We start from the raw sequence: 287,751 nt of genomic DNA on the forward strand, positions 1-287,751 counted from the left end.
AATAGAATAGAATAGAATAGAATAGAATAACGGAATGGAATGGAATGGAATAGAATAGAATAGAATAGAATAGAATAGAATAGAATAGAATAGAATAGAATAATGGAATGGAATGGAATAGAATAGAATAGAATAGAATAGAATAGAATAGAATAGAATAGAATAGAATAATGGAATGGAATGGAATGGAATAGAATAGAATAGAATAGAATAGAATAGAATAGAATAGAATAGAATAGAATAGAATAGAATAGAATCTGGAAGGGACCTTGGAGGTCTTCTAGTCCAGCCCCCTGCTCAAGCAGGAGAACCTATACTATTTCAAATAAGTGATTGTCTAGACTCTTCTTAAAAACCTCCAGAGATGGAGCACCCACGATTTCTGGTGGCAAGCTGTTCCACTGGTTAAATTGTCCTCACTGTTAAGAAGCTTCTCCTTAATTCCAGGTTGCTTCTCTCTTTGATTAGTTGCCAACCATTGTTTCTTGTCCTGCCCTCCGGTGCTTTGTAGAATAATAATTTGAAAATCACTGGCATAGAGAGCGTGAATAAGGACATTTGCCCAGTATTGCTTTGGATAGTGACACCCCCTGCAAACACCCTCTGTGTTGTGGCCCGTCAGCGGCCTGTGCAGCTAGTAGCTGATTCCGACAACAAGGAGGCTGGTGTGGTGCTGCGCCAGCAGCCTGTGCAGCTGGCGCTCAAGTCGGACAGTGAGGAGGCTGGAGAGGATGTGGTGCCAGAGGCGGGGATTCAGCCAGGGCCTTCCAAACCTCCAGAAGCTCCCTTAAGTGAAGAGGATGAAGAGAAGGGGCCTCTTCTCGATGCACAGGCGCGCAGAGCTGCCAAAAGGCAGGAATGGCTCCTCAGGAGGAGGTCTCCTCGAGAGTAAGGCTTGGGGCTAATTGGCCACTCCCTTAGCCTATTTAAGGAGGAACACCGACTGAAGCAATTTGCAAGGAACAACTTCAGTTCAATCTCCTTCGCATCTGGATTCTCTGCAAAATTGTTTCTGGGCTTTCTGCCAACTCTAGTAAGACTGTGATTACCTTATCTTAGAATTCTGGTAGGCTGTTAAGACAGCTTATTAAACAGCCTTTGGTTGATAAAGACTAAGTTATTTGAGTAAAATAAGCATTGTATAGAGTTTGTGTGTGCTGCGTTCTTTGGGGTCCGTAGCTGGGGCAGAACACGCTGTTACAAAAGGAAGGCTGGGCAGGGGGAATATTTTACAGTCTTCTCAAATTTCTGTGTCCTTAAAATGATGACTGTCAGATAAATGGGGCTTCGTGGAGAGTAACTCTTTCCAGGTATGCAGATCATGACTAAAGGAAGAATGCAACTGACAAGCACAGAGAATAGCGCCTTGCATGCTTGCTTGCCATCGGTCAGGAACCGAATCTGATAAATTTAGCAGAAAGAAGCAGTAATGATTCCAGGGAGCCATCAGCAAGCAATTCCTCATCGGGCTGAATGACTGACAGTTGTCTCCAAGAAGTCATCTCCCTAATTCATTCTCAGCTGCCTCACTGGCTGTCTGGGGAGAGGGAGTGCAAAATATCAGGTGCATATTTTGGCTCCTAGAGAGGGTTAGCACCTGTTCTTCTTCTTCCTCCTCCCCCTCCTCCTCCTCCTCCTCCTCCTCCTCCTCCTCCTCCTCCTCCTCCTCCTCCTCCTCCTCCATCATCAGATTTATCCTAAAAATTACTGGGGCATTATGTTAAGTGTTTTGTGTGCCAGCCATGGCAGTTTCTTAAAAGGCCACCAGATGGGAGCAAAGAGGCACCTTTGATCCCACTGGTGGGTCAAGGGGCTCCGGCCCCTGCAGCCCCATTGGGGAGAGTTAATGGCCCTCCGGCCCCCTCACACACATTGGTAAGGGAGGGGCCAAGGGCCCCTATAAGACCCCCTGCACAGGAGCTGCTCTTTGGCTCTTGTTCTAGTTTCCTACGGGACTGATCCATGGGCTCAATCCAGGCATGGATGCCTCCATGCCAGGGAACTCATTTTACCTACTTCATTCCTAAATAAAGATTCAACTTGACTGCATCCTTGCGTGCTGCCTTTTCTTGGAAGCGCCCTCAACGAACCATCGATCTTCGTGAGATCTCTCACACATTATGTGTATGATAATATCTGTTAAAGGAATGTGTCAGTCTCACTGGGAAATCAGCTTGACAAGACTTCTAAAATTACTGTTCTTAAGATTGGCTCTAGCAACAGAAATGTTCATGTCTAATTATGGTGTACATTCATCTCCTCCTTATACTCTAGAGCAGAGGTCTTCAAACTTGGCAGCTTTAAGACTTGTGGACTTCAACACCCAGAATTCACCAGCCAGCTGGCTGGAGAATTCTGGGAGTTGAAGTCCACAAGTCTTAAAGCTGCCAAGTTTGAAGACCTCTGCTCTAGTGAATCAGGGAACTGTCTGCCTCACTCACTTCTGAATGTTATCTGCCTCTTTTGGACTTTAAAAAAATGCTTCCGCCCCATTCCTGCATCTCTCCATCAAGTTGTCCCCCTTACTCTCTAGAGCAGTGTTTCTCAACCTTGGTAGCTTGAAGATGGGTGGACTTCAATTCCCAGAATCCCCCAGCCAGCTGGCTGGGGGATTCTGGGAGTTGAAGTCCATCCATCTTCAAGCTTCCAAGGTTGAGAAACACTGCTCTAGAAGGTGGGACACAGTGTAGGAAGTTAGCACTCACCCCTCTCCTAGAAGAATGAAATATTTTGGGAAATATTAAAAAGGCAGAATATTATATTTCCCTGGATGAGAAAGGGAGAAACATGTTTTAAAGACCAAGCAGCTTCCTGCCTCCCCCCCCCACCTTTGTCAATGGGCCATTAAGGCCTCAGCCAAGCTCACTCATTTCCCCCCACCTTTGTCAATGGACCATCATCTGCAACACAATAGGACCCATAAGCAACAGAAACTCCCCATATGGTACCTAGGAAGATTACATCAGCCAATAAGGCTGGCTAAGACCCCCACCCCCTGGGACTCTGACAACCAATCAGGATACTCTTCCTGTGCCCCAGGAAGTTCAAAGTTCAGAGAGGGCATAACCCAAGGTACGCTCAGCAACCTGCCCCTTTTTTGGCTCAGGAACTCAAACATGTGATCCTGTCTACCATTAAGCCATCTTTCCAAGCAGTCTCCATGTTTCCAGCGTCTTTTTCCCCACTTGGAACTGAATCCAGATGGACATTTCTTCCAACAACAGAAGATCAAGTTCTGTTTTCTATCCCATCGGAATTCAACGCATGGAATAAGTCTTAAGTTACAAGGAAAGTTGATTCTGGTTGTCTATTAGGAAGAATTCTTAATGATAAGAACCCAAGGAGCTGCTAATCCAGTTCTACAGAGGAATGATTGAGTCTGTCATCTGCACCTCTATAACTGTCTGGTTTGGCTCTGCAACCCAACAAGACAGACACCGACTTCAGAGGATAATTAGAACTGCAGAAAAAACAATGGCTACCAACCTGCCTTCCATTGAGGGCCTGTATACGGCACGAGTCAAAAAGAGGGCTGGGAAAATATCTACAGACCCCTCACATCCTGGACATCAACTGTTTCAACTCCTACCCTCAAAACGACGCTATAGAGCACTGCACATCAGAACAACTAGACACAAGGACAGTTTTTTTCCCGAACGCCATCACTCTGCTAAACAAATAATTCCCTCAACACTATCAAACTATTTACTAAGTCTGCACTACTATTAATCTTCTCATCATTCCCATCACCCATCTCCTTCCACTTATGACTGCATGACTGTAATTTTGTTGCTTGTATCATTTGTCCCCTACGACTATCATTAAGTGTTGTACCTTATGATTCTTGACGAATGTATCTTTTCTTTTATGTATACTGAGACCATATGCACCAAGACAAATTCCTTGTGCATCCAATCACACTTGGCCAATAAAATTCTATTCTATTCTATTCTATTCTATTCTATTCTATTCTATTCTATTCTATTCTATTCTATTCTATTCTATTCTATTCTATTCTATTCTATTCTATAGAATTGCTTAATATTGGAACCCATTTACTGAGGGATGTGATGCTCCTCCTCTCTGCATTGTTCAGGGAGGCAGGAGAGTCATTTGTCAGGGAACTTTAATTTGGATTTCTAGAACATGGACCGTTTCCAGCCCACAAGTCAGCTGGTGAGCAGAAGATATTTTTGGCAAAAGCAACCAAAGCTCAGGAAAAAAAAATTCTCTGTGTAAACTCCAGCTGTTTGGCAGATTCAAGAGAGTTTTTGATTTGATTCAAGACAGTTTTCTACTGGAAATTCTCTTTGGTTAATATAATTTTCCTCACCCCTGGGAGAAAAAATGTCCTAGGACTGTGGCAAATGAGCTTTTGAAGCTGCCCATCAAAGCGACTAACCTGGAAATTGGTGAATGGCTCTTCTGAAAATTTGTTCAAGGAAGGTGAAGAATTTCAGGAATTTCTCAAGGACAGGATTTCCCCATAAATGATAGTAGTCCTGCTCCTAGAAACACTCTTTTTTTTGGGGGGGGAAAATCCCCTTCTGATGGCATCCTTGGGAGGCTGTGGATATGTGGGAAGCTGATAATAGTTGTGGAGAAGACTGTACCATGTGAAAAAGCTCATGCAACCCCTTCGCCCTTCTGTCTTATTACTAACCAAGCACAAGGATTTCCCTTCTAGAGAAAAAGCGTGGCCATCAGGGAGAAGTTTAAGTGCCTTCTACTCTACTTTTGACCAGAGATTTTCTCCCACATTTGTATAGAAGGAAATAAGTGAAACCAAATGGATTTATTCAGCTGGAGAATCAACCATCTTCTTGAGAAGTTCCCTCCCTCAGGAATCAAAGCATGTCTCCCACCAGCCTTCATTTCTTTTTATGAGGACTGTACAATTTATGAGCTCATTGCCTCTCTCTTTGTCTCTCTGTTTGTCTCTGTCTCTCCCTCCCTCCTTCTCTCTTCTTCTCTCCCTCCCTCCCTCTCTTTCTCTCTCCCCCTCCCTCCTTCTCTCCTCCCTGCCTGTCTCTTTCTCTCTCTCCCTTCCTCCCTCTTTCTCTCTCCCTCTCTCCCTCTCTCTCTCCCTCCCTCCCCCTCCTTCTCTCCTTCTCTCCCTCCCTCCCTTTCTCTTTCTCCCTCTCCCTCCTTCCCCCTCCCTCCCTCTCTCTCTCCTCCTCCCTCCTTCTCTCTCCCTCTCTCTCCCTCTCTCTTTCTTTCTCCCTCCCACTCTCCTTCCTCTCTCTCCCCCCCTCTCTCTCCTCCCTTTCCATCACTCCTATGTCTGGTCAACTTCTCCCCAGCCAAGGAGCCCTTCACGTTGAAACACTCTACAATTCAAACATTTCCATTTACAGGAGAGAGGAAGAGTGAATCTGAAGAGCTCTCACTTGCTTGAGAGCATGATGAAGTGTGAGGGGGTGGGGATAGGGCTGTGTGTAGAGATGATTATCTCCACCAAGGAGTCAGAACTACTGGCAGATTTCAGAGTTCCACACACTCTCTTTCCAGGAGTAGATTCAGACCAGGATCACAGATGCAGCTGAAGAACCTGGCCTCGCCATGCTCTCAAGAACCATGAATGTGCAGTCTCAGTCGGATGGCTGTGAGAACATCTTCCAAGGTGGTGAATAACAAGCCAGGGTTTTGAGTTCTTAATTGAAGAGAGAGAGAAAAAAAATATCTCTGCTTTGGCCATGACTGGAGACTGGAGGCTAAAACATATGAAGAACGGTTGCAGGAACTGGATATGTCTAGCTCAGGGGTCTGCAATCTTAAACACTCAAAGAGCCATTTGGACCCGTTTCCCACAGAAAAGAAAACACCGGGAGCCACAAAACCCTTCCTGTGCCTGACTGTTTCTTGAGCGGCCACAAAACTAGCATATGTCATTGAATTAAATGTTCTGTTTTCTTCTGAAACTTTTCTTTTCTTGGATTTATCCATGGTTGGCCTACCGGGGGTTGAAAAGCTCAATAAATCACGTGCCGGCAGGTGTCACCATTGGCGGTTGTGATGCATATTTTGAGTGACAGGGAGCCGCAGCAGAGGGGTGAAAGAGCCACATGCAGCTCCAGAGCCGCAGGTTACTGACCCCTGATTTTGTGAGTCTCCGGGAAATTTTTTGGGTTTTGTTCTGTAGGTGGTCCAAAGTGCTTTTCCCTGCAGTTGAGAGCTTCAGAAGGACTTGACAGCACATGGAGCAGAGAGCCGAAGTGTATTGGATCCAGCCAAAGATGTACTAATTCCGCTTCCTTACAACTGTTGGCTAACTGCCTTTGAGACATGCTGCATCCTTTCCATTTGCACAGCCAGCCTCTTCCAAAGCAATTATCATAATCTTGTTTGCTACGTTTGAGGGCCAACGCAACTACTTAAGAACCATACAGAGCAGAGGTGGCATTCAGCAGGTAGTTCTGGAGAACCGGTAGCGGAAATTTTGAGTAGTTCGGAGAACCGGCAAATACCACTTCTGACTGGCTCCGCCCCCATCTAGAATAGAATAGAATAGAATAGAATAGAATAGAATAGAATAGAATAGAATAGAATAGAATAGAATAGAATAGAATAGAATTCTTTATTGGCCAAGTATGATTGGACACACAAAGAATTTGTCCTTGATGCATATGCTCTCAGTGTACATAAAAGAAAAGATACATTCATCAAGAATCATAAGGTACAACACTTAATGATAGTCATAGGGAACAAATACGCAATCAGGAAACAATATCAATATAAATCGTAAGGATATAAGCAACAAAATTACAGTCATACAGTCATAAGTGGAAGGAGATGGGTGGTGGGAACGATGAGAAGATTAATAGTAGTGCAGATTTAGTAAATAGTTTGACAGTGTTGAGGGAATTATTTGTTTAGCAGAGTGATGGCACTGGGGGAAAAAACTGTCCTTGTGTCTGGTTGTTCTGGTGTGCAGTGCACTATAGCGTCGTTTTGAGGGTAGGAGTTGAAACAATTTATGTCCAGGATGTGAGGGGTCTGTAAATATTTTCCCAGCCCTCTTTTTGACTCGTGCAGTATACAGGTCCTCCATGGAAGGCAGGTTGGTAGCCATTGTTTTTTCTGCAGTTCTAATGATCCTCTGAAGTCGGTGTCTGTCTTGTTGGGTTGCAGAGCCAAACCAGACAGTTATAGAGATGCAGATGACAGACTCCATCATTCCTCTGTAGAACTGGATCAGCAGCTCCTTGGGCACTTTGAGCTTTCTGCCTCCCGAGTCCCAGCTGATCAGGAGGAAATGGGGATTTTGCAGTAACCTTCCCCCTGGAGTGGGGAGGGAATGGAGATTTTACAGTATCCTTCCCCTGCCATGCCCACCACGCCATGCCACGCCCACAGAACTGGTAGTAAAAATTGTTGAAACTCACCACTGATACAAAGGGAGAGGTACCCAGAGCTAGTTGAAAGATGGACCGCTCTATAAATGTTTTAACTAAATAAGATAAATAAAACAACACAAGAAGGGCCTCTGCCCCACTGGGACATCCATGTCTGACTTGGTCTTCCCCTCTGACCCAAGGGTCATGTTGCAAGGGCAACTCTACTAATGGGCTTTTGAAGTGTGGAGATGCCACTTACAGAAACAGCTGAGGTCCCTCCTCCTTCCATGAATTTGTCTATTCTTTAAAAAAAAAAAAAAGCTGGCAGCTACAACACAGCTTGTAGGAGCAAATGCTCATAATCATAACTGTAGCTATGTGGGGTAAGTAAAAGGAGGCATATTTTTCTTAAAGAGACAACAGTGCTGAAGCCCAGCTTACACTCCTGAGTAGAAATGGCCGAGCAGAGGCAATCAATGTGCAAGAATTCGTCTTCATTCCTGGTCTCTGGTGGAATGATCTTCCATCTTCTTTAGCCAGATCAGTGGAATCTAGTAAATTAAACAAGGTTGCTATTACTGTTCAGAGATGATAAGTCTGGACCATCTCTACGTGGGCCGATGAATGGAGTCAACACAAAATAGCTTTGTACACTGTAATAAGCAGATCATTCATTGTGTATTATTGCAGCTTCTCACCGCTGTTGAGTGATGCTCCCCTTTCCTAGACCAATTCTAGTCAAGTCACCTCCTGCTAGTGAGAGAAGCTGACTGAGCAAAGGTGGCAGAGGGACATCAAAATGAATCCTCCCCCAGCTTAAACAAACAAGTAGAAAGGAAAGCATGAAAAAAAAAAATCTAGATTGAACTGAAAAGGGAAACAAGAGAGAGCAGAAGGAGTAGAGAGAGAGGAAAGGAGAAGAGAGGAGAGGAGAGGGAGAGAAAGAAGAAAAGGAAAAGGAGAGGAAGAAAAGGGAGGGGAAAGAGGAGTAAAAGAGAAGGTTAGAAGGGGGGAAGAAGAGAGGAGTGGGGGAAGGGAAGGGGAAGTAGGAAAGAGAAGGAGAGGAAGAACGAAGAAAGTAGGAGGAGACAGAGGAAGAAAGAGAAGGGGAGGAGAAGAAGAAAGGTTGTGGTAAAATAAAGAAGGGTAAATGGTAAAAGAGCAGCCCCGAATAATTAAAAATGAAAGTTAAATGATAAGATGAATGAAAAATGGTGGATAAATGACTGTGCATGTAAATATGTTTATGAGAAATAAAAATAAAAACTTTTTTGAAAAAAAAAAAAGGAAGCATGAGATTACTTGCCACTAACAAAAGGGGGAAAGGTGAGGATACTAGGAAATTCAAGTCATGCTGAACAAAGAACTTGGGATCCAAGAGCAGGAAGGCACCTGGGAGGTCTTGAGATGGCATTTGTCCTGGGTGTTAAAATTTATATATCAGCTACATTGGGCTCTGGATGAGACAATAAAAAAGCAGCGGTACAACCTCTAAAGTTGCATCTACCCAACGCACCAGGGCAGGGAGGTAGGGGACGTTATGGGTTCCTTCTAAGGTTGTCCATCTGGTGGGACCAAAAATTATAACAGTAACAGAGTTGGAAGGGACCTTGGAGGTCAGCTAGTCCACCCCCCTGCTCATGCAGGAGACCTATAAGGGCCTTCTCCGGGGTGGCTTCCTCTTACGGAACATCATCTCTGCAGAGATAAGTTTGGCCCCCACTCTTACAAAAGGCCCCAAAGATGTGGTTTTGCCAGCAGACCTGGAGACCCCAGGGTGGTACAAAGTCCATCATGTAGTTGGTTTGATTGTTGTCGTTGGGTGTGTGTGGGTGTGATGGTTTACTGGGGTTTGCATTGGGTTTGTATCTTTGTAAGCTGGTCAGAGTCACCATGTGTGAGTTGCGCAGCCGTACACATTTTCTTAATAAAATAACAAAAATCAAAATCCCAGAGGGGTGACCCCGTTTTAAACGACTGCCTTGATTTCCCTCCTGATCACATCTCAGTGCTCCTCAGTGGCCCTCGAAGCTGTTGTGTCTTCCTGGTTCTGACCCAAGAAAGGTGAACCAATAGTCAAAGCAAGCAGAGCCTCCTTGGACTATTTTGCATTCCTGGCTGGGCCACCCCTAGTAACAGGGAAACATCCTCTTGCTGAGTGCCACCGAAAGCCAGAGAGGCAGGCAAGTGTGAATTTGGCTGGGTGCCTGCATGGGACGAGAAGCACCTCCATCCTTCCTGCCAAACTATTTGGAAAGATGTCAGGAATGTTTCCATTTTCCCTGCCCCCTGTTCCTTTTCACTCCTTGCTCCGTAATCCATAGTATCTCTTAACTCACACCAGATTCCGCCACCCCACCGAACGCGGCTCCTGTAGTCACAGAGACATTCCGCTGAGCCAAATAACCGGCGTGCCATAAAATTCAATTTAGTGTCACAGCTGCCTTCTTTTTACCCCAGTGGAATTCTGCCTGGATGGACGCCTGAGGAGCTGATTCTACTAGCGATAGATCTTTTTCTTCCCATTTTTATTCTCCCTGCTAGAGGAACCACCTCCCGGGGCCAAAGAACCAGCCACTCACACGCCGGCAGGCAGGGTGACGATGGCACCCCCTCTAATCAGATTTATTAGGAAATATTAATGATCTATGTCAGAACAATGCAACCTGAAATTAGGCAACTGTGTATTCTGCTCTTAATGGAACCATCAGTAGGCTTCCCTTTGAGTTTTATGTCTGTTCTGTCCCCGTCCCACACGCACACACACCAACAGACGTCCAAGAGTTAAAGACCAAACCAGCCGGCAAAATCCTTTTCCTTATGATAACGGAACTTGGCAACAACCTAGTGGCTGCCTGCCAAGAGTTTATTATTTATGAAGAGGAGAGATAACTTCTCCCCACTTCTGATACATCAAAAGAAACAGCTCAATAATTACAGAGTCAATCAAGTCCAAAGATAATCCAGCAAAGTCTATAGCCAAAAGTCCGGCAATGCAGAATGGCGTGGAAGCTTTCAGCTTTGTTCGTCACAAGGTTTGACTGGCCACCACACTCCCTTTTATATCCTGTGGGGTGTGGTCCAGTGACTCAGCCTAATCTCGGGCACGCCTTTTCTTCTGTTGCGCACGCTTATCTCTGCGACACTGGCGTGGATCCAGCCAAGACTCATTTCCCTCATCACTGTCCACCTGTGGCTGTGTGGACATGCTTGGCCCCGGCCCTATCTCTTGCCCTTCGGCGGACACCGAAGGCATTGCCAGAGAGGAGGGTCCTGGAGAGGGAGGCCTTGCCAACTCCTCTCCTTCACTCTCAGAGTCCTCTCCTGCCGATGACACAGGCTCAGGTAACGGAGCCACAACAGTCTCACTTAACAGAATGAAAGAGTTGGAAGGGACTTTGGAGATCTTTTAGTCTAACCCTCTGCTCAAGCAGGAGACCTTATACCATTCTGGACAAGGGGCTGTCCAATTACTTCTTAAAAACCTCCAGTGTTGGAGAATTTACAACTTCCGAAGGCCAGTCGTTCCACTGATGAATTGTTCTCACTGTCAGGAAATTTCTCCTTAGTTCTAGGCCGGTTCTCTCCTTGGTCGACCAGGTTGATATCCCCAAAGCTCTGGTGGCTCAGCAGACTAAAGCACTGTTATTAACATCCACTTACATTTGCTGCCTGCAATTACTGCAAGTTCAAATCTCACCAGGCTCAAGGTTGACTCAGCCTTCCATCTTTTCTAAGGTAGGTGAAATGAGGACCCAGATTGTGGGGGCAATAAGCTGACTTTGTATAAAATATACAAAAGCATGAAGGCTATTGCTTAGCACATTGTAAGCCGCCCTGAGTCTCCGGAGAAGGGCGGCATATAAATCAAATAATAATAAAAAAAAGACTGTAAAAGCCACAGGGGTTTACAACAATATCTTCCCAAGAGAAGCTAAGACAACCTTTCTTAAGGGACAACCCAAAAATAGAGGAAAGGGGTCTGTCTACCCACAACTTGTGGGATGTACAGCCAGGGGAAATTGAGAAACCAATTTCCTATGAAGTTGTCTTTTTTTTTTTTTTAAGTCATGCCGTGGAATCCAACAGAGACATCTTGCAGCAATAAACTCGGGTGAGACGAGGGGAAGATTTAGAAGCACCGGTGACTTTAAGAGGAGAATGCAAAAAGAACTAAAACTTTAAAAAAAGGTGAAAGGTGGGATCAGTCTTAATCCTGCAATGTTGACTTGGCAAGTACACCTGTCATTTTATATGGTGGCTGTTGAAAAATGGACTGCAAAAGGGATTTTTTTTCTGCTATTGTACATAACTATGAAAATGATTGCCTGTTTCCTCCGTTCCAAAGTCATTTGGAAATTTACTATCGGCTTCTGAGAAAATGCACCACAGATAAGCCAGTATATTTTTCTTCTGTCAGGAAATAGACAGGCTGGGGAGGGGAGAGAAAAGGAGGCAGAGGGAGAAATTGGGCTAGGGAAAAGGCATCGCCAAATAGGCTGGTGTGTTTGATGGCAAGTAATTCAGAAGAAGGCTGCTGGAGCAGAGAAGCTTATTTGATTCCCGCCCCCTCTTCTTTCCTGAAGAAAAGCTTCTGAGAAGCCTACAGCAGTTGGCCATCAAAGCTTTGCTGGCTGAGGAACTCTGAGAGTTGAAGTCCACAAGTCTTAAAGTTGCCAAGGTTGGAGACCCCTGCTCTAGAGAACTTCATTCAATTTCCTTGGTTGATAGATCACAAGGATTTTAAACATTTGCAACCAGTAGAAATTATTATTTTTTGCACTTCATTATGTACTTCCCAACGGAGCAGCTCAATCAAACTACCTGTGGAAGAAGCTACAGCTCCAACGTAAAGCTGGAAGGTTCTCCTCTGCAAATGTTCTGTCGTTAAAGAACCTTCCAGAACCTGTTAAGGTGAAATATTTTTTTACTTGCTAAGTGGGAACTGTTGAATGGTGCGCGTGCACACGCTAACAAATTCCCAACAGAGCTTCAACGCAGCCAGCGAGTGAAAGCTACTGGTGTTTTGAAAATAGCAGGAGAACGAAGGTGGAAAAACTGACAGAAGACGCCTCCTTAGTTCCATCAGATGCTCACGGGGGATTCTGGATCCCAGAGGAGATCTCCTGCCACCGAGTCACTTTCCTTTCACAAAAGGCTTCCAAATGGGCAGCAGCCAGGCGCCCATCCTGTTTTGAGCGCACCGTCTGCCTGATGCAACAATTGGTGTTGTCTACCTCTCCTTGGGCCTCTTGAGGCTAATTTGCTCAACGGTGGCTGAACAACACAGCTTTGTTTAGGCAACTAACTGCGTTTCCCCTCCCCTCTCTACCAGTTGTCTAGGTCTGCACTGAAGAAGCCATGGGGAGGACAATGGTACCATCGCCACTCCACTTTCACAGGGAGGGTCAGAAAAAGGCAGGGTGCAAAAAAGCCAATCCTAAATTGCATTAACAGAGGAATACAATCAAGATCAAGTGTGGTACTAATACCACTCTATAAAAAATGTGGGCTCCTAGAGAAGGAACCTTAGTAAAACCTTAGTAAAACCACATCTAGAGTACTGCACCCAGTTGTGGTCCCCACACTATAAAAAAAGATAACACTCTAGAAAGAGTGCAGAGAAGAGCAACCAGGATGATGAGGGGACTAGAGACTAAAACATATGAAGAACGGTTGCAGGAACCGAGCCTGGCTAGTCTAGTGAAGAGAAGGACCAGGGGAGACATGATAGCAGTCTTCCAATATTTGAGGGGCTGCCACAGAGAGGAGGAGGGGGTCAAGCTATTTTCCAAAGCACCTGAAGGCCACACAAGGCTTAATGGATGGAAATTGATCAAGGAGAAATTCAACCTGGAAACAAGGAGTAATTTTCTGACAGTGAGAACAATCAACCCATGGAACAGAAGTTGCCTTTAGAAATTGTGTGAGCTTCATCACTGGAGGCTTTCAAGAAGAGACTGGACTGCCATCTGTCAGAAATGGTGTAGGGTCTCCTGCTTGGTCGGAGGGGTTCAACTAGATCAGGGGTCGCCAACGGGGTGAAATGCTCCCAGTTCGGACCAGATCGCCCGATCCAGTAGCGATGGCGGCTGGTAATTCGGAGAAGCGGTAGCAAAAATACCTGCCCCCCCCACAGCTGAGGCTTTTTTTTTTTTTTACTTTTAAAAGCATTTTTTCTAAAACCTCTTCATCCGAAAGAAATGTCAAGGATGTGGTGAAGGAAGTGGATTGGTGCAAAGCTACGGAAGGGATGCTGGCTTGTTTTTTTCTTTGTCCTGGCTCCAAAAACCACCCAGAATAGGTCCAGAATAACAGAGTTGGAAGGGACTTTGGAAGTTTCCTAGTCCAGCCTCCTATACTATTTCAGACAAATGCTTAGACCCTCAGAGGATGGGCAGGCATTCCCTCTGCCTACCCTCAATCCTTTCCTGAGTTGACATTTATGACCCACAGACGCCAAGGACTCTCCTCAAACTCCAAAGGCAGCAGGCTGGCTCCCTGCCCCAAACCCTTTCGGAGCTTACTTCGAGCATCTTTCCCTCCATAATTAAGCTTTGAAGGCAACAGATGAACCCAACGGGATCAACCTGAGCCAAACCTTCTGGGAAGCAACCCCAAAGCCAGGACTTGGATGAGCACGATGGAGCAGATCCAGAATATCCAAACAAGCCTAGGGAACAGGGTCTCTAAATGCTCCCAGGCATGGACGATTCAGACTATTCAGCCTCCATCCAGTCTGGCAGCCAAAATCAATGTTTACCTGTTAACATAATGAGAGTCCTTTGCTTTGCCCGACACAATTAAAATAGCCATCGGGGTGGAAAAAAGGCGGCTTGGGTCACTTCCAGCCGATGTTTTACAAGACAACCATGGGCTGGAAGGACAAAAGATTTTGGTGGTTCTACATAATGGGAGAAATGGAGCCACAGAGATGGAGCCACAGTGAAGGAGCTGGTTGGGGTTGAATGTAGGCCTCCAAGACTGTTGGGACTCCAGGAAGGAGCAGAAGGAAAGGAAGGCATCACTGGCAGGAAATTCCAGTCTGCCAAGCTTTGCATGGGATCCTCACGTAGCGACTGCTTTGTCCAGCAGCCACAGTGATGAAAAAATGACTTTGCAACCAATCCTTTCATGGATGACCTTTGCAGGTCTGTAAAAGAAGGGAAAGCTGAGGGAGAAAATTGAGAGAGTCGCAAGAGGATAGCTCTGGATCTTCTGGAAATGTGTTGTGGCCCTGCCCTCTGAGCCTATCCCATCGGAGGAAGAAAGCTCCGAGCATGAGGAAGAGGAGTCAGCCAGGCCTCCCTCTCCAGGCCCCTCCCCTCTGGCACTGTCTCAGGTGCCGGCCGAGGGAGAGGAGATTAGCAGGGAGACAGGTGTCTCGGATGAGAGCGAAGGAGAAACATCATTCCTGGACGCACGCCTCCGAAGGCGTGATAAACGATTGCAGCAGCTCAGGAGGCGTGCTAGGGATTAGAACTGAGTCACTGGACCACACCCCAGAGACTATATAATAGAGGGTGGTGGCCAGTGATCCTTGTGACGAACAAAAGTAAACCTTGGAGAGTCACTAAAGCCTCGTCCGGAAACTGCTGAGAGAAATATTATTCTGATTGGACTTTTGTACGCTAAGTATCTTATCTTTCTGTTTTGTGGAAATAAACGCACTTGGCAGACGGTGTGTAAATCACTGCCAAGTTGGAGATAAAGACCTGGGTGTGTGCCAAAGTGTTTCCTTAACCCTCGGCTGGCTGTGTTTGTGTGTGTGTGTGGACGGGGACAGATCAAAATGGCTGAACCCAAATAATGATATTCCTCCTTTATTTTTATTTTTAAACTTTCCAAATTCAGACATCATGCAAAATAAATCTAGATATACTGCAATATGTAGTGTCAAATAAGGGTTTTCATCAATGTGTTCTACTCTACTTAAGAGGAATACGTAAGGTTGAAATTATAAAAAGGACCCTCGGCCTTGAACGAGGATGATGGAATTGAGTGAAGAGCAGCAGTTTTCCTAAATTTGGTGGCCTCCAGACTGATGGTAGCCTGCTTCTACCTTCTCCACCCAGCGTAGTCAACAACCTACTCTGAGTGGAAAATCAAAGAGACACCAGGTCTATCTGGAGGACATCAAGGTAGAGAAGGCCAAGGCAAGGAAAGCACCAAAACTTGTTGAACACTTGAGAGAAGAAGGAACTTCAGAACTCACTGGAAATGAACTGTCTGGCTTCGGTGAAAAATAGCTTCTGCGTGCAAGGCAATTTTGAAGTGAATAATGAGAAAAAATGGAAGGGGGGGGATGCGCTGGTCTCCACAGCTGCTTTGGGATGGAGAACAAATCGCAGAATTGCACAGAGCAGAGCTGAAGCCATTCAGAGAGGCTGATTGGAGAGAGCAAGATAGATGTCCACGTTGAGCTCCAGTATTCTGAAAAGATCCCGGGGTGGATAGGGGCAGGGGCTGGAAATACTGCTGATATTAGAATTACAACCGAGGTCTCTTTTGCAAAGGGTCACTACTCAGCCTTTGCTAGGGATAACACAAATTAGTTTAGAAGCTCAAAGAACATCTGATGGTACTTAGGCTACACATCCAAATGTAGGATTCTGGGTGAGTCATGATTCATTCAGCTGGTCTTTCATCTTGGTGTGTTTACGTATGGAGAAAACCAAGCTAGAATGAATATGAGCTTGCCAAAATTGGGTTGGGCAACTTGTTTTTCACAGTCTTAGACTCTTTTCTGTAGGCTGCGGCACCCCTATGGCTACCAGAATCTTCAGCAATGCAATTTTTCACTTCTGTGCTGAAGAAAGAATAAAAATCCCCAAGTCTTAAAGTTCCCAAGGTGGACAGTCCTGAGTTACATGACCCCAACAAAGTCCGCTCATAAATGTTCATGTTGTTATATACTGAACCAACTACAGCAGCTTCCAAGTAGTTTTTAAGGACAGTATAACAGAGTTGGAAGTCTTCTAATCCAACTGCTGCTGAAGCAGGAGACCCTATACCATTTCAGATAAATAGTTGTCCAATTTGTTCTTAAAAACTTCCAAATGTTGGAGCATCCACAACTTCTGGAGGCAAGTGGTTCCACTGGTTAACTGTTCTCACTGTTAGGAAGTTTCTCCTTAATTGCAGGTTGCTTCTCTCCTTGATTAGCTTTCACCCATTGCTTCTTGTCCTGCCTTCTGGTGCTTTGGAGAATAGCTCGACTCCCTCTTCTTTGGGGCAGCCCCTGAGATATTAGAAGACTCCTATCACGTCATCCCTGGTCCTTCTTTTCATTAAACTAGACATACCCAGTTCCAGCAACCGTTCTTTATATGTTGTAGCCTCCAGTCCCCTAAAGATCTTTGTTGCTCTTCTCTGCACTTTTTTTTTTTTTACTTTTAAAAGCATTTTTTCTGCTGAAGAGATTGTAGAAAAAATGCTTTTAAAAATAAAAATAAAAAGCCTCCGATGATTGCGGGGCTCAGCTGGGCATGGGGAGGGCACCTCCATCGCTACCAGATCGGGCGATCCGGTCCGAACCGGGAGCATTTCATCCCTGGTCTGAAGTGGCATCTAAGTGCCTAGAGAACAGCTGAAGTGGAACTCAAGACAGATTTGTGTGGAGGCCACCACTTCTCTAGCATGGGAGAGATTAAAACTATCATTCCCACTTATTACCAAACTACATTTTCATAACTAAAAGCATACCTTTTAAAAAACGGTTCCAAAAATACAAAGGAACAAAAAAGGAAAGGAATTGGAAGTAGTTTTTAACAAGATTTGGTTCAGGAGCTCATGCTGCTGCTTCTGATCATCACTTCCTCATCCACTGGATATTTTTTCTCTCTCGCTTGCATCTCATTTGCAAACCTGACTGAGTTTTTCTGTCTCGCTTCAATCCAGGAACGATTGGTTGGCTTCACTCTGCCTTCTTATAACCGCCTTTCCTCCGCTGAATAATTTCTGCTCATTAAGGAAACTTGGGAGATTGAAAGACCTCACAAAGGGAGGTCCAGTAGGCAGGGTTTTTTTGTTTCAGCAGAGGTGGGTGGGGGGGGTGATGGCTGGTGGGGGGTGAGGTGGTTTGTACTTCTGAGCACCTGCCACCTGCGTTTCTCAGGCCCAGCTGGCGTGTCTGGACTAAATTCCCCCATGAAAGAAAAAGTCACCAGCTTTGAGCACTGCTGGACTTTTAGCTCTTGAGGAAGCTTATTGAAAGTTGAAAGTTGAAAGACGGTCAAGACTGAAAACAGATAATGATGGTTTGAGGGGTGTGTGTGTGGGGGGGGGAAGTCTCCTTCTTGGGAAGATTCAGAAGATGAGAAAAATCAACTTTAATCGTGGAGATATAACTTTCAGAGTAGCTTCTGGAGACATAAGCCTTGGTGGTGGTTTGATAGACAGCATCAGAAATGTTGACCACTGGAGTATGGAAGGCTTTCCCCATGCATCTTCTCACCCAGCTGGTCCTTGGACTTCTCTTCTGCCAGTAAATACAGCAATGACATTGAACTAATGCAGGGGTCTGCAACCTTAAACACTTAAAGAGCCATTTGGACCCGTTTCCCACAGAAAAGAAAACACCGGGAGCCACAAAACCCTTCCCGTGCCTGACTATTTCTTGAGTGGCCACAAAACTAGCTTATGTCATTGAATTAAATGTTCCGTTTTCTTCTGAAACTTTTCTTTTCTTGGATTTATCCATGGTTGGCCTACCATGGGTTGAAACGCTCAATAAATCATGTGCCGGCAGGTGTTGCACATTGGCGGTTGTGATGCATATTTTGAGTGACAGGGAGCCGCAGCAGAGGGGTGAAAGAGCCACATGCGGCTCCAGAGCCACAGGTTGCTGATCCCTGAACTAATGGAAGACCTCTGTGGAGGGTTTGGCGCTGGTTCCCTCTCTGCTCTAGCTGCTCCTGAGTTCTCTTCAGCAAAGACTTTTGATTCAAGGCTAATTCTAGTTTTACTCTGCATGCTGGGCTGACCACAACTGGGCCCTACAAAGCACAACCCATTTGGCTCAATTGAAAGGAAAATTTGGAGAAACGGAGTTCCTTTGCTGAAGTTCTCTAGGATTGAATTAGATCAGGGGTGTCAAACTCACAGCCCGTGGGCCCCATGTGTCACGTGCTGGCCACTCCTACCCTCGGTTTAGCGAAGGGGAAAAACTAGTCCCGCTAGTCACGTGATGACAACATGATGACGTGAGTTTGACACCAGCGGTGGGTTTCAAATATTTTTACCACCGGTTCGCCGTGCGCACACACACTTCATGCGCCCGGTCTTCCTTGCATGTGCTTTGCTTGCTTGCGCACCTTCTGTGCATGCGCCCGATCTCGAAAACATGCCTAAATAGGACGTCATAGAGCCAGGGCAGATCCGTAATCTCCGCTAACGATTCGCTCGAACCGGTATGAACCGGCTGAATACCACCTCCGTTTGACACCCCTGAGACTGAGCTCCATCAAGTGGAAGGAGAGACTCAGAGGTGTTTAGGAGCCCCACATGTGAAGCAGAACATAAGTGGCCTGGAAGATCTCAGGCTGCAACCAGCACCATTTCTTTTGCCAAGGTCTACTTTTTATATCTTGGCTAGTTAATCATGGCCAAAGTCACAGTCAGGCGATCAAATCTAGAGGTATTGTATCTTAGATTGCCATTCAGAATTGGGGAGACCTTGGCTGACCTGGAGATCTTGAAGGACAAAGTGTTCTGCTACATCTGGTAGACATTACATTTCCTGCAACGGCTTCATGGTGGTCTCTACCTTTTTTTAATTTAAGGAATAATAACGATCCTTCAGGGTTTTTTTCCTAACTGCCTGTCTTGTCTGTCGGGGTTTGTTACACATTCCCATTTTTCCAATGTTGGTATCGGACCTCCACTCTTCCCTTGCTGTCCCTGCTGTGTTGACAAGACTTTAAAAGCGAGAGAGAGACGCACCCCCTCCTACAAACCTGGAATGCTCATTTCTAAGATTACATAATCAGAGGTTGTGCTGTGTAATTAAAGCTAATAGGTTAACTAGAGAATATTTAGACTGTAGCTCTGTCAGGTGCCGGCAGTTACTTGGCACTTAAATGGAGTCTGGAGTCTAAGATGCCCACACCAAGAATAATGACAGGACTGGCAACTGACCATCAAGCATCTCCAGAAACTTCGCCCTTTGCCAAGTTGGAAGGTTGGTATCCAACTGTCAGTTCCACGGAATGTTACTTTAGGGCCAATTTCATGGTTGTTGTCTTGGATTAGTGTCAGATGGGATTTCAAAACAAGAGACCTGAATAGGTGGGTCTAATAGGTTTTGGCCACCTAATGAGAAGGAAGGACTCCCTGGAGAAGAGCCTAATGCTGGGAACGATTGAGGGCAAAAGAAGAAGGGGACGACAGAGAACGAGGTGGCTGGATGGAGTCACTGAAGCACTAGGTGTGAGCTTAAATGGTCTCCAGAGGATGGTAGAAGACAGGAAGGCCTGGAAGAACATTGTCCATGGGGTCGCGATGGGTCGGACACAACTTCACAACTAACAACAACAACAATAGGTTTTAAAGATGGTTTGTACATTTTTCTAACCTCATGACCGATACATGATTTGTATGCATCTCTCTACATCTCTCATTTCTACGTCACATTATCTATTGAGAAGACGGCCAGGGGTTGACTTTCCAGAAGCTACCATGTTTAAGCTCCAGCTAGACCAAACCATCCTAAGGAAATTGGCTTCTCCATGGGGTGTCCATCTTTCCATGATCACATCTTTCTTCTGTATCATAACTAACTTTTGACCAGGTGGACAACTGGTGGCCCAAGAATTGATTGCAGTTCCTCCAGCAGCCTCAGATTGTCCAGTCAAAATTCAAACGGCAGAATGGCAATATTGTGACTCAGGAACTTTGGAGGCAGGAGGATATTCATATGGCAATGGAAAATATTTGACACTGCAAATCTTCCTACCTTACCCTTCCCATTCTCACTCTAAACTTTCCCTAGAGAAAAAAACAACAACAACTCAATGTAGGCACCTCCCCTTCAAGGAAATTGCAGTATCCCTGGATGAAGTCTTGTAATCTCCGGAAGGTTGAGAAACCAAGTTGAAGCCCCCCAGCCTCCAAGGCATCCCCCTGCCTGCTCTAGAAGTAATTCACTTCCAGTTGTGCCAATAAAAAGAAAGGACAGTTGAAGATGGTGCGGTAGTGAAATCCATTTTTTTTACTACCGGTTCTGTGGGCGTGGCTTGGTGGGCGTGGCTTGGTGGGTGTGACAGGGGAAGGTTACTGCAAAATCCCCATTCCCACACCACTCTGGGGCCAGCCAGAGGTGGTATTTGCCAGTTCTCTGAACTGCTCAAAATTTCTGCAACCGGTTCTCCAGAACCTGTCAGAACCTGCTGGATTTCACCCTTGGTTTGACCCCTCCCTCAGGCTCTGCCTGGTCATCTCCTACAGCTGGTGCCTTCACCACTATGTTGACAGCTGCGTTGGCTGTCACAAATAAACTATTTGAAGGACGGGGGAAAAAATACTGATTTCCCTACTAGGCATCATGTCCCAAGCCTGGGCTGTATTCACCCCTCCCCCAACTTTTTTTTTTAGCAAAAGCATCTAATCTCTATTAGCCTCCGGATCATTTGAGCTGCTCTTTTCTGCACTTTTTCTAATTTGCTTCTCTCCTCCTTCCAAGGGGCCCATGGTACTTGGACGAAGGGGAGTGCTGAGCCAGGAGGAACGAGGGGAGGCAGGGGCTTGGTGAGTTCAGGTGATCTCGTTCTTTGGGAACTGCATTGACTTTCTGCTTGCCCCCATAGCACACACTGAAGATGTGGGGACCAGCCTCTATTTTGTGAATGACTCCATTCAGCAGGTGACCTTCTCCAGCTCTGTGGGAGTGGTCATCCCTTGTCTAGCAGCAGGATCACCCAGTGCCACCCTTCGCTGGTACCTTGCTACTGGGGATGACATCTATGATGTCCCACACATCTGCCATGTCCTGTTGTAGCCAGTCAGTGGCCTGTGCAACTCGTAGCTGATTCCGACAGCGAAGAGGCTGGTGTGGTGCTGCACCAGCAGCCTGTGCAGCTGGCACTCGAGTCAGACAGTGAGGAGGCTGGAGAAGATGTGGTGCCAGAGGCGGGGATTCAGCCAGGGCCTTCAGAACCTCCAGAAGCTCCCTTAAGTGAAGAGGAAGAAGAGGAGGAGCCTCTTCTCGATGCACGAGCATGTAGAGCTGTTAAAAGGCAAGAGTGGCTCCTCAGGAGTAGGTCTCCTCGAGAGTAAGGCTTGGGGCTAATTGGCCACTCCCTTAGCCTATTTAAGGAAGGAGGATGACTGAGGCAATTTGCAGGGAACAACTTCGTTCACTCTCCTTTGTGTCCTGATCTTAGTTTTCTTATCAGTTTCCTGCAAATTGCTTCTGGGCTTTCGGCCAACCATAGTAAGATTACGATTATTTATTCTTTGGATTCTTGTAGGCTGTTAAGAAAGTTAATGAACAGCCTTTATTTGAAAAAGTCTGGTTTAATTTAGTAAACTAAGGTTTGTACAGACTTTTACAAGTTTGCTGTGTGCTGCGTTCTTTGGGGTCTGTAGCTGGGGCAGAACATGTCCATGCCAATGGGACTCTTCAACTTTACCCCTTCTTGCCATCTGCCTTCAACAGCTTTATCCACGACAACGTTTACTTCTGCACTGCAGAGAACTCCGTGGGCAAAATCAGGAGCCCAAACATCCGAATCAAAGCAAGTATTGACTGGCTGAACCTGCTGGATTTCACCCCTGAGATGGTGGTATTTTAAGGGTACATCAAAATCTTAAGCCAGGAATGTGGGAAGAATGTGTCGTTATTTCCTCTGGATGTCTCATCTGAATGTCTAAAGGATGCAGCAAGATGTTCTTGGATTCTCCCACCACAATGGAACCTCTTTTCTTTGGAGCCTCTCCAGAGATCAAGCCTGCCTATTTTTCATTCCCCGGGCAGCTTCTGAATCAGCTTGAAACTCTTCTAACAAGCTATAAGTTCTGTTTTTAAAATCAAGTGTTAAAATGCAATCTGTTATATGTTTTATAATATATTCCACTCCCTGCCCACCCCTTCCAGATTAAGCCCTGCATAACACATTTGGGAGAGGTGGATGAATACATGGTTGGGAGCTTCCATAAATTGTCTTAAAGCAGCTCATTCTTGAGCTGGGGAGCAGGTGGAGACAACTTCATGGTGACCCAGAAGATAAAAATCAGTTTCCAAGGGGGAATTGTGCCATGATTAGGTGTATGTGGCAGCGGTGAAATCCTCTGAAGTCTGCTACCGGTTCTGTGACTCTGCTACTGGGCATGCGCTCATGTGCACCTGAGGTATGCATGCGCAGTGCTAAAAAAAAGGAACATTTGGAAGCCTTCCGAGTCTGCAAAGGTAAGTAGAACAGCGAGGGGCAGGGAATCCGCTGTGCCACGCGATTTAGATTAGCTAGAAAGAAGGAAATCCGATGATTCTAGCTCATGTAAATTGTGCGTCACAGCTGATCGTTGCACACCTGATCATCAGAAATACCGGTTTGCCCGAACTGGTAGCATTTTTTTACTACCGGTTCGGGAGAACCGGTCTGAACCGGTAGCATTTCACCCCTGGTATGTGGGAAGAAGTCCTCTGAGGTGTACCTTCTCACCCATAACTGATATTCCAGCCAATCTTTACATCTTCACCTTCTGAGCAAGAGACAGAAGGACCCGTTCTATTCTTAGGAACCACTACCTTGGCTCCTATGACATCTTCATTTATCGTATCCCCTGACAGGCATCATTCAAAGAGCTAAGGAAAATAAAAAATGATGCACTGATGACGATGTTACCTAGTTTGGTGACGAAACATCTGCAAGAAAGCAAGCCAGCTCAGAAAGCACCAAGGACTCCATAGAAACCCTTGTGTCAGGTTTCGAGGTCGTCTCAAATAAATTGCATTTCAAACAAAGTCTTTGAAGAAAACTCCCATTTATTAAGCATGACATTCTAAATCCAACTCCATCGTAGTCAACACTGACTTCCAGACTCAAAAACCCTCCCTTTCCGTTCCCCACTCCCCTGCACTCATTGGCCATCTTCCAAGTCACTCTACCCCTAATCTACTTCTCCAGCTCAAAGGAATTTCCCCCCTCCCATCCCATCTCCTAGGGGATATTATCTCCAGGGAAAATAAGTAGGTGAAAAGTCAAACGTCCCTTTCCAGACGCCTCCGCTTCTCCTTCTTATGTCAGCACTAGAGTAAATGCACCTTGAAGTGCTGACACCTTGATTGGCATCACCTTGTTCCTTCCCCACCTCCCCTAGTTCTTATCCATTTGGATGGTTCTGCTGGACATGGAAGAAATCAGGCCATCTCAATGTGTTTCTCCAGCACTCATTTGGATAGACCAGGGGTCAGCAACCTGTGGCTCTGGAGCCGCATGTGGCTCTTTCACCCCTTCTGCTGCAGCTCCCTGTCACTCAAAATATGCGTCACAACCGCCAATGTGCAATACCCGCCAGCACACAATTTATTGAACTTTTCAACCCCTTGTAGGCCAACCATGGATAAATCAAAGAAAAGAAAAGTTTCAGAAGAAAACAGAACGTTTAATTCAACTGCATATGCTAGTTTTGTGGCCACTCAAGTAATACTCAGGCACGGGAAGGGTTTTGTGGCTTCCGGTGTTTTCTTTTCTGTGGGAAACGGGTCCAAATGGCTCTTTGAGTGTTTACGGTTGCAGACCCCTGGGATAGAGAGAAGTGAAGAACTGGTGATATGTTCTGTTTTAATATTTCTCCCTGGCATTAAGCTAAGAGATGCCCGGAGAATTCTTGAGGCATTCTCTGTGCTCAGTGGGGGGTATTGAGAGTAAAGGATCTTCATGAGGACCTTGGCTTACTCTTAGATCCTACCCCATTATGGATATCCTACCCCATTCCTGCTCTATCACCCAGCCCTCATTTCTCCCTCCTGAGGTTTGTTCTCTTTTAATCTCTCTTTTTTTCTTTCTTTCAGTTTTTTCCTCTTTCCTCCCATACCTTACCAGGCAGTGGCAGTAGCACCTCTGTTTTCTTTCATTTAACATCTGAAAGGGCACAGGCGTCTTTTTCTTTCCCCCGAGGGGATTTCTAGAAGAGGGAAGTGGAAGAGGGCAACTCCTATGCAAGGCAGTGAATATGGAAGTGTGTTCATCTCTGGAGCCATCCATTTCGGAGGAAATATCTCCCTGTCTCTCTAATGTCTCTCTCTCTCTATATATATATACAGTATCTATATCTATCTGTCTGTCTGTCTGTCTGTCTGTCTGTCTGTCTGTCTGTCTGTCTGTCTGTCTGTCTGTCTATCTATCTATCTATCCAGGGGTGGGCTTCTGGGGGTTCGCAGGAGTTCGAGAGAACATCTAGCTAAGATTCTGTGCAGTTCAGAGAACCCCCAAATCCTGGCTGAACCCCCCCTGCCCCTCCCAAGAGTCCCCACGTGGCTCTTTTTGGATGCAGGACACTTGCAGAGGCTCGGGGAGGACAAAAAATGGGCCTACCGCATGTTCAGGAAGGGCCCCTGGAGCCTGGGGAGGCCATTTTTGCCCTCCTGGAGGCTCAAAGAAAGCCTCTAGAGCCCGGGGAGGGCAAAAACGCCCCCCCCCCACCATGGTGCAGGAGGCTGACTAGGCCATGCCCACCCCCACCCAGCAACCAGGCAGATAACCTCTTGCTAAAATTTTTGAAGCCCAGCCCTGTATGTATGTATGTATGTATGTATGTATGTATGTATGTATGTATGTATGTGTATATATATACATAGCTATCTACCTATCATCTATCTACCTCTATCTATCTATTATCTATTTATCTATTATCTATCTATCTATCTATCTATCTATCTATCTATCTATCTATCTATCTATCTATCATCTATCTATCTATCTATCTATCTATCTATCATCTATCACCTCTTTCTTTCTTTCTTTCTTTCTTTCTTTCTTTCTTTCTTTCTTTCTTTCTATCATTTCTTTCTCTCTCTCCCCCCCCCCCTCTCTCTCTTTCTCTCATCTATATCTGAATTATTTTGATGCATCTACTGAAAGCTCTGGGCTGCTGTCAACTCTCTTTGTAGGTCCTGGGCATGATCAGGAGGAATTTGTCACAAAATCCACACGCACACCCCTTCCTGCCTGCCTGCCAAATGAAACCGTTTTAACCATTGGGAGGGAGGAATGGGGGGTGGGGGGACAGAGGAAATTTCTTCTGCAGTTGCTATTTCATTTTAATCCAAATATAAGGTAGGTCCAGATGTTGGGAGAGATCTTTTGGCTGCCCTCCACTTGGACTCCAAAGAAAAATTAACAAGACAAAAGAAAATATAAACTTCTTGCAGGAATTTTGGAATCTGTTTCTCCCTGGGGAGGGAGGGAGGGAGGGAGGGAGGGAGGGGGTGAGATGGTCCTGCAGAACCAAAGAAGGCAGCACTGTCAGGGTGGGGGGTGGGGGGGAGGCTGATATCACTCAGGATCTTGGGAGGCAGAACAAGAAGCCAGAATCTACCCTTGGAAGGGACTCTATGCTTGGTAACAAGGGGGCTCCTGAGAATGGCTGCAACGGACCGAAGAGACACAGGGGGATTCTGTTACTTAACCAGAAACTGATCTGCAGAAAACAGAGGCTGGAACTGCATTCATGCTCCTCCCTTCCTTTCCCCTCTCCTCTCTCCCCTCCCCAATTTACGACCATTTGTTAAGCACCGGAAAAAAGTCACTTACAACGGATCCCTGTTGGGTACCAAACCAATGCAGTGAAATAAAGTAAAATAAAATATGATTGATATGGTTGCCCCTCATGACTACCACTTCAAATATTAAAACAATAATATAAGGGACTGACAAATAGAAGGAGGTGGAGGAAGAGGGACAGGAGGAAAGGAGAAAGAGAAGGAGCTATCATTAATAGCTTGTTGCTGCTAAGTTTGGAATTGAGAGAAGGAAAAGGAAGAGGAGGAGGAGGAGAGGGAAAAGGAGGAGAAGTAAAAGGAGTGGGAGAGGGAGAGGGAGAAGGAGAAGGAGAAGGGGAAGGGGAAGGGGAAGGAAAAGGAGGAGAGGGAGAGGGAGAAGGAGAAGGAGAAGGAGAAGGAGAAGGAGAAGGGAAGGGGAGGGAGAGGGAGAGGGAGAAGGAGAAGGAGAAGGAGAAGGAGAGGGAGAAAGAGAAGGAGAAGGAGAAGGAGGAGAAGGGGAAGGAAAAGGAAAAGGAAAAGGAAAAGGAGGAGAGGGAGAGGGAGAAGGAGAAGGAGAGGGAGAAGGAGAAGGAGAGGGAGAAAGAAGGAGAAGGAGGAGAAGGGGAAGGAAAAGGAGGAGAGGGAGAAGGAGGAGAAGGAGAAGGAGAAGGAGAAGGGGAGGGAGATGGAGAGAGAGCGGGAGAAGGAGAAAGAGAGGGAGAGGGAGAAGGACGTGGGGGCCATTTAGTTTTGACTTCTTCAGACAGACTGTGTCTCTCTGACATTCTCCAATGCCAACAAATGAGTTGGTCTTTTCTTCCTTTCTTTAGTGCCAAGGCAGAGCCAGCCAAAGTGCAAAGATTCATTTCTTGAAAAATTGCAGGGGGTGGGAGAAAGGCTGGCTTGTGCGGTTTGCCAAAAAGTTATTAATATACGCAACTGTCTCCGACGAAAGGCCATATGGCCTGGTTTTCGCCCCTTTCTAGGATAGGATCTTCCCATCCTCCCCCCGGATGAGGAATACCCCAAGGCCAATAAACTCTCAAAGAAAACGCAGCTCCTGCATTCACAACAAACACGGATGGAACGAGAATGGGAACCGTGTGTTCAGAATGCAGTTCAGATAAACAAAACATTATGGGTAAGGTTGTACTTCTCGGTACTGACATTCCCGAGTAAACGGGATTATTTTTCTTCTGCTAATTACTTAATTGTCAAGCAAAGTCAGGATCAGCACCTACAGCTCCGTTCTCATAATCAGCCTATCACCATCTGACAAATGAACCTTCTCAGATGCCACAGCATCTTCTCACCTTCGTTGTGCTCGAAGATGTTTTAAATTCATACCAAGGAATATAAAGTGGAATTGGTTTTTTGTTTTTGTTTTTTAAGGGAGGAGGGTCAAAACATATACAGCACAAGGTGCAACGGTGGTGAAGCTGCCCATCTATGCAGAGTCTTTGAAGGACTCTTGCCTGGACTTTTCGGTGTGTGAATGCCACTAATTCACAAGAGGTAAATAAAGAGGGTTTTTTTGTGACAAGGAGCCTGTTTTTTGGTTCTGCTAAGGCTGGGTCAGAACACACCACTCTGCTAACCCAGAACTCTAAAAACCTGGAATCTCACTTATGGATGAATCTCTTTTCATATTAAGGAGAATTCAAGGATCCTAGAACCTTGGACTGTAAGAGGCATCAATCTTCTTGGCATGTAGGTTTAAAGCTGGATTTAAGGGGGGGGCACTTCAACAGTTGATTGGGATCTTTTATCCTTCACAATGTTTCCAGAACAAAGCTGTTACACAAGATGGTAGCTTTTGATGGGATCTATTCAGAAATCAGACTATTTACTAAGCCTGCACTACTATTAATCTTCTCATCGTTCCCATCACCCATCTCCTTCCACTTATGGCTGTATGACTGTAACTTTGTTGCTTGTATCCTTACAATTTATATTGATATTGATTGTTTCCTGATTGCTTATTTATACCCTATGACTATCCTTAAGTGTTGTACCTTATGATTCTTGATGAACGTATCTTTTCTTTTATGTACACTGAGAGAGTATGCACCAAGGACAAATTCCTAGTGTGTCCAATCACACTTGGCCAATAAAAAATCTATTCTATTCTATTCTGTTCTATTCTATTCTATTCTATTCTATTCTATTCTATTCTATTCTATTCTATTCTATTCTATTCTATTCTATTCTTATTCTATTCTATTCTAATTTTCTAATTTTCTAATTTTCTAATTTTCTATTCTATTCTATTCTATTCTATTCTTATTCTATTCTATTCTAATTTTCTATTCTATTCTATTCTATTCTATTCTATTCTATTCTATTCTATTCTATTCTATTCTATTCTTCTATTCTAAGTAGCTCTGGGGAGGCCCATTGCAACTGGTGAAGCCAGCAGTCGTAAGTCAAGGACTATTTGTCCTTGTTGGTCTCCACCAAAAAAATGGCGCTCTCTGTGACTTTCCTGCTCCTCATTAAGCATGATGGTTCATCAGCCATAAGAATCCTGCTTCTTGCCATTTAGCCCTTTAAGAGTGACAAATCGCTCTTACAGTCAGCCAGAGGAAAGCGAAACAATGCCATGGCTGTCCTGACTCTGATAAGGGCCTCTTGTTTCCCTTGTGTGGGATCCTTGTTAGCCCATGAGTGGGCTTCGTTTCCTGCTTCGCGTTTGATTACAAACAGCATCTTGTCTTAAGCATCTCTCTAGGCAGAGAAGCAGATCTTGGGAAATAACGAGCAGAACATCCACGAGGCCAAAAGAGGGACCCAGGAAGAACTCTAGCCGAGCCTCGCTTTACCAACCTGAACTCCAGTGATGGCTGGAAAACACGTGAGGGAAATTGGTGGTGGTGGTAAGTATGGTGCCCTTTTTTCCCTTTGCCAAATCCTACTTCTTTTGCTTAGGAATTTGCTACAAAATAAGAGCAAAGATGATGCTTTCAGTTTATTGTGAAGGAGAGCCAAAATTGAGTTTCCTATATTGTGTGTGTTCTGAGACAGACAGACAGACAGAAGACACATAGATGATGGATGATAGATAGATAGATGATAGATGGATAGATGGATAGATGGATAGATGGATAGATGGATAGATAGATAGATAGATAGATAGATAGATAGATAGATAGATGATAGACAGACAGACAGATAGATAGATACATAGATGATGGATGATAGATAGATGATAGATGGATAGAGATAGATAGATAGATAGATAGATAGATAGATAGATAGATAGATGATGGATGATAGATAGATGATAGATAGATGATAGATAGATAGATAGATAATGATGGATGATAGATAGATAGATGATAGATGGATAGAGATGATAGATAGATAGATAGATAGATAGATAGATAGATAGATAGATAGAAAGATACATAAATGATGGATGATAGATAGATAGATACATAAATACATAGATAGATAGAAAGATACATAGATGATGGATGATAGATGATAGATGATAGATAGATAGATAGATAGATAGATAGATAGATAGATAGATAGCAATAGTAATAGCACTTAGACATATACCACTTCACTAGGCTTTACAGCCCTCTCTAAGCAGTTTACAGAGTCAGCCTTTTGCCCCCAACAATCTGGGTCCTCATTTTACCCACCTCGGAAGGATGGAAGGCTGAGTCAACCTTGAGCCTGGTGAGATTTGAACTGCCAAATTGCAGGCAGCCGGCAGTTAGCAGAAGTAGCCTGCAGTACTGCATTCTAACCACTGTGCCACTGTGGCGATAGACAGACAGACAGACAGACAGACAGACAGACAGACAGACAGACAAACAGGTAGGTAGGTAGGCAGGCAGGCAGGCAGGCAGGCAGGCAAGCAGATGATAGAGACACAGATGATAGGAAGTCCTGAAGTCTCATTCTATTCAACTTGCAGTGTCAGGTGTCCTGGACACAGATTATATTCAACGCCATGAACTATGGATGATCATAACTTCTTATTTGTGCATTTGGTATCATGGCTCTTAGCCAGATTTCAAGATAGCAGAGAGATTATACATGTATTGCTTCGATCGTCTTGAGATGTGCAGCACTAGATTCGTCCTGAATCCAGTATGACACTTTGTGTATCCCTACTGGAAATTTCTCACAATCTTTCTGGCCGTTGCCTCTTGCCATCTCTTCTGTCTCAACCGGCTGCGTGATTGCTGCCCGTGGTCCTGAATATCAGTCCTGGTGGCTGAATCTGCACCACTGTCCCTGTCCAGGGTACTGACCTTCCCTCGGCACCAAATTTATTTATTTATTTATTTATTTATTATTGAATTTCTATACCGCCCTTCTCCCTGAGGACTCAGGGCGGTGTACAGCCAGAATTAAAAAAACATGCAGGACAAATATTAAAAAACAATTAAAAGATATATAAATTTGGCCCAATTAAAACTCACTACCAATTAAAACATTTAAAACATTTAAAAACATTTAAAAATTTCTTCTTAAGACAGCCCGGATTGCTTGAAAAAATGGGTTTTAAGGGCACGATGGAAGGCACTGAGGTCCTGGATTCTCCTTATCTCTGGGGGGAGCTGATTCCAGAGGGTAGGTGCCCCCACAGAGAAGGCCCTCCCCCTGGGGGTCACCAGCCTACACTGTTTGGCTGATGGCACCCCGAGGAGACCCTCTTTGTGGGAGCGTACAGGTCGATGGGAGGTCGTCGGTAGCAGCAGGCGGTCTCGAAGATAGCTAGGCCCTATGCCAATGGCTGAAGGATCTGTCCTGACTTCTTCCATAAGCCTTTCATAATGGGGAGAAGAAACTAAGACAACAGTGTCTCATTGAGTCTCAGTTTAGGCCCAGCTACTGTATCTCAGTCCTGTTTCCGCTGGCCAGCAGCAGATCTCCAAGGCTTCCAGACTGGAGACTTTCCTAGCTCTGCTTGGGGATTGAATCTTGACATTTTTCTGCAACCCAGATTTCAAGGAAAACGTCTTGACAGTAAGATCCGTACCCCAGGGGAAAAGTCTTCCTGTGAAGGTTGCAGGCTCAAGAAACCTTTTAAGAGGAGGCTGAACATCACCTCTTGAAGTTGGTTTTATTGGGTTTTCTCAGTGGTGAGATTCAGCCGGTTCGCACCACTTCGGGAGAACTGGTTGTTAACTTTCTGAGCAGTTTGGCAAACTGGTTGTTGGAAGAAATCATTGGGGCAGAGAACTGGTTGTTAAATTACTTGAATCCCACCACTGGGTTTTCTGCACATCGCAGAAGAGTTGGGGTAGATAATTCTTGGGGTTCCTTCCAACTCCACAATTTCTGTGATGTCTTCTTGCTAGAGGGGAATCTCTCTGGGCCATATCAGGGAACGGAAATCTCATTGAGGAATGAATCCAGCCAGACATGTTGGTGTTAGCATAGTTTTTGAGAGTGGATCTGAAGATGGTTCCAGAGTTGTGCAATTACTACTCTCAGAAATGTGGCCTGGACATTATCCAGACTCACTCCTTCCGCCAAGGCCCTTTATGATTTCGAAAATACACTTCCCAACTCCTGTTTCTGGGAGCAGCAGGGTTTCAACGAGAAAAAGAAAAAAGAGAGATCCGCAGGCACTGAATTTCTTCTTTGAGCAGATGGAAGTTGGTGCAGGATCCTGTTAGTTTGTCGAAATCCCATCTGCCTTACTCAGACAAGTAACCAAAGCTGCTTATCCTTCTTTCATCTACAGAAGAAGAAATGAAACTGTTTGGGGGCTTATTCTCTGCAACCCATGGGGAAGCCCCGATAAGGTTTTAATAAAACCTTCCTTGTTTTTAAGAAGTAAAAGAGAAATCTCAATATGTTATTTCTCAGATAAAAAATGAACATTGGCCTGTTTTTTTTTTTTTTAAATAAAGGAAAAAAGCGTTGTATGGGAAATATCTTTATGCCAAATTTTTTTCACGTATTTATCTTACGGTGTATTGTGATATTAAAAGCATATTCCAGAAAGGAAGACTAGCCTGCTCATAATTTAATATGCAGAGTGCATTTAAATGATGGGGGATACAGGCGATGTATGTTATCTACAATGGAATCAGTCTATTTTTGATTTGGATCCCCGCAGATTTCAGTGCGGAGCTGGCAGAGATGGGGAGGGGGCCGTGCACAGTGCTGCACGAAGTTTTCAGATGTTCGTGAGTAAAAGAGGACTCGCTAAACATCTGGAAATGAGAAACACCCCCTCCCCCCCGAAGTACAGTATAAGCTGCTATTTCAGAATAGCTCATCCTGAGCCCTTCCACTGGCATTTGTGGGATATGGGATGGGAAATATGAGATGCCGGAAGGGAGAAGAGGTAGCTGAAATGGGTCTAGCTATGAATTTGAATCTTCTCAAGCCTGGTGTGACAACGGCTGAGCACTGCGATCGTGTGTCTTCTAAGACCTAGACAGAGAGATGCGTGTTTTTCCTTGCCTATTTTGGTTTTATACATCCACATCCATGGCACGTTGGCTTCCTCAGAAATGCAACAGGTGAATTTCAGAACCTCTGGCAAACGTTGGGTGTGTGTTTTAAAGCCTCCTAGCTGGAGGTCCAAAGAGCCAAATACTGAAGACAAGGTTGTGAGGACTATGAATACTCAGCCAATATCTCTCCATGACCTTCGTGGCCTAACTTTCCCTGCCAGCTCCTAAACCCAGTGAGTGACAGTCCTTTTCCAAGGAAAATCCTTGCTATGGTTGCCATGTTGACACTTCTTTGCATTAGGACTATATTAGTCTATGGTTTTAAGCCCACCAGTGTTAAGAAGATCCCTGAGCTCCTGAATATGAATTTAATATCATAACAAGGATGGAGCGGATGTAATTTGACATGGACAGCTGCAACCTCAAATTATTTGTGAAATAATTTGAGGCAGCGCCAAAAAGAGAGAAAAGGGCGACTCTCTCAATTGTGCCTGATCAGTTCAGAATTTTGGGTGTCAAGGTTGGCATTTGTGAAAATAATAACAGAAAATTGTATTCTGTCAAGCAGAGACGTGCAGGAAAGGGAGGGCCATTCCCAATGATGACAGTAAGAGACTGAGCCAGGCAAAAAAAATGCCTTTTCTCCTTTATCCAACAGAAAGTGTGTTAACTACAACAGCACTGAATCTTCATCGGATGTAAATTCGTTGTTTCCTGAGGTTTTAATAAACGCTCGTCTAGTGAGCAATGAAAGAAATCTCTTGAAGGAGGTATGGAAGGGAAGGTTTATCTCCAAGCCAGGAAGAGAGTGTGTGTGTGTGGTGGGGAGGGAACCAGACTCCCTAATCATTCAGTCCTCATTCTGCAGAGATTTAGGCTGTGGCTGCCAAGAGAAAATTCTGCATGATTGCTTTTCGCTTGATCAAGAGACATTTCGTTGCTTCTCGTTGCAAATGTTGTTTTTGTCGCAAGAACAGCAGGACAGAAGCTCATTTGGGGGGGGGGAAGAGGAGGGTCCTACCGCCAGCCTGGGAAGAAAAATATTCCAGCAGCTGCAGGAGATAAGTCTAAGTACAGACAAATCCAGTTGCTAACCAGAGTGAGGAATTTTTTTTTTACCTTGTTTACCTGAAGAAAGGGCGTTAAACTGAAAGGAGGCACGTGGGTTTTGCTTGAAAGCATCTCTTGTGCTTCTGAGTTCCTTCCTTCCTTCCTTCCTTCCTTCCTTCCTTCCTTCCTTCCTTCCTTCCTTCCTTCCTTCCTTTCTTCCATAAAGCAGCAGCTAGATGCTCCAGTCCTCACTTCCATTCTGCAGCCTTGAAGGATTGGACTCTGGACAGTTGTTGACCGCACCATCTAACTGTCTAAGAAGAGGGCTCTCAGCTGATCACTCTGAATGGAAGAAGATTCCTGGAATGATCTGAGCCTCAGCCTGGCCTGCCTTTCTTTCCCAACCTTTCTTAGTTTCAAACGCTGGGTTGATGCTATCAGGTCGGCCCAGATGCGGAATGAATTGCTTCCATTTTCCCGCTACGTGTCCGTGAAGCTTGGCACATCTTCCTATAAATGCAGCAAATAAAGTATCTCTGGCTTTTCCATTGCGTAGTTTGACTTCTGTGCTGGCATTTGGACTGTGCATGGAGCTGCGTTGCTAAGCAACGTCATATATGTGACAAGAGAATCTGAGCTGCTGCCATGTCTCTGGCGAAGAGAAAGGCTTTGCAAAGCAGCATTCGCCTCTCCTAAAGCTGCGCTCGCTGGGTGATGGCAGAGAGGTTGCCTTTGCTGGAATTCTGGAATTCTGGGAGTTGAAGTCCGCAGGTCATACAAGGGCCATAGTTGCTCACCTCCGATCCGATCGAATAAAAACCAGCCTATGCGTCTCTCAACTCAGTAGACTGATGCACAAATTGGCTGCAGTCATCTACCATGAAGAAATAATGATGACATCAGGAGTGAGCCAACTAGTGTTCTCGGGTGGCTTAGATTTCAACTCTCCAGAGACCTAACCAGTAAATTCCCCAGATGGTTTACTCAGGTCCTTATTAATCAAAGCTTGAGGCTCCAAATTCTGGTTGTTAGGATGATGAATTTGGTAACTTCCCTGCTTCGTGTGCATGTCGGAACGGAGTTGTTGCCTACCAGATGTTGCATTCCTTGTTTTCCAATGCAGAAAATGTATTTTTTTGAAAATTGCTGCCTGTGGTTGAGCAGAAAATATATTTGGAAAGCTGTTGTCAGGTGAAGAATTTATCTTAAGCTGGATATTTAAACGCTATGTTGAATATCCTGTTTATATGATTAACTGTGTCTCCTTTCTTGGCAGCAGCCCTTCCATTCTAGACACAGGCTGATCCCACCTTCCTTATCTTTGTAGAGGGCAATCCATAATGAATTGCCTAATCAATACTAGTGTGTGTTTTTCTCCTGCAGATGTATAAAGAATCAAATATATGCAGGGGATCAGGCCAATATATATGACTCTTCATGCAGAATATTTCAGATTTACTGCCGTCATTTACTTAATTAAAAAGGAGACATACTGTTGTGTGTCTAGGAAGGAGGAGGGGTCTAGCTAGCTGATAAAAATGAAAAGGTCTCCCAAGTATCCTTCCTTTCTTCATTAGCAAATTGCTGGGAAGAAAATAGATAAAAAAATAGAGTGAAGTGGACATTGGGAACTGCATATATCTCTACCAATGAATTTGCTGTCCTTGAATTGGTTACTGTGGTGGCGCAGTGGTCAGAGTGCAGTACTGCAGGCTATTTCTGCTGCCTGCTGGCTGCCTGCAATTTGGCAGTTTGAATCTCACCAGGCTCGAGGTTGACTCAGCCTTCCATCCTTCCGAGGTGGGTAAAATTAGGACCCGGATTGTTGGGGGCAATAGGCTGACTCTGTAAACCACTTAGAGAGGGCTGTAAAAGCACCTTGAAGTGGTTTATAAGTCTAAGTGCTATTGCTACTGGTGGACCAAGTTCTGGAGATGGGCAAGTTCTTCAGCATGAATTAGTCCGAGACCACCTACCTATTGGTGAGGTTTTTTTTTTCCTCCTGGTCATTATGTTAAGCTGTATAGTTTATGTTGAATGCCTATCTCTGTCTGCAGCCTAAGCAGGTTATTGAGGTTTTTTACACATTAACAGAATTGGAAGGGACCTTGCAGGTCATCTAGTCCAACCCCCCACCCAAGCAGACCCTACACCATTTCTGACAGATGGCAGTCCAGTCTCTTCTTGAAAGCCTCCAGTGATGAAGCTCCCACAATTTCCGAAGGCAACTTCTGTTCCATGGGTTGATTGTTCTCACTGTCAGAAAATTACTCCTTATTTCTAGGTTGAATCTCTCCTTGTTCAGTTTCCATCCATTCTTCCTTGTCTGGCCTTCAGGCGCTTTGGAAAATAGCTTGACCCCCTTCCTCTCTGTGGCAGCCCCTCAAGTATTGGAAGACTTCTATCCTGTCTCCTCTGGTCCTTCTCTTCACTAGACTAGCCATGCCCAGTTCCTGTAACCGTTCATCGTATGTTTGAGCCTTCAGTCCCCTCATCATCTTTGTTGCTCTTCTCTGCACTCTTTCTAGAGTCTCAACATCTTTTTTTATAGTGTGGTGACCAAAACTGGATGCAGTACTCTAGGTGTGGTCTTACTAAGGTGCTTACTAAGGTCCCTTCTGGCTACCGCAGCATTTTTTTCTCTCTAGAAACCCACATTCTGTCCATGAGGTCTCCAGGAAAAGTGAAAGGTTATCACTGAGTAGATAAGACACCTCTACTTAAGATCCTACGTAGCCCTAATAAGGCTGGTTAGCTTCTGTCACAGTTTTTTTTTTAAAAAAAAACTTTATATAAAATGATTAGATTACGTAAGATGAACTTTTTCTTCATATCATGCTTGGCTGGAATAAGAAATGCTGCTTTATATTTTATTTTTTATTTTTTTTATTAAACTTTATTAAGGTTTTAAAAAAAACAAAAACAAAAGAGAAATAAGAAGAAAAAACAAACAAACATTCAAACAATAACATAGAACAACATAAACATAATATAGATTTTCAATTTGTATCAGATGTGCAGTGTTTTAGCTATTTACATAGATAATACTTGGTGACATTTTAACTCACTTTTAACCATTATTTAACACACCTTTAGATCTTTCTTTCATTCTATCATGCAACCACTTGTACCACCTTTCCCAGAAATGCTGCTTTATATTTTAATTCACTTGTGAGAACCTCCCTTTTATATTTTTTAATAATAGAATTGGACCTAAAACTGGCAAAAAAGGAACCTGCCCTTTGTGTTTCTGAAGCATTTAAGCTCTTGATTCGGCAGATAAATATATAGCCGAGTTCCTATTACTCATCCAGTGTCTCCCACATCTGTTTTATGTTTCATTAATAGCTCGGTAAATGAAACCCTGTTTTTTCCCCCTGTTCAAGGCATGTGGACCAAAAAAATTCACCAATTTACTGTCTCTGAGAAGCTTTGTCTGGAGTTCAGGAAGAGCCGCCAAATCCACAAATCATATTTGAGTGGCAATCCTATATTGGCCTTGAATAAAACCCAAATGGTGCTTTCATCCTACACTCGGATAAAGCAGAACAGACTAAGTAGGAGATCAACCTTGTTTTGGAAGTCAACTGGAAGAGAATTGGGCAGGTTCACCTTACCTCCTACCATTATTTGTACTTTCAAAATGAGTTGCTATGACCTTCCTTAATTATTCTCCCAGCTACTCTTTTAATTGCCGTTCAAATTACCAACCTGAGAATTTGCTTTATTAACGATTTTTCAAAGTTAATTGCCTCATCCTTTCAGGTAGAGAGGTCTGGTTCATGCTTTGGGCTCCGTTTACTGAGATTTGTTTGGTTTGGGCTTAGTAAAATGTGTGAAATAGGCCTTGTGGTTTTGCAAACAATGCTTAATTGTTTAGTGTATATGATCCCAACTTATTGTGTCTTTTTCAATGAGAGTTGAGGCTTAGCTCAAGGTATGAATCACATCTGTCTCTTGCAGAGAGGAAGATCTGCCTGTAATAGCCAAAGAATAGTAGCATGGCTTGTCTAATGGGTAGACGATTTTTTTTAATTCTTGAGCAAAAAAACTGGTTTTATGCGTTGTGCTAAATTGTAGTTTACTGAATAAGCCTCAGTGGACTAGATTCATATCCTGAACTATAAACCCTGTTCTACAGACCATAATGGTTGTGTGGTAGCCAGCAGATGGTTGAATATTTTCTGTAAAAACCAACCAGTAATTTTTCTGTTCAATATGCAAACTCTTTGCTGCATGTATCCACCCTTAATTTCTGATAGCTTTCCCATTTTTCAAAACATTTGCTGTCCAAATTCTTCTTCATCATCGTCAACCTAGAAGCTATGATCCCTCTTAATTTCATGGACAAAGGATGGAAGGGCAGGTAAAGTAGGAGATGACCAGGCTGAGCCCGAGGGAGGAGGAGTCAAATGTGTTATCAGTCTCGAATCCTTTGGTGCCCACAAGAGATCTAACTCCAAGTCCTCTTGAATTCTTTTGACCCTTATCTACTTCCAACTCGCTTTGACAGTTAGTAGTTCAGATTCTTGTAGAGAGTGCTAGTATACAAAAAAAACTATATATTCCTTTGAACTGTTTGGATTCCTGATATATCTGTGCTTGACAGCTAATGTGTTTATATTTCAGTATTGTCAGTGGTAGAATCGTCGAGTTGACATCGATAAATTCCAAAGAGAATGCAATTCCAGGAGTCATCCATCCTGAGGCTGTAGACAGCCTGGACTTTCAAGCAAAAACCGGTGCCTTTAATTGAAAGCTTCCTGTTTCTAGGTTTCTGTTTCTTAGCCCAGATGTAGAATTGCTAATGAATTGTCTCTTTTTCTTTTTAAATATTTACAGCCCACCGTTTTAGATTGCAAGTGCTTTGTGAGAGGCTCAAAGCTAAAGCATGAAAGCTATACAAAGCTTAAAAATATAATACATAAACAATAGCTGTCAGTTAAGGCAGATGAAACAATATGGAACTCAATATATAAAAGTGTATTTAGTCAGCCTTTGTTCCCTATGGCTGCGTGGCGGAAAAAAAGTATATTAAATTATTGGTTTCTTTCCATTTTTCTCCATCTTCTCTTCTTCGTTTCACATCAAAACGGGGGGGATATGTGACACAAGTCTAAGGCAAATATAGATGGCAGAGAACAAAAGCTGGCAAAATAAGAAGCATTCAACATTCATCTCCCTCTCTCAGCCCGCAATAAGGCAATAAGTTGAGGGAAGAGGAATGACATTTTTCAAAGAAGCAACGGAAGAGTCTCGGCCACCGAATTTGATGGATGCAGAGCTACATTCATGTGGAATCTCCATTTTCATTTCCGATGGTTGCAAGGGAGCCTTGCCATAACCACTCTTGGCAATTCAAGATTCAGTTGCAAGATCTCCCAGAAGAAAGGGGAGGGGGAAAAAGCATCAGAGTTGCATCTCACAGCCCCATCTTTACTTCTGCAGAAGGGTCAAGGTCAGTGGTGGGATTCAGCCAGTTCGCACCTATTCGGGAGAACCGATTGTTAATTTTCTAAGCAGTTCAGAGAATCGGTTGTTGGAAGAAATCTTATTTTGTTTTTTTCCCCACTTTACAGGGCTAATCCTGTAAGGAAGGCAGGAGGATACTGTAAAATCTACATTCCCTCCCCACTCCAGGGGAAGGTTATTGCAAAATCCCCATTTCCTCCCAATCAGCTGGGACTTAGGAGGCAGAGAATAGATGGGGGCGGGGCCAGTCAGAATTTTTACTACCGGTTCTCCGAACTACTCAAAATTTCCACTACCGGTTCTCCAGAATTGGTCAGAACCTGCTGAAAATCCACCTCTGCTTCACATGTCACATTAAACTGTAGTTTGTAAATGTGGTTTATTGAGTAAAAGCATTGACATGGTGTTGTGAGGGTCTGTAGCTTTTGGTGAAATTCTGCTCTGGGTCAGTGTGGGAATTCGTTGCAGAGGGCACTCAGGTGAAGATACCTATTGTGCAGGTATTAATGAAAGATTTGTGAGCAAAATATGCTGGGTTTATTGCAGAGAAATTCCCATTTGATGGTGGTTTTAAAGAGTAGAATATCTTACGTAAGGTTTAAAAGGATGTTTTAATGCCACCTTTCTGCTTAATAAAACTCTCAGGGTGGCTTACAATAATCATAAAAGTAATACCATTTCTTTTTTTAAAAAAAAAAAAACACAGCAGAGAACACTAAAAACTGTGCCAAATCATAATGTAAGCCAAGCTGGTAAAAAAAAAAATCATCCAATTAAAGCAGCTTTAGTTGAGCCTGCTAAAAAGGAGAGGAAAATCAAAAGCCCCTCACCCAGCATAGATCATAGAGCGGGCAAAGTTAACAGGGGAAAAGCACCACTTTTGATCCCACTGAAAAGGGACTAATTGTGCTGAGAATTGAACCCGAAGCCAAGATCTGACCTACTATTGAGGAAGACTTAGTTGGGACACCAACATTTCTAGATGTACGTTGATGAATGCTTTGTTTCTCCGCCATTCTGCAGGCTGAGTCTGTAACTCACCTTTGCAGGTTGATGACACCTACATCAATTCTGCAAGCTTCCCATTGCAACTTTCGTTCTTGGTTTCCCATACCTGCAAATACCACCTCTGGCTGGCCCCAGAGTGGGGAGGGAATGGAGATTTTGCAATATCCTTCCCCCAGGTGTGGGGTGGGAATGGAGATTTTGCAGTATCCTTCCCCTGCCATGCCCACCAAGCCACACCCACAGAACCAGTAGTAAAAAAATTTGGATTTATTATTATTGTTGAGAGACATTGGTTTTAGTTTCTGTCCAGCTAGGGCTACCGTGATTAAACATTTTTTGACAGATAATCTGTACATTGGGGGGGGGGTAGCATTAATTTTGGACATGAATACAGCAAACTTGGAAGGAACATTTGTTTTTCTGTTTTGGGTAATGCCTGTGCAAGTTGCACTAGACCCATACCATAGAATACCGGTATAGGTGGAGCTTCGTTCAAAATGAGCTTTGAGAGCTGTAGTTTTGAAAGTTGGTAAACTATTTTATTTTTTTATAGTCTCTGTTCATGTTTTATTGATTAACTTTCCTTACTGGTCAGCCAACAATCTAAGAAATTCAAAGTGATTTCCAGTAGCATTAGACAATCACTCCAGAGGTGGGTTTCAGCAGGTTCTGACCAGTTCTGGAGAACCGGTAGCAGAAATTTTGAGTAGTTCGGAGAACCGGTAGTAAAAATTCTAACTGGCCTCGCCCCCATCTATTCTCTGCCTCCCGAGTCCCAGCTGATCGGAAGGAAATGGGGATTTTGCAGTAACCTTCCCCTGGATTGGGGAGGGAATGGAGATTTTACAGTATCCTTCCCCTGCCACGCCCACCAAACCACACCCATCAAGCTATGACACGCCCACCAAGCCACACCCACAGAACAGGTAGTAAAAATTTGTGAAACCCACCACTGAATCACTTGTTTAGATTGGTCAACGATACAGCCTTGGATAAATCATTATTAGGTTTGTAAAATGATAGATAGCGGTAGTAAGTTTGTAGTAACTTCATGTCACTATGGAACGACTAGAGAACTTGTTTTTTTGACATTGGCATCTGATTCTTTTGATGAAGAGATACCACAATGATGGTTGCAACAATAGAAAGATTGTTCACAGCTGCTGTAGGAGGAGAGATGGTTGTCTATTTGAATGTGGGCATGCACGACCAAATAAAGACTTCTTCGTGCTTTTAGCCGAGGTAGCCAAAATCCATCTCAAGTATTTTCAGTATTAAAGAACAGATTTTAACATCGCGCAAGACTTTTATTTTGAAAGTAGATAATGGGCCACAGTTTTCTCGTGTTGCTTTGCAAACAGACAAGTGGTTACAGATCTTCTGAGTGTGGGTGAAGTCTAGCAAAGCTGCTCATAAACTAAGTCCCACACAAGCTTGCCACCTGTTGCAACTGAGTGAATGCCAAACACATAAATTTGGTCGGGGAAAAAAACCTGAGGAAGAATGACTGGAGGGCACACCTAAAGTGCTTTTTGATCTCTCCTGAATGTTGATCATTTTGTTGTGGTCCACCGGCGGCCTGAAGAGCTGACAGCAGAGTCAGACAGTGAGGAGGCTGGGGAGAACAGGGGCCAGTCCTGGAGTCTGGGGAAGGCTCTGAGGAGGGCTCTGCGTCAGAGGCAGAGAGGGGGCCAGGGACATCTGGGAGTTATGTGCTGCCTCCGGAGCCTCCAGAATTGGACATCGGCGAGGCAGAGGAACAGGGGGAGCCTGTTCTCAGTGCGCACATGCGCAGAGCTGCCAGAAGGCAAGAACAGTTAAGACAAAAGGGACGACTCAGGAGTAGGGCTTGGAGATGATTGGCCTCTCCCATAAGACATAAAGGAGGAGCAAAGGCACATGAGCCTTTGCAGGAAGCAACTTTGTTCGTTCTGGTTGGTTTAAATTCTGCAGCTCTGTTTTGACTCTGTGTTCCATCTGGCCTTGCAAAGCTAATTGCCAATTAGATCTTGGCAGCATGTCAAGGGAGATAAAGGTGGGTGCTTATCAGCCTTATCCCGAAGGACTGTGGCAGACTTCTGTCGGACTCTTTAGAAGCTATTTGTGACTCATCACGGGCTGGGAAGGAACAGAATTCACAGCCGTTGAAATAAAAAGAGGGTTTTGGGGACTAATCGTGTGCTTTTTACTGTCTCAGGAAGCCTAAGTTAGAATGCATTTTATATCGGGGTCTCCTTCAGTAGACCGAGCGAGACTGAAAGTATAAATCAGTCAATTGACAGAGGGAAGCACATCTAAGCAAACCGAATTTACCTGAACTTTTCAGGTAATTTGGTTTGGCTAAAGTTTAGCCTCCTATCTAAATGGAGAACATAGACAGGAGGACCATCTGAGGACCATCGACAGAAGATGACTTTCGTTGAAATAATGTGGGGGCTAGGAATCCACACGGCTCTGAACCCTGTTTAAATCTGGCTTAGCATTACATGTAAAACTGAATCCCGTCTCAGCTTACATAAAGCTGTACCCGAAATGTAAAAGGTGGTTAGACAAAACGGATGCATTCTTCTCCTTCCCAGAGATAAAAGAAGGATTGCTCACCTGTCGAGCCACCAGCTTCGTTTCTGGGCTGTTTGTTATCATATTTGTTGTGATGGTATCTGTTAACTTTTGTGACAGTTTGATACAAATATGAAGCAATTTTCCCAGCTGACAAGAGGGAAGTAATGCCCCGATATTCTTTCATCTCCTGGTGGGGTTTGACAACTGATGTTCCTTGTGGCCTCTTCTGACACTAATGTCATCCCTGCAAAAGAAAACGGAGCGGTAATTGCAAGACACCAATCCTTGAAATGTGTGATTCAGAAAATGGTTTTGTATTTGCTCCGTCTCCCCAAATGGCAAGAAATTGCCATAGACTAGGTGGGAACTCTCCCTCATCTGGCTAAAACCTGTCTACACTAACTTGCTGTGGCACTGCAGATTTTTCAATTGGAGGCTGTCCCAAAATCTGTCTGAAGGTTTTGGGGAATGAAGAGGTAATGCATACCCTCCTTGAGGGATCTTGATTAGTTCTTCACCTATTTGAATAACCGGTGATCTTTCTAATTATTACCAAATTTTAATGATGAAAGACGGGTAAGGAGGGAGCCAGGATCAGTGGTAGTGGTTATGTTTTCATTATCTAATTCCCGACTCTAGGGGGCGGTGCTCATCTCCGTTTCAAAGCCGAAGAGCCAGCGCTGTCCCAAGACATCTCCGTGGTCATGTGGCTGGCATGACTAAATGCCAAATGTGCACGGGACGCTGTTCCCTTCCCACCAAAGGTGATCCCTATTTTTCTACTTGCATTTTTTAAATGTTCTTTTGAACTGCTAGGTTGGCAGAAGCTGGGACAAGTCACGGGAGCTCACCCCATTACGCAGCACTAGGGATTCGAACAGCTGAACTGCCGACCTTTCAATCAACAAACTCAGCATCTTAGCCACTGAGCCACCGCGTCCCTTAGGACTACCATAATGTGTGAAAAAACCTTATGTCCAGATTTATGTCAGAAGTTACTAAGGTGCTTTTTCAAGAGGCAACTGGACTTTCTGGTTTTTCTTTGAAGACCTTTCGCTTCTTATCCAGGAAGCTTCTTCAGCTCTGAAAAAGCACCTTTGGGACAACTATGACCTGGATGACTGAGAATCTCCATAGAACGTATTTATTTACGTTCAAAAGATCTAAACAATCTTGGCAACTTTAAGACTTGTGGACTTCAACTTTCAGACTTCTAGGAATTAAGATCTACAAGTCTTAAAATTGCCAAGATTTGGCACAGACCTGATCTAAAATGTGAGTTACTCACAGTAAGTCATGCTTGTCCTCCCAGTTGGCTAACATCGATGTGCCGTACCTAGAACTGTCTTGAAGAGCATTGGGAAGCTACAACTGTCCACAATACAACAGCGAAGGCACTTTGGGGTGTTCCAAAATATGCTCGTGGAATATTTCTGCTCCATGAGCGATTCTGGTTCAGTTCCAATGGATTGTGATGAATAAAAACCAAAAAACCAAGATGAGTTCATGAAGTAAAACTTGTTAAGAAAGCAGACATGGGGACAAACCGCATCTTATCTTACATTAATGGGTGGAAACTAATCAAGGAGAGAAGCAACTTAGAACTAAGGAGAAATTTCCTGACAGTGAGAACAATTAATCAGTGGAACAACTTGCCACCAGAAGTAGTGAATGCTCCAACACTGGAAGTTTTTAAGAAGATGTTGGATAACCATCTGCCTAAAGTGGCGTAGAGTTTCCTGCCTAGGCAGGGGGTTGGACTAGAAGACCTCCAAGGTCCCTTCCAACTCTGTTATTCTATTCTATTATAGTTTGTTTTAGTCATGACTCTTGGACAAACCATACTCCCTTGGCTTATACATTGTGATAAGCCAACCAGGCGTCCTTTATAGATTTCACATCCCACAACTGAAGGAATGGGAATTTGGGGAGTTGGTCCACATATCGAGAGTACGTGCCCAGGCTGGGAAACACTCTCCTAAGCCATAAATCATGATTTATGAGCCACAATTGGCTGGGTTTCATAGCATGCTAAAACCGCAGAAGCCGCCTTAGAGCTTAGTGCGGTGTGTAAATTTGAACAAAGTTGTGTTACTTGGATTTCCCATTCAGGCACCCTTAACTGTTTCAACAGCAGATAAAAGTTCACAGAGCTTTGCCTACTCGTAGATTTTCCTCTCTGCTTTTCAGTTCATTTTTTTTAAAAAAAAAACCAAATATATAAATAAATAAAATAAATTATGTTTAAAAGGATGTGTAAATTAGTTTACACTTGTTGGTCTGCTCTCTTTGACATGCCATCTTGCAGTTCTGATTATTCCCTTGGCAATCAAAAAGCAAACAATTACCTACATTTTCAAGCCTCTGTTAAGCAGAAAGAACAGTTAATCATCTTAAATGATGTTGCGTGTTTTGACAAAGGGGCGTTTTCCACCGAAGTATTTTTCTAGTATTTTAGGCAAAATGAAGTTACTGGTGGAAAATAACTGGGGTTTCCCCCTCCCTCCAATTAGTTGAACTTCAAGCACCTTTAATTTAGTCTCTTTTTGTGTCTTCCTCTCCCTTTCTCAGTGCTGCCTCTTATGAGACTATCACAACAAAATCTTCACATCAGATCCCCTCCTGGGTGGCTCTCTGGATAATTAAAGATAGAGTGGGGGTGGAGAGAAACCTTGCACAGGCTAAGCTAAACTTCTGAGGATTGCATTTCTATCCATGGTTTTAACAACATTAGGAAGTAAGATAGGACTGATTTTGCAAAGGTACTGACTATAGACTTTCTGGCGTTTCATGGGAATTATTTTCCAACTCCAAGCTCAGCATACAAGCCTTGACTTACAACTATTTGTTTAGCAACTACTCAAAGTTAGGATGGTGCCGAAAAAAGCGATTTACAACCAGTCTTTGAATTTGTGGCCGTTCCAACTTCCCCAGGGTCATGCCCCATTTGGGCATGAATTTACAGTCGTGGCCAAAATTTTTAGCAAAAGTGATATTTTCTAAAACCAGCTAATAACACCACTTTTTTTTGGAGTAGTACAGAGGTGGGTTTCAGCAGGTTCTGACCAGTTCTGGAGAACCGGTAGCAGAAATTTTGAGTAGTTCGGAGAACCGGTAGTAAAAATTCTGACTGGCTCTGCCCCCATCTATTCTCTGCCTCCCAAGTCCCAGCTGATCGGGAGGAAATGGGGATTTTGCAGTAACCTTCCCCTGGAGAGGGGAGGGAATGGAGATTTTACAGTATCCTTCCCCTGCCACGCCCACCAAGCCACGCCCATCAAGCCATGCCATGCCACGCCCACCAAGTCACACCCACAGAACTGGTAGTAAAAAAAATTGAAACCCACCACTGGAGTAGTACCATAAAATTAAATATCAATGGAAAGATAATTTAATCAAGAATGTAATGCAATAACTTTTAGGAAGGAATTGCTATTAGAATAGTTGTTACAGTATTAAGAAGAAAAGTGAAACATGTAGAAAAAACGAAATATACAAAAGTATCACCATGTCAGTTAATACTTAGTTGGGTAACCTTCAACATGAATGACGGCCTTACAACGTCTTCCCCATGGAGTGAGCCAAGTCTTTGAGTTCTGCAGCTGTTCTAATGTGAAACCAAGATTGAAAGATGGCTTCTATTAACTGGGTTTTATTGTTGGGTCGCAGTTTCTTTCGTCGGCTCCATAGATTTTCAATTGGGTGAAGGTTTGGGCTATTCCCAGGCCATTCCAGCAGTGGAATAGGATTATTTTGAAACTCCCCCCCCAAAAAATAAATAAAAAAGTGGTGTTATTAGCCATCAAACCTCAAAAATACACTTTCCCCAAAAGGTTTCCACAATTTTGGCCACTATTGTATGATGGTTGCAGCATTCCAGGGTAATATGATTGCCATTTGTGAATTTTATTTTATTTTTTTTAATTTGATTTATATGCCGCCCTTCTCTGGAGACTCAGGGCGGCTTACAATGCGTTAAGCAATAGCCTTCATACTTTTGTATATTTCTACAAAGTCAGCTTATTGCCCCCACAAACTGGGTCCTCAATTTACCTACCTTAGAAAGGATGTGAAGGCTGAGTCAACCTTGAGCCTTGGCGAGATTCGAACCTGCAGTAATTGCAGGCAGCTGGTCTTAATAACCAGCTTAATAACAGGGTGCCTTAGACCACTGTACTGCCAAGGCTCTTAAATTCTCAGATGGCTTCTGACAAGGAAAGTCAATGGGAGAAGGTTTCCTTAAAAATCTAACGTTGGCTTCAAAAACATCGTGCTGAGAAGACGCTAAGACGTCGAGAGTGAAAAATCTTGGGTTTTGAAGATAAAATGATTCTACGGTACCTTCCAGAATATGCCACTGAGCAAACTAATATGGTACATTCTTCTTCCAATTAAGTAGCTTGTAGTCCTTATGAAGTCATTGGAAGTTCTCTACCTTTCATTGCTGCTCTTTGGCCCAAAGTTGGAAGAGACTTCAAGGGACATCTAGTCTTACCCCCTGTTGTGTGTAGTAAAATCAATGAAGCCACCCATAAGAGATTGTGTGGCTCAAAGAAGGAGACCTTTCCTGATAGTGAGGACAATTAACCAGTGGAACAGCTTGCCACCAGAAGTTGTGGGTGCTCCAACACTGGAGGTTTTCAAGAAGAGATTGGACAACCGTTTGTCAGAAATGGGGTAGGTCTCCTGCTTGAGCAGAGGGTTGGACTAGATGACCTCAAAGGCCCTTCCGATTCGGTTAGATTGTCATTCATATTTGGCTTTCATCATACTTGGCTTTGCTCTGCTAAATCCTCCTGGCTTTCTGGATGAAGGTCTTGGAAGGAATCTAGGACAGTGGTGAAATCCATTTTTTTTTTACTACCGGTTCTGTGGGTGTGGCTTGGTGGGCGTGGTGTGGTTTGGGGGGGCGTGGCTTGATGGGCATGGCAGGGGAAGGATACTGCAAAATCTCCATTCTCACCCCACTCCAGGGGAAGGATATTGCAAAATCTCCATTCCCTCCCCACTCCTGGGGGAAGGATATTGCAAAATCCCCATTCCCACCCCCCTCCTGGGAGTAGGATACTGTAAAATCCCCATTCCCACCCCCCTCCTGGGGAAAAGATACTACAAAATCTCCATTCCCACCCCACTCTGGGGCTAGACAGAGGTGGTATTTGCCGGTTCTCTGAACTACTCAAAATTTCCGCTACCGGTTCTCCAGAACCTGTCAGAACCTGCTGGATTTCACCCCTGATCTAGAACCCTTGTTTACTCAGGGATGTTTTTTCTAGCATTTACCTCCCTTCTACCTAGGTTGCTCTGTCTAAGCACAAATTCATGGATTTTTCCAAGGAAATCCCGCATCCTGGCAGTTCCAGATGTATCAGGATTTCATGTACAAAGTGGTCCATCAGCCCGTTCAGGAATTCTGGGAGCTGTAGTCCCAATCCCTCTGAAGATGCCCATGTTAGCCTGTAGTGGACCTCTTTTGTAGAAGAAGTGCTTGTTTGAATGCTACATTCAGGGGTTCAGCCGGTGGGCATGTTTTGCCTCCCGAGGGTCTCGAGACGTTACATTTTGTCCAACGTTAGCAGTTGATTGGGATACGCCCCTCCCATCCCCACTGGTCCAAATGTTATTTTGAGTTTGGTTTCAATTTCAACCCCAAACTTTGCGTCTGTGGCTTTGGGCTTTGGCCAAGCTTGGCCCTATTTTCATGTCTTGGGAGTTGTATATGTTTCCTATAGACGGCAAAGTAAAAACAGCGCTCGTGTTTACATGTTCGGGGATAAATGAGAGGGGGGAAAAAACACCCCACCCTCAAATATGCCTACTCTTGCACACATAATTCCCCCCCCCCACAAAACCCTTCCAAGTTTTTTTTTAAAAATGCATTGGTATTTTTCCCCCCCTCTAACCACAGTAAAAAGAACCCTGTGCAAATGTGCACATTTCTCTGCAAATTAAAAGAAGAAGGAGGAGGAAGAGGAGGAGAAGGAGGAAGGGAAAGGGGTGGGTGGGTGGGAAAGAGCCTGATTTGATTTGATTTGAAGTGGGAAGGAATCCAGATCCTCCAACTAGTCAGCCAGTCCACCTTTTCTAGGCAGTTCCGCCTGCTTTTCCTCCCCTTTCTCTCTCTCTCTCTCCACCCTCCCATCCAAGCATCCTCCTGGATGCTGCCTATTGCACTGAACTATTTCGGTGGCCAGTCTGGGTGGAAGAATACCGGCGCAGTGCAGCGACCGCCTCCCTCCCCAAAGCAGGGAGAGCGCAGGGATCTGCTGCTCCTGCCCGCGTGCTGAGGCTCGGGACTGTCACTCATTCTCTGATCAGCTCCCGAAAGCAGCTCGGAAGCCGCTGGATTAAAAAAAAAAAAAGGGAAAAAAAATCAAACTGATTTTTCCCTCCCGCTAGCTTAAGAAACGGGGCAGCTCTGCATAGCTCGGTCGGTGGGGCTCTCGGGGGGGCCCATTCTGGACGTTTTTCTTTCCCCCCCTTTTTTTTCCTCCCCCCTCTTTCCTCCTCGCCTGGCATCTCCCGAGGTGACCCACCCAGGTTCCTAGCGAAGGAGGGGAATTGGAGCAACCGGGCAGCATCGCATCTGTAAGCGGTCCAGGGCGAAGAATCTCATGCAGCGCAACTTCTTCCGAGGCGGCCGGCCGGTGACAATGCTCCGAAGCACGGACCTCGTCTGGACTTGGCTTCTTCTGGGCACCGCAGGTACGGCTCGGGCTTTATGGTCTGGATGGGGTGGGGGGCTTTGCCAATGGGACCCCCGGAGGATGTTGGCTTGGCTGCCCGGTGGCTCCCCGGACGTCTCACCTGGGAGACCCTCCGGCAAGGCGCTGCCTCTTTTGGGGCTGGAGGGAGAGAGAGAGAGAGACCCTCTTGGCTTGCCTCGCCCTTGTGTCCCCCCCCCCCCACTCCCGTGGCTTGCTTTCCCTCTGCCCTCTCCGGCTTCGTGCGTGTCTGCGGAGCTCGGTGCCATTGCCAGGGCGCTAGCGGGCTTCGGAGGGCAGAATCTGGGACCGAGCCCCCCTCCCCTTCTTCCTCCTCCTCGCCTGGTCGTGGAATCTTGCGTGGAAACAATGAGCTTGGCACCGGGGGTTGGAGGGAGGGGAGTGGGGGGGGAGTCCGTCCAGCGGGCTCCGATAAACGGGCTGCAGAATTGCGCGCAGGCAAGGCGACCCCCCGAAAGTGGGTGCGGACGCGGCAGGCAGGCAGGCAGGCAAGGAGGGAAGCAGGGAAGGGCCCGTGGGATGGGGGCGTGGGGGGGGGCGGGTGGAAACCTCGGCGCACCCACCCAACCCAACCTACCCTACCCAACCCAACCCAACTCAACTCAACCCAACCCCCGGAGGGCTGCTCTGGTGATGCCCCTCTCCTAGCAACGTCGCCCTCATTCAAACCAGCATGCAAAATTTGAGGGATTGGTTGGGACAGGGGTGGGGGGGGCTGGATGCTGGGTTGGTGTGGGGGTTGGGGAACCCGCGCCGTTTGACAGGCGAAGCGGGGGGAGGGGGCTGGAAAGGGCGTGCAGCAAGGGCGCACGGCGGGGGAGACGGCCCGGGCGCCTTTTTTGGGGGGGGTCTCTCTGTGTGTGTAATGTATGTGTAATGTGTGTGTAAATCAGCTGCGCCTTTGCAAGGGGGGGGGCAGGTGCAGATGTGGGGCAGGGATTTTGAGCCCCTCCGCGCGCGCGGTGATGCCGAGTCTGGCTCGCGTGCCAACTGCAGACAATGGAGGGAGGCGGCGGCGGCGGCTGCGTGGAGGGGGTTCGCGGGGCCGCCGTGGAAGGGGGCAAGGGCTGCCTTCCCCCCCTCCATCCCCGCCCCTCGGGTGACTCGCGGATGATCCCTTCTGCCGGGCGGCCCCGACACGTCTCTCCCCCCGCCGCCGTTGTCATTTCCCCGCGTCCAATTATCTGTAATTTAATTCATTAAGCTGGGCTGTTTGCAGAAGCGCACCCCTTGCTTTGGGGAGGGGGCGGCGGCGGGCGATTCCCGGGTGGGCAGAGAAGCAGAGGCGGCTTGGAGTTTGCAAAGAGCTCGGCGAGGAATGTGGGAGGGGGGATTGGGGAGGGGTAGGATAAGGGGGGGCTCCGGGGTCGGCGCCGGCGGAGGCCAAGTGGAGGGGTGGGGGTTCAGTTGGAGGGGGCGCGGAGGAAAGGGAAAAAAAAAAGACTCCGTGCAAGCGGGGCTAAGGCGAGAGGAAAAGACCCCCTCCCCATTTATGGGGGGCGTGGAGAGGGGGGGGGAAGAGAAAGAGAGAGAGAAATAACAACAACAAAAAGGGCTGGTCGGAAAGGATGCGCGCCCCCGCCTCCGCCCCTCCTGGGTCTTGCGAGCCGAGCCAGGCGCGCGCCTCCGCCGCGGGAAGAGCGAGCGAGCCCCGGGCCCGGGGAAAAAAGAGGGGGGGGGGGGAGAGAGAGAGAGAGAGGCGTTGTTGACGGCCGTCTGGGCCAATCAGAGCTCCGCGGCGCCCGGGCGGGAAATGCCGTTAAGCTCCGCAGCTGCTTTTCTCTGAGCCGCGCCCAGGGTCTGCCCGAGCTTCTCCAAGCGGGCGCCCGCCTGAGCAAAGGCTGCCAGGTCGGCTCCTGCGTGCAGCTGAGCCTCTGGGGGGCTCATGGGGGAAGGACCTGTCAAGGGTCTCTCTCTCTCTCTCCTTCCCAAAGGGTTCTTCTTCTGGACATCAGAGCCCCTTGGCATCCCAAGAGCTGGGCAAGCGAAGACGTGGGCATTTTGCCCTCCTGTCTCTAAGATGCCCCCCCAGCCCCGAATTGGGTCTCCCCTAGATTGGCCTGGCAACTTGAAGGGCTTTGGCTGGAGTGGTGGTCACCCTCCCATGTGACCCACCAACAGGGCCAGTGAGGTTTCCTCAGATTGCCCCCTTCGATCGGAAGGGCTGGAGAGGGGACTCCCAGTCCTCTTTCCGTGGGCATGGACCCCTGCCCCCAAGTGCCCCTTTGACGGGCGTAGCTGGTGAGTTGGCCTTCCACCCAACTTTTGATGGACGCGGCCAGAGAGAAGGTCCACAAATTGCCCTTCATAGGGCAATTGCCCTCTCAACCGTGCCCCTTTCCTTCCCTGGCACACCCACAGCCCTGGTTACTCTACTCCAGCTGGGTTTACCACCTGCCAGGTGGGCCTTGAGTGATATACCAGCACCAGTCTTCCATTCAGAGCCATGGCCAACTTGCAATGTTGTGGTAACTCCAAAGCCTTCTCCTTGCACAAGACTGATGCTTGGTGCACGTCCCACCTGATACAGGTAAGGGCCTTTTGCAACTGTGTGTTGTAGCCACTGGCCTGTGTTGGAATTGTGTCTTATCCCAAAGCTGCTTTTTTCAAGAGGCAACTGGACTTTTTTCTTTGAAGACTTTTCGCTTCTCATGCAAGAAGCTTCTTGAGAGCTGAAGAAGCTTCTTGGATGAGAAGCGAAACGTCTTCAAAGAAAAAGCAAAAAATCCAGTTATCTCCTGAAAAAATGCCTTTGGGACATCCATGTCCTGGATGATGGAGAATCTCCATAGATATTTGATTGTGCCTTATATACACATGGTTTTAGTCCTAGTTTCTACAGCGGTAGAGTTCAACCTTGGCAACTTGTGGACTTCAACTCCCAGAATTCCCTAGCCAGCATGGCTTGCTGGGGAATTTTGGGAGTTGAAATCCACAACTTTTCAAGTGGCCAAGTGTAGAGACCAGGGGTTAAATCCAGCAGGTTCCGACAGGTTCTGGAGAACTGGTATAGTGGGAATTTTGAGCAGTTTGGAGAACTCACAAATACCACCTCTGGCTGGCCCCAGAGTGGGGTGAGAATGGAGATTTTGCAATAGCCTTTCCCCAGGAGTGGGGTGGGAATGGAGATTTTGCAGTATCCTTCCCCTGTCACACCCACCAAGCCACTGGCTGGCCCCAGAGTGGGGTGGGAATGGAGATTTTGCAGTATCCTTCCCCTGTCACACCCACCAAGCCACACCCACAGAACCAGTAGTAAAAAAAAAATTGGATTTCACCACTGGTGGAGACCCCTGGATTACGGCATGAGATTTACTACAGTTCTGGCCAAAGGAAAACGTAGCATTAGCCTCACCACCTATGTCCTCTTCTATTATTATTATTATTATTATTATTATTATTATTATTATTATTATTATTTGAGAATATTATTATAACTTGAGAACTGAGATAGGAGCCATCTAGCTTCCTTAGCCATCCACAAGACTTCAAGTATTGATATGTGTTTTAGTTCTGGCTGTGCACCGCCCTGAGTCCACTAGGAGAAGGGCGGGATATAAATTGAAAAAAATAATTAAAAATTAATTAAATTAATTAAGCTGCCAAGGTTGGGCACCCCTGTTCTACAGTTTACTCTTTGATCATTGTTTACGTGGGCATTGTTGGCATCCTCTTACATTATTTGAGGATGTTGACAATGGAACAGTGTGGCCTGTGTTAAGAGGTCATTGGTCTCCTTGTTGCAAGAAGCTTGATGAGATGAGTCTTCTTCTCATAGTTGACTCTTATCCAGATGCATCTCAGCTGGGAGAAACTCTTGGAGGAATCGTCTTGACGTGTCTTATCATTTATTTGGATTAACGATATTTGGATTATTTTTTTCCCCCACCGGAGGTTGATTCCATTGCTTCTTTATCAAGTCTACCGGAGTTCTTTGATGTTATCTGCTAGTAGGCAGAAGGTGGTTGATAGACCACTTATGGTCTACCTGTCGTAGCAAGAGTTGGCTGCTCATTTGCAGGTTTTGTAAAAAAAAAAATGTGCATCAGTTAGATCTAGCCTCTGGTGGCAATAACTTTTTGCAGCTTTTTTTTTTTTTAAATTTGATTTGTAGTTTATGTTTTTATTTGGCTGTTCACTGCCCTGAGTCCTCAGGGAGAAGGGCGGTATACAAATTTAAAAATAAATAAATAAATAAATTTATATGCCGCCCTTCTCCAGAGACTCAGGGCGGTTTACAATGTGCTAAGCAATAGCCTTCATACTTTTGTATATTTATACAAAGTCAGTTTATTGCCCCCACAATCTGGGTCCTCATTTTACCTACCTTAGAAAGGATGGAAGGCTGAGTCAACCTTGAGCCTGGCGAGATTTGAACTTACTAATTGCAGACAGCTGGAGTTAAATTACAGTGCATTAGTCTGCTGAGCTATCCAGGCTCAGCTTAGTATTTGTTTATGGTTGATGTCCCAAAGATGTTTTTTCAGGAGGCAACTGGACTTGGTTTTTTTCTTTTCTTTTGAAGACGTTTCGCTTCTCATCCAAGAAGCTTCTTCGGCTCTTGACTGGATGGTGGGGAATGGAAGGATTGATGCTCCTTGCAGACAGCTGGTCATTTGCATCCTTTTTAAGGGTCATTGAGGCTACTTGGAGGTTTATCTGTGTCCTCAGGGACACCTGAGTGGTGCAAATGATTCCTGTAGTCTGCCATTTTTCCCCCTCTGGAAATCCATTCCTCCTCCCACCCCATTCCAAGGGTCTTCTATCCCAAATTGTATAGCTAAAAGTCTGTAGAGATTCTCAGTCCTCCAGGCCATGGTTGTCCCAAAAGGGCCTTTTTTTTTTTTTCAGGAGGCAACTGGACTTTCTGGTTTCTTCTTTTGAAGACTGAGCTGAAGAAGCTTCTTGGACTAGAAATAAAACATCTTCAAAAGAAAAAAACAAACAAGAAATTCCAGTTGCCTTCTGAAAAAAAGCATCTTTGGGACCACCATGGCCTGGAGGACTGAGAATCTCTACAGACTTTTATGGATGATGGTACGGGTAGTCCTCAGTTTACAAGCATTTGCTTAGTGACCGTTTGAAGTTACAATGGCACTGAAAAAATGACGTACGATCATTGTTCACACTTACAACCCGTTCCAGTATCCCCAGGATCATGCGATCAAAATTCGGAGGCTTGGCAACAGGCATGTACTTATGACGGTTGCCGTATCCCGGAGTCATGAGGTCATCTTTTGTAACCTTCTGATAGGCGAAGTCAAAATGCGAAGCCAGATTCGCTTAAGAACTGTGTTACTAGCAGTAGCACTTATATACCGCTTCACAGCTCTCTCTAAGCCAGAGTTCTTCAAACTTGGCAGCTTTAAGACTTGTGGACTTCAACTCCCAGAATTCTCCAGCCAGCTGGCTGGAGAATTCTGGGAGTTGAAATCCACAAGTCTTAAAGCTGCCAAGTTTGGGGACCCCTGCTCTCAGCAGTTTACAGAGTCAGCATATTGTTAACCTAAGAACTTCCGTGATTCATTTAACAACTGTGGCAAGAAGGGATGTAAAATGGGACAAAGTTCACTTAACTGTCTTGCTTAGCAATTTTGGGCTCAATTGTAGCCCTAAGTCAAAGACTGCCCGCATTGTGTATACCAGGGGTCTGCAACCTTAAACACTCAAAGAGCCATTTGAACCCGTCTCCCACAGAAAAGAAAACACCGGGAGCCACAAAATCCTTCCTGTGCCTGACTATTTCTTGAGCGGCCACAAAACTAGCAGGTGTAGCTGAATTAAACATTCTGTTTTCTTCTGAAATTTTTCTTTTCTTGGATTTTCAGCCTACCGGGGGTTGAAAAGCTCAATAAATTGTGTGCTAGCGGGTGTCGCACATTGGCGGTTGTGACGCCTATTTTGAGTGACAGGGAGCCGCAGCAGAGGGGTGAAAGAGCCACATGCGGCTCCAGAGCCGCAGATTGCTAACCCCTGGTGTATACCAATAAAATACGTTAATCTAGCCATCCTGTTCAGCATGTTATATGTATCGAGCTGTATCCATCGTGGTGATCAATAACTTTCCACAATATGGGCAAATCAAAAAGGTAATAGGAATAAGATGCTACTGTATCAAAAAGACACTGTGGTAACAAAAATTGACCAACCTAAATAAAAATGGTTTTTTGCTGTAATTAGGCAGACAACAGCTCCTTGAAATGGGACACATACATTGTTGCAAAAGCTTTTGTGGAGCCTATTCTCAAAACACAAAATATGTTGCCGATCACTGAGTATCTTTTCCTTGGCCTTTGTTACACTATCTCATCTCGTTGTGCTCTGCACTTACACAACCAATACTGTGCTCTGAATAGGGTCACATCCCCAGGAACCTACTAATCTACAAGTAGTAGATTGATTGTATTGTTTGACACTGGTCTTCATTCATTCCAAATGATATTGTAATTGTAATATTGTTATTGTAATGTCGGTACTGACGAGTCAATGCAAAATACTTGTAACTACCTCTCTTCGTCTTTTGGCTGTATTGTCTCACTGCTTCATTTGTTGTCAAATAAAAGTTGTACATTTTGTGTATGCTATCGTAACTGGGTACGTCTAGTCTGATGAAAAGAAGGACTAGGGGTGACATGATAGCAGTCTTCCAATATTTGAGAGGCTGCCACAAAGAAGAGGGAGTCAAGCTGTTCTCCAAAGCACCTGAAGGCCAGACAAGGAATAATGGATGGAAACTAATCAAGAAGAGAAGCAACCTAAAACTAAGAAATTTCCTAACAGTGAGGACAATTAACCAGTGGAACAGCTTGCCACCAGAAGTTGTGGATGCTCCATCACTGGAGGTTTTTAAGAAGAGATTGGATAACCATTTGTCTGAAGCGGTGTAGGGTTTCCTGCCTAAACAGGGGGTTGGACTAGAAGACCTCCAAGGTCCCTTCCAACTCTGTTATTCTAAATTCTAAATCCAGGGGTTTCCATGGAAAGATTAAAAAAAAACCCAACCCATTAAAACACACAAAAAAAGAAGCAGAGGTTTGATCAGTGAATAAGCCATAGGGTTCTGATATTTTCAGGGGATGAGGGAAGGGCACATCCTAAAAAAATTCAGGGTGTTTTGGACTCTGAGACTAGGACCCTCATCACTCTTGGCAGGATGGTGAATGGAAGGAAGACTGTGGTACACAAGATTGGCCTTAACATGACATTTTTACATGGAAGTGTTGGGGGGCGGGTGGTGGGGGGAGAGAAAAAAAATCCCAGGTTGGCACTAAGAATTGTCAACTTATTTTTCTTCTCGAAAGGAAAGCTAAACACAGATTACATGCACTCTAGAGAGGTGTCCGCTTCTAAATGCGTCAGCTTCAAGATAATTTTAAGAACTTGGAATCTAGCTGATAACGGAAGAACCGTTTGTAGGACAGGAGGGCTAGCCGATGTGAGGAAAATATGCAGGTTGAGATGATTCAATTTTAAGGAATGCTTCTGTTCCAGGGTTGTGAATTGTTCAGGGAGTCTAGACAAAGCGAAGCATGTCTTTTGCTGCAGGGAGTTGCCCCCCACCCTCTCAAGCTCTTGGAGTTAGCATGCTTCTCTCTGCTTTTTTGTCATAGATTTTGGGTCAAGTGAGAAGCTTGGCATAGGACTTGGGTATATTGTGTTTTGTCATAATGGCGGACACACCGATGTAGACACAAGATACGGTTCTGGGTTCTCCTAAAAATTAGCCATGTGCTCAGGATTGAATGTGGGTCCTTGTGCTTTCTGAGCTTGGTGGTTTTCCTACAGATGTTTCATGACCCAACGGTGCGCTGATGATGTAACTTAGTTGGGACATGAAACGTCTCCAAGAAAGCAACCAAGCCAGGGGTGAAATGCAGCAGGTTCTGACAGGTTCTGGAGAACCGGTAGCGGAAATTTTGAGTAGTTCGGAGAACCGGCAAATACCACCTCCAGTTGGCCCCAGAGTAGGGTGGGAATGGAGATTTTGCAATATCCTTCCCTGGAGTGGGGAAGGAATGGGGATTTTGCAATATCCTTCCCCCAGGAATGGGGTGGGAATGGGGTTTTTGCAGTATCCTTTCCCTGGAGTGGGGTGGAAATGGAGATTTTGCAATATCCTTCCCTGGAGTGGGGAAGGAATGGGGATTTTGCAGTATCCTTCCCCTGGAGTGGGGTGGAAATGGAGATTTTGCAATATCCTTCCCCTGGTGTGGGGAGGGAATGGAGATTTTGCAATATCCTTCCCCCAGGAGTGGGGAGGGAATGGGGATTTTGCAGTATCCTTTCCTGCCACGCCCACCAAGCCACACCACGCCCACCAAGCCACGCCGATAGAACCGGTAGTAAAAAAGTTTGGATTTCCCCACTGAACCAAGCGCCTCTCAGATTACCATGGGTGTGAGAGAGAAAGTGGGGCCTGGTTGGATGGCACCATTTCTCCCATGTTTCTCTGTCTAGTTCCACCATTGTCCTTATGTTGGGAATGAAGTCTCTGTACAATGTAAGACTTACAGCAAGTTTACAGAGTTTACAGATTAAGAGTTGGAAGGGACCTTGTAGGTAATGTAGTCCAATCCAGTGGTGAAATCCAAATTTTTTTTACTACCAGTTCTGTGGGCATAGCTTGGTGGATGGGGCATGGCTTGGTGGGTGTGGCAGGGAAGGATACTGCCAAATCCCCATTCCCTCCCCACTCCTGGGAGAAGGATATTGCAAAATCTCCATTCCCACCCGATCTGGGGCCAGCCAGAGGTGGTATTTGCCAGTTCTCCAAACTACTCAAAATTTCCGCTACCGGTTCGTCAGAACCTGATGGATTTCACCCCTGGTCCAATCCCCCACTCAGACCCTACACCATTTCTGAGAGATGGCAATCCAGTCTCTTCTTGAAAGCTTCCAGTGATGAAGCTCCCACAACTTCCGAAGGCAACTTCTGTTCCATGGGTTGATTGTTCTCACTGTCAGAAAATTCCTCCGTATTTTCTAGGTTGAATCTCTCCTTGATCAGTTTCCATCCATGATTCCTTGTCTGGCTTGTTCTTCTGATGTTGCCACCCCCAAATCCAACCGTTGCAGTCTTAACAATTCACATTGTGAGAAGTCACCGTCTTCATCTTACTTTGGGAGACTCAAGAACGCATGTAATAGACTTGCTAAGGGTACTAAGGATTGTGCGGTTGTGAGCCTACACACTTCCTGAGCAGAAGGCTTTTTTAAAAAAACGGAATCACGTGAAATGGGGCCGGGGGGGGGGGAGGAAAGAAGGGAAGGAATGATATGCATAATAATAAACAAAAGTATTCGGAGGATCCTGGTTTGAAGGGTGCTAAGCCATCTGTCTTGGGGAGGAGAGGGGAGGGGGACGGCTTCAAAGAGAAGAGGGGAGGCGAGGCAGAGTAGCAAATGAGCACCCCCTCAAGGTCACGATGTAATTAAGACAAGCCGTCTGACTTATTTACAGTAGGGTAAAGAAAGCAGAAATCTTGATGGTTATTAGCTTTGATGACTGCCTTTGGAGGTCATCTGCTGGGTGATTGGTGACCCTTCTTGTACAGTTGGTTGCCCATTGTGAAAACTCTTCTGGACTAGAAGGACCAGGGGTCTGGTCCAGCAGGGCAGTGCTTACGTAGTAGCCCTATCCTTCAGTAGGAGACAGAAGATGATGTGATAGGGAAGCCCTCAGTAGGACTGTAATCTCTGCTAGATGCCCCCTCTTGTCCCAACAGCCTTTCAAAACCATTTCCCTTTGGTTGACCTGTGTGTCAGGGATCCTGACACCCCCAAGGTAGTTTCCTGAACAAAACAGAAATGCCAGCCTTTCATTTATGGATACAGCAGATGGCTCTTCTCTTCCCATCTTCCTGGAATGTGTTCTTAACTAACAGAGATATTTTTTATTTATTTATTTTTTCAGATTTCTATACCGCCCATCTCCTTTTGGACTCAGGGCGGTGAACAACCAAAAGTAAAACATTTGTGCACAAAAGTTAAAATAGATTTAAAATAATTAAATAAAGTTTGGCCCATAATTTAAAACATTTCATTTCAAAACCAAAACCAACCATAAAATCAGGCCAGCCCGGCTAATTGAAAAAATAGTTTTAAGGGCCCGACGAAAAGTCTGGAGGTCTGGGATCACTCGTATCTCTGGGGGTAGATTGTTCCAGAGGGCGGGTGCCCCCACAGAGAAGGCTCTCCCCCTGGGGGTTGCCAGCCGACATTGTCTGGCCGACGGCACCCTGAGGAGGCCCTCTCTGTGGGAGCGAACTGGCCGGTGGGAGGCAATTGGTGGCAGAAGACGGTCCCGTAAGTACCCCGGCCCTAAGCCATGGAGCGCTTTAAAGGTGATCACCAACACCTTGAAGCGCACCCGGAAGTCCACCGGAAGCCAATGCAGCTGGCGCAGGAGAGGAGTCACATGGGAGCGCCCCGTCGCTCCCATAATCCCCCGTGCGGCTGCATTCTGCACCAGTTGGAGCCTCCGGGTGCACCCCAAGGGGAGCCCCATGTAGAGAGCGTTACAATAGTCCCGACGAGAAGTGGCGAGTGCTTGAGTGACCGTGCGTAGGGAGTCCCAATCCAGAAAGGGACGCAACTGGCGTATCAGGCGAACTTGATATTTGGATATATTGACATGCAGATTTGGAAATCTCGGTTTTGTCCAGGTGACTTTTGAAAGGGACGCTTAGTTTAATGCTGACTGGATGGATTTTAGTATTTTAAAGCAGGGGTCTCCCAACCTTGGCAATTTTAAGACTCGTGAGCTTCAACTGCCAGAATTCCACTGAGGAACTCCGGGACTTGAAGTCCACAAGTCTTTAAAGAAGTTGCCAAGGTTGGAGACCTCTGTTTTAAAGCATTCAGGGCTGTGGCTACCTTTTAGATTTCAAAATTGCCCTTATACGTTTTCTGTCTAACCCCAGATAGTTACTTATGTATTTATTTTTCAGTGCTCCTTTAGATCTGCTTTGGGTTTCCTGCTATTAAAAAAAATACAGCACATAATTGCATTTTCCTCATGTGGCATGGTGTGAGTTGGGTGGTGTGAGGCCAGGGGAGGAGAGAATTTAAAGACATTGTAAGTGCTACCATTAATCTAAAGCAGGGGTCTCCAAACATTTAAGGTTTGTGAAATTCAGCTCCCAGAATTCCCCAGTTAGCATGGATGAAGTCCACAAGTCTTAAAAGTTGCCAAGGTTGGGGAGCCCTGAAGGAGCAAACAACCATTCCATGCGACAAAATCAAATTGCAGTGATTTAAAGAGTGCCATCCCTTTGTTTATCGATCACCAAAGTTATTTGAAAAGTATGCAGGATTCTCTCTTGTTTTATTGGAGTGATTGCAACTTCTTGGGCTGACATCCAGAGAGGTGTTTTGGGACACAACCTGGATTTATATCTATTCCATATTCTCAATCCCTATTGATTTTAACTTTATTGTACCATAAATAAACATTGGATTTCTGTAGTGGTCTCGCTGATATGGAGGGAGAAACCCATTCAGTGGTCTCTGAGATACTTTCCTAGGGGATAGAGAATTTCAGGCTCATTTACCAAAGCTAGTTTCATATGTACAACAAGAGAGTTTGATAAGTTCATTTACAAGGTGTTGAGACATTTACAAAGTCATTTTCTTGATAGGAAGTGTGCTCATAGATGTGTCAGGATAAATATGCAGAGATGTTTTGTGAAGAACAGATGAGTGCAGATGTAATAAACAATAATATATAGTAGTGTATGTATAGGTTCTCCTGTTTGAGGAGGAGGCTGGATTAGAAGACCTTCAAAGTCCCTTGCAGCTCTGTTCTATTCTTCTCCTTCTCCTTCTCCTTCTCCTTCTCCTTCTCCTTCTCCTTCTCCTTCTCCTTCTCCTTCTCCTTCCCCCCTTCTTCTTCTTCTTCTTCTTCTTCTTCTTCTTCTTCTTCTTCTTCTTCTTCTTCTTCTTCTTCTTCTTCTTCTTCTTCTTCTTCTTCTTCTTCTTCTCCTTCTCCTTCTCCTTCTCCTTCTCCTTCTCCTTCTTCTTCTTCTTCTTCTTCTTCTCCTTCTTCTCCTTCTTCTCCTTCTCCTTCTCCTTCTCCTTCTCCTTCTCCTTCTTCTTGAATCTCTTGCTGTTTCCTATAAGAATGACATCCTCTAGGCTTCTGGTCCATCTCCCTTAAATTTTTGTGCATGTTTGCAAATATTTCCAGTTTGGGAATATCATCCTTTAGCCATCATTAGAGTGAGTTTTGTTTTATTTTGTTTTGCTTTTTGTTGGGCAGAAATCCTGATTAGATTGTGCTGATCGTTGTCTTCATTTTGTCCAATATTCAAAGCACTGGAATAAAATGGGACGGTCAGATTTGTGGTGGCTCCTCTCCTTCCGTCTGAGAAAAATACCGCACAGGACTGAATCTTCGCTCCTATAAAGGGATGCTAATGAATTGGAGTTTGTTGGTGGTGTTATTACAGCCTTTTTCTCTGTGTTGAAAACGCTGCTTCTTTCTTGCAGCTGTTCATTAGGGACTTCGCCTTTGATGTTACCCACCAGTGCCAAATGGCAGGTTTTCAAATGCTTTTAATACGCTGCCTTTATAACTGTACCACAAAGTCTCCGCAAAGTGTCGGAACTTTTAAGTATCTGCTGGCATCTGCCTTTCAGTTTACAGTGCAGGGGTCAGAATCAGCCTACAAAAATGGCCAGGGACAATGTGATAAAATTAATTAAAATTAAAAAAAAAGTAATAATAATCGTGGCTCGCATGGTTTCCATAACTGACATTGCACTTAGGTAAGGAAGATTAACACCCATGGCAATATTTTCACTCGGTGACTATATAGTATTTATTTTGTATTGTTTGAGTTGGTTTTATGCTTTATGATGTACGTCACCCAGAATCAGTGGTTGAGGTAGATGGCTATAGAAATAAAATGAATTAACTAATTAGTTGTTTAATTAATTAAGCCCGAGTTCAGAGGTTGTTTCCCACTTCGTGGGAAGCTCTGCTTTTATCCTGACGTATGCAAAATAGCACCAGCCTCTTGGATAAGCTTGATAAATTCTGCTTTTATGTTATCTGGAGCAGTCATATTTCTGATGGGCATGAAAATGGCAATACGAGCCAAAATAACCTTGGTTTTATTTTATTTTATTTATTTTATTTTATTAGCAAAAATGTCAGTGTAGTTTAAACCAGAGAAAGGTGGCCAGGCCAGGCCAAGTCAAGTTTGTTTATTTCAGTCTTCAATCAAAAAGACAAAGCTTTGGAAAACAGCATTACTGCCATCTCATCTGAATAATAGTGTAGCTTAGATGTTACAAAAATTGGCTAAAACATTTAATTGCTAACACATACAATATATATATATATATATATATATATATATAAGTATACATCTCTGCAGTGATGGGATTCAAATTTTTTTAATACCGGTTCTGTGGGTGTGGCTTGGTGGGCGTGGCAGGGGAAGGTTAATGCAAAATCCCCATTTGTTCCCAATCAGCTGGGACTTGGGAGGCAGAGAATAGATTGGGGAGTGGGGGGCAGTCAGAGGTGGTATTTACTGGTTCTCCGAACTACTCAAAATTTCTGCTACCAGTTCTCCAGAACTGGTCAATACCACCTCTGCATCTCTGTGAATATGTAGATGTAGATGTAGATGTAGATGTAGATGTAGATGTAGATAGATAGATATAGAGAAATAGACATAGATAGCATATGTATAGGTATGACTATATACTTTTGAGAGTGGGCATCAGAATTTCATTTTTTAATGTGTATCAGTGTGTTCACAGAAAAAAAAAGTGACAATAAAGATTATTTTAAATTATAAAATCATGATATCAATACAATTCTAGATTTTGTGTACAAGACTTTATACACTAGAGTGAATATAAATGGGTGGCAAACAAATTTAATGAATAAAATAAAAATATATTTGCTTTTAACGCTGTGCCTACCAGAAGGAAGGCTTGAGGCTAAGGAGGAGGACATAGCCAGCTTCTTCAGAATGTCTGATAATCTTATTCCTGTAAGGGTAGGGTAGGGGAGAGGGCCTCCCTCATTAGAAGTTATTGGTGCAGATTGCAACACATTGTGAAGTTGAGATTTTCTGCTGGTTCCTCTGTGGAGAGATAAGGGAGCTGTTAGAGATCCATGAAATGAAAGGACAAGAAGCAACGAATGGAAACTAATCAAGTGAGGTACTAATACCACTCTATAAAGCCCTAGTAAGACCACACCTAGAGTACTGCATCCAGTTTTGGTCTCCAAAAATGATGTTGAGACTCTAGAAAAAATGCAGAGAAGAGCAACCAGGATGATGAGGGGACTGGAGACTAAAACATATGAAGAACGGTTGCAGGAACTGGGCATGGCTAGTCTAGTGAAGAGAAGGACCAGGGGAGACATGAGAGCAGTGTTTCAGTACTTGAGGGGCTGGCACAGAGAGGCTGTTTCCCAAAGCACCCGAAGGCCAGACAAGGAACAATGGATGGAAACTGACCAAGGAGAGATTCAACCCAGAAATGAGGAGGAACTTTCTGACAGTGAGAACAATCAACCGATGGAACAGAAGTTGCCTTTGGAAGTTGTGGGAGCTTCATCACTGGAGGCTTTCAAGAAGAGATTGGACTGCCATTTGTCAGAAATGGTATAGGATCTCCTGCTTGAGCGGGGGGTTGGACTAGATGACCTATAAGGTCCCTTCCAACTCTGTTAATCTGTTAATCAAGGAGAGAAGCAACCTAGAACTAAGGAGAACTTTCCTAACAGTTAGAGTCAGTGGAACAACTTGCCTTCAGAGATTGTGGAAGCTCCATCACTGGAGGTCTTTAAGAAGAGATTGGACAACCATTTGTCTGAAATGAAACAAGATCTTCTGCTTCAGCAGGCACTGGACTAGACGATCTCCAAGGTCTCTTCCGAGTCTGTTATTTTTCTATTATTCCAGTAAGGCCTTAGGACGGAGGCAGTGAGTTGCTTAATGAAACTGCTTGAGCGCTATAAGCAGCATCAGAAAGCGTAGAAATCTTGCAGCCAGGGAGTTTGCAGGCCTCTTTTTGTAGCTCATGGGACGAGCGTTTGAAAGTCCAAGGGCTCCTCCACCAATCATTCCATGGGGCTCCTGGGATTGGAGCCAGATTGCTGACACAGGAGCCTCCACAATGGAAACAGAATCCTTGGAACCGGCAAGCTGTGATTGTGTTACTGAGTGGTGGTTAGACAAAAGATCGTGTCTTTCACAATGGTATTCTGTTGAAAAGAATGAGATAAGAATGTTTTACACTCCTCTTAAAAAAAAAAAGAATAGAGAGGAATTATATCTGGCAATTGGGGTTTTTAATTCATAGGGAAAGAATGATCTAAGAATAGCAGCATTGGGATTTCATCACTGTTAATAGCATATGTGTTTCCAGAGTTTCTTACAGCTTCTCTTTAGTTTCTACACAAACTAATATATATATTGTATTTCCCCAAAAATAAGACCCCGCCTTATATTTTTTTGAACCCTGAAATAAGCGCTTGGCCTTATTGCCATGCGCTCAAAAGCCCGATTGGGCTTATTATCAGGGGGTGTCTTATTTTGGGGGAAACAGGGTGGATGGATGGATGGATGGATGGATGGATAATAGATGGATAGATAGATATAGATGGATGGATGGATAGAAGGACAGACAGACAGACAGACAGACAGACAGACAGACAGATAGATACCATGTTTCCCCGAAAATAAGACCCTGCCTTATATTTTTTTGAACCCTGAAATAAGCGCTTGGCCTTATTGCCATGCGCTCAAAAGCCTGATTGGGCTTATTATCAGGGGATGTCTTATTTTGGGGGAAACAGGGTAGATGGATGGATGGATGGATGGATGGATGGATGGATGGATAATAGATGGATAGATAGATAGATATAGATGGATGGATAGAAGGACAGACAGACAGACAGACAGACAGACAGACAGACAGACAGACAGACAGATAGATACCGTGTTTCCCCCAAAATAAGACCCTGTCTTATATTTTTTTGAACCCTGAAATAAGCGCTTGGCCTTATTGCCATGTGCTCAAAAGCCTGATTGGGCTTATTATGGGGGAAACAGGGTATAAAAGAATAAAAAGAAAACAGAAAGTCCACAGGTCTTAAAGTTGACAAGGTTGGACACTCCTGTCTCAGATAAAATACGTAATGTTTTCGATGAGAAGCAGCTGTCGGCAACCCGAAGCCACTCAAAACTCTTCCAGCCACAGTTGCTGAAGATGAACAGCGGAATTGAAGGCCATTTTGATGGATGTCTATAGAGATTCTGAGCCCTCCTGGTTCTGGTTGTCCCGAAGGTGCTTTTTTCAAGAGGCAAGTGGACTTTCTGGTTTTTTCTTTGAAGATGTTTCGCTCAGTAGTGAGTTTCAAAACCCATCGCTACGTGTTTCGCTTCTCATCCAAGAAGCTTCTTCAGCTGGAAGGATTTATACTCCTTGCAGACGGGTGGTCATTTGCATTTTTAAAAATATCCTTCCATTCCTCACCATCCAGTCAGAGCTGAAGAAGCTTCTTGGATGAGAAGAGAAACGTCTTCAACGAAAAACCAGAAAGTCCAGTTGACTCTTGGAAAAAAAGCACCTTTTGGGATGATTTTGATGGATGAAATATATGAAACCTGTAAGGCTGGGAAAATGGCTATATTCTCCCCAATCTCCAAGGAGAAAACTTCCACCAAAGTTCTAGACCTGCCCATCCGAGGGACTCCTGCTGGTCTCCTTTCCATCATTTTTGCATACAGGCGGCAAATAAATTTAACAAATACACTGGTACCTCGGTACTCTTTCTTAATTGGTTCCGGCTGGTGCGGTGAGTACCAAAAACGATGAGTACCAAACAAATTTTTCTTATAAGGAATAATGTAGTGAGTCATAAGGCAGCTGACACTGGCAAGTTCTAGCTTGTGCAATGAGTACCAAACAAACAATGAGTATCGGGGCAAATGCGTCGAGTACCAAAATCGATGAGTTTCAAAGCAGTTGAGAACCAAGGTACCACTGTAAATAAAATAAATAATAAGTAAACTCTTCCCCTTCCAAAATTGAACTCTGGCCCCAAGCCAAAAAAGGAGGGCTTACCTCTCCTTCTCACGGAGAAGGTGATCTTGAAAATACGGCATGGAGAAATAATCTCAGGAAATGGAAATTTATTCATGGATTTATTTATTTTTAAAAAAAAATATCCGGTTCTGAATGGGTTTCCTCAGTTCTCACATCTGTTGTGGGAAGCCCGGGCTGTCATTCTAAACAACCACTCCTTGTATCATGCCTAGTATTAAAATCACCACCATTGTCCTGTGTTTTGTCACCACAAACACTTTGAAGAAATCATCAAACATTCATAAACAATCCTCATTAGCATATTGATATTTAAATGCACTTTCTTGCAGTAATTCAAATATGAAATTACATGTTTCTTTGGGGAATTAGCCGTCGCTGGCTTTGCTTTGTTGGATGTTAAAAAAAAAAAATTAAACAAAAATAAGCGAGTTGGCGCGTGTTTACAAAATATTGACAAATTGGCATCTCTTGGTTTGGTGCAACTGAATGATCTTGCCCGGGAAAAGGAAGGGTGTGAATAATTGAAAGAAAATGTGAATTTAAAAAAAAAAAAAACCACAACAACACTAAAAAAGAAAACGCTCCGTGGTTTTCATGTGCTTTGGAGAAAAGCAGCCTCTCTTTGCATATTAATCGTGGCTTGAAAAGCTGTTTTTTTTTCCCCATCCACGGAGAAGACCCACAATGTACCGAGGGAGGGAGGGAGTGGGGGGGGGAAACAAGGCAGGAGGGGAGGGTGATTGTTTTACTCAAGGGGGTTTTATTTCATTGGAGGTTTAAAAAAAAAAAGAGCTGAAAGGCAGAGAATTACTGCAATGTTTTGTGGGTGCAAGAGTGGCCAGTTGGTTGCTGCCTTTTTTTTAACTAAGACCTTGCAAGTTGCCTGGAATGCAGAAATGGCAGGTCAAGAGGAGAGCAGAATGGGGCGCCTGCAACCCCTTGATGCAGGACAATTCCCCCCCCCCACACCCCACCAAGTGATCCATGTTTTATGTTCCCTCTCCATGACAACCGGTTTGTGATCTCATTTATAGTAGCTTTCGGCGAGCAACACCTAAAGTTATACTTTTAATAATTTTTTTTCACCTCCGTATCACAGGGAGCTTCAATATTTGTGCTAAGGGACTGCTCACGTTTGGGCTTCGAGAGAGGAGCAAAATGCAGAATCCGTTTTGACGGAGCTCCCATTTTGCCCATTGAAACTCAGATTTCTTTCTTTCTTTCTTTTTTTTTAAAATGGGACTCCTGCCAGCTGCCTACAGAGCCCTGGAGAGCTCCAAGCTAAGTCTGAGAACTCCTGAAATCAAAGTCTTGACTCAGAGAGGTAAATAATAAGAGAACGGTGCAAAAAAAAAAAAATTGTACGTGGGAAACGGTCTTTTAACATCTGTGTGCCATTTACCTCTCCAGAGTTCCCTAGAGCAGGGCCCTTGATTACTCTTTTGGTAAGAGTTATTTCTCAATATTTTTAGTGCTCAATATCTCCGGCACTAAAATGTTTGCTCTGCCCTCAAACCTCTGCATTTCCTCTTTTTTTTTTTTTTAACCCTAAGGCCAATTCCAGCCGTTTTGGAATATCGTATAAACCTTAAGCCAATGAAGATAGAGAGGAGCGAGTTTCAACAGCCATGCAAACTGCAGGAAAAGTTATTTGGGAGGGAAGGAGATAAGGTTGATTGGAGAAATTCAGGAGGGAAAATGTTTGTGGATTGGGTCTCCTTTGGGTTCCAGGCAGAGGTGGGCTTCAAAAAAATTCAGCAAAGGGTTCTCTGCCAGGTTGTTGGGTGGGTGTGGCCATGGTGGGCGTGGCCTAGTTGGCCTCCTGCACCAAGGGGGGTGGGCATTTTTGCCCTCCCCGGGCTCTGGTGGGTTTCCTTGAGACTCTGGGATGGCGAAAATGACCTCCCCAGGCTCCAGAGGCCCTCTAGAGGCTCCTGAACCCCTGCGAACCCCCAGTTCCAGGATGTAATGGCATTCCCTCCCAAAAAAAAAGACTTTTCTTTGATGTTTTCAGACAGTTGTCCAAGCAATACATACTATCCTTCTTTCCTTTTTCATAGTTGGCTTGAAAGCTGGCCAGTTTCCTCTTTCAGTTAGAAGAAAACAAGAATGTGGTGTTTCCTCAAATGCCCATCCAAAAAAAAAAAAAAGTTTGCTTCGGTTGAAGAACAGGAAACAATCGTTTACTGTAGAATGAAGTAGAAAGCTGTGGATTCCCTCCCTTCGCCTATGAGAAAATGGGGGGGGGGGGGGTAAAGGGCTTGGCTCCAATTACTCTTCGTTGTCCTACACTTGTACACCTGGTACAATTCAACTTCCTAGCCTCCTCTGGTTCCATGTCTGGCGAGAACCTACCGTTGATTTTCAGCTGGTCTACGACTCGAATCAAGATCAGCGTAAACTGAAAGTTGGTCTCTAAGTGCAGGAAGAACTTGAGAAATTCTTGCATCGTTCCTCTTTCTTCTGAGATGCTTCTGTATTCCATATTAATGAAGGAGAACGTTCGCAGCTCAGGGTTGAAATGAGGAGTCCTTGGTGCTCTCTGAGCTTGGTGGTTTCCTTGTAGACTTTACGCTAGCACTGATAATGTTACCTGGTTTGGGGGAATGAAATGCCTGCAGAAGAAGCGTCTTGGATGAGAAGCCAAAAGTCTTCTAGGAAAAACAGAGCCCAGTTGCCCTTTGAAAAAGCACCTTTGGGCAGTGGTGGGATTCAAATAATTTATTTATTTTATTTATTTATTTATTTTATTTGATATCTATACCGCCCTACTCCCGAAGGACTCAGGGCGGTGCACAGTCAAACAATAAAACATACATACAAAATTTAAAAGTGGAATTAAAATCAAATTAAATAGTTTTGGCCCAGACAAATTAAAACCCCAATCAATTTAAAACCAATTTTAAAATTTGAATATATAAAATACTAAAAAATGTTAAAAATTAAAAATCTTTTATAAAAGAGGGAGAAAATTAGGCCAGGCCCGCCTGGTGAAATAAAAAGGTCTTTAAAGTGCGGCAGAAGGTGCGCAGATCCGGGATCCTCCGTATCTCCGGGGGGAGCTCGTTCCAGATAGTAGGTGCCCCCACAGAGAAGGCTCTCCCCCTGGGAGCCGCCAGTCCCCCAACAACCGGTTCTCTGCCCTCATGATATCTTACAACAATCAGGTCACCAAACTGCTCAGAAAGTTAACAACCGGTTCTCCTGAAGTGAATGCGAACCGGCTGAATCCCATCACTGCCGTTGGGACATCTGAGGCTGCTGTCCATGGGGCACAGCTTCTATGGGACTCTTCCTCCTGCCGAGCATGGATTTCCGCCCCCCCCAATTTGGGTTGATCTATGCAGAAGGGGGGCATTGATTTTGAAAATACACTGTCGTGGATTTTTCTGAATCTATACAAACACGGGAACAATCTCATCTACGTCGTTCCGATGTGGCTGAAATAGTTACCATTTTACGGTCTTTTGAAGTTACCCGTCTTTCATTTTTCATTACAAGGAATACGAAAGTCGGCTTTTCTTTTTCGCCGCATGATTTGCACTCTGCTTTCCGACTGGAAGACGACAACTGCTTCGCAACATTCCCACAGAATGCCAATTCCCCTTTAAAGAACATACATTAAAAATTCAAAGCAACGAAATATATAAAAGTGAAGTTTCTGGATGCAGCCGAAACAGAGTCCTGCTGCTGTAAGCGTTTCATTAATTTTTATGAGTTGGATCCCTGAAAACAGCTGCATTGTTTGCTCAGGCTCACGCAGGAGCTTGAAAAAAAAAAAAGTCAAGGAATTGTTTTCAGGAATAGCAGGGAAGTGTTGCCTTTGAACAAGGCCGGAATTATTTTTGAAGCATGCACGCAACCCTTGCAGGAAAGTTCATCCCAATGGTTGAGGGACTGATGGATCGCAAAGCCATAATTTGCTCAGTCCTACACCAGAGGTGGGTTTCAGCAGGTTCTGACCAGTTCTGGAGAACCGGTAGTGGAAATTTTGAGTAGTTCGGAGAAAGATCTTTCTGATCTTTCATAAGATCCTGAGTTTCATTTCTACACCAGCCAGTTGGAATAGAATAACAGAGTTGGAAGGGACCTTGGAGATCTTCTAGTCCAACCCCCTGGCTAGGCAGGAAACCCTACACAACTTCAGACAGATGGTTATCCAACATCTTCTTAAAAACTTCCAGTGTTGGAGCATTTACAACTTCTGCAGGCAAGTTGTTCCACCGATTAATTGTTCTGACTGTCAGGAAATTTCTCCTTAGTTCTAAGTTGCTTCTCTCCTTGATTAGTTTCCACCTATTGCTTCTTCTCCCTTTCGCTTTGGAGAATAGCTTGACTCCCTCTTCTCTGTGGCAAACCCTGAGATATTGGAACACTGCTATCATGTCTTCCCTAGTCCTTCTTTTCATTAAACTAGATGCACCCAGTTCCTGCAACCGTTCTTCATATATTTTAGCCTCCAGTCCCCTAATCATCTTTGTTGATCTTCTCTGCACTGTTTCTAGAGTCTTCACATCTTTTTATACATTGTGGTGACCAAAACTGAACTCAGGATTCCAAGGGTGGCCTTACCAAGGCATTATAAAGTCGTATTAACACTTCATGTGATCTTGAGTCTATCCCTCTGTTGATGCAGCCTAGAACTGTGTTGGCTTTTTGGGTGCTCTCTCAATCTGTTGGGAGCCCAGATCCTGATCCACAAAGGCTTGGAATCCTCTGGATTTGAAACCAGGGCTTTTCGAAGATCGTTCTGTGCAGCCTCTAGACCTCAGGGAACACAACTCGGCTCTCGGGGGCCGTTGGGAGACCAACTGTCTGCCGTGAAATCTTGGCGCGCAAGGGTAGCTCCAAATGTAAATGGGTCTCGAGAGGAGCAATGTAGCAGGGCCTATCTGGGTCTGTCTTGCTTTGTTGTCCCCAGCTCATCAATCAGACACAAAGGCGGCGGCAGCGGAGTGTGGGGGCTGGAGGGGGGAGGGTTGGAGGATGCTGGGGACAAATGGAAAGGTTGTTTTCTTGAACAGAAGGTTGGAATGCCAATTTATTATCTGGCATTCATGCCGGGTGGGGGTGGACGAAACAGATGGAAAACACATTCCCTTTTGAAACGAGATGGCCCCTAACTTACATCTTATCTTATCTTTTCTTTCCGTAACATTTGTTTCTTTTAAGCCTGGCTTAAAAATAAAATAAAAATAAAAAATAAAAAACGTTTCAATGAAATGATCTCGGATAATTGCATGCCTGGGATTTGGTCCCAAAGCAGGGAGATGGAAGGGAGGGGGAAAAAACAAAACCCCACCAGAGTATTATAGACTGCAAGGGTTAAAAAATTTCCCTGGATTGCCAACATTTTAGTTAATGGTGTCTGACTCATTCGGAGCCTCCATGATAGTTTAATGCATGCAACCATTAGTAATAAATAGCTAGTTGCACACAGAGCTCCCATATGACATGTTATTTCTTTGAGGGAAGGGAGTGGTTGAGTGTGACTTTTTTTTAATGGGTAGATAAGAAATAAAACAGTTATTTGTAGAGATTTCTATCGTACTTCCATCTCCCCTGGTGCCTTATTCAGCTTAAAAAAAACAAACCCCTCCTCGTTCTGTTGTGGTAATATCTTGTTTATATATTTCATGTAGTCTGCCATTTCAGTAAGATGAGGATAATAGCTGTGCATTTCTCATGACTGCTCTGCTAACCAGGAATAGTGGTATAATGATAGGCAACTTACAGTTCCTGGAGTTTATTTTCCTGTGTTGACATGAGAGCAATCTTACTCACCTCTTCCCCATGTGCTATAAGACTAAATCGCTCAGAATTTTGAGCCTACTTTGAACGTGGACTCCTGTATTCTGGAAATTATATTTCCATGATATATATCAGTGGTGTGAGAATGGAGGAAGGCTGCCATAAAAATGATCTCTAAAGCTTATTTTGCTTTTTTTTTCCCCCCTGAAGATTTTCCAATGTCTTCTGTTAGGAAGTCTCATAATCCTAGTTAAAAGGATGCGTTGGCCATTGGAACACCATGACTGCACATGTCTCTTTCCAAAATTCTCATTTGGATGTTGAGTTCTTAGGGAAGCAAAATGGAGATGGAGGAGGAGGAAGAGGAGGCACCAAGTTGGCCAACAAATCTGTGGCACAATTAGGCTCAGGATTTCTCTGGCAGCTACTCCTCTCTCTGTCCCTCTAAACTCAGTCGAAGGAAATCATTGTATGTAGATAGTAGCCCTCAGTTTACAGTTCCTTTTAACATCACCGCTTTGGGTACTACTATTTCTTCTGAATTGCTTGAGATGTGCGGAGGACAGGTGTTCGCAATGCAGAGATGGCCACAACGCCGGTGTTTCCTTGTTTACAGTAAGTCTATATGGTTCAAAGGCTCAGCTAAGCCACTTATTGTCCGTCCTTTATTGGATATTTTTTGGTCCGATGGCTATTAATGTTTAATTCCCACAGTAATGATATGCTTTTCTCATTTTTGCTGTGGAGGGAGAAGAGGTCGGTGCTCCTCTCCCCTACTCCTCTCCCTCCCTCTCCCTCTCCCTCCCTCCCTCCCTCCCTCCCTCCCTCTCTCTCTCTCTCTCTCTCTCTCTTTCTCTCTCTCTCTCTTCATTGAAAATTGAGAGAGTAAGGCACAAATGAGGCCCAAGGTAATGCAGTTCTTCCTTGTTCAAAGCTTAGCAGGTCATCTATGAGCCTTGTCTAATTCATTATAGAGCACTGCTTTAGAATTAGTCAACTCTGTTATAAATCACAGTGTCATTTTGGGCTCATCAAATCCAGGCAAAGGGCCTTGGGATTCCTCGGAGGGCTGCCCTTCGGGAACAGCTGGCTCCTGAGTGCCAATGGGAGTCCACGTGGAGACGGGCAGGTAGCCTCTGCAATCTGATGAAACTTTTTCTCCAGCTCCCGCAGTGGTGGGTTCCAACCGGTGTTACCACCGGTTCGCTTCGCGCGCGCGATTGGCGCGCGAGTGCTCGCTTCGCGCAAGCGCATTGAATTCCAGAACAGCTGAGGCATGGCGATCCGCTCTGCCACGCCTTTCGGCTGGGCTAAAAAGGGAGGAATAAAGGAAGGTATAGCTCAGGGGAGGGCGGGAGGGCCCAACTGACGGTCGGAGCAAACCGGTTCGCTCTCACATCAATATTTCTGCTATCGGCTCTCCCTGTTTTGGGCCTAGCAAGGCTACCTGAAGCCACTGGAGGCCGGAAACGACTCATTTCCAAACTTCCGGTGGGCCCGGTAGACCTGTTTTTCACCCTCCCCAGGCGCCAGAGGCTTTCTTGGAGCCTGTGAAGGACAAAAGCGCCCCCCCCCCCGAGGCTGGAAATGGCCCATTTCCCAACTTCCAGTAAGGCCCATTTTTCACCCTCCCCAGGCTCAAGAGGCATTCTCCTCCACCCCACTGGAGGCCCTCCGGAGGCTGGAAACAGCCTGGTTCTCAACTTCTGGTGGGCCCGGCAGGCCTGTTTTTCACCCTCCTCAGGGTAAGAAGCTTTCCTGGAGCCTGAGCAGGGGGTTGGACTAGAAGACCTCCAAGGTCCCTTCCAACTCTGTTATTTGTATTATACAGGCTAAGTGCTGGAGTGTTTCCCTGTGTCATTGGAGGGGGGCGGGTGGGATTAGAGAAAGAAGTCGGCAGTGTATTTTCAGGGATGGCCAGTCCAGGGAGTTCTCATGTGATGTTGATTTATTAACCATAAAAGATCAGAGGGAAGTATGTTGCACAGAGCATTCACAATTCTAGATACAGGAAAAACGTGTTACAAAAGGGTCTTTGTCTCTGAAAATACTATACTGTATTTGTTCCCTGGAAACATGGACCTTTGCAGATCACATGATTTTGAAATAGGCCTCCAAGGGATTTCTTACTCCAGCTAAAAATGATGCAAGACGGAGGAAACAAAATGGCAGGTTGAAGCTTGATGGAGGGAAGACGGCAAGTTGCTCGAGTAATAATGCTGATTTTTCCCTGCAGAATTCAAGCTGTGTTGGTTGATGTAATAACAGTCTTGGGTTGTCTTTGTTTTAGACCAGCTCTCTGCAGGCTTAATTCTCTGGCATACTGTTGAAATGATCTGGATCTCCAGTATGGACCTTAAGCAGGGCTGGTGTCTCTGTTTCCAAAGACAGAGTGACTGATTTGGAAACCTTTCTAGAGTATTGAATTTATGTTTTACCGACAAAGAGATAAAGGCAGACTTGTATGGATCTATTTCAAGCTATTTAGCTCTCATCAGCTAGCCATACCCTTCTGGGATTCGAACCTGGGCTACTTGCATATTAGGTAGAATGTATTAACCTCTAAGCCACGGGCTTTCCTCCTTTTGTTGGCTATACCAGGAGAATTCTGGGAGTTGAAGTCCACAAGTCTTAAAGCTGCCAAGTTTGGGGACCCCTTCTGTAGAGCCTTAAAGTGTGAACACAGCCATGCTGGCTGGGGAATTCTGGGAATTGAGGTCCACAAGTCTTAAAAGTTGCCAAGTTTGGAGACACCTGAGGTATGAGATCAAAGCAAGGTGCTTGCTCAGATCAAAGGCCAACTTGGAAGGATCAAGAGGAAAGTCATAAACACAACAGGAAGGTAAAACAGCACTTCTCAGATCCTTTCCCCCCTCAACAGCCAGCCTTTGAGAGACATGAAAATCAGCAAGTACGGAGAGCCATCATATGTCATTAAACAAGTTTTAAAAATACATTCTGACTGCATGGATACTTTTTAATTCTGCATATCTGTATGTTTTGTCACTTAACTCAAATCTTGCATATTGCATTTCCTAAATATTTGCTTATTTTAGGGAGCAGTTCTGCCAATATATGTGCATTTTAGGAAAAAAAACCCATTGTATAATGCATTTACTCTGAATTTTGACAAGCAACTGGCATCAATACACCCATCCAGTCTCAGGGCAGCCTCTCTTAAACTTGCTACCTGGTGCTTTCCCGCCTCTTCATGTCTCATGTTTACCTGACGTGCCAGATTTAAGCTTTCCCATGACTCAAAAGAAAAGTAATTCCTCTCTGTGACTCTGGGTTGATTTACAATTTCTTCTTCTTTTTTTAAAAAAAAATTTAAAAACAAACTTTATTCAATTTAAAAAGATAAAAGATTATACAAAACGTTCTTAACTCTATAAAAAAAGTACAATTCTAAATTACATATATACTCAAACTAACAAACAGGATTATCTATCTATATTTGAACATGTAAATACATATATACATTAACCTTGATTTCTTAATGACGGTGTAAATTTGTTACCCTTAATTTCTTACTGTATTTGACTTTAGGTTTTTTTCCATCGATTAATCTATTCATATCACCTATCCCATATTTTGTAATACTGTGAGTCTTCCTTGTTGTTTAATTTTAAAGTTAATCTATCCATTTCTGCACATGTGAATATTTTTTGGATTATTTGTTGTTCTGTTGATTTACAATTTCAAAGGAGAGGCCTGGATTTCAAAGCACAAGGTGGCAATCCTGACGTTGGTTAATGGGTAAGAGTTAGGGGTGACAGCCGAACACGTTTCACTCTCCAAAACAACCTACAAGCCAGTGGTGAAATCTAATTTTTTTTACTACCGGTTCTGTGGGTGTGGCTTGGTGGGCGTGGTGTAGCTTGGTGGGCGTGGCAGGAGAAGGATACTGCAAAATCCCCATTCCTTCAACACTCCAGGGGAAGGATACTGTAAAATCTCCATCCATTCCCTCCCCACTCCTGGGGGAAGGATATTGCAAAATCTCCATTCCCACCCCACTCTGGGGCCAGCCAGAGGTAGCATTTGCCGGTTCTCCGAACTACTCAAAATTTCCGCTACCGGTTCTCCAGAACCTGTCAGAACCTGCTGGATTTCACCCCTGTCACAAGCCCAAAAGGTGGAAAGCCAATTCCCTCTGGCACTCCTGATCCTTAAAAAGTCACTGCACAGGGGGAAAAACAGAACAAAACACCACATTGTGAGTTTGCATTCTGAGAAAGACAGTAGCATTTCAGAGAGTTTCCAGAATCGCCACGATCACGGGTTTTCCAGCTGAAGTGTCTCCAGCTTATCAAGATTTAAACTGCATTTCAATAAGAGTCATTTCTACTTGCTTCCTACTCTTTGAGCAACGGGGGAGGAGGGGGTGAGTTTGCCATTCAGTCTTGTCTTGTAAGAGGACTGTTTTGGTAGTGCTCTAAGTTCAGTGCACACAAAGGGGCAGGGGGTGTGTGTCTCTTGGTCTTAGGCGGTAAATAGAGGGCACACGTCATTGTGCTTGCCCTCTTTGTTCCCGAGAAGGCATCATTAAATTTTGAATAATTTAGCATGCATTTAAAGCACTTTCCCCAGGATAGGGAGAGGGCAGGGGAAAACATCCACCCCCAAATGCAAAAAGAGAGAAGGACAGTTAGAAATCTTTGCTAGTAAACAGTGGGGAGGGGATTGCCCACCCAAGAAGCTTACCTCCCAATGACACAGCTTTTAAGACTAAATATTTGTGTTACGTATGTGATATGGTTCGACATATCAGAAAAAAAGGCTCGTTTTAGACTCACCCACATACATTGTCTATAAAACTCATTAAATAAGATGGATAAAATAACATGTGATTTTTATCACCAGTCTCTGTCCAATGGGACAATCATAAACTTATCAGACTACTTGGGACAAAATGCAATTCTGTATGTGAGAGAAAATAAAGCTGAAGCTTCCGCACCAGCTTTCTCTAACTTGGGGCCTTCAAATGACTTCTACTTCCATAATTCCAGCCAGTGCACTTATCCTTTTCAATGGGTCCCGACATTTTTTATTTCCCATCCTTCTCAGATGAAAATAACAACACACAGACAATGTCTGTATTGATACTGTCAAGAGAAAGAATCAAAACAGTTGCTGAGACCTACAATGCCTGCTTGTGTCATCCATCACTGCCTTAGAATAATATTAAGAAGACACCCTTGGGGTTAATATTGGCGAGTCAATTGCTCAGATGCCAAGGATAGGATCTGCTGCCCTTTTTCTTCTTCATTAAATTGTAGTTTTGGTGTTCTCCCAAATCTCTCAGAAAAGGTGGCTAAATTGCCTCAAGATGGGAAAAGTCTGTTCCCTCACTTGCCTTGGCCATCTCATTGGAAACAACTGTGCATCTAGGGTACCACCGATCAAGACAGAACAGGATGGGTCACAGCTCTGCCCCGTTTTCTTGGCAGCACCTCCTAAAACACCTGACTGGAACAGAGAAAGAAAGATGAGGTGAGCCACTCCTTACCTCCTGGTTCTTCAAGAGTTCTTCTCAAGAAGAACTCCAGGTTGGTGCCTCTCTCATTTTCTTCTAAACTTAATTAAACCTGGGAAAGGAGCACACTCAGCCTTAAAAACATTCACAGATTGATGTCCCTACTATAGAAAAAGTGTTTTTGGTCAGGACAACCTGGTCTACCCAATTATGGGACCGAGCCTACTGCTTCCGTTTTTACCTTTCAGCCTCAATCCAGGAGCCTTCACGGGCAGTCGCTTTCGTGACAAACTATTTTTGTGTTGAATTTGTGTTTTATCGACAAAGAAATAAAGGGAGACTAGTATGGATCTATTTCAAGCTATTTGGCTCTCATCAGCTAGCCATACCCTTCTGGGATTCGAACCTGGGCTACTTGCATATTAGGTAGAATGTATTAACCTCTAAACCAGGGGCTCTCTGGAGAATTCTGGGAGTTGAAGTCCACAAGTCTTAAAGCTGCCAAGTTTGGGGACTTCTGCTCTACTGGGGAGCAGAAGTCCCCAGTAGAGGACTGGGAGCTATTTCGCTCTCATCAACTAGCCATACCCTTCTGGGATTCGAACCTGGGCTACTTGCGTATTAGGTAGAATGTATTAACCTCTAAACCAGGGTCTCTTTGGGGAATTCTGCGAATTGAGGTTCACAAGTCTTAAAGTTGCCAAGTTTGGAGACCTTTGTCATACATTAAAGGACTTTCTTATTGGACAAATGCTTTTTCGTTGTTATTTTGTGATCAAAATTTAGATAAGCTGAGAATCTTTTGTTGGTGGTATATTTTACCTGTGAGTTGGCTAGAGTTACAAATTGTGATCGTGATGGCCTGTTTTATTAGTAAATTAAAGAGAAAAAAAAATCCATGCTGAATAGGCAGGAACTTTCCCTCATTCCTGAAATCCCTGCATGTTGGACTATATTGTGAAATGTGCTGAAGTGGGGTGCCATAAGTCATCCAACATTTAAGTTTATTATTATTGTTGTTTGACTTTTTGTAATAGATGTCTTGCCTCTCTCACATGGTGGAAGTTAACAGAATAACAGAGTGGGAAAGGGACCTTGAAGATCTTCTAGTCCAAGCTGCTCAGGCAGGAAACCCTACACCATTTCAGACAAATCGCTGTCCAATCTCTTCTTAACAATCTCCAGTGTTGGATCACCCATAACTTCTGGTGGCAAGCCATTCGACTGATCCATTGTTCCCACTATCAGGAAATTTCTCTTTAATTCTAGGTTGGATCACTCTTTGATAAGTTTCCATCCATTGTTCCTTTTCCCTGCCCTCAGAATAGAATAGAATTTTTTTATTGGCCAAGTGTGATTGGACGCACAAGGAATTTGTCTTGGTGCATATGCTATCAGTGTACATAAAAGAAAAGATACGTTCATCAAGATTCATAAGGTACAACACTTAATGATAGTCATAAGGTACAAATGATACAAGCAACAAAATTACAGTCATACAGTCATAAGTGGAAGGAGATGGGTGATGGGAACAATGAGAAGATTAATAGTAGTGTAGACTTAGTAAATAGTTTGACAGTGTTGAGGGAATTATTTGTTTAGCAGAGTGATGGTGTTCAGGAAAAAACAATTCTTGTGTCTAGTTGTTCTGGTGTGCAGCGCTCTATAGCATCATTTTGAGGGTAGGAGTTGAAACAGTTTATGTCCAGGATGCGAGGGGTCCCTGCTCTCATGTCACCCCCTGGTCCTTCTTTTCATAAAACTAGAACTTCCAGAAGGAGTCTTCCATGAGACCCTTGGTAGTTCCACTAAGAGTGTTCTTGCCTTAGGTCAGGGGTCTCCAACTTGGCAACTTTAAGACTTGTGGACTTCAAGTCCCAGAATTCTTCAGCCAGCTTTGCTGGGAGTTGAAGTCCACAAGTCTTCAAGTTGCCAAGGCTGAAGATCCCTTCCTTAGGTGGTCTCCATCTCTGCCCGACACAAAGAGATTGACCTCGACAGAGGCTCCCTTGTTGCCTTTTTCCACAGATAGAGAAAGACACTCCTGGTTTGTATGTGTCTGGAGTGGTGAGTCACTGGGGAGAGCGTTGATTGGCGAGGCTCGGAGTCATTCAGGCGAGAGAGAAAATAATCGACTGCTATGAGAATTGGCTCATGTTTCCTACGTGTCTTTTGGGAACAAGAGCTTCAAACCACAGCAGTCCTGCCTGATGGCATCTGTTCCTTCGCTTGTGCGCGCTGTAGTGACAAATCAACTGGCAAAACATGGACACAGTAGATCAGACTTATTGTAATAACGGAGTGGAACATTATTATATTTCTATATCTATCTCTGCTTGCCCATGTTTGAAATATTTTGCGTTTTTGGGAATCCATATACTTCTAAATCTTTTTTATATTTTGTTTGTATTTGTAAATAGGGCCACCAATCAATATTTATTAGATAAGCATACTGTCAGAAGTCTTCATTCCCAGGTTGTGCTAAACCATAGTTTAACTGAAGCAGCTGTACTACTTAACTTTCTTGCTTTGTCATTCCCACATTTTGCTTGCTGAAGAGTGGCGGACAACTCAACTCAAAATTCTTGCCTACTTTCTATATCTGGGGGTCTCCAACTTTGGAACTTTGAGACTTGTGGATTTGTTTGTGGCTGAGGAATTCTGGGTGTTGAAGCCCACAAGTCTTAAGAGTCGCCAAAGTTGGAGACCCCTGTTCTTTAGGACTTTCGTTTTTCCTAAGAAATGTATTATCTAACGATGGATGGATCTAATGAGATGATACATTTCCCTGCTTTAGCTTGTCCTTCATTTTGGTTGTACATGCATGACCAAAATTTCTGTAATTTTGAGATGGTGATTTTTCAGAGATTCAGACTTGACATCTAAATAAGGATGTGCTCCAGCACACCTGCGCACTAAGGAAATCAGAGGTATCTCAATGGGATCGCATGATTGCATCAAAATTCCTTTTTGGGCTGCAACATCATCATTACTGATCCTCAGTGGTGCACACTGGCGTCTGATTCTAAGGATCATTTGAAAAGCAAATAGAAAAGTGGAGGAAATGGATTTAGGCGACAAAATCTGTCAAAATATAGATGATTGGCCATCACTAGCCAGTTGTTTTCTTTCAGAGTCGGTTAAAGTAGCGTTTCTCAACCTTGGAGTTGAAGTCCACTTGTCTTAAAGTTGCTAAGGTTGAGAAAAACTGGGTTAAAGTAATCTGGATGGTGGCCCATCTTGGAATTAGCCAAGCGGGACTATGACAGACCAGAAATTAGTGATAATGGATCCACAAAGTACATATCCCTAGTGCTTCTATGGTAGATTCTTTCTGAATGGATCACTGGGTGCTTGAAATAAATAAACTCCCTTTGCCCTAAATTTGCTTTTATGTTCTTTGGTGTCTCTGTCTTTCCTGTTTCTGCAATAATGAGATTCATTATGCTCGTTCTGCTGTTTTTCAAACTTGTACATCTGTTAATGTCTATAAAGCTCTCAAGGACTTCACATCATAAATAACAAGCAGCTTCAACCACCCATTGTTTGCGAAGTAAAAAGATCTGAAAATGATTTTAGCGACATTTGGAGAAGAACCTCATTTATTTTCTGTAAAAAACGGGAGGGGAGAAGAGCCAATAATAGCCTCAGTTTTCAGTTTCAGGACCTTGTATTGACCAACCTGTCATACAGTTTCTTCAATTATTTCATCTCAACACATTCCAGATTAATGAAACTGTCATCAGGGCAACCTAAAGACACCATAAACAAAAACGAATCTTGGATGCATTCAATACGCCAACCCTTTAAATTAAGAATAGAGAAATTGCCTTTTTTTTCTTTCTAATGGCTTTGATTTTTCTTTTATGCCTACCTACCGTTCTGATTTAATCTATAAAAGTCAACACATATTTTATGTTTACCCGTATTTCTATAAGGAGAACATCCTAAGCTACCGGAGCTCTTGGTATTTGTTCACTGTCATTGCTTGCTTATTGATTGATTGATTGATTGATTGATTGACTGATTGATTGATTGGTTCGATTTATATGCCGCCCTTCTCCGGAGACTCAGGGCGGCTTACAATGTGTTAAGCAATAGCCTTCATATTGTATTTGTAGCCTTTTTGTATATACCTGTTTAGTAGGGCTTTCGGGGGCCCCTAAGCGGTGTTCTTTTTTATACGAAGTCAGCTTATTGCCCCCACAATCCAGGTCCTCATTTTACCTACCTCGAAAGGATGGAAGGCTGAGTCAACCTTGAGATTTGAACTCACAGTAATTGCAGGCAGCTGGTGCTACTTAACAGCACTTTAGTCTGCTGCGCCACCAAGCTTGGTTTCTTGGTCGTGTTAGACCAAAAAGGGGCCCCCTTGATGAAGCCCTCAAAATCCAAGGCTGATGGTGACATCTCAAACTGTCTTCTGCGCTGCTGTCTGGGGGATTCTGGGAGTTGAAGTCCACCCATCTTCAAGCTACCAAGGTTGAGAAACACTGCTCTAGAGTTTGATTTAAATCACTGCTCCTCTGCCAATTCCGTGAGTGGATTGAATGTTCACGACCAGGGTGGATTTGATTTAAATCAAGTTAAATCACAATTTAAATCACTACTAAAAAGTCTCGGTTTAAATCAACTCAATTTAAATTATAATTTTTAAATAGCCACGGTCATCTCTGCCCCGCAGCAGCTCCTCCTCTGACCCGCTGTTGACTCACCGACAGTTTAACTGAAGCAGCTGTACTACTTAACTTCCTTGCTTTGTCATTCCCACATTTTGCTTGCTGAAGAGTGGTGGACAACTCAACTCAAAAATCTTGCCTACTTTCTATATCGGGGAGTCTCCAACTTTGGAACTTTGAGACTTATGGAGTTGTTTGTGGCTGAGGAATTCTGGGTGTTGAAGTCCACAAGTTTTAAGAGTTGCAAAAGTTGGAGACCCCTGTTCTATATGATTTTCATTTTTCCTAAGAAATGTATTATCTAGATGGATGGATCTAGTGAGATGATAACATTTTCCAGATTTAGCTTGTCTTTCATTTTGTACATGTGTGACCAAAATTTCTGTAATTTTGAGATGGTGGTTTTTCAGAGATTCAGACTTGACATCTAAATAATTTGATTTAAATCACTGCTCCTCTGCCAATTCTGGGAGTGGATCGAATGTTCACGACCAGGTTGGATTTGATTTAATTCAAGTTAAACCATGATTTAAATCAATAGTAAAAAGGCTTGGTTTAAATCAACTCGATTTAAATCATAATTTTTAAAGAGCAACTGTCATCTCTGTCCCGCAGCAGCTCCTCCTCTGACCGGCTGTTGATTTTTTTTTTTAATTTGATTTATATGCCGCCCTTCTCCGAAGACTCAGGGCGGCTTACAATGTGCTCAGCAATAGATTGCTGAGCAAATGATTCACTGACAGTCCCAATATTTCAGAATATACAACCTCATGCTACATAATTAAGCTCCGTTTCATGCTGAATAAACTAAATTATTAATGTATCTTAAATAGAAAACTATCTTTAGATAGATTTTTTATTCCCAAAACATTTTATTAAAATAAATTTGATAAAAATAAAAAAAATCCAATTTTTTGATTTTTTTTTTAAAAAAACATAGATTTTTATCCACCCTGTTGATGACTGAAATGTAAACTCTCATTGCTGCCAATATACAGAGATGAAGATGCCACATGTCTATGCAGCTTTAGTCAGATGCATTGATTGATTGATTGATTGACCAGATGTCCTGGATACCTAACAGCAGTGGTGGGCATCTATAACAACTTTATGACCTCTGGACTTCAAGTCCCAGAATTCCTGAGCCAGCTCGGCTGTGGGAGTTGAAGTCCACAAATCTTCAAGTTGCCACGGTTGTCCATCCCTGCCTTAACAGGGTCAACTTAATGTAAAAGAATAACCCTAAAACCTCAATACATGTAAAACAGAACTAAATAAAGGAAAGAAACAGTTGATCCTGTAATTGAAGAAGGACTCTTCCGCTAGCTCTGCTGACCACCTAAAAGGAAGAGAAGAATAGTTGGGCTTTTCTTAGGCAAAGCTAAAGATGACAGAAGATGAAATTGTGGGCCTAACAGGTGTGTTGAGCTGTGCATTATGCACTTGATTCTGTAGAGCAGGAGTGGAATGTGTGAATGTTTGGATTTTACTGAACGACAATACCCAACATTTCTCCATTGGTGTGGCTCTTCTGTGCCCAAGAATGTCCAGAGGGCCACAGTTTCCCCATCTCTGTCATAGCCATCAGTGTCCTACCTGTCAATGACTACTTCAGCTTCAACCACAACAACACACCAGCACACAATAGATACAAACTTAAAGTGAACCGCTCCAAACTCAATTGCAGAAAATACGACTTCAGCAACAGAGTGGTCAATGCCTGGAATGCACTACCTGACTGTGGTTTCTTCCCCAAATCCCCAAAACTTTAACCTTAGACTGTCTACTGTTGACCTCACCCCCATTCCTAAGAGGTCTGTAAGGGACGTGCATAAGCATACCAGCGTACCTTCCATCCCTGTCCTAATGTTCCCTTTAATTGTACTCATTTTATGCATTCAATTCATGCTTATACCTGGGTGGTGCAGTGGACTAAGTGCTGTTAAAGTAGCACTTAGTTGCCAGCTGCCTGCAATTACTGCAAGTTCAAATCTCACCAGGCTCAAGGTTGACTCAGCCTTCCATCCTTTCGAGGTAGGTAAAATGAGGACCCGGATTGTGGGGGCAATAAGCTGACCTTGTATATAAAAGAACACCGCTTGGGGGGACCGAAAGCCCTACTAAGCAGGTATATACAAAAGTATGAAGGCTATTGCTTAATGCATTGTAAGCTGCCCTGAGTCTCCGGAGAAGGGCGTCATATAAATCGAACTAATAAATAAAATAAATAAATATATATTATCTAATATGTACTCGATAAATAAATAAATAAATAAATAAATAAATAAATAAATAAATAAATAAATAAATAAATAAAAATAAATAGCCAGTGGAATCGTTGCTTAATTGCTATGCAGCTTCATAAGAAAAGCTATGGCTGATCAGGTGAGAGGTTAGGTAGAATTTATGTTCAAGGAGGGACTGTCCTCTGACATGATCAAGGCGCACTCCTTATCCATCCGTGATGCATTTTTGAATAAAGGTGGTGTTTGAGCTATTTTTGTTCTGCAGTGTTCACTTTCAAAGCAATGGCCAAAACGAGCCAAGTTTGCTTTAGAAAATGCGAGCGCAGAGTAGTTTATATTGTAGGATTTAACCCTGTATGCCTTGTTCCTGGAACTTGTGGTTCCTCTGGCCTTTTGTTCCTGTTTTAAGGATTGTCGTCCTTGGCTGCTGAGAGGATCCTTGTCTTCCATTGAGGGCAAACTGAACTGAGGCCATGGATTGTAGAGCTGTGAAAAGAATAACAAGGCTAGGAACACGGAGGAAGGTGAATTCAGGACACCAAGGCCTGCTTTTGAGGTCTGAAATTCTTCGGTTCGGCTAGAAAACTTTCAGAATTAGTATGTTTGTATATGTCTGCCTTTGTCGGGATGGGCTTTTGAAGGAGGAGGAAATATTGCTCGGAGATAAGAGGAACCACCTAAATCAATCATTCTGGCTTGTGTTAGAACTAAGCTCAGCTTGTGAAAGAAAGATAAGTCAGGATGAAACCTGGGAGGTAGGCGGCAGAAATTTTCCATTCGTCTTTCGGAACTATTAATTTCAGGGTGGTTTTTTTTCCCCCCAAACCACAAGTCAAGATTTATACCCGTTGGGAAGTCCCGCAACTCTGTCTTTTTGCCTTCCTGTTCTTCCTCCTGGGTTTTCTACAGGCCATCAGATGAGAGCTTGTTCCAGTGTTTGTCAACCTTGGAAGCTTGAAGATGGGTGGACTTCAACTCCCAGAATCCCAGCAGCGCTGGCTGGGGGATTCTGGGAGTTGAAGTCCACCCATCTTCAAGCTTCCAAGGTTGACAAACATGGCTTATTCTATTTGGGCCAATACGATCAAATGGATATCAACATTCTTTAGGTGTGGCTTGTGATACCTTGCCAGAACAAGTGGGTTCTCCTTGAACCAATATCTACTGTTGGCTAAAGCCCAGTATGTTTTGTAGCTGAGAAGCTGCTAGGAAGTATAATTATTATTCGGTCCATACAAACGGACATCTCTTGCCACCCATGTCTTTTCCTCTTAATTTGCTTGCTACTTCTTGCCTCGCATTCAGAGTTTATGCTTCCGGCATACAGCTGTCAGACTGCTGATCTATCTGGCGTAGAATTAAGCAATCGAATTGGAACTTGTCTGTGAGCTGCGTTTCGGAGATAGAGAGATGCAATGAGCTTTCCAGTAGCCCTAATTCTTGTTAAGAGGCTTGGCTGTGGCATGATGGCCCCATGGCATCTGCCAGCCCTACCTAGTGGACTGTAGGAGATGACCAGGCTGAGCCCCGGGCAGAGGAGTCAAACACGCCATCAGTCTCAAGTGCCTTCAGGCTCAGAAGAAATCTTAAGACCAGCCATCCTTGAATTCTGTTGATTCTTATCTACTGCCAATTTGTTTTGACCGTTAGTAGTTCAGATTCTTCTAGAGTGCTCTGAGCCACAGTGGCGCAGTGGTTAGAGTGCAGGACTGCAGGCTACTTCTACTGACTGCCAGCTGACTGTAATTTGGCAGTTCAAATCTCACCAGGCTCAAGGTTGACTCAGCCTTCCGTCCTTCCGAGGTGGGTAAAATGAGGAGCCAGATTGTTGGAGGGGCATATGCTGACTCTGTAAACTGCTTAGAGGGGGCAGTAAAGTACTGTAAAGCGGCATATAAGTCTAAGTGCTATTGCTGTTTAGCGTACAATAAATCTATATATACACCTAAACCCCCTGGACTCCGGATTTCCAGACCAAACATAGACCAAACTAAGAATCACTTTCCAGAAGGCCAAGAGTACCTTTATCGAGAGTGGCTATAGTAAGAAAATATTACAAGTCTGATGTTGCTGTGCCGCCTCCCTATTTTATGCTCATGTGAATTAGGGAGGTATCTGGCTGACCTCTTGCACAAAGTTTCTGCTTGTTTGGGGGCTTAAGCAATGTTTTCCTCCTTGTTGCTTTGGTAACAGCTCCAGCCCATCTCTCTCTATCTCAAGGTAACCTTCTTTGCTCTCTGCTGGTCCCTGAAAGGGCATGGATTATCTCAAAAGAGTGGGAAATTATACCTGATTTTTTTAAGCAAGTGTGGACAGAGGAAGGTCCAGGAGCCACGAAAAAAGGGGTGGTAGTATTGGAGCCATCAAATAGTGCCACGGAGAAGTTCCATTGGCTAAATCGGGATTTGGCAATGTGTATATGCGTGTATTGGGACACGGTGGTTCAGTGGCTAAGACGCTGAGCTTGTCGATCGAAAGGTCGGCAGTTCAGCAGTTCGAACACCTAGTGCTGTGTAATGGGGTGAGCTCCCATTACTTGTCCCAGCTTCTGCCAACCTAGCAGTTCGAAAGCAGGTAAAGAATGCAAGTAGAAAAATAGGGACCACCTTTGGTGGGAAGGGAAGAGCGTTCTGTGAGCCTTTGGCATTTAGTCATGCCGGCCACATGACCACGGAGACGTCTTCGGACAGCGCTGGCTCTTCGGCTTTGAAACGGAGATGAGCACCGTCCCCTAGAATCGGGAACGACTAGCACACATGTGCGAGGGGAACCTTTAGCTTCTACATATTTATATGCTCTAATGGAGAAGCTTAAAAAGGATGGAGCCTATATGCTGTCAAGGGCTTGGAAAGCAGGACTGTGAGCGAGCTCTGAAAAGCGGACAATAAATTTGAGAAGTCACTGAAAGGAATATTAATACCAACAGACGATTTAGCCCTCAGAATCCTTCAGCTGCTGGAAAGATGACATCTAAAGACGTTGGTTTAATTTTGGATCACTCCCTGACTTTACTTTTTTAGCCTCGGTATTGATTTTAAAAATGTGATTTACTCTCATCTCAACGAAAAGCTCCAGAAAATGCTTTGTTACAGATGCAGGGATCTGCCTATCAATCAACTCATCTTGCCTTTTATAGTGGCAAATTCTTTGTTCTGGCGATCATCAACAAATCTTCTAAACTGCCGAGGATTTGCCTCAGAGAGCCATGTTTCTGACCAGAGTTGGAAGGTTGGAGGTACTATCATATTTATTTTTCTTTCTCTCATGCGTTTCAGTTTGCCAAATTTAATCATTCAGCGTGGAAAACTGACATTCAGAGGAGATGGCTTCTTTTGATTCAGATTAACAGATTTGGAAGGGACCTTGGAGGTCATCTAGTCCAACCCCCCACCCAAGCAGGAGACCCTACACCATTTCTGACAGATGGCAGTGCAATCTCTTCTTGAAAGCCTCTGGTGATGAAGCTCCCACAACTTCTGAAGGCAACTTCTGTTCCATCCATTGACTGTTCTCACTGTCAGAAAATTCCTCCTTATTTTTAGGTTGAATCTCTCCTTGTTCAGTTTCCATCCATTCTTCCTTGTCTGGCCTTCAGGTGCTTTGGGAAATAGCTTGACCCCTTCCCCTCTGTGGCAGCCCCTCAAATATTGGAAGATGCCATCCTGTCTCCCCTGGTCCTTCTCTTCACTAGACTAGCCAGGCCCAGTTCCTGCAACCGTTCATCGTATGTTTTAGCCTCCAGTCCCCTCATCATCCTGGTTGTTCTTCTCTGCACTCTTTCTAGAGTCTCAACATCTTTTTAATATTCAAACTGGAGCTTCCATTGTCCCAAAGCTGCTTTCCCAAAAGGCAACTGGACTTTTCTTTGTTTCTTCTCTGACAATATTTTGCTTCTTATCCAAGAAGCTTCCTCACTTCCGTTTCATTCAGAAATAATGGAGCTTCCATTGTTACAGAGATTAAACGCAGGAATTCCACATGCTCCAATAAGCCCATAACATTTCATGCATAAATTGTGATATAACTGCTTGGCCTGAAGCTTCACATCTTCACCGTCTTTCCTCTTTACTGCTCCTTCTACTTAACTGCCTTCCCCGAATTCCTGAATTATGCAATTTATCATCAGAATCCAACTAGCCAAAATTTGATTCCTCTGTAGAGCAAAACTACGACGTGTCTAGCACTTCGGGTTTTGTGGTCATGCAAATCCCTGATTTGCACAAAATTAAGTGGACCTCTTTGCTCACTGCGGCAAGCTGTAATAAACTGCAAACAAAGGTGGAATTAGAATGAGCATGATATGTAAGGAAAGTATGCTTCATCATAATTTGCTACTTACTTCGGCTTGGATGGATTCATCTTGTGGCTACATTTTTCCACTTGCCACTTGCAGTGAGGAATAAGTAAAGGGAAAGGTTCCCCTCGTACATATGTGCTAGTTGTTCCTGACTCTAGGTACTCATCTCCGTTTCAAAGCTAAAGAGCCAGCGCTGCCCGAAGACGTCTCCGTGGTCATGTGGCCGGCATGACTCAACGCCAAAGGAGCACAGAACGCTGTTCCCTTCCTACCAAAGGTGGTCCCTATTTTTCTACTTGCATTTTTTTTACGTGCTTTCGAATTGCTAAGTTGGCAGAAGCTGGGACAAGTCAAGGGACCTCACCCCGTTACGTGGCACTCAGGATTCGAACCGCTGAACTGCCAACCTTTCAATTGACAAGCTTGGTGTCTTAATTACTGAGCCACTGTGTCCCTTAAGTTGAGGAATATTGTACTTGAAATTTCTATAGTATGTTGATATTTTTGGTGGCACCAGAAAATTCTGCACTTATGTTTTGGAACAATCTCAGTGGCATATAAATTCCTCCCAATCTTGTTTGCAAATCGATTCTTGCACAATGTCTCTGGGCGTTTTCTCAGGCAGATAGCTCTCCTCGCCTGCTTGAATTACCCACTCATTTCTCGGTTTTGCGTCTTTCCATTAAAGCGTTTTATGATACAGAGACTCACAGATGTACAGATAAGTGTCGGGACAAGATGAAAAGAGTGCATTTCTTTTAATGAAGTGACATCAATTCCTGTCTGGAGTATTTATGCCGATATGAAAGTGAGCTCTTTCAAATAACTCTCCAAACCAACTTTCTCCAATTTGATGGCTCCCGGATTTGATGGATGGCTGCTCCCAATATTCCCATCTAGGATTTTTAATTAGGGTAGAGAAAAATAGATGAGAATCAATGTGCTGTATTTATTTATTTGTCTGTTTATTGACCTTGACTATTGCTGAATCCAGTGGTGGATTTCTACCGGTTCATCCCGGTTCGCGCGAACTGGTAGCGGCGGTGGTGGGAGGCTCCGCCCACCTGCCTGGATGTCATCACGGATGGTTTGCGCATGCGCAGAAAGTTCTGTGCATGCACAGAAGCGCTGTGCGCATGGGGTCACAGTTGCGAACCATTAGCGAAGGTAAATGGAACCCACCACTGGCTGAGTCCCATAGGATTCGTGTCAGCAGGTAATATTGTACAGGTAGGAACATCTAGGTAAATAGTAAAATGCCAGAGTAAGGATTTAAGCAAATAGATGCAAAGCAAATTAAAATTAATCTTTAAACAATAATCTAATAGGTGTTTACGGTCTAATAAAACACATCACAGCTGAGATTAACATTATTCTTTCTTGGTTTAATTCTGGTTACGTTGGCTTACGGATATAGATCAAATATGTAAAATAAAATAACATCTCAAAGGAAGGCTGAGTCTTGATTAAACATCTCTTCTACGCTTTGGCTAAAAAGAAATTTAATTAGATTTCTGTTGGTCAAAGCCCAATATTAACTAATACTTGAGACGATTCACCTAGTGGTTACTGCATGTCAGACTAGAAAAGAAAAGCCCCCCCTTCAGGGGTTTTTGGCTTTGTTAAAATTAGTCCCTAGTGAGATATCAAGATTGTTTAGGGGGTGGGGGAGGGGATTGGCACCTGGTGCTCCTTCCATAATACTTTTTTTACGTAATTAATTTATGGAATTCATTGCCTTCGGGGAGTGATGATGATCATTGGGTTTGATAGCTTTAAGAGTGGATTAGGTATGTACCATATATCAGGGATGAAATCCAGCAGGTTCTGACAGGTTCTGGAGAACCGGTAGTGGAAATTTTGAGCAGTTCAGAAAACCAGCAAATACCACCTCTGGCTGGCCCCAGAGTGGGGTGGGAATGGAGATTTTGCAATATCCTTCCCCCAGGAGTTTGGAGGGAATGGGGATTTTGCAGTATCCTTCCCCTGCCACGCCCACCAAGCCACGCCCACCAAGCCACACCACGCCCACCAAGCCACGGCCACAGACCCTGTAGTAAAAAATTTTGGATTTGACCACACTGCCGTATATGGATAGACAGTATTTATCTGTGTTGATAACACATGTTTTCTCCCCCAAATCGTTTTATTAAAATTACAATTACTGTAGCCAAAATTAGTAGTACAAACGTAGAAGGAAGTTAGAAAAATGGAAAGAAATAGTCAAAGGTACAGCTGGAAAAAAGGCGTCTGGTTTGTTGTCTCTTTTCATTGTTAAAACATCAACCAGTTTTGTTTTTGTGTGTATGTGTGTGTATCTCCATTGTAACATCTTTTTCGGGTGTCATTTTTCTGGCCAGTCATTTTTAAATCCACTTTCAAATCAATCTCTGCCTTGTCAGGTAAAAACTGCCCCCTTTTTATAATATCTTTTAGACATAATCTATCCATAGGGACACGGTGGCTCAGCGGCTAAGACGCTGAGCTTGTCGATCGAAAGGTCGGCAGTTCAGCGGTTCGAATCCCTAGTGCTGCGTAATGGGGTGAGCTCCCGTTGCTTGTCCCAGCTTCTGCCAACCTAGCAGTTCGAAAGCAGGTAAAAAATGCAAGTAGAAAAATAGGGACCACCTTTGGTGGGAAGGGAACAGCATTCCATACGCCTTTGGCGTTGAGTCATGCCGGCCACATGACCACGGAGACGTCTTCGGACAGCGCTGGCTCTTCGGCTTTGAAACGGAGATGAGCACCGCCCCCTAGAGTCAGGAACGACTAGCACATATGTGTGAGTGGAACCTTTACCTTTCCCTTATCCACGGAGAAAGATATCGTGGCTGACGTTATTGTTAATTTCCGACTCCCATTTTTCAAAAGTGTCCTTCAACATTTCCATTTGAATATTTGAATATTTATGTCATTCTATAACTACCAGTCAAGTTTATATATTCTTTTCTTTTAAATAAAATCTTTAGTACCCTCTAGTGTCCAACTTTTAAAATCTTATTTTTTTTTTTTAAAAAAAGAAAAATCAAAACAAAGGCATTTTCCCACAGGAAGGTTTCTTTATAATTAATTCCAAAATCTTATTTCATATTTATCAGGATCCCATTTGTAGCCTTCTTAAATTTTAATCAAGCTTTTGATATTTATTTTTTTAAAAAATAAATTCTTAAGCTTCTAATTATTATTTTTTTCGTTGATTAAGGATTGAAGGAAGACTTACCCAGCGTTTTCAGACTTGTCAATCCAAAGGTTTCTAATAACTGAAGAGTACAATTTCTCTATGTGTTTGGAAAAGGAAGTGGGCAAACTTAGGGCCTTTTCAAAGGTGCAGACTGAGGTTTGAGCAAAATCACTTCCCTTGTCTTCCAGTGTTCAAAATCCCTTGTTTTGTGATCTTATCGTGAGAAATGTCCGGAGCACTTGTGGGCAATCTCTGTTCCTCTCCTTTGTCCATAGAGGTTTCCAGGGCCAATCTACTCTCCAGCTTTTTGTTCTTCACGGCGGTTGTCCACCATTCTTCCTCTGGAAGTAATTCATATTATTGGCTAAATGCATTGAGCTTCTTCTTTGTTCTTTGGAATGCTATTTGCTGCCAGTAAGGACTCATTCTAAAAAGCAGAGACATCACCCTGTCAACAAAAGTGCGTATAGTCAAGGCGATGGTTTTCCCAGTTGCAATGGATGGCTGTGAAAGTTGGACCATAAGGAAGGCTGAGCGCCAAAGAATGGAGGCCTTTGACCTCTGGTGCTGGAGAAGACTCCTGCGCGTCCCTTGGACTGCAAGGCGATCAAACAGGTCAGTCCTAGAGGAGATCAACCCTGACTGCTCTTTAGGAGGCCAGATCCTGAAGAGGAAACTCAAATACTTTGGCCAACTAATGAGAAGGAAGAAAGGACTCACTGGAGAAGAGCTGAATGCTGGGAACGATGGAGGGCAAAAGAAGAAGGGGACGGCAGAGAAAGAGGTGGCTGGATGGAGTCACTGAAGCAGTTGGCCTGAGCTTCAATGGTCTCCAGAGAATGATAAGAGGACAGGAAGGCCTGGAGGAACGTTGTCCATGGGGTCGCGATGGGTCGGACACAACTTCGCGACTAACAATAACAACAACAAAGGCCTCATTGAGGACTTAGGGATCTAGGGAGTTCCTAACTCCTTAATTTAATCCAATGCAATTCCTTGTATGTTTGCCGCTCTTTGTGCATGAATCCTGTATCACCACTACTTTGCCTGCTGTTTGCTTCTCTGAATTAGGCTGAGCAAAAGATCTTGGAATACAGGACATGATTACAGCTGCCCCGTAAGGGCTTCCTCATGGCTGGTGGAAGAAGGCCCTGACCGCCATGTCAGTGGTTCTTGGTTCTCCCAGGACAAACAAAAGGGCAAATGCAAAGGTCAAAAGAGAAAGGATTCCGATTCCTTTTGCTAAGCATTGCTGAGTGTTTCTCCTCTCTAGGTGCCAGAAGCCAAAATCCAAGCTGACCTTTTAGCTAGATAGGTGGTACTTCAGAAAAAGAAGAAATATCGGAGAGTTGTCATTCCACAGCTGATATGCCCTGATGCACTGGATTCATGGGGAATAGACATGGAAGGGAACCACTGTTTGCCTTGAGACAGTGGCCGGAACAAGAACTCCCAAGAACAAGACAGGAAACTTCATGACAAATGTCAACACATGCGGCCCACGGAGTCTCCTCCTCCCCCTCCCCCCTTCCCCTTCTCCTTCCCCTTCCCCTCCTCCTTCCCCTTCCCATCCTCCTTCCCCTTCCCCTTCTTCTCCTCCTTCTCCTCCTCCTCCTCCTTCCTCCCCTCCTTCTCCTCCTTCCTCCTCCCCCTCTTCCTCCTTCTCCTTCTCTTCTTCCTCCTCCTCATTCCTCCTTCCTCCTCCCCCTCTTCCTCCTTCTCCTTCTCTTCCTCCTCCTCCTCCTCATTCCTTCTTCCTCCTCCCCCTCTTCCTCCTTCTCCTTCTCTTCCTCCTCCTCCTCATTCCTTCTTCCTCCTCCCCCTCTTCCTCCTTCTCCTTCTCTTCCTCCTCCTCCTCCTTTCTTCTTCTTCCTCCCGCTCCCCCTCCTCCTTCTTCTCCTCCTCCTCCTTCCTCCTCTCCTTCCTCCTCCCCTCCTTCCTCCTTCTCCTCCTCCTCCTTCCTCCCCTCCTCCTTCCCTTCCCTTCCTCCTCCTCCTCCTCCTCCTCCTCCTCCTCCTTCTCCTTTTTCCTCCTTCCTCCTCCCCCTCTTCCTCCTTTTCCTTCTCTTCCTCCTCCTCCTCCTCCTTCCTTCTTCTTCCTCCCCCTCTTCCTCCTTCTCCTTCTCCTCCCCCTCTTCCTCCTTCTCCTTCTCTTCCTCCTCCTCCTTTCTTCTTCTTCCTCCCCCCTCTTCCTCCTGATGTTTTTTTCCCCCTGAACTCTGCCTTCTGCATATCTACCCCAGCCGAAGGAAGCCTTGATTTCTTTTTAGATGGAGTTCATAAACTCGCAGTTCAGGAGAGCGGCTGGGCACAAAGGCAGAGCTTGTTGTGCTGATTGTTTGCCTCCTCAATACGCGTTTCCTTAGCTTCGTGGAGGACTTGGCTCAGAGTTTGGCCTTCATGACAGCGCTGAATGAACAAGAAAGCCATTATTTCCACCCCGGCATTAATTGAGGAAGCAAAATATGGAGGGAAAAGGCACCGGGGTGTTGCGGGTGGCTTTGAAATATGGCAGGGCCTGTTGCTTTTTTCTTTGTTTTGGGGAATGTCTAAAGCCAGTCACCCTTTTCTAGGCCGTTTCCTGCGGGAGTGGGGGATAGGGCAGCAATGCAAGGTAAATTACACAACGCAAAATCAGGACTTGCATCACGGTGGCAGGAAGAGTGGGGCTTTCCATGGCCTTAGATGAAAATGTGCCCAAGAAGCTAACGGGGTTCTCCATGAAAGGATGAGATGATGATGATGAGGATGATGATGGAGAAGGAGAAGAAGAAGGAGAAGAAGGAGGAGGAGGAGGAGGAGGAGGAGGAGGAGGAGGAAGAAGAAGAAGAAGAAGAAGAAGAAGAAGAAGAAGAAGAAGAAGAAGAGGAGGAGGAGGAGGAGGAGGAGGAGGAGGAGGAGGAGGAGGAGGAGGAGGAGGAGAAGAGGAGGAGGAGGAAGAAGAAGAAGAAGAAGAAGGAGGAGGAGGAGGAGGAGGAGAAGGAGAAGAAAGAGAAGAAGAAGAGGAGGAGGAGGAAGAAGAAGAAGAAGGAGAAGAAGAAGAAGAAGAGGAAGAGGAAGAGGAAGAGGAAGAGGAAGAGGAAGAAGCAGCATTGCTTGCTAGCACTGGGTGCTCAGATCAGTTCAGGGAAGAAATAATTGCAGATTTAATACTAAGACTAATTGATAAAGTCCATCAGCAAGAACTGCCATCAGCACAGAGGTTGTTGTCATGCCTGGAAAAAGGACACACAGAATGAGAGAGGAAGGGTCTTGGACAGCATTCCAGAAATGAATCTAAATTTGAGAAGGCCCTCACTGGTAAGTGGCGAACCTTCCAAAATGATAGTCGCAAAGAGAAGGCCTTCTTCGGACAGTACATGGGGTGGGCTGGAGACACTGTTGAGAAGGTCTACCTGAGCAGAGGGTATTTGGAGAACATCCGTCCATGCCCTGCAGCACCTCTTGGGGCTGTCCCTCCGAACAAGACACAAACAATGTTGCTTCTGGGTCAATAGGAGCCTTGTACTTCTGGGGGAATAAGCCTTTTGTCTGGCATTGTTGAGCTCATTCAGGGTTTCTGTGGTCAGTTGGTTTTATATTTAGCTGATGAGAGCTGCATAGTAAGGGCTGCCTGCTGGACATCAAATCCTTTGACATCTGCTGGAGCTCTGGGCTAAAATTAACCGATAAAAATAGGCCCTGATCATCCAACAGAGGTGCAGAGAACGGTAATGGGCAGATAGACATGAGAATAGTGTTGGCCTCACAATTGCAAGTCTGTTTATTATGAAATTGCCTTAAGGAGGGAGAAAAATCAAAGCAATTTTGTTTTGTTCACAACTCTGTGGTTGGTGGTGGAAGATTGAGAGTTGCTTTCTGAAGACGTTAGAAGAGCATCTGCATAGAATCCCATATCTTGCTTTGGTTTCACCCAACTGATCCATCCATCCAAGTTCTCCTCCTGTTTCTCCTTTTGTGAGAGAAGTACTAACTGTAGGAAAATGGTTGTTTTTTTACTTCATCCCAACAGGCAAGACTTGCTTGCAAACCAGAGGATCGAAGGAAAAGTATTGCAAGCAGCAGGTAGTTGATACGTTGAGTTCAAAAGGACTGAAGTTCAGGTGATAAGAAAAAAATTTAAATCCAAGTTGAGCCTTGTGGGCCAGAGATATGCCATAGAGGAATTAATCACTAGTACCAATGTTTTGGGATTAATTGTGATGTAATAGTGATGGGTTCAGCTTTATCCTTTTTGTATCCAACTATTGAATGTCCACAAAACATCTGTACGGTAAACCTCTTTTAAGACAATTGTCCATTTTATGCTATTCTGCATAAAAAGCTGCATTACTATTACTATTAGTCTTCTCACCGTTCCTATCGCCCTCCCACTTATGACTGCATGACTGTAACTTTTTTGCTTGTATCCTTACAATTTATATTGATATTGTTTCCTGATTGCTTATTTGTACCCTATGACTATCATTAAGAGTTGTACCTTATGATTCTTGACGAATGTTTCTTGTCTTTTTATGTACACTGAGAGCATTTGCACCAAAGACAAATTCCTTGTGTGTCCAATCACACTTGGCCAATAAAGAAGTCTATGTCTATATCTTTGAAATAATTCTGAAGAAAAGCATCCATACTTCATTGGAAGTTTGCTTCAGATGAAGATTGGTGATCCCTTGGACCTTGGGTTGAAGGAAGGGAGAGTTTTTGCTGGGATTCTTGAGTAAGTTTCAGGACAGAATTAATTGACTTTTTTCTGCAGCCCTTAAAACGAATAAGGGAAGCGGTGCTGTCTCTCGGATTTGCATATTGTTCATATGTTGCAACAGCTCTCAGCTGAAACAAAGCAACGGAAATATATTTAGAAATGTTATTTAATTTAAGAATGAATGGCAATCATTTGAAGGGAAGAATACATTTAGGCAGGAAACGCAACTTTGAGAGAAATGAACATAATAGGATTTTGTTTCTGATCTAAAAAGAGCGCAAGCAAAAGTGTGAGGGCCACAGGATTTGGAATACTTATCCTTTTATAGAAATTAGTACAGACAGATACAGATTAACAGAGTTGGAAGGGACCTTGTAGGTCATCTAGTCCAACCCCCATCCACCCAAGCAGGAGACCCTACACCATTTCTGACAGATGGCAGTCCAGTCTCTTCTCGAAAGCTTCCAGTGATGAAGCTCCCACAACTTCCGAAGGCAACTTCTGTTCCATCGGTTGATGGTTCTCCCTGTCAGAAAATTTCTCCTTATTTCCAGGTTGAACTTCTCCTTGTTCTCCTAGTGAATGGGTTGGTATTGGATTGGAAAGAATATTACAACCATGAATGGATAGGACTGTAGACTGATGAACGATTAGTCCATCTGGCATGAAACATTTATGCTGCAACTCTGAATGAGAGCCCATCTTTTGAATTTCAGATTTTTTGGAGTGTGTAGAGAGTTGAACTCAGATCAGCTATTTGCTTTTGGCTATACTATGCTGGCTTCCTTTTTTCCTTCCTCCTTTTAAATCTTTTTTAAAGAGAAATTTTATCCTGCCTCTATACTATAACAGTTACTTAAAGGCAGTATTGTTGTTAGTTGCGAAGTTGTGTCTGACCCATTGCCACCCCATGGACAATGTTCTTCCAGGCCTTCCTGTCTTTTACCATCCTCTGGAGTCCATTGAAGCTCACGCCTACTGCTTCAGTGACTCCATCCAGCCACCTCGTTCTCTGCCGTTCCCTTCTTCTTTTGCCCTCCATTATTCCCAGCATGAGGCTCTTCTCCAGGGAGTCCTTCCTTCTCATTAGGTGGCCAAAGCATTTGAGTTTCCTCTTCAGGATCTGGCCTTCTAAAGAGCAGTCAGGGTTGATCTCCTCTGGCCTTCTAAAGAGCAGTCAGGGTTGATCTCGCCTTGCAGTCCAAGGGACTCAGTCTTCTTCAGCACCATAGTTCAAAGGCCTCAATTCTTTGGCGCTCAGTCTTTCACCTAATACTTTTCACACCTGTTTTCCCCACAACAACAACTCTGTGAGGTGTGTTGGGCTGAGAGTGACTGGCCCAAGGTCACCCCGTTGCTTTCGTGCCTAAGGCAGAACTAGAATTCACTGTCTCCTGGTGATTGGTCTAAAAATCACCCAACTGGCTTTCATGATTAAGGCAGGAGAAGGACCTTTTTTGGTGAACTTGACTCATGCGATAATAATGCCATCCTTTTGAAGAATTTGGGGATTTTTTTAAAAAAAAGAGAACAAGAAGGATTTGAAGGGATTCTTATGGCCAATAGGGTTTTGCAGAGACATAGCTCTATTTCCCTGGAACTATTTCAGAATTTCAGAGTGCAGCCAAAAAAAACCTGGGAAAAAGAGATGGCCACGTGAATTTTGCCGTTAATGCTTCTGTGCGTACCGGAGAACCTTATTTCCAAATTAGGCCTAGTGCAGCTCTAGTGGGCAATAGTGGACAGCGAAATTAAAAATAAGCAATTTGAGCTTCTGCCATGGTGTCTCTTAATGATCAGAAACGTTAGGAGTCAAGATCCTGGTGGCTCAGCAGACTAATAGCATTGTGATTAACACCAGCTGTCTGCTATTACTGTAAGTTCGAATCTCACCAGGCTCAAGGTTGACTCAGCCTTCCATCCTTTCTAAAGTAGGTTAAATGAGGACCCAGATTGTGGGGGCAATAAACTGACTTTGTATAAATATACAAAAGTATGAAGGCTATTGCTTAATGCATTGTAAGCCGCCCTGAGTCTCCGGAGAAGGGCGGCATATAAATCAAATTTTTTTTTAAAAAAATAAAATAAAAAGATCACATATGCGTTATTTCAAAGTAGTTTTAGCTTTTTCCTGGGCTGGTTTTGAAAAAGGTCGCCAGGTTTTTAGAACTCTGTAAGGGAAATTTTTATGCAGAACAAAAGGGTGAGGTGGACTAGCACTTCAGGTGATTTAAAGACCTCACTAAATTGGAAATGTAACCAACGTCAAGGTACCTTCATTCATGCTTGGTGGCTATGTCCTGAAGCGAAAAAGTACTGGATTAAGATACAAGGATGGTTACAAGAGATAATAAAATGTCAAATAGAACTAAACCTGGAAACATTTCTCCTGGGAATACTTAAAACAAAATTCGATAGAAAGATAAGATATTTGATTCTACACATATTAACAGTGGCAAGAATTGCGTTTGCGCAATACTGGAAGGAACGGAATACACCACCAGAGGGATTGATCATTCAGAAGATATATGAATGTGCCGAAATGGATAAACTTACCCTAGAACTAAAAGAAAAAGATGATTTGGAATTTTATGTGGTTTGGGAAAAATGGTACACTTGGATTGTTTAATAGAAATAAAAATTGGAAATATACATAAGGCTATTGAGGATTAGATATTGAATGTATATAATGTATATATTGTATGGAATGTTGATCCGAAGTATACAAAAATGACACAGTCTATTGATTATGTACTAGAGTTGTGTAAAGGAAAATTGTAATAAAAATTATTTCAAAAAAATAATAATAATAAAGACCTCACTATGAAGTTTCTACAGAAGGTAAACTTGGGCAGTGTATGCTAAGCAAATAACCTGAAGTTGTATCTGCCTTGTAAAAGAAGAATGGCCCGCAACCGCTTTCAAAGTAGCCACCAAAGTACTATTTTCATGTGTGATAGAGAGAACATTATTAAATACAGGAAGCATAATCATATCAAACTCTATAATCTTCTTCCTGGGAAGAAATCTAGGACTGTCTGAAAACCCACTGTGGTAGATGCTGGTGATTGCAGACGAGTTAGCATCATGTAACTTCACTCAGCAAACGACAATTGTGAATTGAAAGCCCAATTGTAATTTTACTTTGCAGATTCCTTTACAGGAAAGCTGTAGGAGCTGCCTGGCTCTTTTCTGAATCAGTAGTGTTGAAAAGTTCTTGAAAATATTCTTAGGGTTATTTTCATGATTTCTCTGGGGCTTCAGTGTTGGGAGGAGGGCGGTCGTTTGTGTATTTCCCAGGTAATTTGAAATTCCCGGTCTCCTGGTTTCTAGGCTGAAGTTGTTGTGGTCCGTCAGCAGCCTGTGGAGTTGGCAGCAGAGTCAGACAGTGAGGAGGCTGGGGAGGACAATGGGCCAATCCTGGAGTCAGGGGAAGGCTCAGATGAGGGCTCTGCATCAGAGGCAGAGATGGGGCCAGGGCCATCTGGGAGTTATGTGCTGACTCCGGAGCCTCCAGAGACTGATGTCAGCGAGGCTGTTCCCAGACAAAAGGGACGACTCAGGAGTAGGGCTTGGAGATGATTGGCCTCTCCCATAAGACATAAAGGAGGAGCAAAGGCACATGAGCCTTTGCAGGAAGCAACTTTGTTCATGCTGGTCGGTTTAAATTCTGAAGCTCCGTTTTGACTCTGTGCTCCGTGTGGCCTTGCAAAGCTAATTGCCAATTAGGTCTTTGGCAGCATGTCAAGGAAGATAAAGGTGGGTGCTTATCAGCCTTATCCCGAAGGACTGTGGCAGACTTCTGTTGGACTCTTTACAAGCTATTTGCGACTCATCACGGGCTGTGAATGAACAGAATTCACAGCCGTTGAAATAAAAAGAGGGTTTTTGGGACTAATCGTGTGCTTTTTACTGTCTCAGGAAGCCTAGATGCCTTAACCACTGCACCAAACAGGGTCTCACATTATCAGTCGTAGTAATTCAATTTATATACTGCCTGACTCTCAACTTGTCTGGGTGGTTAAATGTTAAAAACAATACAACAATAAGCAAAGGAGGAGATGGGAAGAGTTGTAACAAATTGAATTGGAGTAGTGTGGACCTCCACTTGATTTGGAATGGAGACCCAATTCAAGCAACCAGAATAGAACTGGAAGGGACCTTGGAGGTCTTCTAGTCCAGCCTCCTGATCAAGCAGGAGATCTCTACCATTTCAGACAAGTGGCTGTCCAGTCTCTTCTTAAAAGCCTCCAGTGATGAAGCACCCACAACATCTGAAGGCAACTTCTGTTCCACTGGTTAATTGTCCTCACTGTTAGGAAAGTTCTCCTAACAGAGAGAAGGTTGCTTCTCTCTCTTGATTAGTTTCCATCCATTGTTTCTTGTCTTGTCTTCGGCTGCTTTGGAAAATAAGTCGACCCCCTCTTCTTTGTGGCAGCCCCTCAAATACTGGAATACTGCTATCATGTCACCCCCTCATCCTCCTTTTCTCCGGCCTAGCCATGCCCTGTGGACTGGAGTATATTTTGGGGTTCCGTTTTAGAGCAGCTCCTCAAGTGAATGCTGTCATTTCTCCCAGGAAGCCTTGCTAGTCAGTTATTAATCTTGCAGCCAATGTTTGTACTTCACAAATTTCAGGCTTTTGTGTGCTCTTGCGGGGAGAAAAAGTGTCATAAAATGGAATATAAATCCACAGAGATTGTTTGGCCAAAGAGGCAAGATGAAAGCAAAATGACATTTGAAATGCTATCAACGCACATTTGTTGCTGAGCTTATTGTGTTGTGGTTGAAATGTTTTGAAACGTTTGCCTTTTGTGCCCCAGTGTATTTTCCCCCATGCAATTCCTCCATCTTTTCTTCTTCCCCCCTCTCGCCAGTGAACTGTTCCTTCTTCCGGATAAAAGCCATTCCTTCTCCCACTGCGCTTTGTGGCCGGGGTTTCTTTCCATTCATCTCTGCTGTAGCTCCTATTAATCAGCCTCTAAAAATGTTTTCAAAGGACCGTAAAAAAGAAAAAAAGAAGAATTCGCTGGTGCTTGAAAAGCTCTGACTGCATGTTTGAATGTCCATTTGACTTCTGTCCCCATCTGGTAAGGGAGAGATAGTTGGCATTGAGGCGTGTGGGTTTTCTGGAAAATGTCAGCTCAGAAAATTTTCCTGTACTTGAAGAAATGGATTTTACAATAATCTTAAAAATACATGAATTTTCCTGTACACAAATACTTTTAAGACTTGTGGACTTCAACTCTCAGAACATGCTGGCAGGCTGGGGAATTCTGGGAGTTGAAGTCCACATGTCTTAAAGTTGCCAAGGTTGGAGATCCCTGATATAGATGGATTGGGTATTTGCTTTTGTGCATTCCCCGCCCCCACCGAAGGCTAAATACATTAGGAGTTAGAAAAGCAATGAAGTTGTGGTTGTTGTAGCAACAAGCATGTGGAATTGGCCAGTAAATATCATCCTCCTGAGTTTTGCTAACTTACTAACATCCAGAACAAAGTAATCCTGAGCGTGGATTTAGAATCATTTCTTTCTTATGGAAAGACATTCTGAGCCAATGACTGGATTTTGAGTTCCCCGAGGAATTTGTAATTGGCTTTCATGAGGAAAAACATTGCTTATTTAAGCTTGTGTTTCCAGACCCTGATTCTCTGTCCAAAGAATTCATTCTTTGGTGAAGATTTGGGTTTACTATTTGTCTCCACCTGCTGGGTGAGAAACAATATTTGGGCTACCTAGTTTTGCTCAAACGGGTCTCTTAGAAATAAAAAAATAAAAAATCGGCAGCCAACTTCAAAGCCTTAATTTGGAGTTTTGATACTGGCGGATTTGTCTCACTGACAATTGCCGGTTTTCGCTGGCTAGTAGTGCAGAAGAAGGGAAAATAAGTTTTGTTTCCTTTCTCATGTAATTCAGAACATGGTTTCAGTGCATCAAAAGAATATGCAGCGCTTCAGATTTGAAAGGTGATTTCGAGTAGACAGGAGCTCATTAAAGCAGCCTCATCTCTTTCCAAGCTTTTCATGGCTGCTTCAATGAGATGTCATCTGATCTTAAATCTGCAATCTCTTAACGTTTTGAAATCTTTTTCTGGACGTTAAATTCAAAGCCTTTCCTGGTATAGTTAATTATTTACACATAAGCTCAAGTAATTTATTCATTCCTCTACTCATCCTTTATGAAAAAAAAAATCTGTGGGAAATTGTTCTTATTTAACCTCAGAAAATATTTGGGGAACAAAATTTGAAAACCTCCGGGGTGAGATTTTTGCACCAAGCTCTCCTCCTGTTCAAGGCCTTTTCTTCTTTTTCTTTGGGTACTCCTCATTCCTCAAAAATTTTCTTGTATCATTGAAATCTGAGCTGGTTTTGCGCGATGGGATGAAGTGATTTTGACAGTGGGGTGTCTTTTTTCCATGCTGTACAGCTGCCCTTGTCAGACTAATGGAAAAATCAAGTCTTATTTTGACCTGAATTTGATATACTATTGATTTCTTTGTGTTATGTAGGTGGTAATGCAGGACATTGAATTCCTTAATCTCTTTGCAGGATAAGTCGCCAGTTGAAAGGTTATTTGTCCCTGACATTTATTATTATTAATACGATAAAAGCAGGAGTGTTTGAACTCCTGCTGTGCCACGTTCACTTTGATCTGGCCTTAACCTTTGAACCAGGAGGCCCCACAATGACACGCAAGCAAACATAGAGCAAGTCTATGTTGAAAGAAAGCATGAGTTCTGTGTCTCACCATGTTCTTTGCTTGCCTTTCCCTTCCTCATGCTGGTTAGGCACATCAGGCTACAATTTTCAGGTTTCCAGCCCTCTAGCTCAGGGGTCTCCAAACTTGGCAACTTTAAGACTTGTGGACTTCCAGAATTAAAGGCTGGCTGAGGAACTCTGGGAGTTGAAGTCCACAAATGTCTATGGAGATTCTTGGTCATCCAGGTCATGGTTGCCCCAAAGGTGCTTTTTTGAAGAGGCTGAAGAAGCTTCTTGGATGAGAAGCGAAAGGTCTTCAAAGAACAACCAGAAAGTTCAGTTTCCTCTTGGAAAAAAAGGACCTTTGGGACTTGAAGTCCACAAGTCTTAAAGTTGCCGAGTTTGGAGACCCCTGCCCTAGTTAAATAACCAGTAGTTGAAATCAGGGTGGCCCTCTTTGTCAGACCGAGGACTGAACTTGGCTTTTTTTGTGATATGTTGAGATTGTTCTTCACGAGTCAGAGAAGGTGAGAAGAAAGGTTGCAACAGATTGAAGAATGGAGCTTGAAGTCAAACATATCTATAGGTCAGAGATGGCTAACCTTTTTGCCATCGTGCTAAAGTGGGGGGAGCACGGGGGGGTTGCATGCCAGTGTGCCCACACCCATAATTCAATGCCCCCTGCAGCCCACCCCCCGCGCATGTGTGCGCGATTCCTTCGCACTCCCGCCGCTTTTGGCACACGATGGCAAAAAGGTTACTGGTGGGCCCGGTAGGCTGTTTTTTGCCCTCCCCAGGCTCCAGAGGCTTTCTTGGAGCCTGGGGAGGACGAAAACGGCCTTCCCCACTCCCCCAGAGGCCCTCCGGATTCCGGAAACAGCCCATTTGCCAACTTCCAGTGGGACCAGAAGGCCCATTTTTTTGCTGTCCCCAGGCTCCAGAGCCTTTCTAGTTGGCAAGCGGCCTGTTTTTTGACTTCCAGTGGGCCCGAAAGGCCCGAAAATCAGTTGACCAGCACACATGTGCACGCTGGAGCTGAGCTAGGGCAACGCTTGCGTGCCCACAGATATGGCTCCATGTGCCACCTGTGGCACGCGTGCCATAGGTTCGCCATCACGGATATAGGTTGCGGTGGGCTGCCCTAATCCAGTCAGCAATAATAAAGATCTGTTCACCTCAGTGGGTTCGTATGGCAAGAAGGAATCAAAGTAAAAGCTTTGTAAAAAAAAAACAATACTCCTTTCCTTGGTGAGAAAGAAAAAGTGAAGTCTAGGTGTTCCTAAGCATTCCTGTGCCACATCTGGCTTCCATTTCCTTGTGCATCCGATTGCTTCCTGTAGGACCTCTTGCTGCCTTAACTCTCCTGGTTGCTTCCTCGTTGTCAACGTAAATTTTTTTGACCGAATTCAGAAGAGTGAAAACTTCTATCCCCTGCTCTTGTTCTCCCATCCAACAGTCCCCTTTGTAGCATAGAAACCCAGCGCGTAAATATTTCAAACGCTGCTTTGCCATTAAACATCGATTATGAACGACTGCGCTTTTAATCCGGACAACCAGGATCTAAAAATAAAAGCTGCCCGTGACTTTGATGAGGGAAACAAAAAGCAGGACAGCAACATGACAGCTTCCCTACCTCACTCGGGTGGGAGCTTTTATCTTCCATCGAAAGATTGCGGTCAGCGTCCTCTTCTAAAGTTAGAATATTGGCTTTTCTCCCAGCAAAGGGAGTTTTATCTTTTTAAGGAAAACTACCACCTAGTGGTGTTGAATGGCTCCTAATGTCACTTCTCTGAAATAGAAATAAACGAGGCGAACTCCAAAAGACACTGTGAATCAGAGCTATTCCAATCAGGGGGATCCAGAAACGCTTTGGAAATCCATCGTAAAATCCAGTGCTGGATCCTGACAGTTTGGTCCTGAGGCTCCTTCGTTGCGACTAGATTGTGTAGCGATGTGTTTGCATGAGTTTTCCTGTGGCTTGCTTTTGGGTGTTGGTGAATTTGGGAATGCATTGTGAACATGAACAAGGGTCACCGGGGAAAGGGGGAATGATGGAGTTGGCTATGCTGATGGGATTGGAAAGAGCTGGGGTAGGCAGTGCAGATTTAGGGTCTATGATCATTGGCCACAGCCAATTTACCATGGCCAACTCACCAACTCACTGCAGGACAGACAACTTGCTGCAGGACAAGAGTTATATACACTAATATCAAAGAAATAATGGAATAGAGTCATTAAAGAAAGGATGCAAAAGGAGGGACAGAATGAAATGTGAATGGCAAAATTTAAAATAATTTTTATTTATTGTAAATAATTAAATGGAATCATTAAATTGTCCTGCAGCGAGTTGTCCTGTGGTGACTTGGCCGTGGTGAGTTGGATATGGTGAGTTGGCCATGTTGAGATGGTCATGGTGAGTTGGCCATGTTGAGTTGGTTATGTTGAGTTGGTCATGTTAAGTTGGCCATGTTGAGTTGGTCATGTTGAGTTGGCCATGTTGAGTTGGCCATGTTGAGTTGGCCATGGTGAGTTGGTCATGTTGAGTTGGTCATGTTGAGTTGGTCATGTTGAGTTGGCTATGTTGAGTTGGCCATGTTGAGATGATCATGTTGAGTTGGCCATGTTGAATTGGCCGTGGTGAGTTGGTCATGTTGAGTTGGCCATGTTGAGTTGGTCATGTTGAGTTGGCCATGGTGAGTTGGTCATGTTGAGTTGGCTATGTTGAGTTGGCCATGGTGAGTTGGCCACAGCAAGTTGGCTATGGTAAGTTGTCCCATTCCCCAGATTTAGGAGGGGCTTAGCATAAGACACTTTCACAGGGTGGTCTTAAGAATGCTTCAGCAGCAGGAGAGCAACCATCCCTTGGTCCTTATGGAGTGTTGCCTGTAGTCTTCCCTTTTCTTTCTGACACCATGGAGTTACTGCTTCGGATTAATGAGATGCAATAAAGAAGCTACTTAAGATGGTATCACTATCCTTCCCCAGTCTCTCCTCCCCATCCCCTGCTTTTTATGGGCGAGCCCCACTTTGTACATTACGTCATTATCCACAGGTCTTGTATGGCAAGACCTCTTCCTCTTCTGGTGGTTTTTCTGGTTAATCAGATGTTATCTTTTAACTAAGCATCTACCTGCACATAAAAATTGTGTGACTTTCATGCAAGCAAGTGTGTTTTGCATTGACAGACTTGAGGAAAAAGTGGCCAGTCCTGGGGGCTCCGGGGAGGCAGGCTGGGTGCTGAATGCAACAGAAATGCCCGGGTAGGGTCTGTGGCTTTGGAGGACACTTGCTTTCTTCTTCACCATCATTGACCCAAAGAGTGTTCTTGTCCTCTTAAACCAATACCAGATGACAGAAACTCTGTAAACCAGGGGTCTCCAACCTTGGCAACTTTAAGACTTGTGGGCTTCAACTCCCAGAATTCCTCAGTTAGCGAAGCTTCGCTGACTGAGGAATTCTGGGAGTTGAAGTCCACAAGTCTTAAAGTTGCCAAGATTGGAGACCCCTGCTGTAAAGAACTGGGCTAAAATAGCTGCTTTTCCTCCTGCTCTCCATAGCTTCTTCCACCAATGCGTAACACTACAAACGATCAGTCACATCCAGTTCTTTCTCTACTGAAGTTGGGATCTCTTGTCTGTATCACCAGTCTCTAAGCCAGAGAAATTCATGTTTTACCTACATCTATCTGCTTTTATCCCCTCAAAAATATGGCTATGTCCCTGTTATTTAATCCAGTTGTAAATGACCTCGTTTGGAATGGAGAGAAAGTTTCTTTCCAGCTAAAACACACAAAAGGAGAAGTTCTTCTTTATTTTATGCTGATGATGTCATCTTTGTCTCCGGCCCCTCGGAGTGGCTTGCATAGATTATTTTTGACCCCTGGTTGCCTTGGAAACTGACTAATGATTAATTATGAAGAAAAACAAGCCGTGGACGTGATTGAAAAGTTCCCCAAGCACATTGACACTTGTTTCAGTAAACAACTGATTCCCACACCTTATTCCTTCCGTTGCCTTATTTTTCTTCATTTGGAAGGTTCATTTGCTCGCTATGAATGCCCAAACTCAAAATGCCATCCGTCATCAAATAAATGGGTTTGTAAAATTTTGCAGATTGTCAAACACAACGCAGTTCTCCGTGTGTTAAAAAGCAAGTTGTTTACACTGAAATTTGGGCTGTGCATTTTCCATTTGATAAGAAGTCCTTATACCAGTGTTTCTCAACCTTGGCCTCTGGATGATGTGTGGACTTCAACTCCCAGAATTCCCCAGCCAGAAGAGCAGAGCTGGCTGGGGAATTCTGGGAGGTTTATTTATTTTTATTTTATTTTATTTTGCTTTAATTTATATGCCACCCTTCTCCAGAGACTCAGGGCGGCTTACAATGCGTTAAGCAATAGCCTTCATACTTTGGTATATTTATACAAAGTCAGCTTATTGCCTCCACAATCTGGGTCCTCATTTCACCTACCTTTGAAAGGATGGAAGGCTGAGTCAACCTTGAGCCTGGGGAGATTTGAACTTGCAGTAATTGCAAGCAGCAGATGTTAATAACAGTGCTTTAGTCCACTGTGCTACCAAGGCTCTTTTTGGTACCAAGGCTCTTTTGGGAGTTGAAATCTACACATCATCCAGCGGCCAAGGTTGAGAAACACTGCCTTATACCAAACTGATGGTATTCCAAACAATTGTTGTCTGTCTGTCTGTCTCTTTCTGGAACCCTTGGATTGATCTCTGACTCCAGATGCTAAGATGAATAATGACATGAGGTTTGATCTCCCTGACATTGATGGAAATTAGAATTAAGGATCAGACTGAGAGGTCCAAAGCTATCCAGGCGAATTGGACTGCCATTTGTCAGAAACGGCGTAGGGTCTCCTGCTTGGGTGGGGGGTTGGAATAGATGATCTACAAGGTCCCTTCCAACTCTGTTAATCTGTTAAAGGACTCGTGCAAATTCTGAAAAGACTTGCAACTTCTACATAAATGACTATTTGGCATCAGATATTTTTCCCCAGCCTACATACTTCAACCATGTCTGGAGGACCTCAATTTCTCTCTTTGGTGCGTTGACTGGTTGTGGACATTTTTCCGTTTACAGGACACCATGGATACTGATGGGAATAGTTGAGTGTTGGGCCAGAAGTAGTAAAAAATCAGATTATGAGCCCTTGACCAAGTATTTCCCAGGAGGTCCCTCTGACTATGTTGACCCCGATTCCTTCTGCCTCATCCCAACTCACTTCCTAAGAATAACATGAAAGAGAGGAGTTATAGGCATGGCGTAGGATTCCTTGAAGGAAAAAGAGGATTACGACATCTGCTTGATAACAGTGGGATGTGCCCCAGCCTCAGACTGAAGAAGGTCACTGTAATAATGAGAAAATGCAGAAGATGATTGCATTTCCATCCTCTTTGGAAGAAAGGCCGTTAGACAGATTTGAAGATGAGGCTGTCTCCTCGGTTTTTATTTGCAGAGAAGTGAGCCTCTCACAGGTCCAAGCAGCAGTCAAATGCTATAACTTTCTGACATCAAGGTATTTGGCAGGACTTCAGCAAGATGATCTCGGTGCCAGAGAAGACACGTTCGCCCGGGTTTTGACTAGTTCAGGGGTTATTTTAAGAGCCGCGTCTCTCAACTGAGTGGAGCCAGCCGGTTGTCTGGTTTGGGTTTCACACCGACTGAAGAGGCAATACTCTTGTTGTTCATTTATCGAGAGTGTGGGCTGAAGCAGGCCATCTGTCCAGAAATATTGTCGGTATCACTTATCTGTAGGCTAGAGAAACAGAGAGAGAAGTGTGTTTGGTTGTGATTTGTGGAGAACAGATGTACGGCCTCAAAAGTCAAGGAAGTCTTCTGGATGTCAACGTTTCCAGAACTCAGGTTGAAATTCTGAACGCAGTTCAAATGGCAACTTTTGGACTTTTGATGGTTTTGAATCCTTGGTAATACTAGGTAATCCTCAACTCAGGACCCCAATTGAGCCCGAAATTTCTGTCGCTAAGTGAGACGATCATTAAGTGAATTTTGCCCCGTTTTATGAAGTTTCTTGCCACAGCTGCTAAGTGAATCACTGACCTGGTTAAATAGAAAGCATGGCTGTGATGTGAACCTGGTGTTGTGGTCTGCCAGCAGCCTGCAGAGCTGGCAGCGGAGTCGGCAACAATGAGGCTGAGGGAGGACATGGGCCAGTCCTGGAGTCTGGGGGAGGCCCGGATAAGGGCTCTGCGTCGGAGGCAGAGATGGGGCCAGGGCCATCTGGGAGTGATGGGCGGACTTCGGAGCCTCCAGAGGCTGACAGTAGAGAAGCAGAGGAATAGGAGGAGCCTGTTCCTAGTGCATGTATGAGAAGAGCTGCCAGAAGGTAGGAGCAGCTAAAGCAGAAAGGACGACTCGGGAGTAAGGCCAAGAGATGATTGGCCCCTCCCATAAGGCTTAAAACAGACCAGCAACGGCTCTTGGTCTCTTTGCCAGAAAACAATCGTTGAGAGAATTGCTTCTTGTTTGGCTATAGTTATTTCTTCTGTTCCTGAACTGTTGCCAAGAAAAGTCTTTGGCAGTTTGCCTAATTATCCCGAAGTCAGAGATAAACTAAAGACTGGTGTTTTAAGGACTTTGCTTTCATTTCATTTAGAATACGCTGAGAATGAGTTAATTCTCAGTTCTTTTAATAAAATCTCTTTGTTTTTTGGAACTGTTTTGCATTTAATATCAACTACGTGGGCCTGGGTCATAACACCTGGCTTCCCCCTTGACGTTGCTGGTCAGAAGGTCTCAAAAGGAGGACCACATGACCCCGAAGACACTGCTACCATCCTAACTATGAGTCAGTTACCAAGCGTCCGATGGGGATCTATTTTGATCACAGACCCTGGTACAACTATCGTAAGTGTGAAAAAAATGGTCGTTAACTCGCTTTTTTCAGTGCTGTTGTAACTTCAAATAGTCACTGAACGAACTGTTGTAATTCGAGGATTACCTGTCCTTGGAAACCCAGTTCTTCCATTTCTGGATCTCTACATGAGAGAGAATCTTCCTTGAAATATCAGCCAGGCTGTTATTCATTACCATTTCTCCTGGCCCAACAACCGCAGAAGTCTTTGAGGAAGGAGGGTTACGTAAGAATTTCATTTATTGCCTGGAAAGAATTACAAGCATACCTCCGAGATCTTGGCGGCTTCGGTTCCAGACCACTGCCATAAAGTGAATTATCACAAAATAAAGCAAGTCCCACAAATATTTTGGCTTCCCAACGCAAATAAAAGTTAATTTCATCCTGTATTACTGCAGTCTATTAAGTGTGCGACAGCATTATGTCTAAACAACAAGATACATACCTTAATTACAAAACACTTTATTGTTTAAAAAAAACACTGGTCCTCATCTGAGCCAGTCGTATTGTCTTGCTGGAGGAGGATCTTGTAAAAAAAACCAAAACCCTGGAATATCTGCGAAGAGCAATAAACCGAAGTGTAATAAAAATGAGGTATGCCCGTACTTGGAGTTGTTGAAACGCTGAAGGCATATTTTGGGTCAGGTGTTGGTTCTATTGTAAACTGGGTTTGAAGGACCCAGTTCAATATTTTCAACCAAACTGGGTTCAGTAATGAAAACTTGAGTTTGAACCTAGAACAAAGGAGAAATTTCCTGACAGTGAGAATCATTAGTCAGTGGAAAAACTTGCCTCAAAAAGTTGTGGGTGCCCCAACACTGGAGATTTTTAAGAAAACACTGGACAACCGTTTGTCTGAAATGGTATAGGACCGTGATGGTGAACCTATGGCACAGAAGTCTCGCTCTCCCCAGACTCCTAGAAAGGCTCTGGAGCCTGGGGACAGCAAAAAACGGGCCTTCCGGTCCCACTGGAAGTTGGCAAACGGGCTGTTTCAGGCCTCTGGGGATGGGGATGGGAAAGGCCGTTTTCGCCCTCCCCAGACTCCTAGAAAGGCTCTGGAGCCTGGTGAGAGAGAAAAACAGGCTACCGGGCCATCGCGTGCCAGGAGCGGGGAGAGTGTGGAGGGTTGCATGCGCAGGACGCATAGAATTATGGGTGTGGGCACGCACATACCCGACCCACCCCCCCTCCTGGCACACGATGGCAAAAAGGTTAGCCATCACTGGTATAGGATCTCCTGTTTGGGCAGAGGGTTGGATTAGAAGACCTCCAAGGTCCCTTCCAAGTGTGCCGGTCTGTTATTCTATTATTCTGATGTGTTGCGGGCCTTACTTTACCTGTTTTTAAGCAGAGCTTCAACGAAGCAGGCTGGACGGCCTAGAAAATGCTTCCAGATGGAGCTTTTTATACTGTAGATCAGGGTTGTCCAACTTTGACAACTTGAAGAGCTGTGGACTTCAACTCCCAGAATTCCCCAGCCAGCTATTCTGGGAGTTAAAGTCCAGAGGTTGCCAAGGAAGGTTGGATACCCTTCTTGGATAAATTCTTCCTCCTTATTCTGAGGTGCGGTATTCAGCAAACTGAGGTCAGGGAATCTTGCTATATTGAGAGAAACTACCTCCTGTTGATACCCTTTCAAGCTCTTCCATATCCTCTTTCTTTGTTTTATCATAAAGAATGTGTTTAAGGAGGGAAAGGTAAATTACGGCATTAACGTATTGATTAGACTTGCCGGGAGCTCTTTGCCGGTCAATTTCTGTTGTTCAGCTCAGCATTTCTTCATGAAATGGTCTAGCTACTTTCTTAAGAAATTAATGGGCAGACTAAGAAGATCTGCTCGCCTCATTCAGGAGCTTCTGATTTTGAAATACTTCAGCCCACAAAGTATCCAGAGAGTCATAGTGACACATCGTCCTTCTTGGTCAATCTCTTCTCTGGGAATCTAGCACAGATAGTCCTCAACTGAAGACTACAGTGGAGCCTGGAATTTTGCTTGTAAGTCATTGCAGTTGTAAGTCGAGGCAACACCAGACCGGACTCAATTTTATAACCATTTTTACCGCGGTCCTAAAGCAAGTCATATGGATAAATGAATCACATGGCCATTAAGCAAATCACTTAAGCAACCGTCGTAAATCAAGAACTACCTGTAATTATTTTTTTTTCTACACTAGGAGTGGATAGAGAGAGATTTTGTTTGGTGCTGGGGGAAAGAGAGTTGAGCAGTCCCACCTACTCCCGTTAATTATCTGTTAAATTGAGTCTCTTTGCCATACAGACTATAGCTCGGCTTTGAAAAAATGAGGGAAGTGAAAAGGCCCAAGATGTGGATCATGCCATTCTTCTCAAACGGTGTCTACTTATAGATGATGATGAAGAAGATAATGATACCTTGGGTCAGGTCTCTCCACATCTTCTGATCTTGCACTACTTCAAGTTTTTCTATGCTTTGGTGGGTATCAGTTTTGATGGTGCTACTGATCGGTAGGTAGTAGTATTTTCAGCCGTTCGGTTGTGTCCAACTCTTGGAGACTTTATAGGCAAGTGCTCTCCAGGCTGTCCAAGCACAGCTTCTTTCAGTTGTTGGATGTTCATCTTCATATCGGTTTTGATGGTGCCAAGCCAGCGACTTCTTTGCTTGCCCCTTCTTCTTGGTCCACTAACCATTCCTAGCATCGTTGACTTCTCCAATGAATTTGCACATGAGACACGGCCAAAGTAAATCAGATGTAGTCTTATTATTTTGGCTTCTAGTGATGTGTCTGGTTTTATTCAGCGCCTTTCTGTTGGTAGCTCTGGTGATCCATGCTACATGCAATAATTTTATAGATAGGTACATGGAAATTAATAAGACTTGTGGCTAGTCGTGGAGTCTTCAGGGGAGGTCCGCTTGACCATGGAAATGCTCCAGAGTGGTGTTTTTTGCTGGGTTATCTAATATGGGGGTCTATGACAATTTGCCATGGCCAACTCACTGCAGGGCAACTTGTCATGGTCAACTCATGGGAACAACTCGCCACAGGACAAGAGTTTCACTAATATCAAAGAAACAGTGGAATAGAATCATTAAAGAAAGATGCAAAAGGAGGGACAGAGTGAAATGCAAATGGCAAAAATGAAAATAATTTTTATTTCTTTAAAATCATGAAATAGAATTGTTAAATTGTCCCAGAGCGAGTTGTCCCATTCCCCCAATGTGAACCTTCTGTTTGCCAAACAGCAGAGTACTTCCAAGTGGGTTGGTATCGATCCAGGGGTGAAATCCAGCAGGTCTGACAGGTTCTGGAGAACCGGTAGCGGAAATTTTTGAGTAGTTCGGAGAACCGGCAAATACCACCTCTGGCTGGCCCCAGAGCGGGGAGGGAAGAGAGATTTTGCAGTATCCTTGCCACACCCACCAAGCCACGCCCACCAAGCCACACCACTGTGCAAAAAATATTTGAATTTCACCACTGTATCCACCTATAATGATGACTTCTCCATTCTGTTCTGCCCGGCTAATCGAATGATCTCGTATTAATTCTGCAGCAGTTTCCGGATCCATACCATTTATTGCACTCCATATTCCCTTGCTTTGATTAATTTGGTACTTAGCTTATCATAAGAGAGGCGAGAAATGAAATAGCGATCATTACTCAAAGGGGGACATCACAGTAGATTCTGGGCTTTCATCGGTCCAAATGCACTCAACGCGTCCGAAATTGGGGCAGCAAAAAAAAAGATAGGAAATTATCAAGCTTGTATGTTTCTTCACAACAAAGATAAATTAAGAAGGGAGGGGGTTGGGCTATGTAGGATGTCCTTTTCCCCCCGAAACAGAGGACAACTGTCTCATTAAGCAGATAAGAGCACTGAGGATATGCAAGGTTTTTTTTTGATGGTCAGGGCAATTGGTCTCTCTTCCTTTTAAGTCCCCAGTTTTTATGAGGAAAGGGGAGGCCCGAGACAGATTGGAAGAGGCTGTAATTAATTAATTTATCAGGCCTGTTCCATCATGCTAATAGAATTAGCATACTCATTCTGATTCATTGCTCTACACCAGTCCTTTTGTGCATAAACAAGCCGAGGGGTGTAACCTTTGCTTGCAACCTTGCTTTCTTCATCTCATCAAGCAGTTCTGCCTCTGCCAAGTACCAGCATTTGACTGATGAAAATTGCCATGCTCTTTTGGGACGTGTTTTTACTTACGGGGACGCTGGGCTTATCGAGACAGAAGAAAACATGTTTTTTTTTTTTAAACTTCATCTCCCTTTAGAGCAGGGGTGGGGAACCATAGCTCATTTTTCAACTTTTGAGCTTCAACTCCCAGAATTCCATGCTGGCTCTGGCATTCTGGAAGTTGAAGTCCACAAGTCGTAAAGGGCCCATGGTTCCCAACCTCTGCTTTTAGAGCAGTGTTTCTCAACCTTAGTAGCTTGAAGATGGGTGGACTTCAACTCCCAGAATCCCCCAGCCAGCAACGCTGGCTGGGGGACTCTGGGAGTTGAAGTCCACCTATCTTCAAGCTTCCAAGGTTGAGAAACACTGTTTTAGAGGGACAAATAGCTGGAGGAGACTGGCTTGTGGGCTTCTTGGAGGCATCTGATCGGGTTTCAGGACGTGTTCCTTTGCATCGTAGATGCTCAGAAGAATCTGAGAGCAATGCGGTTGACCTCACAGTGTCGTTCTTTCAGGTAAACGAGGGAACGCTTCCGTCAAGATGAGTTTGCAGCATTGTGAGGGTTTTGGTAGGACCAGGTGGCGTAGTGGTGAGAACGCAGTATTGCAGGCGAACTCTGCCGACTGCCATCAGTTCGATCCTGATTGATCAAGGTTGGCTCATCCTTCCGAGGTGGGTAAAATGAGGAGCCAGATTCCAGGGGGCAATAGGCTGACTCTGTAAACTGCTTAGAGGGGACTATAAAGCACTATGAAGCGGTATATAAGTCTAAACCCTATTGCTGTCTAACATCCTAATATCTAACCTCCAGCCAAGAATCCTGGTGGCACAGTGGTTAGAACACAGTATGGCAGGCTGACTTTGCCCACAGCCAGGAGTTCGATCCTGACTGGCTCAAAGTTGACTCAGCCTTCTACTTTTCCGAGGTCGATAAAATGAGGACCCAGATTGTTTTGGGGCAAGAGGCTGACTCTGTAAATCGCTTAGAGAGGGCTGTGAAGCACTATGAAGCGGTATACAAGTCTACTATTGCTATTGCTAATGGTACTTTATGTCTGTCCAACTTCTTAACCTTAAAACATACATTCCTGACAGTTGTTTCTCTCCAAATTCCTTCCATAGAAATGCAGTTGGAACAGGGATGAAATTCAAAATTTTTCCCTCCCGGTTCTGTGAGCGTGGCTTGGTGGGCGTGGCAGGGGAAGGATACTGCAAAATCCCCATTCCCTCCCCACTCCTGGGGGAAGGATATTGCAAAATCTCCATTCCCTCCCCACTCTGGGGCCAGCCAGAGGTGGCATTTGCTGGTTCTCTGAACTACTCAAAATTTCCGCTACCGGTTCTCCAGAACCTGTCAGAACCTGCTGGATTGCACCCCTGAGTTGGAGAGAAATTCGGGGTCCCTGGAGTTCTGTTGATTTGGGGCATGGGTGGAATGGATGCAGAGACCAACTGTAGATTTGATGGCATGGTGGAAGGAAAATTTGCTTGGACAAATTCCATACTTATTATCCCTTTGTATGGCTTCACAGCCCTATACATCAATTGCTTTCATATTTTACAGGGTTGGGTTTTTTTTTTTAAAAAAAAAATAAAATAAAGCAGGCCAAAGAGAGAAATTTCGTTTCAGTGCTAGAACAAAGTGTTTAGCAAAACATGGTGGTTTTAGGACAAATGTTTCCTTTGAAAGGACAACACGACAATCTCCTTTTTTTAGGAAAGAGCAATTAACCACATGGGAACCTTTTGGTGAAACAGAACAAGAAGACAAAGCATCTGAAGGTGGAAAACACAGGAGAGTTTCATAAATCTCCTAAATGAAACGCCTTTTATTTTTAGCTTTTAATATTTTATGCCTTCTTCAGCCGAACCGAGAAAGCAATTTAATCAGTTGTTAACCACAATAAAGCTGTGTTTTGAAAAATGATCCGAAAGCTAAAAAGTAAAACTTATTTCTTCCAAGAAAAGCCACAAAGTTGTGATTGTGGCAAGGAGAAAGTCACTTCTCTTTGCCTGTTCTGAAGTGGGGTTTGTGGAGTTCAAAGTTGTCGGATATTCACTGCGGGAATTTTTGCCTCCGTATGAGGACACGAAGCTCAAAGGAGGCTCTAAATGCATTTAAAATATGCTTGATTCTTCATGTGAAGACAGGAAGGATGGAGGATTGTAATAGTCCTCAATTTACAAATATTCGTTTAGTGACCGTTTGAACTTACAACATCACTGGAAAAAGTGACTTATTGCCAGTTTTAAACACTTACAATCTTTGCAGCATCCCTGTGGGGCAACTGGAAGGAGGAGGAGGAGGAGGAGGAGGAGGAGGAGGAGGAGGAGGAGGATTTCCACGGGTTTTGCCTGCCGCAGAGCTCACCACTCTGCCACTTACCTTCCAGTGGTACCTAACCATTTTCAAGATAGAGAGGAGTTTACAGTCACGGCTGATAGAAAAAAAAAAAAATACAGAATTGGCACTCATATAAATATTGTTAAAGTCTGATCATTCCCTGACAGTCAGGCTTTGTAATCCTGGGAAGAGGAGAAGACAATTTACATGACAAATTGTTAATAGTTGTATTTTTTAAAAAGCTTTTGTGTAAGTCTTGCCTATTAAAAGGCTCGGGGGGAGGGGATGGTAGGGGAAGGAGGCTTTCTCTGAAGAGGTTTAAGTCCAAAGGAGCGATTGCAAATTAATTCATCCCTGACAATAAGCCATGAATCCTAAAATGCATGCATTACAGGCAGTCCCCGACTTACAACAATTCCTTTAGTGACCGTTCAAAGTTACAACGGCGCTGAAAAAGTGACTTATAACAATTTTTCACAATTGCAACCTTTGCAGCTTTCCCATGATCATCCTGATCCCATGATCAGGAGCCTTGGTAGTACAGTGGTCTAAAGCACCCTGTTATTAAGACCAGCTACCTGCAATTACTGCAGGTTCGAATCTCGCCAGGCTCAAGGTTGACTCAGCCTTCCATCCTTTCTAAGGTAGGTGAAATGAGGACCCAGTTTGTGGGGGCAATAAGCTGACTTTGTATAAATATACAAAAGTATGAAGGCTATTGCTTAACGCATTGTAAGCCGCCCTGAGTCTCCGGAGAAGGGCGGCATATAAATCAAATTAAAAAAAAAATGTGATTGAAAATTCAGACGCTTGGCCACTGATTCACATTTATGACCGTTGATGTGTCTCGAGGTCAGGTGATTCCCCCTTTTGCTACCTCCTGACCAGCAAAGTCCACAGGGAAGCGGTTTCACTTAACAACCGGGTTGCAAACTGATCAGCTGCAGTGATTCACTTAACAACTGCTTCAAGAAAGGCCGTAAAAGGGGGCTAAACTCAACTTAGCAACGGTCTCGCTTAACCACAGAAATGTTGGACTCACTTGTGGCCGTACGTTGAGGATTACCCGTACTAACCTTCAACCATTATTCAGTCTAGTTTATGTAACCAGATCCGTGAAGTTTATAAGCTGGAGCTGCATATTCAACATTCATTTCAATGTAATAACAACTGAGAGGAATTACCATTAAGGGTTTTTTTCCTGAAGACAAGGGGACAAATTATCTGCAGATGTCTCGAGATTAAAGTACTTTTCGGAGTATAAGACACACTTCTTCTCCCTCTAAAAGAGGATGGAAATGTTGGTGCGTCTTATACACCGAATATAACAATTTTTGGCCTCCCAAAACCCCGCCATCCCATTTTTGCCAAAAGCAGGCCTGTTTTTCACAAAAACGGGACACGCAAAGGGTTCAGGAGGCCTGCAGAGTGCTCCTGGGGGCTGGGGAGGGCAAAAACAGGATGCACAGAGACAAAAAACTTTTTTTCCCCTCGTTTTCCTCTTCGAAATCTTGATGCGCCTTATACTCCGGTGCGTCTTATAGTCCAAAAAATACAGTAATTGTTTTCAATTTGATTCATCGCGGGTTGCTTTAGCGCAGGTGTACTCCAACCTTGGGAACTTGAAGGCTTGTGGGCTTCAACTCCCAGAATTCCCTAGTCAGCCATGCTGGGGATCAGGGGAGGGTTCTACTTACCTTTACTACAAGTTTGCAACGGGATTGCGTGCGTGCGCTTGCTTTGGTCTATTGCGCGCCTTGCTTCTGTGCATGCAAAGATCGCCGATGGCGATATCCGGGGCAGTGGGCGGGGCGCCTGCCAGTTTTACTACTGGTTTACTACTGAGCCGAGGTGGTGCAGTGGTTAGAGTGCAGTACTGCAGCTACTTCAGCTGACTGCTAGTTCAGCAGATCAGCGGATCAAATCTCACCGGCTCAAGGTTGACTCAGCCTTCCATCCTTCCGAGGTGGGTAAAATGAGGATCCAGATTGTTGGGGGCAATATGCTATTTAGTATACTGTCTTTGGTGTAAGCCGCCCAGAGTCCTCGGAGAGTGGGCGGCATAGAAATACGAATAATAAATAAATAAAATAATAAATAAAAGGTTCGTGCGCACCGGTCTGAACCAGGGGCAACCCACTGCTGGGGATCACTCCACGCCCCGTGAAGTGGATTGCAGGACATTTTGCAATCCCCTTCAACCAAGCGAGGATAAGTCTCCAAAGAATGCTCGTTTCCCTTGCTGGGCTCTTTGGTGGCCTTCAATCCAGCGAGAGAGTGATGCTTGGGGTCTCTTTGCAATGCTTCCTGCTCACAGCAGACCGAGTTCACCTCCTGCCGTTTCCTACCTTGTGCCAGAATGGAGGTAATGGATCTGGCAGACTCAGCAACTCCAGCCTAACCATGTTGAGCCTCCGGCTATTAATTAAAGTTTCAGTTTTCATCCACATGGTTGGAGCCCTAGAGAACAATAAGTGCGCTTGCAGCATCCATCTGAGAGGGAAGGTGGAGGCAACTAAATTCTCCCCTCTCCTTTTACTTTACACACCTCATTTGGTGATGGGGACGTACTGATGGAGGGGAAAGGGATGGGTAGGCACTTGTCATTCATATTATCCTTTGAAGTCTGTGTCTGTTTTGTTGGGTTGGCTCTGCAACCCAACAAGACAGACACAGACTTCAGAGGATCATTAGAACTGCAGGGAAAAAAAGTCTTAAAAGTTGCCAGGTTTTGGAGATCCCTGTTCTATTGTACCATCATAGGAATTATTATTTAGAATAGAAAATAGAATAGAATAGAATAGAATAGAATAGAAGAGAAGAGAATAGAAGAGGAAGAGGAAGAGAAGAGAAGAGAAGAGAAGAGAGAAGAGAAGAGAAGAGAAGAGAAGAGAAGAGAAGAGAAGAGAAGAGAAGAGAAGAGAAGAGAAGAGATGGACACACAAGGAATTTGTCTTTGGTGCATATGGTCTCAGTGTACATAAAAAGACAAGAAACATTCGTCAAGAATCATAAGGTACAACACTTAATGATAGTCATAGGGAACAAATAGGCAATCAGGAAACAATATCAATATAAATCGTAAGGATACAAGCAACAAGGTACAGTCATAAGTGGGAGGAGATGGGTGGTGGGAACGATGAGAAGATTAATAGTAGTGCAGACTTAGTAACTAGTTTGATGGTGTTGAGGGGATTATTAGTTTAGTAGAGTGATGGCGTTGGGGAAAATACTGTCCTTGTGTCTAGTTGTTGTTGTGTGCAGTGCTCTATAGCTTCGTTTTGAGGGTAGGAGTTGAAACAGTTTATGTCCAGGATGCGAGGGGTCTGTAGATATTTTCACAGCCCTCTTTTTGACTCGTGCAGTATACAGGTCCTCAATGGAAGGCAGGTTGGTAGCCATTGTTTTTTCTGCAGTTCTAATTCTCCTCTGAAGTCTGTGTCTGTCTTGTTGGGTTGCAGAACCAAACCAGACAGTTATACGTTATACATGCCCATATTCTGGAGATATAGAAGTTTCCCTGATGAAGGGCTCCAGAACGAGACCAAAAGCTTGGAAGAATAAACCTTTTGGTCCCAGGGACCGACTCAGATTTGGATCCTGCAACCTTATCCCGGGACACGTATATATTTACTTTCATTGGTGGATGGATTTCTCACACGGATTTGCCCAAAGACTGCACCAACTTGCTCTCTAACTCACCCACATATTCAGGGTGGTGGATCCCACCAGATAATTTTACAACGCTGTTCTCCTTTGGCGAGTAATCCTTCACGACGACTGGCGGCTCCCGTGACATTTGCAGCTTCCTTGCTACCCAAACGGCATGAATATAAGGCTGGAATGCACACAGGCATTTTTACAAGGCTCCGTTTCTTTTCACAAGTTTCTTTCCAATTTATTTATGTTCTGGACTCCCTCCCTCCCTCTGCCCCCTCCCTCCCTTGGCACAACAAAGAAGTCTTTTGAGGCCTGTGTGGCTTTTGGTCTTCTCTGCTTTCAGAGAATAGAGACCTGTGATTTACTGCTGGGGCTCTGATCATCTCCCCTTTCCCCCCTCTTTGCCTTCGCTCGGTGCTTTCCCATATGCTAACAGGCCACCATGTCAGCGGGACAGCGGGAGGAGGTCCTGGCGATGGCCCTTTCCTGTCCTGGGAGGAACAAGGCAGGGAAGAGCTTCTGGGACAGGAACGGGTGGGCAGAAAGCATTCTGTGGTCCTTGCAAAGAAACGTTTGCAGATTTTCCGAAGAGGTTGTGATGGCACAGAAGAGTAAATCTCTCTCGGCTGCGAGAGAAGGACTGCACAGCTTCTAGGACTGTCTTGGGAACCCTTTTGCTTGCCATGAAAATATTGTGGTGTGTGTGATGTGGTGAACAAGGAACCCACTGGGAAGAGAGGAAATGCCTTAGATTTAGAGATGGGTGAAGCTAAAACACAGTTTTTTCTATATACGTTTTAAAAAATCTGATTTTATTTGTGCATGTAGAAGTGCCGTCCCCTTGTCCCTATTGCACAAGAATTGAATGGAGAGAGAGAGAGAGAAAGAGGGAGGGAGAGAAATAAATTACAAGGCAGACTGAATTGCCGGGATGCCTGTTCCTTGCTTTTAAAACAATGCCAGCAGAAGCCATGCCGGGCATATGGCTGCTCTTGGCTGCGGCGCACAGTTGCGTTATCTTGCCATTGTGCTGCCGAGGCTGTCGTTGTTTCTGTGTTAACATTTATTCAGGAAAAGCACAGCATGATCCTCGAAACACAGCTGTGGCAGAACAATAGTAGCACAGTGTGCGTGGCACACGGAGATCTCGCTGTCACGCCTGGGTGGCTGCTACGAGACATGCGCCTTTGCAGGTGTTGCGAAGACCCAGCCATGCATCTTTGATGTGTTGCAATATTTGCCGGGATTCCTTGCGGGCCCTGGGATATTTTCTGCCCCTGGGGAGCAAGAAATACAAGGACAAAGGAGGAAATGGCAGAGGGCAACAATAGCCTTTTGCAGCCTGGCACCCTCCAGGTGTGGTGGGACTGCCAGAGAATTATCAGCCAGCATGGCACACCTGCTGTCTTGATGGTGCTTGAAAGAAGCATGGCTGGCTCAGGAATTCTGGGAGTTGAAGTCCACAGTCAGGTCATAAATAGAATAGAATAGAATAGAATAAAATTCTTTATTGGCCAAGTGTGATTGGACACACAAGGAATTTGTCTTGGTGCATACAATCTCAGTGTACATAAAAGAAAAGATACATTCGTCAAGAATCATAAGGTACAACACTTAGTGATAGTCATAGGGTACTAAAGCAGGAAGGAAGGAAGGAGAGAAAAGGAAGAAGGAGGGAGGAAAGAAGGAAGGAGAAAATAGAATAGAATTCTTTATTGGTCAAGTGTGATTGGACACACAAGGAATTTGTCTTGGTGCATACACTCTCAGTGTACATAAAAGAAAAGATACTTTCGTCAAGAATCATAAGGTACAACTCTTAATGATAGTCATAGGGTACAAATAAGCAATCAGGAAACAATATCAATATAAATTGTAAGGATACAAGCAACAGAGTTACAGTCATAAGTGGGAGGAGATGGGTGATGGGAACGATGAGAAGATTAATAGTAGTGCAGTTATAGTAAATAGTTTGTGTTGAGTCACCATAGTTGTCTACCCTTGTAGTTACTCGAAAAAGATGCACTCGGAGGCTCCATTGGCATCCCTGCATGTTCCAAAAGCTCCTGTTTCGAATTGCACCCAATTTGCTGCTGAGCTCTGATCCTTGGTACCAAACTGTTTTCAAGCTGTCAATTCACACAGCAGCAGCGTTGGGAGGGCAGGCAGCCATTTTTTTTCCATCGGGAGAAGCAGAAGGCGTGGTAGCCATGGAGCAGAACGGTCCTAACAGAAGAGGAAGGAGCTGCTCCTCCTTCTTATGCTGTCAGTGTTGGTGAGGAAATCCATGGGGCTGCAGTGGCAAAGCCTGAATTTGAATGGAGCGATGGGTGAAGGAGACATGCCAATTTCTCCGAAAAGGAAGCTAGCTCAAGCCTCTCTGCACAGGAGACTGGTTGGGGGAGGGGGCGGAAGGGAAATTAACCGTCTTCCTTTGTGGTATTCTCAGCAAACTAAAGACATTAAGGTGAATTATTTGAGGAAACCGTCGTCCTTAGATTACAGTGATTTGATAACAGACCAGAGCCAAAATCTGCAACATAACATCTACGGAGATCACGGAACTTTCTCTGTGGTTAAAGCCCTGTGGTTTTGCTTAAATTCTGCCAATTTCCTCTGTTTAATTCACAATAGTCCATTTAGTGCTAATGATGCTATATCAGTCAGCATCCTTGAGTCATTAGGGACTAATGAAAACTGTATTTTTTTTTCTCCCCTTCCTGCTTCTTGCTCGATTTCATCTGGCTGCTCCATTTTTCAAACGTGGCTGCCTGGAATGACCTCCCTCTGGCCTCAACTCTGGATGCCTTTGGTCTTCATCCTAAAAAGGTAAGAACTCCTGTAAACACAGTATGCCATAATTGAAGTTTCCAGGCAAAATGGTGCCGACTTTTCTCGATGGTGCTAATCAATCCATTGATTAAAGATCTACCTGACATTACTCTCCATGGGCAGATTTTGAAACTGTTGTAATCTGAAAGAATGGCCTAAAAGTTAGCTAGGAGGCTCCAGGTAACATTTATAGACTTGAAAAATGGCCTTAGGTCCGCAATTTTATGTGAGCTCAACTCGTCAAAGCTTTTGAACTCATGCTTTGGAGCTGCGCTATTCAAATAGCATCCAGCTGTGCAGCTGTTTGATACAGGAGGTGGCAGAGATATGCACACACGCTCTCGTAGCCTCTTTCTTTGTTGTCCCCCAAACTGTCTGGTGCTCTAGAACAGATTGGGCCTCCAAACCTGGCAACTGTGAGACTTGTAGACTTCAACTCCCAGAATTCCCCAGCCAACATGGCTGAAGGATGAAGCCCACATGTCCTAAAGTTGCCACTCCTGAAATATGCGGAGGGCTGAGGAATTCTGGGAGTTGAAGTCCATAGGTCTTAAAGTTGCCAGATTTGGAAATCCCTGCTCCAGGGGCGTCAAACTCATGATGACACGTTGTCACGTGACATATCGCAACTTTCCCCCCTTTGCTAAACCGAGGGTGGGCGTGACCAGCGTCTGACGCATCAGGCCCATGGGCCGCGAGTTTGACACCCCTGCCCTGCTCTACAATGCGTATTTTGCACAGATGTTATAATCCAGATATGTGATACACCGATGTAAGGAACTCTAGTTACCAAGTAAATTTACCCATCCTTAGTTCAGGATTTGACAATGTACAATCACCTATGATCAACCGGTCAAGGATTTTGGTTTCCCAAAATTTTGGTGGCGTTGCAGTTACTCTACAAGACATGAGCCATATCCTTCTCCATTAGAATGGACACTTTTTCGTGGTATTTTGTGTGGCTTTCAGGGTGACTTCTGCTCTTCTTTTCTCGATGACAAGGGGAACTTGCTAGAACTGTGTCGCATTGTGCTTGTTCTCTTGTTTTATTGAATGGTGCTTGTTGGCCAGAGAGCCACGTAGATGTAGGACAAGGTGGAGGACACTTAAAGGTTTCATTTAATCATTGGGAGAAAGATATTGTCTAAGTTTTTTGTTTATTGCAGAAAAAAAACAAAACAAACACAAAGATATTTGATTATGACAAATTGCTACATGCATTAACATTGTTTTCTTTCATTTTTGGCTACATTTCTGAGCATGTATGAGACTTAATACAGGGTTGAAAAATTTTGAGAATGTTACCCAATTTCCTTTCAATAATATTTTTCTGCTGACTTTCATTCGTATGTAGGAGCTCTTTCAGATCTTTGTCTGAGTACATGAATAGTTGCCTCAAGGGCTCTGGATGGGGTCCCTTCTCTTCGCTTCCCCTCCTTCGTCCGTTCACTCAGCCGAGCAGTGGAAGGGAATTAGCCATCCAGAAGATTTTTAATGGAAAGGAAGTGGGGAGGGGGAGGAGAATAACAGAATAACTGAGTTGGAAGGGACCTTGGAGGTCTTCTAGTCCAGTGGTCCCCAACCTTTTTATCGCCGCGGACCAATCAGCCTTTGATAATTTTACCGTGGCCCGCTGAGCGCGCGCAGGGGTGGGGGCTTTGGGCCACACGTGCGTACCTGCGCGGGGCTCTCTTCCCTGGAGCCTTTGCGCACGGCCCAGGAGCTTTTGCGCACGGCCCAGGAGCCTTTGCGCTGCAGCGTTCATGTCCCCCGGCCGCTGCGCGGCCCGGTGCCAGGTACTCCACGGCCCGGCACCGGTCCGCGGACCGGGGGTTGGGGACCACTGTTCTAGTCCAACCCCCTGCTCAGGCAGGAAACCCTACACCATTTCAGGCAGATAATTGTCCAATCTCTTATTAAAAACCTCCAGTGGTGGAGCTCCCACAACTTCTGGAGGCAACTTTTGAATTATCTGTGTCAGGGCGTTGATTAATCCCATTCTGCTTTTGGGATAATCACCCTGGTTACGAGGAGTGGATCGAGGCCTTTCCTTGCGAGTATACTTTAAGAAAATAAAACCTGAAGATATTTTCTAAGAAAACTCATTTATTTGTTATAAAGAAAATAAAACATCTCACTAACTAAGAAAAGTAATTGTTACATTTTGAATATAGTTCGTGCCAGCTGCTTTCTCAGCAGCCGGACCTCTGGCAAGAGAACAAAGGAAGAAGTGTGAAGGAATGTGGGGTGGACATGCACAGTTTAGCTTACTGATAACAATTCTTGGCAAGCTACGGAAAGTCTGATAGTCCAGAAATGATGAGCTCAGCTGGTAAATAAAAGAACGCAGTGACAATCTGGTGGATCATCCATTTATTTATTGATGTATTGATGTATTGATTTCATTGATTGATTGATTGATTGATTCATTCATTCATTCATTGATTCATTCATTCATTCCATTTCCAATGAGGATACTAGCCCTCTCAATTCTGGTTGCTGAGTGTCTGGATCATGAACCTGTGATCGTACGGCAATGCTATGGCTGGAACTTCAAGGACTAGATTATAACTGCATAATCTGTTTTCCCCAAAATAAGATCTCCCCTGATAATAAGCCCATTCGGGCTTTTGAGCGCATGGCAATAAGGCCAAGCGCTTATTTCAGGGTTCAAAAAAATATAAGACAGGGTCTTATTTTCAGGGAAACACGGTAACACTCATGAAAACTTACCTTTGTAAGTTTGAACAGTCACTGAATGAGGGGTCATTAGGTGAGGACCACCTGTAATCTGTGTGATGAATAGAGGCTTCAAGAAGCCAGCTCTGTTTAGCAGTTGATACGGCAGGAACATAAAAGCTTAGATGGTGTGAAGATAGTAAAAGGTATATTTTTGGCCCCACTGCTCATAATTTCCAGAAGCTGAGGTCATCCCCCTCGCGAGCTGAATAGCAAGAGAGTGACCAAAAATAGCCCCTTTTTCATCCAGCATGCAATTATGGAGAAGGCTGATGGCTGCCAACGTAAGCAGCTTCTAAAGGCAAATTAGATCAATTTGTGGAGGAAAATGGTTTGAAGAGCTCCTGGTCACCATGAATAATCTGACTTCCAGTGTCAAAGGCAGTGGGGCCCTGGCCACATGTTGTGCTGATCTTCTTCTGTTTGAGGGCCTCCTGCTGGCATCCAGTTAACTGCTTTGGGGGGAAAAAGAGTGTGACCTAGCTAGGCTAATGATCTGATCCAGAGTGATGGTCTCCGTTTGTGCGATAATGAGATGTGCTAGAGGGAAGAGATGGTGCCAGGTAGGAAGAGAAACAGGCAGTGGAGATCTTGTTTGTCATGCATTGGCTTTCTGGTAAGAAAAAATGAACCACCGGAAGTTGTCTTTGAGTCCAGTTTAAGCTTCGTTCTTGATGCTGCTTGCCCTGCTGTTAAACAAATAGGAAAACTATTCCTGTGCTACTCAACGCTCTTATCGTAACTTGATTAAGAGGGTGTAGCATGAGGACCGGGGGCTTCAGGTTGATCTTTCTTCCTGTAAGGAGTTCTTGGGACAGTTTGAAGTTCTGCATTATCAACTGGAATTTGATAGTGCTGGGAATGGGATATGCCTTTTGCTGTTAGTTGTGAAGTGGTGTCCGACCCATTTGCGACCCCATGGACAACTTTCCTCCAGGCCTTCCTGTCCTCTACCATCCCCCAGAGAGCATTTAAGATCAGGGATATGTCTAGTCTTATGAAAAGAAGGACTGGGGGGACATGATAGCTATCTTCTGATATCTCAAGGGCTGCCACAAAAAAGAGGGAGTCAAGCTATTTTCCAAAGCACCTGAGGGCAGGACAAGAAGCAACGGGTGGAAACTAATCAAGGAGAGAAGCTAGAACTAAGGAGGAATTTCCTGATGGTTAGAACAATTCACCAGTGGAACCACTTGCCTCCAGAAGTTGTAAATGCTCCAAAACTGGAAGTTTTTAAGAAGAGATTGGGCAACCATTTGTCTGAAGTGGTGCAGGGTTTCGTGCCTAAGCAGGGGGTTGGAGTAGAAGACCTCCAAGGTCCTTTCCAACTCTGTTACTCTGATGTTCTTCTGTTCTGTTCTTCTGTTAGCTGATTGAAATACAAGCCTTCGGTGTCCATGAAAATCATACTCTGATTCTTTTTTTTTCTTTATGTCGAAGATTTGGATTGATGGATAGTTAAATATCGGCCCAGACCAAAGATCCCATCCCTGTCGAGAAATTATTCAGAGTTATTCAAGGTAGTTCAGGATTACACCAGGCAGGTTGTTGTACACTTCCTTATTTTCGTTGATGTGTTGACTTTCAGTTTTGACTCAACAACCTTTGTTCCGTAGCTGAGGAAAAGGATTTTATTATCATTATCATATTGATGATAACACTGGCATGTTTTATTCTCCTGCTTTTCTAAATATTAATGCTCCAGGCCTGTCACTTTTCTTTTTGCATCCTGATGGGAATACAATGAGGTTCAGGGTTCTCAGTCAAGCGTAATTCAGACATCTGGAGAATTTTTCAATGTTTGGAGCCTTTCCAGCATATTTTGAAATGTAAAACTAAAAAAGGCAATCCGTGTTGCTGCCTCTTTTGACATAGCAATTGCTTCTCGGTGGAAAAAAAAAGATGTATTCTGAAGCTGGCATCGAGGCGCCAAGTTTGGACAAGATTTCAAATAAATCTTCATCCTTTTTCATGTTGACTTGGGACCATTTGGAAACTGTAACCGGAAACATTTGAAAGTCACCGGATCGCTTACCTTTGATAGTTTGTGAATCCAAAAGGTCACCAGATGTTTCTTGTTTAATGGAAAAATTTTCTTCTTCCACTTATCTTTTGATTCGGTTTCTTAAAAAGGGTTTCTGTTCCAAAGTGAACTACCCTGCTCTACAGAGTAGAGAGTTGGTCTTTGACAGAAAGCCACTTGAAAAGACTGGAAACATTTGAAATGTGGATTTACAGGCGGCTGTTAGGTAGAAGCTGGGTTGACAAAATCAGAAATGAGGAGGTGATAAGCCGCCTGGGAAAAGCCAAGGGAAATCGTCAAAACCATTAAAAAGCGAAAGTTAGAATATTTTGGGCATGTGATGCAACACCCAGAAAAATACGGCATCCTTCACTTAATCCTCCAGGGAAAGATGGAAGGCAAACGAGGTCCACCACCACCCATGGAAGGAACTGAAAAAGAAATGATGTAATGGATTAAAGGAAGGATGCTCTCAAGTATGGCTGGCTCAGGAATTCTGGGAGTTGAAGTCCACAAGTCACGAAAGGGCCATAGTTCCTCATTCCTGCCCTAAAGGCAGGTGCTACTCTCTCTCTTCTTGTCGAGGAGCAATATTGGCTCACCAAGCAAGTCTCCCATCCATCCATCTTCTCATCGTACAGCCGACGCAGTGCAGCCTTTCCCCACTGTTCCCCAGGAAAGCCTGCATCCCTCTCTCTGAAGAGAATGCAAAAACTGGATTAGGTTAAGAGCAACCATTGTCATCTTGAGATTAATTGCTGGATGTATTATTTGCATAGCTGTGGAGCCAAGCTGCCTTGGATGCTGGAGAGCGAGGGAAGTAATAGCTATCCCGCCAAAAATAAAAACGAAAACAAAAGGAACAAAATGAAAAGGTGGGTATTGTGGTAGAGAAATTGGAGAAGATTGCCTGTATGCATCTCGGCGTACCATGGGGAACGCTTATAGTACAGAGCGATTAATAACAATAGAGGGCAATCCGAAAAGCTTTTTAGTAGTACTTATGTGCCGCAGTTTTCAATCACGGTGGTAAAATAATACAGCAATAATAGTATGCATTGATTATTGGACCATAAATATCTATGTGTTTTACAGCTTAATTTCATATCGTTGTTCCTTTCATGCTCCAGTAATGCTTCTGATTGAACTTGTAGCATTTGGCATTCTGTCGCATTTTGAGCCTTGCAGATTTAAGTTTTTAAAAATTAGAGAAAACTTTCACAGAACATAATGGGATATAGCGGTTGGTTTGTTTACATGTTTATGAGCAGAATTTGTTTCTTTGTAAGTATCGGTGGGGGTCCCAGCGGGATTTGGGCATAGGGATTGGGGGACTGTTTCTTTGTCCAATTTCCTTTGTCGTGTACATCCCATAACAGGGAAAAGAAAAAAAATCAACAGATATTTGAATATTTCTTTAGAAATGCATACGGCGTCCTATCTTGTACAAATAATTCTAAAAAGCTCACAACAATATTAAACAAAAACAGAATAAAGGAAACCAGACCCACCACAGCACCACCTCTCCCAAACCCAGGGGTGCAACTTCATATGGCCTTATAATCACAGGTGCTATTCAGCAGGTTCTGGCGAACCGGTAGCAGAAATTTTGAGTAGTTTGGAGAACCGGCAAATACCACCTCTGGCTGGCCCCAGAGTGGGGTGGGAATGGAGATTTTGCAATATCTTTCCCCCTGGAGTGCGGTGGAAATGGAGATTTTGCAGTATCCTTCCCCTGCCACGCCCACCAAGCCATGCCCACAGAACTGGTAGTAAAAAAATTTGAATTCCACCACTGCTTCTTAATGATCTTACTTCTGGCTCACTTCTGTCCTAGGCCAAGGCCTGGATGGGGGACAGGTCTCTGGAAGGCTAAGGCTAATCGCGTGCCCCCACCCATAATTCAATGCCCCCCATGCCCTGCCACTCCGCACATGTGCACGCAACCCCCCGCACATGAGCGCATGACACCCCCCCGGTGCCCAATTTTGGGCCTAGCAGGCCTCCCTGAAGCCTCTGGAGGCCAGAAACGGTTCATTTCCCAACTTCTGATGCACCTGGAAGGCCCATTTTTCACCCTCCCCAGGCTCCAGAGGCTTTCTTGGAGCCTGGGGAGGGCAAAAATGGCCTCCCCCACCCCCAGGAGGCCCTCTGGAGGCCAAAAACACCCTCCCAGAGCCTTCACGCGAGCCCTCTACTTACCTGGCATCCAAAATGGGCCACATGGAGATTCCTGGGAGAGGAGGGACAGCCGAAAATTAGCTGGCTGGCACGCACGCACATGTGCGCTGGAGCTGAGCTAGGGCAAAAGCTCGCGTGCCCGCAGATATGGGTCTGCGTGCCATCTGTGGCATGCGTGCCATAGGTTCGCCATCACGGCTATATACTATGTAGGTAAAGGGATCCCTTCAAAAATAGCTGCTAGGAAGAAATTTATTTGGTTTTCATTTAACACATCCATTCTCAATTTGCACTTTATGGACAGAAATACCGATTTCCTTCGATGTTTACACTTCCTCACATTTTTGTTACTTTGCATTTCAATGAAAGGGATGCATATAACGGTGTGTATATTAAGGAAATGTGCGATTATAGCCGAGGGAGCTCCCTGTTATAGGGAACTGAGTTGATTTGTGTTACAGCTTCAAACTCTTCAAAGGATCAAATCTATTTTGGGTGTCTGTGTTTTTGGCTCCACCTGATATACACTGTCAAACAATGTGTGAAGAAGGGTGGATCTAGGCCGAGTCCTAAGTAGATAATGAAGCCAAGAGAAAAACATTTGCACTAGAACAAATACCAGTGTTAATCTAAACTGGAACTGTAATATTTAATTCCGCAGAAATTCGAAGTACATCCATCACGGGAGGCCCATCCAGCCTGGCATAGTCTTTGTTTTATCCTTCGCAAGCCAAGTTTCCATTCCATAAAAATTCTTGCTGGCAAAATGTCAGTGGGTTCATCATAACATCTTCCGCACTTCGTGCCACTTAAGGACTCCATCGCATGCATCAGGCGGAAAGAGAATTCGATGAAGGTCATTTGTCCCTCGACCACGTCTCCTTTTGCTGGAATGCAGTATGGTGGCAAGTGGCACACGGAGCCATATCTGTGGGTACACAAGTGTTGCCATAGCTCAGCTCCAGCGCACATGTGCATACCGCCCAGCTGATTTTCGGGCCTTCCGGGCCACTGGAAGTCAGGAAACGGGCTGTTTCTGGCCTCTGGAGGACCTCCAGGAGCGGGGGGAGGCCGTTTTCAACCTCCCCAGACTCCTAGAAAGACTCTGGAGCCTGGGGAGGCCGAAAAACGAGCCTACTAGGTCCACTATGCCAAAAATGGGGGATGCGTGGCGGCAGGGGCACAGTGAATTATGGGTGTGGGCTTGTGCATACATGATCCGTCCGCGCTCCCCCCCGCTTTTGGCACGCGATGGCAAAAAGGTTAAGCATCACTGCAATATGGCCTTCGGGGCAAGGGTATAATTTTTTCCTCCTTCTTTCTTTTGTATTTAATTTTGTCCAGGTCTTGGAGTTCCTGGACAAATCCCTGCAATTTTCTTGGTAAGGTTTCTCAGAGGCAGGTTGGCCATTGACTCCTTCCTACCTCTGAGAGAGAGAGGCCGGCCCAGGCTCACTTAGTTGGCTTTGTGCCTAAGGAGGCACTAGAACTCCCAGTCTCCTGGTTTCTAGCCTGGTGCCCTCATCACAAGCCAAACTGGCTCTCACAGAGTTTTTATACTTTTTCCGTTTTAGTGCCTAGTTCCAGGCAAGGAAGAAATGGGCAGGAAGATGCAGGGGTTGTGGGAGGGGGCTTCATAAATTGGCGCTCTTTCGGAGATATTTATGGTTTAGTGGGTGGACACCATTATGTAGATTAACTGACTTTGCTGTTGCTGTGGTTTTATTAGCAATACTTATTTTAGCATTTTTAATTACTTTTGTGTACCATGGACATTTTTTTTTTATTGTTTACGTGGTAGATAGTCCTGCTGAGCTCCTTTTGATTACGGAAGCATGGAAACGCAACAAATAATTAAGGCAACGAAATGAAGTGAGAGGAGACGGCAAAGAAAGAACTGGAGCCACATATTTATAGAAAGATCTTCTCTCTAGGATGCAGCGGGAGAGGCTGGAAGCTGAAAATGGTTTATTGATCAAGAGATGAAGAAGGGGGTTTGGCTCTCCCATTCGCCTCATTCTATAGCTGGCAAATCTTTAGGTTTGATACTACCCGCTGATCCCAGGGCTGGTATCATTCATGCTCAATGCTCCCTATTGATGTACAGATTACGATATAAAAAAAGGATATTGAGACTCTGGAAAAGGTGCAGAGAAGAGCAACTAAGATGATTGGGGGGCTGGAGGCTAAAACATATGAAGAACAGTTGCAGGAATTGGGTATGTCTAGTCTAACTGATGCCTTCAGAAGTTGTGGGAGCTTCATCACTGGAAGCTTTCAAGAAGAGATTGGACTACCATTTGTCAGAAATGGTGTAAGGTCTCCTGCTTGGGCGGGGGGTTGGACTAGATGACCTACAAGATCCCTTCCAACCCCTCCAACTAAGGGGCGTGCATAAGTGCACCAGCGTGCCTACCATCCCTGTCCTAATGTTTCCTTTTATTCATATCCTTTTCATGTATTTATAAGTATGTTTACACATGTATCTATCATAAAATACATGCTTGACGAAATAAATAAATAAAATAAAACACTTTTACTCTGTTAACGAAGAGAAAGACTGGGGGGGGGAGGAAACGGACGGACATGATAACAGAAGTGCCTTGTTGACTCCCTCTGCATCAATATCTCTTTTAGATGGTTTGAAGAGAATTTGTCCTTTCATTGCCTCTCTCCCAAATCTGTTGAAATCAGTGGTTTCTTCAAAACAGATTGGTTTGTGCTGAAAACTTCCAGCCTGAAAGCATGAGCTATGAGAAGCCATCATTTGTTTTTGTTTTTTTTTATTAAAAAAGTTTTTTATTTTATAAACAAACAAACAAACAATTCTGAATCAATCATACAGTGTATCATCTGAGTACATCTTTTGTATCTTCTTGTTATTCCTCCAGTATTCATCATATCTTAATTTTATCATTTCATTTATGGTAACATTCCCCCCACATTTCTTACTTTTCTATTAATACATTTATCTATCTTTTTATTTTAGTAAAAAAAAATTATTTCAACAACAATTTTATCCCCAACCATCCTTCAACCCCCATCATTTGTTGACGTGGGGCAAGACATTCTCTGTTTCTGCTGCAGAGGTGGAAAGGATGGTGACAGGGAGACCCAGCTACGAAGTCCAGAATGTTCTGCTCCCCTCTTTGTTGTCAAGGAAACGGGCTCGAACAGGAACCATTTTGATTTGGGGGGCAATTGCGAATATTGCAAACAGAATAACGAAACTTCGCAACTTAATCTCATTCGTCTTCCTGTCTTCCTGAGATTGATTGAGTCTCGATAGGTCCTTGAAATTTAATAAGATAACCCAGCGTATTCGCTTTTTTATCTCTTTTTTTAAGAGCCCTGTTTTAAAACAGAACCCAGTGCGAGTTATTCAATATTGAAATATCCCCAACAGACCGTTGGGGCAGGTTCTGCTGGAAGATCTCCGGTTCACTTAACCTTCTCAATAATTGGTTCCATCATCAGACGGTTCAGCTTTGGGTTGAAATGTGGACTTTCAAAAATCGAAATCCATTAATTATAGCCTATGAGTTAACGGAGAGCAGAGCTCTGTTTGAGGAACGCTATCATATCTCCCCTTTGTCTTCCCTCCTAAAGGCTAAACAAATACTGTTTCTTAATTGTTCCTTGCAGGACTTGCCTTCTGACACTCCTCCCCACTCTCTCCCCCACCCCACCCCACTTTCACTGACCTGATCTGAATGAGTAATTCAGTTCGTCTGAAATGCTTAAAATCTGGACAGATTATTTCAGGTGAGAAATGCCTAAGAAATCCTGGGGAACCTGGATCAATTCCAGCTGTACTTTCTACGGTGGCTTCTTGAAGCAATAAGGTTGTCTGACAACTTACCTCCTTTTCTGGACCAAGTGCCCAAAGCGTGCATGCGCGTGCCCGAATCTCCAAAATGTAATGCCCCATGCATATGCCCCACCCCCACGCACATGCACACGCAGCCCCGTGCATGCCACCCCAGGCATGTGTGTGCGGCCTCCTGCATGCACCCCTCCCCCGTGCATGCGTGGCAGAAACTCGACGATCAGCTGGCCGACGGGAGGTGTGCACGCCTGTGTGGCGGAGCCGAACTGGGGCGACAGCTCACGTGCCCACAGAGAGGGCGCTGCGTGGCACCTGTGGCACGCGTGCCATAGGTTCACCATCACAGACTTATCTCACTGGCTTTGCTCTTCGTAATAAGTGGTCTGTACTAGATGTCTGAATGCTATCGAGGCTACCTGGTCTGCACACCATCATCTGAGGGACGAATTGTGGGATTATGTTTGCAAAGCATGCCACGTACAACTAAAGAGATGCCTTTCTCCTAAGGGATGTCCCTAACCCTAGCCCTAAGTTATTTTTAAGCAAGGTACTTAAATATTAAAAATGCACACTATTTACAACTGGCATTGAGAAGGTGCTTTGAACCCTGCACTTCCTTTGTACCCAAATACTGGAGTACTTGAGGATAGAAGCAAGGGTGGGCTTCAAAAATTTTAGCAAGGGGTTCTCTGCCCGGTTGCTGGGTGGGCATGGCCATGGTGGGCGTGGCCTAGTTGGCCTCCTGCACCACAGCAGGGGGGACGGGGACGTTTTTGCCCTCCCCAGGCTCCAGAGGCTTCCCTTAAGCCTCCAGGGAGAGCGAAACTGACCTCCCCAGGCTCCAGAGGCCCTCTAGAGGCTGGAAACGACCCAGTTTCTGGCCTTCCTGAACTTCTGGTAGGCCCATTTTTCACCCTCTCTGAGCCTCTGTGCACGCCCTGCTCTTACCTGCATCCAAAACGGGCCGTGTGAGGACTTCTGAGAGGGGTCGGGTGGGGTGGGAGGAACCAGCCAGGAGTAGGATTTGGGGGTTCTCCAAATTGCACAGAATCTTAGCTAGAGGTTCTCCCGAACCCCCAGCAGCCCACTCCCTGGATAGAAGTGGCAGTTTGATATAACAACATGTATCAACAACATGTTCTACAACACGGTTATTTAAATCGGGCCTCATCATTTTGAACCATCCTTCTTTCATAGCTTCTGTTTGGGTTATCTTTTGATGTCTATGGAGATTCTGAATCATCCAGGTCATGGTTCTCCCAAAGGTTTTGCCAAAGAATTTGGTCCTCCCAAATTCTCCCGAATCATCCAGGTCGTGGTTCTCCCAAAGGTGCTCTTTCCAGAAGGCACCTGGAGTTTCTTGGGGGCTTCCCCCACCCCACCCAGAAACGTTTCTCTTCTCATCCAAGAAGCATCTTCAGTTCTTCAATTCAAAGGTCATCCTTTGATAGTCTACCTAGTCGGTTTCCCATTTGCCAAGAAGGCTTCACTTGGGATGGTTCAACAACAACAACAAAATTTCCCCCAAGCATTTGTTTGTTTGGTTTTGAATGCCCCTGAATTACTTTAAGATAATTATTCTGGCCTGCTTATGCTTGGTTTCTGTAGGTTTTTCTTCAAATTAATCTGATATATAAGACTATAAAAGTTGAAACTTGCTATAAATTCAAGACAGAGGGAGTATTAATCACTTGAAAATCCAGTATCTTACCCCTATACATAATGATATGACTATCATTAAGTGTTGTACCTTATGATTCTTGATGAACGTATCTTTTCTTTTATGTACACCGAGAGCGTATGCACCAAGACAAAGTCCTTGTGTGTCCAATCACACTTGGCCAATAAAGAATTCTATTCTATTCTATTCTATTCTATTCTATTCTATTCTATTCTATTCTATTCTATTCTATTCTATTCTATTCCATTCCATTCCATTCCATTCCATTCCATTATTCTATTCTATTCTATTCTATTCTATTCTATTCTATTCTATTCTATTCTATTCTATTCTATTCTATTCTATTCTATTCTATTCTATTCTATTCCATTCCATTCCATTCCATTCCATTATTCTATTCTATTCTATTCTATTCCATTCCATTATTCATTATTCATTATTCATTATTCATTATTCATTATTCATTATTCATTATTCATTATTCATTATTCATTATTCTATTCTATTCTATTCTATTCTATTCTATTCTATTCTATTCTATTCTATTCTATTCTATTCTATTCTATTCCATTCCATTCCATTCCATTCTATAGTGTTGCTTTCCAATGTTGAAGGGAATCTTTCTTTCTTATCTATCTATCTATCCATTCGTCCATCCTACTTACTTACTTACTTAGAGATGTCCAAATATTACTTGAATCCCTCCTGTGCCCAAATCCTTGGTCATTATCCACCGGGCGATTGAAATAGTGGATCCATCAAGATACAAGAAGAAAAGCTAGTCAGTTGCACTGACTCTCAACATTGCATGGCAGATATCCTCAAATTGTGACTCATTAAACTGAGCGTAGCCCCATCATCTGCCTGTTTTTCATTGTGTTCAAACAGCTGCTTGGCAACTCTACGGTTTTGTAATACCAGGCAGATGGTTAAAAAAAAAAAAAAAAAAAAACTGACTGTTTATCATATCATCTAATATACATGATTTGTATTTGGCCTGGCAGGTCAGTAATTGTGCAGTCCTTGCTTAAGAAATGCAGTTTACTGGAAGATTCTGATGGAGATTTATAGTGAGCTTGGAGCTTTGTCCAATGAATTAAGTGGGAGAGGTTTGGGGGAGGCTGGGAAAGGAAAGGAAGAGAGAGAGAGAGAGGAGGACATAAACAATCAAGGGACAGCAGGAAGTCAGTTAATTCTTATAAACAGAACTTAGATGGAAAACAAATCCAGGAAGAAACTTTTGAAATGATTTAGACAAGGGCCTTAATTAGTTGACAATGGGAACTTCTAGTATTAAAGATATTTCCTGAAATCCGAAGGCAACACCTTTCAAACGAACAAATTCTTTCTACCTATTTTTCTATTTATTTTAAAGATTTATAAAATCGCCCATCTTCACGATCATCATTCTGGCCAGCTTTTATTAGTCACAAATTCTGACTCGGAAGGAACTATTAGACTCCTTTGTTTTTTTAGCTAAACAGCTTTTTTTTTTTAATAATAAAAAAAACCAACCCAAAACGTCTCTATTCCTACAGCACCTTATTAAAAATTGTGTAGTTTTTTTGCTTCCTTGGTATTGCAAAGCTGCATGGGGAGGGACAATAAGGAGAGAGACAGTGACTGCACCTGTTTATATACTGTAGAGGGACGTGTTCTTTTAGAGCTAAAGTCTGAAGAATTACCAGGATGAAATAATTGAATAATATAGTTATCTCAACCAGGATACAGTTATGCAAGTTTGCATGTATGTATGAACCAGTGGTGAAATCCAATTTTTTTTTTTACTACTGGTTCTGTAGGTGTGGCTTGGTGGGGGTGGCTTGGTGGGCGTGGCAGGGGAAGGATACTGCAAAATCCCCATTCCCACACCACTCCAGGGGAAAGATATTGCAAAATCTTCATTCCCTCCCCACTCCAGGGGAAGGATACTGCAAAATCCCCATACTGCAAAATCCCCATTCCCACCCCACTCCTGGGGGAAGGATATTGCAAAATCTTCATTCCCTCCCCACTCCAGGGGAAGGATACTGCAAAATCCCCATACTGCAAAATCCCCATTCCCACCCCACTCCTGGGGGAAGGATATTGCAAAATCTCCATTCCCACCCCACTCCAGGGGAAGGATACTACAAAATCTCCATTCCCTCCCCACTCCTGGGGGAAGGATATTGCAAAATCTCCATTCCCACCCCACTCTGGGGCCAGCCAGAGGTGGTATTTGCCGGTTCTCCGAACTACTCAAAATTTCCACTTCCGGTTTTCCAGAACCTGTCAGAACCTGCTGGATTTCACCCCTGGTATGAACGTATGTTATGTATCTATATATGAACATATGTTATATATGTATACAGGTCTGATCACTTTGTATGGAATGAGAATTGTAACACCCCCCCCCCAAAACCAAGCTAATGGTAAAAATGGAGAACTTTTGTGTTGTTTATGTTTCCTTCAGTCCGTCTTTGTGCAACCATGTTGACTTTTATAGTTCAGCAGTAGAATTGCTCCTACATCTGGATTTGGGAGGATCCTGTTTACAAGTATTCTTGTTGCATGGATTAAGCATGGACCTTGAGTTTAAAGGGGGAGAGGGAAGAAATATGTAAGATATCCTGTATTTATTAGAGCTGGCCAGTCACCTCCTGATATTAACAATATCTCTCTGTTTGGATGTGGGTCAGGCATTATCACAAATACTCTCCCTGTGCTCACTTTCTATTTTCTGTCTGTGTCTGGCTCTTGGCTCATCCCACTTGTCAGAACCCAACTAGCCTAGCTTGCTCCATCTTTCTAATGCTGGTTAAATTCCTTTAACATTGATTCATTGCAGGATTATCTTGGTCTGTTGATTAGTGGCTGGTCTCCAATCGGGACATTTCATCTGACCCTTTCCAGCTGGATTGACTGATATCAGCTACATAAAATTGCAGCAGGACAGAACTTCCTGACTTGCCCGATTCTCGATTCTTCTTTTTGACAAGTATATATAGAGAAAAATTCTTCTTTGAGACAAGTTTTTTGCCACTGGGGTATTACTAAAATGAGATCCCCATAACGCCAGATTCAAGGTGATTGATATAAGACAGGGGTCTCCGTGTTGGCGGAGGAATTCTGGGAGTTGAAGTCCACAGGTCTTAAACAGTGTCAAGTTTGGAGACCCCTGATAAGAGAGATTCATTTCGTAACCCAAGTTCCTACTTGGATATATTGAAGAGGGGAAAAACCCACTTTCCCAAATGCAGGAGACAAGACCACAAAAGTTGGAGAACGCAGGTTTATTTGCTAGCAAAGGTTCGGAGCATTCACATGTCAGATTCCGAACCCCGGGGTATGCCCGAGGTGTGCCTTTTATACATTTTGCAATTCTCACCACGCCAGAGGCGTTACACTTCTGACTCTATTTCCATATATGGATACTATCTTACACAGCCTGTTACTTTCCATGAACACTTCTGCTAATATGTTTCTTAATATAAGTTCGTTACAGGGATGATATAGGACATTAAACTCATCGGTACATTTAATAAGTTCCTTATTTCTGTTCCTTGTACTTTCCTGAAGTTTGCAACATAACTTCTGCTCCAAAGTCAGTACCTCAGAAAACAATATAATACTGTGCATGATACAATACTTAGATTAATATGATTTATAGTATAAGACCCTTCTGTTTCAATATCTTTAAGAGTCATAATTTGTTGAATGATAGGACTGAAAACTTGGGAATGGAGGAGAAGGTTCAAAATTATCTAGTTTCCAAAAAAGGAGCTGAGGTTGAAAAAAAACAAGCAAGCAAAAGCTAGACAGGGCCAAAACAAAATTATACTTGATTAAATTATTAATTACTAGAGCCTTGGTAGTACAGTGGTCTAAAGCACCCTGCTATTAAGACCAGCTGCCTGCAATTACTGCAGGTTCGAATCTCGCCAGGCTCAAGGTTGACTCAGCTTTCCATCCTTTCTAAGGTAGGTAAATTGAGGACTCAGTTGTGGGGGCAATAAGTTGACTTTGTATAAATATACAAAAGGATGAAGGCTATTGCTTAGCGCATTGTAAGCCGCCCTGAGTCTCCGGAGAAGGGCGGCATTTAAATCAAATTTAAAAAAAAAAATACAGCTAACATGACTATTCTCTATGTTTAGTGGGTTAGAGTTAGTTTCAGATTGGTGGCAATATTTACATAGACTTTAGGGAAAATAGGTCTTGGTTGAAAGAGCATGTAGACTTCGGAGCTTCAGTAGATTTACTGCTGCTACATAATATAGCTTCCATTTGGGGGAATGAATGTAATTCAAGCGATCATAAATTATTAAGGGAGGGGGGGGGGCTGGAAGAGAGCTCTGGAAATTTGGCTATCTGAATTTTCAGTGGTTTTCTAGATTAGTTTGGCTCCATTTATTGTTTGTCTATCTTCTACCCCAAGATCAACAGTTTATGATGGTCTTTGACTTTCCATGTTTTGGATAGAAAGTAGTTTTTCAACCACAATGGCTCAGCAATTAAAGAAGCTGAGCTTGTCAGATGAAAGCTGGCAGCCTGGGTTCGAGACCTGAGCCCTGCGTGATGGGATGAGCTCCCGTTCTGCCACCTAGCGGTTGGAAAGCAGGCAAATGTGAGTAGATTAATAGGTACCACTTTGTACCTTTGATGTATAGCCATGCTGGCCACATGACCACAAAAATGTCTTCAGACAATGCTAGTTCCCTCAAATAAGAAACAGAGATGAACCCCGCCTCCTTTACTTTTGGCCTTTATGTGCCATTTGTCTATCTAGCCCAAGGTCAACAGTTTATGATTGTCTTTGAGCCCTGCATGATGGGATGAGCTCCCGTCCTTGCCCCAGCTCCTGCCCACCTAGCGGTTGGAAAGCAGGCAAATGTGAGTAGATTAATAGGTACCACTTCGGTGGGAAAGTGACAGTCTTCCATGCACCTCGGTGTATAGCATTGCTGGCTACATGACCACGGAGATGTCTTCAGACAACCCAAGATCAACAGTTTATGATGGTCTTTGACTTTCCATGTTTTGAATAGAAGGAGGTTTCTCCTGTCCCATTAAAGAATAATATTCTTTAAAAATATAGACGGGGATGCTATCCGTGGAATCAGGCAGTCCACACATGCAAAGGCTGCTCTTCATAGGTAGCTGAGGCCTTTTCCCGGTCATTTATAACTAGCTCTAGACCTTTGGCTAACTTCATACCATCTGGATGTTCTTTGGCTCCCATTGTGAGAAAGATGACCACAGAGGAAGAGGCTGGGCCAGGAGGAAAGAACTGGCCTTCCACTGCCCGAAAGAAAGCTCCCAAAAGAGAAAACATATGATTCTTTCTTCCCTCAGAAACCTGTTCCCAAACCATGCTTTTGCATGGACTTTCTGGTCATCTGTAACAATTATGGATCCAATTATGGATCCAATTATGGAACAGATCCTCATGCACAAAACTGCCAGGATTTATTTATTTTTTTTAGGCCTGGATTTTATTTAATTTTTTTCATTTAAAAAAAAATAGATGGTTTCCCCATGAGATCTGTTTTCTCGGGTCGAGTAAAGTCGAATGGCTTTGGGACACAGAGTTGCGAGTAGCCCTGACGCTTCGTTGTAATTCGTGCGTGTGGAAATTTTGACTGGATGTTTCGAAAGAAAATGTGAAAAACAGACGTGCCAACCTGTAGAACTAATGATTAATTGGTCCATCAAGAGGGTCCTTGTTCATGCTGCACGCCACACGGCCTTAGCTATTAATCAAACATTCCGGTTTATACCTTTCATTCCAAGTAATGAGAATGTTGGAGGAGATCACCCCAACTCAGATTAACCTCTCCAGGTAATACAATTAAGCAGTTCTCTAAACTGGGAAACTCACTTATCACTTACACCAGTAAACAAATACCATATTTTTCGGAGTATAAGACGCACCTGCCTTTTTTGGTGAGGAAAACAAGAAAAAGAAATCTGCCTCTGCCTCCCAGCAATTTTGCCTCCTTGCAGCAAACAGCAAACAGCCTGCTTTATTTTCATTTTTGTTTTCAGCATAGCTTGATTAGCACAAGAAAAAAAAAATCTGCTCCCAGCAATTTACCTCCTTGCAGCAAGCAGCAGAGCCCTGCACAAAACAGCTGAGAGCAAATCAGCTGAGAGTCGGGAGGCCGATCCAATCCACTTGTGCTAATGAGGCTGTGCTGAAGCTAAAAGAAGCTGTTTCTTCCTGCTGCTTGCTGCAAGGAGGTAAACTGCTGGGAGGCAGAGCCAAAGGGTGGGGGGCGCAGTCGGGGCTACATTCGGTGTATAAGACGCACCTAAATTTTCACCCCCTTTTAGGAGAAAAGGTGCGTCTTTTACTCTGAAAAATACGGTAATTAAAAACATTGGAACAGCCGTGTGCATGTCTGCAAGCTGGCATATGAACAAAGCACATGCATGGAAGGCTGCACTCACATTTTCGGTGCACGATGAACTGGTGGTAAAATTATGTGGAACCCACCTCTGGTTGAAGCATAGAAGAACAAGAATTAAACAATCTCCACGTTTTACTAATTATTTGGAAGAAACATGATCCCCCTTTGATTAATTAATCACTCCTTGCATAATTAAAAAATAGAAATGTCTATTGAAACAATAAACAGAAGAAGATATAGGATGGAAGCCTGTTCAGTGTTTTGAGAGCTCAGCCTGACGGTTTCATCTTTCTCCAGCACAAAATTCTGGAGAACTACGGAGCCGTTATAATCAGAAAAGATGGCGATAGGTAAATTTCAAGATTTTCTTCCTATTTATTGCAGCCGACTATGAAGTAAGGCAAGCGTTTTGCAGGGATAATTTTAATTCTATAGGAGAGCAAGAAAATTGTCTTCCTTTGAGGCAAACACTGGTCGAGCCATATCTTTCAGCTTTTTTTTTTTTCTTAAGAGCACTTTAGGTAGATGATCTGCGGTATTTTTTAATCCTAGTTGAACAGAAAGTGCCTAAGCTTCCTTATCTGCTAGTGTACATTTCTGCAAAATATCTCACACCTTTCAAGGTGGCCTGGAAGCTTCATATAATGTGAAACTTAGTGCCTTAAGTATTAAAGAGCCTTGGTGGCGCAGTGGACTACGTGCTATTAAAGTAGTACTTAGTTGCCAGCTGTCTGCAATTACTGCAAGTTCAAATCTCACCAGGCTCAAGGTTGACTCAGCCTTCCATCCTTTCGAGGTAGGTAAAATGAGGACCCGGATTGTGGGGGCAATAAGCTGACTTTGTATAAAAAAGAACACCGCTTAGGGGGGGCCGAAAGCCCAACTAAGCAAGTATATACAAAAGTATGAAGGCTATTGCTTAATGCATTGTAAGCCACCCTGAGTCTCCGGAGAAGAGCGGCATATAAATCGAGCTAATAAATAAATAATAAATAAATAAACTCTAGCTGAGCATATTACTCTATTTTAAGACTCGGCAATGAACCATTTGTAATCTGGGAACGATCAGGACAGCCCTCCAGTGAAAGTCTATAGATCCACAGTTCAGGATCCGGCAGATCTGGGGAATGAAGAAGCATCATCATCCCTTGTGCAGACTGAGTGAAGCACTGTAGTTTTAGCCTCGCCAAGAAGTTGGATGCAAATTTGGTAACTTTATGACTTGTGGACTTCATGGCTGGCTGAGGAATTCTGGGAGTTGAAGTCCACAAGTCATAAAGTTGCCAAGGTTGGAGAGCCTTGGTTAGACCTTCAAAGGAGGAGACAGGGTGGGGCAATTCGTTATATGCTGTTCTCTTGGGGGATCATTGCTTGGCCCCCCTCTCATTTTTGTCTACCTCTTCTTCTTCTTCTTCTTCTTCTTCTTCTTCTTCTTCTTCTTCTTCTTCTTCTTCTTCTTCTTCTTCTTCTTCTTCTTCTCCTTCTCCTTCTCCTTCTCCTTCTCCTTCTCCTTCTCCTTCTCCTTCTCCTTCTCCTTCTTCTTCTCCAGAACAACTAGACACAAGAACAGTTTTTTCCCCAAACACCATCACTCTGCTAAGCAAATAATTCCCTCAACACTGTCAAACTATTGTAGTCTGCACTACTATTAATCTTCTCATAGTTTCCACCACCTCCCACTTATGACTGTATGACTGTAACTTTGTTGCTTGTATCCTTACGATTTATATTGATATTGATTGTTTCCTGATTGCTTATTTGTACCCTATGACTATCATTAAGTGTTGTACCTTATGATTCTTGATGAACGTATCTTTTCTTTTATGTACACCGAGAGCGTATGCACCAAAGACAAATTCCTTGTGTTTCCAATCACACTTGGCCAATAAAAAATTCTATTCTGTTCTGTTCTGTTCTGTTCTGTTCTGTTCTGTTCTGCTCTGCTCTGCTCTGCTCTGCTCTGCTCTGCTCTATTTTATCTCTACTCTACTCTACTCTACTCTACTCTACTCTACTCTACTCTACTCTACTCTACTCTACTCTATTCTATTCTATATTCTACTCTACTCTACTCTACTCTACTCTAGTCTAGTCTAGTCTAGTCTAGTCTAGTCTAGTCTATATTCTACTCTACTCTACTCTACTCTACTCTACTCTACTCTACTCTACTCTACTCTATTCTAGGCCCTGGTGCAACAATAACTTTTTTGGGCGGATAAACATGATATATTGCTGCTGTATTATAACAGTGGGTGTTTTTATTTTCTGGTTGGCTCAGCTCAAGGTTGGATCAAAATAAACCATTTCCCAGTTTGGGGCTACAGGATCTAGGGCAGTGCTCCTACACCTCTCATCCGAGGCAACACTCTAAAAAACATGGGCCCCCGCAGAGCGTAGCACAACACACAAATCACACACCGTCTCACATGGAGTATATGCCTGCACGCACATATGCAAGGGCCTCCTTCTCCTTCAGCAGTTCAAATGCAAAGCGAGGGACCCAGGAAGCTTTTAAATCTCATTAATTTCCTTTTGAAATTTTTACATTTCCCCCCCCCCTCCTCCTCTTGTTAATGCACAGAGGGTTTTTCTTGCTGTTGCTGTGATCTGAAGGCTGGAATGCCACTACATATGAAAAATTAATTTGCAACTTAAATGGAATATTGATTGCTGCTGGGGCCTGCCTGCGCTTGGCAGGAAACGGGCCAAGTTATGATGCGAGTCTATTAAAAGTCATAAACCTGTTTGCCAAACAAGTGGGCCGAGGCTCTCTGGCATGTGGGAGGAAGCGTTGAAACATCGACCAAGCATTTCAAATCTTTCTGACACCAGAGGTGTGAGAAATGCTCTCCGGGTTCAATTTTGCTCAAAGCGCTTTGGGAGAATGCAGGAAACAAAGCAATGCCAAATGCTATTAAAGAGATTCTAACGTGGGTCCTCAAAAAAACAACACACACCACTGGTTCCCTTTCCTGGATCCAGGAGGTGGCAGATCTGTTCTTCCCTCAGGCGGGCAGCTTCGCTCCTTTCCCTTGGCTTGATCAGGATTTTCCTACTGTACATTAATAACAGAGGTTGAAGGTGGCTTTTTAGTAACCAGTGATGTTAAAAGCAGCTCATTGTTCTTCCTGGGAATCCAAAGATGTGTTTTCATGCAGTTGGCCTTGGCCGTGACCTCTAGAAGGAATTTATTTCATCTATGAGGACCCGGTTTGTGGGGGCAATAAGCTGACTTTGTATAAAATAGAACACCGCTTAGGGGGCCCCAAAAAGCCCTACTAAGCAGGTATATACAAAAGTATGTAGGCTATTGCTTAAAGCATTGTAAGCCGCCCTGAATCTCCAGAGAAGAGCGGCATATAAATCAAACTAATAAATCAAACTAATAAATAAATAATCTAGCACAAGGATGGCTAACTTTGTCCACTTGAAGATCTGTGGACTTCAACTCCATGGTTGGCTGCAGAATTCTGGGAGTTGAAGTCCACAAGTCTTTGAAGTCCATAAGTCTTAAAAGTTGAAGCCCACAAGTATCGAAGTCTTCTGGGAGTTGAAGTCCACAAGTCTTAAAAGTTGAAGCCCATAAGTCTCAAAGTCTTCTGGGAGTTGAAGTCCACAAGTCTTTGAAGTCCACAAATCTTAAAAGTTGAAGCCCACAAGTCTCAAAGTCTTCTGGGACTTGAAGTCTACAAGTCTTAAAAGTTGAAGCCCACAAGTATCGAAGTCTTCTGGGACTTGAAGTCCACAAGTCTTAAAAGTTGAAGCCCACAAGTCTCAAAGTCTTCTGGAACTTGAAGTCCACAAGTCTTTGAAGTCCACAAGTCTTAAAAGTTGAAGCCCACAAGTCTCAAAGTCTTCTGGGACTTGAAGTCTACAAGTCTTAAAAGTTGAAGCCCACAAGTATCGAAGTCTTCTGGGACTTGAAGTCCACAAATCTTAAAAGTTGAAGCCCACGAGTCTCAAAGTCTTCTGGGACTTGAAGTCTACAAGTCTTAAAACTTGAAGCCCACAAGTCTCAAAGTCTTCTGGGACTTGAAGTCCACAAGTCTTTAAAGTCCAAGGTTGCACATCCCTGATCTAGTGGGTTGTATTTTGGAGCGATATGTGCTCACTCAGCTTGTTACCTTACAAACGGTTGTATTATTCTCCATTTGGTTCTTGCAGCCATTAGTCTGGAATAAGGTCATCCCATTGGCCAATAAGGCTCAGTTGCTGCTTCCATGACCTGTTGAGACTTCCTTGCTCCTCTAGAAACCACGAGCAACCAGAAGCTCGGTAGACAATTGCCCAGAGGGAAAAAAGAAATTGAGGTATCATTTGTCCGTAATCACATTTCTGTTCTAATAGTTCTCTTTCCACCAGCTTCCAACGGCAATCAGAAGTTTTAACCCAAGTTTCTTCTCCTTTTTTTTGAGGAAATACAGGTTTCTTTGTCAAGTTTTTAATTAAGACTTGGAATTCAAAGTTTCTCAGTTTACTCCCTTGCAGGTGAACGGAAACATTTGCTCTGGAAAATAACAAGGCTGTTGGTTTTACGACTTTTTCTGCCTCTGAGCATTAAATGGCTTCGATCATGACTACCATTAGGACAAACATAAAACCCTGTCCCTTGCAAACTTCTTGATAGCCTTCTGTGGTGATTTAACTACAGGTGCTGCTTCTTGAAAGGAAAGGTTCTTCCTGTGTTTTTCAGGGGAGCACAGTCTGATCAGACGTTTAGTTGGCGTCTCCTTGCGTTTAACGACATCTACTAATGACTTACTCGCAAGGCCTGGACGCTTCTAAAAAATTGCACTGGACTAAGTATAAATGTGAAGTGCTTTATTGACACAGGAAAAGAAAAACAAACCCTCCTGTCTACGATTCAGGAGTAAATACATTTGAATAATATATTTCCCCCCCCCCCGAATCTAGAAAGGGCAGTCAAAGCTGCCAGGGAGAAGATTCTGATAGGATTTGGTTTGGGTGCCTTATGGACAGAGTAGTGCAGAAGGAAAAAGTTGTTTTCTAATTAAAGCAGGAGGTCTCCAAACTTGGCAACTTTAAGACTTGTGGACATCAACTCCCAGAATTCCATGCTGGCTGGGGAATTCTGGGAGTCGAAGTCCACAAGTCTTAAAGCTGCTAAGTTTGGAGACCCCTGAATTAAAGGATAGTGCCAAACAATGATTGAAGAAAGACTGCTTGGAGCAATCCTGTGGTTTCTGCGTGTTGTTTAAAATTGCTTCCATCCCATGTGTTAGGATATGGTTTGAGCCTAACAAGTTGTCCAGGCAATATATGTTTTCTGTGACTTTAATATGAATATGTATTGTGTGACTTTTTTTTTTTAAAAAAAAATTTGATTTATATGCCGCCCTTCTCCGGAGACTCAGGGCGGCTTACAATGCGCTAAGCAATTTAAAGTTTTACTGCTGATTCATTGTAATGCTGAGTCATGCTGTAATTAGGTAATCACTAGTTGTAAACGTATTTAAGAAAGGTACTGTAACGTATTCAGTTGATGATAAGCTACCATTGTGTGAGGAGTTGCTACCATTGTGCTATCATCGTTGGATGGATCTGCTACCATCGTGGTTTGTGAACCAGAGTGAGTTTGTTATTCTAACTTCAACTACTGAAGATATCTGTAACTTCAGACTGATTTAACTGGCAAAGACTTGGATTGATTTAAAGACTGAGATTGTTTTTTCACTATAAAGTAAACCTTTGATAAACCAGTTTGCACATCTCTTATTCATTGCTCTCAGCAACGTTTCTCTGTGCTTTACACTCTGCTGGTTGGTAACACAACAACAATATCTTTAACACCATGGGTCAATGAGTTCCCATTTTTAGGCGTGACCAGATTGTTCTGCAGGTTGGAAGATGTGGCGATCACATGCTTTCTTTTTTTTTTAATGTGTTTTTTTAGGCAGAAGGGTAGATTCTAAATCAACTGGATCTAAATAAATAAATGATCGCACATTGAGAGGAATGTTTTGAGTGGTGCGGTGGCTTAGAGGTTGTGTTCTTGCCTCACAATCAGGAGGCTGTGAGTTCGATCCTGGGTAGGGTCAGATATTTCTCTCTCTGGGCACGATGTGAATATATCTGCCGAACAAAACTCCGCATTGGCGACAGGAAGAGCATCCGGCCAGTAAACACTCAGCTCCATTGAGTTGCCCAGACTCCACCCCTGCAAGGGATTATGGGGTTGTTAAAAGAAAAAGAAGACATCATGTTCTCATTTCAGCTGAGCTTTGCAATTATATCACCCCCCCTCCCCATTATTATCATGCTGCCATAGTCTGCCAGATGTTTAGACAGGATTTGTCCTTTTTATTCACCTGTCGAGTCTTCCCAAGGATGTTGTCGCTTGATGGTGCTGTTGTCGGCTATAAGCTGTTCCAAGTCAAGCTGCCTTTTGCAATTGACCGGTGAGGATTTTGTCAATGCCAACGGTGTTCAAGTGAGAAGCCAGATGTTTTGGGGTTGCACCCTGATTGATTCTGTTTTGTTTGTTTTATTTGTTTTGTTTTATTAGATTTATATACCGCCCTACTCCTGAAGGACTCAAGGCGGTGAACAGGCACAAAATAAGATACATAGATACAAAAGTTAAAGACATAATTAAAACCAGATTAAATAATTAAATAATTCTATTTTTGCTTTCTTTTGCTTACTATTAACAGTCGGTCACACAGACAGATGTTTAGGCTGGATTTGGCATTTTTATCCAGCTATCGAGTCCTTCCTGGGATAGACGGATATTGTTATTTCATGGTGTTAGAGATATCATCGCAGGATATCAACTGTTCCACGTCAAGGTGCCTTTTGCCATTGATGGGTGGTGATTTTGTCAATGGCAACGGTGTTCCAATGGTGCTCCAGATGTTTGGGGAATTGAAGTCAAGTTCCTATTGGGACTGCTGTCTTTTGTCACAGCTCTCCCACTTCTATTGGCAGGTCTTCGTATGATGATGATGATGATGATGATTTTGCTTGCAGAATAGGACTCTCTCTCTCCCTTGTCATCATCCCAACGATTTGCTCCTTACATAACTGGACTCAGCTTCATGGTTGACTGCAGATTTGAAGCTCGGCTCCCAGATGCCCTCATTATCGCCTTTGCCCAGTGGGCATCCGTTTCTTCCCCATCCGCTTGACGGTGCTGCTTGGGGAACGCTCTCTGAGCTTCTCTTCCCACTTCTTAATCGTGATCTCTTTGATGCCCTGGTCTGGGTCTGGCGGTTCCCCTTCTTTGGCGTCCTGCCTTCCCGCTATTCCTCATCCTTCTTCCGAACCACATATTTTTCAGATCTGAGACTTCGCGTACCTTTTCTCTTCTCTCTCCCTCTCCCCTCGGCCGTCTCCCCGAGCCCCCTGCAACCAGAGACCTGCTTTCCAACCCATCAACCACTGGGTTGTTGCCATGGCAACAGGCTCTGCAGACTAGCGAGATCAATTCCCCTTTCCCAACCTACCGCCATCCCTTTTGGTGGGAGGAGGGCTTGGTGAAATCCAGCCCCCTCTTTAACCAGGTACAGTAATTTTCATCAAATGCCACAGGGAGGCTGGCTTTTGCGTCCAGCTTCTCCTCATTTGCACCCATTTAAATGTAGAGCGAGTCCGTGGGGTGGAGGATTTATCCCTTTAAGAGTGTTTAAGTCGCAAGTCCAAAGCTGTAATCAGCCTGTTGGGCCTATTTGAATCTCACACAGGCTGTGAGAGGGAGTTGTTTTCCTTGACAAAATGGCCATCTAATGCTACCACATTAACTTGATCTGTGCACGGTGAAAAACAGCCTAATTCTAAAGGAGTATATACATCATGTTGCAATTAAAGCTTTCTGCCTAATGCATCTGTGTGTGAGAGAGAGGGAGGGAGGGAGGGAGAGGAAAGGAAGGAAGGAAGGAAGGAAGGAAGGAAGGAAGAGAAAGAAAGAAAGGAAAGAGAAAGGAAGGAAGAGAAGGAAAGAAAGAAAGAGAGAAAGAAAGAAAGGAAAGAGAAAGGAAGAGAAAGGAAGGAAGGAAGGAAGAGAAAGAAAGAAAGAAAGAAAGAAAGAAAGAAAGAAAGAAAGAGAAACAAAAGAGAAAGGAAGGAAGAAAAAAGGAAGGAAGGAAGAAAAGAAAGAAAGAAAGAAAGAAAGAAAGAAAGAAAAAAGGAAGGAAAGAAGGAAAAGATAAACAGTGAACTCTTGCTTTTTGGCCAGTATTTTCTGTAAGAAATATTAATATAAATTTCACTCTGAACCAAACTCAACATTCGGGTTAGCATAGCAATAATTCTGCAATTTTCTTTATAGGTACTGTCTCCCTGCCATGATATTTTAAGGGTGGGGAGGGTTTTAAGGGTGGTTTTTTGGGGGGGAAATGCCTATTTCAAATGCATGTAGCATATGTGCGTGCAAATGACGTAATTCCAAAGAACCCTGTGAAAACGGAAGTAAATCCTTTCTTGTTGCTTCTATGTATTATGTTCCAACTGTCTTTTATGTTTTTCTTGTGTACCCTTTGGAGAATTTCATAGTGATAAACTCCATGTCCTTAAGCGTAAGATTTAACACCCTGGAGACAGTGGATAATCACTCGTAATCCAGTTTCCAGTGATTTTAAAATAGGGGGAGGATTCTGCAAACTTACTGACTGTGGAAGCTCGAGTCCCCTCTTCCAGAGTTGAATGAGGGGTGGTGTGTCACTGATGGAGGGGCGATTCATCATTGGATGAACCGCTTTCTTATCAGCCTTCAATTATATTATGGTTAAGTAAGAACTTTGGTGGAACTTTGGGAAGAGATGAATTTGACATTCACACCAGGTTGTTTACACGTTGAAGATTACCGTCATTTTCTGCTGTGGACTGATTTTTTTTTGGGTGAATATTTTCATAATTGCAGGCATGATACGTATTTTTGTACGCATGGATATTGTGTACCTATGAAATACGATGATGTGCGTGTGCCTATGGGATGACAGCAGTGGTGAAATCCAAAGTTTTTTACTACCGGTTCTCTGGGCGTGGCTTGGTGGGTGTAGTGTGGCTTGGTGGGCGTGGTGTGGCTTGGTGGGCGTGGCTTGGTGGGCATGATGTGGCTTGGTGGGCGTGGCAGGGGAAGGATACTGCATAATCCCCATTCCCTCCCCACTCCTGGGGAAAAGATATTGCAAAATCCCGATTCCCTCCCCTTCCTGGGGCCAGCCAGAGGTGGTAATTGCCAGTTCTCCGAACTGCTCAAAATTTCCGCCACTGGATTTATTTATTTATTTATTTATTTATTTATTTATTTATTTATTTATTTAATTTGTATACCGCCCTTCTCCAACAGGACTCAGGGCGGTGAACAGCCACGGTAAAACACAACGTACAAAATTTAAAAGCAGTTTAAAAGACATTAAATAATTTTGGCCATCAATTTAAAACAAGCCAGTTAAAACCAATTACAAATTAAAACCGAAAGGATGGGGTCAAGCCAGCCCGGCTAGATGAAATAGATGTGTTTTCAGGGCCCGACGAAAAGTCCGGAGGTCTGGTATCGTGCGTATCTCTGGGGGTAGGTCGTTCCAGGGGGCAGGTGCCGCCACAGAGAAGGCTCTCCCCCTGGGGGTCGCCAGGTGACATTGTCTGGCCGACGGCACCCTGAGGAGGCCCTCTCTGTGCGAGCGAACTGGCCGGTGGGAGGCTATTGGTGGCAGAAAGCGGTCTCGTAGATACCCCAGAACCTGTCATAGATATCGTAGATATCTCCAGAACCTGTCAGAACCTGCTGGATTTCATCCCTGGATGGCAGTCTGGATAAATGCCTCTTTGCAGGATCCCTTCTTCGTCTCCTTCATTTCAATCTTCTGAAGGCTGAGGGTTGACTTTCAGAAACGGGCCCTGAAGACGTGGTGTCTAATCTGATTGGAACAAGCAGCCGCCAAGGCTAAGAGGTCACTTCCTAATATAACTTGACAAGTCCAGCTTTGACTGAGTGTGTGAAAACATTTTGACTTGCAACAGAGATTGGAATGAAAGAGAGCGGTGTAGGTCACCCCGATACACCAAGCTGAAATGTTGGCCAGATACGTGGTGCTGTTCAAGAGGCCTTTGTGATGGCCTCTTCTGGAGTGCAACATCTAAAGATGCTTTAAATCAGCGGTCGCCAACTGGTGGTCCGTGAGAAAATTTTGGGGGTCCGCAGAAAAATTATTTGCATTTTTTATATTGCACTCAATCAGGGGTCCTCAAACTACGGCCCCTGGGCTGGATACGTGCAATGAACGTTTGTGTTGCTGCAGAGAGTCTCCCCCTTCGGGGTCTTCTTGTGTGGGTCGGAGGGGGGCAGAAATTCCGACTTGGGGTCTGCTTCGGCCTCCAGGTGTGGGGCTTTGGGCGAAGGCTGGAGGGAAGTGGTGCTGGTGGCAAAGAGCTGGAGGGCCTCGTTCCAGTGGGACTGCATCATGGCCTGGAACTGGTTGACCATCTCAGCCCACTGAGCCTCCAGGCGCCTTTACCTGGCCTTGCACTTCCGCAGGTCTTCCCTCTGCTTGGAAAGCCTATGCTCCTAGTCCTCAGTGAGATGCTTCTGCTGAACCTCCTTCTCGGTCAGATCCAATTTGAACTGAGCTGTTTTGCCAACTCTTTCTCATGGTGGCTGCTTAGCTCCAGCAACTGCTTCCTGTAAGGGCCCTAAGGAGCCCAGGCGGGCAGGTGAGGAGGGGCTGGGAGGGGAGGGGCGAGGAGAGGAGAGGCCGGCGAGGTGCCCCTCACATGAGTAACATCGAGTTGGCTACACCCTCCCAGTCACATGACCACCTAGCCGGTCATTAGGCAGATCATATTAGTGGTCCATGGGATTTAAAATTGTGAATTTAGTGGTCCCTGAGATCTGAAAGGTTGGTGACCCCTGCTTTAAATGACTGCATCTGAGTTTGGCTTGTGTGGAGTCGGGCGTTTAGATCTTCCGTTCAAGTAAAAATTACGAGATTCACTAGTCATCTCTTCCCTAGTCTTCCGCCCATAGTATTCCCCCCCACCCCCCAATCCCTAGGACTCTTGCGAAGCATTAACTCAGCCTGACTGACAATTATCCCTTTCCTCACCATCTGGATGGCAGACATTTTGCGCCTGACCCCTGAAAAGCTGAAATGTTTACGGCCATTCCGTTCCATAGCATCAGCAGCACAAATCAATTACTGTCACAGGTTTCACTAGCCCAAAATCAATATCTGTAGATGCAATGGAAATTTCAGTTGATGCCTGGGAAGGCGCCATCTTCTTTGGAATCTGTCCTCAACAAAGGGAAAAATGGCTATTTCTGAAAATGGCTTCTTTCAACGTGGGTAACCCTTTAGTTTGGGGGTGTCTGGTGACATTAAGACCTATAGATTTCAACTCCTAGAATACCCCAGCCAGCCATGCTTAGACCTCTCAATCAAGGTCAGAAGAACTCTTAGTCAGCCCCCACTACTCTCTACAGCAGGCATGTCCAACCTTGGCAACTTTAAGATCTGTGGACTTCAACTCAGGGGTGAAATCCAGCAGGTTCTGGAGAACCGGTAGTGGAAATTTTGAGTAGTACGGAGAACCAGCAAATGCCATCTGGCTGGCCCCAGAGTGGGGTGGGAATGGAGATTTTGCAACATCCTTCCCCCAGGAGTGGGGAGGGAATGGGGATTTTGCAGTATCCTTCCCCTGTCATGCCCACCAAGCCACGCCCACCAAGCCACGCCCACAGAACTGGTAGTAAAAAAAATGGATTTCATTTTTGCTTCAACTCCCAGAATTCCCCAGCCAGCCATGCTTGGACCTTTCAATCAAAGGTCTGGGGAATTCTGGGAGTTGAAGTCCATAGGTCTTAAAGTTGCCAAGGTTGGACACCCCAGCTTTAGATAATGATGCATCTCTCTCTCCACACACACACACCCAAAATGGCAGCCTTTCTTGTCCACAATGTGAAGAGCTAAGCAGAACGTTGCTCTTCATTGTTGGGATGCAACAGCTCCATACAAAAATTATCCTCTGGCAAGCAGTGATTCTGTTGGAAGGGAAGGCGCAAGGCAGCTCATGAATATTCACAGGCCTTCCCCTTTGAGCAATCCTTTGTCTTTCCCCGAAAGGACGGCAAAGAGGAAGGAGCTGCAATCTCTGTTTTTTGTTGTTGTTTTTTTTTCTGAAGAAGCTGTTTTGCTGCAGGCTTCTGAATGGCACCTTGCAACGGTGAGGCAGCAAGAGAGATCCTTCTCTAGACACATGCAGTTCCCAAGTCTGTTCTTGCACTAGATCCTTTCGTTTCTCTCATTTTCAGGAAAGAAACAGAAGGTGGCTTGGACTGCATTCCCTTTTTTAGCGGTAGAAAACAGAGGGTGATTTCTGCATCATTTCTTTCTCCTCCCCCTTAAATTGAAGCCCAAACGGAGCAGCTGCAAGTCCACCCGGCAAAACAGCCTCACCAAAAATGGTTTCTGTCCACAAAGAAAGAACATCTAACTCCATTCTTCGTGCTCCCAAAATAAAAGAAACCACTCCCTGCCCAAAACAACTTGTTTGCCTGCTCTTGTTTGTCGTTGGTGGTGTGGTGGTGGCTTCCTCTAGTGCCGTTTTTGTTACAAAATGTGCTGTTTCTCTTTTCCCTGGAGAATTGTGGTTCTCCAAGTTTATCTCGTTCTTCTTTGGGTTTTTTTTCCCCCCTTCCGTTCTGCCGTGTCCAACTCTCGGTGACCGCCCGGACACCGTTTTCTGCAGAAGTGATTTGCCATTGCCTCATTCCTAGGGCCGAGAGAAAGGGACTGGCTTAAAGTCATCTAGCTTTGTGCCACCATCTCATGATTTTCTAGCCTGATGTCTTCACCAGTATTCTATGGAGAGGGAGGGTTGGTTCCAGTGATGAAATTCAAACTTTTTTACTACCGGTTCTGTGGGCGTGGCTTGGTGGGCGAGGTGTGGCTTGGTGGGCGTGGCTTGGTGGTCATGGCAGGGGAAGGATACTGCAAAATCTCCATTCCCTCCCCCACTCCTGGGGGAAGGATGTTGCAAAATCTCCATTCCCACCCCACTCTGGGGCCAGCCAGAGGTGGTATTTGCCCGTTTTCTGAACTACTCAAAATTTCCACTACTGGTTCTCCAGAACCTGTCAGAACCTGCTGGATTTCAGCCCTGGTTGGTTCCCTGGACTTGACATATGACAATAGATAGACTTGTGCGCAACGTTCCTTAAGGAGTCAAGTCAGAGGAGTAATGCTCGCGCATTACATCCGGGTGGGTAGGCGGAGCCTCCTGCAGTCATCACTTCCGGTTTGCCCGAACCGGACGGAACTGGCTGAATCCCATCATAGAGTCAAGTGCAGGATAGTCTCTCTAGGAGTCAGGTTGTGTTTTGTCCCTTCCTTCTGAACCCTTGGTCAAGTAAATTACAACTCTCCTGGGTGAGAAACTTCACTTGATATTTTACACCCCGCAAACAAAAGCAACAAACTTTGTTGATAATCGATTGCTACTCTGATGAAATAAAGATCATTAACATGACCCATAGACACCAATATGTGTGGTGCCTAAATCCGATATTTAGAGGGCAATGGCAGAGGTGGGTTTCAGCAGGTTCTGACCAGTTCTGGAGAACCGATAGTGGGAATTTTGAGTAGTTTGGAGAACCGGTAGTAAAAATTCTGACTGGCCCCGCCCTCATCTATTCTCTGCCTCCCAAGTCCCAGCTGATCGGGAGGAAATGGGGATTTTGCAGTAACCTTCCCCTGGAGTGGGCTGGGAATGGAGATTTTACAGTATCCTTCCCCTGCCACACCCACCAAGCCACAGAACCGGTAGTAAAAAAAATTTGAAACCCACCACTGGGCAACGGTAAAGATCTTGGTTCAACCATATTGCCTTCTCAGTTTTAAACGCTTGTGTAGAGTCTCTAGTGGTCTCTAATAAACTTTTTACCACCCTTCCTCTGAGGAATTGGGTGGACTTCAACTCCCAGAATTCCCCTCCATGACTGGGGAATTCTGAGAGTTGAAGTCCATCCGTTTGCTAAAGTTGAGGAACATTGGAGACAACTAAATGGCAGCAGCTAATTTTGACCGATTTAAACAATTTTGGTAGGTTCTCCAGTGCCCTCTTTTGTGTAGCCACAGCAAATCCATCTGGGAGAGTGACACAGTTTAAGCCTCACACATTTTAAGAGGCTGTGTGCAAGAAAGAACAAACCATTTTACACGCATTTTGCTGATATAACTGCATGTGATCAGCCGATTCTGCTTGTGGTGGATCCCTGGAATTTTAATGGGCTGAAATGACCCAGCAGGATGCTGGCTGTCTCTCATTCTCCGTCTGCTCCCCCCCCCACCCCCAGAAAAACCCCATATTCCTAGAGTCAGCAAACCTCAGAAAGAAAAGTGGATGCCACAATCTCTTGAGACGAGACTAAATTAGCTTTCTTATTAAGGAATCGGTTGTTAGAGGGCAGCGCGCCTGGAGTAATTGGGCCATTGTCATCAGCAGGATGTCGCTATGGGATAAATTACACATCCCAAATAGAAACAGCTATGTTTCCACAAGGTGAGTGGCTCTCGGGCCTTTTTCCTTGAGAACTGAAAATAAATGAAAATAATTTTTTTTGTCTGTGGACCCAAGATCAATATGGTGGTGGAATATGTATGGCTCCTTGACTCGATGCCTTTGCCCAGTAGGTAGGACTGCCCTAGAGATGAAACAACTCATTTGTTAGTCCTTGGTATTTGTTCTGGGGTTTTGCGTTTGGGTGAAAAAGAGGTTGACCCTTGGATCTCTGATTTACTCATCCTCCATTCATTGATTGATTGATTTTTTTTTAAAATTTGATTTATATGCCGCCCTTCTCCGGAGACTCAGGGCGGCTTACAATGCGTTAAGCAATAGCCTTCATACTTTTGTATATTTATACAAAGTCAGCTTATTGCCCCCACAAACTGGGTCCTCATTTAACCTACCTTAGAAAGGATGGAAGGCTGAGTCAACCTTGAACCTGGCAAGATTCGATCTTACTTTAATTGCAGACAGCTGGTGTTAAATTACAGAGCTCTGTCTGTTGAGCTATCCAGGCTCCCTTGATTGATTGATTGATTGATTGGTTCGATTTATATGCTGCCCTTCTCCGAAGACTCAGGGCGGCTTACAATGCATTAAGCAATAGCCTTCATACTTTTGTATATACCTGCTTAGTAGGGCTTTCGGCCCCCACTAAGCCGTGTTTTTTTTTTACAAAGTCATCTTATTGCCCCCATAATCCGGGTCCTCATTTTACCTACCTTGGAAGGATGGAAGGCTGAGTCAACCTTGAGCGTGGTGAAATTTGAACTCACAGTAATTGCAGGCAGCTGGCAGCTAAGTGCTACTTAACAGCACTCTAGTCTGCTGCGCCACCAAGGCTCTTATAAGTACCATCAGTACTTATAAGACCATCAGTACTGTCCTTGGTGGTTCATAACAGGTATCTGTAGATTTCAGAGAAGAATCTTTCCTATCACTGGTAGAAGTTTGATAGCATCTTATTAAAACACACAAAATTTCACTCAGAAAAGCATTTGCCTTTTAATAAAATTGGTTAGTGTGAAACAATACTAATAGACTCTTTTATATGGGACTACTATGGGTTTATTAGAGGCCCTTTCCTACAACATCTATCACCGGTGGTCCTGGCAATTTAACTCTACACCTCTTTTTTCTCTCGATTACAATCTTCAAGTTAAGAATGAGATCCGTTCCTAAGCCTGCGTTTCACTCGAATTTGTATGTAACTCAGAGCCCCTACTTCTGAACGGACGGCCTGTTATTAAAAATGGCGGATGGCGTCCTCCTTCCCTGAGCCAAGGAACCGATGAAGTCATGTCGTGTTTTCATGAATTGCCGAAAACAACCTTTGTGTTAAAAACTGTGCGGCTTCAGCAGTTCAGGAAACACACTGCGCCGCTTCAGCGATTCGTGGGCTCGAGAAAGGAGAGCGCCATCCACCATTTTCAGTATCATAGGCAGACCACCGGGGAGTACGGGCTGTCCGTAAATGGAACGCCCTTAACCGCCTGTGTATTTGCACTTTCCCGCGAAGAGTTCATGGCCCTGCATGTAATCCTCTCTGCGTAAGAACCTTGTGCGAGGAGGCAGCTGCAGAGATTACGGCTGCCCATCAGACACCTGGTGAGCTTCACGGCTGAGCAGGGATTTTAGTCTGGGTCTCATCTTGGGTAATCCAGTATTCTTCTACAGGCGTCCATTGTGTCAAAACAATCCATACCTTCTCCTCCCCCTCCAGGCATGCACTCATTGCAACCCACTCGCCTTTGCGGTACTTCACAATCTTCAAGGTTATTGTCCCATTTTTCACCCCTTTGTGGCCTGACCGATAGCGCAAACCGTTTTCTCTGGACAAGAAGGGGAGAGAGATGCTGAATATCTGGAATCCAGGGTCATGATGGAAAAGTGGCTTGCAATAAATAACATCATGGATTCGTACAGATTCTCTCTTTTGTGAAAATTCTGTTGAGGGGGAACAAAAATAGGTGCGTGTGTGTTTGAGCGGAGAATAATGGATCCCACCAAATTGTGTTTCTTGTTGCTTGTGTGATGCCTTGATGAAGCTCATTTTAGTAGATTGCACTGATTCGTTTCTCTGAGAGGCATTAGGGATTTCTTTTTAGCCAAGCCGGTTCCTTGGAGTATCTCCATAGTTCCACTCCTCCTTTCCCTGTTACTCTTTCCTTCATGGGCTTTAAAGGTCGTATGGGGTGCAGGATTGCAGTGTGTCTTTCTTTGTAGGGAAAGGGAAAGTCTTGAATGTGGGGCTTTCTCTGAGCTTGGTTGTTTTTTTGCAGATGTTTCCTTACCCAAAATAGGTAACATCATCAATGCTAGAAGGGAGTGGAGGGTTTGGGGAGGGGGAGAGGGAGAGGGAAAAGGTGGAGGAGGAGGAGGAAGAGGAGGAGGAGGACTGTGGGGTCCTTGGTGCTCTCTGAGCTTGGTTGTTTTCTTGCAGACATTTCATGACCCAACTAAGTAACATCATCAATGCTAGAGAGCCTTGGATGTAAATGAAAACGTTGCTTGTAGTGACAAGGTACATTTGCCTGTTTGAATTCATGTTCCTGTTTGGCAGCCTTCCCCAAGAACTTCTGATCTTCCATCTTGAAATGTCCCTGTTTGGACAGCTTCCTTGAACATGTCAATGCTTGGGACTTTAGAGCAGTGGTGGGATTCAAATAATTTAACAACTGGTTCTCTGCCCTAATGACCAGCTGGGTAGGCGTGGCCCAGTGGTCATGTGACCGTGTAGGCATGGCCAACTCAACATCACTCACGTCGATGGGCGCTTCGCCTTAGCTGTTACAATGTAACAAGTGTTAACCAGAGAGGCAGTTTCTGTAAGCAGGGCAATAAAGATTAGGCTAGAAACAACACCAGAATGTTTCCTTCCTGCCTTCCTTACAGGATTAGCCCTGTAAAGTGGGGAAAAACAAAATAAGATTTTTTTCCAACAACCAGTTCTCCGAACTGCTTAGAAAGTTAACAAGCGGTTCTACCGAATAGGTGCGAACTGGCCGAATCCCACCACTGCTTTAGAGACTCTTGGACTCACTGGTTCCAAAGTTTGAATCCACAAAAAAAAAAACCTGTTCTTAGTCCTTTGGACAGTAGCAGAGATGATGATGATGATGATGGTAGTTAGACCGAGGTAGGCCAAAATGACCTCTGGGGCTCTTCCTGCCCCACAACCCCTGGGCTCATTCTGTGGCAGAATTCCTGCTTTAAAGGCTGTAGCAACACTTGTTCCCCAAACGTAGCAAAAGGCCAGCTGAGAGGATGAGTAAAAAGATGACTCATCCTTTTGTTGGGTTTAATCTTTCCTAGGGCAGGAGTCTCCAACTTTGGCATTTGACTGAAAGGTCCAAGCATGGCTGGCTGAGGAATTCTGGGAGTTGAAGTCCTCCAGGCTTAAAGTTGCCAAGGTTGGAGACCCCTGTCCTAGAGCTATCTGAAAACCAGACAGAGAGGAAACCCTCTTAGAGATACGGCTAAGCTCAGAAACCTTTTGGGAAGAGGAATTTGCTGAGATATTAATGGTCTAAAAATCCCCTTCCCCATAAGTGAACCTACCTTGACAGAAAGATTGCTTGGAGCATCTTAGCCAGTGGTGGGTTTCAAATTTTTTTACTACCGGTTCTGTGGGTGTGGCTTGGTGGGCATGGCATGGCTTGGTGGGCGTGGCAGGGGAAGGATACTGTAAAATCTCCATTCCCTCCCCAATCCAGGGGGAGGTTACTGCAAAATCCCCATTTCCTCCCGATCAGCTGGGACTTGGGAGGTAGAGAATAGATGAGGGCGGGGCCGGTCAGAATTTTTACTACCGGTTCTCCGAACTACTCAAAATTTCCGCTACCGGTTCTCCAGAACTGGTCAGAACCTGCTGAAACCCACCTCTGATCTTAGCAATATCTGCACAATGACTGCCTTTCAAGGAAACGGAGTCCTTGATAAACATTAGCTTCTCTGTAATGTTCCTCCACTTAGAAGTGTGGTGCACACACACACACACATGCAAGCACACACACGTACGTCTCTGAAGGTTGAAGTTCTGGGCTTCTTCTTCATAAGGAGGCTGCTGTACGCACGCCCTGCCTCCCTGGAAACGTTAGAACCGTTACAACCGTCCGGAGCCAAGTCTTTTCCCTCGCCTTCCATATTCAAATGTGAACAGATCCCTCTCCGGTTTGTTTATTTGCAAAGGCAGTTATGAATCTTTTCCGGAGGTGCCACAGTGAGCCTTCAGAACTCACACAGCCCTCATATTAAACAGCTGCAGCTCGCCTGGCAGGACGCAGTGGGGACCAGGGACGCTCGCTGTGTTCTCCGTACAGCCTGTTCTACCAGGGGAAAGATGAGCCCGAGGAAATAACAGCCCGGAACATCTATCTCCTCTTCCAGGTTGCCCCCTCCTTCAGCTTAACAAAAAAAACAAAAAACCCACAGAATGCCAAGTATCCAAGGCACCTCCTTTTGGGTGAACCACTTGGAAATAAATGCCGAAGAAAACGAGACCCTGTTTTCCCGAGGCTGGAGGAGTAGTAATTAATTCTTGGGCATGACGCTCTCGAGTGATGGACAGCTCCTTCGCAAGCAGTAGTTGCTCCTTCAAGCCAAGGAGGGATACCCCAGAGCTCTTCATTTCTGTTTACGCTCCCTGGGACCCCTGGCTGGTTCTGCTGCCGAATGGCTGCAGTGATTTGGTGGTGCAAAAACATTTTTGCCCTCTTTCCAGAGTCTGCTGGGCGCGAGGAATTCGACCGTGCCTTGGTCTTCGCTCGCCCTCTAATGGCTGACCTTAGCTTGGCATGGCTCAACAAGGTGGAGGAGGCAATCCCCCCCCCACCCCAAGATCCTCTCCTAGCTTTTGAGCTCTCCTGCTTTGGGAACAGGAGGGGTCTTGCAATTTTCTTTTGGCGGGATGAAGCCGAAAGAGATTCATTCTCTCCCTCCTGTTTGCATTTTTGTCCTGCGTGAAGAAAACACGATCTCTTTCCTTCAACCTGTTGCTAGCACCTTTGCCTTTCTCTGTGCTGTGGGCTGTTATTAACAGAGCACTCTGGTGCTGTCTCAGAGGTGAAATCCAGCAGGTTCTGACAGGTTCTGGAGAACCGGTAGCGGAAATTTTGAGTAGTTTGGAGAACCGGCAAATACCACCTCTAGCTGGCCCCAGAGTGGGGTGGGAATGGAGATTTTGCAGTATCCTTCCCCGGGAATGGGGTGGGAATAGAAATCTTGCAGTATCCTTCCCTTGCCACGCCCACCAAGCCACGCCCACAGAACTAGTAGTAAAAAAAATTGGATTTCACCACTGTGCTGTCTGCCTCTGATTTAATAGGAGGGGAAAAACTTCTCCAACTCAGAGAGGAATTTAATCTGATCCCCTACTTAAAAAAAAACCCTAACAATTAATTATGCTCTGTATGAAGCTGTTTGTCCTAAATCTCTGGTGAGGCTGCCTCATTGGTGGACTCTACTGGCTTCCAACACTATTTCTTTAAGAAAAAACACACACCCTTTATCACACCCTAACAGTTTACCCCAAGCTTAATGCTGCAAAATAGTTCTAAGTAGGCAGAAATAGAGAAATGGGGATCCAATTTACCGTAGTTAGAACATAGAATGGTTGTGAAATTTGGACCATAAGGAAGGCTGAGAAGGCTAAAGAATTGAGGCCTTTGAACTCTGGTGCTGGAGAAGACTCCTGCGAGTCCCTTGGACTGCAAGGCGATCCAACCGGTCAGTCCTAGAGGAGTTCAACCCTGACTGCTCTTTAGAAGGCCAGATCCTGAAGAGGAAACTCAAATCCTTTGGCCACCTAATGAGGAGGAAGGACTCACTGGAGAAGAGCCGAATGCTGGGAACGATGGAGGGCAAAAGAAGAAGGGGACGGCAGAGAACGAGGTGGCTGGATGGAGTCACTGAAGCAGTCAGCGGGAGCTTAAATGGACTCCAGAGGATGGTAGAGGACAGGAACGCCTGGAGGAACATTGTCCATGGGGTCACAACTTTGCAACTAACAACAAAAGAACGTAGAATGCAGTGTCTATGGAGATACTCAACCCTCCAAGTCATGGTTGTCCCAAAGGTGCTTTTTCCAAAAGGGAGTTGGACTTCCTTGTTGTTGTTGTTATTCTTTGAAAACATTTCACTTCTCATCCAAGAAGCTTCTTCAGTTCTAAATAGAATGCGGTGGCCCCTTTGATGAGATGCTTTTGCCCTGTTGGGTTTTGGAAGAGGGTTCTTCGGTGTATGATAAAAAAAAATGATTTTTTATGGCTCTCCCCATTTGCTGCTGATGGGACCCCTCTCAGGTGGGCCTGGAGGCTCAGTCAAGGTGAGAGAGGAAATCTGGAAACCCTCCTTGGACTCAAGGAAACTGAAAGGAGAAATCAATAATGATGAGCTTGTAATTGAAATTCAGGGTCTAGCATGTTTTAGTGAGAATTATTTTGCTGAGCTGGACCAAGGCACTGGGGGAAGGTTGTTCCTGGGCCAGCGCAGGGAGCTCTGTTTATTCATAATGTTGTGCTTCTTGACCATTGCAACATGCCTTTATTGGTAGAACAATTAAGAACGAGTTTTCCCCAGAGGAAGATTGTGGCTGCAGGTTTGCGTTAATAATTCAAGGTAAAAGTGGTTTCCTTTCCAATCAGGTCTTTTTCCCTCTACAAAATTGGCTCTTTAGCTGATCGTTGCTGGAAAGAGGAGAGAGGAAGGGGCTGCAAATTAGTGTCTCACTGCACCTAGAAGATTATAGTTTTGCATGCATCACATGAATACTTTCAAAGGAATGGTAATCAGGTGCGCTGAAGGTTGATTTCATAAGAAGGTCAGCCAGGGCCTGGCTGTTTTCATTGCCCCATCCAGAGACGTTCCCATGAGATCACAGGATTTGTTATTCCTGTAGCTTGAATGTGAAGATATATATATTCTTCTGCGTAAAATTGGATTTTACGCGGGAGAAAACCCGAATAACCAAAGACCTACATACAAACACCCACGAAAACCTCAGAAAACAAATATATATATCTATATATATATTAATGTAATCAGTGGTGGGATTCAAATAATTTAACAACCAGTTCTCTGCCCTAATGACTAGCTGGGTGGGTGTGGCCATGGTGGGCGTGGCCAGGGGGTGTTACAGGCAGCACTTGGCTTCCCTGCAACCTCCTGGGAGCAAAAAACGGGCCATGGGGGGGGGTGCTGCACCCCGGCGCCCAGAGGTGGGTTCTACTTACCTTTTACTTCTGCTTCACATGCGCAGATCGCCAATGACGACATCCGGGGCGGTGGGCAGGGCCTCCCACCGGTTTTACTACCGGTTCTTGCAAACCGGTCTGAACCGGGAGCAACCCACCACTGCCTGCGCCCCATCTTGGGCCTAGTAGGCCTCCCTTCACTTACCTGGGATCCAAAATGGGACATGTGGGGACTCTTGGAATGTGCAGGGCGGAGCCAGCCAACAATTTAACAACCGGTTCGTGTGAACCAGCACAAACCGGCTGAATCCCACCTCTGAATGTAATACTGTATGTATGTATGTTTTTGATACTTACTCCTGGAGAAAAACACTGCCACAAAGAGTGGACGAGAAGTGATATATCTATCTATCTATCTATCTATCTATCTATCTATCTATCTATACACACACACACACACACATACACACTCAAATGGCTATGGGCTCTTGGCTTTTACTCTTTAATTCATTGCTATGAATTAGCTACTGTACGTCTTCACAGATCATTGGTTTTTAACGGATCCATCAATTACCCAACAATAGGAACCAAGAATAAACAGTAAGTGGGCTGAAAATTAGCAACAGCTCTTAACAGTAGTTACTACTTTGAAAAGCGTCACACGGAATCACCATTTGCTCTTAGATGACTTAGCAGCGTATGTGATGAAGTGCTTAAACTGATCAGTCCAGAGGCACCAAAGAGGAACCGTAGTGGCACACAGAGTTTGCTTGTGTCATCTCCCTTCTTGTTGAATCCAACTTTCTGACTATGACACCTGCTGGATCTTTCTTCCCCCATCTCAGATACTGGATTTCAATTCTGAGAACTCTCAGGTACAACCGAAAAACAGCCAGGTGAGTGAAGGCAGCCAGTCTGGTTTAGTGGTTAAGGCAAGGAGTTGGAATGGAAAGGACCGTGAGTTCAAGTCCCGCATTGACCATGAAAGCCAACTGGGTGACTTTAGGTCGGTCCCTCTCTCTCTCTCTCAGCCCAACTCACCTCAGGGGTTATTGCAGTGGGGAAAATATGAGAAAGAAGGAGAATTGGGTATGTTCACCAGTTCGGCTTATTTATAAATAATAATAATAATGGCGGGTGTCAACTTGCAAAGCTTTCAAGTTGCCATGAGCAGGAGGGAGGGAGAACTGACGTGCATTCCATACATTCTTTCTGACCGCAATCAGAAGGAGGGTGTTAGGTTTCACAGCCAGCCAAAGTGGTTAATTGGAGAATGTGATTTATGACATGGCCAGGGGGAGGGGAGAGACAGGGTCATAGGGGAATGTAAATCTACGTGGGATCAGTCCTAACTGCATCTGAGTATTGCCGGAATGTTGCTCCTAATAAATCATTATATTTCCTTTGAAGTTTGGATCATGGCTCATGAATTAATTAGGGCATCTTTCAGAAACTTGACAGCGGGATCTAAATAAATAAAAGATAATAAATTTAACAGATTAACAGAGTTGGAAGGGATCTTATAAGTCATCTAGTCCTTCCACCCAAGGAGGAGACCCTGTACCATTTCTGACAGATGGCAGTCCAGTCTCTTCTCGAAAGCTTCCGGTGATGATGCTCCCACAGCTTCTGAAGGCAAACTCAAATAAATGAGGTGCAGAGACTACAGCTCCCATAATTCTCAGCCAGCATGTCTTTGGCAGAATGTGAAAATGACATCTCTGCTACATACCTGTGCTGTGTGTGCTGGCTTTCCACATGCGCCTATAAAATGGCCATTTATCAGTTGGAAGCAGCTCTTATCTCAGCCCCCTTCACGCTTCCTGAGTCTCTGCGGTCTTGCCAGTCCCATTAAGGGTGACAGTGATGGTTTTCGTCTCCTCCTCCCTTCTTTGCAGGAGACTCACAAGCGAAGCCCTCGCCGATTAGCTATCCTTTCTTCTCCTCTTACATGGAGTGAGAAATGAGGGGATTTGGGTACATTCAGCAAGAACAGTTATGTATTCACACATCGCTTCTAGCAATGGTTTTGCTTAGATACGCAATTCGCTGGCTTTCGCAAAGTCACGGCTTAACCATCACCAAGTTCATGCATTGCCCATGTCAAAACCAACCCAACCCAACCCGCATTGTAGCGTGTAGAACACATGGTCGATTAGTGTCTGAGGTGTATATACAGCTTGTGCGGTTGTCTGTGCGATGATACTGTGTTGGTATAATCTTTGTGATCCAGAGAGCGATCCACGATTGTTGGTTTTCTCTGGGTAGAAAACGATTAAACATTCCTCCTCGCCTTTTTCCTTCCAAGGAGGGGAGAAGATTAGCTGGATTAGGGAAGTAGGGCAGGGTAGACCATTAAATATGTAAAACTCTTTCTGCAGGTTGGAGTAGGATGTGAGTGTGTTTGTGTTTGTGTGTGTAAATCCAGATGTTTATCCTTTTCTGTCTTCCTGGGCTTCTGTTCAGCACATCACTCTGTAGGGCCAGGATAAGGGAGGAAGATTTGAACTATACTTTATGATCTATACGGGCAAAACAAGGACAACTCCAGCGTACTCCCCCCCCACCCCTGAATTTGTCTAGACATACAGCTTGTACCGCAAAGAGGGTCAGCTAAGGTAGCTGCTGCCACAGAGAGCCATCTGGATTGACAAAGGCAAGTGTTTGTCCCCCAAACAACGACAAGGGACAGTGGGAAATAGCCTCTGTCTCAGCTGGTCCATTGCATTCCTGAGCATGGAGGGGGCTGGCTGGCCAGCTCCATCCTCCAGCCCCAGAAAGTGTTCCAGTGGCCGTACTGGTAAGACAGGACAGGCGAGCAGATGGCAAATGCCTGGTCTAATCATTGTCTGGAAGTGATCAAAGATGACAAACCCCCTCCTCCCCCTTTCGCCTAGACTCATGCATACCCATGAACTGGCATGTTGTTTCTGAAGTTCTACCATTAATGGTTAATTATGGAATAATTGTATGAATTGTATGATTGTATGAAAATCTAGAGTATTAAGGAAACTCAATTCTCTAGATTTTCATCCTGATTAGTTTATCATCCATCCATATCTCTCTCTCCTCCCCCCTCCTCCTCCTCCTCCTCCTCCTCCTTCTTCTTCTTCTTCCTCCTCCTCCTCCTCTTCTTTTTCTTTCTTCTTCTTCTTCCTCCTCCTCCTTTTCCTCTTCCTCCCTCCCTCCCTCCCTCCCTCCCTCCCTTCCTTCCTTCCTTCCTTCCTTCCTTCCTTCCTTTTTTGCTATGAAAACAGTGCAGTTGCTTGATTGGAGAAAGGACTTCCTTGACTTGAGATTATTCAGTCTCAGTTCTCGCAACAACTCCTAGAACAAATGAATGAAGCCTGGTTTGGAAGGAGCTTCTTAAGTTTTGGTTATTTGGTAGGAAGAGGAAGAGAAAGAATGAACTGGGTGAACCCAGAACTGCAGCAGAGCTATAGTGAAAACTCTGCCCTCGGTTTTAGCCTTGCCAAATAATGATAAAATGGTTATTAACAGGGCAGTCCTCAGCATTTACCCAGAAGTGCTAAGTTCTTAAGGGCTCCCTTCCAAGTAAAGCTTTCAAGGGTTCGAATCTACTTGGAGCCAGCAAGCACATGCATTTCTATCAAGCATCCACAGATTCTGTAGTTCTTGTTAATAGGAATTAATATAAACCAATAATGTTTATTAATATAAAACAATGTTTATCTCCCAAGACTGTCCATCTGTCATGGTGCTGAAACCTTAGACCTCTTGGCATAAGACCTTATGTGTGATTTTATGAGATCCCATCCATATTTTATGTCATTTGGTGGGAATAGTTGACTTTGAGTTGGGGGTCCAGCAGAACTCTGCAAGTCCCTCGTTGGCGGAGCTCTGCTGTAGAACATGGAGAAGAGAGAAGATTATTCGGTCTCTAGCTGTACACTCTGTGCTGTGCGTAGCTTTATTATGCTCGAAATAGAGCAGTTATGTGTGGAGGGCTTTACTTTCCTAGAGGCTAGCAAAATGACACATTTTTATCCCTGACAATGGGGTGTGAAATCTCAGGGGTTGGAAAACGGACGAATTCTTGCTAATAGCATCTTTATTCCAAAACTTTAAGCTTGCCACTCAACCACAATTTCCAGGTAGACCGCACAAGGGTGAATCCAAAAGCATACTTTTCTTTCTGTGTGCCTTTAAAGGCTGCGAGGTGTCCCAGATACCATTTGAAAGAAGAGCTTTTTGGGATGGGAGGCAGGGTGAACAAGCTTCTGTTTTCAATGAATCAGCGCGACCGTGTCTGTTTCCAGGAGAGTATGGCCTGCAGTGGAAACATCCTTGCCTTAAGTGACAAAATTCTGAAAAAAAGACACGGTTGCTTTAATGAGTTAGACGAGTTCTGGTTTTGGACTCTTGCACACTGTTCCCTATCAGTGCAGCGCTTCTATGTAAGGATGAGCGAGATAGCGTAACCGTCATGTAACCATCCAGTAGTGGGTTTGAAATCCCGGTGCTACCAGTTTGCTATTGGTAGCGTGCAGCATTTCTGCGCATGCGTAGAGCGTTTTTGATGATGGATGGGTGGGTGAACAGAGCCTCCCACCGCCACCGCTACCAGTTTGCCTGAACCGGGGCGAACCAGGAGCAACTCACCACTGTAACAGTCAAGTTAGGCAGGAATCACCTCGACTTTTCATCTTTCTATTTTGAAACCAACCAAGGAAGGAAATGAGTCAAAACTGCTTAAACAGGCCGGAATCGTGATGGTTGAGGAAAGACTGAGATTCTAGAATTCAGAATTCCCTGCTAAAGTGAGGTTTAATCCAACAATTGGGAATGGAACTGGCATTTCTACAATATCATTTGCTTCCTTGCTTCCTTGCTTATTTGTTTACGCATGCCTTGCTTTCGGTTGGATTTGGTTTGCAGAGTGTGTGTATGTGTATCTGTTTAGTCGATGATTAAATTTGTCACAGATGATGGATCTCGTGATTAGATGCAAACAGACGCCCTGCACTTTCTTTAGAGAATAGACAAAATACTTAATTCTACAGGATGTCCTCCTGTTCAGCCTTCACTTGTCAAAGAGTAAAAGAACCAACAAGTAACAATAATATTGGACATCACATTATTATCTAGCATGTCATTTACTGTACTTCAGCAGCATCCTTCTGCAAGATCACAGTTTCTAAATTTAAACCGTGTTGCGTTTGAAGGATATCAGTGTGATGAAAAGGGTCACGTAATCCCTTGAGCGGTGGGATTACTGGTTTTAGGCATACTTTAGTCATCTCCCTCGAATGGGATTACTTTAGACACAGAGCATGTGGGAATACCCCCCCCCCCAAAAAAAAAAGCATCTCAGGGGCACTTTATCAGGTGTGGGCAAGAGAGTGTTTTCACTGGGTCTTCTATGGAAGCGATATGTAGAGTCACAGGAAAGGGTTAGCAACTTTCCATTGTAGCATTTCCTTTTGCAGTAGAATCACTTGTCACCGTCAGGCCATGACGGTGTCGGGGCCTGAATTATTTTCCAAATAGTCGTGCGCAATTGAGTGTCAGGAACTGTTCATTTATCCTGGTTTCTCTTTTTTAAAGAAAACCTTGATTACTCTTAATGACGAAACGCTTGTTGATACGAATCTAATTTCCTTGTTGCACTGGTTGCCCTCCAGCGTGGTGCAGTGGCCTAGAGGTGGAGCTCTCACCTCACAATCAGGAGGCTGTGAGTTCGATCCTAGGTAGAGGCAGATATTTCTCTCTCTGGGCACAATGAGCGTATATCTGCTGAAATAACACTCCTCGTTGGCGACAGGAATGGCATCCAGCCAGTAAGTATTCAGCTCCATTCAGTTGCTCAGATTTCACCCCGCAAGGGATTATGGGGTCATTAAAGGAAGAGGATGATGACTGGTTGCTCTCCAGCCAGGAGCCATTGCACTGTCCTCCATGTTGCCATCTTGGGCCACAGAGGCCTCCCTTGGTTGCTAACTGTGGCTGATCTTACCGAAGGATGCCTTTGGCCTTTCCTTGGTGAAGAGCATATATCAAATCCAACACAGATGCTTTTTTGCAGCAGGCCAGCGCTGCTGTCAGCAGTGGCACCTCCCATAGATCATTGTGGAATATGGACAATCACGACGATTACCTCGGAAGACAGTAAATCAGGAAACGCTAAAAGTTTTTAACTTTGGCATTTTCTGTTTATTTTCGGAGGAACATCCACCGGCTCCCAGGCAAAAGATTTTTTAAAAGTCTCTCCCCTTGGAGTGAGGTTGTTTGCTATCACTTTCCCAGTCAGTGCATGAGCCAAGTAAACCAAGATGCTGGAAAATGATCCCATCCATCTTTTAAGTTCCTGCATAGGGGAAAGCAGGCACTTGAAAACGATGGGTCTGTGGTCCAACCATCTCAAAAAGCAAGCAGCCAGTTTAGGGGTGAAATGCTACTGGTTCGCTCCGGTTCACCTGAACTGGTAGTTAAAAAAGCTACCGGTTCCTCTGAACCAATATTTCCAACAACCAGCTGCGCCGCATGGTTTAGCTTTGCTAGAAAGCAGGAGATCCTGCTTTCTAGCGAAGCTAAATCACGCGGCACAGTGGATTCCCACCCCTTGCTGTGCTATTTACCTCCCCAAGCCTCCTTTTGGCACGTATATGCGCGCTTGCAACACTCGCTTGGCGTTCATCAGCAGCCAGTATATCAGAAGCAAACCAGTTCAGATTTCACCACTGAGCCAGTTCGGTAGGACTGGGCCACTAAAGGGTGGAACAGATTAAGCATTTGCAATAGTAAGAGACGGGGAAAAAATTGCTTTTGACTATGCTGGACCAAGCAATTCTTTTATTAAGGTGATTGTTTTCCATCCAACTAATGACTGCAATTTAGAAATCGCTCGCATTAAGGTCAGACTTTCTTGAAATCTTTCTTTGACCCGGACTTGTTAGGGCAGGAAGCTCCAGCAAATGTATCCACCGATGGGAGCCAGGATCCAATTATGTCCTCTCTAATGGCTCATTACTTTTCATAAAAGACCACAACGCTCTCCGATGCCAAGGTTTGGGAGAGATTGTGAATGCTGTTGTGGGTGCGGAGGCCATTAGAAAGGATCTCAGCCAGCTGCCCAGAGAGGCGGGCATGCTCCATGGAGGGAGGGCTTTGCAAGCACCACCTGAACATGGGACAAAGCTGAGCCATGCCTTCCTCGCGCTTTTCATGACAACCTTACGTTCGAATTTGTATAGATGCCATGATGAAGATAGCCATTCGGTTGTGTCTGATTCTTGGCAACTCTATGGGCCAGGTCTCTCCACATCTTCCGATCTTGCACTACTTCTTTGAGTTGTTCTAAGCTCTGTCTGATGTCAGCTTTGATGGTGTCCAGCCACCGTGTTCTTTGGTGGCCTGGTTTCCTTTTACCGCTAACTCTTCCAAGGACACTTGCTTTCTCCGGTGAATTTTTGGCTTGATTTGGTCCAAATAGATGCCTTAGGGTTATTTATTCTTCAGCAAGAAGCAAAGAGAAGTCACTGTCTGGAAACTGCTCTTTGGGGAGATCCATACCTAAGAACATACCTACGACCAAGGGACGCAGTGGCTCAGTAGCTAAGATGCTGAGCTTGTCAATCAAAAGTTCGGCAGTTCATCGGTTCGAATCCCAAGTGCCGCATAACGGGGTGAGCTCCCGTGACTTGTCCCAGCTTCTGCCAACCTAGCAGTTCGAAAGCAGGTAAAAAATGCAAGTAGAAAAATAGGGACCCCCTTTGGTGGAAAGGGAACAGTGTTCCGTGCGCCTTTGGCGTTGAGTCATGCCGGCCACATGACCAGGGAGATGTCTTTGGACAGCGCTGGCTCTTCGGCTTTGAAACGGAGATGAGCACCACCCCCTAGAGTCGGGAACGACTTGCACATATGTACGAGGGAACTTTTACCTTACCTTATACCTAAGACCAGAGTGGGGGACTACAACCTGTGAACTTCAACACAAAAGACCCCCTTGGGATCTTGCACTGTGTAGCCCAAAGGAGCTGGCCCTACACAGCATTCCTGAGAGGCGAATGGCCCCAAAGTTCCTCAGTCCAGACTATTTAGGTCTTTGCTGCACTAAATCTAATCAGTCTTTCAGTGGTATGATGATGATGTCCAGTCCTGTCATTCTGCCTGGGAGTGAATTATGCTAAAGGAGAATGGACGGGCAAAATTGGATTACCCAGAAATAAAACCGAGTAGAAGAGTAGCCGGCACATTATTGGGAGGAAGGAGGGAAGTCTCTCCCCTCCAGTGAAGCTGTGTGAGCGAAAAGAATTAGAAAGAAAAGAGTGTGGAAAACCTCTGAATTCTGATAAGAGAAATCATCAAAATTGCTTTTCTTAACTTTCGTAACCAGATGTAGTCTAACTTTAAGTTGCAGGAGTGGTCAGTTCTATGCCAATAATCTTGTTAGAAATCCATACAGCATCTTCACTACACTAACAGTCTTTTTGCAGTATTATTAAGGTTTTCTTTTCTTTTTTCTTTTTTAAAAAAATAATTTTTATCGCGTATAAATATTAAAAAAGACCTAACATAACATATACACAACAAACATTTATACAACATATACACAAAAAGATTATGATTTCTTCTTAAGCATTTTTTCAAAGTGACATTCCACAATTCTACTTATAATATATTCCTTCACCTCTCCTTAATCTAATAACAATATATATATATATATATATATATATATATATATATATATATATATATATATATATATATATATATATATATATATTTAAATCGGTAATATTTCCCCCTATATTGTTTTGTTTATTTCTCATTTTTAACCAATTATCCCAATTATTCCATATTTTATAATAATCTGATTCTTCTCTTTCTTGTATTTCTTTGGTTAACCTATCCATTTCAGCATGGAATGAAAACTTTCAGCAAGGTTTTCTTTTATTATTTAAAATACAAAGAAGAGAAGGAAAAAGGGAAGGAAAGGGAGCGGGGAAAAGGGGGCGTCAGATACAAGGGGAAAGAGGAAAAGAAGGAAAAGGAGGCATTGACTTCCAATTCTTCTTAGCACAGTACAAGATAAACACACTCCAACTTCAACTTTTTGATTTTACACATTAATATATAACGAGCCATTCTTAGAACACCAAATCTTTCTAATCAACAAAGCCAAAGTCAAAGTTTCATCATCAAAGTTTCATTTTTTCCCCCCTTCACAAGCACAAATTCCAGAAGAGATATCTAAATGAAAACGTATTTTCCTCCTTGAATAAAACAATCAATTTAACCATTCCTGCTTTATCTTCCTTAGTATGGAAAGAATGTGTACACTAACAGTCTTAACCCAGGATCCAATCTGGGTTGGTCACCAGGACCAGAGGTTTAATCTTAATGAGTTTACGGGTGCATGCTGGAGCCCCTCCTCAGGGAACTTCTCTCTACTGGAACGGGTGCTTGAGGCCAGTGGTTCTCAACCTATGCTCTGCAGACCTCTGGTGGGGGGGGCATTATATCCTCACAGAGGGTTATGATTTATGTTATGATTTAAATCTTGAGTTAAGGCTTGGGGTCTGTGCTCACAAAAGGTATCTAAAAGGGGTTCCATGGTGAAGAAAACATTGAGAATCAGTGCTTTAGGCCAGGAGTCTCCAACCTTGGCAACTTTAAGTCTTGTGGACTTCAACTCCCAGAATTCCTCAGCCAGCTGGGAGTTGAAGTCTACAAGTCTTAAAGTTGCCGAGGTTGGAGACCCCTGCTTTAGGCTATTCAGGGGTGGATACCACTTACCTTTACTACCGGTTCGCAGTGGGAGCGTGCACGCGCTACTGCTTCGTTCACACCTGTGCTACTGCACATGTGCAGAAGCTTCTGTGCATGCGCAAATCACCCATGGTGATGTCATGGCGGGTGGGCGGAGCCTCCCGCTGGTTTTACTACCGGTTCTATAGAACCGGACTGAACCGGGAGCAACCCACCACTGAGGCTATTCTGTGCATAGTATTTATGTGGTGCTTGGTTGGGTGTGGCTTCTTATTGATTGATTGGGGTGTTGATGGCCCCAGTTGTTAAATCGTTGGTTGTTCTTTCCTTGTGCTGCCACCTCCTAAGTACCGGATAAGCTGGTGGTAAATCAGCACTCCTGTTGACTGTAGTCTTAACCCAGCTCAGAGTCTTAGACCTAACAGTGTTCTCCGGACTTTCAGGTTTGCAATTAATATTAGATGACATCCTTCCTTGTTTGGTGAGCAAGAACACCGTAACCTCATGGTGCTTCTTTCTTTCTTTCTATCTTTCAGTCTCTCTTCAGGTGAACATAGTTCCAAATAAGGTGGAGGTTCCGGTTGGAGAATCCAAATTTTTCTTATGTCAAGGTGAGTAGCTGCACAATCAGGTGTTGCATCCAGTCTTACATGGGAGTAAACCCACTGAATGGAGCTATACTTTCTCCTCATGCAGTAGCCGAGTTAACTGACAGATAAAAGAGGGTTGAGTCCAGGGCAGAAATAATAACAGAAATAACAGAATAACAGAGTTGGGAGGGACCCTGGAGGTCTTCAGTCCAATCTCTCGCTCAGGCAGGAAACCACATAACCTGTAGCTGCTCAGAGTCATTCACGATGGGATGGCTGGCCAATAAATTCACTAAATTAAATTAATTAAACCTACGAGGTAAACATCTCAGATAAGATCCTTCCTGGTTCTCATGAAGATAAAGAGAAGTGGAAGGAAGACCAAAATCTACTGGAGATAGGTGGCCAATAAATTTTGAATGCAGAAATGGGAGAGGGGGGGATAAAAGGGAAAAAGTGAGATTATTATAAAAATGCACACAAAGGATGAAATAGATATAAATATTAAACCAAATAAGAAATTGAAATGAGAATAGAGATAAATAGAAAATCGGGGCTGCTCGAATACCATTCTAGATTGAACTGAAAAGGGAAACAAAAAGAGAGAGGGGAAGGAGTAGAGAGAGAGGAAAGGAGAAGAGAGGAGGGGAGAGGGAGAGAAAGAAGAAAAGGAAAAGGAGAGGAAGAAAAGGGAGGGGAAAAGGGAGGAGTAAAAGAGAAGGTTAGAAGGGGGGAAGAAGAGAGGAGTGGGGGAAGGGAAGGGGAAGTAGGAAAGAGAAGGAGAGGAAGAACGAAGAAAGTAGGAGGAGACAGAGGAAGGAAGAGAAGGGGAGGAGAAGAAGGAAGGTTGTGGTAAAATAAAGAAGGGTAAATGGTAAAAGAGCAGCCCCGAATAATTAAAAATGAAAGTTAAATGATAAGATGAATGAAAAATGGTGGATAAATAACTTGTACGTGTAAATATGTTTATGAGAAATAAAAATAAAAACTTCTTTTGGAAAAAAAAATAAATTTTGAATGCTGAATAAATAATTGCGCACGCAGACTTGCAAGAATCCGTTTCTAGATCTTTGCAACAAAATTCGTATTGGCCTACGTGACTTTGCTTCATGATTTTGAAAGGCTGCCAGTGCCACCTACCCAGCAGACACCCTGACCAGCTTCTGCTTGGATTTCTTCCTTGGTTTCAGTGACCGGTGATGCCAAATCCAAAGAAATCTTCTGGTTTGCCCCCAATGGTGATAAGCTGACAACAAACCAGCAGCACATTTCCGTGGTACGGTCAGATGATTCTTCCACTCTCACCATCTACAACGCTAACATCGATGACGCCGGCATCTATAAGTGCATGGTCTCCAGTGAGGAAGGGGAGGAAGAGGCCACCCTCAACGTGAAGATCTTCCGTAAGTGGCTGGGCTGGAGAAGGAAGAGTAGGGCGGGAAATGAGAGAACTCCTACTTTCCCCTCTGTAAAAAGTCCTGCCCCGTAGAATAGAGGTCTCCAAACCTGGCCACTTTAAGACTTGTGGACTTCAACCCTCAGAATTCCCCAGCCAGGCTGGTTGGGGAATTCTGGGAGTTGAAGTCCACAAGTCTTAAAGTGACGAAAGTTGGAGCCGTCTGTGCTGACCTAGGCTCACTTAGTCATTACAAGACACAATTAGTCTCAAACAAACCTATTTTATTGTAACAGCTGAGAATGACTTCGTTCGCAGCTTAGTCCAAATTAATTGCCAAACAAGTCCTTCAGAAGAAGTCCTTCGGGTTTATCACAAACCTTTATCTTCTTTGGCACCCTGCCAAAGGCCTATCTTGGCAAAGCCCCACGAAGTTCAGAAACAAGAGACACCAACTGAAAACAGATTTAGCAACGTTGCTTTCCTGCAAAGGGCCCACGTGCCTTTGCTCCTCTTTTAAGCCTTATGGGAGGGGCCAATCATCTCCTGGCCTTACTCCCGAGTCGTCCCTTTTGTTTTAGCTGCTCTTGCCTTCTGGCAGCTCTGCGCATGCGTGCACTAGGAACAGGCTTCTCCTGTTCCTCTGCCTCTCTGCTGTCTGACTCTGGAGGCTCCAAAGTCCGTGCATCACTCCCAGATGACCCTGGCCCCATCTCTGCCTCCCATGCAGAGCCCTCGTCCGGTCCTCCCCCAGACTCCAGGACTGGCTCATTGTCCTCCCCAGTCTCCTCACTGTCCGACTCCGTTCCCAGCTCTGCAGGCTGCTGGTGGACCACAACAACGTCTTCCATAGAATGACCTAAGAAGAGATGCAACTTTTGTCATGGGTCTATCAGTTCTTTCCCCCTCCCAGCAAAGCCCTTTCCGAAATTGGTATCTGATTGAGATAAGGAGGCCCAACCTTCACTCCTGAGAGGTGCATTTTCAATTAATCCATGTTTTTATTAAGGTGAATGAGTTTTGCGTACTTGTTGTAGCTTCATGTCAGTATTTGACGGAGCAGAACTTCCAGGAAAAGAAGTGAAAAGCTCTCGTGCATCCATTAGTAGCCTAGTGGTTAGCTACTTGCTCCAAGAGCTGATTTGCAAGGTCCCTGGCCACTTCTTCAGCTGAAAAGAGGACACCTTCTCCTCATCCGCTTAGCATTTCTGCTGTGTGAACTCTGACCGGCTCAGGATTTACTCTTCCCTTTCCCTACATCTACTTTCCAGAGAAGATGACCTTTCAACATGCCCCCAGCCCACAGGAGTTCAAAGAAGGAGAAGATGCAGTTATTACCTGTGATATTGTCTCCTCGCTGCCTCCCACAATTATGTGGAAGCACATGGGCAGAGATGTGGTCCTGAAGAAAGATGGTAAGTTGTGCATCTTTGCATGTGTGTGTGTGTGTGTGTGTGTGTGTGTGTGTGTGTGTGTATGCATGTGTGTGTTTGAAGGTATGCAGGAAGTCCTCCACATGACTTTAATGTTCCACCTTACTTCTGGAGAGCAAAGCATCAGAATGAGTGAATCCTGGACCGCTGGACTGAAGCTGCCAGATGTCGCTACTGATAAGTCAATCTTAAACATCTGGGATGCAAACTGTACGCTCAGTTCAGTAACTATAGTTGGGTTTGATTGGTCTTGGCTCTTTCCAAGAAGCTCTTTCCATTTGTAACGAAAGGAGTATGCATGACACATGACGAAGTTTGCCCAAGATGGAGAGCTAGGAGCTCCTGAGGGCCAAACTTATATCTACTAACTTGTCTCTTCCATTCTTTCCAGTGAGGTTTGTGGTATTGAGCAATAACTACCTCCAGATCAGAGGGATAAAGAAAAGCGACGAGGGCATGTATCGCTGTGAGGGGAGGATCTTGGCTCGGGGAGAGGTGGACTTCAGGGATATCCGGATCATCGTGAATGGTGAGCATCTTGCGTTTAGAAGGCACGTGAGCTTTGGGTGCTGCACCTGGTATCGTCCATCCCTTTCAGATCTCCAGAGTCTTGTGTCCTCCAGAAAGCTGAGGCCACCACTCCCACAGGCCAACCCATCTCTGTTCACCTGTGATGATCCATCTAGAGAACATCCATTTGGGAAGGAAGGAGGATTCCTAGTTGACAAGTGGTTTCTTTCTATTCACTGATTAGAATTTGAATGCAGAGCTTATTCGGCGGCCTCGAAATGAAAGAATAGAAAGAGAGGCCATTTATTTTTATTTTAACCCTTCTGAGTTATGGAACCACCGACAATGCTACTACCCTTCAAAAAGACCCTGACTATGTGTCGGATTGGTCAAACAAGTGGCAACTCCAAATCTCAACCAACAAATGCTCTGTCTTGTACATTGGCAAAAAATAAAATAAAATCAGAACATAAAATACAAGCTAGATGGACATGACTTTGTAGATGACCCTCACTGTCAAGGACCTTGGAGAATGCATCTCTAATGATCTAAGTGCCAGAGCCCACTGTAACTACATTGTGAAAAAGGTATTAAGAGTTGTTAACCTAATCTTGTGTAGCTTCTTCTCCGGTAATATTGTACTACTAACTAGAGCATACAAAACATTTGCTAGACCAATTCTCGAATACAGCTCATCTGTCTGGAACCCGCACTGCATATCGGACATTAATACAATTGAGTCCAGAGATATTTCACGAGAAGAGTCCTCCATTCCTCTGCTTGCAACAGAATAACTTATGCCACCAGACTTGAAATTTGGGGCTTAGACAACTTAGAACTCGCCACTTTTAGTCTGACCTAAGTGTAGTACATAAAATTATCCGCTACAATGTCCTACCTGTCAATGACTACTTCAGCTTCAACCACAACAATACATGAGCACGCAATAGATACAAACTTAAAGTGAACTGCTCCAAACTCGATTGCAGAAAATACGACTTCAGCAACAGAGTGGTCAATGCCTGGAATGCACTACCTGACTCTGTGGTTTCTTCCCCAAATCCCCAAAACTTTAACCTTAGACTGTCTACTGTTGACTTCACCCCATTCCTAAGAGGTCTTTAAGGGGCATGCATAAGAGCACCAGTGTGCCTTCCGTCCCTGTCCTTCTGTCCCCCAGTTATCCGTATCCATTTCATGTATTCATAATCATGTTTATACCTATATCTGTATTCTTATATGTGCTTGACAAATAAATAAATACTAAATACTTGCTCCTTGGCACTGATTGGATCTCAAGCAGGTCATGTTCCTTAAGTCCCTTGGCCACCCTGATAGAAAAGCGCAAGTATTGTGTTGGTGCCTTCTGCTTCTATGAGTTGATAAACACCATCCTGAATATTTAGACATCTCAGTTACTCAACCTCTTTGCTGCTGCTTCCGCCAAATGCACGCATGGATTGATGCTCTCTAGCCACGAGTGAAGTCATAAACGTGTGAATGGGTAGTTTTAGGACTCTGACAGCCGATCTCATAAACCCGAGCAATTAAAGTGGGCCTCCTTTTCAGGGAAAGCTGAACTCCACACCTTTTATTTCCTCCTGTCGTGCTCTGCATCAATTATGTCTTTAAGCAGTCAAATGCAGCAATATAACCAGTATGTTGCTAACAAACCTTAAAGTAACAGATGGCTCTTTGGAAAAGTTTCCGGATTCGTGCATGTGTTTTTTTCGACAAGCACTGTAGAAAGACAGCCTATTCAGAAGATGGAGCACACTTTTAGCTTTAATTAAAACAATGCAGCTAGCTTTGTTTCCACCTGGACCACTTCTGGACTTTGTGCAGGGAAAAAAATGAAACTTTGGGTTTTGCTTATTAGATAGGGTTTTTGGTTGTTGTTGTAGAAAGGGCTAGTTACTCTATAAAAAGTAAAAAGTTGAGGCTGTATGTGTCAAAGGTTCCAACAGATGCCCTAATTAGTATTGACAGTTGACAGTTTGTTGACATACTCTAAGTGAGTATGTCATACTTAGAGTTGACAGTATGTTATTCTCTTATTCTATTCTACTGTGCTAAAACGAGTTGGACGTCAATGCTTTTTTTTTTTTTTAAACCTACACTTTTTCCTCTTCTCTTTTTCCTCCCTTACTTTCTTTCTTTTTTTTTTAAATATCTTTATTAAATATTTACAGTAAACTTAACACACAATAATGATTGGAAAACAATATAAGAAGTGAAATGTAGAAACACATAAACACAAGACTAAAACGAAACAACAAACATGACTAACCGAGAGTTAAGCTCACTCTCCAATTAATATTAACTAATATCATCCTAACCAAACATTTCAATACAATCAAGTTCTTTTAACTATCTACAAAACAATTGGCCTTACTTTCTCATTATTTCCATTTTCCTTTTGTGTTTTATATTTTGATAAATGAATAAAAGTTCAACATTTTTTTAAAAAAAGAAGAGGGAGTTTAGGGGGACGAAGAGCAGTTGCCCTCAAATTCTAATCAGCCTGTTGCCTTCTAGTAATCGTGCATAGAAGAGAGGCCCACAAATGAGTCCACTTCACAAGGGTCTCGCTTGTTCCTCTTTTGCCGCTGAAGGGGCCTGCAGGCCTGACTCCACTCCCCTCTTTCCTTCCAGTGCCTCCCACCGTTCGCTCTCGGCAGGGAACGGTCAACGCCACTGCCAATCTCAGCCAGTCGGTCAAGCTGGTGTGCGACGCTGATGGCTTCCCAGACCCCATCATCAGCTGGACCAAGTAAGAGGGGTCTGGGAGGTGGGAGGAAGGGGGGGTTGCTCATTTATTCATTGGTATCCCATTATTATTATTTTTATAAATAACTCAAGATAGCAAACACGTCCAACACATCATCTTCCTCCTCCTATTTTCCCCACCACAACACCGTGAGGTGAGTTGGGCTGAGAGAGAGGGAGGAACTGGCTAAAGCAGGGGTGGGCAAATGTGGCTCTTTTACAACCTGTGGACTTCAACTCCCAGAATTCCTGAGCAAGCTGTCTCAGGAATTCTGGGAGTTGAAGTCCACAGGTTGTAAAAGAGCCACATTTGCCCACCCCTGGGCTAAAGTCATCCAGCTGGCTTTCATGCCTAAGGCAGGACTAGAACTCACCTGGTGATTGGTCCATGCAGCTGGCTTTCGTGCCTAAGGCAGGACTAGAACTCATCGTTTCCTGGTGATTGGCCCAAAGTCACCCAGCCGGCTTTCATGCCTAAGGCAGGACTAGAACTCACTGTCTTCTGGTGATTGGCCCAAACCCAGCAGATGTCATGCCTAGAACTTACTGTCTCCTAGTTTATAACTGGTGCCTTCACCACTGGACCAAACTGGCTCCCTCTTCCCTTGGCCCTAGTGGGTCTTAGCCCTACAGAGGACCAGTGATCTCAGACCATATTTATTTATTAAATTTATATGACACCCATCTCACTATCGAGTGACTCTGGTTAGTTTACAACACTATAGCAAAGCAGTCCAGCTAATTAACTTGCATGAAAAAAAAAATGTGAGGAACTGGCTGTTTTGCTCACAGAAGCTCCGTCGTAACCGTAAGCCTTCCAGAGTCACAACGAGTCGGGCAGGCTCCGGATTACGTCCAGAAACCCGATCGGTGTCTCAGGTAACGTCCATTTCTTTCCCGGGGGCTTTCTCTCCCGCAGGGACGGAGAACTAATAGAACGAGGGGAGGATGAGGCGAAGTACGGCTTCAGTTACGATGGCTCTGAGCTGACCATCCACAGGGTGGAGAAGAACGATGAGGCCGAGTACGTGTGCATTGCCGAGAACAAAGCTGGAGAGCATGACGCTACTGTCCACCTCAAAGTCTTCGGTAAGCTCTCCTCACAGCTCTTCGGCCTTTTTTTTTTTTGTTTGTTTCCTTCAAAATCAGAGTCTCGGGAATGGGATTTGGGTTATCTACTAGCAAGTCAAGGATAGGATTAATATCTGAATATTTCAAGTACCGTGTTTTCCCAAAAATAAGACCCTGACTTATATTTTTTTGAACCCCGAAATAAGCACTTGGCCTTATTTTCGGGGAGGTCTTATTATTTTGGGGCGCGTGGAGCAAGACGGGGCTTCTCTTGCCTTCTTACCTGATTTCCAGCTCTGTCTCCCTAGCTCTAACCAGAGAAAATGGCGGGGACTGGCTACACATGCAGTCAAATATTTTTGGGGAGGGCTTATTTTTGGGGGAGAGCTTATTTTCAGAGGAGAGCTTATTATCCGGGGAGGTCTTATTTTCAGGAAAACACGGTAGGTTCCATTGCACATGTCCACTTTGTTTTTTGTTTTTTTTTAAGTTTCTAGTCCTTAGTGTTATAAAGCAAGTCCTGAAAGGCTAAGGAGTGTGCGTAGTGAATTTCCCCAGGCTGCATAGCTTTATTGCTGTTTTCTGAAAAAAAAAGATGACAAAAATTTTGTTTGCTTGTTTAGTTTTTATCCCGCGATTAATTTTGACCCATTCAAATATGCAGAATGTGTCATCATATGCAAATTGCCTCACGCATTTTTAGATTATATGGCACTTCTTATAGTAGCCCCCTTAGCAATCCAGGACCTCCTTCTTGACAATGAGCTACCAAGAGAAGGGAGTCTGTGATCTCCAACTGTCAAATCAACTGGGGTGTCTCTCTCTCTCTTTTTTTTTTTACCCTTCCTTTAGCAAAACCCCAAATCACCTTTGTGGAGAACAAAACTGCAATGGAGCTGGAAGACCAGATCATTTTAACCTGCGAGGCCTCTGGAGATCCCATCCCCTCCATCACTTGGAGGACCTCTTCCCGAAACATCAGCAGTGAAGAGAAGGTATGGCTTTCTCCTAAGACCCACCTCTTTACACCCCCAGGTAATAGAAACCAAAGACGGAAGGGGAGATAGGCTTTGGATTCTCCTAGCTCTGCAGCTGTGCACGCTGAAACCAAAGCTTTGTAGGTCAGGTGTAGATAATTATAATTTGCGTTCTGGCAATATCAAAAATAGCTCCTGAACATCTCAAAACTCCTAGTTCTCCACTGTTGAAGGAAGCTTGCTGTGGCAGTGGAATTGGACCAGCAAAGAAAGCCCACTCCTCAGCCTGGAAATCTGGCCAGGGGTCCTGGCCGAATCAAAACTCAGAGCAATGAAACCTTCATCAGCTTGACGTCTTGCAGACATGATCGCAAAACGTTTTTTTTAAAAAAGCAATTGGAAATTTGTCAATCAGGAGGAGGCGTTAGTTTTGGGAAGGCCAACATTTGTTAAGGAGGAGCTTACAATAGAGGTCCCTCATGCAGGAAATCAGGAAAGTCACAGGAAAACTGCTAACTCAGAGAAGATCATCTTTACCCTGTTTGTGAATAGAATAGAATTCTTTATTGGCCAAGTGTGATTGGACACACAAGGAATTTGTCTTTGGTGCATAGGCTCTCAGTGTACATAAAAAGACAAGATACATTCATCAAGAATCATAAGGTACAAGACTTAATGATAGTCATAGGGTACAATAAACAATCAAATCATACTAGGAAACAATCAAATCAATATAAATCGTAAGGATACAAGCAACAAAGTTACAGTCATGCAGTCATAAGTGGGAGGAGATGGGTGATAGGAACGATGAGAAGACTAATAGTAATAGTAGATAATAATAATAGAAGTGACAAGCTACTGGTCCAAGCACAGACAGAAGAATTTCTCCTGGAAGGCTGTCTGGAGAAATGGGAGTAGTAGTCTAGTATAATGTAGAGCAGAGATTGTCTAACCTTGACAACTTTAAGACCCATGGACTTCAAGTCCCAGAATGAAGTCCACAGGTGTTAAAGTTGCCAAGGTTGGACAACCCCTGCGGTAGAGAGTAGTGGGGCTCCGAGAGACTTAGAAGGTCTTGGCTGAGAAAGGCTCTCTAAGCATCACGATGACAGGGTGCAAATCTATTCTCAAGAAGCCAGTTGATGCCACATGGTGGACAGAAGACCTCTGAGGTCATGATGGTTTTTCATCCCAGAAGATGAAGTTGACCAACTCATTACGCACTTTCTTATTTTTCTGTAGTCCTCCTGATCTCGATTTGAAACTAGCATTTCAAAAGGGACTAATGCTGGTCTCCTAACCAAATGAATCCACCCTCAATGTCTTTGAAGAGTTGGTTGAAGTTAAGCCATCCAGCCATGACCAAGAAGAGCCTTGCAACAGGCAGAGGGATGGTGGGAATCACCTTGGATGCTCTGGTTTCAGCGTGCACTGCCGTTCCAGCAGCTCTTGCCAAATTTATAAGTTGCCTTGAGGAAGAGAGGGGGCAAAGGAGAACCCGAAAAAGTTTTTTTCTGGAACACCATTAGCTTATGGATGGTTCTTTTCCCCTTTTCCGCCTGCGTTCGTACTCACGCTGCACATATTTTCAGGCGCAAAAGCCATGGCTGTCTCTGTGTTTGCTTGTTACCTGTCATTGCTTACTTCTGGAAGTTGTTTCTGTCCTTACTGGCAAAAATAATTAGCAGTTTGGAAAGAAAGAAAAAAAACCAAGCCCGCCAAGGGGATCCGGGTTTTGTTTCCTGCCCTCCGGAGCCGGTGGGAAAGGCAGATGTTTACAGAACCTGAAACCAAAGATTTGAAGTCCTGTATTTACAAGATCAAACAGTGCTGTATTAATGCTCCTATTAAAAAGGGAAGGAATTGAGATCTGAACTCAGAGACCAATAGACTCGCAGCATCATACTGAGAAAGGGCTCCCTCTTCTTGAGGGCTTCCTACAGGTCGAGATATTGCCTTGATAGACCAACAGGTGGGCTTTTGATACACCAAATGCATCTTACTCCTTTGGACCATACAACAAGGGTCCCCCCAACCCCTCCGTGGCTGTAGCCTGTTAGGAATTGAGCCACGTGAAACCCTAATAAAAACTGCGCATGCGAGGAACCTAGATTGTGCCCAAAACCATCCCTCCCCCCTCCCCTTCCCATGTCTTCCAGGAAACTAGTCCCTGGTGCCAAAAAGCTTGGGGACCATTGCCATGCAGGGTTAATCATGGCACACGAGACGAAAGATTTTCAAGGACAGTATGACTTGTTAATGGACTGCTGCTGGAGATCATTTTTGGTGAAGCTCATTCTTGGATCTAGTTTTTAGAATTCACGAGGATAAATCCATGGGACATAAATTAGTTGTAGAAATCCTTTCGATTCCAGCTAAGATTGGAAAGATTTCGGATCTGATCATCCAGACCAGGGATCACCAACCTTTTGGACCTCAGGGACCACTAAATTCATAATTTTAAATCCCACGGACCACTAATATGATCTGCCTAACGGGTGGGTGTGGCTAGGTGGTCATGTGACTGGGTGGGCATGGCCAACTCCTCACCTCCCCCCTGGGCTCCATAGGGCCCCAACAGGAAGCAGTTGTTGGAGCTAAGCAGCTACCACGAGAAAGAGTTGACAAAAGAGCTCAGTTCAAATTGGATCTGACTGAGAAGGAGGCTCAGCAGAAGCATCTCACTGAGGACTAGGAGCATAGGCTTTCCAGGTAGAGGGAAGACCTGCGGGAGTGCAAGGCCAGGTACCGGCGCCTGGAGGCTCAGCAGGCTGAGATGGTCAGCCAGTTCCAGGCCATGATGCAGTCCCACTGGAACGAGGCCCTCTGCCTCTTCGCCACCAGCAGCCCTTCCCTCCAGCCTTCACCCAAAGCCCCACACCTGGAGGCCGAAGCAGACCCCAAGTCGGAATTTCTTCCCCCCTCCGACCCACACAAAAAGACCCCGAAGGGGGAGACTCTCTGCAGCAACACAAACGTTCATTGCACATATCCCACTCAAGGGTGTAGTTTGAGGACCCCTGATTTAGTGCAATATTAAAAATGCAATATTTTTTCTGCAGACCACCAAAATTTTCTCGCAGATCACCAGTGGTTCATGGCCCACCAGTTGGTGACCACTGATCCAGACCACCCCATTGCCAGAGTAGGCAGAGTTTTGGCCTTACCTGGCCTTCTTGCCGGATAGGCGTTTAGTTACAATAATCCAACATCAGTTCAAGGAAGGCTGGCGTAGATCTGACCTAGCTAGACCTGGTTTAAGGGAAGGCAGTTCCATAGTCTTTCAGCGCTAAGGACACTGGGGAGGGATGATGTATTTCACTCTCAGAATAGTACAAAGGAGCAGGTAAGTTCACCATGACATTTGTTCCCTTGAAAATGCTACCTTTTTGTAGAGGACTCTTGAAGGAATGGCTGTCAAACTGCTAACTATTTTTGAAACATTCACCTCAACGGTTGGACAATTGATACCAAAGAACTGTGAAAGTTCTTTTCTTTTCTTTTTTAAGGATTAATTTCTTATGTGGAGCCCGTGGGCTTGGAAGTCTTGTTTGATGCATGGTGCTCAGAGCTGCAGCTGTTGTTTTGTTTTCAGCAGTGTGGCCTCTGCATTTTATCCTGGTTTGATTGCCGACTCTCTCCGGTGCATTTCTCAGTTGCCTGCGCTGTGATATTCTTGTTAATGCAACCCTGCAGCACAGCAGAATGATAGTGAAGGATCCTTTGGGGTCATCAATGCTCAGAACAAACAGCAGCCTTTATTATCAATGGCTGTTTAGAAAGAAAAGAAGGAAGAAGGGATCAATTTATTACAGCCTTTCTCGATTTAGCGTCTTCCAGATGTTTTGGACCAATCTGGATGACAGAATAGGCGGTCGTTTGGTTTATCACACTATGCAAAATAATCACTTTTGCTTTTCAGTGCTTTCATGTTATTTTATTGTTACATTGCCATCTTTTCTGTGAGACACATTCATGGGAAGGGAAGGAATCTCCCTTAATTTTATCCTTGCAATGGTAATCCCGTAAAATAGATAGGGTAGAAAAAAATATAGGACTGGCCCAAAGTCACTCGATGAACTTAGTGCTTAAACAGGGACTTGAACCTGGAATTTTCTTAGCTACAGTGCCTTTGCAGATGGAGTCACCAGTTGATGAAGTTTAACGCCAGCAAGTTTTCCCCATCTTGGCTTGAGGTTAATCTTCTTCTCTGACCTCTCTGGGTTTAGCACAAGCCTTGGGCTGAGAAGATCTCTTCATCTGATAGCAGGTGGTAGATTGTTTTCATGAAATCTTTAGCCATAATTCCCCCACTTTCCTTCTAACCATCAGACCACTGCATCAGTTGAAGGTAAATATCACATTTCAGCAGAAATAAGTCAAACAATCCTCCTTCTAGCAATTCTGTCCAGATGGAATTGAAAAAACTTAGGCTCCCAGGATGGCCATTCCTGATTTTGAGGATCTGAAATGAATGGTTCAGGAATTGAGCAGAGGTGGGTGATCACATCTTCTAGATCAGAGATGTCCAACCTTGGCAACTTGAAGACCTGTGGACTTCAACTCCCAGAATTCCCCAGCCAGCATACAATAGCGTAGCTGGCTGGCTGGCTAGGGAATTCTGGGAGTTGAAATTCACAAGTCTTAAAGTCTCTGATCTAGAGTGCCAGAGTTTTGATTGTAACTGCTTGGGGTAGCAATTCTTTGTTGAATTTTGTAGTGTAGATAAAAAATGAGAGATATTGTATGATTATTCTTTTTTTTTTTTAAATAAAACTAGCAAAAAATGTTATCTCTTGTCAGTCAGGTGTCATGTTATAAAAAGGGCCTATAAATCTGGGGAAAATATCAGTCATAGAAGTAAGCATGTTTCTCCTTTCCAGAAAACCTCTGGGGAAGATTCTGCTACCCAACTGCATTGTTTACTTACATTTTACCACACAAATTTGCCATGGTTATTTGTAAAGCGGTACATAAATTTATGGCACTTTTTATTTTGAACTTTCATCTGACTGGAGGTGCCTCCATCCGGAAAAATGGGTGAAAATTACAGACCTTTTTAAAACACCATCTTCAAAAATCCAGCTCACTTTCCCCCCCCCTCAGAACTTCCCAGATACTTCTGCGAGAGTTATCCACATAAATATAATTTAAAAATAAACAGCAGGCTTGTAAACTATGTTTTTCTATGTTAGAAAGTGCTTCCTATTCCTGTTCGTTATGAAAATTAAGCTCAATATTACAAAAATAGAGAAATGGTTTTTCTAAAGCTGGATGAGGAGTTTCTGAAGCCTAGAACTCTTTGGTTCGTAGCTGCTCCTTTTCTGTGTGGTTTTTTTTTTTTTTACCCCTCTATTATATTTGGGAAAAGCATCAGACAGGACTGAGCGCTAATGGCCCTTTGGATGGATTTTATTTCAGTTTTGTGTTGTTAAAATAATGCAGCCTGAAGGCCTTTTTCTATGATGATGGCATTGAACTGTAACAATGAGATGTCCATCCACATCTAACGGAATTTAAATTCCTGTATGAATATCTGGAGCAGTTGTTCCTTGAAGTATGGATTGGATTCGTCTCTGGGGAAAAGAGGGGGTTTCCCACCTCTCTCGGCAGCCTGTAAATTAGGGATGTCCAAGCTTAGCTACATTAAGACTGGTGGACTTCAACACCCAGAATTCCCCAGGCTGGGGAATTCTGGGAGTTGAAGTCCACAAGTTTTAACATTGCCAAGCTTGGACACGCCTGCTCTAAATCAAAATTAAGGCACAGTTTTTGTTTGTTTGCTAGAGGAGCTGGTGTTGTGGATGTGGCATGCGAGACAGCAGTCATTGTTCACTGGGGAAGCCTTGGGGTAACCGTGCCGTGTTGGTCCCTCTCTCCTTCCACCATCTCATTTGTCTCTTGGGTTGTCTGGTTTTGTGCCATGCTTGCTGACTGTGGAGCCCTTCGCTGCAGCAGATCAAGTTGGGAAAGCAACAGGTTGACCGACACAAAACCTGAATGCTTGCAAAAATATGAATCTTCCCAGCATCCGTTTCCCTCCAGTAGCTTTGCGGTGTTTGATGAGTTGGGTCTCTGAAAAGAACCGATAGATAATTCGGGAATGGAGGTAGCTTCTCTTCCATTTGTGGGTCATCTTCCTTGCACTTCCTGCCCCAACTATTTAGATTGTGCATGTTCACGGAATGAAGGGGAATGCATAAACGGTGGTAACGGAAACGGGGGCGAAGGGGTGGGCCGGAGGAGGGAAGGACAGCATAACATATGTAAGAAATTTATTATTCTTTGTGTGTCTGTGTGTGTGTGTGTGTTTCTGTGTGCGTGCGTGTGTGTTTTATTTATCTATTCTTTCCAGGCTTCATGGACCAGGGCCGAGAAACAAGAGGTATTAGCTTACCGGACAAATAGTTCATTTTATTTAGTTTTACATATCTATCGTATGTAAATATTTAGCTGTTGCAAAATAACCAATTGATCGTAGAAGTAACAGAAGCAAAACTAAAGCTAGTCTTAACAACGTAACTTCACCGATGCTGAAGATATAAATTCAGCCCGGAAAAATATATTTATCTATCTATCTATCAATCGGGTAACCCGAAGCTGCGGTCTATCCTAGTGGATGTTGGACTGAGCAAGCATCCTATCTTAAAATGGTTAATTCTCACTCGCTCTTTGGGACGTGGCTGGATTTAAAAGGGTCCCACAGCTTTTCCAGGACAATGTGCAACATTCAATTCACAAAGTTTGGAGCTGCTGAGGCGCAAACGTCCGAAGCAGACTCCTTAAAATATGTAAAGCACTTGCATTCCCTGGGACGTAAGCGATTATTCCTCTCTAGCCACCATTTCACGTGTTTGCTCATTTCTTTCCAATTAGACACACTCTTGTTCTCTTTTTCACGTTTGCATCACGTTCCAGCTCAGGAGCGAAGCCATGGTCGTCCTCTCTCTCTCCCAATTGCCCCCATTTCAGAAAAGGGCACTCTAGATCAGGAGTCTGCAAACTTGCCGAATTTAAGAATTGTGGACTTCAACGCCCAGAATTCCCAGCCAGCAGGGTTGGTAGCTGGAGCTTTAAGCAGCAGCTTCTTATTTTCAGGAAGAAAATGCCCCTTTTCCATGGTTTCCCCCCCCCCTCCCTCTATTGTATTTGGGGAAAGCATCAGACAGGACTGAGTGTTAATGGCCCTTTGGATGGATTTTATTTCAATTTTGGGTTGTTAAAGTAATATATAGCCTGGAGGCTGGCTAGGAATTTCTGGAAAATGAAGTCCACAAGCCTTAAAGTTGCCAAGTTGGGACAACTTGCTTGCTCTAGAACAGAGTTTCTGGCTTCTGGCCTGGATTTCTTGTGCATACTTAATGGGCCACCACATGTTCCTTAATGAAACTCAAAAGAATGAATCGTATGCGTCAGTTGCTTATCGAATTTGGATTTGGGGAGGGTAGCCATGGCTTTGGGGGACTCCAAATTTCCACTTCAGGCAAGGGAACAAGAATCGAAAGCAGAAGGCGTTTTTGACATAAGGTGCTCCAAATCTGGGTTTGGGCAGAGAGTGAACAAATCCTGAGTTGCACGGAGACGGATGTGAGCAAGATAGTGGTCTTTATGTGGTGGACGGAGGTGGGCCAATCTGTGAGATTCTTCCTCTGCCCACAGAAGGGATCCTGTCTGTTCAGGGCGCAACTGATAACATGGGATGGTTCTGCCCCACTTGAGGCAATTTCTGTCCAGACGGGATTGAAAATCTTAGGTTTCCAGGATGGCCAGAACCTAATTTTGAGGATCTAAAGTTGACGGCTCAGGAATTGAGCAGAGGTGGGTCAAATGGCAAAGGCCATTCCAAGGAAAACAATCCTTAAATTGCCCCTCCCAAGGTCATGGGCTGAATCCACAAGAGTTTGCAACGGGGACCCCCTTTGACTCATTTGCATGAGGTTGAGATGGGGATTGGCTGCCAGACCTCTTTTGGCATCTCTGCAGCAGCCATCCTCTGCCTGCATCTGTTGCCATGGCAACACCTGATCAAACCGGGCCTTTCAACTCGGTGTGTGTGCGTGTGTGTTCCCTTTGGAATTGGAACAAGCCTCTTCATGCACAAGAAAGAGGGAGGAAGGGTGACGTTTCCCTCTTGAAATGCTGATTCAGGGAGATCATACCTCTTTTGGGCTAGTCATCTCTTTTCCAGTGGATTTGGGAAGGATCAGTGTGCAGGTTTTGTTCGGGGCGCACCCTGGTTCTTTACATTATCTGTGAAGGGAGAAAGAGGTGATTTCTCTCCTGTTTAAGGTAAAGGTAAAGGTTCCCCTCACACATATGTGCTAGTCATTCCCAACTCTAGGGGGCGGTGCTCATCTCCGTTTCAAAGCCGAAGAGCCAACGCTATCCGAAGACGTCTCCGTGGTCATGTGGCCGGCATGACTCAACGCCAAAGGCGCACGGAACGCTCTTACCTTCCCACCAAAGGTGGTTGCCTATTTTTCTACTTGCATTTTTTACGTGCTTTCGAACTGCTAGGTTGGCAGAAGTTGGGATAAGTCACGGGAACTCACCCTGTTACGCGGCACTAGGGATTCGAACCGCTGAACTGCCGACCTTTCGATCGACAAGCTCAGAATTCCTCAGCCAGCTTTGAGCTCCCAGAATTCTGGGAGTTGAAGTCCACAAGTCTTAAAGTTGCCAAGGTTGGAGACCCCTGGCTTAGCCTGCAGGGCAGAATTGACCTGCCGAAGGGTTGTTGTTGAGTTTTTTTGCATAACCAGCCTTGCCTCTCTTCCATAATTCACCCTGTAGCCCCCTTCTGAAGCTTTTCCTCTCTTTCCTGCTAGACCCTAGATGGACGCATCGAAGTCCGCAGCCACGCTCGTGTCTCTTCCCTGACACTGAAGGACATTCAATACACTGATGCTGGGGAGTACACCTGCGTAGCCAGCAACACCATTGGACAAGACTCCCAAGTCATGTACCTAGAAGTTCAGTGTAAGTTGAGTCATTCTACCCTCGCTCCGAGTAGAGTCCACTCCTGCCTTTGTCCCTTCTCTTGCAACTCCTGGGCAGTAACGGTGATGATTGGCAGAATAGAAAGCAAGAACCAGAACAGGAAAGGGTCATTCTGAGCTGGAGACGGACTTTCAGGTGATGGACTCTTATGGAATACCTGTGAGTCTTCGGGAGGGACAAAAAGGAGAGAGAGAATGAGAGGAACTGGAAAATAGAGCACATAATCCACTGATACTGACTGGCCTTATGGCCAAGTGGCAACAATCAAAGACAACAAACCAAACTAACCCTGATAAACTCAAGCTGGCTACCAATCTTTACATTTTTTTTCATCTTATCTTTTTACTTTCATTTGTTAATTGTTCGGGCCTGCTCTTTTACCATTTCCTCTCCTTTATTTTACCACAACCTTTCCTCTTCCCTTCTCTTCTATCTCTTTTCTATTTTCCTCATTCCTCCTCTCCTTCCCTTTTCTACTTCCCCTCCTCTTTCTCCACTCCTCTCTTCTTCCTCCCTTTCTAACCTTCTCTCCTACTCTTCTTTCCCCTTCCTTCTTCCTCTCCTTTTCCCTCTCTTCTTTCCTTCTCTCTCCTTACCTCTCTACTCCCCTCATTCCCTCTCAACTCCTCTCTCCTTTTCCACTTCTTTGTTGTTTCCATTTTCAGTTCAGTCTAAGACCAATCTTTACATTGATGAAGTTTATAATTATCCATTAGGTTGAAGCTCATGGAGCTTTCACGAGCAGAGACAGTGTACCTCTGCGGTGTACTTCTGGTTGTAGTGTACTTCTACATGATACTAACAGAAGTACTACTACAGTCCTCTTCAGATTATAATAATGGAGCAAAAAAAGAGAGAGGATTTTTGCTTGTGAAGTCAGCTGATGAGCTGGAGTGTTTGCTTCGAGGTGGCCATTCTTAGGAACATGATGTTGAGTAAAAGGACCTCTGGCTCTGTTTGTATGTCCCGTTGAAGCTTCATTCTTCTTGGACATTGCCAGGGCTTCCCTTGATTTCTCAACAATCAACTAGAGAAGATGTCTGAACCTGGGCAAAGAATTGACTGCATTTCCCTATAGACGTAAAGAGTTTGAACGATCTGCAGTTTGAGGTCCTTTGCCCCAAATAAACAAACTGCCCAAGATCTTGTAAGAAATACAGCATGGTGTATTTCTGGATAGTGTTCCCAAGGTCCTTTGCTTTGGCCTTATATGCTGGATCTGCCTGGAGTATCATTTAGATCAGAGGTCTCCAACCTTGGCAACTTTAAGACTTGTGGGCTTCAACTCCCAGCTGCCTGAGGAACTCTGGGAGTTAAGTCCACAAGTCTTAAAAGTTGCCAAGGTTGAAGACCCCTGATTTAGAGAACCACTAGTTGCCATGGCAAAATTATGCAAACAGGTTGGGTGGAAAGAAGGGGTAAGAAGATGGTGGGGAGGAGATGTTCTTCTTGATGCCTTCTCCTGGAGACTGACTTCCACATTGCTCCTCCTTGGTTCCAGATGCCCCAAAGTTGCAGGGCCCTGTTGCGGTTTATACCTGGGAAGGTAACCCAGCAAACATCACCTGTGAAGTCTTTGCTTATCCCAGCGCTGTCATCTCATGGTTCCGGGATGGGCAGCTGCTGCCCAGCTCCAACTACAGCAACATCCGGATCTACAACACACCAGCTGCCAGTTACCTGGAGGTGAGAGCTGGGAAGGGGGGAGGCTGCATCTGTGTGCACACAGGAAGATGTGCAAAGGATGGCTATGAAGGACAGAGGAACAGCAAGGAAACAAGCCAAAGATGGCACTGCAACTCCATCAGTTTAGGACACTCGTCCCAACTGCCACTTAGCACATGTTTAAATTGCTTTGGACAGTTACTGTGTGTTAGAAGAGTGACACCCGAGGGCAATGAAAGTGCCCTTCCCAGCATTCCAGTTTGGTGTTGTGCAGCTTTACACAAGTTGTGTTTTATCTCCCTCCTTCCAGGCTGATAGCTGGTTCACTCTTGTACCTCCTCCTCCATTAATTGAATCAGAATAGAGCTGGAAGGGACCTTGGAGGTCTTCTAGTCCAGCCTCCTGCTCAAGCAGGAGATCCTATACCATTTCAGATAAGTGGCTGTCCAGTCTCTTCTTAAAAGCCTCCAGTGATGAAGCACCCACAACTTCTGGAGGCAACTTCTGTTCCACTGGTTAATTGTCCTCACTGTTAGGAATTGCTTAATTTTGATTATCCCAAAGGTGCTTTTTCAAGAGGCAACTGGACTTTCTGGTTTTTCTTTGAAGACGTTTTGCTTTTTATCCAAGAAGCTTCCTCAGCTCTGAGGTGAAGAAGCTTCTTGGGTGAGAAGCAAAACATCTTCAAAGAAAAACCAGAAAGTCTAGTTGCCTCTGTTAGGATATGGTATAAGTCTAACAAGTTGTCCAGGCAATATATGTGTTCTATAACTTTAAATGTAATGCTGAGTAATTGTACTGCTGAGTCATTGTAATGACTAATGACTGCTGACTGAATGCTGACTGCAATTATCATAATTGTCCTGTTGAGTCATTGCACTGCTGACTTCACTTATCTTAAGTGGATAATTACTAGTGTAAACTGTATATAAGGAGGAAGCCGAGCTATAGTCATTGTTGGACTTGCTCTCATCATTGCTTGACTTGCTGCTTGACTGGAAGGAACTATTGATTGGAACTGTTACTGTCGTAACAGTAGCAGATTGTAGCAGATCCATCCAGTAAGACGTGGATGGATCTGCTACCATCGTGATTTGTTACCAGCGTGAATTACTGCTGTTTGTCTGGTAAGAAGATATCTATAACTTCGGACTGATTTGAATGGCTAAAGACTTGGATTGACTAAAAGACTATGCAATTGTTTTTCACTACAAAGTAAACACTTTGTTAAACCAGTTTGTATGTATTGTATTCATTGCGCTCAGTACCGTTTCTCTGCTGGTTGGTAACACAACAATATCCTTAACAGCCTCTTGAAAAAGCACCTTTGGGACAACCATGACCTGGATGGCCGAGAATCTCCATAGACATAGGTTTTGATTAGTTATATAAGTTAATAGGTGCCTCCACACCTCTTTCCTCAAATTCTATAAATTTGACGTGTGCAAAAATGTATCTTCCTTCCTTCTCTTCTGACTGTGTTCCTAATCATCAGTTCTGATAGCCTGAGAATGGCCAGGCTGCCCATTGCCTATCTATTTTCCATGCATCGTGTGGACTCGGACAGTCCTTAAACTGTCTTCTTTTCTAATTGACCAAATCCAAAATGCTTCCTTGGTTTTTCCTTTCCTAAGAAGCATTCTTCTCCAACACACCTGGTCAATCTCCTTTTTTCAGGTGACGCCATATTCAGAAAATGATTTCGGGAATTACAACTGCACAGCAGCCAACCGGATTGGCCAGGAATCCTCCGAGTTCATCCTTGTGCAAGCAGGTTTGTTTGGACCGGTTTTTCTCTTTCTGTGGAATAAATCAGGGGTTTCCAAACTTGGTGTCAACATTCCAAGTCATGCACCCATTGAAAGCAGAACTTGGAGGCGGGTAGATTCCTCAAAGAATAATTCATTGGATACATCATATTGGCACAACTGGTGAAAACAGACTCTGAAAGTTCCCGCAGCTTTCACCTGATTAAAAAGTTCCCATTTCCCCCAAGTCATCAGTCACATTGTCCAATAGAAGTGCTGGCTGGTTGCTTTGGTTACTCTACTCCTCCTCTTCAAAGCCACCAGTTAAAATGACCTTGGTTCCCACAGGAACACTTTTTGTTTCGACTGCCACTCCCAGCTAACTATTTACCCCCCTCCCTGTCTTGTGTCAACCCTGGAGCCGCAAAGATGGCCTCAGCCAGGTTCGCTTCATGGGTTGACACTTGGCAACTTTAAAACTTGTGGACTTCAACTCCCAGAATTCCCCAGCCAGCATGCCAACATATTCTGTTCGACCTCCCAGGTTCCCTCAGCGACTGGCTACTTCTGGGATAAAAATCTCAGCCTGGTGTATGCCTGACCTCCTTTTCCACTTCCCTTCCTCTGCAGATACCCCCTCTGCGCCTTCCATTGAGAAAGTGGAGCCCTACTCTAGCACAGCCCAGATCAGATTTGATGAACCGGAGGCCACCGGGGGTGTCCCCATCCTCTGGTACAAGGCCGAGTGGCAAGCCATGGGGGAGGAAGACTGGCACACCAGAATCTACGATGCCAAGGAAGGTGAGGTGCCAAAATCTGTCCTACATTTATTATTTATTTGTTTGTTTGTGTGGGTGTAAACCATCCATTTTATCTCAAGGTAACTGGCGTGGGGGGGGGCTTACAATCTTAAAGGATAAAAACTTAGATAAAGTAAAAACAGAAATGTTGTTGTTAGTTGCGAAGTTGTGTCTGACCCATTGCGACCCCATGGACAATGTTCCTCCAGGCCTTCCTGTCCTCTACCATCCTCTGGAGTCCATTTAAGTTCACGCCGACTGCTTCAGTGACTCCATCCAGCCACCTCGTTCTCTGCCATCCCCTTCTTCTTTTGCCCTCAATCCTTCCCAGCATTGGGCTCTTCTCCAGGGAATCCTTCCTTCTCATTAGGTGGCCAAAATATTTGAGTTTCCTCTTCAGGATCTGGCCTTCTAAGGAGCAGTCAAGGTTGATCTCCTCTAGGACTGACCGGTTTGATCGCCTTGCAGTCCAAGGGACTCGCAGGAGTCTTCTCCAGCACCAGAGTTCAAAATTCTGAAATAAGTTGGAACAAAAAGTCAAACAGTGCAGCACAATGAAAAGATGGGGTGGGCAGAAGCCGGGTGGAGGTGGGGAACAACTTTGCAACTTTGCCACTCTGGCTGATAGGAGAGATCTGCTTTAATCCTTTTATTGGTCATATTTACAACTTTTCTCTCCTCCCCCCACAAATGCTCAAGTTAGCCAGTGGGGAAACATGAAAGCAGAACCAAAAATGTGAAAACATTAATTCCTAAATGTCACCGCAATGAAGCAATAGGGAAGAAACAGCAGCGGCTCCAAAAATAACTCCCGAGCTCTGTAAACTTTCTTCTAAGGAGCAGATCATTTCTCCCCAAAACGAATGCTGACCTTTCATTGGGAAATAAAGCCTAGGTCCACCTACAGAAAATGTCTTCCGTCTAAATCAAAAGTTAGATGGATTCCTGGGGATTCATGTAAGGGAAGGTTCAATCATCCAGACCAAAAGCATCTCAAAAGGTTAAATCATGGCAACTGGACCACAATTTATTCAAACGGAGGCGTTTCGTTACTCATCCAAGTAGCTTCTTCAGGCAAAATGAAAATTTCGGTAGGCAGACTTTTAGCTATACAATTTGGGATGAAGACCCTTGGAATGGTGTGGGAGTAGGAATGGATTTCCAGAGGGGAAAAAATTGCAGACCAGATGAACCAGGAGCACCACTCAGGTGTCCCTGAGGACACAGATAAACCTCCAAGTGCTTCAACGACCCTCTAAAAGGATGCAAATGACCAGCTGTCTGCAAGGAATATAAATCCTTCCCTTCCCCACCACCCAGTCAGAGGTGAAGAAGCTTCTTAGATGAGAAGTGAAATGCCTTCAAAAGGAAAAAAGTCCAGTTGCCTCCTAAAAAAGCACCTCTGGGACAACCATGACCTGGATGACAGAGAATCTCTACAGACTTATACCCAGAGATGGTTCTGATCCTCTCCTTGTCTGCCGTCTCTCCTGGCACAGCCAACACCGAAGGCATCTTCACGGTCATCGGCTTGAAGCCAGAGACCAAGTACGCCATCCGACTGACTGCCATCAATGGCAAAGGCACCGGAGAGATCAGCTCCCTTTCCAACTTCAAGACCCAGCCAGTTCGTAAGTAAAGCCCTGCTCCTCCCCTCTTCCCGTGCTTAGCAACCTCAGCCCTTTCTCAGGCCAACTGCCCCTCCTTCACCTCTCACCTGGTCCTTCCCCGGACTCTGTCCAGATCCCCTCCATGTCCCTGAGATGGAACCTTCTTCTCTGTTTCCTCTTCCAAGAATCTTTTGTCACTGTTGTTGTTGTTCAAATCCTTTTGATGAGCTGTGAGGATTGTGGAGAGCGCACTTCCAGCACCTAGGAATGTATTACTATTACACTACTACCATTAGTTCTGTTGGTTTTTGTTTTTTTTAAAAAATGACGGTCCTAATATCTTCTGGTTAATTAGTTCAGGTGGAGGTGGGAGATGGGTTGGAGAAGACAAAACACCGTTTCTGGGCAGAAGAGTTTTTTAAAAATCACCAGTTTGGCCTTCAAGCTTTTATTCTCTTGAAAGATGGGCTCGAAGGCTACAGATAGTTCTTGACTTATGACCACAATTGAGCCCAACATTTCTATTGCTAAGCCAGACAGTTACTAAGTGAGTTTTGACCCATCTTGTCACAGATGTTAAGTGAATCACTCCAGTTGTTAAGCTAGTAACACAGCTGTTGAGTGAATCTGCCTTCCCCACTGAGTTGGCCGGTCGCAAAATGGGATCATATGATCCTGGGACACCGCAACCGTCATAAATATGAATCAGTTGTCGAGCACCCAAATTTTGATCAAATGTCCATGGCTGCAACAGTTGTTAAGTGTGAAAAAATGCCCCTTTTTTCAGTGTTATAATTTCGAATGGTCACTTAATGAATGATTGTAGGTCAAGAACTACCTGTAAAGCAGTTTTGAAAACGTACATCCACTTAAGACCTCGTTCGGAGTTGTTTTCAAAACTGGGCTCGCCCATCTCCTTCCTTGTCCCAGCTCCCAGCTCTGCTGGATCCCCCCAAGAGATCCATATAATCTGCTTCAGAATGTAGCCCTGTAGCTTTGGAAGATCAGCTTCAGGTGAGGGAGGATGCGGTCTCTCTCTCCGACGGGGCTTGGAGAGAAAAACTACGGCTGCTCCATCCTGTTCCATCCTGTGTCCATCGATAGATTTAGCAGCTTCTCCAAACTGCCTTAATTGGCTTTTAAAGCCACCTAAGCTTTCGCCGCAGCTGTAGGGCAGTAAATTCAGTACGAGGTTTAAGTACGAGATCTTCATTGTTTTATCCAACCTGAATTTCCCATCAATTTGTTTCTGGAAGCGGCTGCTGACCAAGCGATACAGAAGCGTGCGTTAAAAAACCTGGCTGGCGGAGAAGAGATCGAGTGCAATTCAGAATGTTCAGAGTGACATAAAAATGTCTGCTTTGCAAATAGCATGCATGAATGAGCTGCCTCCCATTCACATTTTATAAGCTGCAAGACCCCCCCAACACACACACGCTCTGTCTACTTCTGGCAGAGCGGCAATTGGGGGGAGGGGGGTTGGGAAGCCCGAGGGCCCTGCCGGTGTATTTTTTCCAGCCTTTAAGCCAGGGGTGTCCAATCTTGGTAACTGCAAGATCTGTGGATTCAATTCCCAGAATTCCCCAATGTGGCTGGGGAATTAGAATAGAATGAGCTGGAAGGGACCTTGGAGGTCTTCTAGTCCAGCCCCCTGCTGAAGAAGGAGAACCTATACCATTTCAGATAAGTGACTGTCCAGTCTCTTCTTAAAAACCTCCACTGATGGAGCACCCACAACTTCTGGTGGCAAGCTGTTCCACTGGTTAATTGTTTTCACTGTTAGGAAGTTTCTCCTTAGTTCTAAGTGGCTTCTCTCTTTGATTAGTTTCCATCCATTGTTTCTTGTCCTCCTCTCCGGTGCTTTGGAGAATAGCTTGACTCCCTCTTCTTTGGGGCAGCCCCTCAAATACTGAAACACTTCTATCATGGTTTTTTTTTTTTAATTTGATTTATATGCCGCCCTTCTCCGGAGACTCAGGGCAGCTTACAATGCGTTAAGCAATAGCCTTCATCCTTTTGTATATTTATACAAAGTCAGCTTATTGCCCCCACAAACTGGGTCCTCAATTTACCTACCTTAGAAAGGATGGAAGGCTGAGTCAACCTTGAGCCTGGCGAGATTCGAACCTGCAGTAATTGCAGGCAGCTGATCTTAATAACAGAGTGCTTTAGACCACTGTACTACCAAGGCTCATGTTGCCCCTAATTCTTCTTTTCTTTGGACGAGACAAACCCAAATCCTGTAGCCAATTCTGGGAGTTGAAGTCCACACGTCTTAAAGTTGCCAAGGTTGACCATGCCTACTCCAAGCTTAGTCTTCTTCTCTGGAGATGGATGGGCAGTTTGCAGTCCCGTTTAGATACAGCCCCTTCCCTGTATAATTTGTAAGCTCTGGGGAACTCAGGACAAATTGGATTTATCTCTGGGCATCTCAAATCTAAGCCCTCTGAATTTGGAGAGAGACGGATTCATCTATGTAGGGCTGGGTCCCTTTTATCAAATCTGGCTGACCCGCTATCCTCCTTCCCTTCGCCTGGAAATCGTCTCCGCCCCACCCTCTCTGCTTCTGCTACCTCTAGCAAAACCCGGTGGCGGGGGGTGGGGTGTTGCTGTCCTCCCTTCCCCCCACTCTGGCATTCCCCATCTCCCCTCCCTCTTCAACCCTCGTAATAATTCATTAAGCAAGGGGCAACCGATTTTGCATTTCCGTCTGCGGCAGCGGCTTTCTTTTTTATTTTGGAAATGCCTCCGGGTCTCGCAGGATGCATTCTTAAACAAATGAAAACGCGAGATCTTGCAGACATAGCTGAGTTTGGAAGGATGCCCACCTGTCAAAAGAAAAAAAGGAAGGGAAAAAATAAAGACAAACTAAAGGAAATGGTGCTGCCTGCATAATTCATTGATACAGGAATAACCTCCACCTTTACGACTCCTGGTCCCTTCCCCCTCCTTAGCTGCCGTTCTCTGATGTGTAACCTGAACCCCCAACTCTTGCTGGCAACGACTTGAAAGGTGGCCCATTGTGGGGTTGTCGCCTTACCCTTATTTCTCCCTGAAAATCTGGTCCGCCTCCTGAGGAGCTAGTCCTCAGCAGACGGGTGTGGCCCAGAGCATTGCCTTGTTTTCAGCACCTTCGTCCATCGTCTCCTCTCTTTTTTTCATCTCTGTTGCCTCTTTTCTCTTTTGGGGGTCTGTCTTTTCTTTACATCCGTCTTCCGCCTATGGGGGAAACCGCAGGCCCTCCGTCGCCACGTAAGTGCTGCTTCTCCGTTCCTCCTCCCCCTCCCCGCCCACGAGTGCCCCGGTTCTAACGTGTCCTGTAGATCCACGTGTGATTTCTCCTAACTTAACTTAATTTCTCTCTTTGGCTTTGCTTCTCTTTCTCCTCCTTGTCCGTAGAGAGAAAGTAGCGGGTAAACCAGTTCTCCTAACAAGACTGACGCTAAAGTAGCTGTCGTGTTCCCCATTAACACCTGGTCAAGGGGTGGATGCTCTTTGTTTCCCCTCCCTCCAGAGCATGCATGTTGCCTGTATCTGCATGCGACCCAGTTGGAGTGGAGGTGTCTCTTCTCTCCTCTTCCCTTCCTCTTCTCTTCCCTTCCCTTCCCTCTGTCTTCTCTTCTCTTCTCTTCTCTTCTCTTCTCTTCTCTTCTCTTCTCTTCTCTTCTCTTCTCTTCTCTTCTCTTCTCTTCTCTTCCCTTCCCTTCCCTTCCCTTCCCTTCCCTTCCCTTCCCTTCCCTTCCCTTCCCTTCCTCTCCCTTCCCTTCGCCTCTCCTCTCCTCTTCCCTTCCCTTCCCTTCCCTTCTCCTCTCCTCCTCTTCTCTCCCTCTTCCCTTCCCTTCCCTCCTTCTTCTCTTCTCTTCCCTTCCCTCCTTCTTCTCTTCTCTTCTCTTCTCTTCTCTTCTCTTCTCTTCTCTTCTCTTCTCTTCTCTTCTCTTCTCTTCTCTTCTCTTCTCTTCTCTTCTCTTCTCTTCTCTTCTCTTCCCCTTCCCTTCCCTTCCCTTCCCTTCCCTTCCCTTCCCTTCTCCTCCCTTCCCTTCCCTTCCCATCCCTTCCCCTCCCCTCTGTTTCTCCTTCTCTTCTCTCCCCTCCCCTCCCCTCTTTCTCTTTCTCTTCCCTCTCTCCTCTGCTCTGCTCTCCTCTGCTCTTCTTCCTCCATGGCAGGGGCATGCAATATAGACATCCCCCAAACTATCTCAGGCAAGGTTGCTAGATTCTGCCAAACCCTATTTTGTGACCCCCAAAAATTGTTCAAGACAGATGCAAGGAAAAGCAATAGCAGAAATAGCTCAGACAAAGACAGAGGGGAAAATATAAGAAGGCAGATCTTTTCAAGAAAGATCTATAGCAATACCAATAGCCCTTAGACTTATATACCGCTTCACAGTGCTTTTACAGCCCTCTCTAAGCGGTTTACAGAGTCAGCCTCTCACCCCCAACAATTTTGGGTCCTCATTTTACCAACATTGAAAGAATGGAAGGCTGAATCAACTTGGAGCCTGGTGAGATTCGAACTGCCAAATTGCAGGCAACCAGCAGTCAGCAGAAGTAGCCTGCAGTACTGCACTCTAACCATTGCACCACCACTATAAGTAGAAAGCAGGGTGGGAAACTTCACAAGAACATTACTAAATCTGTCCGTAATTTGAATTTAGTTTACAGTTCGAAAACCATTCCCTGGAAGAGAATATCAGAAGCTATCCCTCCCTTTCTATCTTCATTCATGTAACTAAGAATCATCTCCACGGATCTCCAAACTTGGCCACTTTAAGACTGGTGGACTTCAACTCCCAGAATTCCCCAGCCAGCCAGGCTGGGGAATTCTGGGAGTTGAAATCCACGAGTCTTAAAGCGGTCAAGATTGGAGACCCCTGATCTACAATAGCTAGCAGGAGTGGCCATTCCTTTTCTGGCTTGGTTTGAATTTGGGAGCTATCTTTTGATTAGGAGTCTTACAGGCCTCTTAGGATCCCAAACCATTGGAATGAACCCTTTACTCTTCTCCTGCCTTAACGGTAGAGGGAAGGTCTCCCAGCAGGGAAGCATAACACAGTATCTTTGACTTCCCTTTCGATGAAAAATATGTATGCAAGAGCGTTCTGGTGGATGAGACCAAAAGTGTGGGAGATTGCCAGTTGATGTGATCGCCAGGCAGGAGGCCAAAAGAGGGCAATAGCCCTTCGCTCTGGATGGTTTCTGACATGTGACATGCTGCTACTACAGGACAGAGAGATCTGATTTAGCTAGTGTACGTAAGAGCAATGCCTATACTTGTGGAAGTCCACTTTATGCAGTTTGGGTAATACAAGAGAACGCAGATGGATGCACAGAAGATCCCCTTCAGTGGGACATCTAGAAGGAAAACATGGTTGCCAGAGCCATGTCTGCAGGAACCTGGTGTCAGGTTTCGATGTCGTCTCAATTAAAATTGCATTTCCAAACAAATAGTCTTTGATGAAATCTTTCATTTATTAAGCACGACAATCTGTCCCTGATTATGTCGAAGCCAACACTGACTTCCTGACCCCAAACCTTCCCTTTCCGTTCCCCAATTCTCTGCGTCTCATTGGCCACCTTTCAAATCACTCTCCCCATATCTACTACTTCAGCTCCCAGGAATGTCCCCCCCTCCCAACCCATCTCCTGGGGGATATTATCTTCAGGGAAAATAAGTAGGTGAAAAGTCAAGCGTCCTCTTGCCAGGTGCCCCCTCTTCTCCACCTTATGTCAGCACTGGATTGAATGTAGTTTGAAGTGCTGACACCTGGCCCTAAAAAGCCATCCTGTGGCCTAGGTGGAGACTTGCTTTCAAGTCTCCACCCAGAAGAAATCTAATAAACTTTGAAGTGACACCAGAACTGCCATAAACGGAACCTTGCATTTCTTGGGCAAGGGGTTTACCCTGAGATCAGCCCTTTGGAGAAGGGTGTTTGTCTCACCCCCTGCAAATCTACGTATTGATTTATTGATCGCATTTAGAAATCGCCCATCTCCCTCAGGGTTGCAACTCTTCAGCTTCAGAATAAAAGTCCCTTCCTCTTTCCTTAAAAAAAATATTTTTTAAAAAAAATATGCTGTCAAATAATCAGGGCCAGATGGAATCCATGAACAGATGGAATCCATGAAGCAAGATATTTCATTAGGTTACTGATTGCAGTTTGAGAGAGAGAGGAAGAGAGGTTAGCAAAGGAATGAAGTTGCCGTGAAGGATTCCTCAGCTTGTGATTGAGCTGTTAACCTTTTGAATGTAATTGCCAGGATGTTATTACCTAAATTTTTTCAGGGGAATTAAACGGGAGAGAGAGAGAGAGAGAGACAGAGAAGTAATGAGAGACGAATTTCATCAATGGAAGGCGCCCGAAATAGAAATCCCGGTTTTAATGTCATGATGAGCTATTCTGCTTCTTTGGGATTAAATAAAAAGATTGAGAAAGGAAGACACAGAACAGCCTGAATGGCTCCTAAATTCCATCTCGGATACATATATATATATATATATATTTTTAAAAAAGAAAACTTCCAGAAGCTTTTGAGTGGTGTAACTTTACAAATGAAAGCGCGCTTCCTTGATGCTTGTTTCCAAGATTTTTGGAAGAAAATCTTGTTCAAGAAAGAAACGGAAACCAGTGAAGCAGATTTGCATCGTTCTCTCATTTTATAGACAGGTGGACAGTAAGGCTGAGACGGCAAGAAGTATCTGAATTCAGGTGAGTTCAGGGGAATTTAGGTGAATTCAGGTGAGGTGAATTCAGGTGAGTTCAGGGGAATTCAGGGTTAGGGTTAAGGTGAGGTGAGTTCAGGGGAATTCAGGGTTAGGGTTAAGGTGAGGTGAATTCAGGTGAATTCAGGTGAGCTGAGGTGAATTCAGATGAATTCTGATTAGGTTAGGTGAATTCAGTGAATTCATGGTTAAGGTGAGGTGAATTGAGGTGAGTTCAGGGGAATTTAGGTGAATTCAAGTGAGCTGAGGTGAATTCAGGTGGATTCTGATTAGGTTAGGTGAATTCAGGTGAATTCAGGGTTAAGGTGAGGTGAATTCAGATGAACTGAGGTGAATTTAGGTGAGCTGAGGTGAATTCAGGTGAATTCTGATTAGGTTAGGTGAATTCAGGTGAGTACAGGTGAATTCAGGGTTAGGGTTAAGGTGAGGTAAACTCAGGTGAGTTCAGGTGAGTTCAGGTGAATTCAGATTAGGTTAGGTGAATTCAGGTGAGTTCAGGTGAATTCAGGGTTAGGGTTAAGATGAGGTGAGGTGAATTCAGGTGAGTTCAGGTGAAACTGGAGTCAGGAGCCTGGCCTGCAGGTGTCTCTCTGTTGACCACTATCTCCAGATACCCACACAATTGTTTCTCTTGGGTTTCCTCCACTCTCTGACTGGCCAGGGTGAAACGGGTTATCCACTGGGAACATGGAAAGCAACATATATTCCCTCCTTCCTTTTTGACAAGAATCTCTTTTCACACTGTTTTTTGAAGTTTTTGCTGAGAAATATGTTTACCTTATGAGGAGGAGGCCGTTGATGACGGTCTGCTTCAGAGCACAATTTTCTCGCTTTTTTTCTGAAGAACAATTGCAGTTGTGTTGGTTCTTCTGAGCCTTGTCTTCTACTTGGGACCTCTCTCTTCCCAATTCTAGTGACTGGGATATTCCTTTCTCCACTGTGGACAGCCAGATGTCTGTTTTCTCTCTGATTTCTGCCTCTGCCCATGGTTCAGATCCAGTGGCATTCTTCCCTCCTGCCATTTTTCTTCAGATATTGTGGTTACTTACTACATTTCTATCACTCCCTCCCTGGAGGGAGTTTGGGGCCCTCCCTCCCTTTTTTCCTCCCTTCTTTCCTTCCTCCCTCCCTCCCTTCCTTCCTCACCTACCTACTGACCTACCTACCTCTTGTCCTCTCTCCCTCCTTCCTCCTTCCTTCCTTCCTTGCCAACCTACCGACCTCCCTGCCTCCCACTTGTCCTCCCTGCCTCCCTTCCTTCCTCACCTACCTACTGACCTACCTACCTCTTGTCCTCCCTCCCTCCCTCCCTCCCTCCTTCCCTCCCCCTCCTTCCTCCTTCCTCACCTACCTATCGACCAACTTCCCTCCCTCTTTACCTTCCTTCCTCCCTCCCTCTTTACCTTCCTTCCTTCTTTCCTTCCTTCCTTCCTTTCTTCCTTCTTTCCTTCCTTCCTTCCCTCCCTCCCTTCCTATTTTTCCTCCCTCTTCCTTATTTCCCTCTCCCCCTCCTTCTCTCTTTTTTTCCTTCTCTTTCTCTCCCTTCTTCCCTCCTTCCCTTCTTTCTTTCCCCCCTCCCTCCGACTAGTCCTTATATTTCCCCCATAATCTTGGCAAGCGGGTAACCTTGACAAGAAGCCACATGAACTCGGCTTTCTCCCAACTTGGTGTCCTTCACAGGGACTGAGGTAACATTCCCATTATCCCCACCTGCCCTCGGCTCACGCAGCACCACTGGGGGACCCCAGCTTGAGAAAAGCTGTTGTAACCTTGACGCTCTTTACACGGTAAACCCAGAGGGCAAAGCCTCTCCTCCTTTATGCTCATCCTCCTCATTAGGTCTTGTCTCTCTTTCTCCTCTCTGCCTTTTATTTTCCTTCATAATTTATCTTCACAGCAGGCTTCACCTTTATGTGTCTTTATCTATCCTTCGTGTTGCCATAGCAACCCAGCATCCCATCAAAACTGAAAATACCGAACCAGATTGAGAGGAGCAGGATGGCTTCTTCCCCTTTTCTCCCTCCCTCCCTCCATCCCTCCCTCCTCCCACAGCTCTTCTCTTGCCCCTTTGCCATTCCCCCCATTTCCAGGGTTCTGTTCGGTCACGGGGGTCTCTCAGCAGATGTGGACCAGATGTGTGTGAATTAAGGAAGGAGGAGCCTTTCTTCTCCCCACCCCAGGTTCCCCGTGGGAGGATTTGTTTTGAACACAGGCATTAACATGGATGTGGTTGGGATTTTTAGCTCTGTTGCAGAGAGCTTTTATTCTCTTCACACTTGCTTTCATGCTCCCTTTCGGAGTAGCTTATTGATCTTTGCAAACGGCAGAGATGAATTCAATTATATTAGTCCTCGTTCCAACATTGAGCAGGATGAATCTGAAGGGGCTCCAAGAAAACATGAAAAGGCCCTAAGTCCTTGGAAGGTTTTTTTTTTGAAGTACCCCCCCCCCAAAGCATCCAGTCCTTAAACTTAAACTGTGCTTTGGGTGTTGGACTACCTGGGAACGTCTGTGGATGGAGAATGAAGTAGAGCTTCAATGAAAATGGAACCGCTTTGTAGTGGCAAGGGGGGGGGGCATGGCATCCTGGCTGTTAGGATAGGTTTGTCCCCATTCTCCCTAAAGCGAGAATTCACCGTTTCTATTTTACTTCTTTCTTTCTTTCTTTCTTTCTTTCTTTCTTTCTTTCTTTCTTTCTTTCTTTCTTTCTTTCTTTCTTTCTTTCTTTCTTTCCTTTCTTCCTTCCCTTCCTTCCTTCCTTTCCTTTCCTTTCCTTTCCTTTCCTTTTTTTCCTTCCCTTCCCTTCCCTTCCCTTCCTTCCCTTCCCTTCCCTCTCTTCCCTTCCCTTCCCTTCTCTTCCCCTTCCTTCCTTCCTTCCCTTCCCTTCCCTCCCTTCTCTTCCCTTCCTCTTCCTTCCTTCCTTCCTTCCTTCCTTCCCTTCCCTTCCCTTCCTTCCCTTCCCTTCCCTTCCCTTCCCTCTCTTCCCTTCCCTTCCCTTCCCTTCCCTTCCCTTCCCTTCCCTTCCCTTCCCTTCCCTTCCTTCCCTTCCCTTCCCTTCCCTTCCCTTTCCTTCCTTCCTTCCTTCCTTCCTTCCTTCCTTCCTTCCTTCCTTCCTTCTTTCTTCTCTCTCTTACACAAACACACACAGAGAGAGGGAGATTATTTCCTAAAGAAGAAGAAAAGAGTGAAGGTTAATGTAGGCAGAGAACACCAAGCCTCTCTGAAAAGACAGAGCTTTTTGACAGAGAAGGTTACGAATGGATTTGGGGTTTTAGATTTTTTTTCCCCCTTTCCTTTCCATGGAGCTGCTGAAAGGCATGGCTTTGAGTGACAGGAGTTTCATTTAAAAATGGCCTCCTCTTTCTTCCTCCTACATCACCATTTATTTCGGTGCCCGCAAGCTGTGAATTTGAATGGGGACAAAAAGCTTTCATGACGATGAGCAGATATTAATGGAGAAGGGGGCTGGATAGTCCGCAGGCTGCGGAGGAACAGCGGAAATGCTCAAGACTTGGATGTCAACCTCTTGAGTGTCCAGCTGTCTTACTTTATTACTCTTGGACCTGGAGTTGTTCGGTAAGGGCCCTTCAGTCTCCTAATGCCTCCAATTCTACTTTAAAGACAACAGGGTTGATCTGGGCTGCTTTGACTGTCCGTGGACTTTGAGGATCTGCGTTGCAAAGGGATCTTCGCTTGTTTGTGAATCTATAAGATTTGCCGTCCTGGCCGACCTTTGCTCATAGCAAGAGTCCAGTTCTCCTTCCTTGCTGGCCACTCACCCATGTTTTGTCCCGAGCAGGCAATCCTACTTCCTCATTTAAAAATAAATAAATAAATGATGTTAAATTGCCTGCAAAATATCCTAGGATTGTGCTAAGTTAGGAGACTCCAATTGCAAGCTCTCCCTTCCAGCTCACACGGTGACACTGGAGTTTCCCCCTTCCCCCTTCTGAAGAGGGCAGACACCCCACCCTTTTGTAACTGAGTCTTTTGGGGGATTTTTTTGACCTCTTCTAAACAGGCTGGCCGTAAATCTGAAACTCTCAGAATTTGCAGATCCAGGACATGTGAAGGCCCTGGGCACCCGGAGGCTGGCTTAGGAAACAAGGGTACAGAGGCATCATCGCTGGGCTGCATGGTTTCCTATGGTGCCAGCAATGGACCGGGAGGATTTAATTCTACTTGTGTTGCGGAGGGAAGGAATGAGTTCCTCTCTTGTACTTTCTCCATTATTCTGATTATGTTGTGACCCTCAGGCAGCCAAATGAGAAAAGGAGTAGAAGGCGTGGGAGTCAGAGTCAGCATCAAGGCAACCAGGGAGCTCCAAGGGGGAGAGAGAGAGAGGTGGAGCCTGGGCCGTCCATCAGCCCTCAGATGGAGAGTCAACAGCCTCCAGGTCTGGAGGTAGCTGATGAGGAAGAGGAGGAACAGCTGGGTCCAGTGCCTGATGCGCAGATGCTCAGAAGGCAGAGGAGAGGAGAGCACTGGAAATCTATGGGCCGGTCCTCGGGATGGAAGAGCTACTGCTGCTAGCGAAGCCCCACCCTAAGCTCTGGGGATAAAAGGCAGGGGGCAGAGATGAATAGATGTGGCAGACAACTACAGTTAGTTAACTACAGAGGGTTTGTCGTGTTTGGTAGCCGGGTCAGAACAGACTATAGTTAAATAAGGAAAGGTTTAGGAGAACTGTAGTGCAACTAACCAAAGAGTCCCAGGATGAAGGACTAAAAAGACGTTTCATGTTAAAGTCCTGGATATCGTTTCCAAGTACTTGCCTTTAAATCGTTTGAATTATGTTGGGGGAAAAGTCCTCCGCCAACAACCACAATGTGCAAGTTAGGTCATATTTTTCAACATTTTTCAATGTTTTTTTATAATGATTTTTAAAAATGTATTGTGAGCCGCCCTGAGTCTTCGGAGAGGGGTGGCATATAAATTTAATTAATTAAATTAAATTAAATTAAATTAAATATGGGAGAAAGTGGCTTGTTGATGCTGTACCAGAACGATTTTTAAATGATGTGACAAGGAGACCCTTGTGGGGTCTACCTTCACTGCTGTCTAAACCAGCAAAGAGACCTTTGGACACGGTGTGAGCCACACGGCTTGGGAATTTCCACGTACAGCGAAATTATTGATTGAGCCCTTGAAAGTCTTGCTCGGCCCTGAAGACTTACTTGAGCTATCTTAATGGGACGGTTCCAGTTGGCCTAATGCACTGATGCCAGAAACCTGGAGCCCATATCTAGACTCCCCCTCCGTTCATCTTCCTGCCTGTGCAGCTAGCAGAGTGGGAAGATTGGGGGGGAGGAGGATTTTGTGGGTTTTCCTTTGTTTTTCTGTTCCTACAGAGAAGAGGAGAAGTCCAAAGGAAGGCAGTCCTGCTCCATTTGTCTTAAATTTTAGAAGCTGACTGACTTCTTTGCAGTGTCCTTTTGGATGAATGACTTGTTGCTATGTTAAATCTCCTTTCCTTTCCTTTCCTTTCCTTTCCTTTCCTTTCCTTTCCTTTCCTTTCCTTTCCTTTCCTTTCCTTTCCTTTCCTTTCCTTTCCTTTCCTTTCCTTTCCTTTCCTTTCCTTCCTTCCCTTCCCTTCCCTTTCCTTTCCTTTCCTTTCTTTCCTTCCCTTCCCTTCCCTTCTCAATTTCCTCCCTCCTTCTCCTTTCCTTTCCTTTCCTCCTTTCCTTTCCTTCTCCATTCCCTTAACTTTCCTTTCCTCCTTTCCTTTCCTTCTCCTTCTCCATTTCCTTTCCTTTCCTCCCTCCTCCTTTCCTCTCCTCTCCTTCCCTTCCCTTCTCCATTTACTTTCCTTTCCTCCCTCCTCTTTTCCTTTCCTTTCCTTTTCTCCTTTCCTTTCCTTCTCCATTTACTTTCCTTTCCTCCCTCCTCCTTTCCTTTCCTTCTCCATTTATCTTCCTTTCCTTCCTCCTCCTTTCCTTTCCTTCTCCCTTTCCTTCTCCCTTTCCTCCCCTCCCCTCCTTTCCTGTGTTAATGGCTGTTGCCAGGAGTTCCTGGTGAAGAGGAAGCCTTCTCTCGTCTTAGTGATATTTTGTGACTCTTTATCTGACATGGTATTAATTAGTCTGCAGCCCCATCGCTCTGCCTAACCAACCCAACCCAACCCAACCCCTCCCTGCGAGGATCTCAGTGCTTGCGCTTGTTCAATAATAATCTTGTGGGTTTGTTTGTTTTTTTTTAGATCGATGGATTTTTGTTTTGTTTTGTTTTTAACTGTCTGCTCTGGTGTTTCAATAGAATGGCTAATTTGATTTTGTTTAGACTTTAATCTGTAAATGTTGTTGATTCTTTTTTGCCCATTGTTTACATCCGTTTTTTTAATTTTTTTTTTTTTGTATTTTTCATGTGACTTCCTCCACTTTCCTTTCAACCAAATCATGTGCGTGCGTATCATGTGACTTTGTCATGTGGCTTGCATGGTGCTGATGATGTCGTCCACGCTGGTGAACAGAAGGTAAAACATTTAAATGACAGCAACGAAAGCACAACCTTTGTTCTGATTAGTTAACGAATTCTGCACAGGACAAGAAAAAAAAAACAAATTAGAAACACAATACCTTTCCTCTCCCCACCCCCCATTCAGAACCTCTGAATTCTCGTCACTTAAAATTTTCCTTCTATAACCTCTCATTATTATTATTTTTTTTAAAAAAAAAAGCTTTGTTCAACACATTGTGTCTGCATGCAACCCAACTAAAAGTCCATCCTTCTCTTGCTCTTCTGTGAGGGCACGTTAGTGCTGGGCTTAGGGGTGCCAGGCTAAATTGTTTGTTTCCATTGTTCAGGGGTTGTTATTATTAGGTGTGTTTTGCTTCCAGAGCCTATGGCAAACAAAATTACCTTCTGGATACACTCATGTAGAGGACAGGATAAGCTGTAGGCCCAAGGGTTAGTGCCGATTTTTTAAAAAATGCCCGTTTCTTCATTGCAGTTACGGGCCCATCAGCTGATCCAGATTATTCTATTTGCCATGGCTGCATTGATATAACAGTCCAATTAAGGAAATTGTCATGTTTCCAAGTGATGCTCCCAGAGTTGATAGGAGTTTATTTATTTATTTATTTATTTATTGGTTTGATTTATATGCCACCCTTCTCCGGAGACTCAGGGCGGCTTACAATGCGTTAAGCAATAGCCTTCATACTTTTGTATATACCTGCTTAGTAGGGCTTTGCCCCCCCCCCCCAAGCAGTGTTCTTTTTTATACAAAGTCAGCTTATTGCCCCCCACAATCCGGGTCCTCATTTTACTACCTAAAAAGGATGGAAGGCTGAGTCAACCTTGAGCCTGGTGAGATTTGAACTTGCAGTAATTGCAGACAGCTGGTGTTACTTAACAGAGCTTTAGTCTGCTGCGCCACCAAGGCTCATAAATTTGAAGTTGCACAGAAGAGAAAGGTTTCCAGGAGAAGGATGTCCCCTTGCAGCACAAGGTCTCCAGTGACCTCTCAAAGACGCATCTGGGCCTGGTTTTCTTGGACTGGGTCTACTACCGTGTTTCCCCGAAAATAAGACCCTGTCTTATATTTTTTTTTAACCCCAAAATAAGCGCTTGGTCTTATTTTTGGGGAGGTCTTATTATTTTGGGGCGCATGGAGCACGATGGGACCCCTCTTGCCATCTTACCTGATTTCCAGCTCTGCGTTTAAATATTTTTTGGGAGAGCTTATTTTCGGGAAGAGGCTTATTTGAGTGCATGTGCTCAAAAGCCCAGCTGGGCTTATTATCAGGGGATGTCTTATTTTCGGGGAAACAGGGTAAGTAGTAGCCCACAGCTGGAGACCAGTTCTCCACTTCCGCTGCTAGTAGCAATCGGTGATGTTAAGACGCCAGAGCTCCATGCTAATGGCACAAGCAAGCATACTTAGATATTAAGCAAACAAACAAACAAATCTTTATTGAGTTTGTCTGCTCATCCTGCATTTACTGGCCCATCAGCTGATCCAGGTTATCGTGCAATTCCTGGAATGGAATTCCAGGAAATTTTTTTCCAGACAAATTCCAGAATTTTTTATTTTTTTCCTATTAAGTAAAAAATCAAGAAGCAGGGGAAGGGGCATAACCTCAAAGTGACAGGAGAGAAGTTCAAAAGTCACGTTCGAAACTATTATTTCGCAGAAAGACTAGTGGAAGCTTGGGACTAATTTCCAGAGGAGATTGTAGTTTAGTCATCCATAACTGAGCTTAAACATGTTTGGGATAAGCACACGTCCATCCATCCGCTGACAAAAATAAAATTAATAATGAAATATAATAAATAATTTTAAAAAATTTAAAAACCACAAAACAAATAAATTCAAAGAGCAGATTTGAGGAATCATTGGGTCATTTTTGGCCATCAGTTTTTTAGGTTTCTATGTTATGAGAAGATTGGAAGTACTAAGGAGTATCACTTGAGGAAGTACTGAGTATCACTTCCCCTGGACTATTTGTCTTCCTTTTTTTTTTTTTTTATCCAATTGGTATTTCCTTAGACTCCTTTTCCCTGATTATCCTAAACAGGAACAGGGAAACAGAGAAGGCAGAAGAAGACAGCTAGGAAGTGAGTCACTTCTATAAATGTCAGCCATAGATCAATCAAGAGAGAGTTTATATATGTTTGCATGACAAAAGGGTTTTGCAGAGTTGGGTCACCCAATGGGAATAAAACTGGCACACAGAGGCTTCCTCCTGCTCTAGCATTTGTACCTCTTTTGAGCCAAGAAGCCTTTGAAAACCCTCCTAGAAGTATCTATCATTACATCCAGGGTGTGTTTTTTGTTATTCAAGAACACGGAAGCAAACAATTTGGCCTTTGTCATATAAGAGAGAGTGCTTACCTTCCCGTTTGAGTTGGTGGCCATGAGGAAGGAAGAATTTTCTAGAACAGAAGACGACGTAGGACAGGGGTGTCCAGCCTTGGCAACTTTTAAGACCTCTGGACTTCAACTCCCAGAATTGGTGGCTGGCTGGGGAATTTTAGGAATTGAAGTTCGCAGGTTTTTAAAGTTGCCAAGATAGGACACCTCGACCTAGAATTTCACTTGATTTATCCCATTTGAGAAGATCAGCCTCACCCCTTGGCTTTTTGCTTCCCAGAAGATCAATAGTTTGTTTGGAAAAGCACCCAAAGCCATCATCATTTCACCCCCCCACTTGACTCCCATCTCGGAATGCCGCTCCCCTTTGCGTTCAAGCAGGGGGTTCGCTGGGAAACTAACCCGAGTAACTCAGCAGCGTGTGGAGTGAAGAAGCCACTGTCCTGTTTTCTCTCTCTCCTTCCACAGATGTTTGGGCGACATCCCCCCTGGAACTAACTCTCAGCCTCCTTGGTTTCGTGCAGCCTGTTGTCTTTTCCCCCCTTAACTAATCCATCTCATTTCTTTGTGCGTTACTTTAACCCTCTTCCTCTCCTTTGTCTCTTTCTACCTCGACTGTTGACCAAACTTGGGATGAGTGCCATTCGTGATTTGAAACTGTGGCAGGCGCTTTTTGTCACAAGTTTTCAACCCTTTTTACACAGTGACCAAAAGTGGGAGAGCACTGGAAGGTGCTTAATGGCATGGGAAGTGGAGAGAGAGTCTTAAATTGTGCTCCAAGGAGAATCATGGGACCCACAATTATTTTAACAGCCTCTTGCTCAACATTTCTGCGTTGGGTTTACTTTAGAGGGTGGTTTTTCTCCCTCTTGCTAAAGCGAAGGAGAAACGATGCTGTTTGCAAAGAGGAACCATTTCCTTCATGGCATCTTAATGTCCCTCTCTGCTCCTGAGATACCTGAGTGGCAGGCTCCTTTCCCTCGTCGGCTTCTTCTCTTGATGTACGAAAGAGCGCAGGAATGTGGAAGCAAGAGGCAGGGCTGGGGCCTCCTGTGTTTTGGACTACAAGTCCCATAAAGCCCCCTTAGCCCAGACAGGGCTGATGGGTGGTGTGCGCCAAAGACCACAGTCACCTGTCCCTGCCATCAATTCGAGACAAATGAGCTGCTGTGTAAAAGGAGGTTGTGTTCCTTTTCCTCTAGGCTGCATGGACAAGCTCTTAAGTGTGGTCGTCTCCTCCTCTCTTTCTCGGGTGCGGGCTGTTTGTTGACTTCCTAATAACCGTAACTTCTTTTTTCCTTCAGCGTTGGTCATTTGAGAGTTAACACCATGAAGGTCCATTCTGAATCTGGTCCAGACTTTCAAAGCCCCTTCCCAGGCAGAAGTGATAAAAGGGCTGGGGGAGGAGCGGAGAGGAAAGATCTTTACATGGGTTTTTTGGGGGTCTGGATCCAACCTCGTGTCTATTCTGACTCTGAAAAAAAAACAGCTTCCCTCTGTTGATACGATTCCTCCATAAGCCTTTGAGTTCTGAGGAGGAAGTGTCAAAAGCCGCTGGCGAATCTGGATTTAGAGGGAGATCAGAATTAGGAAAAGCTGAAATTCGTGCAAAGTTCATACAAAGTTGTTTAATGTTTACTCCAAAATAATAAGCTTCATGGAGTTCAAGGGGAAAATTGTGCTTTTGATTGCAATTGTACTCCTGTAAAGGCCCCCTTAGCAGATTGGCCTAAATGCACAAATGCCAGAGGACACCACCAATGGATGGGACTGGTGGATGGGGGGTAGATTAAGAGGAACTTCCATAGCAGAGCTGCATTTATTTGTGTTGTCGGTTGCAAAAGTGGCACTGTGATGGAAGGAAGGAAGGAAAGGAAGGAAGGAAGGAGAGGAAGGAAGAGTTTCACATAAATGACTCTGCTTTGACAAGCTGGAAAGTTTGAACGGACAACTTCAGTGTCTCCCACCTCTAACTGGAAAGAGCATGTTCAAGCCATGAAATGTTCTTCCCCGTGGCCTTTGTGACACACTCAGGAAGCTTGACTGTGCATCCAACTTCTGTAATGACACCCCAACATTTTTAGGGTGCTTGGATGTTGCAACAGTTTCCCCTTTCGGCTTCCCAAATTTTCCAGGCGGTTGATAATAAAGTTAAAACAGGAGCAAAATACCTAGCTGCCTTCTTCACCTGCCCAGACGTGATTTTTAATCAAGTCCACATTGAAAGATATTTATTATGACCTACTGATTTTCCCACTTTGAACTACATTGCCTGAATTTCAAGTATTGCCACCCAAAATTATTTGAGAGAAGGCAAAATCAGGTTACGTGCAGATTCAGAGAAATACAGAGAAAATTCTGTTTCCTTGCTATGATGATGCTGTTGACACTGAGAGATTCACCCAGTACACCCAGTTCTTCTTCTTGTGCCATATCCATCATCGGACATTGGCAATCATGTTGGCGATCCTATTTTTGTCAACAGTCGTATGAAAAAGTGCTGCTGAGTTTTGTCCCAACTAGTCAAACAAGGCAAACCTTGTTTGCCTTCCATCTTTCCCTGGAGGATTAAGTGAAGGATGCTGCATTTTTCTGGGTGTCGCAACACAACTCTTACAATATCCAAATTAACTGTATTGATTGTGGCAAAAATTCCAACATCTTCAACTGAAAGGAGTGTGTGTGTGTGTGTGTGTGTGTGTGTGTGTGTGTATTTGGGGATGGGGGAATAGCACTAGTTGGACGGAGCAAAACTCTGATTAACATTAAGAACTCTTTCTTAATGTTATAATGAGCTGGTCCGAGAGTCAGATCATAAGAGGCAAAGAGCAGGAAGATATCTTCTGGGCAATACACATTTTACAAGGAACACACCTTTTTTAAAGATTTGTAGGTTTTTTCCTTGCCTTTATTATTTTAATAAATAATTCAAGGCACTTCCAATAGGAAATGGAAGAGAATATCTGTTGCTCAGGGTCGAATTGTGGGGTCCTTGGTGCTCTCTGGGCTTGGCTGTTTTCTTGTAGTTGTTTCATGACCCAGCTAGGTAATATCTTCAGTGTTGTGAGAAAAGAACCAAGCTCGGAGAGCACCAAGGATTCCACAATCTTCCACTTCTCTCCTCTCCCTTCTCCACCCTTTTCTCCTCCTCCTCCTCCTCCCCCCCTCCTCCTCCTCCTCCTCCGCCTCTCCACAAACCCCACTCCCTTTAGCACTGATGATGTTGCCTAGTTGGGCAATGGAACCTCTACAAGAAAACAACCAAGCTCAGAAAGCACCAAGGATCTCAAACATGCTACACCTTCCTCCTCTTATTTTCCCCACAACTCTTGAGAGGAGAGCTGGGCTGAGAGAGAAGGACCCACCCAAAGTCACCCAGCTGACTTCCCTGCTTAAGATGGGACTAGAACTTCACCATCTCCTGGTTTCTAGCCTGGTGTCACCTGGTTGACACCTAGTTCCTTCACCACTTGTCAAGGAGAGGTCCTGGCATTTCTGAACAAGCTCACAGTGAACTTCCTGAGGGTCATTTCGTGTACATCAGAGGCAGGGGTGGGATTCAGAAATTTTAGCAACCAGTTCTCTGCCTGGTTGCTGGGTGGGCATGGCCATGGTGGGCATTGCCTACTCGCCCTCCTGCACTGGGGGGGGGGGACATTTTTGCCTTCCCCAGGCTCCGGAGGCTTTTCTCAAGGTTTTGGGAGGGTGAAAATGGCCTCCCCGGGCCAGACTTTCTGAACTTCCAGGACTTCCAGTAGGCCCATTTTTCATCCTCCCAGAGCCTTCGCGCGGGCCCTGCACTTCCCTCGCATCCAAAACGGGCCATATGGGGACTCCTGGGAGGGGCAGGGTGGGGTGGGCAGGGCCAGGCAGTCCTTGCAACTACCGGTTTGGCGAACCAGATTAAAATTAATATCCGGTTTTCCCAAACCGGCTGAATCCCACCTCTGATCCCGTCCCTCTGCTTTTGGGCAGTTGCTCATTCTGATCCCCAGTGACCTTGGGGTAGGCAGAGTAGAAGGGAAGGGTTGTCCCTCAAGACCCGTAATATTTATTTTGTCATACAGAGCCAGGAAACCTAAATCCCAGATTTCCTCCTAGGGAATGTCAATTGGCCTGGCATTTCAGGAGAGGGGAGGTAAGGCTCCTTGGCCTGAGTCGGTCCTTCTGGGAATTCTTGCCAGCTTGCCTTCAGAAGTTGTGGCAGCTTCATCCCTGGAAGCTTTCAAGAAGAGACTGGACTGCCATCTGTCAGAAATGGCATAGGGTCTCCTCCTGCTTGGGGTGGGGGCTGGACTGGATGACCTCCAAGGTCCCTTCCAACTCTTGTTAATCTGTGAAATCTGCCCTGCAGAGGCAGGGAGTCCGTGGACATTAGCCCCTGATCTGTGCAGACAAAGGATTAACCCTTCAGAGCAGGGAATTATTCTCCGTCAACCATCTGATAGGTCTCTGGAGAGAGAGTTGCCCAGCAAAGGCCCTAACGGAGAAAAAAATCAATTTGCCCAATTTTAAGAAAAGAAAAGGACTAGATTAAATACTATCCCCCCCCCCACACACACACACAAAAATCCCTAAACAAAAATGGGTGGTAAACTATCAATATTCACTGTCAAATATTAATCAAGAGGCCTGTGGAAAAAATAAAATAAAAAGGACTAGAGATAATCTCGGTTACATTTATTTTGACAGCTAAAAATTAAGATTTGTCAAAATACATTTTAGGCAAAGGCAAGAAATCACTCGTGTCATAAAAATGGTTCATTTGTCTCTGAAATTTCTGGGGTTTGTTTTTTTGTGCCTTTTTCACTCTTTTCTAATATCTCCCACTCCCCATAATTATTCTTTTAATGGACGCTGTTGTCTGCTTAAACAAAACAAAATAGAACCCCACCTCCATCGCCTTCATAGGATAAAAATTTCTAGATGTTCATCATCATCAGGTAATAATACCTAGTTTGTTTGCTTATTTATTTATTCATCTGTTTGTTTGTTTGTTTATTAAATTTATACACTTAAGAACTGCTTTGCTTGACTTTTCCCAGCTTCCCCCAACTCCCTTGCACCTCCCAAATATTCTAATATGCGCAATGGGTGCACATACTGGGGTTGTGTTTTCTTCCTAATGAGTTTATGGTACTATCCTGATTTTATTTATTTTTTACAGGCAGTAGTTTTCCAGAAGTCCTTAGGGATGAGCTGGGTGACTTCTGTCTCTTGAAAAGCAGGTCCTGGATTCCCTTCAATTTCACTCTTCTCCTGGTGCAAAGCTCTCCTCCCACCCTCAGTCACTCCATTTTATCTGGATAGCAAAACACACACACACACACACAAACACACAACCCCTGAGCCCTGAATTGTCTATCTCTCTTGGAGATCATCCCAAGAAATAACTAGCCTGATGCTTCTTCTCCACTTCCACACTCCACTTGTCACAGCACTCCAGCCACTGTCAGGACCCCCAAATAGAAAGTTTCCCTTTGGAGGGAAAGGAGACATAAATTGATGCCCTTCAAGAAGGGAGGATGCAGGGAGACATTGACGGTGATTGATTTCTCCTCCTCCTCCTCCTCCTCTTCCTCTTCTTCTTCCTCTTCCTCCTCTTCCTCCTCTTCCTCTTTCTCCTCCTCCTCCTCCTCCTCCTCCTCCTCCTCCTCCTCCTCCTCCTTCTTCTTCTTCTCCTCCTCCTCCTCCTCCTCCTCCTCCTCCTCTTCTCCTCCTCCTCTTCCTCTTCCTCTTCCTCCTCCTTCTCTTCCTCCTCCTTCTCTTCCACTTCCTCCTCCTCCTCTTCCTCTTCCTCCTCCTTCTCTTCCTCCTCCTTCTCTTCCACTTCCTCCTCCTCCTTCTCCTCCTCTTCCTCCTCCTTCTCCTCCTCTTCCTCCTCCTCCTTTTCCTCTTCCTCCTCCTCCTTTTCCTCTTCCTCCTCCTCTTCCTCCACCTCCTCCTCTTCCTTCTCCTCCTCCGGAATCGGTTGGGCTGGGGAAGAGGGAATGGGCAATTTTCTTTCGGTTGCCTATGAACCGAAGGGATCAACCTTGGAAGTGTGACCATTTTTCAATTTCAAGAAGGCAAGAAATGAGATCAGAGAGATCCTTCCACCTGCAGTGGGTTGGCATTCTCAGGTCACCGCTCCTTCAGGAAGGGGGAAAGGTCCATTTTTTTCGGCATGGCTCTCTTTGGGTCCCTGGAGGGAAAAAAAGAAAGAAGGCAAAGGGAACGCTGGCTTTGTTTCTTGTCTTAAAGATGGTACCATCATACCAGTCACCCCAAACATGAAAGGGCTTCTCAAGGTTTCCATCTCTGAACCCTGGGAAAAATTATTTAGATAAAAGTCTTGAAATAGAAATTCCTCTTTGATGGAACATAACAGAAGTATAAATACAGACTTCCACTCAGTTGTTGAGTTTGGCCTTTTTTCCCCCCACTTCCCATTGGAAGATACAGGTTAGATCTGGTCAGAAAGGAGCTGTAAACCGACAGCTACTGGACCTCTTCTTGTAAACATCTCAAGAAGGAAACTCAACATCTTCCTTCAGAATATCTTCTGCTAGAGACTTGCAGGCCGCTACTGCTATGTCTCCTTCCTTAAGAACCTTGGCGTAGCTACTCTTGGCTTAGACCATTGGATAAAGCTTCCCTTGGATAAGATTACTACTCTTTTCTTCCCCACCTTCCCAACTTTAGGAGCTGTCAGTATCTTTTCTGCTTCTAAACCCAAATAAAACTCTCGATCATGACTGGTGAGCTTAGAAAAAACATTCCACCGAATGTTATCCACTGGAGAGAAATTCTAGATGATGAGTTGCTTAAATTTAGAGGTTCCTGTTAGCAGGTGGTAGGACTGGAACTTCTTTGGTCATCTTAAGATGTTTTTTTTTTCTTCCTTTGGCTCTTTGGCTTTTGGGGTTTCTTTGTTTTTCTTTTTTGTCCATCTACAGCAGGTGTTCCCAAACTTGGCAGCTTTAAGACTTGTGGACTTCAACTCCCAGCTGGCTGAATAATTCTGGGAGTTGAAGTCCACAAGTCTTAAAGCTGCCAAGTTTGAAGACCTCTGATCTATAGGTACAGCAGCAACTGAGTTGGCAGCTAACCCAGACTTTTCCATGCTCATCCTATCCTCACTCTAGCGTCATTTAGGGCAGGGGACTCCAACCTTGGCAGCTTTAAGACTTTTGGACTTCCAACTCCCAGAATTGGGCTGGCTGAGGAATTCTGGGAGTTGAAGTCCACAGATCTTAAATTTGCCAAGGTTGGAGATCCCTGATGTAGGGGTCTTGTCAGAAGAAACCGTTAATTTGAGGGAGGTGGCCTTCTTATTGAGAAGAGCAAGGAAGGGAAACAAAATAAGAGTTCTCAAGGTGTTTTCCTGAAAATTTGATTTGGGTTTCAACTTCTCTTTCTTGTTGGCTTCTGTAGGGTCTCTTTAACTAGTAGCTGTAGTTTAGACTCCCACAACAAAAGCAGGGGGGGTATCTGTGTGCAAAAACCTGTGTGCACGTGTGTAGATGAGCTGAAACAGAAAAGCTGTTTGGAGAGGAACATTGACTTTGCTGCAGAGGGGGGCATCCAATGCACAAGTTTCTTGCAGATTCCAGAATCTCCTAAAATTTTCCTGTTGAAATCTGACAAGAAACCAAAGGGCTGTGCGATTGTTAACACTGTTGTGTTTTCCCCCACAAAGCTGGGCTGGTTGTGGTGGAAATGCCCATGTGTTAACCTTCCAGGAAAAATGAGACAAGAGCTCATTGTATGTACAACTTTGAGCTCCCCAAGGAAAATGGGCTATAAATACAAGCAATAAATAAAATATTGACACTTTTAAAATATTCAAACTCTGCAAAAAATTAAGGCAAAGCTGCAGGCTCTCTCCAGTTTTCCCATCTACTTCCCTGGCCAAAAGCTCAGGAGATTCACCCAGGCTTCCTGGTTTCCAGATGGGTCATAAATCTGTCAGGCGCAAGAAATCAGGAACCAGGATTATTCCACCGAGTACAAGTTTATCCCATGCTATCTCTAAAACGGGAATCTGAACTACTAACGGTCCAAGCCAATTGGCAGTAGATAAGAAGTCAACGAAATTCAAGGTGGGCTGGATGTAGATCTCTTCTGGGCGTGGAAGGATGCCAAACTGATGACATACGTGACCCCTTCCTCCCTCAGGCTCAGTCTGGTCATCTCCTACAGAATCTTCTTCAAATCTTTTTCCTTCATGCCAGATTTTTAGGCTTCAGTGAAAAGGTGGAGGTGGTATGGAGTTTGTGGTTTGAAGATGTCCCAACCTTCTGAATTGGGCCACAGGAGCATATTTGAACTGGGCCAATTGTGGGATGTCACTGTGTATTTGTTGAGTCGATTGCTTGCCTCATTCAATGTGCAATTACACCCATTTTGGCAGGGGAGCCCAGCGCCCCAAAGCTGGAAGGCCACATGGGAGAAGACGGGAACTCCATCAAAGTGAACCTCATCAAGCAAGATGACGGGGGATCTCCCATCCGCCACTATCTCATTAAATACAAAGTTGTAAGTCTGGCTGACGAACCTCGCTTAGCTTCCGGGGCTGGTTTTTAACCCTTTTGCTGGTATTTAAAAGAAACAACCCTTAATTAAGTCAGATTTGACAAATCTGACCAATTTGTCCGATGCATTTGGATGTTGGAAGAAGCAGAAGGAATGATTGTGTTTAGTGAGAAAATCTTACAATAGGTTTGGGTCTCCTTAGAAACAGGTGTCATGTAACAAAGCCCCATTTCTCTCTTAAACTCAAAATCAAGTTTAAGGCAGATAAAGAAGATCACTTGAAAAGTCAATGCTACCATAATGTCATTCTGTTTCCCCTTTTCCCCTCTGTGCTCTTTCTCCGGGAAAGGATTGAGTATTTTCACATATCTGCCATATACTTCCACCATGAGCTTCCTTTGAAAATGTCTTGCAAACCTTCATTCAACGCCTAGTCTTTCACTACTCCTTTGAAAAGGAAGATAGGAGGAGCAGTAGCAGAGTTAATTGCATGCCCCAATTTGTGTAGGAACTGGTCGAGGCACAAACGAGGACATTCTGTGGGCATCCAGAAGTCTTTTAAGCACCTCACTGGGGGAGCCTCACTATATAGATGTTGGGGTTCAGGAGACCAAGAACGGATGGGGTTGAGAAAAAGGGAATATGGAAGAGCATGGAAGTAATCCACGATTTCTGTGTGACCTTGTCTTTGAAGGCATCCCCAGTTGCCAGTGAAGGTCTATGGGGCATGAAGCCCCTTCCCAGGTGGGCAGGACACGGTTCATCCTTGAGTGATGTCCTGCTAACTGAACCTGGATGGCCTGATCAGGGAAGAGCATGATTCATATCTGCTTTAGTGCAAAAGCTAACAGCAGGAGGAGGCAAGGAATGGGTTGGTCTTTCATGTTAAGCTTCTCAAACTGAGATAGTTCCCAGCTCATGCCACCGTTCTCTTCCTCCCTTGCCCCACACCTTCCCCTTTTCTGCAGAAACAATCTCTCGACTGGAAGCCGGAAATCCGCCTCCCTTCGGGTAGCGACCACGTCATGCTCAAGTCGCTCGACTGGAACGCCGAGTACGAAGTCACAGTCATCGCAGAGAACCAGCAAGGGAAATCTAAGCCAGCGCACTACGCTTTCAGGACCTCGGCCCAGCCCACCATCATCCCAGGTAGCCCCTCATTTTCTGCCCTCCTTTTCCGCTTGAACTTTTAATGCACTGGCACCACATCCTTTAATGCGCTTCCGTTTAAAACCACCAAGAAAAAAAGCAACAGAAACTCCTTGGCCACTCGCTTTTGCTTTCCGTCATCCTCATAACTGGTAATCCATTTTAGAACTTAGCTCTTCGGCCTCGTACATACCAAAAGGGCCCGTCTGCGGTATGTATGCTCCATCGATGGTCGGTTCCCCCTGGCAACTCTTGAGACGGTTGAGTTTGTTGTGCATGGCTTTTGAGTGAGGTTCTTCCAAGCAAGGCATGGAAGCAAGTGGGGAAACCCACCAGTTTGGGTGACTGGTTTTTCTCCACTTGTCGCTGATGGACTCCTTCCAGGGGCCATACAAAAGCTGGTCAACTGTGCTTCCAAGACACCTTGGCGTTCTCAGCTAAGACGGTTCCTTCAAATGCTTGGCTACAAAGAGCTGAATACCAGGATGCAAATTAAGCATGCACTTATATTTAGCTCCTCTGTATCATTGGTTTCGCTTTGGGTGGGCAACCACGAAAAATGCTGCAGGTTTTACCCTTCTCTGTCCTCTGTCCTTTGGAGTTCCCGCCCGCCCTAATCCTGAAATAATTGAAGGAGGTGGAGGAAAATCTCATAGAAAAGATGGTGATTTCTAGAGCTTCCTTTCCTTTCCCTCCTTCCTCCTCCTTTCCTTTCCTTCTTTCCTTTCTTTCCTTTCCTTTCCTTTAGTCTCCTTTCCTTTTCCTCCTTTTCCCTCCTCTCCTCTTCCTTCTCCTTTCCTTTCTTTTCTTTTCCTCTCCTCTCCTTTCCCTTCCCTCCTTCCTTTTCCTTTCCTTGTTTCCTTTCTTTTCCTATCCTTTCCTTCCTCCCTCTTTCTTCTTCTCTTCTTCTTTCTCTTTTCCTCTTTCCCTCTTTCTGTATGACATAGGCTGCAATGGGCCTTTGATACAATTTGTCAGCCAAAGATTTATATTTCACTTGAAGGGAGAGTTTCATTATAGCAATGTCCAGTAACATACTAAAACCACTGACACTTCATACCGCCACATCAGCAATTCTAATGCCTTCCCCCCCGTCACCTTGATTTCTCTGAAAGACAAATTGTGCAGCTCCATTTGAAATAAATCTAATTGGGGAGTGGAAGGGGAGACTGACTCCAGGTATATTTTTAACACGATTCTGTTGGCAAAAAAAAAAAAAAAATTACAACTTCTCAACTTGTCCTGTCCTCTGGCCTTCATCTTGTTCTCCCAGCCCCCTGAAAAACCTCCAGTTTGTATGAGATCCGTCCTGGTGGGTTGAAATTTGGCACAAATGCTTCACATTTCATTTTCTAAATGCTCATAGAGAAATTTACGTGGCAAATTCTGAAGCAGGCTAACTCTGAACTTCGACATTCTGGTTGGGAGGTCCTACTGAAATCTTGAACTTGTGCATTTGCTTAGTAAGATCCTCCCCAGTGGGTGCCCGAGTCCCAGGCCAGCTTAGTAAACATGGCCAAAAATGCAGTGGTGAGGAAGGCAGGAGCTTACACCCTCTAGTTGCTATTTTAGGATTAGCACAAGGTTGAATGACATCCCTGGTTGGTGGAAAGCAAGCAGAAGAAAGGGAATCAGTGACTTCAGGACACTTTGTGGCAAGCCACGATAAATTTTATTGGCTTTCAGTTTAATCTCTCAAAGGAAATGTGAAACCATCTCATTGTAGCTTATTCGGTAAGCCACGAGCCGTTTTGATCTAGTGGTGAAGGATCCAGGCTAGAAACCAGGTGACTAGGGAGTTATAGTCCTACGTTAGGCATGGAAACCGATTGTGTGAGGAGCCTGAGTCTCGTTTTGTAGAGAGGTGTTGTGTTATTTTTCGTGCTGGACAGGAAAAGTAAACGCATTTTCTTGTCTAGAGGACCAAGACTAACAGCAGATGGACAAGATCATTGTTCTTGAACACTGATAGAGGCCTTGAATAAACTACCGTGTTTCCCCGAAAATAAGACCCTGTCTTATATTTTTTTGAACCCTGAAATAAGCGCTTGGCCTTATTGCCATGCGCTCAAAAGCCCCATTGGGCTTATTATCAGGGGAGGTCTTATTTTGGGGAAAACAGGGTAGGTAGTATCAGATAAGTCTGGGCTGCATCACTTCAAACTGGCTCCGGAAGTTGTGAATGCTCCCTCCAACCCTTTTAAGAAGAATTTGGACAAGCATTTGTCTGAAACGGCGTAGGGTTTCCTGCCTGGTTGGACTAGAAGACCTCCAAGGTCCCTTCCAACTCTGTTATTTTGGGAATTCTCACGGCTTCCGGTTGCCACCTTTTGCTCCGTGCAGTGGGTAGAGGGGAGAGAGGACCAAGGAGGCCTGGGCCACTTCAACCATGACATGATCCCTCTCCTGTGCTGAATCCCACCAGCTCCTTCCCCAGCCCTACAGAGAGGATCCTCCGCCCCTCACCCCCTTTGGTGTCAGCTGCCCCCAATCCTCCCCCCATCCTCATCCTCTCCCCCCCCTTACTGCTGGCTTCCCCATCATGCTTCTCTATTACCATCATCGCTGCTGCCGCTGCTGCTTTACCGCTGTTCTTCTAACTTTTGGAACATTTTTTTTCTTTAATTTATACTGAGTTAAAGCAAAAACTTTTTAAAATTCTTATCGGTTTTTTCTTTCTGTATTTATGACCTATTTTTTTTCTTTTATCTATTCTCTCTCTCTTTCTCTCTCTCTCTCTCTCTCTCTTTTTTTTTTTTATTATTCCTGATCCCTTTCCCTTCTACCACCCCCATCGTTCCTTTCGTGTTTCTGTTGTTCTACGTGTCACTTTGGATCCCAACGGAAAACATCCAATTTTCCTTTTCCAAAAAAAACCCCCAAACCCAACCCTTTCCCAACTGGTCCTCCTTCCTTACTCCTGGGTTGTCGCAGCCACCTTGGGAAGCCCAGCCGCCTCGTCTCCTTGGGTCTCTCTGCTCCTGATCCCAGCAGCTCTGCTTTTGCTGTGTTAGGAACGCAGCCGCTGCTTTTCGAAGAGCCCCCCATTATGTCCTTGAGGCCGGACTCCCCAAAAGAGGATCTCTTGTTTTTCCAAGGATGGCATCTGTCCGGGGATGGGGACGCGGGAAGAGGGGAGGCGGAGGCGGAGAAATGCAGCACAAGGAAGGATTTTTGCTATTTTGTAATGAGGAAGGAAGAGGAGGAGGAGGCAATATTTTAAACCGGGCATGTTTTAAGATTCTCTGCATGTCTCTCCTGAAATACAACAGCTCTCTTCTTCTTAACCCCTTTTTAGCCCCCCGGCTGTGAAAAAAATAAAACGGATCGCTTACACTTTTCAAATTGTCATGGGGAAAAGTTGATTTTTCTGAAAAGGGGGGGGGGTCACCGTTCCCACTCATTGCTGTCCTTTGGCCCATCATAGAAGAAAAAACGGAAAGGCAACCATCATGTCAAAAGAGAGGCAAAAGATCGTGTTAAGGATATTCTTGGCTCATAACCGATGTTTTGGGTTATTGAGCAGAGTACCCCTTGAGTATGCACATGAAAGCAGCTGAGAGTGAATAACCACAGTTAATATACTGACACACTGAGTTGTGGTAGTCTTTTAATTTAGAAAAAAGTAAAGCAAAGTCCAGTAACAATCCAAATCATACACAGATAAAGTTGATAGTTAAAATATCAATTCAGGGATATTCCGAGTACAAAGTCTTCTTACCAGTTGTTGTCATTTCACAATAAAAAAGTTCTTCTTGAGTTTCAAACAGGAACAAGTTCAGTATTAAAACATTCAATAAATAGTAGAAAGCAACAAGTAGCAATGATCAAACAGTGATCATGCAGAGAGAACAGGTAGAGAGTAACAGCAAATAAGCAGATAAAATGGTGTAGTGTTCTCAAGCCATGATTCAGGCTTCCCCTAAGTACATTGGCCACAGAGCTTAGCCAATCAGGATACAGGATGATGCAATACAGTCTTAAAGCAATATAATACCTTTTGACAAACATGTATTGACAGTTTATATATTGCCTGACCAACTAGTTAGACAATAGCCATTTCCTAACAAATCATCTTGTAGATTAATTGAGCAGGTAGTCCTTGACTTACTGCATTCCGTTTAGTGACCCTTCGAAGTCACAACAGCGCTGGGGAAAAAAGGGTCTTGTGGCCAGTTTTTTTCACACGTATGACTGTTGCGACATCCCCGTGGTCATGTGATCAAAATTTGGATGCCTGGCAACTGACTCCTATTTATGATGGTTGCAGCATCCCAAGGGGGGGGGAGTGTGTCACTCAATCCCCTTTTGCTGACCTTCTGACCAGCAAAGTCCATGGGAAGCCAGGTTCACTTAACAACCATATGACTAACTGAACAATGGCAGTGAATCCCTTAACCACAGTGGCAAGAAAGGTCATAAAATCGATCAAAATTCACGTAATTACTATTTCGAAATTTTGGGCTCAGTAGCGGTGGTAAGTCAAGGACTACCTAATGTCAACTTGCAAAGCATCCCTGGCCTGCTCTTGAGTTGCCATAGGCAAGGGGGATGGGAAACCGACGAAGCAGTACAGCAGCCAAAGACAGGAGCACATTCCAGACATATCTTTCTCAAGGCTGTCTCCCAGGGTTACCCACAGCGGCTGGAGGGGAGTGATCTCTACAACCCGTGAAATTGCTCTGTTGGCGAATGTGATTGATGACACACCTTGGGGGGAGGGGGGAAACAGGATAATTAGAAACAGGTTAATTAGGGCATCTGTTGGAACCCTGACACCTGTATTTGTGTCCCGGATGGAGTTTCTCTCCTGGACACAGGGAGAAGCAGCACGCTTCTCCCATAGAAAACCATCTCCTTGCCCATGGTGCCAAGCAGCAAAGTCCATTGTGTTCTCACACCATTCCTCAACCTGGTGCCCACCACGTTGGTTGAGCTTTCATTGCCATCGTCCCCCCAGCTGGATGAGGTTGATGGGAGCACAACTTCCATACTGTGTTTCAAGCACTGCTGGGAAAGGCAGCTATTGGATGTCTATCTGCAACACCAAAATGGAGTTTACCAGACTTGCGGGTTTGAACTAAAAGGGCCCTTACATGAGAAGGCTTTCATGGGGTAACAAGACACTGAGTTGATTCTCCTCGTCCCCAGTGAAGTTGCTTGTGAAGAGGTCCTCCTCCTACATGGAGACCAAGGTCCATGTCCACTTTGCTGCCACTTCCAGATGGCTCTGTCCAGTGGTGAAATTCATTTTTTTTTACTACCGGTTCTGTGAGCGTGGCTTGGTGGGTGTGGCAGGGGAAGGATATTGCAAAATGTCCATTCCCACCCTACTCTGGGATTAGCAGAGGTGGTATTTGCTGGTTCTCCGAACTACTCAAAATTTCCGCTGCCGGTTTGTTTTTGTTTTGTTTTTTTGTTTTTATTGAATTTGTATACCGCCCTACTCCCGAAGGACTCAGGGCGGTGAACAGCCATAAAAATAAAACATATAAATACAAAATTTAAAATAGAGATAAAACAAATTAAATAAATTTGGCTGAACCATATTTAAAACCCCAATAATTTAAAACCGAATTTAAAATTCCCATTTAAAAACGGAGAAGTTTAAGTCAGGCCGGCTTGCTGGAGTAGAAACGTCTTAAGCGTGCGACGGAAGGTGCGCAGATCCGGAATCCTCCGTATCTCGGGGGGGAGCTCGTTCCAGATAGTAGGTGCCCCCACAGAGAAGGCTCTCCCCCTGGGGGCCGCCAGTCGACATTGTTTGGCCGACGGCACCCGGAGGAGCCCCTCTCTATGGGAGCGTACTGGTCGGTGGGAGGCTATTGGTGGTAGCAGGCGGTCCCGTAGATAACCAGGTCCTAGGCCATGGAGCGCTCTAAAGGTGATAACCAAAACCTTGAAGCGCACTCGGAAGACCACCGGGAGCCAGTGCAGCTCGCGCAGGAGGGGCGTTACATGGGAGCGCCACGTCGCTCCCATCACCACCCGCGCGGCCGCACTCTGCGCCAGTTGGAGCCTCCGAGTGCTCCTCAAGGGGAGCCCCATGTAGAGAGCGTTACAATAGTCCAGACGGGAGGTGACGAGGGCATGAGTGACCGTGCGTAACGAGTCCCGATCCAGAAAGGGGCGCAACTGGCGAATCAGGCGAACCTGATGAAAAATCCTCCCGGTCACGGCCGTCAAGTGCTCTTCTAAAGACAGCCGTGAATCCAGGAGGACACCCAAGTTGCGAGCCCTCTCCGTGGGGGCCAATGCTTCGCCCCCAATAGTCAGCGATGGCACCAGCTGACTATATCGGGACGTCGGAAACCACAGCCACTCGGTCTTGGATGGGTTGAGTCTGAGCCGGTTTCTCCCCATCCAGATCCGTACGGCCTCCAGGCACCGGGACATCACTTCAAGGGCATCGTTGGGGTGGTCTGGGGTGGAGATGTACAGCTGGGTGTCGTCAGCGTACTGATGGTACTCCACCCCGAAACCACGGATGATCTCGCCCAGCGGCTTCACATAAATGTTGAACAAAAGGGGCGAGAGGACCGATCCCTGTGGCACCCCACATATAAGGGGCCTCGGGGTCGACCTCTGCCCCCCTGTCAACACAGACTGCGACCGGTCGGAGAGAAAGGAGGAGAACCACCGTAATACGGTGCCTCCCACCCCCAACCCTTCCAACCGGTGCAGCATGATACCATGGTCGATGGTATCAAAAGCCGCTGAGAGATCTAATAGGACCAGGATAGAGGAACAACCTCTATCCCGAGCCCTCCAGAGATCATCCACCAACGCGACCAATGCCGTTTCCGTGCTGTACCCAGGCCTGAAGCCCGACTGGAACGGGTCTAGATACGTCGTTTCATCCAGGTACCGGGGAAACTGTCGTGCCACCACACTCTCAACAACCTTCGCAACAAAGCGAAGGTTGGAGACTGGACGATAATTAGCCAATGTTGCCGGGTCCAGGGAAGGCTTCTTGAGGAGAGGTCTCACCACCGCCTCTTTCAAGGCAGCGGGAAAGACACCCTCACTCAATGAAGCATTTATAATCCCCTGGAGCCAGCCTCGCGTCACCTCCCGAGAAGCCAGCACTAACCAGGAGGGGCACGGGTCCAACAAACATGTGGTCGCATTCAGTCTACCCAGAATCCTGTCCACGTCCTCAGGGGTCACAGAGTCAAACTCATCCCAGATAACATTCTCAGGACCTGCCCCCGTCATCCCCCCTGGATCTACCCAGTCGGAGTCCAGATCTTCCCGAATCTGAGTGATTTTGTCATACAGATACTGAACAAAGTCCTCGGCTCTTCCCTCCGAACTGCTCAAAATTTTCGCTACCGGTTCTCCAGAATCTGTCAGAACCTGCTGGATTTCACCCCTGGTTCTGTCCCCTTCTGCTGCATGAAAAAGGCCACTATTTCAACCGGTGGGCACTCAGAAAAATCTGTTGGCTTCCATGTGCATTTAGCATTGCATCCTTCAGGGCAGAGGTCTCCAAACTTAGCAACTTTAAGACTGGTGGACTTCAATAGACTCTGGCTTAATTCTGCCGCTTAATCTCTTCTGTCTTCGATTTTAATTTTATTTTAACCTCAGGGTGTTCTCTCAATTAATATCCTTAAAAATCATCTCACCAAGCCGACACACTTTCTTTCCGATCTCTTCCGTTCCGGAGCTGTCCCAACTTCAGCAGCTTCAATGGCTGCCTCTTCACCGCCGGAAAAAAGGGTTTCTCCTGGATCAACCAGGGACTTTGCGGTGTCCCTGGGATCAGCAGGATCTGCCCTCCACTATCACCATCTCTACGGGATGGTGAGGTCGAAAACGGACCGTCCAGCGGCGAAGATATCGACGGCGATCCTGGAGCTTCAAGATCGTCCGCCGTACCGTCGCGACGCTAGCTCCACCCTCAAGTGTGGAGTAGTTTAGGTTCTGCCCATGAATGATGTGTGTGTGTGTGTGTGTGTGCCTCCTACATCGGATTTTCAGTGGAGTATCACACCCAACAGATTTGAAGGGTGTTAGGCTGAGGAGGTAGGCTGGGTGACAGCCTCTTTGTCCCTTTTCTTCTTTCACACCCATTGACCTGTTAATACTCAAACCATGCCTAGCCATCACACACGCATGACACACATGACACACAGACATCCTAGAGTCATGTGATCTCCGTTTGCGACCTTCAGACAAGACAATGGGGAAGCCAGATTCACTTAACAAATGTGGCAAGAAAGGACATCCAATGGGGCAAAACTCAACTTAACAACCATCTCGCTTAGCAACATAAATTTGGGGCTCAGTTGTGGTCGAGGGCCACTGCATATCACCCTGGCCTGAAGTTCCCAACCTGGCCTCTTCCAAACTGGATAAAATCCACATGCTTCAACCTGCCATCTCCTGGACCACTCTGGACGATCTCCATAGGACAGTTCTGCTTAGTCACAGCAATTCTCTTTAAGCCTTTCATGATATTGGCACATTTGCATTAAAAAGAGGGAGATAATAAGACACCTGGGTTTTTTTTTTAACTGCATAGCTGTATCAAAACAGCTTCCCCGTGGGCCAAAAATAGTTGTTGCTTTTTTCTTGCTTTGGAGCAGGGGTGGGTGTGGGGGCAGATCAAAGGACTTTATCTCATTCCGCAGCCATGAAAATATTCCACTGTCTCATTGCAAATGCAGGCTCCTTCTTTGTGATATCTTATCAGCTCCTAAGAGATGGAGGGAAAGGTTGGGCAAACCATGTCAGGGCCTGGCGCTGCCCCCAGAAGGGCCCTAAGAGCATCTTCAGATTTGAGGTGAAAAATGCGCCCAGAAACATTCGCAATCGATACCCCAAAGGTGCTTTTTCAAAAGGCAACTGGACTTCGTTTTCCCTTGAAGACGTTTTGCTTCTCATCCAAGAGGCTTCTTCAGTTCTTCAAAACTGCCCAGTTGCCTTTTGAAGAAAAAAAAAAAAGAGCACCTTTGGGACAACCATAATATCTCGAATGACCGAGAACCTCCATAGGAATTTGCAATGGACAGTAGCTCGTGTTGAACTTCCATCATGGGGAATTCATGAGACGAGAAGAAGCAAAGAGTTGACAGGCTTATGAAACTGTTTCTCCGGAGAGAATAGACCAAGAGAAGAAATTGCTCATAACTGAATAAGCCACCTATGAATTTAGGCCAGGGGTCGGCAACCTGCAGCTCTGGAGCCGCATGTGGCTCTTTCATCCCTCTGCTGCAACTCCCTGTCATTCAAAATATCAGGTGAAATCTGAACCAGTTTGTTACCCGTTCGCAAGCACATGCTACACGCACATGCCCATCAAACGTGTTGCGTGTGCATGCACAGTTCGCACCAAAAGGAGGCTTGGGAAGGTAAGTAGAACAGCGAGGGGGAAGGGATCAGCTGTGGCACGCAGTTTAGCTTCGCTAGAAAGCAGGTAATCCTGCTTTCTAGCATAGCTAAACCACGTGGCACAGGTGGTCGTCGGATCGTAGCTTTTTTTTACTACCGATTCGCCCGAACCGGAGTGAACTGGTCGCATTTCACCCTTGCTAAATATGTGTCACAACCGCCAATGTGCGACACCCACCAATATACGATTTATTGAGCTTTTCGACTCCCAGGTAGGCCAACCATGGATAAATCCAAGAAAAGAAAAGTTTCAGAAGAAAACACAAAGTTCAATTCAAGTACATATGCTATTTTTGTGGCCACTCAGGAAATAGTCAGGCACGGGAAAGGTTTTGTGGCTCCCGGTGTTTTCTTTTCTGTGGGAAACGGGTCCAAATGGCTCTTTTGAGTGTTTAAGATTGCCGACCCCTGATTTATACTGTAAGATAAGAGGAAAAGGCATCTGATGTCTCGTCCCTGTCCTGACCAGACCAGATGGAGTTGCTTAATTGTAGATCTTGGCCTCAAAATGATCAGGTAGGTACAGTCCAGCTCCAGAGACCTTAATAGACTTCTGATACAAAGGCCAGACTTCACCAGCCAGAGCCGGGCAGAGAGAAGTAGGCCTGATATTTTCTGCCTTCAGTGGAGCTCTGAACTGTCTGGTGAAGGAAGCAAGAAGTCCTCCGGGCCCCTTGGTGTTGTATCCAGTGTCTTTGTGTCTTCTGCTAAAACCGATCCCACAAAAGAACCCCAGAGACAGCAGCTGCCTCACATTTCTGGAGCAAAATGGCTTTTCTGTGGGTCTTTACCAACCTAGGGAAGGTTTTGCAAACCCAATTGAATGTTCCACATACAGGATGTCCCGAACAGTATATGTAAAAACTTTTGATGCTGCAACAGAGACAAACACAAAAAGGTTATCATTGCAGTAGAGCTGCGCTCCATTAAAGAAACAGAATAATAATCTCAAAGCAGTGGTGGGTTTCAAATTTTTTTACTACCGGTTCTGTGGGTGTGGCATGGCTTGGTGGGAGTGGCTTAGTGGGCGTGGCAGGGGAAGGATATTGCAAGATCTCCATTCCCTCCCCATTCTGGGACCAACCAGAGGTGGTATTTGCTGGTTCTCTGAACTACTCAAAATTTCCGCTACTGGTTCTCCGAACTACTCAAAATTTCCGCTACCAGTTCTCCAGAACTGGTCAGAACCTGCTGAAACCCACTTCTGTCTCAAAGCCATCTGTTTTCATGGTGCTTCCACCAACTCTAGCTCCTTGGTCCCAGCTCAACAAGCGTTTTTGCAGAAATTAGGCAAAGGAGCCTGAGTGGCGCAGTAGACTAATGCTACAGTTAAAGGTAGTATTTGGCTTCCAGATGCCTGCAATTACTGCGAGTTCAATTCTCACCAGGCTCAAGGTTGACTCAGCCTTCCATCCTTTCTAAGGTAGGTAAAATGAGGATCCGGTTTGTGGTGGCAATAAGCTGACTTTGTATAAAATATACAAAAGTATGAAGGCTATGGCTTAACACCTTGTAAGCTGCCCTGAGTCTCCGGCATATAAATAAATAAATAAATAAATAAATAAATAAATAAATAAATAAATAAATAAATAAGTAAGTAAGTAAGTAAGTAAGTAAGTAAGTAAGTAAGTAAGTAAGTAAGTAAGTACGTACGTACGTACGTACGTACGTACGTACATACATACATACTTCTGAAAATGTCCCAAAATAGAGAGATAGGGAACATAGTGAGATGCCTGTTGCTCTTTTCATCTGGTGACCTTTTGAGAAAAGTTTCAGGGAGCTCCTTCTCCCCAAAACCGGCCATCCAGGCCCAAGCAAGAGCTGCGTTGTCTTCACTTGCTTTGCTTTGGAGAGAGGAGAAATGTCCCAAAAGTGCTTTCCAAAAGGCCAATTAGACTTTCTTGGGGGGGGTGGGGGGTTTCCCCTTCTGAAAACCTTTTGCTTCTCATCCAAGAAGCTTCTTCAGAACGTCTTCGGTTCTAAAGATGCTTCTTGGATGAAAAATGAAATGTTTTCAAGGAAAAAACCAAGAAATCCCAATTGGCCTTCGGGACAATCTTCACCTGGTTGATGGAGAATCTCCATAGAGAAGATAAGTGGTGTCCCTGGTGGGTGGAGTAGAGACTGAAAGGGCCTGACCCCCATCTCCCTGAGCCCAACAGAACATGGCCTTGCCACGACATTGCTCACCATGTCTTCTCCACTTCCTTTTGTGGTCCAAAGCCAGCACAACCCCAACGTCAGGACTGGGCACAGCCGCCATCGTGGGCATCCTCATCGTCATCTTCGTCCTTCTGTTGGTGGCCGTGGACATCACCTGCTACTTCCTGAACAAGTGTGGCCTTTTCATGTGCATCGCCGTCAACCTGTGTGGAAAATCGGGTCCCGGCGCGAAGGGGAAGGACATGGAAGAGGGCAAAGCTGCCTTCTCGTGAGTAACTGGAAACCTGCTCTCCTGTTTAGAGGGAGGAAGCCATCTCCTCTTCCCTGCATTTGACCCATAGCAGAAGGTGGCACTTCCCCGTTTGCTGGGTCTCCGTTTTGTTCTGAGTTCACCAGGAATGCAGACCCTCACCTGTGTAAATCGGGTGGGAGCTGGGAGCTACCAAAACTGGTCATTCCTAAGTGGGCCTGAGCCTCATGTGATCTCCCTAGGAATGTTTTGAACAAGGACCTCCAACCTTGGCCACTCTAAGACCTGTGGACTTCAACTCCCAGAATTCCCCAGCCATCATAGAATAGAATAACTGGCTGGTAAATTCTGGGAGTTGAAGTCCACAAGTCTTAGAGTGGCCGAGTTTGGAGACCCTGGTTTAGAAGGTAAACAACGAAGGGCTTACGACCTGCGGCTCTTACTGGATCGCATTTCCTCCTGCCCAGGTGAACAGTGAGGGTAGCAGGGAGCATCCTTGCTCAGCTGGTTTTCTGCTAAACATGCAACTATTTTTCCACTGCCAGTTTAATTGTTCCTCAATTCCAAACAAAGCACACTCCCAAATGTTACAGCAGCTCCTGAAGTCCTTTCCGAACCTACTCAGAAAGTGCAAAACCAGATGTTGACTCTCCAAAACACTGCACCTCAGAGCAGCCTTGAATTTTGAATGATTTCCTCGGTCGTTAGAAATCTCACCTAGCCGAGTGAGGAGGGGCAGCTTGGCTCCACTTCCAGCAACCCACAAAGTTCATCTCCTGGAGATGAAAACGTGGAAGTTCAGAAGCCAAATGGTCAGTAGGCCAAGATAGGGGACCACTTTGAATTTCCAAGCTGGTCAGTTTGGGGATCAAGTTGTCTCTTGTGCAGTATAAAAAAAGCAAGAATATTTCTTTTTTTCTTTCTGCTGGGTTCTGAGTGGCTTGAGCTGAATCTCAATAGGGCAGGTTTTAGCATAGCCCTGCCTCTTTCTAGCTTCCACCTTGTTCCGCTTAACGTTTGGCAAGGTAGAGGAACAAAGAGAGGTGGGCCAGGGTGCTGCCTTCGTAATCCCCAGCAGTGCAATGAGTAGGAAAGGGGCAGAATAACAGAGTGGGAAGGGACCTTGGAGGTCTTCTAGTCCAGGTGTCAGCAACCTGCGGCTCCGGAGCCGCATGTGGCTCTTGGGGCCCTCTGCTGTGGCTCCCTGTCGGGTGATCCCACCACTGGTGGCCCCGTCCCTCGCTCTCCCAGTCACTCCTCGCCTGGCCTGAGAAGGTAAGGGGGACGGCGAGTGATGGAGAAGCGGCCAGGACAGAGACAGAGAGATACAGAGAGCGCGGGAGAGACGGAGGGAGGGAAGGAGGGGAGAGAGAGATATGTCAAAAGGATTTTGTGATTCCCGATGTTTTTTAACAACTGTTTCTCTGCCCTAATGACTGGCTGGGTAGGCGTGGCTAAGGGGGGGTCATGTGACTGGTGGAAGTGAGTGACATCGAGTTGGCCACGCCCAACCAGGTTTTGTGGCTCCCGGTGTTTTCTTTTCTGTGGGAAACGGGTCCAAATGGCTCTTTGAGTGTTTAAGATTGCAGACCAATCCCTTGTTCAAGCAGGAGACCCTGTACCATTTCAGATCTGGAGGTCTTGTACTCCAGCCTCTTCTTAAAAGCCTCCAGTGATGGATCATCCACAGCTTCTGAAGGCAACCCTTCCACTGATCAATTGTTTTCCCTATTAGGAAATTTCTCCTAATAGGTTGCTTCTCTCCCTCCATTGCAAGTAAGAAATGCTTTCAGGGCGCAAACTCCTAATCCCTCCCTCCATTACAGGAAGGACGAATCGAAAGAGCCCATCGTCGAGGTGCGGACGGAAGAGGAACGGACTCCAAATCACGACGGAGGCAAACACACAGAACCCAACGAGACCACCCCGCTCACTGAGCCAGAGTAGGTTGGGAAGGGGGCCACGTTTTCCCTGGAGGAGAAGACCAGGGCGCTCGTTCTCCCAGCCTCTGTGGGCCACTTGCTAGGCGCCCACCTCGGGTGCCAAAAGCGAGTGTGGGTGAGAAGGGCATTGAGGTCGCTGCGGAAGCAGGTCTGGCATCTGGAAGTCTGGCGATCCCAAGGGAGAAACGGAGGTGGCTTATGGGCCTTGAGAGAGAGAGAGAGAGACGTGCATTCCCTTCTCTGTGTGGGTTGTTGTGGCATGGAGTCCATTTTATCCGTTGTCTCAATTGGCTCTTGGAGACCCTGAGCAGGGCAAGAGAGTAGGAATGTCCAACCGAGGATGAGCATTGCCAACAGGGAATATTTGTGCATTCTTTCTATTAGCCCAGTGTTTCTCAACCTTGGAAGCTTGAAGATGGGTGGACTTCAACTCCCAGAATCCCCCAGCCAGCTGGGGATTCTGGGAGTTGAAGTCCACCCATCTTCAAGCTACCAAGGTTGAGAAACACTGTATTAGCCTGTTTAATTACAAGCTCAGGATCCCCCTCCCCATTTGTAGAGACCCCCTCCTGTGGGTGCCCATGGGGTGCCACGGTCATTGTGATGTCCTGATCCAAGTGAGATAAATGATTTATGTGCACCAATTGTACCATTAACGCAGTGGTGCCATGATACATGTGAGGTCGACGTGTCTCGCACCGGACACCGGTGGCCCCGTCCTGGCTGGATGTCTGTCCTTGGGCTCGACCCTCTTGCCTCTGTTTCTCTCCTTCCTGCCCCCCCCTTCTTGTTTGTGCCTAAATAACCGCATGCGATTCCAGCTGTTGCATTGACTCCTCCAACTGCTTGCGACGTTGACGGCTGTCACTGCCTCTCTTTCTTTCTCTCTCTCTTTCCCTCCCTCTCCCTCTCTCTCTTTCTCCCCTCTTCCTTCCCTCCCTCCTCACAGGCACCCTGCCGACACCGTGGCAGCCACAGAGGACATGATGCCATCCGTGACCACAGTCACCACAAACTCTGACACCATCACCGAAACCTTTGCCACTGCCCAAAATAGCCCCACCAGTGAGACCACCACGCTAACCTCCAGCATCACACTGCCAGACACCCCCATGCCCAACGCCACCACTGGGGCCCCCAGCCAGGGCACGCCTTCCAAAGCGGCCGCGGCCCCTTCGCCCCCACCGGCCTCTGCCCCCAAAGTGGCTCCCCTGGTGGACCTCAGTGACACCCCCATATCCCCTCAGGCCGCCGGCAATTTATCCTCCAACGTCCTCAACCACCAGGGGGCGGTGTTGAGCCCCAGCTCCACCGCCAAGGGGCCCGAGGCTCCCAAGGGCCCTGCCGTTTCCTCCCCACCCTCAAATCCAGCCAGCCTTCCAGCCTCATCCGAGCCCAAGCAGGAGGCGGCCTCCAGTGCCAGAAGCCCAGAGAAGGAAGCCGCGCGGACCAGCGCAGCAAAGAGTCCGACGGAGGCACCGAAGACCGCGGGGGGCCAGAAAGGCGAGGCGGCCCCAGCGGGCACCAGAAACCCTCCTCAGAATGAGGACTTTAAAATGGACGAGGGGAGCTTCCAGACGCCCGATCTTGACCTTGCCAAGGATGTTTTTGCCGCCCTGGGCACAGCGGCCCCCGCTGCCGAAGGCCCAGCCGCGGCCCCCGCAGCTACCCTGGAGACCTCGGCATCGCCAGCACCTGCCAAGACAGAGTAGGCCTCCCGCTTGTGCCCCTTTATGATGTGCCCCTTCTCTTTCTTGTGCTGGGGAGGGGATCGATGGCCCACTGCTTTGCCCCCTTTCTCTGTGTTAACCTGGCTTTTTTCTAAGCGAGCTAACCTGCACCGTGGCTCCTTCCCCATCACAACTGAAGTGGGAGGTTCATCCCGTCCTCTAGGCACTCCGGAGAAATTGACTCCCCCCCCTCAAGGATTTCCCTTGGAAGCTTTCAAGGGAAGCCAAGACGCCACTGGGGTGGTGGTGGTGTTTACTGCCTATCTAGGGAGGGTGGTTGCGTCACCTGAGGCTGCCTGGAGGATCAGGTTGGGCTGGTTGGCCAAATCCTTTTCTTTTTTTTCAAGTTTTTTATTTTTATTTCTCATAAACCCATTTACATGTACAGTCATTTCCATCATTTTTCATTCATCTTTTCTTTTAACTTTCATTTTTAATTTTTACTTTTTGGGGGTTGGCCAAATCCTTGAATGGTTAAGAGTTCCGTTCTGGGCACAAAGTCGCACCAGACAGTGAGTAGACATCCCCGTGCCCACCTCTGCCTCCTGGGTTCAGAGACGTCTCAGGGGACTGAAAGGGGGAGGGAGAGCTTTGGCAGTTTTCTGGCTAGAGTATCACACATTTAGAAGGGAGGTTGGGGAGGGGGAAACAGCGTTTTCTGCCCTGTGAGGGCTTTGGGATTGCTGGGCTTAAAAAAAAGAAAAGAAAACGAGAGGAGAGGAGAAAGGAAAGGAAAGGAAAGGAGAAGAGGGAAGGGAAAGGAAAGGAAAGGAAAGGAAAGGAAAGGAGGGAGGGAGGGGAAGGGAAGGAAAGGGAAGGAAAGGAAAGGAAAGGAAAGGAAAGGAGGGAGGGGAAGGGAAGGGAAGGGAAGGGAAGGGAAGGAAAGGAAAGGAAAGGAAAGGGAGGAGAGGAGAGGAAAGAGGAGAATGGAGGGAGAGAAAAGAAAGGAAAAGAGGAGGGAGGAGAAGAGAAGAGAAGAGACAGGCATGCTAAGAAGGGCTGAAAAATGGAAGAGCCGTAACAATCCTGAAGAAAATCTGGAGTTTGGAAAAACAGGATTCTGAAAAAATCCCAAAGGTCCAGCTGTCCTCCCCAAATGTGGTTCTGGTGGTGGAGCTTTTGTAGAAAAGGATGTCTCAGTGATGAGATAATTATGGTGATTATCCCCATCACAAGTTTGCGCCGTTGAACAAAAACCCACTTCCTAAAGTCCTCCCCGCAAATAGGAAACAAAAAGGGGGATTTACATTTCACATGGATCAGGAAGGCCAGGCGTTATCCGATGGTTCAGGCGGCATCTTCTGAGCTTTTCTAAAACTTGTCCTCTTCCCGTCCTTGAACCCAAGTTAGGAGAAGCAGGAAAGGCAACGGTCCTGCTGGGCTCCACATTGGCATCATGGCTGGATAGCCTGGACTAGGGGTGAAAATGCTACCGGTTCAGACCGGTTTGGGTAAACCGTTATTTCCGACGATCAGCTGGGCGATGATCAGTTGTGACGCGCGATTTATATTAGCTAGAATCGTCGGATTTCCTGCTTTCTAGCTAATCTAAATTGCGTGGCTCAGTGGATTCCCTGCCCCTCACTGTTCTACTTACCTTTGCTGGTTCGGAAGGCTTCAAAATGTTCCTTTTTTAGTGCTGCGGGGGCGTACCTCAGGCGCGCATGTGTGCGTGCTCAGTAGCAGACTCACAGAACCAGTAGCAGACTTCAGAGGATTTCACCCCTGGCCTGGACCCCAGAGCTTCTCACCAACAAGTTACCAAGTTTGGCCAATGTGGTTTCCCACCGATGTTTCCCTTATTTTCCCTGTTGGGACCCCCCTCCCCAAGTCCATTAAGTGCTTGCATTGTGTGATGCGCTTAAAACAGCCAAAAATGCCACCAGAAAGAAAGAAAGAAAGAAAGCATGGGGAATCTCTCCCCAAGCCAATTCTTGAAAAGGTTTTCTGGTGACCTCCAGACAGGGGTGAAAATCCAAAATTTTTCCCTACCGGTTCTGTGGGCGTGGCTTGGTGGGTGTGGTAGGGGGAGGATATTGCAAAATCTCCATTCCCACCCCACTTTGGGGCCAGCCAGAGGTGGTATTTGCCGGTTCTCCGAACTACTCAAAATTTCCGTTACCGGTTCGTCAGAACCTGCTGGATTTCACCCCTGAATTGTGTGACCGAGCCGCTTCACCCCTGCCTCCAGATCATTCTTCCAAAAAGGGCCACTATTGATGACCAAAATGTAACTCAGCATGTTGAGTTCCTTCCTTGGCCCCCAATGAGGGGTCCCTGCCCCTGGTTCCCACCCACCCCTTTTTCTTGAAACGAGTGTCACCAACCTCCCTCTTAACCCGCCGTGTTTCTCTGGTTTCCCACCCAGGAAAAATGCTGTAGAAGAAAAGCCGGCTGTTCCCGCCACAGACGCCAACAACGCAGCCCCTGCAGAAGTGAAGACGGTCCCCAACGAAGCCACACAAACAAATGAAACTGAGAGCAAAGCATGATGGGCACCGGGGCCAAAAAAAAGCAGAGCAGATGGAAATTTAAACAACAACAAAAAAATTGACAGAACAGCTTCACCTGAGCATTTAAAACACAAAAAATACACATCTCATTCCTCTAGTGTCTTTGCCTTTTTTAAATGAAAACAGACAAAAAAAAAAAATGCATACAATGGGGAAAATGTGTTTGGTTATTTGGGTGGGGGGGAATTGTTTTTATTAGGGCTTGTTTTATTTTTCTCCTGTTTTGTTTTTTGTTCGGGTAGGTTTGTAGAAAGAATCTTACTTCATGTGCACTTGCTTTTAAGAGGAAAGGAAATTTCTCCCCCCTCCTTCTCCCTTCCCCTCCTTCTACTACCACTTCTTCGAGGACAGACGTCCGTCCGTCCGCGGGTCTCGGTAGAACAGCAGACAGTCCGTGCAAAACATCCGTGTCAATGAACCCAAACTTACTCCTGCAAATTTAGGGAGAACCAGAAACAGAATTAGCAAGGCGTGGCTGAGCAGACGGCGGCCACAAATCTCTTTATTTTTATATATTCCAGCTAAGTTGAGAAAAACCTGTACAGTCTCGTCAGTAAATTCGTCGTTTTCCTCCCCTCTTTTTTCCCCCCTGGTCGATTTCAGATTCCTTCTGTCCCCAAAGGTGTGTTTGTCATTCCGGCCATTCCTTCCCCTTACCTGACTCTTCTTCTCATGTGTTGGAGCCTGGGAGCGGGGCATGCAGCTGTCCATCTCTGGGGCAGACCCCTTGGCAATTGAGCCCCTCGGTTCATTTCCGTGGGTTTCCGTGGAAGATGCTGGCCGCTGATTTGCGCCCTTCGAACTTTTAATTTTAATTCCTATCATTGCGTTGTGGAAGAATGTGTTGGGCAGCTCTGGGAGCATGAGTTTCAAGCCACAGTATTCTCCGTTCGTTCGTTCGTTCTTTTCTGTTTTTTAATGGGGGGGGGCGAGGAAGGGGATTCTTTTCGTTCGTTTGTTTTTGCCAACATTTTTTTTTCTTCCAGTGTTTACAGTCAATGAAATGTTTGTTTGTTTGTTTTTTAAAAAAAGGAAAAAAAACTGTTGTGTTTAAAAGTCTATGTAAAATAGCTGCCTTTTTAGGAGAGCGTGAGAGAGAGAGAGAGAGAAAGAAAGAGAGAGAGAGAGATTGACAGAGAAATGAAAATGCTATATAGATAATAGATGGGCCGGCATGTTTGTTTTGCAGAGGGAGACATTTTAAAATATGGATGTTTACAGTAGATGTTTTCCCTTTTATCTCTCTTTTAATTATTATTATTATTTTTTAAAATTTTTAATTCTTACTAAAGTAAGAAAATCACGTAACCCTCCCTTTCCCTTGATCCTTCTTTTGATAGAGATGGGCTAATTCCTTGAGAAAGTTCCTTGAGAAACATGCAGGAAACTCTTAAAGCACCCCGTTGAAGGAAGTCGAGTTTGGGAAGGCAGGAATGTAGCCCCTTCCCCCAAAAAAGAAGATTTTACAAAGTGCTTGAGTTGAAGGGAGAATATCCCCATGTGGTGCTAAGCCCCCTCCCCCCTAGAATCCATGAAGGTCAGCTTGGCTGGGGTGATGTCCAGATGGTTCCTTCTCAATACCTTCCTCTCACCAACAGTTTTTCTTGCGACCCTCAAGAGGATGGGTTGCCTCCAGAGGAGCTGTGGGGATGTCCCTGAGACTCCCGCCTGCTCTCCGCTGAGAAACAGGGAGATGGGGAACATTGGTAGTTCACTCACGTCCAGGTTGGGGGGCAGCGGGGAGTGGCCCCTCCTGCTGTTGAAAACGGTTCCTTCCTAACTTAATATATTTGATGAATTATATATTGTGTTGAATTTCAGGAGCCAGTTAATCGTGGCCTCGGTTTCGGAAGAATAACCGTACTGTAAATGCAAATGTCATGGACGCTGTTGGCCAAGTTGAACCTTGAGGGGACTTTTATGGCCCCGGATAGCGCCATCCCTGGAGGTTTCTTGGAGTGCGGTCCAAATGTATGTATATAAATATGCCTGAGGCTGGGATGTAAGAACTGTAAATCTGTCTTAAAAGAATGTATAGACTGAGGGCGCGTCTTGGGCTGGACCGGACTGGCAAAGACACAGCCTGCCCCAAACTTCTGAGCTCTGGCGGCCGATCCGGTGGGCGTCCATCCTGATTTCTGGCCGGAAGGGGCAGGGAGTGAGAAGCCATTCAGCAAGGGATTCAAAGGCTTGGCTTGACAGCTCCCGATTCCCATTCAGTTCAGAAAGACCTTATTAAAGACTTTTCAGAAGAGCAAGGTTTGACTTCCCCAAATCCATGTAGTTAAGAGCTGAGATCTTCCTTAAATGGCCATTAGTGCATCGAACTCGGCCTTTGGCATGGCTGAGGGGTCTTTTTTGGGGGGGCCATTTGACCCCTTGGGAAAAGAAGTAGCCGGCTGAGGTTGAAGTCTCTAGTGATAGAGGATGTGGTTCCTGTTGGCTTGGGTGTTTTTGGCTTCCCTCTCCAGGACTCTTTCATAAACTGTAGATGAGCGAAAAGAGAATCTGCAGTCAATCTCTGGCTTATATACTGTATATCACAGATATGTATGTATATATCTTTAAGGAACAGCGATTCCCTTGCCTAATGCAAAAATCTGGCTAAAAAAGGGGTTTGCAAAAAGGAGTGGGGGTTCTAGATTGCATCTACTGATCTAGAACGCCCTTAGGAAATGGTTCAAAAAAACACACCACAATTGGGGTTTGAATGCTTCTTCTCGTCAGAATGTTAAGTGGACCGAATAAAGATTTCAGCGGTCTGATTGATATTTGCCCCAGAGTAGTGCTGTTTGAACGCAAGGATTACTCCTGGGTCATTGTAAGAGACTGGTAAAGTGCAAAGCCGACTCAGGCTCTTGTGCCTCAAAAAAAAAACTGTCATTTAGCTTTTTAAGAAATTATTCTTCTGCAAATGGGAATGTGGAAAAAGGGATAGAGAAATGGAAAAGGACAGCCCTTTTGTAAAAAAAAAACAAAAATATATATCGTTTTCATTTTTTTTTTTTAATCATTAGATCTGCAAGCTTGTGCACTGTGGGTGCGTGGATATCTTAATGTGAAATGTGTTCTTTGTCATAGTAACCAATTTTTTTTTTTAAAAAAATCGAAAAAAAGAGAAAACAAAAAAAAGAACAACATAGTTCGGATGTGAAAAGTGTAGCAGGGATAGTTTGGGTGATCGAGGAAAAACAAAAACAAAACAAAAAATAAAATTCCGAAAGAGGAATTCTTTGGGTTCAGGAGATGTAAAAAAAAAGAAAGAAAGAAGAAGAGGCGACAGCTGTTTTTTTTGACCGCAGAGTAGTTCGTCTTTCAATAAATGTACAATCTGTGAAACTGAATGTGATACGTAACATTCCTTGGGCTGCAGACAGGGGAGGGGGGGGCAAGGGAGGGCAGTTGGGGAGGGGGCCCTGGGGAGACGGAGATGCCCCTTCCCTGCAACCGGCATCTTCAGGTGTGATGCTGCATCTCACGGTTAGCCTTTCCAAGTCTTGTCCTTTTGCTCTCTGTAGGGTGGGTTTGTTCAACTATGATTGCCTTCAGCTCCTGCAGGAAGGTGGGCTGGTGTGGGGGGGCGAACGGAGGCTCCTTGTCAGCTGTCCCACCCATCCGACACTCCCCCCATTCCTTCAGAGGAAGCCCTGGATGGCCAAGCAGGGAGATTTGGAGCCCTGGAAGTTGGTCGCAAGAAGGTTCACGAGGGCAGGAACATATGGGGGGGGGTTGCTAGGGAGGGAGGGAAGGGGGGTCCTGAAAGGTTTCCCGAAAGGCAAGCCCGTTTGGTCAGTCCTTATCCCTCCCCTCCCCGTTTCCTTAAGCCTCCCAGCAGCTCCCAAGAAGGCCGAGAGAGATAAGGATGGTGGAAATGTCCTCTTTTCCCACACAGTCCATCCATTTAAGAGGGAGCCAGTTGGGGAGCCCTCCTGCTCCTCTCACCTGGATGGAGAACCTGCCTTCCTTGGGGGGTAGAGACCCAAAGATGGTGTTGTGGAGGAAAGTTGTGGGGCTCCTGAACGCATGGAAACCCATGTAGCTTCCCGAGCAGGAAGTCTTGTTCTGGGACTCAAGAATGTTCTGGAGAACATCAGCCGGAGATCCCTTAAGGCAGGGGTCTCCAACCTTGGCAACTTTAAGACTTGTGGACTTGAATTCCTGGGAGTTCAAGTCCACAAGTCTTAAAGTTGCCAAGGTTGGAGACCCCTGCCTTAAGGAGAGGACACCATGTCCTGATGAGCGAATGGCGACTCGGGTGTCATTCTGGGCTTCGTTTAGAAATGGCATCCTCCTTCCCCTCCTTTTATTTTTTAAAAACGGAGCCTTTGCGCCCATGTTATGTTTATACTGGTGTAATTTTATTTTCTAAGGGGATACAAACTTTGAAGAGGGACCAACAGCCCCACTGTTTACACTGTGTACATCTAGATATGTATGCGCCATACATACCTATCTATCTATCTGGCATTCATACTTCTTGTAGTACAGTAAACGTGTTTTATCATGCAATATATTAGGAGGGAAGGGGAAGCGAAGATAATAGCACATGACTTGCTTGGTTTCTACCCAAAAGGGGTTCAGATTTGTTGGTTTCCAACTGTGCATTTTCTTCTGCACCCCAAACCCACCCACCCCCCGCCTCCTCCGTCTCTGGGAAAGTCTTCGGAGCCCTGGTTCACTTTGGCAGTGGGGGACAGTGGCTCTCCTCCACCCCACCCCACCCTCTGCCCACACCCCTCCTCCAGCATTCCTCTTTCAGGGGCCTTCTCTCTTGTTATAAAAAAAAAAACGAAACAAAAGACAAAAAACTTTTTACCGAGTGAAACATGGGGTACCATACCTTTATTGCCATTCTCACCAATGTAAATACTGATACTAATGGAGAATTTTGACTTTGCATTCTGTCACAATACTTGTGTTCAAATAAAAATTACCAAAAAAAAAAAAAAAAAGGATTTTGTGTAAGCCTCTGTTGCATTGGTCTTACCTGGCAGTTCCGGGAAAGGAAATATTCCGCAGGTGGCTTTGCTTTTTGCTAGGCATATTATGGGTTGCATGAGCAAGGAAGCACCAAGACGACTCCCATCAGCATCAAAAGGACAGGTCTCTAATAGGGAAACTTGAGAGCAAACCCCATTCTCTGAGGTTACCTACCCTGTTTCCCCCAAAATAAGACATCCCCTGATAATAAGCCCAATTGGGCTTTTGTGCGCATGGCAATAAGGCCAAGCGCTTATTTCAGGGTTCCAAAAAATATAAGACAGGGTCTTATTTTCAGGGAAACACAGTAGTTGGGTTATGAAACGTTTGCAAGAAAACAACAAGAAGCTCAGCTGGCATCTCTAGATGTGCCGGGACTGGCAGCTTCCAAAAGATTTGCAACTCTATTGACAAAGCCCATTTTGTCAAGTAGATTAGATCTGGTACTCTCTGAGTTTGGTTGTTTTTCTTGTAGATGTTTCACAACTAGATAACCTCATCAGTGCTAGGAGAGAGTGGGGTTTGCTCTCTGTTTATCTATTAGTGACCTGTACTATCAGTTCTTGGATGAGTCCCTTGGACTGCAAGGTGATCCAACCGGGCAGTCCTAGAGATCAACCCTGACTGACTGCTCTTTAGAAGGCCAGATCCTGAAGATGAAACTCAAATATTTTGGCCACCTAATGAGAAAGAAGGACTCACTGCAGAAGAGCCTAATGCTGGGAACGATTGAGGGCAAAAGGGGACGGCAGAGAACGAGATGGCTGGATGGAGTCACTGAAGCAGTCGGCGGGAGCTTAAATGGACTCCAGAGGATGGTAGAGGAATGTTGTCCATGGTGTTGCGATGGGCTGGACACAACTTCGCAACTAACAACAACAACACTGTCAATTTTGCTGGGAGTCATCTCAGTGCTTCCAAGATTGGTTTCCTGTTAGCTTATTTGCCTAAGATTTGTCTGGCTTCCCTGTTTTGGCAACTCTCCATGAGACCCCAGGGTGGTCCTGCCAACCCCAGCAGTCAATTTAGATCATCCCTCCGTCCTCTCATGTCCCAAGATGTGTTTGTGTTCAACTTGTATCTTGCGAAATTACAGTCCGTGTCCAGATTGGTTTGGTTGAGCCCATTCATCACAGCTGTTTCTGACAACTTCAATAATGGTGCCCTTTTCAAAAGCATCGTCCTCCCAGCGCATGAGAGGTCCTTGGGGGAGGGAGATAAAGCCCCATCAGAAAGCCAAAGGCATTTTTTACTCTTAGAAAGAACTTCGGGGTCAACCCCAAACTGGACAGCTCCAGTTGCACCAGCCAACCAGGAGGCCAGGATAAGGAGTGAGCCTGCCAACCTTCCCCTTCTATGCAGCTAAATTGGGGGCCATCTCAGCTTATGGGTTATTTTTGACCTTCCAGAAATGGAGAAGAAGAACTGACCTGGTGAGGTTGAAAAGAGATTGCCCAGGCCAGGGGTCTCCAACCTTGGCCACTTTAAGCTTGGCGGATTTCAACTCCCAGAGTTCCCCAGCCAGCTTTGCAGGATGATTGGCAGCTCTAATTAAAAACCCCAAGTTGGGAAAGGAACCGGCCGGCCTGTCAAATAGCAGTGAGGTGTGTAGGGTGGGAAAGGGACCTGTCACTCACTGTCCAGGAAGCTCAAGGGTTTTGAGACCTGCCATTCTTCTTTAATACTTCTCAATCCATTAGCTGTTACCTACTTGCAGGCGGGCCAGGATCAACCTGGATGGTTGCCTGGTGTCTCCAGGGCAAGGAGCAAAAGGGAGAGATGAGAAGGAGGAACTGCTTACTGTATTTTTCGGAGTATGAGACGCTCCGGACTATATGTATTTTTGGGGGAGGAAAACAAGGGGAAAAAAATCTGCCTCTGCCTCCCAGCAATTTGCCTCATTACAGCAAACAGCCCATTTCAGCTTCTCTGTGAAGTTTCCGAAAGATGCCCTAATTAATTCATGAGCCATGATCCAAACTTCAAAGGAAATATAGTCATTTATTAGGAGCAACATTCCAGCAATACTGGGATGCAGTTAGAACTAATCCCACGTAGATTTACGTTCCCCTATGACCCTGTCTCTCCCCTCCTCTCTGGCCATGTCATAAATCACATTCTCCAATTAACCACTTTGGCTGGCTGTGAAATCCAACACCCTCCTTCTGATTGCGGTCAGGAAGAATGTATGGAATGCACTTCAGTTCTCCCTCCCTCCTGCTCATGGCAACTTGAAAGCTTTGCAAGTTGACATTCAGCACAGCCTGATTAGCACAAGAAAAAAAAACCTGCCTCCCAGCAATTTACCTCCTTGCAGCAAACAGCGGAGGCCCGCGTGGCAATAGGCAATGGCAATCCCTGCAGCCTGAAACAGCTGAGGATCGGGAGGCCGATCCAACCGGCAATCAGCTGCTTGTGCTAATATCAGACTCTGCCGAAGCGGAAACGGGCTATTTGCTGTTTGCTGCAAGGAGGTAAATTGCTGGGAGGCAGAGGCCAAAGGGTGGGGGCCGGCGGGTAGGCGGGGCTACATTTGGTGTATAAGACACACTCAAATTTTCACCCTCTTTTTTTGGGGGGGGAAGTGCATCTTCTACTCCAAAAAATATGTAGATCCTGCAAGGAGCTGATGGAACTCCAGAGGACAACTGCCTTATCCAAGGTCCAAGTCCTTCAATGGAGGAGGAGGAACATCCAAACTGTGGAAATTTTGACACAAACACAGGCTGATGTGCAAGATCTCCTTGGGGTGTGCTTTGAGCTTGGGCCCTATGGGGCTGTGGTGGCATTGGCTGTAGGACTTCTGAAGGTGATGCCTGCTGACTGTAGACACCCCTTTGCCTTACGCTAAAGGTAAGACTCTGGTGCCCATCCAGGGTGTAGTTTTCGGGGTTCCCAAAGAGGCCACATTGTGTAGCCAAATGCTTTGCATCACGTTTTTAGCTCAGGGATTATTTTTCGGAGCTCCAGCATCTAAGCAGTGCGGGATCTGCTTACCGTTAGTCCTCGACCTACGACGACAATGTTCAAGCCCAAAATGTCTGTTGCTAAGTGAGACATTGGTTGAGTGAGTTTTGCCTCCTTTCTTGCCACAGTTGTCTGGTGCATCGCTGGAGTTGTTCCTCCCACGATTCTTAAGTGAATCTGGCTCCCCCCGTGGATTTTTTGCTTGTCCAACGGTCGCAAAAGTGGATCGCGAGATTGCCAAGCATCCAAATTTTGATCAGGTGGAACATGGGGATGCAGCAACGGTCATACGTGTGAAAGATGGTCATAAGTCACTTTTTTTTCCCAATGCCATTGTAGCTTTGAACAGTCACTAAACAAACTCTTGTAAGTCAAGGACTACCTAATTTTTGGTTTATTCCCCTCCTTCTCTTCCTGGTGTTCTCCTGCCCCACAAATCCCTTACCCAAAGCCAGTTTTCTACTTTCCTGCTGTGCTGTGAAAGGAATTGTGTGGCCGAAAGGAATTGTGTCAGTGTTGAAATCCGTTTTTTTTTTTACTACCTGTCCTATTCTATTCTATTCTATTCTATTCTATTCTATTCTATTCTATTCTATTCTATTCTGCATCCCATCCCATCCCATCCCTTTCCTTTCCATTCCATTCCATTCCATTGCATTCCATTCCATTCCATTCCATTCCATTCTATTCTATTCTATTCTATTCTGCATCCCATCCCATCCCATCCCTTTCCATTCCATTCCATTCTATTTATTATTCTATTCTATTCTATTCTATTCTATTCTATTCTATTCTATTCTATTCTATTCCATTCCATTCCATTCCATATTTTATTATTCTATTCTATTCTATTCTATTCTATTCTATTCTATTCTATTCTATTCTATTCTATTCTATTCTATTCTATTCCATTCCATTCCATTCCATTCCATTCCATTCCATTCTATTCCATTCCATTCCATTCTATTCTATTCTATTCTATACTGCATCCCATCCCATCCCATCCCATCCCATCCCACTCTACTCTACTCTACTCTACTCTACTCTACTCTACTCTACTCTACTCTACTCTACTCTACTCTACTCTACTCTACTCTACTCTACTCTACTCTACTCTACTCTACTCCACTCCACTCCACTCCACTCCACTCCACTCCACTCCACTCCACTCTTTCAAGTGTTTGCACATGTTAGCCCGTTGTTTTCCAGTTTTGGCAACTTTGTGACCTATGGACTTCAACTCCCAGAATTCAGAAGTCCACAAGTCATAAGGTTGAAAACACTATATAAACCACGCACGCCATCTGGTGGACAGTTTTGTAATCCCGTTTTGTTTTCCATTTCACAGGTTAAGTTTCTGCTGCGGCTGTTGTTGATCAGATTTGAAGCATTTGAGGCTGCTCATTCCTTGCTGGGTTAACTAATCTTTGCTGATGGCTTATGAATCCAAAGTTGGGGGGAAGAGAGGGAAGGAGAAGAAGTCCTCCTCCGTAGCTCTCTATAAAACAGCCACAAGAATGAAGACTGGTTACATGAGCTGATGGTTAAATGAGCTGCTACCGCCATCTAGTGGCAGGTGAGGGGATCCAGCATCCATTCTTCATTGTTATCCATTCTCCATTGCATCTGCCTACCGCTGTTTGTCTTTTAACTGCTTCGTTCAAGTTTATTTATTTATTTAGCGTATGGCATAGAAGAGGCCGTACATGGATAACAATAAAATTATATAGAAGGCGCCCTTAGTACTACAGTACAGGTATGATGGGAAGAAATAGTCAATTTTGTAAGGTTTCAGGAAGTCAAATATATATGTATAAGTTACAGGTTACATTTTAAAGAACATTGATTCATAAGAATTGCTGTTCTGTATAGGAATATCTAGAGGGGCACGATGGCTCAGTGGTTAAGAAGCTGAGCCTGTCAGATGAAAAAATGACAGCCCAGTTGTAAGAAGTTAGCACCCACCCCTTTCCTAGAGGAATGAAATATTTTGGGAAATATTAAAAAGGCAGAATATTATGTTTCCCTGGATGAGAAATGGAGAAGCATGTTTTCAAGACGAAGCAGCTCCCGTCTTCCTGCCCCCACCCTTTGTCAATGGGCCAGAGGCAGACACTCAATCTTTGTCAATGGACCATCATCAGCAACACAATAGGACCCATCTAGCAACAGAAACTCACCACATGGCACCTGGGAAGATTACATCAGCCAGCAAGGCTAGCTAAGACCCCCACCCTCTGGGATTCTGACAACCAATCAGGATACTCTTTCGGGGTCCCAGGAAATTCAAAGCCAGAGACAGCATAAAAACCTGAGGATTTACTGTATTTGCCCCCTTTTTCTGTTCAGGAACTCAAACCATGTGATCCTGTCCACCATTAAACCATCTTTCCAAGCAGTCTCCATGTTTCCAGTGTCTTTTTCCCCACTTGGAGCTGAACCCAGAAGGATATTTCTTCCTACACAGGTTCAAGCACTGTGCAACAGGGTGAGTTCCCATTCCTTCTCCATCTCCTGCCCACCTAGCAGTTCGAAAACATGCAAATGCGAGTAGATAAATAGGTACCACTTCGGTGGGAAGGTAACAGCATTGCGTGCACCTTGGTCTAAAGCCCTTCTGGCCACATAAGCATGGAAATTGTCTTTGGACAATGCCGGCTCCCTCGGCCAAGAAACGGAGATGAACACCTGCCCCTAAAGTCGGACGCGACTGGACAGGGAAACCTTTACCTTGTATATGATTATCTAGGCCAGAAAGGTGGGTTTTTCTCAGCTAAAAGCAACAGATTGTGTCCTCCTGTCCTGCCTGGACAGAAAGGTCACCTTCTTTTGGCCAAAATCTGTCCTTTCTGTTTTCCTTTTAGGTTTTCTTACTGCTTTTTTATTGTTTTGTTTTTAACCTGTAAAAATAAAGTGTTTTAATACTGTGTGTGACCAACCATACGCTAAATAAATAAATAAAAGTCCATTCATTGGTTCAAAGGCAACATAGGGACTCAATTTGTTCTTTACTTTTTATTGTGTTGTGCTTTATCAGGTTACAGATCTTAAAAGATTGCAACCAGGTACTTCTGGCATTTCTGTTGGGCACAATGGAAAATAAAGAAGGGCAGATGAATTGTTCGTTGTTTCGATTTAAGATTGACACTCCAGGGGTTTTTTTAAGCAGTAACTGGCCTAAGACAGGAGTTTTAGGATTCCTGGTCTAAAATTTGCTTTGCTTCAGGGGCGTTTGCATTTCTTTAAGCCAGAGGTCTTCAAACTTGGCAGCTTTAAGACTTGTGGACTTCAACTTCTTTGGTCATCTTAAGGTGTTTTTTTTTTTTCTTCCTTTGGCTCTTTGGCTTTTGGGGTTTCATTGTTTTTCTTTTTTGTCCATCTACAGCAGGTGTCCCCAAACTTGGCAGCTTTAAGACTTGTGGACTTCAACTCCCAGAATTCCCCAGCTGGCTGAAGAATTCTGGGAGTTGAAGTCCACAAGTCTTAAAGCTGCCAAGTTTGCAAAGTTTGCAGACCTCTGCTTTAAGCCTTTATGGGGGAACTTTTATAATATAATTCTTAATAAAAGAATAGAAAAATTGTAATTATTATTTGCTGCTCAGAGAAGGCCAAGTCTGAAGCAAGGAAGAAATTCTGCTTGAGATGTTCAGAGAAATCCAGATGTTTAAATCAGGAAAGTTCCCATTTAATTTGCGAGAATTACAGCATGGAGAGATCCAGCCTGAATTGAAAGGCGGCCACTTTAAAGGCACCTGGACTTCAACTCCCAGAATCCCAAGCTAGAAAGCCTCCCCCCCCGCAAGCCTTTGGTGTGGCTGGGAACTCTGGGAGCTGTAGGCAAGTAGCCTGCCCCGTTTGATTCGAAACTTCAGCTCCCAGCAGGCCCTGCGCGGAGCTGGTGGGAATTGCAGGCGCCCCCTTTCCACCAACGGCCAGAGAGCAGCCTCTTACCCGCCGTGCCTCGCGCTCGCCTACCACGTTTCGGAGTTTTGCATAGCCCCGCCCCGAAAGGTGGGGATTCTGCGGCAAGCGTCTCCCTCCCCCGCCCAACAACTTTGCATAGCCCCGCCCGCGGTTGCCGGAGTTTTGCAGGGGATTCTGCGGCAAGCATCTTTCCCCCGCCCAACAATTTTGCATAGCCCCGCCCACGGCTGCCGGAGTTTTACATAGCCCCGCCCACGGTTGCCGGCGTTTTGCATAGCCCCGCCCGCGGTTGCCGGAGTTTTGCATAGCCCCGCCCGCGGTTGCCGGAGTTTTGCATAGCCCCGCCCACGGTTGCCGGGGCGACGGCAGACGCTCCCGGGGACTTTTCCTGGCAGCGCTGCGGCTGTCCAACCGGTGCAGCTCAGCCCCAGCGGAGCGGAGGAGAAGGATGTCCGGGCGGCGGGAGGAGCGGGAGCTGCAGGGCTTCTTGCGGGACGTGGATGAAGTCGGTGAGCCCGGCTTGGTCCTGGGTAGGGGGGAGACACAGGGTTTTCCCCCCCCCCAGGCTCTCTCTGCTTGAGGAGGGGTCTCTTGCACGAGACCCCCCCCCCAAAAAAATCTGACCTGGCTTTCCTGGTTTGGGGCGTTTCTGCAGCCCCCCCCCCATCAGCCAGGGGTCTCCCCAGGGGGCTAAAGGCAGGAAAGCCCACCCGAGGCAGCCCCTTCCCTGCCTTGGAGGCATTGCAGGAGGCTGGGGGGGGGCTGGATGGGGGGGGGGTCTGCCTGGGTCCTTCTTTGCTAGGATAGAGGAGAAGCCCCTCCTTAGTAGGCGCCAGGATTAGAGGGGAAGGGTCTCCGGTTGGATTGCTTTCTTTTCTTTTCTTTTCTTTTCTTTTCTTTTCTTTTCTTTTTAAATTTGATTTATATGCCGCCCTTCTCCGGAGACTCAGGGCGGCTTACAATGCGCTAAGCAATAGCCTTCATCCTTTTGTATATTTATACAAAGTCAGCTTATTGCCCCCACAAACTGGGTCCTCATTTCACCTACCTTAGAAAGGATGGAAGGCTGAGTCAACCTTGAGCCTGGGGAGATTCGAACCTGCAGAAATTGCAGGCAGCTGGTCTTAATAACAGGGTGCTTTAGACCACTGTACTACCAAGGCTCTTGTCTTTTCTTTTCTTTTCTTTTCTTTTCTTTTCTTTTCTTTTCTTTTCTTTTCTTCTCTTTTCTTTTCTTTTCTTTTCTTTTTGCAAAAAGTTTTTTTTTTTTTACTTTTTCCAAACATACAAATTACATCCTTTCGGAACAGAGCTTTGATCCGGTCATCCCTTGGTTCAATTTTTAACAAAAATCTTTAACAAAATTTTATCTAGTCTATTTTGCCATAGCGCTTATTTCTAAATCTTAGATCACATATACAACTAATACCATCTTTAAAAAAAAATTAACAACTTAATCAAAACACTAAAAAAAAATTAACTTATTTACTTAATCAAAACACTAACGCTTCTATTAACCCACCTTAATCCTTAATTCAATTAATAACTCACAATACAACAATTCTTACCCTAAATCCTCAATGTTTACAATGCAATTCAAACATATTTATGTTTTATTATGCTCATTAAATCTTTATTCCACTATTACTTTACCCACCTGGCTCTTTTCTGATCCTTGGGATCTTCAGATTTCATCTTCGGTTTCAGAAGTCCTCTGCCCCACCCACCCTTCAGGGAGATCACCCAGTGGTCCATTTTCCCTTCTGTTCCCCCACTCCTTGCATGGGGAGGGGTATTGGTGTGTGTGTGTGTGGGGGTATTTGAAGCCGAGGTGCTCCCCCACCGGGCATCGAGTCCACAATGATCAAGAGCGCTGGGCTTCCATTGCAGCAGCCATCTTGACTTTTTTGACCTCCTTTGGCTAAGGAGCTTAGAACTCCTGATGGATCCTCTTTTCTTTTTCCCCCGTTTCCAAATGACCCTCTTTGCCTTTTAAAAACCCACCTTTCTTAGCTGCCTTGATTGAAGGCCTGAAGTCCACAGATCCCGCCATCCAGGAAAAAGCCATGGAGGATACGGAGAAGAGACTCCGGTCCGTGTCGGAGAAGGACGGAAAGAAGCCGAAGCCCAAAGCGGACAGGACGGTCATCAACACGCGGCCCTCGACGGTAACCCTTGGCCCTTCCAGAACCCCCCCCCCTTTTTTTTTTGAAAGGTTCTCCTACAAAGTATAAATTGGTCTTCCATTAATTCCACGGAAAGCATCTGCCAGCCGCTGCCATTGGCCCAATTGGAATGACTGCAAAACTCTGGGCCGCATCGATTTTTCCGTCCGATCGGTTTGCCTTTGGCTTGTTTTCATTCCACCTTTGTGGATTTTTAAGGTTATTGACTGGAATTAACTTTGACAGCTTTGGAAACACTTTTTGAGGTGTGCGTTAACTGTGCGGTGGCATTTTAAGTGGCTCTGAAAAATGAGCCCGGTTCATTTTTCTCACTTATGTTTTTGTCATGCAGAATAAGGCAAAGTCTCCTTCAGGCTCGGATCAACTTTGGGGGGGGGGGGTGTCCTTCAGGGAGACGTCCCCGAACTCGCTCTGAGCACCAAGAGGCTTCCCCTCGCCTCCCCCTCCTCCTCCTGCTGCGGGTTTTTAGTCTGGGGCTTCTGGTCTAGCCACCAGACCTGCGGGTCGCCTAGAAAGATAATTAATTGGTCTAATTAGTGAAATAATTGAACCTGACCCCTCCCTCTCCCTCCCTTCCCCCTCCCTTCCTTCCTTCCTTCCGCATCTTTCTCCCTCCCTCCCTCCCACCCTCCTTCCTTCCTTCCTTTCTTCCTCCCTTCCACATCTCCCTCCCTCTCTCCTTCCTTCCCTCCTTTCTTTCTTCCTCCCTTCCACATCTTCCTTCCTCCCTCCTCCCTCCTTCTTTCCTTCCTTCCTCCCTTCCACATCTTCCTTTCTCCCTCCTCCCTCCCTCCCTCCCACCCTCCTTCCTTCCTTCCTTTCTTCCTCCCTTCCACATCTCCGTCCGTCCCTCCTTCCTTCCTTCCTCCCTTCCACATCTTCCTCCCTCCCTCCTTCCTTCCTTCCTCTCTTCTTCCTCCCTCCTTCCTTCCTTCCTCCCTTCCACATCTTCCTCCTTCCTTCCTCCCTCCCTCCCTCCTTCCTTCCTTCCTTCCTTCCTTCCTTCCTTCCTTCCTTCCTTCCTTCCTTCCTTCCTTCCCACGGCCTCCAGCTGACTTTGGGCTTTCCTTCCCCTTCTTCTAGGGATTGCCGAGTCAAGAGGAAACGATGGCAGGTGTGTTTGGAAGTGGAGTTCTTGCGCGTCCTGTAAGCCAGTCTCTTCCCAGACCTCGTGAACCAGCGAAGCTCAAGGGAGGCTTGGCTCCTGCTCCTTCTCTGCTGGGAGGCGGCATGGAGGGAGAGCGTCAGCCATGGCTGGCCGTTGGAATGAAGCAGCCCCTGGGGTCTCTGCCTGCCCTTCTGCGTGGAGGGAGCTTCCTGCCTGTGGTGGATTCCCTGGGCTTCCTCCGACACCCAGGACCCTCCGTGTGGCACAGGGGGTGGGAGAAGAGGCTTCCAGCCCTCCTTGGACCTGGCTTGGCCTCTTGCATAACTGCTGAGGAAGGTTTTTTTTTCCCGTCTTTAAAATCAGAACTGGGCCCAGTGAGCTCCTAAATGCATTAATTATCTTACGTCCTTCGTTGGCTGGAAGGTCTAATAGGATATATTAATCACTCCATTAGCCTGAAATTAGACGGCTCCTCTCTTTTAGAAATGTTGCTTTTTCTTTTCTTTTTTTTCTTTCCTTTTCTTTTCTTTCCTTTCCTTTCCTTTCCTTTCCTTTCCTTTCCTTTCCTTTCCTTCCCTTCCCTTCCCTTCCTTTCCTTTCCTTTCCTTTCCTTTCCTTTTTTCCTTTCCTTTCCTTTCCTTTCCTTTTTTCCTTTCCTTTCCTTTCCTTTCCTTTCCTTTCCTTTCCTTTTTTTCTTTCCTTTCCTTTCCTTTCCTTTCCTTTCCTTTTCTTTTCTTTTCCAGAGCAGGAGCTAAACTCTCCCTCTGCATTCTGTCTCTCTCTTGTAAACGAAACCTCTGGACTCCCGTTCTAATTGGCTGCCACCTTAATGAAACAGCCTGTGTAGCTTTCCACTTCGTATCTCCGAAATGACTTTGCTCTGTAGTTTGTCTTTCTTTTTACAACCTTTGGACTGAATCTCCCTCTTTGCTTTGCTGACTTCTAGAGAGCTTCCTGACGGCTTTAGAGAAGGATGCCCAGGAGCGAGCCAGAAGGAGGAAAGACAACGAGGCCTCTGCAAATGGTGAGGGTCGGACTGGGCTTCAGCAGAAGCAGCTGCTGGAGCTCCTGGCTAGAAACAATCACGCTGGGCCTCAACCCCCCCATGGATCTCGGCTCCTGGCAAAGCTTCCGCGGGGCAATTCCAGCCTCCAGCAGCTTGGTGAACCATCAAGGCTCGCTTGCTTGATCTCAGAGCATCGTTGCAGCTCAACAGACAGCAGTCAGAGGCTCTTACAGTTCAACAACACCAGCAGAAATTGACGGCTCTTGGGGTGTACGACAACTTGCAGCCAACTGGCTACAGGCCAACTCGCTGCAGGACCAAAGCTATGCTAATACCGAAAAAAAAAATAGTGCTATAGTATTGTTAAGGAGAGGGACACTGTGTCTCAGTGGCTAAGACGCTGAGCTTGTTGATCGGAAGGTCGGCAGTTCAGCAGTTCGAATCCCTAGTGCCGCGGAATGGGGTGAGTTCCCATTACTTGTCCCAGCTTCTGCCAACCTAGCAGTTCGAAAGCAGGTAAAAAATGCAAGTAGAAAAAACAGGGACCACCTTTGGTGGGAAGGGAACAGCGTTCCGTGCGCCTTTGGCGTTGAGTCATGCCGGCCACAGGACCACGGAGACGTCTTCTTCGGACAGCGCTGGCTCTTCGGCTTTGAAACGGAGATGAGCACTGCCCCCTAGAGTCGGGAACGACTGGCACATATGTGCGAAGGGAACCTTTACCTTTATTGTTAAGGAACTGATGCCAAAGGAGGGACAAAAAATAATGTTTTAATTATTTTAAATAATTACATTGAATTGTTGAATTGTCCTCCAGCAAGTTGTCCCATGCCTTTTCACGCTCTCCTCCAACTTCCCAAGCTCCAAGCTGAGGCCATTCTCACTGCAACAACGTGACTTTTTTTAAAAAGATGCCTTTGGTTATTCCGCTTTCCCGCAGCCCTGAAAGAGAAGGGGAATGACGCCTTCAGCCAAGGGGACTACGCTTCGGCTGTGCAAAACTACACGGAAGGCCTGAAGAAACAGAAAGACATGCTAGCCTTGTACACCAACCGAGCCCAGGTCAGTGTGCCCACCTGCATCCATTTCGAGGAGGCGGCCCCTTCCTCTGGGATCTTGGCATCCTAGTTACTGGCTCCTGCTGGGGGTCCTGCCTTCAGGATACGGCTGCTGCTTTGATGGGTCACATGAAGGCCCCTTCCCAAGTAGCAAAAGGCATCAGTTAAAAGTTCCTGTCTATCAGTCCCGCCAAGGGGTGGGACTGTTGCCATTGCCTATTGCCCATTCCATGGGGGAGTGGAATGGAGTACGAAGGCCGAAAACAGGGTGTGGGGAGGCGGCAATAGGCTATGGCAATCCCTGCAGCCTGCAACAGCTGATGGTTGGGAGGCCAGTCCAACCGACAATCAGCTGCTTGTGCTAATCAGGCTGCGCTGAAGCTGAAACAAGCTGTTTGCTGTTTGCTGGAAGGAGGCAAATTGCTGGGAGGCAGAGGCCAAAGGGTGGGGGCTGGCAGATGGGCAGGGCTACATTTTCACCCTCTTTTAAGGAGGGGGGAGGAAAGCGTGTCTTATACTTTGAAAAATATGGTAAGTGGAACAGAACGAGTTTCCCTAGAGACCTGGATTTGCAGTAGTTTAGCCACAACCTTCCATCTTATTTTCTTCTAAATACATTTTTTTCTGAAAATACTATACAACATTTTGAGCCAGCCGTGCGACCACTGTGGCTGCCAGCTGCAACCAGTCCATCCAGGTTTCCTGGCAGTTTGGCTGGTGAACGACTCGGTTCTCCTGCCAGGAATGCCCAGGCGGAACGGTTGGCATTTTGAAGGGCACAGCACCACGTCCACTTAACATGCTTCTCCGGGTTTATTTTTGCATCAGGCCTACATCAAGTTGCGGAAGTACGAGAAAGCCATTTACGACTGCAGCTGGGCATTGAGGGTAAGGGTCGCCTGCCTTCATTCCCTGCCCTCCGTGAGAGGGGCAGAATCGGCCCAGGGAAGGATCTGGGCTCTGAGTGGCAAGGTGGCATCCTGGCAATGGCCTGAATTGGCCTGTATGGTCTGATGCTGGAGAATATAAAGTAAATAGTAATTTTCTAGAAGGGCTGAAACACCTTCGGTTTTCGGTAACCAGCTGCTACCATTGAAAGGTGTCCGCAGGAGGTGTCAGAGGTCGGGATGGGACAACTTGCTACAGTCATCTTCCTGCGGTCAACTTACCACGGCCAGCTCACCATGGCCAACTTGCTGCGGCCAACTGGCCATGGCCAACTCATCACAGGCAACTTGTCATGGCCAACCTGTCATGGGCAACTCACCATAGCCAACTCACCACAGCCAACTCCCATGGCCAACTCACCATGGCCAACTCACCATGGCCAGCTTGTCATGGCCAACTTGCTGCGGCCAACTCACCATGGCCAACTCACCACAGCCAACTCGCCATGGCCAACCTGTCATGGGCAACTTGCTGCGGCCAACTCACCATAGCCAACTCACCACAGCCAACTCACCATGGCCAACTCGCCATGTCCAGCTTGTCATGGCCAACTTGCTGCGGCCAACTCACCATGGCCAACTCACCACAGCCAACTCGCCATGGCCAGCTTGTCATGGGCAACTCACAGTCAACCCACCATGCGACAACTCACTGAGGGACAATTTAATGATTCTATTTATTTATTTAAAATAAATTGAAAAAATATTTCAATTGCTGCCATTCACATTTCATTCTGTCCCTCCTTTCGCATCCTTTCTTTAATGTTTCTTTTCCACTATTTCTTTTGGTATCCGTGTAACTCTTGTGCCGCAGAGGGTTGGCTGTGGTGAGATGGCCCAGAGGTGGCCAGAAAAGGCAAGACGGCAGTCAGAAACACACAGCCAGGATCCCCTTTTTACACATATGCGTTGCCCGCCTTCAGCCACGCAGCTGTAGCCCCCGTCTTGATGTTTTTAACTCCCCCCCACCCACCAGCCCACAAGAGCCCCGATGCCCTTTTTGTAGCCCTTAATCAGGGACATGGCCATGTGTGAATTTTGCTAAGCGCTTCTCTTTAACACAGTGCGATGAGAAATGCACCAAGGCTCTCTTCCATATGGGAAAGGCGTACCTGGCCAAGAAATCCTTCCATCAGGTGAGACCTCTCCGGGCTCAGAGTCTGCGCAATACCAAGTTATGGCAGGTAGTCCTCGATTTACGACCATAATTTCCATTGCTAAGCAAGGAGATTGTTGAGTGAGCCATACGATCTTTTCTCTCTCTCTCTCTCTCTCTTTTTTTTGGGGGGGGGGGCACAGTGGTTAAACGAATCACGAAACCTGGTCATCAAGAGATTCTGGCTTCCCCCTTTGACTTTGCTGGCAGGGAAGGTCACAGATGGGCCTTAACTTTATTCACATGGCCATAGGGATGCTGCGATGGCCATAAGCATGAGGACCAGCTTTAAGTGACTTTTTTCAGTGCCGCCGTCACATTGAACAATTGCTGCACAAACGGTTATAAGTCGAGGGCTACCTGTATTGTGTGAATATGAGTTTATTCATGGGCAAGTGGGACTCCGTTGGTTTTAGAGCTGCAGAATTCTGCTCACGGGTCTGAAGATTAAATAGGTACTCCAAGGAGGTAGTCCTCAAGAAATCAGGCTCAGAATTGGTAGGACAGATGCCTTTGCCCCTAGCGTGTTGACTAAACTCTTAGCAAACCCTTTAATTTTAAACTTCTGGTGACTCCAACCTTTGGGAGAAAAACCCCCAAGAGAGAATGGTTGAGTCTTAGCTGCTTGGGAGAAAAACCTGCATTTGTAGGATTGTCCTCTGGGGGGTAAATTGTCAGACCCGGAATTTGGATTTCAGCAAAAGGGGAGATGCATTTGTCTCTCATGCCAGCCCTGGGGCCAAGCCTTTTCTTGCATTTTTCAGACGTGTTTTTATTAAATTATTAAGTATTATAAAATACAAAGTAAGAAAGTAAACAGGGGAACATTAGGGAAGGAGGGGAAAGAGGGAAGGGAAGTGGGTAGGAAAAAGAGAAGGAAAAGAAGCACTGGCTTCCGACTCTCTCTCTCTCTCTTGCAATAAAATAAAACTTCAGTTTTCCATAATAATATAGACAAGTCATTTCTATAAAGATCTCGCCGTCTAAGCTGTAAAACCCGAAGTCAAAGTTACATTATTTTTTTCCACATCAAGCACGAAATCCAGAAGCGGTTTCCATGTGGAAAGAAAAGTACTTACTTAATCAGAGTAGTCAGTTTTGCCATTTCAGCCTTTTCTTGATTGTTACTTCCTGCATTCTTTTTCCTCCTTTTTTTCTCCTTTTTTTTCTCCTTTTTTTCTCCTTTTTTCTCCTTTTTTCTCCTTTTTTCCTCCTTTTTTCTCCTTTTTTTCTCCTTTTTCTTCATTACTGCTGACGTTTCTCCCTCCTGCTTCCAGGCCAGAGAGTGCTACCTGAAGATTTTAGAAATCGATCCTCAGAAGGAGAAGCTGTGCAAAGGTAAGACGCCCGGATTTTCCACCTCACCCCGCTGGCCCTTGTCCGGCTAATCACCGGAAGACCAAACGGATTTCCCGAATAACGGGACCGGCAATTGCTTCGAGTCAGGATCACGTCATTAACCTCGCTTCCTTTCATCCCATTTTTTTCCTCTTCCCGCCGGTCAATTCTACCTTTTTCCCGTCGCCAGATTGCATCAATGAAATAGACCTGGAAGAGAAAAGACTTCACGAGGAGGAGGAAGCATCAGAGGATCTCAAGTCTGGGAAACTCGCCGCCGTTGCCGTGAATGAGATGCTTCAGAAACTCGGCAAGCCAGATCAGGACCCTCTCTATTATGCAGGAGGCATTCAGCTTCTGACCGACCTGGTTCAAGCCGGTGAGTGCCCCATAGAAGAAGCAGCCCCCTGTTCTGTCCCCAACCACATGCACACACACCAACAGACGTTCAAGAGTTAAAGACCAAACCAGCCGGCAAAATCCTTTTCCTTAAGATAACGGAACTTGGCAACAATCTAGTGGCTGCCTGCCAAGAGTTTATTATTTATGAAGAGGAGAGATAACTTCTCCCCACTTCTGATACATCAAAAGAAACAGTTCAATAATTACAGAGGTAATCAAGTCCAGAGATAATCCAGCAAAGTCTATAGCCAAAAGTCCGGCAATGCGGAATGGCGTAGAAGCTTTCAGCTTTGTTCATCACAAGGTTTGACTGGCCACCACGCTCCCTTTTATATCCTGTGGGGTGTGGTCCAGTGACTCAGCCTAATCTCGGGCACGCCTTTTCTTCTGTTGCGCGTGCTTATCTCTGCGACGCTGGCGTGGATCCAGCCAAGACTCATTACCCTCATCACTGTCCATCTGTGGCTGCGTGGACGTGCTTGGCCCCGGCCCTATCTCTTGCCCTTCGGCGGACACCGAAGGCATTGCCAGAGAGGAGGGTCCTGGAGAGGGAGGCCTTGCCAACTCCTCTCCTTCACTCTCGGAGTCCTCTCCTGCCAATGACACAGGCTCAGGTAACGGAGCCACAACAGCCCCAGACTGGACAGGACCCCCATTTTCCCAGTGTCCCAGAAGGCCGTTTTACTAAGGGCCCAAAAACAAGGATCTTACCCGGACACCAGGAAAATGCTCCACCCTCAACTTTTCACCCTGAGTTTCAGCCGCTAGCAAGATGTTTGCTTCCCTCTGAAGGTCTTCTCTCTCTGTCTGAATCGGTTGCAGGCACCGAGCAAACTTTGTTTAGGACGAACGACGGTTTCAGCATCATCAGCGACAACAAGGTCATAGAACGGTAGGTGCTCCAGTCAGGAGAAGGAGTCTGGTGGCACAGCAGCAGACAATGGGCAGGAAGCAGAACCGGTTCTGTGAGATGCAGCAGGGCGGATCAGCCTCTGGGCCAACCGTCCCAGTCAGCCATCCGGCAAAGAAAGGCTCCTGGCTGTTGGTTTTACCAAGACTACGTTTTCCTGAAGCTTAAATGGTTACAGGAGTAGCGTAAGCCGGATCTGAGGTTTTCCCGTGCAAACAATGCAAAGGAAAGTTCCCTCTTCCCTCTCCTCCTAGTTATCTGCCAATGTCCGGTCAGGTGCTTGTATCTTGTTTACAGATTACAGATGAACAGAGTTGGAAGGGACCTTGTAGTCATCTAGTCTAACCCCCCACCCAAGCAGGAGACTCTACCCCATTCCTGACAGATGGCAGTCCACTCTCTTCTTGAAAGCTTCCAGTGATGAAGCTCCCACAACTTCCAAGAGCAACTTCTGTTCCAAGGGTTGATCATTCTCATTGTCAGAAAATTCCTCCTTATTTCCAGGTTGAATCTCTCCTTGGTCAGTTTCCATGCATCGTTCCTTCTCTGGCCTTCGGGTGCTTTGGAAAATAGCTTGATCCCCTCCTCTCTTGGCAGCCCCTCAAGTATTGGAAGACTGATACCTGGTTTAGGAACCAGGCCCTCTGTTCCCAGCTCTGTGTATCCATAGTTGACCTTGGCTGGCTGAAGCTTCTCACAAGGCTCAGCTGGGCTTCCTTCCCCTCCTCCTTCCTTACATTCCAATCCTCCTCTCTCTCTCACCCACCCACCCACCCACCCCCTTCAAATGTCAGGCTGTCAGTTCATGAAGCCTGGGTAGGTGTGATATAACCATGACTCTCTGGCACGGCAGAAGAATTATACTGAGTTTTAGGCACTGTCCAGCCTTTTGAGCTGACCAGGCCAGCAAGGAAAGCAAGGTGGACATCACAAATACTGGATTGTTTGGGACGATCAGTTCAGATGTTTGAAAATCCCCCCTCTTAGTCCATCTCTGAGGACATCCTGAATCCCACCAGTGAAGTTCAAGAACTACCTGGGACAACTTAAGGCCAAGCTAAGGAATGATCCTGGGTGTTTTCTCTTTCTCTCTCTCTCTATGTGGTGACCCACATCACTCTTTTAAAACCTGGGGGGAAAACTGCTGTGCTGGAGTTTGAGTTTGAGTTTATTTAGATTTATATACCGCCCTACTCCCGAAGGACTCAGGGCGGTGAACAGCCATAGATAAAACAGATACAATATAAAATTTAAAAAACAATTTAAAAAGCATATTAAACAGATTTTAATTGGGTTTTTTAAAATGGGATTTTAAATTTGGGGTTTTAAATTGAGCCTATCATTTAATAATTTTAATTATTTTTAAAGTTTGTCTGTCTTTGTGTTTTTAATCAGGCTGTACACTGCCCTGAGTCCTTCGGGAGAAGGGCGGTATAGAAATAAAATTAATAAATAATAAATAAATAAATTTGGCCCATACTAATTAAAAACACCCCTGTTTTTAAAAACAAATTCGAATTAAAATTAAACAATTAAAAAGAGTTAGGCCAGCCCCGCTTGTTGGAATAAAAAAGTTTTGAGGGCACGGCGGAAAGCGCGTGGAGAAATCTTTTCCTACTCCAAGCCTCCTTCCATAAGAAAAATCTCTTCCCATATTTCCCATATGCTTTCCCTTTGCACATGGGAGCGGAATGTTATTTATTTGAAACTGGCAAGAGAAATCCTCCTTTCCCACACTTTTGCTGTCAAATGCTCATCTTGCCCATAATGGTATCATTCGGCACCATTTTATGCCATTATTTCAATCTTGAGCCACGGTGGCTCAGTGGTTAGAGTGCAGTACTTGCAGGCTACTTCTGCTGATTGCCGGCTGCCTGCAATTTGGCAGTTTGAATCTCACCAGGCTCAAGGTTGACTCAGCCTTCCATCCTTCCAAGCTGGGTAAAAGGAGAACCCAGATTATTGGGGGCAAGATTATTGGGAGCCCGTATTCTGTTATCCTGGGAAGACGAGCAGCTCCGCAGCAAGGAGCCAGCCCGTCCTTCCTCGTTTAACCCTCCACCTTCCTTCTCCAGGGTTCTCAGTGCCAAGATCAACTCGCCTGCGGAACTGGAGCTGGCTTGCTCCCTGCTTCTCCTCTGGCAAGCCGTCTGCAAAGGGAACGGTAATGTGCACCCGTCATTCCTCCCAGAATGTGTGTGTGTGTGTGCATGCTAATTTTGACTCCGTCCATCTTTCCAGGAAAGAGGGCAGCTCTTCTGGGCACAAGTCACGCTGAGATACACGATCGAAAGAATGACAGATCAAAAGTCTTGGTGGCACAGGCAGCGTTGGTGGCAAACCTGTAGATTGCTCCACACACCCCTTCTTATAAGAAGACAGGTCACCTTAGACCAGAGGTCTTCAAACTTGGCAGATGTCAGCACTTCAACCTGCATCTACTCTAGTGCTGGTGGACTTCAACTCCCAGAATTCTCCTGGCTGGAGAATTCTGGGAGTTGAAGTCCACAAGTCTTAAAACTGTCCACTTTGAAGACTTCTGCCTTAAGACCTTCCGGAGGCACCAGCAACCTGGAGGGAAGGAGGTTGGTTGGATCAAGGAGACTAACTTCGTTTCTTGGATTAAGGATTTCTTAATCCTTAATGTGGATTAAGGCAAATGTTCCCATTTGCCTTAATCCACCTTTCTCCAATGATGCTTGAAAAGGTATCACTCCGTGAGACGTGGATTGCTTTTCCCGTCAGTGCGTGATGCATAATTTGCCCTTTGGAGGGGTGAGCAAGTCAGAAGGTTGAGATTCTGCAGACAGAATGTCCCTTCTTTCGCCGTCGCTCCTAGAGACAGACGGATCTCTTCACTGGGGCCCGAAAGGATGTTCCTGTGGGTTGCATGATTTGGGGAAGGCAGAGCGAGTTAGGAGGAGGACTGGTGGAGCGGTTGGTGCGGCCCTCTGGCTGAACCTCCCTTCTGGCTTTGCTTCCTTCTCGCCCCAGAGGAGAACCAGCGGCTGCTTCTAACTCACCCCAGTGTCAACGCTCAGCTTCCCGCTTTGCTGTGCTCGGAAGCGCCCAAAGTCCAGGAAGAGTGCGTGGCTCTGCTGTCTCTCTACGCCGAGACGGAGCACGGGAGGATCCTCTTAATCAGGCATCTGAACACCACCAAGTAAATGGCACGGGGGTTACGATGGGGCTGACCCCTGCACCACCACCCCCTGCGCCCCAACTGGGACTTCCTGCTGAAACAGAGAGAAGCCCTTGAGCATCTCAGAAACTTACCGTGGCTCTTGCTGGCTGGCTGGGATATGAGCAGAGCCCCCAGTAGGTTGGGAAGGGGAGGGAAGGGAAGGGAAGGGAAGGGAAGGGAAGGGAAGGGAAGGGAAGGGAAGGAAAGGAAAGGAAAGGAAAGGAAAGGAAAGGAAAGGAAAGGAAAGGAAAGGAAAGGAAAGGAAAGGAAAGGAAAGGAAAGGAAAGGAAAGGAAGGGAAGGGAGGGAAAGGAAAGGAAAGGAAAGGAAAGGGGAAAGGAAAGGAAAGGAAAGGAAAGGAAAGGAAAGGAAAGAAGGAAAGGGAAAAACGGAACGGAACGGAACAGAACAGAATAATAGAGTTGGAAGGGGCCTTGGAGGTCTTCTAGTCCAACCCCTTAAGACTTTTGGACTTCCAACTCCAAGAATTGGGCTGGCTGGGGGATTCTGGGAGTTGAAGTCCGCAGGTCTTAAAGTTGCCAAGGTTGGACGAAACTGATTTAGAGCTTCTATAATGTTTTTTTTTAATGCCCTTCCTTGTTATCAAGAATCTATCCACATCATGGAAATTAGGATAATTCTAAGGACTCCTCTTTTTCTACCCACTGAAATACTGTCCTTTGAAAAAAATATGTTGAACACATATTTTCTGATGAAGAGGATGTTATGCAATGATTAGGTTATATCATCAAGGTTGGTGGTGGGATTTTTTTGGTGTGTGTTTTTTTTTTAAAGACAGGGGTTGTTTCTAATGCTGCCAGCAAGTATTTCCATGTGTCAATCTCCTTTTGCCCAGTTCTGTGGAAAAAGCCTGCAGCTGACATCATTTATCTGTGGAGCCCAGTGAATTGCTACCCTCTCTTAACACACCCTTCTCCAATTCCCCAGGCGGCATCCTAAAAAGGCCATGTTGGCATCACTCGGCAGGCATCAGAGCTATTCTGCTTCTTCCCCTGGGCCCCCCCCCCAAAAACGCTTGAGTTGTTTTCTACAATCTCTGCTCACTAAAGTGCTGGTAAACCCTCTTTCTGTCAAGCCACCCAAATTGTATTCAGCAGAATTCATGGGACGCTATAAATCTTTCGTTCCCTGGTGCAAGGTTTTCTGGGTACCAACCAACAGATAATTTTCCTTAAATTTTACTCTGACCGGTTTATTGGAATTGTAGATCTCTTGTAGACCCCCAGAGGACATGGTTTCTCTTTTCCAGGTGGCTACAGACGTTGATATCCTTAGTTAAAGTTGCTGACAGTAGAGCTGCCAGCGCTATGAATTTGCTGACCCATTTAATCCTGGAAGAAAAGTGAGTGGCATTCTTCATCTCCTCTGGGTCTCCATTTGAGGCTTAATAGAATTCTGATTTTGGGTATAAAATTATAAAATGCAAGATTTAAATCTTGGATGGCCACATCGGTCTCTGGAAGGCCAGAACTCAAAAGTCTTAACTCTCCCTCTTACTTTGCTTACAGCTTCAAAATCCAGTGCCGAATTAAACTGTCCACCGAGACCTTGCCGATCTTTATTCAGTTGCTGGTAAGCAAAGTCTTTTTTTCTTCCTGAAATTTGTTTACCTGTTTCATGGCATTGATTCATTGGTAGCCCAAGGAACCAGACTGGCAGGACCCAGCACTAAGAAGTCCTGAGTCTTGCAACAGAATACCTTCTGCCACCAGACTTGAAATTCTGGGTTTAGAAAATTTAGAACTACGCCGCCTTCGGTATGACCTAAGCATAGCTCATGAAATCATCTGCTACAATGTCCTACCTGTCAATGACTACTTCAGCTTCAACCACAACAACACACGAGCACACAATAGATACAAACTTCAAGGGAACCACTCCGAGCTCGATTGCAGAAAATACGACTTCAGCAACAGAGTGGTCAACGCCTGGAATGCCCTACCTGACTCTGTGGTCTCATCCCCAAACCCCCAAAACTTTAACCTTAGACTGTCTACTGTTGACCTCACCCCCATTCCTAAGAAGTCTGTAAGGGGTGTGCATAAGAGCACCAGCGTGCCTTCCGTCCCTGTCCTAATGTTCCCTTTACTTTTATTCATTTTATGTATTCAATTCTTGTTTATATTTATATATATTATCTAATATGTACTCAACAAAATAAATAAAGAAGGAAGGAAGGAAGGAAGCAAAGAAAGAAAAAGAAAGGAAGGAAGGAAGGAAGGAAGGAAGGAAGGAAGGAAGGAAGGAAGGAAGGAAGGAAGGAAAGAAGGAAGGAAGGAAGGAAGGAAGGGCCTGGTGGCTCAGCAGACTGATAGCATTGTGATTAACACCAGCTGTCTGCAATTACTGTAAGTTCGAATCTCACCAGGCTCAAGGTTGACTCAGATTTCCATCCTTTCTAAGGTAGGTAAATTGAGGACCCAGTTTGTGGGGGCAATAAGCTGACTTAGTATAAATATACAAAAGGATGAAGGCTATTGCTTAACGCATTGTAAGCCGCCCTGAGTCTCCGGAGAAGGGCGGCATATAAATCAAATTAAAAAAAAAAAAGAAAAAAGAAAAAAGAAAGAATAGACGGAGGTTTTATGAAAAAGAATAACAGGAAGTTTAGGTGTTTCCTGGACCACTCTTCAATCCCAGAATTGCAGTGATGGATTGAGAGGATGTTAGCGATGGTTGTCACCCATCCCTTTCCTCATCTTGAATCATCTGGAGCTGCCTTCTTCTTAGCTCACCTCCTTCTGCAGGGGTTGAGGTTGTAAAAGGACTCTTTCACTCTTTCTGAGTCTTTCAGAAGTATGATTTTAGCCCTGGATCTAGTTTTACCAAGTCTGGGTGCTACAGATGATTTACAGATTTTTACGCCTTCGGGTTTCTTTCCCTGGGAAACGGCTCAGAATCCATTTCAAAGTCCGCTTTGAGTTCCTGAAGGCTCTCCCCATCCTCCTTCCTTTTCCCCTATTTATCTTTCATTTCATTTTGTTGTATTGGTTTTCTTTTTCCCATTGATACCTCAACACTGCCCGATAGAAACCCGACTCTTCTCTAAGCACGAACAATTTCTTTTTTTAAAAAAATATCTTTATTAAATATTTACAGTAAAATTAACACATAATAATGATTGGAAAACAATATAAGAAGTGAAATACAGGAACACATAAACACAAGACTAAAACGAAACAACAAACATGACTAACCGAGAGTTAAGCTCACTCTCCAATTAATATTAACTAATATCATCCTAACCAAACATTTCAATACAATCAAGTTCTTTTAACTATCTACAAAACAATTGGCCTGTTTTTTTTTCAAAATTATAAAGAATTATATAGCCTATTAAGTATCTATTTAATCTAATTAGACGATCTTATCACCTATCTCCTAGGTGTAATCTTCTTTTGAGCCAGACAAAGCATCTGTCCCAACTTCTATTATATATTGAGTCTTTCTTATCTTTTAAGATAAGCACGAACAATTTCTGAACGCTCTAGAAAAGTAGATCCATGAGGTGGAAATTTTTTGGGGGGGAATAGCGCAGCTGCCTGCGGTTCCGAAACTCGACTGAAGGTCTTACTTGGGTGCCCTAATGAAGCTCTTCCTCCTTTTATCTCAAGAGCTCTTCCAAGGCCCTGAACGAGACGGTGCTTGTCCGCTGCATTGCCATCATGGGAGATCTCTGCTCAGATGTGGTCATCCGGATGCAGATGTCTGAAAATCAGGAATGCTGGCAAGCTTGCTTGAACTTCGTGGTACGTCTTGCCATTTGCTGCTGCCAGTTTATTGTCAGTTCGGCTGCTTTCACCCCCCTGCCTGTCTCCTTTCTGCTCCATTAGCCTGTGGGAGGTAGGAAGCAGATAAAACCTCCTGAGTCATAACTTCTTTTTTTTTTTTTGCCATAAAGCAAAAGTGGCTGTTTGTGGCCACCTGGATCACATCAATCCTCTTGGTTGTGGTTTTGCTTTGCTGTTATGAACCTTAGAGTGGCTTTGATTTCAGTCAGGCTGTTGGGCCAACAAGTTAGTCTGTCCCTCAACAATTTACTGGCTGTCGGTCTCCAGAACTTCTGACCAAGTGTCCAGTCTGCCATCTTTGGCTTAGCACCTTGCTGGTGTGCTGCCATCGAAGGTTAAGAGAGAGGAGGGGGGACATAGGGGTGGGGAACAAATGGGCAATCAACCTGCATGGGTACATGATGGGAAATTGGGAGGGGGTGTCAGCCTCCGCTTTCACTGCTTCAGCTGCCATAAGAAACGGAGGGGGGGAACTAGTCAGGGGGGCGAGGGGAGGGAAGAGCGCAGGAGGTGTCTTTCCAAGAAACGAAACTTATTCTCCAAAGGAGGCGTTAGACCAACCGTCACAAATTCCTGATGGATGACGTTGGCAGATGAGATTCCACCTGACCTTTGGGAGACCTTTGGATTGGATGATGGATGATGAACACAGGGGGGGGGGGAAATGCTATCTAGATGCTATTTCGCACGTTTTGCTCACTTCCAGCTTTACCTGGGTTGCGATCATTTCATATTCAGTAAAAGTACTAATCTCTATAAAATATGGAGTTTGGGTCTTTCTTTCCTGGATTTTGAAGGAGGCATACCTGACAGGGGGGAAATGACGGCTTGACGAAGAGCAGGAGAGCTCGGAAGCGGTTTGTGCCATCACCCAAGGCCGTGCACCCTGAGAAAGAATGGGAATTACCCTAAACATCTCACTGTTCTCAAAACACTTAGGTGGACTCTTACTGGCTGAAGATAGACTGTTCATGAGGGCAGAGCTGGGATGTGGGGAAATTTTCTGTATCTGGGACATTTAGTTCCAGCCTGACTCTGCTGCAACCAACATTTTTTTTAGTACAAGAACCTATCACTTCAACCAAATTGGAGTCGAGGGTCTTTCTTTCCTGGGAGATCATGTTTGAGGCAGGCCTGACACTAAGAATGAGACCCAAATCCAGCTCAAGATGGATATTGCTTCTTTAGCATAATGACCTTGGCCTTCCCTGGGAGAGAGTCTTCTTAGTGAGAAGTCTTTGATCAGAGGATGCTACCAAGGGATTAAGATACAGGAAATGTGCAAGGGATGGTAGAACAGGAGGGAACCAATCAATTTTGGAGCATCCATGGGATTGGCTGATTTCGTAACCAGGTTTTGTTTCCTGCTTCTGTAGAATCACTGCTGGAATGAAAACAGCGTTGCCAGATATCCCGAATGTTTGTATGCAATCCTAGGCCTTATGATGAACCTCTCGCTGGAACCCAACTCAGTCGTTGAGGTGATTTATAAATCTGCATCTCTTTGTGGTCTCGGAACATCTGAAATTCTCCTGTGATCTACCTCTTCTCTGGGACAAATTCTTTCCGTGCCAGTCAATCCTTAGGAAGCCTCCTTGAAGGAACTCTCAGTTGGGAAGACTCCCTCGTTGGCCTGGATGAGTCCGGGGCAGTAGTGGGTTTCAATTTCGTTCGCTACCGGTTCTCTCGTGGGCGTGCCTGCGACGCTTCTGCGCATGTGCAGAGACGTACGGGCGGTGGGCGGAGCCTCCCACCACCGCCGCTACCAGTTTGCCTGATCCGGGGCGAACCGGTAGCAACCCACCACTGGAGTTCGGGGAGTTACACATTATCCCTTTATCTACATCCCTGTGAGATAGCGAGGGGCCGGATCAAGCTTCTGCCTCCCCTCCCCTACAAGCTTTGGGTCTGAGCCGGTCTCAGCCCAGCATGGTCTTCCTGCGTCCGTCTGTCCTTCAGTCCAAGGAAGGCCCCTGGTTTTGGATTTGCCCTCCAAGGCCTTAATGAAGCTGCCCTTCTGCTCTTTGCACACTAACATCCTAATCCTGACAATTTGTTTCAGGAACTGGCCGAGGAAATCTGTGACACGTGCATGTCTCTCTTCAGCAGCCCAGACGGGAGGATCATCACAGTGAGTGTTAGACCACAGGACATAGAATAAGAGCGTTGGAAGGGACCTTGGAGGTCTTCTAGTCCAACCACCACCACCATCCCAGCCCATGGCAGGAGATCCTATACCATTCCGGATTTTCTTTGGGCTTGACGGGTTGGATACACACAATTGTAGAAAGAATAATGGAATAACAAAACAGAGTAGCAGAGTCGGAAGGGACTCCTCTAGTCCAAACCCCTGACCAAAGAGTAGAGTAGAGTAGGGTAGGGTAGGGTAGGGTAGGGTAGGGTAGGATAGGATAGGATAGAATAGAATAGAATAGAATAGAATAGAATAGAATAGAATAGAATAGAATAGAATAGAATAATAAGTAGAATGGAAGTGGAGGGGAGAGGAGAGGAGGGAAGGGAAGGGAAGGGAAGGGAAGGGAAGAGAAGAGAAGAGAAGAGAAGAGAAGAGAAGAGAAGAGAAGAGAAGAGAAGAGAAGAGAAGAGAAGAGAAGAGAGAGTGGAGTAGAATAGAAAATATGGAATGGAATGGAATGGAACGGAACGGAACAGAATAGAGCTGGAAGGGACCTTGGAGGTCTTCTAGTCCAGCCCCCTGCTCAAGCAAGAGACCCTATATGATTTCAGACAGGTGGCTGTCCAGTCTCTTCTTAAAAACCTCCAGTGATGAAGCACCCGCAACTTCTGGTGGCAAGCTGTTCCACTGCTTAATTGTCCTCACTGTTAGGAAGTTTCTCCTTAATTCCAGGTTGCTTCTCTCTCTTGATTGGTTTCCATCCTACTATTTCTTGTCCTGCTCTCCGGCGCTTTGGAGAATAGTTTGACCCCCTCTTCTTTGTGGAAGCCCCTCAAATCCTGGAATGGTGTCAGTCGTAGGCTCCCACGGTTATGCTCCCTGTTCCTTGGACCCCGGAAAAAGCCAGATTGCAGAGAGCTGGCCCTCTCCCTTCGCCACTGGCGTGACCAGCCCAGACCAGGAACCCGATAAGCAAACTTGACAAACTCATTTGGAAAAAAAAAAACGTGCACCCCGACCCCTTTTCCCTCCCGGTGGTGCCCCATTTCTCTTTTATTTTCCTTGAAGAGAGCCGTGGGGCTTTTGAATCACATCCTGCCGGCGAGTCTGAGGGCTCTGGAAGAAGCTGTGAGACAAAACGTGGTGAGGAAAATGATCCGGTTTCTGAAGGTAATTTCCCGTTTCCAGTGGCTATTGCCTCTTTCGGAGCCATTGTTTCCGTCCCAGTGGCCTTGCAATGCTCCTGCCCAACGCGTCAGCAGACAGCTCCGCCGTGTGCCATGCCAGAAGGATAGAGCACGAAGGCCCAATCTTCTTGTTTCCCACCTTCCCTGGGGTTAGACGGGGAGCTAAGTTGCACACTGCAGATTTTTAGCTCTTCTGCTCCCCTGCAGTGATCCCCCTTTCAGCTAAATTCTGCAGAATCAAACAGTAGGAGCATCTGGCTGAGTCTTTCTATGGAGTCCTTGGCGCTCTCCAAGTTGGGTTGTTTCCTTGAAATATTTCATGACCCAACACAGCTGCCTGCAATTACTGCAGGGTTCAAATCTCTCCAAGGCTCAAGGTTGACTCAGCCTTCCGTCCTTTCTAAGGTAGGTGAAATGAGGACCCAGTTTGTGGGGGCAATAAGCTGACTTTGTATAAATATACAAAAGGATGAAGGCTATTGCTTAACGCACTGTAAGCCGCCCTGAGTCTCCGGAGAAGGGCGGCATATAAATCAAATTAAAAAAAAACAAAACAAAAAACTAGGGAATATCATCAGTGCTAGAAGGGAGAGTGATTACCTTCTGATTATATTCAGCTGTTTGCCCTGCCAGTGTGTTATTTTCTTCTTGTTAGTTCCTTGATTAGCCTCTTGTTTATTGCTTGATTGTTGGCCTAATACAGGGGTCGGCAACCTGCTGCTCTGGAGCCGCATGTGGCTCTTTCACCCCTCTGCTGCAGCTCCCTGTCACTCAAAATATGCGTCACAACCGCCAATGTGCGACACCCTCCGGCACACAATTTATTGAGCTATTCAGTCCCTGATAGGCCAACCATGGATAAATCCCCGAAAAGAAAAGTTTCAGAAGAAAACAGAACGTTTAATTCAACTACATATGCCAGTTTTGTGGCCGCTCAAGAAACAGTCAGGCACGGGAAGGATTTTGTGGCTCCCGGTGTTTTCTTTTCTGTGGGAAACGGGTCCAAATGGCTCTTTGAGTGTTTAAGGTTGCAGGCCCCTGGCCTACTATTAATCTTGATATTAACCTCTGCTCATCTGACTTTTGATTGCTGGTGAGGAGGTGTTTTGGTCTTTTTGTTGGCTTTTTTTTTTTTTTGGCTTTTTGGTTGTTTCTTTTAAATGGTAAGTAGACCTTCTTTACCTCTATGTGCCTGTCGATGGCTCCTTTGTCTGAGTACCCAACTTCCAAAAATTCTGTAGTGTTTTTGGACTTGGCTTAGTCTAGGATGTTTAGTTTTCCGGTTAAAACTATTGTTCAGTCTGTCCATGTGTTGAGCAATCTTCTGACTGCTGGTTGGCATTCATAGATACACCCCCCACCGGTCTTCTTCTACCTGTTTGTCCTACCCAATGGCTGTTACAGTTTTCCTCATGGTCCTGAAGAACACGACAATCTCCTGTAATGTATCTTGAAGATCAGTAGCAGCTTCCTAAACGTTTTCTTACCATCTTCTCCTCCCAACAGTCCTTCAGCTGGAGGTGCCAGGGGGTATGTTCTGCCACTGTCGTGAGCCCTGCTTTCCTCTCTGCCTTGGGGCAGGGATGACCTTCTCCTCAGGGACCCAGACGTTCCCTGAGCTCTCGATCAGCTCACGGTGACGAACTCCGCCAGCCAGCGGTGCAGAATGGAGTGGCCTGTTCCGTTCCCTGCATTTTTAATGCGCTTTTGGCTGCTGAACAGGGTTTCTTTCCTCAGCCGTTTCCCTCCCTCAGAAGAAACCGAGATTGATGGGCGGTCAGAGCAGGAAGGGGAAGGGAATGGCCAAATAAATACCCAGGCAATAGATGCGAATGGGCTCCTGGCACATCAAAGCGGCAGGAAGATTCACACACTGCCCGAGGCAGAAGGCTGGAAGAAAAAAAAATGGGGTGGAAAGGAAGAGAAAATGTGGAATAGATGCTTTTGGGGTCTTCAGGGAGAGGAGAGAGCTGTTTTGCGGTGAGAGAAGGGTCTTTTAGGAGGGGGGCTTGGGTCCAAATGCTGCTAGGTATAGATAACTGCTTCCTGAAGGATTCCGTAACTGTCATTAAGCACTTAATCCAGTGTTTTGCAAACTTGGCTTCTTGAAGATGTCTGCTAGTAGCCTGCGGGGCTGGCAGCGGAGTCGGACAGTGAGGAGTCTGGGGAGGACCATGGGCCAGTCCTGGAGTCTGGGGAAGGCCCGGACGAGGGCTCTGCATCGGAGGCAGAGATGGGGCCAGGGCCATCTGGGAGTGATGCGCGAACTCTGGAGCCTTCAGAGTCGGACAGCAGAGAGGCAGAGGAACAGGAGGAGCCTGTACCTACTGCGCACATGCACAGAGCTGCCAGAAGGCAAGAGCAGCTAAAGCAAAAAGGACGACTCGGGAGTAAGGCCAGGAGATGATTGGCCCCTCCCATAAGGCTTAAAAGAGCAGCAAAGGCTCTTGGGCTCTTTGTAGGAAAGCAACGTTGCTACATTTGTTTCTTGTCGGTGTCTCTTATTTCTGAACTTCGTGGGGCTTTGCCAAGAAAGGCCTTTGGCAGAGTGCCAAAGAAGATAAAGGTTTGTAATAACCCCGAAGGACTTTTTCTGAAGGATTTGGTTTGGAATTAATTAATTAAGCTGGGAATGAAGTAGAAGCTTCCTGATGATGTCGGGGTCAGTGGGCGGAGCTTCCCGCCGATTTTACTACCGGTTTTGTAGAACCGGTCCGAACCAGGGGCAACCCACCACTGCCTGTAATGACTAAGTGAGCCTAGGTCACAACAATGTGTGGACTTCAACTCCCAAGGCTGGTTGGGGAATTCTGGGAGTTCAAGTCCACACATCTTCAAGCGGCCAAGGTTGAGAAGCACTGACTTGATAGTGCATAGAATTATGGGTGTGGGCACACATGCACATGAACCTCCCCCACCTCCACCCCCACCCCCTCCTGGCACACGATGGCAAAAAGGTTATCCATCACTGGCATAGGGTATCTAGATGTCAGGTTTCGATGCTATCTCAAAATAAAGGAATTTCCAAACTGCCGATCTTTAAGGAAATTTTCTTTTTATTGAGCATAGTGATCCGACCCTGGCTCTTGCACGGTCAGTACTGACCTTTGCCCCCCAATCCCTCCCTTTCCGATCCCCAATTCTCTGCGTCTCATTGGCTATCTTCCAAGCCACTTTCCTCATCCCTCCTCCGTCAGATCACAGTAATGTTCCCCTCCTCCCATCTCCGAGGAGACAGAATCTTCAAAGGAATTAAGTAGGCAAAAGTTCAAGCTTCTCCTCTGCTAATATATGTCAGTGCTGGGACACTGACACTAGAGACAGGTCTCTGCTTTTGATGGGAGGGGTCTTTTCCTGTCTTCGATCTAGGCTGGCGGGCAAACCACCACGGATTATGCCATGAAGGTCCTTGCCACTTGTGCCAAGAGTAGCCGGCTGGCTGTGATGCAGCTTGTGAAACTGGATAAAAGTAAGTGCTATTGCCTTTGGCTCAATCTAGGGCAGTGCTGTGTTTTTTTTTTAAACTTGGCAACTTTCAGTGGAGTTGGACTTCAACTCCCAGAATTCCCCAGCTGGAAAGGGCTGGACTGACTGGCCAAAAAGGATCCCCTTCCTTTAGAGCAGTTTTTTCTCAGTTGGGTTCCTCAAGAAGATACGATTGCAAAAATCAAATATACGTTTTATTTTAAACTTTGTACACCATGTAGTTCTAGCGCTCCCAGCCCTGGGAATTTTTACGCTCCACAATTCAGCTACCAACTCGCCTGCTGCTCTAAAACACGGATTGTGTAGGTTAGAGATGAATTGTGTCGTTAAGTTTTTATCTGTCTTGTTCCATGAGAGCCTAAAATCGTTTCAAGGGTTCCTCCGGGATCAAATCGTTGCAAAGTTCTGTGGCTGCCTGAGAAAAAAGTGCTTATTGTAAGTTGGGACAACTTTAGAGCATCTCTCCTGCCCAGGTGTCCTTGGAGAGTGAGCAGGATTGCTTCGTTAAAGCAGGAGCTTCAAATTACGGAGGGAGAAAAAGGGGGAAAGCCCTCGGATTTTGCTCGCTTCTCCTTTTGAAGGAAACCCACCCACCATGGCCAACTCACCATGGCCAACTAGGCATGGCCAACTCACCATGGCCAACTAGGCATGGCCAACTCACCATGGCCAACTCAGCATGGCCAACTCACCATGGCCAACTAGGCATGGCCAACTCACCATGGCCAACTAGGCATGGCCAACTCACCATGGCCAACTAGGCATGGCCAACTCACCATGGCCAACTCAGCATGGCCAACTCAACATGGCCAACTCTTTTGCACCCTCTCTTTAATAATTCTATTCCACCATTTCTTTGATATTGGTGTAATTCTTGTCCCGCAGCAAGTTGGCCCACGTTGAGTTGGCCATGGCGAGTTGTCCTAGACCCTCCAGAGATACCCTGAACAATTGGGGCTATCCGGTGGCTTCTGCCCTTTGCGATTGTGGTGACATGCCGACAACAACACATATGTGTGCCTGCCCTTTGTGTCCTGATCAGTGTACACTTCAGGACCTCATGGTAGCACGACAGAATGCAATTATTGATGCTAGTTTCCGGGCAAGATTGTTTAAGTTGCACAAATTTCGATCTTGTATTTTTATATTTTAAATGTTATGTTGTAGAGTGTGCCTTGTTTTAATTGTGATGCTTCTGACCACGAATAAACAAACAAGAGGACTCTTTCTGGAAAGCTGCGGTGGCTCTCTCCTCCAGCCAAAACCTTTATTCCTTTTTAGTCCCGGTGCCAGCTGGCTTCCTGGCCCTCTCATCATCTTGCAATCTCATTCCTCTGGATGCTTCTGGAGGCTGCTGACCTCCCTGTCGGTTGGTTCAAAGGTCTTCTTTTCTGGGATGGAGAGTTTAATTGGCATGGCCTCCCCCTCCCCATCTAGAGAATTGAGCCGTTCCTCCTGCCCTCTTGCCTTTCCGCAAATCCCTTTGGCACTGAGGGAATTAACCTTCCATTATAACCTTTGCTCTTCCCCGGATCTTATTCGGGCCTGTTTTGGTCTCTTCCCCAGAATGCCGCCTCTTGCTGAAGCTTCTGTCCTGGCCGAACGAGGTGGTGGCAGGGAACGCTGCTTTCTGCCTGGAGAAATGCCTGGAGGTGCCTGGAACAGCCACCACTTTGCTCGACACGGATGTGGTCAGAATCCTCTTGAGAGCCACTACTCGCGGTGCCCAAAGGCCTTTGGTGCAAAAGAACGCAGCCATAGCTTTAGGGAAGCTCTGCAGTGCTGATGCCAGGCAAGTCTTCTTCTGAGTGGGCTGGCCAGGAATTGTCCCCATCCCTTTGGGTTTCTGAGAACCTTTATTGATGGACTCGAGTGTTGTGACCCAGGCTTACTGAGTCATTACAAGACACAATTGGTCCCAAACAAACCTATTTTATTGTAACAGCTGAGAATTACGTTCATTCCCAGCTGAGTCCCAATTAGTTGCAAAACAAGTCCTTCGGAAGAAGTCCTTCGGGATAATCACCAAGCTTTATCTTCTTTGACACCCTGCCAAAGGCCTTACTTGGCAAAGCCCCACAAAGTTCAGAAACAAACAAGAGATGCCGACTGGAAACAGAGTTAGCAACGTTGCTTTCCTGCAAAAGGCCCCAAGTGCCTTTGTTTCTCTTTTAAGCCTTATGGGAGGGGCCAATCATCTCCTGGCCTTACTCCCGAGTTGTCTCTTTTGTTTTAGCTGCTCTTGCCTTCTGGCAGCTCTGCACATGCGTGCACTAGGAACAGGCTCCTCTTGTTCCTCTGTCTCTCTGCTGTCCGACTCTGGAGGCTCCAGAGTCCGCACATCACTCCCAGATGGCCCTGACCCCATCTCTGCTTCAGATGCAGAGCCCTCATCCTGGCCTTCCCCAGACTCCAGGACTGGCCCGTGTTCCTCCCCAGCCTCCTCACTTTCCGACTCCACTTCCAGCTCTGCAGGCTGCTGGTGGACCACAACATCGAGTCCTCTCTCAGCTTTAAGATTCTAATTTTTTTTCTTTGGTATCTTCTGGAACTCCCCCTAATGTGTGGATGTGAGACAGAAGTTGGGTTACTGGTGGTGGCACCATCTTCACTTGAGAGATGTTTTTTATTCTCTGGAGACATTGTCCTGTTAGGTGGCTTCATTGTCACTTAGATGGTCTCTCTCTAAACCAAACTTGGCGAGAATGGCCAAGGCTGTATCGCCACCTTCCCTCAACTCTAGGAAGTCTCAAAAATTGGCTTTGGGGTGTAAAATTATTTAAGCTCAGAGTTGAAAGATTGCTTGGCTGTGATCCAAAAGGTGTTGGTAGAATCCTGTTGATAGAATCAGTTGGGTTCTCCATCTACACTCGGTATAAAGAAAGTGAGGATCTTGGTTTGACCAAGGGAATCAGCCAAACATAAAAGAATTTTCACCCATTTGTGATGTAAAGGACTTCAACCTGATGGCCCTTCCACCCCCTCCCCCCCCCCACAAGCCAGTGTCTACCTGAGCAAGGTATTTATGCTCACGGTTGGCATTTAACGGCACCCTGCCGTTGAATTGAGATAGATTTCCTTACATGCAGAAGGACGGAGGTACTTTAATGCAGGGGTCTCCAACCCTGGCAACTTTAAGACTTGTGGACTTCAACTCCCAGAGTTCCTCACTGGCTGAGGAATTCTGGGAGTTGAAGTCCACAAGTCTTTAAAGTTGCCAGGGTTGGAGACCCCTGCTTTAATGTATTTGGAAAGAGAAATACTACCTAAGGATACCCAGAAAAAGTGAAGTTCTGCTTAAATGAAGGCAGGTCCCACAGCAATGGTTCTTAGAAGATGAAGTCGCCAAATTTGAGGGGGGAAATGAAGTCCTCCCCTCAGGCTGAAATAAGTCCCAGGTTGACGCTTCTGGGATAGAAGGGGTAGACATGTCCGCTGCCCTCTTCTGCTTGCCGATAAATCTGCACAGAGCTTTCTTTTGAAGCTGCTGCCTTCAGCTCTGTCCCAGCAGCATCTCTGATCTGGTTTTGCTCTCTCTCTCTCTCTCTCTCTCTCTCTCTCTCTCTGTGGTCTTCCCAGGCACACCAGCCGGTTGCGGGAGCTGAACGGAATGGCGGCCCTGACTGCTTCCATCAGCAAGATGCCAGGCCTTTAGGATGCCAGCAGATGGTCCAGAGAGGGTTTCTGTGCCCAGCCCCCATCCCGGATTGGAACTCTGCTTCCTTTTTACAATAAAGAGGATTAAAAGCAGGGCGGGGCAGCGGGAGAGTGAGAAGGTCATAAAAATGCATATCAAGGTTAATAAACCACTTGGAACAGTGCCTGGATTAAAGTGGTTTTCCTCCGTTTGTAAAATTACAATGGCAATTCTAGGGACCAATTCCTTATCCAGATACCCAGAGTTGGGTTTCAGCAGGTTCTGACCAGCTTTGGAGAACTGGTAGCAGAAATTTTGAGTAGTTCAGAGAACCGGTAAATACCACCTCTGACTGGCCCCACCCCCATCTATTCTCTCTTTTTTTGTTTGCAGTAACCTTCCCCTGGAGTGGGGAGGGAATGGAGATTTTATAGTATTCTTCCCCTGGAGTGGGGAGGGAATGGGGATTTTGCAGTATCCTTCCCCTGGAGTTTTTTTTTTTTTTTTTTAAATTTGATTTATATGCCGCCCTTCTCCGGAGACTCAGGGCGGCTTACAATGCATTAAGCAATAGCCTTCATACTTTTGTATATTTATACAAAGTCCGCTTATTGCCCCCACAAACTGGGTCCTCAATTTACCTACCTTAGAAAGGATGGAAGGCTGAGTCAACCTTGAGCCTGGCAAGATTCAAACTTGCAATAATTGCAGACAGCTGAATGTTAATAACAGGCTTTTTAGTCTGTTGAGCTATCCAGGCTCCTCAGTTAATACCACTTTATTTATTTATTATTTATTTATTAGTTCTATTTATATGCCGCCCTTCTCCGGAGACTCAGGGCGGCTTACAATGCATTAAGCAATAGCCTTCATACTTTTGTATATACCTGCTTAGTAGGGCTTCCTCCCCGCCTCCATAATGCCTTGGTAAGGCCACCCTTGGAATCCTGCATCCAGTTTCGGTCACCATGATATAAAAAAGATGTGGAGACTCTAGAAAGAGTGCAGAGAAGAGCAACCAAGAGGATTAGGGAAGCTAAAACGTACGGAGAACGGTTGCAGGAATTGTGTATGTCTAGTCTAGTGAAAAGAAGGACTAGGAATAACGTAATAGCAGTGTTCCAATATTTGAGGGGCTGCCACAAAGAAGAAGAGGAGCACCTGAAGAAGAAGAGGACAAGAAGCAACGGGTGGAAAGTAATCAAGGAGAGAAGCAACCTAGAACCAAAGAGGAATTTCCTGACAGTCTGAACAATGAATCAGTGGAACCACTTGCCTCCAGAAGTTGTGAGTGCTTCATCATTGGAGGTGTTTAAGAAGAGATTGGACAATTATCTGCCAGCAATGGTGTCAGGTTTCCTGCCTGAGCAGGGGGTTAGGCCAGAAGACCCCCAAGATCTCTTCCCACTCCGTTATTCTGCCATGTGAGTTGAGCTTTCCTGCCTTCCTAATCAGGTGACGGTGCAATCGCCGGCCCACCTCGGCAGGAGAGCGAGAGAGAGCAAGAGAAGGAGAATCTTGACTTGATTTCAGATAGGTTCTTCCCTTCTCCCTCCTTGACTCTTTGCGACGGCCATTATGCCACGATGAGCAGATGTGAAATTGTATGTCATTATCTCTTCCTGGGAGCAGCGCATGAGTGTGCTAATCTACTCCACTTCACAGGAAGTACAGCTTGGAGTGCACGGAGGTTTGCAAGGAGCTAAAAATTGCCATTATTGCCCTTCTGTTTGGCCTGCTGGCTCCAGTCCAGATCCTGGGTTCCAGGGTTCCCGTGTTTCACCACTGCACCGGTCTTAAAAATTAGGGGCATGCACGATGGGAACAGAGCGTCCTTGTGGGGGGCTGCTGATTTGACCTCTACCATAATTCTGTGTGTTATTTGACAAGAGTAGCTAATGAGGATAGTTGAGACTCTAGAAAGAGTGCGGAGAAGAGCAACTAGGATGATTAAAGCACTGCTGGCTGGGGGATTCTGGGAGTTGAAGTCCACCCATCTTCAAGCTTCCAAGGTTGAGAAACACTGTGCTAGAGGGACCACCAGAGATGGCAAATCAGCTGCTTGAAGAATGCAGTGAGGTAAAGAATCTTTAAGAGGCCATTTCTACATATACACAAAAAAACCCAAACTTTTTTCAGTAGGAAGAGACCCCAGACTGGGAGTATGGAATAGCACCTTGCTTTGTTTAAAAAAAAAAAAAATCCAAATAAAGCATTCAAAGTGGCTTCTCGTAAAACAGAATTGGGGGGAGGGGAGACGCTCTCCTATGCGAGCATTTTTGTTCATACTTGTGAGTTCCCCCCCTCTCCCCAATCTGCCCCATGTACCCTTTACCCAGGTGGGTATGATTGATCCACTTGACAGGGCCCACTTCATGCAGCAGCCACCTGGTTAATTTTGGGAACCGGTCCAAGGGTTGGGACTCACCAGGTTAACTGTAAGGCTTCTAATTGACTCTCAAAAGGCTAAAAGAGCTTGCACGGTCCTTGGCTGCAGCCTAGTGCTTAATACCAGAGCAGGAGAAAGAGAGAGCGGGGAGAGAGAGGGAGAGGGAGGGAGGGAGGGAGGGAGAGAGAAAGAGGGAGAGAGAGAAGAAAGGGAGAGAGAGAGAGAAAGAGGGGGACGGAGGGAGGGAGAAGAAAGAGAGAGAGAAACGGAGGGAGAATGAGAGAGAAGGGGAGGGAGAGAGAAAGAGGGAGAGAGGAGAGGGAGGGAGGGAGAAAGGGAGTGGGAGAGAAAGAAAGGGAGGGAGAGAGGGAGAGCAAGGAAGGGGGAGGGAGGGAGAGGGAGAGAAAGGGAGAGAGAGAAAGGGAGGGAAAATGAAAGGGAGGGAGGGAGAGAGAAGAGGGAGAGGGGAGGGAGAGAGAGGAGAGGGGGGAGAGAAAAGAAAGGGAGAGAGACAGAAAGGGAGGGGAATGAGAGAGAAAGGGGGGAGAGGGAGAGAGAGACAAAGAGGGAGGGAGAGAGAAGAAAGAGGGAGAGGAAGGGAGGGAAAGAAGTAAGGGAGAGAGAAAAGGAAGAGGGAGAAAGAGAGAAAGGGGGAGGGAGGGAGGGAGAGGGACAGAGCTAGGGAGAGGAGAGGGAGGGAGAAAGGGAGTGGGAGAGAAAGAAAGGGAGGGAGCAAAGGAGGGAGGGAGAGAGAGAGAAAGGGAGGGAGAGGGAAAGAAAGGGAGAGGGAGGGAGAGAGAGAGAGAAAGAGATGGGGAAGGGGAGAGGGAGGGAAAGAGGAGAGGAAGGGAGGGAGAGAGAGAGAAAGAAAGGGAGAGGGAAGGAGGAGAGGGAGAGAGAGAGGTGTCTAATCAGAAGCCGCTTCTGTGCATGAGGAGTGGCACCAAGGGGGAAATTCTGCAAGGTTGGGAGTGGGACGATGGTGGGAGACCCTTGTACTCCTCTGAGTAGGGTTGAGGGAGCCTCTTTTCCACGGGTCAAATAAAGGCCTCCTTCCACCGAACACGCAGGATGGTGGTGGTTGTTTTTTTAAATGGAAAAAAAAAATGCAAATCCATAAAAATGCAAATTCCCTATACTGGGGAAAGAGGTAATTAGCTGAAGTGGGGAAGAAAGAGGAGAAGAAGCCCGAAGCCCTTTCTCCTCCTGAAATACCTTTGAAATACCTCGCAGGTGATATTTGCACTGAGGAGATGTTCCCAGCCCGTTTGCAAATATTCTTTGGGTAAATATTTTGACGGCCTCTGTATAAGTGGCTCGAACACAATAAGGTAGAAGCAAATAGGCAGGAAAAGCGAGAGTGTTTTCGTTCTCTTTTTCCCTGCTTCCCCATCCTTTCTCGGTGAGATTGTTTGAATTCCCATGGGGACCCAGTAAAAGTGTTGGCTGCAGATAACGCAAGAGGAGAAGAAATCTGGTGGCGAAAGAGCTTCGTAATATTTTTAAACAGAGAATCTGGGGGAGGCATCATCTGTCCTCGTTTTCTCTTGAGTTTTGTTTTTTTGTTTTTAATCCACACCGATGTTTTGCTCTGCAGGCCTCCTGCCTGGAAATAAACCCTGCGGTATGGATCGAGCAGCTCTTCATAGAAAAATTACCCAACTACCCTGGGCTGCAAAATGGGGGGCAACCACCAGATGGCAGCAGAGATGTATAGACAAACGCACCCGCGGCTCATGGCCGCTATCTAGTGGCCATCTCAATTTTGGCAACTTGGATCTAACGTTTGTGGTCAGTCTTCCTGTTCTTCAGAGTTTGGTGGGATTCTGGGCAGAAGTCCATGGATCCTTCAACATTTCACCAACGCAAATGGCTGAGTACGGCAGGACAGGCAGAGAAAGTGACTGGCCTAAGGCCATCTCCATGAGTTTCATATAGAAGACAACTGCAGTTACTCCTCGATTTACGACGACAATTGAGCCCAAAATTTATGTTGCTGAGATATTGATTAAGTGAGTTTGTTAAGGAATTTGCAGAGGAATTCGAGCAGGATAAATCCTGCTGGATTTCACCGCTGCTCCTGAAAGTCATAAGGGCTGGATCAGCTCACCGACCAAATAATCCAGCATGTCTCTGGAGAGTCTCCGTCATCCAGGTCATGGTTGTCCCAAAGGTGCTTTTTCAAGAGGCAACTGGACTTTTTTGAACATGTTTCTCTTCTCATCCAAGAAGCTTCCTTAGCTCTGAAGAAGCTTCTTGGATGAGAAGCAGGGGTGAAATCCAGCAGGTTCTGACAGGTTCTGGAGAACCGGTAGCGGAAATTTTGAGCAGTTCGGAGAACCGGCAAATGCCACCTCTGGCTGGCCCCAGAGTGGAGTGGGAATGGAGATTTTGCAGTATCCTTCCCCTGCCACGCCCACCAAGCCACACCACACCACACCCACCAAGCCACGCCCATAGAACCGGTAGTAAAAAAAAATTGGATTTCACCACTGATGAGAAGCGAAATGTCTTCAAAGAAAAAAATATATCAGAAAATCCAGTTGTCTTTGGGATAATCCAGCATATTACATCCTCAGTAGCCAACACAGGGATCGATTCCCACAGTCGTTTTGCATTATGGGCTTTTTTCTGAGCCAGCCCCCAGCCTCAGAGGAAAGGGTCAAAAACGTTGCATTGAAAAAAGGATGCAGAGAAGTAATCTACAGCTATTATTTACCCTTTGCTGCTCTATAGCCAGCATATTACCCACAATCTCATCTTTTCAAGTCCATTAGTTTCAGCACATTTCATCAAAGCCGGTGTTTTCAGAGACCATCTTTGTAAATAAGCCTCTTTTGAAGATAACTGCATTCCGTAAAGATGCATTAGCTAGTTGGGTGTCTTTCTACTCCAAATCAACTCAAGTTCCCCCCGCCCTCCCAAAAAAATCATATACAGACCTGTCTTATTTTGGTCACTGGAATTCACACCGGATGCCCACCGAAGAATGGAAAAATCCACAATAGTCTAAACTGGTGTTCCTGGGGAATTCAGGGGAATTCTTGGAGTCACAGATCTTAAAGCTGCAGGGGTTGAGAGACACGTGTCCAGACAGACTGTCTCCTGCGAAGTTGGGAATGCGCTGAAGAGTGGTTAAAGAAAAATTGGCCCAGCTGACAAATAACCTTTAATGGAAAGAACGTCTTCACTCAGTGTCAAATGGTGGGAGAAATAGGACGGATTTCCTGCTCCTGCTACTTAAAGTATTGCAACCCTTCTGTTGTGACCAAGGCCCAAGTAGCGATTACCAAACACAATTCAATCCTCAACAAACTTATTTTATTACAAAATAATGAATTATTAATTCATTCTCAGCTTAGTCCAAAACAAAATTCTTAATAACCAGCCCGTCGGCCTTAATCACCAATCTTTGATGTCTTTAGCAACCTGCCAAAGAATTTTCTTGGCAAAGACCCCACAAAGTCCAAGAGACGCTGACAAGAAGCACTGGAATCAACGTTGCTTTTCTACAAAGAACCCAACAGCTCGTTGCTGCTCTTTTAAGCCTTCTGGGAGGGGCCAATCATCTCCAGGCCTTACTCCCGAGTTGTCCCTTTCGTTTTAACTGTTCTTGCCTTCTAGCAGCTCTGCGCATGCCCACACTAGGAACAGGCTTCTCCTCTTCCTCTGCCTCTCTGCTGTCTGCCTCTGGAGGCTCCGGAGTCAGCACATAACTCCCAGATGGCCCTGGCCCCATCTCTGCCTCTGATGCAGAGCCCTCGTCCGAGCCTTCCCCTGACTCCAGGACTGGCCCATTGTCCTCCCCAGTCTCCTCACTGTCCGACTCTGCTGCCAGCTCTGCAGGCTACTGACGGACCACAACACTTTGTGAGTTAATGGAAGATTAGTTTTTGTCCCATTGGTCAGCAGATAAAAGCTTTCCTGAAGAAATTCTACCAACCAACAAAGACTTCTTGGCTTCAAAGAGAGAAGATGCGGATGAGGTTATCTTTTAGCTTGACTTTCATCCTTGAATGATAAGGACTTTACCACTCATCTGGTATAAATCTGGTTTAATGTATGTTTGACTTTTTAATCATCTGGCAGACTAAAGATTCCAGACACTTTTTGACTCAAGAACAAAAAGTTATTTTAATCACTCTTCATTTCTTTCTCAAATCTTGTAGGTGTAAGACTGGTTGGACTATGCAAGTCAACCCTTAAGCTATTCCTCCATCAATTAAAGGAATTGGCCACCAGACCAAGTATTTACAGAACAGGAACCTTAAGGAAGAATTTCAGACATTTATGATTCCTTCAGAAGAACTTGGAGAGACCATTCTACGTTGCTTGTCTTCTACAACTTTCTCAGGTACCGTGTCTATCCAGGCACTTATCCAACCAAGGTGGAGATGTTATTCCCTCCAAGTAAATTGTTGAGCGTTTTTTCCAAGGTTCTTTGCAGTTCTGGATAGATCCCTTTGCTTCTCCAGTGCTGAGAAGCTTTTTGAGATCTCAAGGACTCAACCTCAACTGAGCATGATGCTAATGACTCCTGCTCACTGACCCCCATTATCCTGCCCCGTGAGAAGTTTGAAGAGGCCTTGAGTGCTACTTCAGCTGGGAACATGAAACGGCCATTAGAGGTGGATCAACATCTCACACCTTCAGATCCCACATCATATGACTCCATAAGCACCAGGTTGCTTGGAAGGACTCTTTCAAAAGTTCAGCATGTACCCAAACTGGTGTCAAGGTTTTTTTTGTCACTCAAGAACAGAGAGGGGCACATTGAATCCGTAACCTCAGGTGAACTGTCAGCCAGATCTCCAGCATGGGATTTCTTTTTGATGTACGCTTGCTATCTGCTGCCAGAGTAACGGGGGGCATGGCATTTGGGTTGGGGAATTGAGCTGGTGAGGTGAAATCCCATGTGAACTGAAAGGGAGGTTTGCTCTCAAGAATTATTGCGCCCACTGAGTGGAGTTGTTTACACTCTGTCAAGGCCACCGTCCTAGGACTCCAGATGGGCTGAATCCCTGAAGACGAGCCTCACACAACATCACACTGGACATTGATTGGACATTCAGCAAGGGACCCTGTGGGGTGATTTGGGGAAACTTTCAATTTATAACGTTCACGCTTTTTGAATCAGATCTTGCCTTGCTTTTGCTTCCATCATTTCAAACTCAGTAAAAGTACCTCATCTCTACTTCAATGGAGTCGGGGGGGGGTGGGTTCTTTCTTGGGATCTGAATGAAGGCAGGCCTGACATGAACTCTCTTCATCTGCACCAGTTGCCTTTTTCCATAACAACAAAAAATGTGTCTCTCCGGCTAAGAATACCTTCTCCAATATGTTTGGCCAACCATGGCCAAAGAAAGGTTAGTTGGGTAGACTTGAGAGTAGAGTCAACCACTCAAAACATCCATCTACACTAGACAGTCCCACACCATCACACCTTAAGCAGACAATGTAGTGGTTGGTTTTCCTACTAGTATGTGATGCTTGGAGAGAAACTAGACCAAGGAACTCCATCAAGCACTTTCTTCAACTTGTCCTACATGAAAAGAAGAGTATTACTGTCAGCCTAGCTTTGAC

General features: G+C 45.2%; 2 protein-coding genes across 11 annotated transcripts; both read left to right on the top strand.

Annotated features, from left to right (window-relative positions):
• The first annotated feature begins 48,862 nt into the window (after positions 1-48,862).
• NCAM1 (neural cell adhesion molecule 1) lies at positions 48,863-241,223 on the top strand. Of its 10 annotated transcripts, XM_070952538.1 has the most exons (21): positions 48,863-49,265; positions 174,120-174,194; positions 175,364-175,576; positions 176,841-176,984; positions 177,394-177,531; positions 180,168-180,285; positions 181,201-181,370; positions 182,205-182,347; positions 188,685-188,714; positions 191,158-191,308; positions 192,831-193,015; positions 194,672-194,768; positions 195,373-195,543; positions 197,042-197,173; positions 200,390-200,404; positions 221,084-221,208; positions 222,174-222,354; positions 233,980-234,187; positions 235,996-236,112; positions 237,062-237,820; positions 240,211-241,223. In XM_070952538.1, the coding sequence occupies exons 1-21, from the start codon at positions 49,175-49,177 to the stop codon at positions 240,332-240,334; spliced, it is 3,387 nt and encodes a 1,128-aa protein (XP_070808639.1). In that variant the 5' UTR covers positions 48,863-49,174; the 3' UTR covers positions 240,335-241,223. The 10 variants fall into 10 exon arrangements, with proteins under 10 accessions (XP_070808639.1, XP_070808641.1, XP_070808642.1 ...); XM_070952540.1 differs by lacking the exon at positions 200,390-200,404; XM_070952541.1 differs by lacking the exon at positions 188,685-188,714 and having other exon boundaries at positions 240,211-241,222.
• An 11,451-nt stretch (positions 241,224-252,674) lies between these two features.
• TTC12 (tetratricopeptide repeat domain 12) lies at positions 252,675-279,797 on the top strand. The gene is made up of 21 exons (XM_070952634.1): positions 252,675-252,735; positions 254,240-254,394; positions 255,496-255,526; positions 256,467-256,544; positions 257,467-257,588; positions 258,413-258,472; positions 259,596-259,667; positions 260,965-261,025; positions 261,216-261,404; positions 262,250-262,319; positions 264,413-264,501; positions 265,332-265,500; positions 266,791-266,883; positions 267,050-267,113; positions 269,156-269,290; positions 270,709-270,813; positions 271,395-271,463; positions 272,538-272,639; positions 276,026-276,125; positions 277,709-277,934; positions 279,722-279,797. Exons 1-21 carry the CDS (start codon positions 252,675-252,677, stop codon positions 279,795-279,797), a joined length of 2,127 nt encoding a protein of 708 aa, XP_070808735.1.
• The last annotated feature ends 7,954 nt before the right edge of the window (positions 279,798-287,751 follow it).

This window comes from Pituophis catenifer, unplaced genomic scaffold, assembly GCF_029215685.1.
Source record: "Pituophis catenifer annectens isolate HBS135680 unplaced genomic scaffold, rPitCat1.0.hap2 SCAF_12, whole genome shotgun sequence".
In the NCBI taxonomy this organism is placed as follows: Eukaryota; Metazoa; Chordata; class Lepidosauria; order Squamata; family Colubridae; genus Pituophis; species Pituophis catenifer.

Coding starts and splice junctions, on each gene's coding strand:
- TTC12 (XM_070952634.1), top strand. CDS start 252,675: ATGTCCGGGCGGCGGGAGGAGCGGGAGCTGCAGGGCTTCTTGCGGGAC. Junction 261,405..262,249: donor GACCGACCTGGTTCAAGCCG/GTGAGTGCCCCA, acceptor AATCGGTTGCAG/GCACCGAGCAAACTTTGTTT. Junction 264,502..265,331: donor AGCCGTCTGCAAAGGGAACG/GTAATGTGCACC, acceptor TTCTCGCCCCAG/AGGAGAACCAGCGGCTGCTT.
- NCAM1 (XM_070952538.1), top strand. CDS start 49,175: ATGCAGCGCAACTTCTTCCGAGGCGGCCGGCCGGTGACAATGCTCCGA. Junction 175,577..176,840: donor CCTCAACGTGAAGATCTTCC/GTAAGTGGCTGG, acceptor TCTACTTTCCAG/AGAAGATGACCTTTCAACAT. Junction 176,985..177,393: donor TGTGGTCCTGAAGAAAGATG/GTAAGTTGTGCA, acceptor CATTCTTTCCAG/TGAGGTTTGTGGTATTGAGC.